The sequence below is a fragment of the Ochotona princeps genome, chromosome 19 (assembly GCF_030435755.1).
Source record: "Ochotona princeps isolate mOchPri1 chromosome 19, mOchPri1.hap1, whole genome shotgun sequence".
NCBI lineage: Eukaryota > Metazoa > Chordata > Mammalia > Lagomorpha > Ochotonidae > Ochotona > Ochotona princeps.
This window is the reverse complement of record NC_080850.1, coordinates 49,683,662-49,965,512: the sequence shown is the minus strand read 5'-3', so window position 1 is coordinate 49,965,512 and position 281,851 is coordinate 49,683,662. Positions and strand designations below refer to the sequence as shown.

The 281,851-nt window shown below is 54.5% G+C and overlaps 10 protein-coding genes and 2 non-coding genes across 13 annotated transcripts; 5 read left to right on the top strand and 7 right to left on the bottom strand.

Moving 5' to 3' along the window:
• Positions 1 to 1,413: 1,413 nt before the first annotated feature.
• Positions 1,414 to 2,422, top strand: LOC131482609 (olfactory receptor 2T11-like). Its single transcript, XM_058677397.1, is given in 2 exon segments — positions 1,414 to 2,256; positions 2,259 to 2,422. Coding segments are annotated over 2 exon segments (945 nt in total). The 5' UTR covers positions 1,414 to 1,475.
• A 12,602-nt stretch (positions 2,423 to 15,024) lies between these two features.
• SH3BP5L (SH3 binding domain protein 5 like) lies at positions 15,025 to 25,835 on the bottom strand. Of its 2 annotated transcripts, none has more exons than XM_058677329.1 (7): positions 25,692 to 25,835; positions 24,943 to 25,507; positions 20,628 to 20,690; positions 20,400 to 20,528; positions 18,295 to 18,456; positions 17,105 to 17,278; positions 15,025 to 16,344 (listed from the first exon to the last, which is right to left on the bottom strand). In XM_058677329.1, exons 2-7 carry the CDS (start codon positions 25,117 to 25,119, stop codon positions 15,886 to 15,888), a joined length of 1,164 nt encoding a protein of 387 aa, XP_058533312.1. In that variant the 5' UTR covers positions 25,120 to 25,507; positions 25,692 to 25,835; the 3' UTR covers positions 15,025 to 15,885. The 2 variants fall into 2 exon arrangements, with proteins under 2 accessions (XP_058533312.1, XP_058533311.1); XM_058677328.1 differs by having other exon boundaries at positions 25,682 to 25,824.
• A 1,690-nt stretch (positions 25,836 to 27,525) lies between these two features.
• On the bottom strand, positions 27,526 to 33,545 carry ZNF692 (zinc finger protein 692). The gene is given in 12 exon segments (XM_058677396.1): positions 27,526 to 27,583; positions 28,772 to 29,089; positions 29,264 to 29,363; positions 30,912 to 31,026; positions 31,485 to 31,563; positions 31,701 to 31,766; positions 31,853 to 32,080; positions 32,116 to 32,343; positions 32,438 to 32,486; positions 32,748 to 32,987; positions 33,144 to 33,175; positions 33,296 to 33,545. Coding segments are annotated over 12 exon segments (1,692 nt in total). The 5' UTR covers positions 33,475 to 33,545.
• A 2,598-nt stretch (positions 33,546 to 36,143) lies between these two features.
• Positions 36,144 to 36,249, top strand: TRNAL-CAA (transfer RNA leucine (anticodon CAA)). Its single transcript has 2 exons — positions 36,144 to 36,181; positions 36,204 to 36,249. It is a non-coding gene; the product is annotated as a tRNA-Leu (tRNA).
• Positions 36,250 to 36,422: 173 nt separating this feature from the next.
• On the top strand, positions 36,423 to 36,494 carry TRNAE-CUC (transfer RNA glutamic acid (anticodon CUC)). Its single transcript has one exon. It is a non-coding gene; the product is annotated as a tRNA-Glu (tRNA).
• On the bottom strand, positions 36,434 to 42,053 carry LOC118760107 (L-amino-acid oxidase-like). The gene is given in 9 exon segments (XM_058677395.1): positions 36,434 to 36,804; positions 37,009 to 37,146; positions 37,149 to 37,677; positions 37,679 to 37,782; positions 37,868 to 38,070; positions 38,072 to 38,104; positions 38,289 to 38,395; positions 38,571 to 38,788; positions 41,996 to 42,053. Coding segments are annotated over 9 exon segments (1,761 nt in total).
• Positions 42,054 to 53,204: 11,151 nt separating this feature from the next.
• CAMK4 (calcium/calmodulin dependent protein kinase IV) lies at positions 53,205 to 246,906 on the top strand. The gene is made up of 13 exons (XM_058677394.1): positions 53,205 to 53,694; positions 143,132 to 143,213; positions 143,684 to 143,785; positions 183,860 to 183,938; positions 205,477 to 205,539; positions 206,630 to 206,712; positions 210,743 to 210,815; positions 226,520 to 226,610; positions 228,345 to 228,419; positions 240,668 to 240,743; positions 243,301 to 243,427; positions 245,452 to 245,604; positions 246,434 to 246,906. The coding sequence occupies exons 1-13, from the start codon at positions 53,205 to 53,207 to the stop codon at positions 246,788 to 246,790; spliced, it is 1,851 nt and encodes a 616-aa protein (XP_058533377.1). The 3' UTR covers positions 246,791 to 246,906.
• LOC101523685 (olfactory receptor 2V1-like) lies at positions 58,316 to 59,445 on the bottom strand. Its single transcript, XM_012927326.2, has one exon. The coding sequence runs from the start codon at positions 59,249 to 59,251 to the stop codon at positions 58,316 to 58,318; it is 936 nt and encodes a 311-aa protein (XP_012782780.1). The 5' UTR covers positions 59,252 to 59,445.
• LOC101523932 (olfactory receptor 2AG2-like) lies at positions 67,427 to 68,374 on the bottom strand. Its single transcript, XM_058677873.1, has one exon. It carries the CDS (start codon positions 68,372 to 68,374, stop codon positions 67,427 to 67,429), a length of 948 nt encoding a protein of 315 aa, XP_058533856.1.
• Positions 87,944 to 89,256, bottom strand: LOC101524407 (olfactory receptor 2L2-like). Its single transcript, XM_004586576.4, has one exon. The coding sequence runs from the start codon at positions 89,018 to 89,020 to the stop codon at positions 88,076 to 88,078; it is 945 nt and encodes a 314-aa protein (XP_004586633.4). The 5' UTR covers positions 89,021 to 89,256; the 3' UTR covers positions 87,944 to 88,075.
• On the top strand, positions 105,452 to 106,405 carry LOC101524634 (olfactory receptor 2M3-like). The gene has a single exon (XM_004586577.2). The coding sequence runs from the start codon at positions 105,452 to 105,454 to the stop codon at positions 106,403 to 106,405; it is 954 nt and encodes a 317-aa protein (XP_004586634.2).
• A 9,056-nt stretch (positions 246,907 to 255,962) lies between the features above and the next one.
• On the bottom strand, positions 255,963 to 260,957 carry STARD4 (StAR related lipid transfer domain containing 4). Its single transcript, XM_004586580.2, has 5 exons — positions 260,826 to 260,957; positions 259,735 to 259,784; positions 258,241 to 258,367; positions 256,583 to 256,697; positions 255,963 to 256,209 (listed from the first exon to the last, which is right to left on the bottom strand). The coding sequence occupies exons 1-5, from the start codon at positions 260,928 to 260,930 to the stop codon at positions 255,980 to 255,982; spliced, it is 627 nt and encodes a 208-aa protein (XP_004586637.2). The 5' UTR covers positions 260,931 to 260,957; the 3' UTR covers positions 255,963 to 255,979.
• Between the last annotated feature and the right edge of the window lie 20,894 nt (positions 260,958 to 281,851).

Here is a 281,851-nt window from a genome sequence, read left to right as displayed (position 1 = left end):
CATTTGAGTGCCAGCTGAAGCTACCTGAGCCATTCTCCCAGGCCTCAATGGATGCCAGCGGTTTCCCTGACCCCAGTGTGCTGTGTGACCCCTCAGGGTTGCTGAGGGTTTGTTTGCTTAGTGCCTCATCTTATCTGAATGCTTAGTGATGTGGTCATAATGGAAATTAGAAGCCCGACTTCCTGTCCTATTGCTCAGAGCTGCCTAGCACAGACGATTTTTATTTGTTTTCTGACACCTTGAGCCTGGGAGTAATAGATTCTCCCATTGGAACACGGCACAGTCCAATTTCTTACTCACAGCTCATGGAAGCTAATTTAGTGGCTGTTTCTGTTGTTTTTGTTTCTCACAGGGTTGTGACTTTTGTGAGTGTTTCTAGAGGAATGCATAGCCTGACTCCTCAGGCAGGTCATTGGCTCATGGGTCCTGCTCTCAAGCTTCCATCACAAGACAGGGAACACGGATACCCTACACTTTATTTCCAGTACATATATGATTCTCACATGAGTGGAAGGATGCCCATATGTGAAAACAGTTTGTGAGTTTACCTAGTGCAGGTCCGGTCAGGGACTTACCTAGGGACAACATGTGAACTCAGGGAATTAAGTGGTAACGTTCTTTTGTTGTCACAGGAAACCCATGCCTCTGTTAGAACTGAACTCACAAAGTAAAAGACTAAAGACCCAAACCATGAAACACAGGGAGGTTAGGGATGAGATGGAGTTTTCTAGCCACAAATCCTGCTGGCCGCCAGGGCCTGTGCTTCACTGTGATGGAGCTGGCTTCCACACCACATTGGGATGTGCGAGACATGACGGCTGTGCTCAGCTCAGAGCCCCAGAGGGCTCTCGTGAGCCTGCTTGTCCTTTTCTGTGCTGTCGGCCTCTGGGAGTGGCTTCTAGCCTAGTGATGATGATGCTAACATGCTCAGCTTTCATGCTGGAGTAGCTGGGTTCGACTCCTGGCTCCAGCTTCGTTGATTCCACCTTCCTGCCCATGCAGGCCATGTGAGACAGTGGTGATGGCATGAGGAGCGGGGCCCTGGCACACATGCAGGATTGGTGAAGGCACAAGGAGTGGGGCCGTGGCACACATGTAGGTGACATGGATTGACTTCTTAGCTGCTGGCCAAGCCTGGTACCAGCCCTGGTCGTGCAGACATTTAGAAAGTGAATCAGCAAATGGGTTCCCTCTCTTTCCCTTTGTCTCTCTCCCTCCCTCTTGAATAAACATTAATACTTTTTTAAAGTGAAGAACAAGTCTCAAGCTGCAACTGGTCCCAGAGTGAAAGGTGCATGAGCCATGCATGTGTTTGATTTGCTTCTCAAGCATTCCAGGTGACACACAGACCTGTTTCTAGAAGTCCCTTGGGTTCAGTGGTGGCCAACTGACAAACGCCTTTGGAGGCTTTGTAAAATCCCACTTGGCTGTTTCTGCCTTCACCTTCTTTACGTTTGCTCAGAGCAATCGCAGCCATGGAGAAGGGAAATGAGACATGGCTGGCAGATTTTATTCTCTTGGGACTCTTCCCCAAGGTGAAGTGTGTCAGTGTCCTCGTGTGCGTCATCACTGCGATCTACCTGGCTTCCCTCACTGGGAACCTCCTCCTGCTCCTCCTCATCTGGGTCGACCTGTGGCTGCACATGCCCATGTACTTCCTCCTCAGCCAGCTCTCTCTGGTGGACCTGGCCCTCATCCGCACCACCGTCCCAAAGATGGCAGCCAACTTCTTCTCTGGGAGGAAGAACATTACCCGTCTGGCTTGCGGGGCCCAGTTATTTTTCTTCTTTACTCTCGGTGGCGCTGAATGCATCCTGTTGACCTTCATGGCCTATGACCAGTACGTGGCTGTCTGTAACCCGCTGAGATACACGGTTATCATGAACCACGCAGTGTGTTTGCAGATGGCTGCAGCGTCCTGGCTGGGCGGCATCCTAGCTGCCACAGCTCACATGTCCTACACCATGACTCTGCCCATGTGTGGCAACAGAGAAATCCACCATTTCTACTGTGAGATGCCAGGGCTCATGAAGATGTCCTGTGCAGACACGTCCACCTATGAGCTGGTGGTCTTTGGGATGGGCATTGCATTTATAGTCATCCCCTTTGGACTTATTATGTCTTCTTACGCTTTGATCTTCCTCACTGTCCTGCGAATGAAGTTCCCCCGAGGAAGGAACAAGGCCTTGGCGACATGCTCATCCCATCTTCTGGTGGTCAGTCTTTACTTAGGACCCTGTGTTTATATGTACATGACACGGGAGCATCCCACACGCCTGAGCAGGAGCAGGCTGTATCCGTATTTTGCACTGTCCTCACACCCATGCTAACCCCCCTCATCTACAGTCTGAGAAACAAGGATGTGGTCGGGGTTTTTCAGAAAGTCATAGAGAAATGTCGGATCTTGAAACAGAAAGCATGAATGTCGAGGCTGAGAGGCAGACCTGCAGGAGCAGCCACCATCCCCCTTTCCAGCATGAACTTGGCATCATCCCTACAGGAAATGCACATGGTTGATTCCATCTACAATGCTAACAGACATATAAAATTTACACATATTTGTGGGTACTATGTGATGCTTCGATACGTGTGTACCTTGTTTAGTGGCCAGTCATGGTAAATGTATGAATGTATGTCTCGTCAAACAGCTAGCATCTCCTCATGGTGAAAATACTTTTTAAAAAAACTTCTATCTTCTAGTTTTTCTTATGTAAAGGTGTACAATAAGTTAGCTCTTGGCATGGTAGCCCAGTGGCTAAAATCCTTGCCTTGCAAGTGTCAGGATCTCATATGAGTGCCAGTTCTAATCCCGGTGGCCCCGCTTCCCATCCACCTCCCTGCACATGGCCTGGGAAAGCAGTCTAGGACAGCTCAAATTCTTGGGACCCTGCACCCATGTGGGAGACCCAGAACAATCTCCTGGCTCCTGGCTTTGGATCGGCTCAGCTCTGGCCATTGCAGCTACTTGGGGAGTGAATCCTCAGATGGAAGATCTTCCTCTCTGTCTCACCTCATCTTGATATATTTGGCTTTGCAATAAAAATAAGCAAATCTTTAAAAAAAAATAGATAAAGGGCCCGGCAGCGTGGCCTAGCGGCTAAAGTCCTCGCCTTGAACACCCCGGGATCCCATATGGGCACCGGTTCTAATCCCGGCAGCTCCACTTCCCATCCAGCTCCCTGCTTGTGACCTGGGAGGGCAGTTGAGGACGGCCCAATGCATTGGGACAGTGCACCCGCGTGGGAGACCCGGAAGAGGTTCCAGGTTCCCGGCTTCAGATCGGCACAGCACCGGCCGTTGCGGCTCACTTGGGGAGTGAATCATCGGAAGGAAAATCTTTCTCTCTGTCTCTCCTCCTCTCTGTATATCTGACTGTAATAAAATAAATAAATCTTTAAAATAAATAAATAAAAGTTTTCTGTAGTCACTATACTATGAAATAGAACCCCAGAACTTATTATTCCTAATTAAGTACCTGTTAGTCTTTCCCTGATAATCACCGTAACTTTTCATCTGCATGAGATCACCTTTTTGTAAGACTCCAAGAATGAGTGAGATTATATAATACTGACCACTTTAAAAAGTATTTTTTTTTTGAAAGTCGGAGCTGTATACAAAGAGAGAGAGGGACCTTCCATCCACTAATTCTCTCTCAGATGCCTGCGGCAGCTGAAGCTGAGCGGCCAAGCCGGCACAGAGGAGCCTCATCCAGTGTCGCGCGTGATGGCAGGAGCCCACACACTGGAGGCGTCTGCTGCTGCTTCTCCAAGGCTGTTGGCACGGAGCCAGGTGGGAAGTGGGACAGTTGGGACAGACAAGTGCGCCTCCAGGATGCCAGCGTCACACGTGGTGGCTTGGCAGATTTCACCTCAACACTGACCCCAGATACTGGTCTGTCTGTGCTTGGTTTATTTCACCTAACAGGGTGACCTCAAGTTCCATCTGTTTCATTGCAAAGGACAACACGACATCATTTTTAACGGCTGAGAAGTATTCCATTGTGACCCTGAGTCACATTTCCTTTGTTGCTGTATCAGCCGATAGATGCTCTGGTTGTTTCTGTTTCTTGACTGTTGCGAATGGTGCTTCGATCAACGTGGTGGTGTAGATGTGTCTTCAACAACTGATCTCATTGTCCTTGTTATACACCCAGCAGAGGAGCTGCTGGACCGCACAGTGGTTTTACTTTGTTTTTTTTTTTTTTCAGAACATCCATGCCATTGTTCACAGTGTCCATGTTAGCTGACATTCCTATCACACCCTTGCCAGCAATATTGCTGTCCTTTGTTATTTTGATAATGCAGCCACGCCAGGGTGAGGTGCTACCTCCTGTGGTCGTGGCTTGCGGTGCTCTGAGGATGGGTGATGTGGAAGATCTCTTCGCACATCCTTCAGCCATTTGTGTATCTTCCTTTGAGAAATGTCTGTTTAAATCTGCCCATGTTTAATTAGATTGTTATTTTTGCTATTGGGTTTCTGACACATTCACATTATTAACACTTTATCAAATGTATAGCTTACAAATATTTTTCCAATTCTGTAGGTTGTTGCTTCATTCTGTTAATCATTTCCTTTGCTGTGTAGAAGTTTTTTTCACTTGTTAAAGTCCAGTTTGTCTGTTTTTTTTTTTTATTTTCTGTGCTCGGGGATCATTGCCTGGTCTAAAGTTGCATATCTTCACATTCAGGTTCATTTTGAGCTGACTTTTGTTCATGGTGAGAGATAGGGGTCTACTTTCACTCTTTTGCCTGTGTGTATCCAGTTTTATCATTTATTTTAATAAAAGATTGTCCTTTTTCCAATATATGTTCTTAACATCGTTGTCAAAAATCAGTTGGCTGTGGCAGACACCGTGACGTTCAGGGTAAAGCTGCCGCCTAAAGCTGGCATCCTCTGTGGACAGATTCCAGTCTCAGCTGCTCCACGTCAGAGCCAGCTCTCTGCTAATGTTCCTGGGGAAGCAGCAGATGGTGCCAATGGCTGGACGCCTGCAGCCATGTGGGAGACCTGCAAGAGGCTCCTGGCTCCTGATGCAGTCCAGGCTTTGCAACCATTCAGGGAGTGAGCCAGTGGATGGAATCTCTCATTCATTCATTCACTCATTCTCTCTCTCTCTCTCCTTTTATCTGTGGATCTGTTTCTATGCCAATGCTCACTGTTTCCATTGCTATCGCTGTGCATATATTTTGAAGTCAAGCATGTAATGGTGTAAGTTCTGTGGCTATTCAGTCTTGCCACATGCAAATATTAGCAGTGTTTTCGTCTGGGAAAGCTGTCACCGGGAGGGTCTTGTTAACTCGGAATTGCTTTGTGTAGAATATACACTCTTATGACATGGATTTCTCCAATCCATGAACAGGGGATATTTTTGTGTGTTCTCTTGAATTTCTTTTGTCAGTGATTTATACTTTTCATTGTAAAAATCTTTCATCTTTTTGGTTAAATTTACTCATTTATATTATTTTTATAACTGTTGGAAATAGGATTGATTTCTTGATTTTTCTAGATGATTCACTGTTGATGTTTTGGAATTGATTTAGTAGTTCTAATAGTTTTTGTTTGTAGATATAAGATCATGTCATCTTCACACAGTGACAGTGCGACTTCTGCCTTTCTGATTGGGATGCCTTTGTTTCTTCTTGCTTAATTATTCTGCTAGGACATCTAACACTGTGTTGAATCAAGTAGCGAAAGTGAGCATTGTCCTATCCCACATCCTAGAGAGCAAGCCTTGGGCTTCTCCCGTTTAGGGTGATGTTAGCTGTTATAAAAGACATTTGTTATGGTGGAGTACGTAGCTTGTGTACCTACTTTATCCAGAGTGTTCATAATGAAGAGATGTTGAACTTTATCAAGCATGTTTTGTGAACCTGTTAGGTTGAACACATGGCTTTTGGGAATCTGCTAAGTTGAACACACGGCTTTTGTCCTTCTGCTGGTGTGCTGTGTAGTGTCTAGTTGCACACGCTGAGCCGTCGTTGCATTCTGAAATGATCCTAGTTTCTCATGGTGAATTGCTTCTGTAATGTTCTGGATTCAGTTTGCTGGTATTTTGAAGAAGAGTTTTGCATGTATTTTCATCAGGACTGTTGATCTACAGAATTCTCTATTTTATTTGTTTAAAAATATTTTAGATTTATTTTTATTTATTTGAAAGGCAGAGTGCAGAGAGACAGGGAGAGAGGTAGGTCTTTCATCTGGTAGTTCACTTTCCAAATGACCTCCATGGCCAGGACTGTGTTGGACCAAAGCCAGGAACCCAGGGCTTTTCCCAGATCTCCCATGTGGCTGGAGGAGTCCAATAACTTGGACCTCTGCTGTTGCTTTTCCAGGCGCTTCAGGAGGGAGCTGGGTCAGAAGTGGAATGGCCAGGAACTGAACTCACACCCGTGTCGGATGCTGGCATCTCATATGCCTATTTAACCCTCTTTGCCACAGCAGCAGCCTCAGAATTCTCTTTTTATTTTGTTCTTATCTGGTTTTGGTACTAAGGCAATATCTGCCTTACATAATTTCCTGTCCTCCATTTTGTGGTTTTAATTTAAGCAGTGTTGACACTAATTATTGCTTAAATGTTTGGTGGAATTCATCAGTAAAACCATCTGATCTTGGGTTTCTATTTGACAGAAAAAAATTAAATTAATAATTCAGCCTTGCTAGTCATTGTTGACCTGTTTGTGTATTCTCTTTAAACATCATTCAGCCTTAGTAAGACTTGTCTGCTCAGGAATTTTTCATTTATTCCAAGGTACTAAATGTGTTACCATGTCACCGACCATAGTGATGTCTGCTGACCCCATGTCACCGTCCGTGGTGATGTCTGCTGGCCCCATGTCACCGTCCGTGGTGATGTCTGCTGGCCCCATGTCACCGTCCGTGGTGATGTCTGCTGGCCCCATGTCACCGTCCGTGGTGATGTCTGCTGGCCCCATGTCACCGTCCGTGGTGATGTCTGCTGGCCCCATGCCACCATGCGTGGTGATGTCTGCTGGCCCCATGTCACCATGCGTGGTGATGTCTGCTGGCCCCATGTCACCGTCCGTGGTGATGTCTGCTGGCCCCGTGCCACCATGCGTGGTGATGTCTGCTGGCCCCATGCCACCATCTGTGGTGTTGTCTGTTGACCCTTTGCATTCCAGCAGTGTTAGTTTTCATTCTGATTTTATGTATTTGAATCTTCTCTTTTTTTCTTAGTCTTGCTAAAGGTTTTCCAGCTTTGTATTTTAATTTTATTTTGAGGCTGTTTTTACTTTCTGTATCATTTATTTGTGCTCTGAGTTCTATGGCATGTATTGATCTTGTTTCCTATTCTTCTATTTCCTCAAGGTATATTGATGAGCGGTTCACTGAGGACCTTTCTGCCCTTCTGATGAAAACGTTGGTTGCTATAAATTTCCCTCTTGTAGTACTTTTGCTCTGTCTTACAGCTTTGTTGTGTTTCTGTTTTTATTCATTTCATCCTGATCATTGGTGGTTCAGGAGTAAGTTACTCTGTTTCCTGTATTTATGTAGTCTTCAAAGTTTGTCTTGATTTTTAGAGGAGAGAAGTGTTTATTTGTGGTTTTGAGTCTTCTCATGATTGATCTGAGTGCGGTGAACTGGTTGTTCGTCCTTTTGTGTGTGACTTCCCCCTGTTTCAAGGTCGTGTGTTAAAGGACACCGTGATTACAGCAGTGGACTTGATCTGTCCCTTTTACTCGATGACATTTATGTATTTAGCTGTTTCAACATTTGATGCATGTATTACTTTTGTTACTATTTTTTCTTTGTTGCTTTCCACATGCAGTTTTGTAGATTCAGGGGTCCATCCCTCTCTCCCTCCCTTCCTCCCTCCTTGTCTGCCCCCCATCATTCCCCTGTTATCACAATAGTGCAGTCTTGGTTGTAAGTTTAGCTTTCTGGTGTTTAAGTGTATCATGAAATGGTAAGTACAGGTGAAGGTGGGGACGCCTGGTACCGTAACGGAGACTGTAGTTACAGGCTCCATGGGAGCCCTGCTGACATTCGAGAGCAGAGATGCTTACTTCATGGAACCTCTCCTTCCCGGGAACTGTATGCATTTCTTTAACTCTATTTCCTCCAGCTGGGTTGAAGACTATTATTATGTAATGATATTCCTGGTCTCTTTTCACTGCTTCTGACTTAAAATTATTTTATCTGCAATAATGGCTATTTCTTTGCAGGTCCCATTTTTTAAAGATTTACTTATTTTTATTGAAAGGCAAGTTTGCAGAGAAGTAAAGAAAGATCTTCCATCTGCTGGTTCACTCCCTCAGTGGCCACAACAGCCGGAGCTGAGCTGATTCAAAGCCAGGAGCCAGGAGCCTTTCCTGGTCTCCCATGTGGGTGCAGGCTCCCAAGGCTTTGGGCCGTCCTCTCCTGCTTTCCCTGGGGCTGTACTGACTCCTGTCCCTCCTGGTCCTCTCTAGTGTGATGTGTCCACACTGCACCTGGCGGAGGTCTGCCCCATGTGGAGCCTGCAGGCAGGCTCATGGCAGAAGCTGGTGGAATCCAGGTCCCAGTCTCCCGCAGAAGAGCCATCTCCTACTTGTCTGCATTGCTGGACTGCTGTAGCAACTTCAGCAATGTACTGTCCTACCTGGATGAGCCGTTCAACAGGTGAGCATCTACCCTCTGCAGAGACTCCCAGGGAACCTACCAGCTAGCTTCTGTGTCTGGGCAAGTCCACTTTACTCTGTGAGCCTCTGAGGGGTGGGATGGAACAAAGATGAAACCTGTGGGTGTGCAGGGACAAAGTAGCTAGGACTCAGAAGACAGACACCTGAGCCTGGCTCCATGGACAGAGTAACTGAGCCTGGCTCTGTGGACAGAGACCTGAGGCTGGTTCTGTGTGGACAGGGACCAGAGCCCAGCTCCGTGGACGGGGACCTGAGGCCAGAGCCCAGCTCCGTAGACAGGGTGACTGAGCCTGGCTCTGTGGACAGCGACCTGAGGCTGGTTCTGTGTGGACAGGGACCTGAGGCCAGAGCCCAGCTCCATAGACAGGGTGACTGAGCCCGGCTCTGTGGACAGGGACCAGAGCCCAGCTCCGTGGACAGGGACCTGAGCCCGGCTCCGTGGGCAGGGACCAGAGCCCGGTTCCGTGGACAGGGACCTGAGCCCGGCTCCGTGGGCAGGGACCAGAGCCCGGCTCCGTGGACAGGGACCTGAGCCCGGCTCCGTGGACAGGGACCTGAGCCCGGCTCCGTGGACAGGGACCTGAGCCCGGCTCTGTGGACGGGGCAGCTGAGCCCGGCTCTGTGGACGGGGCAGCTGAGATTCTGGGTGTTTGTGGTTATTTCTTACTTTAGCCCTCACTAAATCTTCCCCCAGGCTCAATACCTCACGTCCCTCTGGGCTTGGAGAACCTGCTTCCCTGCCTGTAAAGGGGCTTCCCACTTTATCCTTGATAGAGAAGACAGGGCAGGGTCGTGGGTGTTGAGGTCATGTTTGTGATGCACTGACCTTGTGCAGGGACATTGCTGACCCTTGTCACAGGTCAGCGAGCACAGCACGTGGCATTCCCTGGCCTGTCACAGCTGAGCTCATGCAGGGGTCATGTCCACAGGGTCAGAGGGGAGGCCTCCTGGCCTGCAACGTGAAGGGGTGACCAGGAGTCAGAGCACAGGTCACACTAAGACGTGGTGGACTCTGGATCCAGATGGAACATCTGTCCCTCCACACTGTGTGAGGAACACGTGTGCTGTGGGTGGGAGGGTCACACAGGTGAAAGGTCTCCACTTCCTGTGACTCCCCCCCCCCTGAGAGCACTGTGGCCTGAGACTCCCCACAAAGGAAAGGAGAAGGGCAGAGCTGGGGAGGGGCTCCCAGAGCTCCTACAAAGCAGAGGGGGAGGCTTGGGCTCAGAGACAGCAGCCAGAGGACCAGACACCCATGCCCAGCAAGCTGCTTCCCAGCCTGCCCACCCCAGGAGGCCCAAACCCGCAGTGGTCACAGGCAGCCTACTCCGACTGTGCCCAGGGTCACAGAGCTGAACCCCCAGACCCTCCCCTTGGTAGCAGAGGTCCCTTGGAGGACACAGCCACAGGGTCTGTACCAGTTCGACTGTACCTGAACTGCCACTGCCTGGCGGCCAAGGTGGCCTGGGAAGAAGAGGTCACACCCTAGACAGAAGGAGGTGGGCCCAGGACCCCAGAACCCCCAAGAGGACCCTGGAAGTGCCATGTGCTGGCAGAGGCCACCTCTGACCTGCCCTCCCTGCTTCCCAGGAACATAGATTCCTTTATGGGACAATGCAGAGAACTGCACAAGGCACACTTCTGTGACAGCACCAGCTTCCCACTGCTGTGGACGAAGGTGGGCGACGTACATGTCAGCCTGCCTGGAGCAGGTCTGGAGACACACATGTCCTTCCTGTGAGCCCGGCTGGCCACGCCCAGGCCACTGCAGGGGAGGCACGTGGTGAGGAGCACTGCAGACAGAACTCTTGGAGTGCTATTAGGGCCGGAATCCCCGGGTTAGCAGGGAGATCTCTGGTGTGGAGCGGCCATGACAGGTGCCTAAGGTCTGTAACCTTTCTCTTTCTCCAGCTCCTTCTCTATTGGCAGACCGACAGATGACCAGAAAATAAGCTCTGGGGCCTTGAGCTGCCCCACTGGCTCAGCAAGGACCTGCTGCAGAGCCTGAGCCAGCCTCAGCACTGGGGCTGCCACGTTATGGAGAGTTAGCACCATGGCCAGCACCCAGAGCCACCTCTGGACCGCTGGGACTGCAGGGTTAGCATCATGGCCAGCACCTAGGGCTACCTCTGGACTGCAGGATCAGCACCACGGCCAGCACCCAGGGCCACCTCTGGACTGCAGGATCAGCACCATGACCAGCGCCCAGGGCTTCCTCTGGACTGCTGGACTGCTGGACTGCAGGGTCAGCACCATGGCCAGGGCACAGCACCACCTGGGAACATGCTGGGGCTGCACAGAGGTGACCTAGCAAAGAATTGGCTGATGTTGCTGCATTTCTCCCACAGGGTGCTGGCAAAGCAGCTCTGGTCTATGCAGTGAGCAGCCAGCCCTGCTGGACATTCCAGGACTGAATACCCCTGTGACCACACCCCTCCCACAGCGGCCTGCCCAGTGTCCATGGTGTTTGTGCAGTGCAGGATTCTTCTCAGCCCTGTCTGACTTGGGCTAGTTTGTTCACTCATGACCCTCCTGTCCCCTGTGGGCAGCAGAGCCAGACACTCACTGTGGCAGGTGCAGAGAGTGACTGAGATGGGTGGGATACAGGGCAGGGCCTGGTCCATGTCATGGTGGTAGGGATTCCACTGAGGTAAAGCCAGGTCCCCCCATCACCTGCCAGTCTTCCCAGGAAGTCTCACCTGCCTGGACAGAGCTGAGGCTCCAGAGGTGGTCGGGGCCCAGAGCAGACACCCAAGCTGACCCTTGTAATAGTCGTGGGGAGGCACACCAGGATGCAAGCAAGGACCTCAGGTCAGATGGGGATGGACAGAAGGAGGAGGGGTCAGTGAGGATGCCTGGGGGGCAGCCAGGCCTCGGTCTCTTCCCTCCAGGCTGGTGCTGAGCCGTTAGATGCTAGTCACCCAGGTACGACCATGGCCCTAAGCCCCATACAAAACTCCCTGAGTCGGGGTGGCTGTGCCCATGGACACTCTGTTCCCCAAGAGTTGTTCCAGAAGGTGGTGCCCTTCCATTGCCTCGGCTCCACCTGGACCCAGCAGAACAAGAAAGGCCAGGAGCACCTGGCCTCTACTGTCCACATGACCATCACTCAGTTCAACCACTACCCAACTGTGTCATCACCACGTATCTGGGAGAGCTCAGCATGCAGGCCATGGACAGAGCCCGGGTGATGGAGCACTGGATGAAGTGGCCAGGGTAAGGTGGCGGCCCAGGACCCTCCTCCTCCACAAGCTGGGAAAGGCCAGGCCACTTGGCTGTGTCCCTGGTTGAAGATCCTGTTCCAGACATGGGCCTTCCTGTCGGGCAGGGACGCTGGACAGACACATCTCACCTGCCACATGGGAGCCTGTGTGGGTTGATCCAGTCCTCCCCCAGGTGAGGGTGGCTAAGGGGTCCCCTCGCTGCCCTCCTGTGACTTCCTGGCCATCTGTCTGATGCAGTCGAGACATCACCAGAGGTCTATCTCATGCAGTGGGAGACATTACCAGGGTCCGAGCCTGGCACTACGGGGTCTAGGTGACGCCCCACTCACCAATTCTCCGTCAGGAATGCCTGTCCTTCAGGAACCTCTCATCCACCCACACCATCCGGTGTGCCCGAAGTCCACCTCTGTGTACTGGTTAAAGAAGATGTGGGGAGAGGTTTCCAGGTGGGTATCTGTCTCCCACAGGAGCACCATGAAGGGCCTGGGGCTTCCCCCAGTTCTCAGCTGTAAGGCCCCATGCCTGGGAGGGACCTGCGTCCAGTGACCTGGAGATGAGGAGTGGACTGGTGGGGGAGCGGCCTCTCAGCCTTCCTGGACCTGGAGGCCAGGAGTTCTGCCCACAAGGATGTGCTGTGGTGTCTGACAACAGGTTCTTGGTAAGAATGATTGATGTGAAGGTCAGAGTTGCAGGGAGCCAGAGACTGGCCAAGTGAGAGAGCTCTTTCATCCCCTGGACTCCCCAAACGGCCACAGTGGCTGTGCCAAGCCCAAGCCAGGACCCTGTCCATGTGGGTGCCCTGTGCTCATACGGGAAGCCAGCAGCACAGGTGAGGACTTAACCCTCAGGACCACGTTGCTGGCCCAGGCCCAGGTTCTCACCTGTACACCTGCACGAGCTCCCAGCAGCCGTAGAGCTCCTGGTGTGGAGAACCTGAAATGAACAGGACTGCTCAGTGCAGGCATGGGCCTGAGACCCAGCAGGGAGCTCCCACCCAGGGGTCCAGTTCCCAGTGAGTGTGGATCCTTGGGGCTTTCAGGAAAGGGATTTAAGTCACCCTGCCCTTTACATCAAGGACCTCTTTCTCTTGTTTCCATCTCAACAGAGAGAACACTAAAAGATTTCAGCACCTGCATGCCAAAGACAACCCGAGCTGAGACCAGATCACCAGGTACAGCCGGCTCTGGGAGGCGGGGCTGAGGTTGGGGAGGAGGAGGTGTAGGAGAGAGCCCTGGGGCAGAGGTGGCTGGGGTCTCCCTGAGTGTGGCCATGAAGACCTCCTGGCTGTGTCATAGGTGTGGTCACAGCTAGGGGTGTGGCGAACAGAGGGCACTGGCCAGTAAGCTGAGAGGGCATCCGGGCTGGCCATGGGGCCACAGCACCCGCAGGGTGCTGGCTCCCCTGCTTGCCCCCGCCCCACAGACCAGCAGCTTCCCCAGCTGTGGGTGGACGTGGCGTGAGGGGCTCCCCACCCTCCTCCTTGTGGTTCCCAGGAAGCCAAGCCCTGGCTCGGCTCAGGCTGGGAGGTCAGCCATTCTGCCTGGAGAGCCCAGAGGATGGCCCCGTGTCGAGGCTGCTGTGGGGCTGGGGTCTCCAGCTGGGGCTGGGCTCACCTGGAGGTCCTGGGCAAGCGGCTGAGCCTCGTCAGGCTTTTCTCAAGTGCAGAATGCTGGGCAGGCATCACGTGGGGTCGGTGAGGTTCCAGGGAGTAGCGCAGGGCCAGGGAGGGGTACAGGTATGGGCAGTGAGGTGACGGCTGGCTGCATGACCTTGGCCCTGACCTGGCAGATGGAGATCTTTAAGCTGGCTGTCCGGGAGAAGAACCCCCAGAGAGCCCAGATGAGGCTGCGGCAGCAGCAGGTGTGTGTGCCCAGGGCTACTGGGCTCCTTCTGAAACTCTCTGGGCCTAGGTCATGGGCACAGGGCCCTCCCCACACAACCCTCGCACCCACCCCACATGCCTGAGTGGCCTAAAAGGGACAGACAAGAGATGATGCTGGGACTGTGTGCCCCCAGAACTACCCGCCACATTGAAAGTCACCAGGGGCCAAGGAGAGACAAGGAACAAATGAACCTTTGCCGACCATCTGTGAGGGGCAGGCGTATAATGGTTGTAGAACAGGAGGACGGAGGCCCCAGCCCCCGACAGAGGGCACAGGTGATCACCCCGACACGTGGGGTGTGCACTGGGTGAGCGAGAGCAGCTACTGCTGGGCGGTGCGTCCATCCGCAGGGCTCGTGTTCCCTCCCACCTGGAAGGTGCGCCATCAGCTCTAGTGTCATCCGCAGCATGTTATGCCAGGTGGGTCTCTGCATGGGTAGGCCCCTCTGCCTGCTGGCCAGGGCACAGAGGTGTCAGTACCCCTAGGGAACTGTGACCACTGCCTCACACCCTGCAAACTTGCAGGTGACATGGGTGCCTTGCCCACCAGGGGGCAGCAGAGCTCTGCTCCAGGAGGACCTACGGCTGGAAGCACAAGGGCTCCGGCAGCACTCGGTGCCCTGCAAGCGGCTCTCCTGATACCATCATTCACCCTCAAGTCCTGTGCCCTCTCAGCAACTTCCCCAGCTTTGGGCCGCGCCAGGGCAGAGTAGGCCTGGCAGGCTGTCAGAGCCTGGTCACTCCTGCCAAGGGTCACACCGGGGCTCTGCAGGGCTCTGCCCGGACTCCAAACCTGGCTTCACCCTGCCCCTTGGCCTTCCCCACCTGCTCGCTAATGGCACCCTCCCCTTCCTTCGCTCAGCTGACCTCTCGGCCAGCCCCTCCAGCAGCTCGCCAGGTCCAGCAACAGCTAAGGCCTGCTCTTGACCTGGGGCTTGTCCCAGCGGAGCCCACCAGGCCTTGCCCAAGCGTAAACACCCCCTCAGGATGCACGCTGCATCTAAGAACGTCCGAGCCTGATGCTCAGGGGTCGGTGGGGGGACATGGCCAGGACAGACCCGGCTGGCAGCCTCCTACATTGCTCCGTCCACTCCAGAGGCCCCTGAGTCCAGTCCCCCCCGCTCACCAGCACACACCCAGGGGCGCCGACTGCTTGGCGTCTGCCCCTGCCCAAAGCACTCATACACCACCTGGCTGGCTCCACCTAATCCTCCATCGGCCCGCTCTCCTCCCCACCACACCCTGCTCAGCCTCCCCCAACAGGGACAGTGAACCTTACTATAATAGTAACAGAAACTATTTTATTTAAATAAAACCAGGGCAGACCCATCCCCCACGCACAGCCAGGTCCTCCCCTCCCAGCCCCCAGGCACCCCTCTGTGGCCACCTCAAACCCCAAGGCTCTCATCATGGCCACCTCTTCCAGCCAGTGAGTGGGGCAGCTGTGCAAGTGCAGTGCCCGCTGCTCCCCTGGCCACAGCTCCCCAGCAGCCTGGGAGCCCCACTGCACACCTGAGAGCTCCCTGAGCAGGGTTGGGGTTCACAGCCCAGCACACCCTTTCCACAGCAGGGCACACGAGCGGCACGGCAGCCTAGCCTGAGACCCCACATCGGGGCAGGTATGGCTGAGGGACAGCAAGGCAGAGCAGTTGAGCACCAAGTTCCAAGTCCTGCAAGAGGCTGTGGAGACATGTCTCAGCTCCTCTACCCATCTCACCACAGCCTGCCTCTCTAAGGCCCCGCCGGTGCCCGGGGGAGCTGACCACCCCTGGGCCAGCGTGGAAAGGACCTTCCACACACACACCTCACAGTTACACAGACACCCACCCCTCCAGGAGCCCTGCCACAGCTCTTCGGATGCGCTTCTGGGCCTCCTAGACCACGCTCCCTGAGGGAGACACCAGGCAGAGCAGGAAGCTAGAATGAGATAGCGATGGTGTCAGACACTCGAGCAGTCGGCGGGCGCAGGTGCTTCCTGAGGCCTGGGGCAGGGAGGAGGAGCCTGGGCAGGCAGACGGCTCAGTGCCTGTCCTCCCAGCACAGGGGAAGGCTGCCTTGGGGAACACCAGGCCCGAGAGGGGAGCCCGCAGGCCCCGCCTGGCCCCTGGCCAGAGAATCCAGCCTGTGCACTGATCACGAGCTACAGGCTGATGCTGCGCTGGTGGCGGCCCCCTCGGGTCCCACCATCGCTGCCCCGGCGGCCCTCACTCCGGGCTCCCAGCTCTTGACCATCCAGGCTGGCATGGTCAGACAGACCACGCAAATGCTCCACCGAGTCGCATTTCTGCAGGTCAGAGGCCACGGTGCGCAGGCTCAGCAGACTCAGGGTGTCCGTGTCAGGGCCAGGGCCAGGCCCCAGGCTGCTGCCCTCCTCCAGCCCTGCCCCCTCAGCACCCTCAATCCCACTGTCCCCGTCCTCGGCGCCCACTGGGGAGGAGCGCCGCGGCCCGGGAGGGAGGACGGGAGGATGGACAGGCAGGCCCCGGCGGCGTGCATGGATCTGTTCGCTGATCTGTTCCAGGTTGCGCAGGGCCACCGAGTAGCGCGTCTTGGCCTGGGCCACCTGCTGCTCCAGCTCTGTCACCTTGGCCTTGTGCTCCTGCAGAGGGCAGGGCGGGTTAGGATTAGCGTTAGGGGCGAGACTGTGGTGGCCTCTTCCCTCTCCCGGAGCAGCCCAAAGCCTCCCACCACCCCACTGTCCTGCCCCTCCCTCAGCCCCAACCCACCACCCTCCCCCAGGCTGTCCGTGCCCACTGTCCTGCCAGCCCCTCCAGCCCCATCCCACCCTCCCCCCAGGCTGTTCGTGCCCACTGTCCTGCCAGCCCCTCCCTCAGCCCCATCCCACCACCCTCCCCCAGGCTGTTCGTGCCCACTGTCCTGCCAGCCCCACCGTCAACACATGGGCCCCTCTTGCCTGCCTCCCCAAGCCCCAAGTTACCCTGCACTCCTGCCTTGAGGGATCTCTGAGCACAGTGATCCCCATCCCCACCTTGTGCCCCCCTCAGGACAGCCTAGAGGGGGCACAACAGCCCCCCCGCTGCCCTCACTCCCCACCCCCTCCACCTGCCTTCGCTCCCCAACCCGCCCAGCTGCCCTCACTCCCCACCCCTGCCCAGCTGCCCTCACTCCCCACCCCCCCACCTGCCCTCACTCCCCACCCCTGCCCAGCTGCCCTCACTCCCCACCCCCGCCCAGCTGCCCTCACTCCCCATCCTTGCCCAGCTGCCCTCACTCCCCACCCCCCCACCTGCCCTCACTCCCCACTCCCCCACCTGCCCTCACTCCCCACCCCTGCCCAGCTGCCCTCACTCCCCACCCCTGCCCAGCTGTCCTTGCTCTTCAGCCTCCCATTCAGCTACCTCCAGGATCTGGCTGAACTGGGCCTTGAGCTCGAAGTAGGGACGACTCTTGCCAATGGCTCGCCGGAGGGTCTTCTGCAGGGCCTGGACTCGTGCCTCAGCCTGCTGGCACAGCCGCGTCACCCGCTGATGTTCCCGCTCGCCCCGGAGCCGCTCCTCTTCTGCCTCATTCACCTGCACAGCGGGACAGAGGACACATCACAGCGCCAGGCTGGGACCCTCACTCTAGTCCCTGGTTTCTGCTCCAGGTGCCCATCTGGAGCTACCTGGGCACCTGGACAGGAACGTCCTTCGCAAACCCCACCCTGCATCACCTGCCATGCCCACAACACGGGAAGCCTTGGCTGGTGAGCTTCTTTCCATCTCTGGAACTGCGAGCTGACCTCATGACCCCCTAGGACTGGTCCTGGGCACAGGGTGTGGTGCCACCGGCACAATCCCACACCCCACTCAGCTCACTTGCTATCTTGTGAGCACCTTGCACATCAGCAGTTAAGGGTCATGGACGGCAGGTGCACCCACGTGGGGAGTCGCAGCTGTGGCCGGGGCGCTCACACCTCAATTATGCACAGCCCAGGGACACAGCTAAGCAGGGTAATAATATCCCTGCCACCAGGTCTACCAGAGCGGTGGGCTGTGCTGATCCCTGGGCAGCCTTGTAACACAGACCCTCCTCCACGCGTCCCCCACAGGGCTCCTCCTTCATTTCTCCACCACCCCCACCCCACAGAGCTCTTCCCCAGCCCCCAGGGCCCCCTCCCCGACCCCACAGAGCCCTTCCCCAGCCCCCAGGGCCCCCTCCCCGACCCCACAGAGCCCTTCCCCAGCCCCCAGGGCCCCTCCCCGACCCCTCCCTGGATGTGCTCCAGTCTGCAGGGCCCAGGAAGCAGAGGGGCCAAATGGCGTGCAGGGAATCCCAGGACAGGTGGCCAGGAGATGACCCTCGACCTGCACTCCGCAAGTGCCAGAGACCCTGCTGCCCCGTTCCCCCTTCCAATGGCTCCTTGGGGAAACCAGGGTGAATGGCGAGGGCTGGCCCCTGCTGGCTGCCCAGGATGGCATTCCAAGTCAGGGGGAATGGTCTGTGGAAGCATCAGAAACCAAACGGGGAGGGGGCCTGAGAGGGACTCAAAGGCAAGGGCGGCATGGGACGGGACAAGGGCGCACAGGAAGCGCAGGCCCTGCCTCACCTTGCAGGTGGCGTGGTTGAGCATCTCCTGCCACGTGGGGTCCAGGCGGTTCTTGTCGGCCATGACGCCCTGCTCTGCCACAAACACCATCTCGCGGGCGGCGTTGTGCATGCTCACGGCCCGCTCGTACCGCAACGCCGCCTTCTGCGTCTCCTGCTGGGCCTGTTGGCACAGGCTATTGGCACAGGGAGCACCGTGGGGGTCCCACCAACGACACCCACCCAGGGCACAAGGACGGGGGAGGAAGACCAACTGCAACACTGAGTTTCCCTGATGAAGCTCAGGATGAATGTCACAGAGACAGATGCTTTCAAAGGGTCCTTCCTGAGGACATGGATGAGGGGGACGAGGAGGAGGGGGGAGTAGGAGAGAGGGAGGGGGAGGAGGGGGGAGGAGAGGGAGAGGAGAGAGGGAGGAAAGGGGGAGGGGAGGGGGAGGCAGAAGAGGGGGAGGGGGAGGAGGAGGAGGAGGAGGAAGAAGAGGCAGTCCAGGCAGAGGCAGTGGAGGCGGAGGTGGAGAAGGCACAGACAGCTATCTGGCCTGGAGCCAGCTCATCAAAGTCCACACCCCTTCATCCAGGGAGAACTGGGGGATCCAGCCACAGGGAGGGAAGGTGTTCAGGGCACTGTGCCTGGGGCCCAGGAGGCAGGCCCCTGGGGCCATCAACCCCTCAGCCAGCAGACAGCATCAGAGATGTTCAGACAGTGTCCAGACCCAAACACCCGCACATGCAGAATGCCCCATCTCCAAGACTGAGCACGACGCTGGCAGCAAGAAGCTCCCTGCCACCTGCTCCACGCGGGGAGAACATGGCCTGACACTGCCTTCAGGCTGCCTGGCAAGGTGCACATGAAACAGAAATGCACTCCGTGTTCAGACTCGGGGCCCTCCCAAAACCTAAAAATCCTGAAACACCCACACTGAGGACACCTCTGGCTCCAGGCATCCCAGAGAAGGGCATTCGGCCTGTGCCAACCTAGTAAGGACCGAGAAGCACCATGCACACTGCCGCGGCATGAGCCCTCCTGCTCTGCTGCCCCTCCCTCCAGCCACGCTCTCTGCACACACACCAAGAAGTCCCCAGCAGCAGCACGCGTGTCTACTTCCTCGCAAGCTCAGCAAAACGAAGCAGCAAGAGCAGCACAAGTCCCACCTTGGCAGAGCACATGCCACAGCGACTTCGCAAAGGGTTACTGGTGCGGTACTAACTCTCTTTAATTTTCTGTATGTTAACAACACTTTGACACTGTGGGGCCTTAGTGGCCAAGGAGAGGCTGCCCCAGCAGGGCTGACCACTTCCTAGGAAGTACACCCTCGTGAGCCCACCCTGACCAGACACTGACCTGTCCAGGGCCCAGACCCTCGACCACTTCCTTTACCTTACTCTCACACCAGGCCAACACCACCTCTGCCGACACCACCAGGGCCAGGACCTGGAGAGCTGGAGGCACCTCTAAGCACAGAGCTCCCTGCCCGGGTTTCAAAGCCCGCCTGCCCTGCACGCAGCGGAGGATCTGAGCTAAGCCTCCTTCCTGCCTGCTGACCCCAACGTGCCCGCAGCCCAGCAGGCCCCCTCTGGCTCCTGGCTGCTGACCCCAACGTGCCCACAGCCCAGCAGGCCCCCTCTGGCTCCTGGCTGCTGACCCCAACATGCCCACAGCCCAGCAGGCCCCCTCTGGCTCCTGGCTGCTAACCCCGACGTACCCGCAGCCCAGCAGGCCCCCTCTGGCTCCTGGCTGCTGACCCTGACGTGCCCGCAGCCCAGCAGGCCCCCTCTGGCGGGATAATCCTCATGAATTTACCCTGTGCCTGTCACTCAGCTCTCAGGGTACCCCAGGCCCCAGGCTCACCAGGCCCCAGGCTCACCAGGCATGGAACATGTAGCACAGGGTTAGAAGTGACCCTGCTTTCTTCCTGTCACTCTAACCCAGCCTTCCAGTGTGGAACAGGAATGATTTATAAAAGGGGGGAGGGTACAGGACAAGGCATGAGCAAAAAGAGCTGCAGAAACAACCCGGTCCTCAAGGCAGTGAGGACAGGACGGAAGCTGAGGACAGGGGCTGCCCGAGGGGACCCCGGGGGCCGGGCGTGCACGAGGGCCATACCTCCTTGGCCAGCCGCCGGGCCTCGTAGTAAGGCCGGGCCTTCTCGATGCAGCTCCCGAGCTGGGAGCCCTGGGCATTGAGCTTCCTGGCTGACTCCTGCAGGATCCTCCGATAGGTGGTCCTGGCCTCCTGGCAATGGGACAAGGTGGGGGAGGCAGGTGTGGGGGCTGGCCTCTCCTGCATCTCAAACCAGCACGGGAGGGCAGAGGAGTCCCCAGGGACACTCACGTCCAGCTGCAGCTCCACCTGGTTGATCTCCTCGCTGGCCTGGTTCAGGTGCTCCAGCTCCTCCTGCCGCACAGTGGGGCGAGTCAGAGCCCAACAAAGGACGCACACCCAGCCAGCTGTGAGGGGCGGCTGAAGGCCTCCTCATCAGAGACTCAGCGCGCAGCCTCCTGCCATCCTCACACCTCCAACCGAGAGCATTCCCGCCTGAGGCCTGGAGAAGGCAGCACCACCCTGCATACAACACGGCAGCCAGGAACCCTCCTGCTTCATGGCAGGCCCTCCGTCCAGCCATGCTTCCTGCACATGCCACCAAGAAGTCACCCTGCAGAGGGGGACCACTCAGGGTACAGAGACCCGGAAGGAAGGCAGCAGGCCCTCTGGGGGCATGAAGGGTGTGGGGCACTCTCAGGGCTGCTGCTTCCCAGGCAGGCCTTGACAGAGCAGACACAGGAACTGGGGAGGGAAACAGGGACCGGGGTGGACAAGTGGCAGGTGAGATCTGAGGGCTGGGGGGACACAGCCCCTTCCCAGGCGCACAGGGCCCAGAGCCTGGTGCCAGGCAGTCGGTGGAGACACGGCCCCTTCCCAGGCGCACAGGGCCCCAGAGCCTGGTGCCAGGCAGTCGGTGGAGACACGGCCCCTTCCCAGGCGCACAGGGCCCCAGAGCCTGGTGCCAGGCAGTCGGTGGAGCAGGAAGGCAGTCAAGCCAGGAAGACCGTGCCCAGCTCAGGGACAGCAGGGAAGGCTGCAGACTCTGGCTGGGCAGCGCAGACTCCCGACACGCAGTGGGCACTCAGGTCACAGCCAGCAAGGACCAGGCCCTGCAGGGTCAATCTGAGCTACGGGTGACAGCAACTCCAGGCCCTGACACAGCACATGTCATGGGAGGAGGGACCAGCTCAGGTTGGAAGTGGCAGAGAGCTGGGCACTGGGTCGAGCTATCCTCCCTGCCCAAGAAAACTCCCAAGCTCCCACTGGAGAGCTAAGGACACTCCAAGGACCACCGTGTGCCAAGGCCCCTACCCCGGAGGGGCCCTCACCCAACCAGCCTGAGCCGGCTGTCCAGACACCACCATCCTGCCCCACTCCCGCCCCCACCTGGCTCCTTGGCTCCCCGGCCTGGCTGGCAGGCTGCAGAAGGACTAGGCCTTGGAGAGTCTCTTAGTCCTTCACTTTCAGACCCAACCAGCCAGGATGGCAGCCGCATCACATACAAGAAACAGCATTCACTTCCGCCTGCTGTCAGCATGACCCCGCCACGATCCTGCCTTGGGAAAGGGGGCCCGGGTTCTGCTCAGAGCTCTCCTCACCAGCGCTGCCAGCAGAAGGATGCCCGGGGCCACTTAGGCCACTTCTAACTTTCCAAAGCAGCAAACAGGCGAAATCGCAACATTTATTTCATTTAACCCAACATATGCACAGTATTATCATTTTAGCATACATTACACATGAAGTAATACTATTACACATGTTTATTTTTTAAAAAAAGTTAAAACCCACAGCAGGGGCCAGCGTGGCAGCTCCGTAAGCCCTGCCTGTGATGGCAGCAGCCCCTGTCACATGCTCCCTTCCGATCCAGCTTCCCACTTGCACCTGGCAAGCTCGCAGAGAACGGCCCAAGTGCCTGGGCTCACATGGGATGCCCCAAGGGAGGCCCGGGCTCCTGGCTTGTGCCTGGCCCAGCCATGTGGGAGTGAGCCAGAGGACAGCAGATGTGTCCCCCTCTCCCTTACTGCTCTCTCTCTCAAATGAATGAGTCTTAAAACAAGGAAAAACACTTATTTGGTCCTTAGGCCAAACCTCAGTATAGACAGCGCCTCCTGAAGGAATTGTGGGCTCAAAGCTGAGTCAGTGTCCACAACCAAACAGCACATCTCCCTGGGCCAGTGCAGCCGACAGGGCCCACAGACCCCAGAACAGCCAGGAGCTGTGCCCATGCCATCCACCCACTGGTGGGAGCCCCCCTAAAGGACTCAGAAAGGCAACTGCTGTCAGGGGGCAGGGCCTGGCAGCCACTCGGCTCCAAAAGAGGAGGCGCCAGAGACAGCGGACAGGGCAGAGAGAGGCTGGCCAGTGGTAAGGGCACCAACCTCCCTTTTCGGACTCTGTGAGCACCTGTGGTACTGAGGTTACTCCAAGCACACATGCCGGCAGGGAGAGCAGGCAGGGTCAGCAGGCAGGGAGAGCAGGCAGTGGCCAATAGGCAGGGAGAGCAGGCAGTGGCCAGCAGGCAGGGAGAGCAGGCAGGGTCAGCAGGCAGGGAGAGCAGGCAGTGGCCAGCAGGCAGGGAGAGCAGGCAGTGGCCAGCAAGCAGGGAGAGCAGGCAGTGGCCAGCAGGCAGGGAGAGCAGGCAGGGAGAGCAGGCAGTGGCCAGCAGGCAGGGAGAGCAGGCAGGGAGAGCAGGCAGTGGCCGGCAGGCAGGGTCAGCAGGCAGTGGCCAGCAGGCAGGGAAAGCAGGCAGGGGGAGCAGGCAGTGGCCAGCAGGCAGGGCCAGCAGGCAGGGGGAGCAGGCAGTGGCCAGCAGGCAGTGGCCAGAGGCCGCAGCTGTGCTCTCGGCAGCAATGTGAGCTCCAAGGTTAGAGCCCACTTGCCTCCCCAGCCCATCGCATTTGCAGCCCGAGCCCGAGGAAAGGCCTGCCTCAGCTAGGCTGTCCCCTCAGAAAAGCACCAGGTGGGCAGCAGCAGGAGCAGGCAGCAGCTCTCCATGACAGCCAGCGCACCGCCAGCAAGACGCACCTGTACGTGAGCCCAGCTGCAGGTCACCTGGGGAACACAGGCGCCTGAGGGCCGGGACGCCAGGCTGGAGCCTGCCCAGGGAAGCCCGGGAGAGCATTCCTGGGGCCCTCAGCTACAGGACAGCCCGGGAGAGCATTCCTGGGGCCCTCAGCTACAGGACAGCCCGGGAGAGCATTCCTGGGGCCCTCAGCTACAGGGCAGCCCGGGAGAGCATTCCTGGGGCCCTCAGCTACAGGGCAGCCCGGGAGGCCAGGGCCTGAGTCAGCATGAGCACACGGATGCATTCCACGGCTGCCAGGCCACACAGCCCGGGCCCCACCCAGTGCGGCATCCAGGCTGCCGGCTGAGTGTCCCGGGAGAGCCAACCAGCACTTGTGCACGGGCACAGACGTGCAGAGACCCCTGTGAGGACTAAAGATGTGCAGCTCTGTGGGGGTCCCATGCCAAGGAGGCAGATCCCAGGGGAGCATCCCCGGGCCATGCCAGCACCACACTGCTCTCCCCATTTCTCTTGCCTGGGACCCTCTCAGAAAGTCAGGACCCCGGAGGACACAGAGAGTCCCAGTGAGGGGTCAGGAGGCACACAGGGCCTGTGCCCTTCTCTGAGAGACACACAAGAGGTGGGCGCCAGATGGCCTCCTGACCACTCCCACAGGGTGCCCAGCAGACATGGGGGGAGGCACTGCTGTACAAGCTCGACTCAGGAGTCTGGCCCCCATGCAGTCCGCCCCCACCTTTGGGACATCTTGACCCAGCAGGCCCCACCCTGCCTGCCCACGCTAAGCCTTCCTGGTGTGCTGGAATGGGCCTGTGGGTGGGGACACACCCAATCCAGTGGACAAGATGCATGCCTGTTCGGTGATGCCGTCTGTGCACTGTCCCCAGCAGGCTGACCTCTCTCCTTAACCTCAGTGGCTACTGGAAGAGGAACCCAACACTGAACAGCGAAGTGCAAGCCTGGCCCTGAAGGGCGCCCCAGGCACAGGCAGCCTCATCGCCGGGCAAGCAGATGCTAAATGAAGGCCTGAAGAGGCCGCAGCACTGGCCGCACCATGCGAGCCATGGCAGCTGCGCAGGGCTGTCCCTCTGCAGCCTGGCCCCAGCAATCCCAGCCCGGCTGGGCAGCCCGATTCCCAGCCAAGGCCTGTCTCCTCGTGGACAACAGATCCACACGCTGGGGGAGAAGCTGCCCGGGAGGCCCAAGAGAAACAAGTGACCCACTCAGGCAGGGACACAGGCTCGGCCAGGCTCAGCATCACCACGCACACAACCACGCCAGAAGGACGCCCTCACGGTCTTTGATCCCTCCGCACTGGCTGCAGCAGCCTCATAAAGTCCTGCCGCCAGAGGAGCCCTGGGCACGCCCGCTGCCCACAGGCCACCACAGCCCACCCTCAAGATGCACATGGACAGTCCCCCACGTACCCGCGCACACCCACGGCAGTCCACGGGCCCTGCCTTGAGGGACCTCAGGCTGGCCTTGCCCGCCTCCCGCCCAGCCCGTGCTGGCCCCCTTCCCGCCTGGCACGGAGGCCCAGGCCTCAGAGCTCACCCGGCCGCAGTGCAGCCCCGCTCTCACCTGTATCCTAGGGTCCAGTTCTTCCTCCTCCCTCGGGGACAGCTTGGCCTCGCCGCCGCCGGCTCCTCCGGGCTCCTCGGCCGCCGGGCTCCTGGGGCCTTCATCTTCCACCAGCTCGGGCCGCAGCTCCCCCTGCGGGGTCTCCCGCCCCCCTGAAGCCTGTCTGTGCTCGGCCATGCTGACCGCCAGCCGGCAGAGCCCTACGCACAGGAGAGGTTCGCCATGCTGGGCCCAGGGCCCCAGCGTGAGGCTCTGGGAGGCGCGGGGCAGCGAGGGGCGGCCGGAGGGAGACCCGAGGGGGAGGCCCGTCCGCGGTTACAGGGCCAGACGCCGGCCGCCCGTGGGCTTGCTGCAGCCGGTTGTCCTCCGCGGCGCCGGGCGCGCACCCGGCAGCTCCGGGGCAGGGCGCACGGGGCGCGCGGGGCGCACGGGGCGCACGGGGGGCCTGCGTCCTGGGCCGAGGCCTGCGAGCAGGAGCACCATTCGGGAGGGTGGAGGCGGGCGCCCCCAGACCGCAGTGGCAGCTGGACAGGGAAGGCCGGACCCAGGCGGAGGCTGCGGGGCGCTGCGAAGGCAGAAAGGCCGTGTCCACCCCGCGGACCGCACACCCCGGCGCCCACCTCCACCCACACCGCGGCGCTCAGGGATCGGGGTCCCACCGGGTCCCCCGGCTCCCGCCCCGACCCCAGCCCGGCCGTCCCGCGCGGACGCCGCCCGGAGTCCCCGCGCGCGCCCGTACCTCAGTTTACCTTCCCGGGCGCGGAACTCAGCGGCTGCAAACAAGCCGGCCCAACCAAAACGACGGGGTCGGCGGAAGCGGAAATAGCTCACGGCGCAACCGCGCCCCCGCCCGGCCTTCTTCCACTTTCCGTACGGAACGGCCCCCAGCCTTGCCGAGTGTCGCCTGTCAGCCAGTTCCCGCCAGTGCTGACAGAAAGAACAATGTGCGTGTGGGCGGACGGTGATGAGGAGACGCTGGTGGGTGAGAGTAGAGACATACTCAAAAGGGGACAGATGAGGCCACGGCCGCCCGCAGAGTTGGGGTCGCCATCTTGCCGTACGGTCCCGGACACTTCCGGCCTGGCCGGCGCGGGCTTCCGGGGCCTCTTGCAGGTGTGCGGGTGCTGGGTTGGGGTCGCTCCGTTTCCGGCGTGGCTTCTGTCCGGTGGACTGCGTGGCCCTTCGCGGCGTGGGTGAGCTGCGCTCCCTGCCCGACCTCACGCCCTGGCTCCCTCCCGCCCCGTGCTGGAGGCCGGCGCCCCCTCACGCCCTCTGTGTCCCCCCCCCCGGCTCGGCGGGGACTGCTGTGGGCTCTGCCCGGCGCACCGGCCAGGCCTGCACCCAGGCCTCTCTCCCCCGCCGCCCACTGTGGGTCCCGCTGGCCCCTTCGTGCCCCGCTTTATTATGGAGGATCTATGGGTGCCAGGGTCCGGGGATAACAGTGATGTAAGGGACTTGATCGCGGTTCCCATGGAACTGGTCATCTCAAGCCACCAGAACAAGGGGGACACAGTGCTACCTGTCCTACCCTGCCATCCGTGCACATGTGTGTGTGAAAATAAGCAAGAAAAGTCTCAGAGGAAAATCTTTACCCACACTGTATGGCAGGTGCACTGACAAGTTTTTCTAAGGTTTATTTATTTAGTTTGAAACGGTGACTGACAGAGATCTGCAGGCTCGCCACAATGGGCAGCGCTGTAATGGGCTGGAGCCAGGAGCCTCACCCGGTCTCCCTCATGGGTGCAGGGTCTCAAGGCCTTGGGCCATCCTCCACTGCTTTCCCAGGCCACAGGCAGGGAGCTGGATGGGAAGTGGAGCAGCTGGGATTAGAACCGGCGCCCATATGGGATCCCGGCGGATTCAAGGTGAGGACTTTAGCCGCTAGGCCACGCCGCCGGGCCCGAGCAGGTAGTTTTTTAAATAGAGTGTTGTGCACAGCTGCCGACCTCCCGTGCGCACACGCACGCCCACGCCAGTCAGACCCTGTACATCTGCAGTGAGTGCAGCCAGAGCTTCCGCCACAGTGGCCGCCTGGATCTGGACGTGAGCGCACGCTGGCAGCGCAGTCGCACCTGCCTTTGTCGCCTCTGCGGCCGCGGCTTCCCCCAGCTTCCCTCACGGGAAAGCTGCCCACAATGTGCCCGCGCCTTCCAGCACAGCGAGCTGTGCCTGCACCAGCTGCGAGCGCACCTGCAAGGAGCCAGTGCTGCCAAGGCCGCCGGCTTGTCCCGCCTCCGAGGCGCAGTACTGGGAGTTGTGCAGGAAAGAATGGAGCTGCCGTGTCACACGCGCATTCCTGTGCACCAGGCAGCCTGTGACTGCGCGCCCAAGCCGCCCACACTGCGGGCGCTCACCAGTGCAGTGTGCCACAAGAACCTGAGCAAGAACTCCACACTCACAAGACAGCTGCACAAGCGAGAAGTCCTTCAAGTGCCCAGAGTGAGGCAAAGGCTTCTTGGAGAGCGCCTGGCAGGTGCGACATGACTGGTGCACGCACATGGGCGAGAAGCCTTTCCTGTGCCCCGGTGCGGCCTGAGCTTCAGTGCCACTCAGCCCGCGTGGGCACACACACGGGGAGAAGCCCTAGGGCTGCGAGCTGTGCGGCAAGCGAGTCACCTGCATGTTGAACCTCAGCGTGCACCTGCAACCACCCGACACAGGCCAAACAAGTGACCCGAGTGCAGCAAGGAAGGCGTTCGCTGTGGCCCCCAAGCTCACCTTCCACCAAAAGACGCCCCTGGCGAGCGGCCAGCAGAGTGCACCCAGTGTTTCGGCCATAGCCAGTTGCTGTCACAGCACCTGCGGGTCCACGCACGCACCCGCAATGCTGCCACTGCCACTATGACCCAGGCTGCAGCAGGCACTCCCCACACCTTGAGGCCGACCCAACAGAAGCCAGGCTGTTTGCTTCCCATGGAGACAGACTTGCTGAGGCCACAGGAATGCTGTGACAACAGCAGCTGCAGACAGACCCACTCCATGGGGGCCTGCCTACCTGTCTCCCACCACCATGCCACCCTGTTCCTGGGGTGGGTGTAGGGAGTCACTGTGATGACAGCAGGCTCTGTGTTTGGCTTCCTGCTTTCCTGTCCCTGTCCTCACTCCTGCCCCTGCCCTGTACCTGCTGTCCCCTCCTCCTCCTCAGGCGTCCATCAGGTTTCGCCAGGCCGGCGGTCCTCCCCTTTGGTCTCCCCCGTGACTCCTGCTGCTTCTGAGAAGCAGAGGGCAGACCCAGGGGCCTGCTTGGTCAAGGTCAGTCAGCCTTCCCCAGCCAGACCGTGTGAGTCTACCAAGCTGGGCCCAGGGCCAGCACAGTGGCAGACACATCTAAACCCGAGGGGAAGACCAGAGGAGGGGCCTACGGTTGTGTGGGACCTTCTGTGGCGGCTGGAAAAATAGACTGGCTGCTGGGGCATGAGAGCCAAGAGCCCTGGCCACTGTCTTCGCAGAGCCCAGGAGGGATCCGAGAGTCAGCCTCTGGTGGCTCGCCATCCCCGTCCCTCCCCAGGGCAGCGCAGGACTCGCTCTGCCCACTCCTGCTCTATGGGCCCCCTGCATGGTTCTACATGGAGTACCAGAAGAGACAGGAAAAGCAAGGTTGGCCACTGGCCCTGAGGGGGAGGGGTGGGAGGACCTGCACCCCGGGGACCCCAACAACTCACTCTGCCACACGCACCCAGGTACAACGCCATTTATTCTGTCCTTTCTGGAGACCAAGGCCACAACTGCTCTGCTCTTGCTGTGGCCTTGGCCTCGGGGACCAGGCAACTGGCCTGCTGTTCCGGGCCTTCTGCTCCTGGAACCTTTCCGTGCCAGGGGTCCAGCTCACCAGAGCTGAGAGAAGAGCTCACTGCTGAGGAAACTTGGCGCCTGAGAGGGCCGGGGTACCTTGGCGGAGCCTGGAGGCTCGGGGACACAGTGGGCGGGTCACGGCCCAGGCCCGGATAGGTCCTGGGGGGCCTGGGGCAGGGCCGGGGATGGGGCTGGGTGGCTTTTGCTGCGGTGGGCAGCAACATTGTCCGGCTTCTCGAAGCGCTTGCCACAGAACTCACAGGGGAAGCGCAGGGAGGCTGCTGTTTCAGCGTGCTTGCGCCGGTGCCAGTTGAGTGAGGCCTTCTGGCGGCAGGTGAACCCACAGATCTCACACCTGCAGCCAAGGATGGGAGGGAAGGCAGACAGGGGGTCCCTCCTGCCCCCCACTGCCTGCACTCCCAGCCCCCACCGCGGCCCAGCCCACTCGCTGCAGGGGCTTCTCTCCTGTGCCGATGGGAGGGGAGGCTGCCAGGGGTCCCAGCCCCCACCCGTGGCCCAGCCCACTCACTGCAGGGGCTTCTCTCCCGTGTGGATGCGTCTGTGGATGACCAAGTTGCTGCTGGTTCGGAAGGACCGGGCACAGAACTCACAGATGTAGTCCCGGGTGTCTGCGGGCACAGACACAGGCCATGTGGGGTACACTCACCCTACCTACCTCCTTCGGACATGCACCAGGACCCAAGGCTGGGGTCCCCATCAGGGACCTGGGAGGAGTCACAATAGCTGAGTGAGGCATGAACACAGATGTGGCACCCCAGGCCCAACCTGAGCTCCTAGGGCAGGTGCCCCCTAAGCTGGGCCTTTGCGTGAAGACAGGAGGTGCCAGGCAGCAGCCATTCACAAGCCTACAGTTGGGGGTGGGAGTTAGGGCTGCAGCCCAGGCTTCACACACTGCCCTGCCTGGTGGTGGGAGGGCACGGGGGAAGGGCTGGAGCCCCGGCCCCACAGGTTCCCTTGAACACCTGGAGTCACCTTCCCGCTCAGCTGCAGGCCCCGCCCCTCCAGGGTTCATACATTCCCGGGCCTCCTCCCCTCCCTGAGCACTGAGCCACCTGCCTGGTACCTACTCTGTGTCCCTAGATCTCTCCCCTCACCAGTGACCAAAGGTGGCCTTGTGCCCCTTTAAATTCTGACCACCAGCCTCTGAACCCCTCCCACCAAGCACTCACCTCCCACCTAATCATACCTACCCCTAAAACCACCACACCATGCAGCCACACCTATCACTTTCTCCCTTGGTCCCTGGTCCTCCCCCTCAGTGCACACAAGGGACTTCAGGACCCCTGCGAGCTACCCGTCCTACTGCCCTATAGCACCTGGGCCTATTCCTGACCTCCCTGACCGGGCTGCCGCCACCAGGTCACACCAAGTCTGGTGCCATCTCAAAAGCTTCTACCTCCAGCCTCCTGGCTGCACCCGGGCCTCTCAGCCTGTCCAGTTCCAAAGGTCCAGCGACTCCAGCTGCCTTCACTACCTTTGCCCTGGGCCCATCTTGTCTTCCATCTCAGAACACACCCGGCCTCAGTCTGCCCCGCCCATCTGCGCATGCCCACAATGCATCCATCTCACTGGCCAGGCTTCCCTCAGAACACGAGGCCCTCTCAGCCCTGCAGTGCTCCTGCGACTCCAGTGGAGGACACCCTGGCCACGGCTGGTGGCCTGACCCTCACCCCCTCCACCTGGCCCTTGTCAGATGCTCTACCCTGTCCAGAGGGCCCAGGGCTGCCACACTCAGCCCCTTCTCTGCCAACACCTGTTCACCCCTCCCTCATTCTGCCGGACATCTTCCAAGATGCCTGATGAGCGGGGCCTGGCCCCTTCTTCCAGGCTATCAGGTACCCTCCATGGCACCCCGCCGCCCCTGCTGGGCCCCATCCAGTATGGCTATAGCCTCACCCTGAAGCTCGCTCCCAGCAGAGCCCCTGGTACTGGCCACTGCTTTCCTACAGCAGCGCCTATGTCTTCCTAGGCCAGCCGTGGCCCTCTGAGGTCCCACACCAAGCCAGGAGCCAGCCTGTCCTGCGAGTGGGCTCCAAGGCCCCCACCACCCAGGTGCCTCTGCAGCCTGCTGGCTGGGTCACCGCCACCCGTTCCTCCAGCAGACGGGCCCAGTGCCTGGCACCAGGAGGGTGGGAGGAGACAGGGCGGGCACTCACTGCTGTGCAGCTTCACATGCTCCTTCAAGTGCTTCTTGAAGTTGAAGGACTTGCCGCAGGCCGGCTCGGGGCAGCAGAAGGACTTCTGGTGGATGTGCTGGTACTTCCTGTGGTGCTGGGGCAGGCACAGGGCCGCTCAGCGCAGGCGGCTGCCCTCCCCAGCCTCCCCGCCCTGCTGGCCCTGCCCTGCTCCTGACTGCCAACCAGCTACCTTCCACAGCAGGGTGGCTCTGGTCTCCCTGCCACGGGGGCTCCGCCTGCTGTCCCCCCCTTGCTCTACGGGGGTCCGGCAGCCCCCTCTGCACCTCCTGCTCTAGGACACCCCGCAGCCACGGGGAGGCACCTCCATGCCGGCTGAGCAGCCTGGGTAAGGCCTCAGACTTCACACACACACTGCCGCCCAGGCCTGGCAGGGCCTCCCAGTGCCAGGGTGATTGGCGTGAGGGCTCAGCCGTGGGTGGTGGCCCAGCACCAGGGAGGCTGACGGCCTGAGTTCTGCAGGCTCCCCACCTCAGCTCGCACCCGTGCCATCACCAACCCAGCCTTCCAACACCACCACACCATGGCCCTCACGTTGAGGTACTGCCGGTTGGAAAAGATCTTCCCGCAGCCAGGGAAGTCGCAAGGCAGGAGCTCCCTGCGGGCAGCTTTCCTGGGGAGACAGGGAGCAAAGGGGACTCACCTGCCTCCCCTGCCACTCAACGCTGCCCCGCTGCCCTCAGCCCTCATCCACCCTGCCCACACCCCTCCTCCCCGGGCCCTGCCAGCAGCCCTGGTCCCAGGGCTTACCGAACTCTCTTGGGACCAATCTGTGAAGTGTCCTCATCCCAGGCTGGGCTCCAGTGACTTCTAGGGCTATACGCAGCAAAGAGGGAACAGGGACCTTGAGGGGGAGCCATGCCCTCGAACGCCCCTGCCCCCATGTCTGGGCATCAGGTTACCTGGCCAGGGGCTCTGCTGGGTGGGCTGCTTGTGGGGTCCTGTCAGGCTCCGGCTGTACTCCGACTGGCGACACAGGAGCTCCAGAACCGAGTGTGGATGCCAGTGATGACGGAGCAGTGAGGGGGGCTGGCTCCCCTTCCCCCGGCAGGTGGCTGACAGGGGCAGGGTGTGGACTGGGGGCATCTGTGTCACTGCTGAAAGAATGAAGAACATGGGATGTCAGCTCTCTGGGCACTTAGCCAGCGCTCAAATCCAAAGACGCCGTCCTGGAGGCGCCCCAGGCAGCGCCAGGCTCTGGGCAGCGCACTGCTCCGGGCTGCAGCTCCCTCCCAGCCCTGCTCCACATCCCTTCAGCCCGACTTGCTCATCTGGGGAGGAGCTGTAGGTCCAGGGGCTGGCATCACTCAGCATCTCTTCATCCTCCTCCTCGTCCTCCTCACCCTCCTCCTCTCCTGGGGGCGCACAGCTCTCCGATGGCGTTCCCCCTAGCCTGCAGGAACCAGGTAGCGGAGGCTGAGGCCCCGGTGCCCTGAGGGACCGCTGTGGGCGCCTTCCAGCCCCAGTCCCCGACTCCTGTGCCATACCTGGGCGGCCCAGCCTCCCGAGTCCCGTCTTCATGCTCTGATTCCACAGCTGCAGGAAGGAAGGCCCCGAGCTGCTGCCGAGGGCCTGAGCGGTGGGAGAGGGGCGAGGCAGCGAGGCCCCGGCCGACAGGGGCTTACTGCTGCACACTGGGCTTCGACAGGCCCAGGGCAGGGGGCGTCCTGGGTCACCCAGTTCTTCCCTCAGGCCACCTGCTGTCCCCACAGACGCTCCACCCGGGGCACACTCATTATCCCTGGCTGCCAAGGCCTGCCTCACCCCGCTGACCACCTGGCCAGTCCTCAGCCCTACCTGTGGGCTCCTGCCCACCCCGGGGGGTGCGTGGGAAGGGGGCCGGCTTGCCCTCCTCTGCAGCGGAGGGGCCCAGAGAGGGTCCCCAGGAGAAGGTGTGGCCTGCTGAGCACTCCCACACAAGCCCGCCGTCCTGGCCCCCGGGGCCCCGAAGGCCAGGCACCAGGCTGCACTCGCGACTGTGGGCGTGAGACAGGAGCACCAGGTACTGCAGGCCCTTGGGGGGCACGGGATCTGGACCTGGGAGTGAGAAGCCGTGAGGCTGGGCGTGCTGGTCACACCCACAGAGCCCCCAGGTCCGCCCAGCCCAGCCGATGCCTTGCAGAGCCAAACCCCACGGTGCCCACACTTTGCTGTCCTGACCAGCTCCCCCGGGGAGGTGACCCTGGCCCCTACCTGCGCAAAGCATGCAGCCTGCAGAGGTGTACCTGCCAGAGAGAGGAGGCAGCTCAGGCCGGGTGGTGAGCCCACTGCCCTAGGCACACACGGGGAGGCTGGGACCACGGCCCTCGAGGCCGTGCAGCCCCGGGCGGGGAGGGGATGCTGACCGGTCCAGCAGGAACTTGGCGAGCTGCGAGTGCAGCGCGAAGCCCAGCCGCTCCTTGAGCAGGCACCAGCGCTCCATGTGGCCGCCCAGGCGGATGCGGCACTTGCTGCGGCGCGCGTCCAGCTGCCTGCGCTTCTCCCGCCGCCTGCGGGTCGCGTCCGCACCGGGGGACGACGCCATGTGCTCGGCGGCCTGGGAAGGCGACGGGCATGCGTGGGCACCAGAGGTGGAGGTCGCCTCGCGGCCGCGACCCCCGGGGTGGCAGGGCGACGCGCCACCGGCTGTCCTCTGGGCGCCCAGGGCCATCGGGACAGGGGTCTGCTGGGTGGCCAACGGACCTGGCCAGCAGGAGCTGCGGGACGCACGGGCCTCTAGGGTCCTGGCGTGCAGCCGGGGTCGGGCGGAGGCCTAGGGCGCCCCCTTCGCACCCGACCGGGGCACCGCCACGCAAGCCTCACCACCGCAGGCCCCCTTCGCCCCCGGGGCCCCACTGCGCCTGCGCCCCGCCGCCTCGTGCGCAGGCCTGGGGAGCGGCCGCAGGGCCGGGGCCCACCTCGCGCGCCGCGCCGTTGCTCCTTTAAGAGCTCCGGGCGGGCTCCGGAGCGCGCGACGCCGGCAGGGCGGGCCGCGCCTGCGCACTGAGTGCTCGCTCGCGCGTTGCCTGCCGGGAGATCGGGGCGTGCGGGCGCGTCTCACGCACCGTGCCCAGGCCGCACCTTCCCGGCCCCTCCGGCCTGTCGCTGTGCTCGGTGCGGGGACGCGGGAGCGTGTGCTCCGTGTCCTCACCACAGCCTTCACTGAACTCCCAGAGTGTGCCGTCAGAAGCAGCCGAAGGTCAAACGCTGCCTCGCTGGGCTGCTGTGCGCAGCTGTCACCCCAGAGCTTCGCCCTGGCCAGGCGCGGGCTGCTCGCCGTACCCTAAATGTTGCTTGCTGAGCAGCACCGCCTGGCCACCTGGCGCCTCTCGAGGACTCCAGCCTGGCACCTCTTAGTCCAGCTGTGGTCACTCCCAGGGCGAGGCAGGACGTCATGTGGTGAATAAAAACCACAGACACTTCCCTATTACTCAACAGTTCTCTTAAAAAGATTCTTTACAAGAGCAACATATGCGAGAAAGAGGTCTTGCATCTGCTGGTTCGCTCCCGTAATGACTGCGGCGGCCGGGGCTGGGCCAGTTGAAACATGGGCAAAGGAACTAAGTAGATACTGCTCCAGAGAAGACGTTAGAATTACCAACAAGCACATGAAAAGACAACCGACGTTATTAGCCATCACAGCAATGCAGACCAAAGCTGCAAAGAGGTGTCATGAAACAGACAAGATGGGCATGAGACAGGGATGGAGACGGAGCCCACATTCCTGCTGTCTGTCTGCAGGATCCCACAGGCCGCCCTCCACAGCCCTGGCAGGATCCCACAGGCCGCCCACCACCGAGGAGCAGCCCTGGCAGGATCCCACAGATGTGTGCCTGTCTGCCCACAGGATCCCACAGGCCGCCCTCCAGCGAGGATCCACCCTGGCAGGATCCCACAGGCCGTCCTGCACCGAAGATCCACCCTAACAGGATCCCATGCCATCCTGCACGGAGGATCCAGAATGGACCCTGGCCACCCGCAGCAGTGCCGGTCCAACCTGTGGACCAGGATGCTAATGAGGTAGTCCACACGAGCCAATCAGGGAGGGAGCCAACCGAGACGATCTGTGATTGGCCAGGCCCGGAAGCCACGCCCAGTGGCCTAACAGCGCCCCTTGCTGGAAGCTGAGCCTGCGCTCAGGTCCGCGGTGCCCGGCGCGGGAGGCGGCTCTGCGGGGTCACCCGAGGGAATGTGCGTCTCTGCGGGGTCACCCGAGGGAATGTGCGGCTCTGCGGGGTCACCCGAGGGAATGTGCGGCTCTGCGGGGTCACCCGACGGAATGTGCGGTCACCTGAGGGAATGTGCGGTCACCTGAGGGAATGTGCGGTCACCTGAGGGAATGTGCGGCTTGCGGGGTCACCTGAGGGAATGTGCGGCCGCCCCGCGGGTGCTGGCTGTCGGGGAGCTCCCCTCAGAGCCCCGGTGTGTCGCCACAAAGGAGCTGGTGAGTGGTGCCTGTGTTAGTGCGCCCCAAGAATCAGAGCAGCTCACTGTGCGCCTCAAACACGCAGTCGTTACGGCCCCTGTGAAGTCGTGTGGCCCCTTTGGAAGCAGGCCAGGGAGCTTTCGGGGTGCGCCCGTGGGCGTGGCTGTCGCAGGGACGGCGTGGGGGACACGCGGACGCGACCCCCGCGCGCGGACCCCGAGCCCCGGCCCCCCGGCCCCGCGTGTGCGTCCGGAGCTTGGCAGCAGCGCCACCCGGTTCTGAGAGAACCCCGGCCGGTGGCGGCACTGCCGTCTGCGTTAGCGCGTGCGGACGCGGCTCAGGGCGGCGCTCCCTCCGGGAGGAAGGCGTTTACAGCCGAGCCGGGGCCGGGCTCCTCCCTCGGAGCCTGCCTCGGAGCACCCGGCCGGGCCGCTCCTCGAGCCCGGATCCCCCAGCCTGGCCCCGAGCCCGGATCCCCCAGCCCAGGCCCCGGCCCCGGCCCCGAGCCCGGATCCCCCAGCCCGGCCCCGAGCCCGGATCCCCCAGCCCAGTGCCCCGGCCCCGAGCCCGGATCCCCCAGCCCAGCGCTCCGGCCCCGAGCCCGGATCCCCCAGCCCAGCGCTCCGGCCCCGAGCCCGGATCCCCCAGCCTGGCCCTGAGCCCGGATCCCCCAACCAGCTCCCCGTTCCCCTAGCCCGGATCCCTCGGCCCGCGTCCCTCCCTCTCCCGGCCCGGCTCCCTGGCAGGTGCAGACATCAGGTGTGGCAGGAGCAGCCATCCTCCTGAGTGTCAGGATGGCCGAGTGGTCTAAGGCGCCAGACTCAAGGTGCTCACCCTGCCTGCGGGCATTCTGGTCTCCAAATGGAGGCGTGGGTTCGAATCCCACTTCTGACACATCTTTTTCAGCCGGGGTCGCGCTCTCCCCGGCTCCGTGGCTTTCTTTTCCCGAGGCCGGGGTCGCGCTGCCCGCCCGGCTGCCCTTGGCCCCTGCCCGCCCGGCTGCCCAGCCTCCCTCGCTCTCCGCGCCTTCTTTAGTCTCCCGCACTCTGACTTCCCGCTGCAGCGCCTCCCTGGTGGTCTAGTGGTTAGGATTCGGCGCTCTCACCGCCGCGGCCCGGGTTCGATTCCCGGTCAGGGAAGCAGGTACTTTTTCACTGCTGTTTTCTCTTATAAATTCAAAACACAACCAGCCGGCCTGACTCCGAGAATGCAGGGCCTGCAGGCAAGCCTGGTCCCGGTCCGGCCGCCGGCCCACCGTGGTGGTCTCAGCGTCTAGGGCCTGATTGCTGAGCCGCCCCGCGGGCCCACCAGTGGCCTTGGGAGCGCCGGCCGCCGAGCTGACCCCTGGCACTCGGCCTTCCCGCCCTGTGCAATGGAGCAGCGCTCGCACCTGTGCGCCAGGGGCTGCCCCTGGAGAGGCGGCCGTGCGGGTTGCCCAGCAGCTCCCTTCTGAGAGCGGGGGGGGGGGGGGGGGGGGGGGGGGGGGAGGCCGCGGCGGGCACCGCAGCACGGCGCGGGCAAGGGTCGCGGGAGGCGCACACGCAGCGCCTGCTCCACTGCTTTGGATTGGCTCAGCCTGGCTCTCCAGGCACCCCCTCCGGCCCCACTCCTGCGTGCGCGGAGCTTGGCTACAGCTCCACGCGGGAGCGGGGCCCGCTGTGTCCCCGGGGTCCTTCTGCAAAGCCGCGTCCACGGCGTCCTGGATGCGCCTGGCCACCTGGAGCCGGGACTTGATGGCCGTGTCGATCCAGCCGTGCGGCAGGGCCGTGGGCTCACCCGCGAAGTGGACGGCCCCTGGGGTCGGGCGAGTTCCTGGGCATGGTCCACGTACTGGTGGCGGGCAAAGAAGGCGAAGGCGCCCTTGGAGTGTGGGTCCCGCCGCCAGCGCTGGATGTGGGCATAAGGGCACAGGGCCCGCAGCTCGGCCTTGGGGCGGGTGTGCATCGCGGCCAGGTCGTCCAGCACCACGTCCACGGCGCGTGCGTCGTCCAGGGCGGCGAAGAAGGCCAAGTCCTCTTCCGTGGTGTAGGAGGCCAGCAGGACGCCCGCGGCGTGCGCGCAGGCGCGGCTCGGGTAGCAGATGAAGCGCGAGGGCCGGTCGGTGCAGGCCCGGCCGCTGGCAATGCTGTCGAGCTCCCAGAAGCGCCGCGTGCAGGCCAGCACCACCTTGGTGGCACTGTTGTAGTGCACCTGGCTCAGCGCACTCTCCTTGGACGGGCGCAGCGGCGGCCAGAAGCGCAGCAGCCTCGTGGCCTTGGCGGTCGTGGCCACCACCAAGAAGCCGGCCAGCAGGTGCACGTGGTGCTGCAGCGGGTCGGCCGTCCCGCGCCGTGATGCGCAGGCCGTCTCCCGACGCATCTACCTCGAGCGCCGGGGAGCGCAGCCGCACAGTCCCGGGCAGGAGGGCGTCGCGCAGGGCCGGGGCAGCTGGTTGAAGGTAGGTGCTCCCGCCGACTGCTGGCCCTGGCACTGAGGGCCAGGCCGTGGGAAGGCCAAGGGGGACAGAGGTCACGCTGGGCCTGAGCTCCCGCCCTCCCCTGCTGGCTGCCCAGCCGCACCTTCCACAGGGACTGCAGGAACAGCTGCTCAGCTGTCTTGCCCTGCTCCTCCGCGCGGACTGGGTAGTGCAGTAGGCTGGAGTTGGCCTGCATGTCCCCCAGGCGCAGCCGCACCCCGTTGACCAGCACCCAGGTCTGGTTACTGCAGGGGCAGCTGGAATTTACGGATGAGCTTGTGTGATAGCCTGTGGAGACAGGAGCCCGTCAGGTTGGGACTTCCAGGCGGCGCTCTCAGCCCTGCAGCCCCTGTGGCTGGCAGCTGGTGGCAGCCATGTTCCCCTGCAGATCACAACCCTGAGGCCTGGAGCCTGGGGATGCTTTGGGACAGGTCCCAGGTGCCTTTGTCGTGCCGCCTGGCCTCCAGCATAGCCGTGGTTGGCTGGAATCTGCATGGCAGCCAGCTCCATGTACCACTGGGCCCCAGGCACCCTGTGGGTCTCTATCCTGCCACCCACACGGCCTGAGGCCTCCAGCACGGTCACCTGGAATGACAGCCCTTCCCTGGCCTCATCCAGTTTTGTCCTGTTGTACCCTGTTACAAGGCCTGACCTTGCCCTCCCAGCGCTCTGCCCTGTCCCCTGACCCTATCTGCAACTGTCCCCTGCCTGTCCTCCCACCACTCTGCTCAGAGGGACACTGCCCAACCCGGCTGTGCACCTGGTGGCCAGCGTCCTGCAGGGTCTTGGCTGCCGTGAGCCCAGCCATGCCAGCCCCGATCACCACAATCCATTTCTTCTCGGCCGTCTTGCCCAGTCCGCCTTGGGCCAGCTGCACCAGCTCTTCATACTGGGGGTCCTTTAAGCACTTGACAAGCTGGCTCTTGAAACCCCAGGCAGCCGAGCTCAGCGCGGGCAGAAGGGCAAGGGCCAGCCAGCCTGGGCAGGTGCTGGGGAGGCAGCAGTCAGGTTCATGTCGAAATCGGAACAGTGGCTGTGTCGCAGGGCCTGTGGTGCAGCCTCGCGGCAGTCCTGCCCCCGTCCTGCCCCACCCACAGGCGCCTTCCTGCCCACCGGCCCCGTGCTCCCTTGGGGACTGGCATCCCGCTGACAGTGGAGCAGGTCGCATCCCCACCCCAGCTGCTCAGTAGCCATCCAGGAGGCCCAACACATAAAACACGCAGAATACACATATGCATACACACATATACACACATGCGTGCACAGATGTACACACATACACAACACATAAAATATACAGAACACACAACACGTAAAATACGCAGAACACATAAACATATGCACACATATACATGCATGCATGCACAGATGTACACATATACACAACACATAAAATATACAGAACACACAACACGTAAAATACGCAGAATACATAAACACATACACATATATGCACACACAACACACGTAACAGATGTAACACACAACGGATGTACATGTACATATGCACACACATATGCAACATACATAACACGTAACAGAGATACAATATGCACACATACACACGTTCATGACATACAGACACATTCACAGTACATATAGACATGAATAAGACATAAACTTTAAATGCATAATACATACATGTATGTGGAGCCTACACACACATACACATATGGCACGCACAATTCACACATACACAATATGCATGCACAGACCCAGCCTCCCTTCCTTCACCCTCCAGGCTCACCCAGCTCTTCTTCCCTCTGCCCCAGCTCCCTCCCTGCCAGGGACAGTGGGACCCACCCTCTATCTTGGCTGCCTGTGGCCTGGACTCTGCCCTGCCCTGAGGTTGTAAAGGTATTTGACGCCACGAGCAATTCCAGCCCTCAGAGGCACCGGAAGATGTGTGGCCAGGCCTTCCAGGGAGCTGGTGCCCCGAGCTGGGCTGCTGGGCTGCTGGAGGCAGGTGTCTGCAGGAAACCCAATACCTGGTGGCCGCCTGCCCCAGTGGTCAGCCCAGTAGGGCAGAGGGCTCCTCCCTAGTCATCACACCCAGAAACATGAAGCAGCTCTACATTCCAGTGGCTCCAGCACACGGAAGGAAGCAGGCCCAGGAAGCTGGGAGCCCCTAGTGCCTCACAGGCACCTACTACTTGCAAGGTGAAGTCGACATCCGGTCCCCAGACCCTGGGCCTCTCCCACTCAGGGAACCACCTGTAGCCTGTTGGTCTGCTCCACTTGGCCAGATCCATGACCACATAGCCACAGCTCCTTGGGGTGCCAGGGGACACCTCTCTTGAGGAATAAGGGATGTGGAAACCATACATCAGGGTCAGCGAGGCAGAGGGGCAGGACGGAGGGGTTGGGAGAGACGCGAAGAGAAGGAGTGTCAGGACTGGGGGCTGGGGTCCCGGCTGGGTGCTCACAGAGGGTCAGCATGGCTCTCAGGCTGCAGGTCCTCTGGGAGTGCAGAGGTCTGTCTGAAGGTAGGGCAGGAGGGTGAACTCTGGCTCTCCTGCCACCTGGAAACTTCCCAGCCACCAGCCCTCAGTGGTACCCGACCCCAGACAGCCAAGAGGAAGCTCCGCTGGGCCTCCCACCTGCCTGCCTGCATACCTGTCCTTCCCACCTGTGCTGGGGGGTCCTGCCTCAGCCAGTCTCCTGACCACATGAGAGTGGCCAAGGTGTGTGTGTCCTCAGAAACCTGAAACACGTTTGAGTTCCAGCTCCGTCCTATGCTGAGTCCTCTGCTGCAGGGGTCCCTCTTAGTCTCCTGCCCCGGACCATGCTTTCTGGATTCAGGCCCATCCCCAGGGTCCAGAACTGTGCAGGTGCTTAGCGCTGTTTCAGCAGGACCCTTTCCTCCCCCCCCACCCTGGTACCTTGGGAGCTACAGGCCCAGTGGTGGCATCCTCCTGACCCAGGCACTCCTGTGCTGTCTGTCCCCTGAGCTGTGCGGAGCTGGGGACAGAGATGCATCTGGGGCAGGCCCAGTACCTTCTACACACTCTCGGGGTTACAGGGTCTCTCCTCTTCTCCCTGCAGTCCTTCCCACCATGAAGGCCCCACTGCCTGGCCATGGCGGGAGGCTGCGCCTTGACCTGGTGGTAAGGGGAAGGAGGTGAGGAGAACAGACTCAGAGACACAAGCTCCCTAGGAGGGCACCACACCCCACGCATCCAGGGCCAGGGCAGACTCTGGTGCTGTACCTCCGGGGGAAGGCACAGGCTCGGTGGGTCCCACTTGTCCTAAGGACACTGTGCGTGTCCCCAAAAATCCCCAGATGTGACATGGGGCAGAAGAAAGCAAACGAATCCCACTGCACCACCTCCTCACACAGGGCTAAAGTCGGGCATAGCTGAGGCATGCACAAGAAGTGACCGCAGGTGGGGATATTCTGTCTTCACCTGAGTGGTGGTGGCACCAGTGTCCCCACGGTTAAATGCCTGTCCTGTGCACGCATTGCAAGTCAAAATCTAACCGCAGACTGGACCCCATGTGCTGACTTTACGCTCACATTTCCAGGTTTTAGACAGGGGAGGTGAGGAGGAAGCAGAAGGTGACCCCGGGCAGGCACTGGGCGCAGGTCTGGGCAGAGGGCACTCCTGGGGCAGCCAAGGGGCTGCTGAGTGTCCTGCCAGCACCAAGGGCGGGGCCAGCTCCACCTGGCCTCTCAGGACACACACACACTCACCGGACCAGGCCCCCAGCGGACCCCAAACTCAACAAGCAACACAGATGTGTTCCCAGGTGAGCACCCAGCCACCACTCTGAAGTCCAGGCTGCCCTTGCTCATGTCCTGGGTGTCACCCAGCAAAGGTGTCTGTCAAATGGGCACAGCAGGAGACAGGACAAGGGCAGGAGCCCTGGTGGCACCCCTCTGCCCCTTCCACTGAGTGCACACCCCAATGTAGTCATGGGGAACCCCAGGGGACAGGTGCAGAGGAGGGAGGGCACAGGGTGCCACAGCCAGGACACAGGCTTCCTCCCCCTCCTCGTTCTCCTGCTGCCCCTGGGGAGGGAGAAAGGTCAGGGGGCAGAGGAAGGGCCCCCCCACCCCAGGGCTCATACCAACCCCTAGCAGCCCAGTCTGCAGTGGCACGCCTGTTAGCCTAGGGGTCCCAGCAGGGTCGGCCGTGCTCACCCCACAGGGCTATGCCGAGGCTGAGGTGAGGGGTCACATACCTGGGAGCCTGCTGGGCACCTGCAGCGCCCATGTCCACGAGGCCAGGGTTGCAGCCATGTCGTCAGCCTCTGGGAGGGTGGGTGCAGGAATGCGCCCATAGTGCTCCTCTCCCTTACCAACCCATGGCCTCCATGCAGCTGGGCTGCCTGGCCTCTCTGTCCCCCAGTTCACAGGCCCTGCCGGGGAGCCTGGGGAAGAGTGAGCAGGGTGGGATTTCGAGTTGCCTGCCAGTGCCAGCCAGAGCTTGTGACTGCCCAACACCCAGGCATGACGCAAAGGGAGCATGGTGCAAGGGAGTGCGCCAATTGGTAGGACCAGTGCCCAAGGCTGGCTGGGTGGAGGCACGGCTCGGTTTCTGCCTCCCACCACCTCTGGGATCTGGCTCCCCTGGCTTTGTGTGTTCTGCCTTCCTCTGTCCCCAGCTCACCTGTCCTCCCTCACACCTTCCCTGTCTGCTGCCCAAGGACAGAAGGGGTCAGCCGAGTGGTGGGGTGGGTGAGGGAGTGCAGCAGGGTTCCTGCCACTGTTACCACTTCTCTCTCCTTGTCCCCCAACTGGACCTGATGGCCTCCGCTGTGCTTCCTGTACTGTCTGGTTCTGCATCCTGCTCTTGTTAAAGAAAACTGTCACCTTCAGCATCCATTCAGAACCACAACACGGACTTAACACAATGCACTTTTTTTTAAACAACCAAAAAATTTTAACATTTATTTGAGGGCCCAGTGGGATCGCTCAATTTGCTGGTCTTTCCTCTGCAGGTGCCAGGATCCCATATGGGTGCCAATTGATGTCCTGGCTGCTCCACTTCCCATCCACCTCCCTGCTTGTGGCCTGGGAAAGCAGTGGAGGACGACCCAAAGCCTTAGACACCTGTGTGGGAGACCCGGAGGAAGCTCCTGGCTTTGGATTGGCTCAGCTCTGGCTGTTGTGGCCATTTGGGGATAAATAGATCTTTCTCTCTGTCTTTTCTCTGTAAATCTGCCTTTCCAAGAAAAATGAATGAATCTTTTAAATAAAGCTATTTTATTGAAAGGCAATTGTGTGTGAGTGTGTGTGTGTGTGTGAGAGAAAGAGAGAGAGAGAGAGGAAGAGAGAGAGAATCTTCCACCTGTTCCTTAACTCCCAGATGGCCACAGCAGCTGGGACAGGGCTGGACTGACCAGGTTGAATCCAGGAGTCCAGAATTCTTCCTGGCCTCCCATGTGGCCAGGCACCTCCCACCGTGACAGGCACAGCAGTTGAGCCCTCCTCCGCTGCTTTCCCAAGCGTAGAGGCAGTGAGCTGGACTGGAAGTGGAGCAGCTGGGCCTCCAGCTGGGCCTGTAGTGTGGAAAGCCAGTGTCAAAGACAGAGGCTCAGCCCACTGCACCCAGCTGGGCCCTGGCACAGGGGCTTTTGAAAACAAGTTCTGTGTTGTGTCTTTGTGGCTTACAATATGTTAAAGATGCATCCAGATAGTAATGTGACTTTTGTGGTGAAAAAAAACAGGACAGTTCTGCGGCTCTTTCTGTGACAAGAATTAAAATCTAAATTGGCAGAAATCGCTGTGACAGCACAGTTTAATATTAGTCCTCATGTTAGACATTATCTCTTCATTTGCTCACCCTTCCTTTCTGTTTTATTTTTTACAAGGCTTATTTTTAAAAATTTTAGTTGAAAGGCTGATTTACAGAGAGAAGGAAAGAAAGATCTTCCATCCCCTGGTTTATTCCCCAAATGGCCACACTAGCCAGAGGTGAGCTGATGCGAAGCCAGGAGCCAGGAGCTTCCTCCAGGTCTCCCACACGTGTGCAGGGGCCAAGCACTTGGGCCGTCTTCTGCAGCTTCCCTGGGGCACCAGCAGGGACCTAGATCATATGTGGAGCAGTGCCCATCTGAGATGCCAGTGTCACAGGTGCCCCTACACCAGCCCAATCCTCTTTCACGACTGGCGTGGGTCACAGGGAAACTACAGTCCTGATAGCCTCATTTACTATAAACGCTTGTAGCCCGGGGACTGGGCTGTAGCCCAGGTGTGCTGTGAGGGTCCCAGCCTTCTCACAGCGACCTTCCTGTCCTGTGTGTGCAGCCTTCAACGGTCGCCTGAAGCAGTGGTTGCCAGAGACCTTGCTGAGGTGGGGTCTCCGGCTCACCAACTGGGATGGTGATGCAGACCCAGCTTTGCCTCGGTGGCTACCACCTGCCCGGCTTTGTAGGGAAGTCAGGGATTGTTGGCCGTGGCACACACACGGATTGCTGTGCAAGCGGCAGGCCCAGCTAGAGAGTGCCTCCATTCACACAAGTGCTGCTCGCTGGATGGGCCACAGGAGCTCTCCCCTGGGGACTAATCACTCGCACTGAGAAGCGAGACTGGCTGCTGATGGAGCGCTGAGAGTGATTATTTTCGGGCTCCTTCGGGATCATCTCTACCCCATCCCTGTGACTGCAGGTTGCACAGCAGGGGGGCTGGAGGGAGCTGATTCGGCTTTCCCGTTGCATGAGAGAAACACCCTGCTCCCCGGGTATCCCTGCTGGATGTGTGCCACTTGAGTCCCTGCCCAGGGATACCCTGCTCCCGCTGAACGGCCCATGCCAAGTGCCCTGGGACCCTGGGAGCCCTTGTTAGTTTCTTCCTCTGAGGATCCTCCCTGGAGGGCCTAATGGGAAACTTCCTAAACAAACAAGGCTCACTTCCCGGAGATGATCAAAGCCGTTAGCAGGGGACAGGAACCATGGAAACTCCTATTGCTGCCAGGAGATCTCGGGAGGATGAGGCCTGTGGGGTGAGGGCACCTGGACAGTCAAGCCTGGCATATCGCTCAGGGCACACAGAGACTGCATGACACCATGGAAAATGTCTGTTATGAAAAGCCGGGCACACCTTCCGGTGTGTTTTTGCACCAAGCAATCTTCTGGCTCCAGTTTTCCTGATGTATCCTGATGCAAAACATGCTTATTGCTTACTTTGAAACATTCCAGACTTACAGGAACATCACAAAATTAGCAGAGTACACCCCAAGACTAACAGCCTGGATGCCTTTCAGCCAGGGAATTAACAGTGATACAACACAATTAGCTGAGCCATGGGCTTTTCTCAATCCCTCACGCCTCCCAAGCCAGGCTCTGGCACGGCCGTGAGCTGTGTCACTCAGTCTCCTTGTTGCTGGGTTCGCAGACCCGCGCTTGTGGTCTGTGGCTGCAGCCTAGGTGTCCCGTTCACTTCTCTCTCTGCTGGGTGTTCATTCACCCCTGCTAACACCAGACACACTGACTCAGCATTGGATCTCTGAAGATGTTTCCCTTGGCATTGCCTGCCAGCATCTCCCATGGCTCTGTTCCCATTTCCTGGTAGTGGCCATACTGTTGCCATCATCTGCACACTTAACTCTTCTTTCCAACTTTACTGAGGTGTACTTGAACAATGAAAATGGTGTACATCTGTGGTGTGTAAGGTTGTGTTCTTGTATATCAAGTGTGTATAATGGAAAAATATGAATTTCAAAAAGTTTCTGCATCAGAATTAGCATGTCTTATAATTCCATTTCCCATGAACTTTTGAGGACTTCTGTGTGCACGCTGGGAAATGACGAACGCCAGCTGCCTCACACGCTCAGCATCACTGTCTCCTGGGGAGAGCCGCCGGGTGCTCCCTTTGCAACTCTGTCCTCGGTTTACCACTGCTCCCCGTGCTGTGTGCTGTTCTTCTGAGCTCGTTCGTCTTGTCCAGCTGAAACCTGCACCCCTACACAGTGCGGCGGGTCCTTGCTCCCCACACTCCTTGGAACACTCTCGCGTGCTCTGCACATCTGGCCTCGACAGATGTGGCTCTCACATGTGAGTGAGATCCTGCAGGACTTGTTTTTCTGTGCCTGGCACAGCTCACTCAGTAGGAGTGTCTCCCGGTGCATCCATTGTATGGTCAGAGACAAAATTTCCGTACCACGTTTCTCATTCGCCTGATGGGAGGTCCTGGGTGCACGCCCTGCCTTGGCTATGGAATGGACTGTTGTGAACACACAGTGCAGGTCTCTCTGGGATGTCCTGACGTGGTGTCGTTCACTTTCACACCCGTCTGCCGTCTTGCCCATCATGGGAGTAGCATCTGGGATCCAGATGTTCTGTCAGCCTGCACTGCAGCCCTGGCCTCGCCTGGATGTTTGTGGGCCTCCTGGCTGCTTGGCTGCTGCCTGGGCCATCCTGGACCAGAGCCCTCATTTCCTCCACGTAGTTTTTGAAGATGTATTTATTTATTTTTATTGAAAAATGTAGATTTTACAGTGAGAAGGAGATATACAGAGAAAGATGTCCGCTGGTTCACTTCCCAAATAGCTGCAATGGCCAGAGCTGAGCCAATCCAAAGCCAGGAGCCTCTGCTGGGTCTCCCACACAGGTGCAGGGTCCCAAGGCTTTGGACCATCCTCGACTGCTTTCCCAGGTCACAAAGAGGGAGCTGGATGGAAATAGAGCAGCTGGAACTTGAACCAGCAACCATATGGGATCCTGGTGCATTCAAGGTGAGGATTTAGCCACTGAGCCATTGAGCCAGGCCCTTTCTTCATGTCTACCTATATGTGAGGATGCTACCAGGGTATGTGCTGTAGGACACTCAGTTACATGTGAATACAAGTTATGCCTCTACCTGCTACATCAGCAGCCCAAATGACTGCTGGTTTGTGTCCTGGCTGCTCCACTTCTGATTCAGCTTCCTGCTAATGTCCTGGGAAAAATTAGTAGAAGACAGCCTAGATGCTTGGGCCCTGCCACCCGCAGGGGCGACCTGGCTGAAGCTCCTGGTTCCCAAGCTGCAGCCGTCCACGAGTGAGTCAGACTGAAGCTATCACTCTCTCTAACTCCTTCAAAGAAGTAATCATTTTTAAATTACTGAATTTCAGATAAATACAACATACCTTTTACACATGTTTTTAGAGGACATACTCTTCATGTTCACTTCAATCCTGTTTGTGCCGTGTCAGAATTAGAGACATGGAAAAGAGCAACGACTCCTCTAACGTTGTGTTAGTTCAATGCCACCGTAACAGAAAACCACGGACAGACTGTTGCAATGCAAGGAGGTTGTTAAGCCCAAGGTCAAAGCATTAGCCCCGGGGGAGTGGGCAGCTGGCAGCCCTTTCACTCAGCATGAATCCATTCACCGGGTGATGTGCCCAGTCTCCGGCACCTGTCCCCCTCGTGGGTCAGAAACACAGCGGCCAGGACTCTACCCGGGGATGCCCGTGTGGCGGGCACGCAGAGCCCAAGCCGGAGAGGCACAGAGTGGCCGTTACTCCTTCATCCCAGTTGTCCCTGGTCCCTCTCCTGGGGCCCTGTGCGTGCAGTGCAGGTCCAGCCACGCTGAGCTGGGTGTGCCCTCAGCTCTGCGAGCTCGGCCTCGGCTCAGTCAGACCCCCGAAAGTGACTGTGGCTCGGTCAGACCCCCGACCCCCAATGGTGACCATGGCTCAGTCAGACCCCTGAAAATGACCATGGCTCGGTCAGACCCCTGACGGTGACCGTGGTTCGGTCAGACCCCTGACCACCGGTGACCATGGCTCAGGCAGAGCCCTGATGGTGACCGTGGCTCAGTCAGACCCTGATGGTGACCATGGCTCAGTCAGGCCCTGACGGTGACAGTGGCTCAGTCAGACCCCCGACCACCGGTGACCTCGGCTCAGTCAGACCCCCCAACGGTGATCGCGGCTCAGGCAGAGCCCTGATGGTGACCGTGGCTCAGTCAGAGCCCTGATGGTGACAGTGGCTCAGTCAGGCGGGCGTGGCGAGCGTGGCGGGCCCAAGCTCTAGGCTCACTCCTGTGCGGATGTTGCGCAGCCGCGACGCCTGCTGCCAGCCTAGGCTCGGCCTCGGCGCAGGCTTGCGTGGGCCAGGTGGCGCCGCAGGCACGGCCGTGGCTGGAGTGCGGGGCTGCCGAGTCTGCCGCGGCGCTGTCTCGCAGCGGTGCGCGGACGGCAGGCGGGCCTGGGCCGGGACCATGGGCTTCCAGGCACAAGCGCCCGGGCCGCGAGGGGGCGCTGCGGGGCGGGGCGGGACAGAGCGGCTGGGGAAGGGGCGGGGCCGGGTGAGTAGGCTGGGCGTGTGGGCGGGGCTGAGCGCTGAGGGCGGGCTGTGGGCGGGACCTGGACGCTGTGGGCGGGGCCTGAGCACTAAGGAGGGCTGTGGGCGGGGCGTGGGCGCTGTGGGCGGGGCGTGGGCGCCAAGGAGGGCTGTGGGCGGGGCCTGGGAGCCGAGGGCGGGCTGTGGTGGGCTTCCTCAACCCAGTCCCGGGTGGCTCCAGCCTGGTCAGCCTGCAGAGCCCCGTTGGCCAGGAGTGACTCTCGTGGTCTTGGAGCCAGCTTCTCAACATGTGCCAGAAGCAGCTCGCTGGGCCTTCCGCTCCCGCATGGCCCTGGTCTGGGCCACCGTCTTCCCCTTAGGAAGGAGCTTGCTAAAGGTGTGCCCGTAGAGCAAACACCGGGTCCTTGGTGCACCCCTGGCACCCACCTGACCCTCCAGCCTCTCATGGCTGATGCGAATGAGGGGACCTGGGGCTCCTCCGGGTTGCTGCTGGAAGGCAGCACAGAATGGCAGGTGCACCCCTCAGAGTAAAGGGTGGATCCGGCAGGAGGCCTAGAGGGCAGCATCTTAGAGGTCCCACCTCTGCGGCATCTGCTCCCATCCCAGCCATTGTTGGGAGTGATCTAGCAGCCTGCTTAGAAGAGGGGGAGCTGGAGAGCCTGGTGTGGGGCCCCTTTGGGCTCTGAGACGCCTCTGTGGGGCTGTTGGGCATTTGACAGGGTCGGAGCCTCATTGACGCTCTGGTGTTGTCTTCCTGGGTGTGTAATGAGGCCTTAGCGTGTGTAGAACTTCCCTGTTGCAGAGTAGCGGCTGTGGCTATTGGAGTAGCGTTGATGCAGCATGTGTACAATGGCACTCAATGTCTTGGTCGCACACCACGTTTTGGACGCTGGCCGGACGCACGCCTCTCCCGGCTGTTGCCCAGGGGCTTGGCAGTGTTAGGGGAAGCATTTGGCTCTGGGTGGCCCTGCTGCTGGGATTTGTCCCACAGCATGCAGGACGCAGCACAGATGCACCTGGTAGTGCTGGCTGTGAGCAGCGTGCCCTTGGGTGGACACAGGTGTGAGGACGGAAGCTCGGCGCCGTCCCTTGGCCACTGACCCCTGAATGAGGGACAGGACCCACTGTCGCTCACCATGGTGTGATTCTGAGCTGGCTCTCATTGTCTTTCAGACACGTGGACTCTGAGTAGGTACGGCCATGTCCTGCCACTCACCATGGCCTCAGCCTCCAGGTAGGGGTGTGTTTGAGAGGCCCTGCCCCTGGCCTTGGCCTCACTAAACTGCTGGTGTCCATGACCACCAGCAAGGAGGACGGGAGGGCACGAGGGGAGAGCTGGAGAGAAGATGGAGTTGTGGCCCCCATGTGTCGGCGTGATGGGAGAACATGACAGACGCGGCAGGCCCTGGCGCATTTCCTGTGGCATGATGGGAGAATATGACAGACGCGGCAGGCCCTGGCACACTTCCCATGGCGGGACGCAAACACAGCAGGATGAGTCTGGGGCGGACAGGAGCTGGGACCGTGGGGGCTGGATCTGCCTCATGTCTTTGTGAGGCTGGGAAGGTGTGGAGTGCCTGTTGTGCCCCCAGACCTGTCATGGCAGTGCCCACAGAAGGACCTCCCTTCCTGGCCACACAGAGCTCAGGCAGGTGCCTTGCTGTCGTCCTGAGGTCGGGGATGCCTGAGGCAGCAACGGGCAGTGAGGCTGGCGGGGAGGGTCTGCATTTTTTTGGTTGAACTTGAGCTTGTGGACAGTCTACCTTGAGCACCCTATCTACCTTGTGACTCTGGGTGCTGGGGTAGCAGGGGGTGTTCTTGTGGAGTCATTAGGGTGTGGGGGTGCTGGCTGGTATGAGAAGCAGAGCGGGTGCTGCCAGCGCAGGCCTCCTCCCACCCTGGAAAGGCACAGCCCTCCAGAGCCTGCTAGGCTGGCCAGGCCTGGGAGGCTGCCTGTGGCGGTGCCGCTGTGACCTACTGTGGCCCACTGGCCCGCTGTGGCCCGCTGTGCCCTGCTGTGGCCTGTTGTGGCCTGTTGTGGCCCGCTGTGGCCCACTGGCCCTTTGTGGCCCGCTGTGCCCTGCTGTGGTCCACTGTGGCCGCTGTGCCCGCTGTGGCCCGTTGTGGCCTGTTGTGGCCCACTGTGGCCTGCTGTGGCTTGTTGTGGCCTGAGCTCTTGGCGTGGGCGTGTCTGACGCCTTCCTGTTGTTGCAGAGGCGTCACCACAGGGAGTGGGGCCTGCTCATGGACACGGGCAGCCAGGCTGTTGGAGATTCTGAGTGCCCTGGAGGAAGAGGAGTGTGGTCCTGGCAGAGAGGAGAGTTAGATAGGAAGAGAGAAAACAGCCTTCCGTCCACTAGTTCACTTCCCAAATGGCTGTAACAGCCAGGGTGGCCCAGCTCTGGAGCCAGGAGCCAGGAGCCAGGAGCCAGGAGCTGCTTCCAGGTCTCCCACACGGGTGAAGGAGCCCAAGGCCTTGGCCCCCCTCTGCTGCTTTGACCAAGCGATTTGCAGAGAGTGGATAGCGGGTGGAGTGTCTATCCTTGGTTTTCAGGGGAACCTGGGATATGTGACTGCACTTGCGGCTGGCGTGCACGGCTTCCGAGAAGTCTGACTCAGTCTAAGATGGCTCGCCCAGGTGGGCCTTGGCAGTCTCAGAACTGCCTTGAGCTCTTGGAAGTTTGACTGTCATGTGGCATGGTGAGATTCTCTTCTGGAACCCCATGCCCCTGCTGTCCCTGAGTGTCCACACCTGCTACGAGGCCAGGCAAGTCCTGACTATTCTGCCAGTGACCGGGCTTCTGGCGTCTGTCCCCTTGCCTTCTGCGTCCCCACACAGCAGCACCTGCCTGTTTCACGGCCCCCGAAGCCCCAGAACTATCATGCTTTCCCCTCTTTTTCTTTCCTTTCCCTGACGAGGTTGTTTTTCAAGCTCCTGGCTTCTGATTTCAAATTGGCTCAATTGAATAAGTGGATGGAGGACCTTCTCTTGTCTCTCCTCTCTCTGTAAAAACAAACACAAGAAGAACAGAACAACAGCAACAAAAACTACATTTCAACAGGCTAATCCTCCGCCTGCCGCGCCAGAATACCATGTGGGAGCTGGTTCTAGTCCTGGCTGTTCTGGCTCTGATCCAGCTCCCTGCTTGTGGCGTAAAAATAGGCAGCAAAGGCTGGCCCAAAGCCTTGGGACCCTGCCCCCACATAGGAGACCCAGCCATTGTGGCCACTTAGGGAGTGAATTAGTGGACGGAAGACCTGTCTTTCCTTCTCTCTGTAAATCTGTCTTTCCAATTAAAAAAAAGTATATATTTTTTCAGGTTTATTTTATTTTTGCTGCAAAGTCAGATAAACAGATAGAGAAGAAGATCTTCTGTCCGATGATTCACTCCCTAAGTGACTACAATGGCTGATGTTGCACTGATCCGAAGCCAGGAGCCAAGAACTTCTTCTGGGTCTCCCATGTGGGTGCAGGGTCCCAAGGCTTTGGGCTGTCCTCTCCTGCTTTCCCAGGTCACAGGCAGGAAGCTGGATGGGAAGTGGGGAGGCCAGGATTAGATCCAGGGCCATATGGGATCCCGGCATGTTCAAGGTGAGAACTTTAGCCACTAGGCCACTGTGTCGGGCCATAAAGTAAATCTTCATTAAAAAATTCCATCGAAAAGAAAAACCATTGGGAGCATTCTAGAAACAACAACACACACACACACCTCTGAGAGGAAGTCAAGTATTTTCCACCTGCTGGTTCACTCCCCTAGATTGCCACAACGTCCAGGTCTGGGTCTCCCATCTGGGTAGCAGGGTCCTTAAGCACTTGGGCCGTCTTCCATTGCTTTCCCAGGTCCATTATCACAGAGCTGGACTGGGAGTAGCTGGGACTCAAACCGGCACTCACAGTGGTATGGGACAGGCATGCTGTTAGGTGTGCAGAGCCCAGGTCACGAGGCCCCTGCGTCCACCCCCCGCCCCCACCATGTGTCCCGCTCATCAAAGCTGTCACCTTCCCATGGCACAGCTGGGACTGGGGAACATGGGGTGTGAGGGAGCCGGGGGTGTGAGACTCTGCTGTCCAGCTTGGACCTTTGAAGAAGTACTGGGCTGTGTTCTCCAACGTACCTTCTCCATCCCCGCCCTCCTGTGTCCACACAGACCTGCTCAACCGCTGGGTACCACTTTCAGCTTTTCTTCTCTCCCTTGTTTATTAGCAAGTCTTGTCCATTCATGTTATGTATTTCTGTGCAGAGCAGGCCACAATTACATGTAAATTTATACTTACTCACTCACTTCCTAATCTCTCTTTTTTAAAGATTTATTTATTTTATTACAAAGTTAGATATACAAAGAGGAGGAGAGATAGAGAGGAAGATCTTCTGTCTGATGATTCACTCCTCAAGTGAGTGCAATGGCTGGTGCTTGGCCGATTCAGAGCAGGAGCCAGGAACTTCCTCCAGGTCTCCCACGCGGGTGCAGGGTCCCAAGGCTTTGGGCCGTCCTCGACTGCCTTCCCAGGCCACAAGCAGGGAGCTGGATGGGAAGTGGAGCTGCCGGGATTAGAACTGGTGCCCATATGGGATCCCAGTGCATTCAAGGTGAAGACTTTAGCCGCTAGGTCATTGCGCTGGGCCCAAACACTTCCTAATTTTCTATTTACATGCAATACCAGTCTCTGCTTAATGTTTCTATCTCTGGAGATGAAAACTAGAATTAAACTTCAGTAAATTCACTACCAACCTTCAGTATGGGATGCCAGCAGGGCAGGTGTAGCTGGGTCACAACACTGGCTCTGGCTGGCATATTTTAAAAGATGTTCCTTCAAGCTCAAACAATTTTGCTATTTGGTCTAGCTTCTTGAAATTTTCCACTGAAGTTGAAATTTCAAATGAAAATTCAATTGAAGTCTTCACTTCCCAGACTTTTGTTTGGTTCTTCAAGTTCTCACTTTTTGCTGAATTTCTTACTCAGATCATGAGTTGCCTTTCTACTTATTTTTGAGTAGAATGAATTTTTACTGTTTTTCAAAGTGCGATCCATTTATTATAAATGTATAACGATATTTCATATATGCTTACATAAATGCAATTCTATAAATAAAATTTATAATTTTAAAATTATAATTTTCAGTGCACTTTTCATTCCACTTAATAAACTGGAATACACCACGATGACAGGCCGACCGGGCTCAGGTGCGCAGCCCCAGTACTGGTGGGCGCTCTGCGGGCGCCCGGCCTCCTCGGCCTCCTCGGCCTCCTCCTGCGCTGCATGGCCGCGAGGCGGGCGACGGGCAGCGCCACTGGGCCTCAGGAGTCAGTCCACCCGTGTGGCGGGCCTGCTGCAGCAGCGCGGAGCCGCCCCGTCCAGCCCGGGCCGCCGCCTCCACGCGCCCCTCCAGCGGCCTCGAGCAGCTCGGGAGGCGCGGGGCGGCCGCCATGGCGCGGGGCAGCTTCCGGCGCGGGAGGAAGCGCCGGCCCACGCGCCCGCCGCCCGGGGAGCCGCCTCGAGGGCCGCGCGCAGGCCGGCCGGAAGTGCCGGAAGTGCGCCGGTGGGCTCTGGCAGCACCCCAGATGGGGCTCCGGGTCCCCCGGGTACGCTCCCTTTTCTCGCCCGCCCACTCGCCGCTGACCCCAGCATCGTGTGGAGCCCTTCTGAGACAGGTAAGTGGGGACCTGCCGCCACCACCGCCAGTGGGTCTGGCCCTGTGCCTCGCGGCTTCCCTCGGAGTCTGGGTTCCCCACCGGCCTGAGCGGCTCCTCTGAGCTCTGGGGTGGGGCTGTAGCTCCTCAGGAGACCTGCTGTGTGACCCGGCCTCCCCGCGCCCCACGGGTGACCCGGCCTCCTCACACCCCACGAGTGACCAGGCCTCCTCACGTCCCCACGGGTGACCCGGCCTCCCCGCGCCCCACGGGTGACCAGGCCTCCCCGCGCCCCACGGGTGACCCGGCCTCCCCGCGCCCCACGGGTGACCAGGCCTCCTCACACCCCACGGGTGACCAGGCCTCCCCGCGCCCCACGGGTGACCCGGCCTCCCCGCGCCCCACGGGTGACCCGGCCTCCTCACACCCCACGGGTGACCCGGCCTCCCCGCGCCCCACGGGTGACCCGGCCTCCTCACACCCCACGAGTGACCAGACCTCCTCACGTCCCCACGGGTGACCCGGCCTCCCCGTGCCCCACGGGTGACCCGGCCTCCTCACGCCCCACGAGTGACCAGGCCTCCTCACGTCCCCACGGGTGACCAGGCCTCCCCGCGCCCCACGGGTGACCAGGCCTCCCCGCGCCCCACGGGTGACCCGGCCTCCCCGCGCCCCACGGGTGACCCGGCCTCCTCACACCCCACGGGTGACCAGGCCTCCTCACGTCCCCACGGGTGACCCGGCCTCCCCGCGCCCCACGGGTGACCCGGCCTCCCCGCGCCCCACGGGTGACCCGGCCTCCTCACACCCCACGGGTGACCAGGCCTCCTCACGTCCCCACGGGTGACCAGGCCTCCCCGCGCCCCACGGGTGACCCGGCCTCCTCACACCCCACGAGTGACCAGGCCTCCTCACGTCGCCACGGGTGACCCGGCCTCCCCGCGCCCCACGGGTGACCCGGCCTCCCCGCGCCCCACGGGTGACCAGGCCTCCTCACATTCCCCCCACGGGTGACCCGGCCTCCTCACGTCCCCCCCACGGGTGACCAGGCCTCCCCACACCCCACGGGTGACCTGACGTGGCCTCCTCACGCCCCCCGGGTGACCTGACGTGGCCTCCTCACGCCCCCCGGGTGGCCTGACCTCGCGCACGCTCGCACGTCCCCTGGGAACGGGTGGCTTTCAGAGCGCGGCCTTCCTGCCGCTGGTGTCGGTGTGGCTTGGGGAGGCGGCTGTTGCTTTGGCCGCAGGTGGACACCACCCTGTAGTCTTGGCGCTTTGTTCTTCCGTGACCCATGGCGAGGGAGTGGGTGCTTGTTCCCAGTGCCAGCATGGGCATGGGGGCTGTGGTGGCTGGTGAGTGCCCTCACCTAGTCCCAGCGTGGGCGTTGGGGCTGCGGTGAGGACCAGGGCAAGGAGTGGTGCCCGCACGCCCCGCTTCGGTGTGTCCCAGTTGGCCATAGACTGTTGCCGGCATCAGGAAGGGAAGCAGGGAGGGGGCTGTCCCAGAGGGCCAGTGGGGCCTGGCTTGGAACAGCTGCCTCCCTCCATCTTGGGGAGTGCTGTGTGGACCAGGGTTCTGGGCTCCCCGTCCTGCTGCTCTGTTTGGTTGGGATTGTGAGGCTGTGGGTGTTTTTACTGATGTGGTGGGCTCTGTGTGGGGTGGGGCGGGGGAGACTGGATGCTGACCATGGCTCCCTCCTCTGCGGCAGCCCGTGCTCTGGGGATTGGGATGAAAATGGGAGAGCTGCCTGGTGTGCCGCCTGGGCGCCCCTCGCCGGCCTCCCAGCCTGTGCGGCCCTGCTGGGGCGGCCTTGCTGGTGACTTCCCCAGGGCCCTTCCCGCCCCCGCGGGGCCAGCCCCATGGTTCTGAGGTGCCATGTTTCTGTGCTGCCCCCAGTTCCGCAAACCCTGCAGGTGCCTTGTCTCGGTTCCAGGATCCGCACCCCTTGCCCACCTTGGGCACTTGCCTGAGAGCATGACTGCTTCCGCCGGAGGAGGAGGGGAGAGTGGGAATGCTGGGCCTCTATTTGGCTGTCTCACAAATCATATTTTATTGATCATATTTTATCCTTTCTTTTAAACACTTACAGTTATATATTTCTGTTTACATGATTGTGTGTGTGTGAAAGAAAGAGGTTTTTGATGTTTTCTGTTTTTTTTTTTTAAATATCTGACTTTTAGGGAACTTTAGGAAATGAAGTTGCATAAAACTTTTTCTTCTCTCGTGAGACATTTTCCTTTTTAAAAAATAGGTTTATTTATTTGTAAATGATAGATTTACAAAAAAAAAAAAAAAAGACACACAGAGAGAAAGGGTTTCCATCTCCTGGTTTGTGCTCCAAATGGCTGAAGTGGCCCAAGCTGACGGACCCAAAGCCAGGAGCCAGGCACTCCCTCCAGGTCTCCCCCGTGGGTGCAGGGACCCAAGAACTGGAGCCATCCCCCTCTTCCCCCAGGCCATTAGCAGAGAGCTGGATGAGAAGTGGAGTAGCTTGGACTGGAACCAGTGCCCATGTGGGATGCTGGGTACTGCAGGCAGAGGGTTAGCATGACAAGCGACTGAGCTGACCCCACCTCATCAGACATTCCTAATTGCCAGTTAGACTGCAAGGCATAGGTTTCTCCCCAGTCACTTGCTCGATGGGAAGGGAAGTTCTGACAGGGCAGTGGGGTCCTCCTGGCTGCTAGACCCCATCTTCCCCCACACTGGCCCTGCTGACCAGTGAGCTTTGTCTGGTGATTTGCCTTTCCAGGTTCTCTGCTGCTGCTTTTTTTTTTGTTTTAAACTCAATTTGTGAAAGCCTCGCTGTGTTCTTGCTTAGCAGAACAGAGTTCAGACAAAATGTGGGGTGTTGCAGCCCCCAAACTCAGAAGCAGATGAGAAGTGTGGTTCCTCTTCTCTTTTCCCGGTGAAGTCTCATTCAGGTGGGCGGCTCCCTGCGGCACCTGCAGGTGGATCAGGGCTTTGTCTGGGGTTGATGGCTCGGGGCATCGTGCTGCAGGTCCTCAGGGAGACTGAATGGCCGTCACATGGCCTTGCACACGCCATGCCTTCGCTTCCCTGAGACAGTGCTAGCCTGGCTCTCTAAGTGTATCAAACCTGGCAGACGAATCTGTTATTTCTTCACATTAGCATAAGGCACTCAGCTTTATAGTCTGAAATGGAGATGATCGCCGATACCTGAGTGAAGCCTGACACCCCTGTCATACATTTTTAAAGATTTATTTATTTTTTTGTTGGAAAGGCACATATACAGAGAGAGAGACAGAGAGGAAGATCTTCCATCTGCTGATTTACTCCTCAAGTAGCCACAGTGGCCGGAGCTGCACTGATCCAAAGCCAGGAGCCCGGAGTCTCTTCTGGGTCTCCCACATGGGTGCAGGGTCCCAAGGCTTTGGGCCGTCCTCTCCTGCTTTCCCAGGTCACAAGCAGGGAGGTGGATGGGAAGTGAGGCTGCCGGGATTAGAACTGGTGCCATATGGAATCCTGGCATGGTTAGACGAGGACCTTTGCCACTAGGCTAATGCGCTGGGCCCTCGGTCATACATCTTGTTTGGCACAGTCATTGCTTCTTTGCATGGATAATTTACAATAATCACTGATATAAGCAATGTCCTAAAGCCTTTGCATTGCTATATATTCAGTTTTTAGATCCATACATTTCTTCCATGTACTCCCTCCGACATTTTGGGTTGAAGTCATCTGGTTTGGAGGATTTCAGGATGACTTAGGGTCCTTCCAATTCCCAGCTGATCTTATTCCTCCGTGTCTCTGCTGCATTTCTGCTGGCTGGCTGAAGAGCTTCCCACTCTGATTCCGTCACTCAGCAGGGTCAGTCGCCTGGTGGTTGATGTGTCAGCGAGCTGCCAGCCCTTCACTGTAGTCTGTGTAGCCCACACTGCCACGTATTAGAATGGCGATCTTTCTACACCTGCAGATTCAGCCCCATCCGCTTTGTTATCCTCTGCTGAGCTGTGAATGCTCGTTCCTGGAACGTCACGTGCACAAAGGTGATAGAAATGTAAACAGTGCTCACACTCATCCGCTGGCTGAAACCTGCACCCAACTGTCCATTGCCACCAGGGCGGGTAACCTCACAAAAGAAAAGGTTAACTAGCACAGTATTCCATAACATGAGGTGTTTCTTTGCATGGGCTTGGAAAAGCCTTAGAGATAGTCCAGTGTAGCCCTCTACCTTACACTCCTCTGTTTTTGGCTTCACTTCCCGATGGTTTGGAATCTGGAGCTTTGCTGGGCTTTAGAAGTGGTAGGCCTTTCTCAAGGGCCGGATCTGTTGTGCTTCTCCTTGACATCATTGATTCACTTCTTTCTCAGCAAAATTTCACCATCACCACATCTCTGCTTCACCCTCTTGATTCTCTCTCAGCGACACCAGCACCACCCTCCATCACCATTGTCAGCGCTGGAAGGCCATAGTCCCAGAGTGAGAGCCTGACGCCCTCAGGGAAAGGTGACAGATCATAGCACATTTCTCTGCTTCTATGTCTGCATGTCCTGAATTTATAGAGCCAACATTGCCATTGCAGTTTCGAACCTCAAAGGCCAGAGGCCTTGGCGTCCAAACAGGGCTGATGTAGCTCAAACCAGTCTGGGATTGATGTTTACCACGTTAGAGGTTCTAGTGTGAGTTTGGGCAGCAGCCTAACAGCTTGCTCAGAGCCCCCAGCACCTCCTTGTTCCTCAGGCTGTAGATGAGGGGGTTCAGCATTGGGGTCAGGATGGCAGCGAGCATGAAGAGAACCTGGTCCAGCTTGGGGCTGTGGGAGGAACTTGGCCTCATGTAGACCAGCATGGCAGGGCCAAAGTAGAGGCTCACCACAGCCAGGTGGGAGGAGCAGGTGGCTAGGGCCTTGTTCCTGCCCTCAGGGGAGTTCATGCGGAGAACAGCAAGGAAGATGAGGGTGTATGAAGTCAAGATGAAGGACAAGGGAATGAAGAGCACCCCAATACTTGTGGCCACCACAGCTTTCTCATAGGCAGAGATGTCCTCGCAGACCAGCTTTAGGATGGCCATGACCTCGCAGAGGAAATGGGAAATCTTGGAATCACAGACAGGGAAGTGCATAGCATAGGCGGTGTGCACCAGGGAGAGAAGGGCACCCCCGGCCCAGGAGAGTGCAGCCATGCGCCAGCAGACCCCCTGGCTCATGAGGAGGGCGTATCTCAGGGGCTGGCAGATGGCCACGTACCGGTCATAGGCCATGAGGGTGATGAGGATGCACTCGGCAATGCCTAGAGTCAGGAAGAAGAAGATCTGCACTCCACAGGCCACCCGTGAGATGTTCCTCCTCCCTGAGACGAAGTCGGCTGCCATCTTAGGCACAGTGCTAGAGATTAGCGACAGGTCCATGAGAGCCAGCTGGCTGAGCAGGAAGTACATGGGTGTGTGAAGGCGAGTGTCCGCCCAGATCAGAAGGACAAGTGTTGAGTTGGCAGCCAGAGCCACGGTGTAAATCAGGAGGATGGCTGAGACCAGGAAGGTGACATGTTTCATGCCAGGGAAGAGACCCAGGAGGATGAAGTCCAGGTCAGAAGACTCACTCCTGTTACCCATGTCTGTGCTGTGGCAGTGGGAGGAGGCAGCCCTGGGAAGGGAGAGCTGGGGGCTCTGAGTGCTCGGTCGGACCCGCCTTGTAGCTGGCTTGCATGCCAGTGTCCTGTTCAGCCCTTGGGGACTGTGGGCCTGAGGGCCTCCATTGCTGGCTAGCTGTTGGTAGACAGTCACTCGGTTCCTTGTCCCTGGGTGGAGCAGGACACCACATGAAGAATAGCTTCCTTTGGGAAAGATAAGATTAAGAAGGGGTAGGGAGAGAAAGATGGAAGTCATGGTCTTCTTGAACCACGTGTCAGCAGTGACCAAGGTGTGGGTCCAGCCCTTGTCCAGGGGAAAAGTGGCACAAACACGGGCGCCAGTGGGCAGGCTCGGTGGGATCCTGCTTTGGGCCCACTTGTCTAAGAGCTTCTTCAAATCCATTGTATTTTTGTCATCCCCTTGAATTTCAGGCTTAAAAAGATACCTGAGAAACTGATTTGACTCTTACCTGCAGTCAGTGGTATCTTCCTGTTCTTTTGGAGTTGAAAAAATGTGTGATTCGAGAAAGCTCTGACGGGTGATCGCATGCCACCTGACTGCTGAGCCGTGAAGGGCCTGGGCCCAGGTCTACCATATCTTCTCACCTGACTTTCACGGACTTGCCTTCACCTCGGCTTGTTCTTATGAACTCTCCTTGGAGATCACTAAGGGACAAGCGTGACACTCCAGATCAGTGCAAAGTCAGTCACTCCCATACAGCTCATGCACTCTCACACATATAGAAATATAACTCATTTTAACTTTAGGTTACTTATAATTTATGTAGAGATTTCTGTCTTCTAAAGAGTATGTGAAGTATTAATCTATTTCAACTTTATTTATGAATTTAATTGGCAGGTTTAAGTATACCCAGCTAAAAGGGATACATTTAGCTGTTAAATCTTGAAGCACGTCTGTAAATACATATGTTACGGTTATACTTTAGGTGCGTTCACGTCTGGGCAGAAAAGTAATTTTCATTACTGTCAAGAAGGTGGATCATTTCAGTTAGGCTGTAAGGTGCTTGGATGAGCAGAAGAATATTCTAAGATGTACTCACCAGGTGGGTGGGCTCTGTGACTTAGTAAACTGAATTCTGCAGCATCCAGCCCAGGTCTCCGCCCGCTCTGCAACCTTTCTATTCTGGTTTGGACTCTATCGGAGTTGTCCTTTAGAGACTTGGGCCTTGGCATCCAGAGCTCCCCCACCAAGTGGTGAGCAGACTCATCACTCGAGTGTGCTGATCCTGCAAGCCACTTGCCAGGGGACGCCATCCCAACATCGCTTCTGTTTCCAGTGTTACCTGTCGGTGCATGCTCCTTCCCAACGGTCCTTGCCTGACTAAACCCTGCAGTGACAGAGCTGCAGGATGCTCTAGTCTCGGAGGAGACACTACTTCCACAGGAGTGAAAGCGCAGAATCACAGACAGGGACTGCCAAGCAAGTCATCTCAGGCCTTCGGAGCCAGTCAGAGGAGAAGCAAGTTGTGGGCACATTCCTGGCACCCTCCAAACCTACAGCAAAATCATACACCTGGTCTTTCCATTTTTCCTCTTTTCCCTTGTTTATATATTCCCCTCTATCTATGACTGTCCCCATGCCACTTGAAATCAAATATTTTGTCTCCAAAGAGTACCTGGGTCGTTTTCCTCTCATTTAAAGTTGACTTGTTCTCCCCCCCATTTTGCACTACTTCCCTTTATGTTAACCATCAGCCCTTTTACATGTTTCCTGTAATTTTCTTCCTATGGGATCATTCCTCCAGATCCCATATACAATGTGTCTTTCCCTTTCAGAGAAAACTCAACGTCCGATTTCTCTGAGTTTCCAGAACAGCAAGAATCCATGTTTGAACAGACAATGTCAGTGATGTCCAGTGAGATGGGCTTCATCATCCCCTGGCTGGTTGACTCACCAGCCGCACAAATGGCACCTGCTTCCTTTCACAGGCATCACATGGGGCAGCTCCTTCCACAACTTCCCTTGTCTTTTAGAATTGGTTTGTAAACTTTACCAATTTGGGGAAATTTCTTTAATGAATTGATTTTGAGTCAGGCCACCAGTGGGAAAAGAGGTTGAGGGTCACTCCTTATCTAAGGTAGTCGTTTCATGTCGCGATGCAGGAACCTCGCAATGCGGGAACATCTTATGCCTCACCTGAAACTTGGGGTCTGTGCAGTGTTTCTTTGTCTCAGCCAAACGAACAGACTTCTGGCGCCATTTGTGACACACATTGAAAACAGGACAGATTTTAGACTGTGGGAGACTGTCTCCCTTCCCTCATCTTACCTTTTTTCCTGGTTATCTGTGCACGTGTGGGTTGACAACCGATGCAGGTTCTTGCTGCTGTTCTCGGGGGCCACCGTGTCAGACAGAACCTGTGACTCCTCCTTGCCATCTGTATTTAGCATGTTCAGAAAGTGTTAATGAGGTGGGCTCTTGGGCACAGGATTTTCTCCCTAGTTTTGGGTTCTGCCCAGCTCTTGAAGTGCACGGCTCCGTGCAGCGGCGAGGACCGTCCCCTGCCTTTTCTACATGGTCTTTCCCTGGAGACCCAGTGAATGTGGACTCAGAGCCCTTTCCGTGGCGCTGTAGATCCAGTGGTTGTCCTGACTGCCTGCTCAGGACAACTGGGGTAGCTGTGCTGTGGAGATTCCAGGGGCTCAGTTTTGAAGTGGAAGCAGTGCCATGTGTTTGTTCTGGAGCCTGGGCTGTGCTACAGGGCCCGCACCTGCTTCCTGCTGTAACCCCACAACAGCAGAGTGTGCAGTGGAGTCGTGACTCTGTCTGCTCGGCATCGTGGGACATTAGAGTGATCTGCACTGGTCCCACGGCTATGAAGGTGCCTTCACCTGATGACAGATGGCCCTGGGGGTTGTGTTCAGAGCATCTCCAAATCACCAATGGCCAAAGGAAAGGTTCAATCCATCCCCCTCCCCTCTAGCTCCAGGACATTTTGAGTTGGAAAAATCCATTTCTTAAGAGGTGGTTTATTTGATTGATCACATTCTGCATACAGGAGTGATTACATGTGTATGTGTAAGGAAAAAGTTAGCCAGGTACATGTGGTGTGCTTCCCAAGTGCTTTTAATAACATATACCTTCAGATGTGTGCTAGGTTAACTCTGGTCTCCATTGAGTAAACTAGAGGGTTTCTTTTAATTCTCAAATCCCAGAGGAAGAGTAACCATGCTTGTGGTTAAACATACAAAGTTTCCAGTGGCTTGAATGCAAATAGGACTGGTACGGAAGTCTTACAATGCATATCCTTGGAGGAAAGGATGTTTTTTCCAGCCCCTCACAGTTCCATTAGGCATCTCCTACCCAGTTTTTAGTTTTGATTGAATTAGTGATTTTGCCGCCTTTTGATGTGTTCTATTTGTTTAGGGCAGGGACAACAATAACAAAAATACTAATAACTTAAAGTGTTTGTAAGACTTGGAACGCTACTAAGCTCTCTGTATTTCCTCATTGAATTGTGGTGGTAGTCCTGACACCCCAATGAGGTCATCATGAATGATCTGCCTGAGTCCCATCACTTTCAAGACTGAGAGCTGCATGCATATTTGAGAAAAGAGCCGCTTTTCTGATGGCCGTAGAACATCTCTGCCTCTACCTCTTGCCTGTGTCTGTACCTTGGCGCCCACACCCATCTCTCAGTGCCTAGGCGTGTGTCTCAGCACCTGTGCCGGTACCTCAATGGCCAGTGACTGCATGGATGCTCATTAAGCACTGCCTTGGAGCTGTGGATATTTCAGAGAGAGACATGTTGACACTCAGTTCATCTACAAGATGAGTGTGTACTTGATGGTGTTAGCGTGGATGATACTAACGTCCCACCGCGGACAGTGGCTCCCTGGGTGGAATGGCCAAGGCAGTGGCTGTGAGGTGTGGGTTAGAGCCGTTTCTCACGGTGGGCCTGCAACGACCCAGGAGTAACTGAGCCAGAGCCAGTGCCTGCAGACTCTGCTTGTCTGCAGCAGGGAGCCTTGGGGTTGGCTGTTGGGCAATGCCAGTGTAGTCAAAGGGTCTGCAGAAAACGGAATTAAACGATCAGTTTATTTTGGTGCAAAAACTGAAACTCATACATAGTTTTTCCGTAGTGCACCTCTGCAAGGGACTTGTTACACTCCCTGTAGGTTTTTTTTTTTTAAAAGAACTATAAGCGAAATTTAAGTGAACCCTGTAATTTTTAAAAGAACTGTTTTGTTTTTCTTTCTAGTGCTTACCACCAGCCTCCTCCACAAGGGCTGTGTGTGTGTCTTCAGGTATTTCCAGAACTAGTAGCCTTGGCCCATGTTTCTCACAAAAACGAAGCAGCGTTCCCTGAAGCACTCCCCTCCCCCACACAAACCACCCATGCACTTCCGCTTCGTGCCAGAGCTGCTCATGGCCACGCCTAGCCTGCGCTCTTGTCATGGTTTCCAGAGAACAGGCAGTGCCTTCAAGATACTTCCAAATACTTTTTTTAAAAAGACTTATTTATTTTTATTGGAAAGGCAGATATACAGAGAGGAGGAGAGACAGAGAGGAATAGCAGCCCCACTTCCCATCCAGCTCCCTGCTTGTGGCCTGGGAAAGCAGTTGAGGACGGCCCAAGGACTTGGGACCCGCACCTGTGCGGGAGGCCTGGAAGGAGCTGCTGGCTCCTGGCTTCAGATCAGCTCAGCTCTTGGGGAGTGAATCAGCAGATGGAAGATTTTCCTCTTTGCATTTCTTTCTCTTTGTATATATGACTTTATAGTAAAAATAAATACATCTTTTTTTAAATAAATAAATTTTTTAAAAAGTTGTACACAATAACTAGTGTCTTAATTTACTCCAAACTCGCATGTTTGATTACCATACAATTAATTCTGTTCTCAGACACACGTGTTTCTGGTCCTCCTCTTATTTGTGCGTGAATCTTGTTAGTTGGCCCAGAGAGAAGGAAACTTCTCCCAGAGTTATGGAAAGGCTGCTGGGCACGTTCAGGTTACACAGTCGTGGCAGGCAGGGTCGGATTGTGAGGGCCGCGGGGAAGGGAGCCATGACTTCCTGCAGCACACCCTCTGGGAGCACTGTGGCAGTCCTAGCGGGCCCTGCCTGGCCTGGAGTCCCCCAGACTCCCTGCTACTGAGGAGGGCAGGCATGTGGGCCGAGAGTTGCCTCGTTAGTAGCTTCCCATGTGGAGACGTGGACATGGCCAGGAGAGAAGTGGACATGGGAGAAGAGAAGCGAACATGGGAGGGGAGAAGTGGACATGAGAGGAGAGAAGTGGACACGAGAGAAGTGGACAGAGCAGAGAAGTGGACAGAGCAGAGAAGTGGACAGAGGAGAGAAGTGGACAGAGGAGAGAAGTGGACAGAGCAGAGAAGTGGACAGAGCAGAGAAGTGGACAGAGGAGAGAAGTGGACAGAGGAGAGAAGTGGACAGAGCAGAGAAGTGGACAGAGCAGAGAAGTGGGCAGAGCAGAGAAGTGGACGAGAGAGAAGTGGGCAGAAGAGAGAAGTGGGCAGAGGACAGACGTGGCTCAGGGAGGAGACCACTGTGTTCATCTGATGTCCTGATGTCATTTGGCTTTGTCATCATAAGGTCACATTTAGGAAGCCTCTTAGCTATCAGAGTGGTAGCCAGGTGTTGTTCCTGCTGTGTCCTTTTGACTGTCCACTCCTACCACAGAGGGCGACAGATAGTGACAAGGACCTGTTTGTACTCACAGGTGCAGGTGGAAGACTTCAAGGTATGGCAGGCTTTGGAGTGCTGTCGTGTGAGGCCATCTGGGCTCTTTTAGAGAAATTGTGCTTTTCAGCAATGCATGTGAGGAGTTCTTTTCCTGCATGACTCTTGGTGAGGGCTGTTGTTTTCTGGCATTAAGGGCTCTCTCTGCAGCCTGTTCAGGGCCACTGCTGCCCTGGAAGTGGTTTGGGGGACCACTCTGAAGTGCGGGTACAGTGGCTGTGTCTGTGGGAACTTGCTGTCCCAGGACCTGAACCCCAGGGCAGAAACGCTGGTGCGTTCCAGGGCAGTCCTGGTGCTGTTGCCAGCGCTTGGTCATTTTTTCACACGCAGCCGTAGGCGTTCCAGCAGAACTTTCACTGTTCACAGCTGCACTCTCAGCAGCAAGTGGCACTCCTTCAGTTCAGCACGTGAGCCGGCCGCTCAGCAGTCCCGGTGCCCTGTCCAGGCTCGTGACTGCCTAGCTTGACTCAAGACGTAGGTTGTGGGCCTCTCATGTAGGAGCCCCTCCCAGGACCTCCTGAAGTGAGCTCTGAGGGTCAAGTGATGTCCATTCAAAGGGGAGAAATTCAGGTGTAACCCGTTTATAAGTGAATACATTCACTGTGTCTGCGCAGACACACTGTCTCCAGGTGTTTAATCCTCAGTATCTCACCACTAGAAGATATTCAGCCAGTGAAATAGCAGTCTAGCAAACTTTTCTTTCACATTTGTAAAAATTTTCATGCGAATATAAAACTTATGTAAAATTGACCACAAACAATAATCTAGAATATGAAGGATGGGGACTGCCAAGTGGGGACATTTAGAAATGATCTATTCCTAAAATAAAATTTAAAAAACCCCATTAAACACATCTGAGATCCTGCAGCCTGGGCTGTGTTGGAAGATTCCTTCTGAAGAACTTGTGTCCAGTGGGAATGTTTCATTTCCAGACTCCAAACACTATGGTACCCATTTTCCATCTGCAAATATTACGCTTTTTCCCTCCAGGTCACAATAGAGCACAGTTTAGGGTACATTTTAAATTGATCAGATGTGAACATTTAAATAATTAAATAGGCAGCTACTAGGCATATGTATAAACAAAGTATATTTTTATGTGTTTGAAGTTTCTGTTATAAACAAGTATATTTTGTGTTGTTGGCACCAGTGTGCACAAAGATATACTCATTTGTTCAAAGCTGTGCAAATGGAGAGTTGAGACATTACACTGGTCCCAAGAAGACCTGCTGTTTGATGTGGCTGTTATGAAATGATGTCAATCCGAAAAATAGTTAAAAAAAATGTTCTAGATATGAGAAAAAAATGTCTTTGGTATTTTGAGATTGCAATAAGCTTGTAAATTGCTTTAAGTACGATGGGTATTTTGATGATATTAATACTTTCAATATATAGGAATTTGATTTTAACAGATAATTTTGTACTATGAATGTTTACTGTTAGTACCAGGTGTGAAATATGGCTTTTTGTTATTGTTATACTTTTGTTTTCAAAAGATTAATTTTTCTGGCCAAAAGTCTTAATTATTTTAGAGGTAATCTGTGACTACTTTGCCATGTGTGTGTTTTTCCTTTCTTCTGCATGTTCCATGAGGAAGATATTCTGACTTTGTAGATGAAACATGCTTATGCTTTATTGTACAAGAAGTCTTATGTTTTTAAAGCAAATGAAGGTGTTTAAAAAAAAAAGAAATTGAGAAAAGCAAGGGATGACAGGTCCATTGTCAGTCAGAGATGCTGCACACAGCCGGTGTGTCCACGCAGCAGCCAGCTGGAGCGTAGAGATGGGGGCCAGCTTCTGTGGCAAGTGTTAAAGCTGCCTTGGTGTCAGGCGTGTAAGTGAGGAGTCATACAGGGCAGAACAGAACATGCCAAGTCAGAGATAGAGAGAAGCTGTGATGGAGCCAGAGGAAGAAGCCAGCAAGCCAAGGTGGGAGTTCAGAGACGAGGATCCTCGTGTAGACACACACGGCTGGCCAGGGTCACTGTGGGGCACTGCTCAGAAATGGTGACTCCTGAGCCCATCAGCCTGTGCAAGGCTCGAGAAGGACAGACGTATGACAGAGGGCCAGGCAGGTATCTTAGGCCCATGCTCACGGCAGAGTGTCCTGAACACGTAAATCCTCTTGCAATGCCTACGTCAGGATCCTGGGCACAAGGAGTTTGACTTATGAGTTTATGGAAACTGGGTATTTATTTTCCATTGAATAGATATGGGTAGTACTGGTCAATAGGAGCTTCCTAGGAATATCAGAGGGCCCCTTGTGCCCCCTCCTTCCTTCTAACATAGTGCACATCTTTACAAATCTGAATTAAAATGTGTCCCATTCTTCCCCCAACACGTGTGGAAATGCGAATCTAGAAACCAGGATCTCCTCACAGCACTAACTGTGGTGGGAGAGCAGTACAGCATCTGCACGTTTCCATGGAAACAGCATCATCTTTTCTGTTTGAGCATCAGCCTGCTCCCTAGAACTTTCTTCAGGGCCCACAGCACATCCTTGTTCCTCAGGCTATAGATGAGAGGGTTCAGCATGGGGGTGATGACAACGTCAAACACGAAGAGACGCTGGTCCACCTCTGGGGGCAGGATGGCCCCCGGGGTCATGTAGATGACCATGGCTGGACCAAAGTAAAGGCTGACCACAGCCAGGTGGGAGGAGCAGGTGGCCAGGGCTTTGTTCCTGCCATCAGGGGAATTCATGTGGAGGACAGTGAAGAGGATGAGGATGTAGGAGGTCAGGATGAGTCCAAAAGGGATGAGAAGGAAAGCGATGCCGGACGCCAGCACCATCTTCTCGTAGGTGGAGGTGTCCTCACAGGAGAGCTTCAACAGGGCCATGACCTCACAGAAGAAGTGCTGGACTCTACGGGACCCACAGAGGGAGAAGTGCATGACATACATCGTGTGCACGAGGGAGACGAGCACGCCCCCAGCCCACGAGCCTGTGGCCATTTGCATACAGACTCGGGGGGTCATGATGAGAGAGTATCTGAGGGGCTTACAGATGGCCAAGTAGCGGTCCAAGGCCATGAGGGTCAGCAGGACACACTCGGCCACCCCTAGCATCAGGTAGAGAAAGAGTTGCAGTGCACAGCCAACAGGGGAGATGCCTCTGTGTCCCAAGAAGAAGTCCGAGACCGTCTTGGGGACAGTGGTGGAGACAAGAGTCAGGTCCATGACGGAGAGCTGGCTGAGCAGGATGTACATGGGTGTGTGCAGGCGGGCGCTGGCCCAGATGAGCAGGGCCAGGCCCAAGTTCCCCACAACAGCCATCCCATGCAGCAAGAGGATGATGGTGATGAAGAGGCCGGGGTGCTGAGAGTCAGAGAAGAGCCCAAGGAGAATAAAGTCGGAGGTGGAGGAGCCATTACCTTGCCACATGTCTTGTTCCACTGGCTTGATCCAGTAGAGCCTGGCAGAGACAAACACTACGGAATCATGCCTGAAGTGTGTCACAGACAGAGCCTGGCAGACACACACACACACACACCATGGAATAGTGCACGGAAGTGTGTCACAAACGGAGGCTGGCAGACACACACACACACACCATGGAGTAGTGCACGGAAGTGTGTCACAGACAGAGCCTGGCAGACACACACACACGCACCATGGAATAGTGCACGGAAGTGTGTCACAGACAGAGCCTGGCAGACACACACACACGCACCATGGAATAGTGCACGGAAGTGTGTCACAGAGCCTGGCAGAGACAAACACTACGGAATCATGCCTGAAGTGTGTCACAGACAGAGCCTGGCAGACACACACACACACACACACACCACGGAATAGTGCACGGAAGTGTGTCACAGACGGAGGCTGGCAGACACACCATGAATCATGGTCACAGACTGAGCTTCATCTCCTCACCTCTTGTGTTAGTGAGTTAATCCAGCAATAATGCAATCCATGTGAATGTGGGACAGATCCGTGGGTTGATACATCTGGCCTCAGCCGTGTGACCCAGCAACCTACTGGAAGGGTGTGTGACTGTATCAACTGTCGCATTGAGGCACAGTGCCACCATTCTTCCACAAGAACCTCCAGTGTGAATTTTAGTCAATAGCAAAAGCCCTATATGTTTTGAGGGTGTCCAAAAGCACTCAGGCATACTCCAAAGTGAGCAGTCTTGATGGGTGCTGGAATCTCTGCCTAATTCTTTTAGTTTCACCTTGTCTCTGTACTTGAGTGTGGCATTACCTTGTCATCAAGTGTCTGCCAGTCCCTGTGGCCTCTTGAGGACTCTGGATTCTTCTATGTCCCCCTTTGTGTCCTACTGCCGGTCCATGGAGACCCTAGGCGGTGTGCAGATGAACAGCTCCACAACTGTGGGTCCTGTGGAAACCAGCACTGCATAGTCAGGCCAGACCCAGGGCATCTCTGCTAAAAGCAGGGCCACAGGCGGGGGAGGAAGCAGCCCGCCCTCTGGGGACTTTTGGCTCCTGGCAGCCCAGGTCGACAATTAGTGCAGGTGTCACAGAGCAGAACAGAAACCCGTCAGGGAGGGAGAAGTCCACTCAGCCCCCTACGCAGCCAGATGGTGGCCTGGGGTGCTCTACAAACCCAGGAACAGCGTCCAGCCTCTGGGTGAGCTTGCGGAGGTTCTGCCATCTGCCCAGCACCTCTGACTGGTGACTACGGGTCATACTCCTGCTGTGAGGGTGAATGATCCATTTGGATGCTGGATCACCTTCCTAAGGTGGCCCAAGCCCTACCAAGATGGATCCCCAGGAGACAGTGGGGTTCAGTGTTACTGATGTCAATGGGACCCCTGAATTATTGGTGTTTCTCTGAGAGTGCGTGGTTTCCATGTGAAACCGCTACCCTACATTCCACCCCACTTTGCACCTTGATCAGTTAAAGAGTGGGTGGCCTAGCTAATCTTGGGAAGAATCTGATGTGGGGGTGCCATGTGAAGTGGCATCAGCAAAGCCAGGTCCTCCATCAGCTGTGGCCTCTCCCTCTCCCACCGCAGGGGAAACATCTCCCGCAAGAGGAATCACTGTCACCATGTTGGGTCTCACTCCCTGGCCTCGTGTTCGTACTGACCCAGTGCACATGGGTCTTGCTTCCTGTTCCTCCAAAGTGAACACCACAGACTGACCCCAACCCAGCAGAGCCCCAGGGATGGCTGGGAACTGCTCAGTGTTAAATGAGGGGCTCAAGAGCCACCCTCTTTTCAGTGTCAAAGGAACCAGGGCTTACTCATGCTTACCAGTGCTTCTTGTACAAATGCTTTGTGTGACAGTCACGCATAGGGCAATTGCCTCAAGCCTCAGGGCTCCATACCTGTGAGCACCCCTCCAGATGGTGGTTGCTGTCCCCTCATACCCATGGCTCTCAGTGCTGTTGGCAGAGCTGACGGGGGCCCTTTGAACTCTGGAAATGTGTCTGCGGGGAGTCACCGTTTCTGTTCCTGGCCAGGCTGCTTCGTGATGGAGCAAGCAGCGCCCACCCCAGCAGGTGGGGCAGGAATGCCCATAGGAAGCAGTGAAAGGGCTGGGAATTCTGAACCACTTTGGTCTGCCGTGTGTCCCCAGTGGTGTGCTCGCATGCTCACACACACGTGCATGCCAGGAGTGACTCAGAACTGAGCTGCTGGGTCACCAGTACCCGGCTGCTCCAAACCCTTCAGGAAGTGCCAGCGAGAGAGGCCAGGCCAGGAACAGCCACTGTGGAGTTTGTGTAGTGAGTGAGTGAAAAGGAGGAAGTTCCGTGTAATAGCTGACTGGCTCTACTGGCGGAATACCAGGCCACGTGTTGATTGATGGATTCACGCGTCTGTGTGACAGTCTCCTCCCTGCACTCCCTCTTATCAGAGTGTGGCATTCACTGAGGCAGGCTTCTCAGTGGTCAGTCCAGTCTGTCCAGCCTGGGACCCGAGGCCAGCAATCAACAAGCAGTGTAGATGGAGTCAGAAGTGGGTGAGTAGAGAGCTGCTTCGGGTTCCAGTGAGTGACAGCACAGAGGGCTACCCCTGTGGCTCTGTGTGGACCCTGTGGGGCCTCCAGCCTCGGGGCAGAGGACCAGGGCAGCAGCCAGGAAGGGGTGTCATCATCATTGTGCGGCCTGTCTGTAGGCGACATCCACCTGGGCTCAGAGGGGAGTTGAGAGAGCCACAGGCACCAGATGTTGCTGCGTGTGCAGAAACACAGGACACGCCCAGCTGTTCAGCAGCGTTAGCAGTGAGCGTGCTTATGTGTAAGACCTTTTTCAGTGACATCAGTTCCGGCACATCTGTGAGGCAGGTGTGTGAGACCACAGCTGGGCCTCCTTGTGGCTTTAGTTTACAAGGAATGCTTGTGGGTTCTTGAGGATGAGGCTGGTTTGGGTGTTTCCAGGCCCGACATTGTACAGGATCCTAGAGGAAGCAGTCGCGATATTCTTTCACTTGTGGCTTCATGGGGAATGGGGTTTGGAAATGAGACGGATATAGACTTAGCCACAGGAGTTTTTCCTGCCGTGTGCTGTCACAGTATGCCAATGAACAATGTGGATAATGCAGCATCGTAATCTAGTTATTGCAGCTGAATGTGTGCGCCTGCCCCACCTTAGTTACCTGTCGTTTCTCTGTATGATATCTAGAGTGGACGTCTATAGGATGGCAATATATTGATAAACAGAACTCAGGACCTCAGATGAGGCACTCGGTTTGTTCTGTGGATTCACCAAACTGCACCAAACTGTAACGTTTCCCACTTGCCAATTAAAACACTGTCCATCGCTCTCCCTAGTTCTCTGAATGCCCTCAGGGCAGTGGGGTTTCCCTGGTGCAGTGAGCAGGTGGCAGCTGGCCCAGTTCCTAGGAGCCCTGCTAGAGCTCTGGAAGCCAGGGTCAGGGCCGCCCTGCCGCCTGCCCCAGGCTAAGGCACTCTGTTTCTGCTGGGCTCTGCCCATTGGTGCTGGACTTCATTAGTTCCCACCCAGTGAGTTATAAGTGCATTCCCGCTGACCGTTTCCTGTCTGTTTCTAAGCTTTCCTTGTTGTTCTCTATCTAATCTAGGTTTTTTGTTTGTTTGTATGTTTGTTTGTTTTGAGAGGTTTCTGGAGCAATCCTGATGGTCATTACGAGAGAGGGTGGGGACCCAAAGTCGGAACCAGGCAAGGACCAGAGAAAGCTCCTCTCCCTAGTTCTGAAGGAACTTTACTGTTCTTCTGTTTCTGCAGACCGCTCAGTGCTCCTGGTTGTCGTTCTGATGACCTTGGATCCTGCAAGGCAGGATTTGGGCTTCTTCCATCCCATGTGGTAGATCCAAATGGGGGTGGGTGACCTCAGAGTTCTTGGCCTCTGAAGGCACTCCATTTCCCCATGGTCTCCTTGGCAGTTGGGATGTAGTCCTCGGTGCTCGTACTGATAGTCCTTAGTGAGGATCTGGGAGCCTTCAGGGTTGGGATACAAGCCTGCAGGTGGCAGTTTTAACTTGCTGTGCTAGTACGCCATCCGCAGTTCAGTTCAGGTTTCCTTTTGAATCTGAGATTTTCCACACAGTCACCTCTACCTTTTGCACAGCACTGGTTTCAGACCCCAAGTGCACACTGAAGCCTCAAGTCTTGTGTGTCAAGTGGCACACTGGATATAACCTGTGCATATTTAAGTCAGAACAAAGTGAGAATGCCATGTAAGCAGTTATTACAATCTGTGTTTAGAGGAAAACAACAAGAAAATGCCTACACTTGCTCAGTGCACACCCTGTTCCTTTCAAATATTTTTGGATCTTCAGTTAGTTGAATGTGGGGGGCAGCTGCATAGCCAGCGAACGGAGGCAATGTGCATGTTCCTGGGCTTTTGGGATGCCTGCGTTTGCTCCTCTGTCGAGTTGTTGGGCAGGGGCTTCCTCTGTGAGCGTTAAAGCAGTACAGGAGGCGGCAGCCTTGCCTCCACCGGCGCTTGGGGAGGAGCTGGCAGCTTCCCCACTGAGGGCGAGTTACTGTGTGCTTTCCGTATTCGCCCCATCGCACTGAGGCACTGTATTCTGCACCAGCTTTTTTTTTTTTTTTTTAAGATTTATTTATTTTATTACAGCCAGATACACACAGAGGAGAGACAGAGAGGAAGATCTTCCGTCCGATGATTCACTCCCCAAGTGAGCTGCAACGGGGCGGTGCGCGCTGATCCAAAGCCGGGAACCTGGAACCTCTTCCGGGTCTCCCACGTGGGTGCAGTGTCCCAATGCATTGGGCCGTCCTCAACTGCTTTCCCAGGCCACAAGCAGGGAGCTGGATGGGAAGTGGAGCTGCCGGGATTAGAACCGGCGCCCATATGGGATCCCGGGGCTTTCAAGGTGAGGACTTCAGCCGCTAGGCCACGGCGCCGGGCCCTGCACCAGCTTCGTTAAGGGTTATAGTCAGGATGTGTGCTGGACTTGGCCGAATGCTTTTTTGGTTTTATTTTTATTCTTCATCCACTGAAGAAATTGGGTTGTGTTTGATTTGAGTGTGCGGAGGCATCTGTGTATCCTTGGATGAATCCAGTCTGGTCACAGTACTCGCCTCCGTGTGCTGTTGAGCTCCGTTGGATGTATTTTAGTAAGGATCAGTGGATCCACGTTAGTCGTGGAAATCAGCGTTTCGATGTGGCGTGTGTTTGCTTGGTCTTGATGTTGGCCCCGTAAAATGAATGTCACTGAGTCCCTCCTCTGTTTTAGAAGAGTTCATAGCGTTTGATGTTTGGCTTTCTTTGAAAATCTGAGTATGTATTGGAGTCTTCCAACTTTTTGTTTTGTTTTGCTAAGGGTTTATCCATTGTATTTCTCTTTTCAAAAAGAACATGATTTTTGTTTTTAAAAATCCTTTTATTCTCTATTTGATTTCTATGCCTGTTCTATTATTTCTTTTTCACAATAGACATTTAATTTATTCTCTTTCTAGTCCCATAAAGTTAGGTTTGTGTATGGGAGGGCTTCCTTCCTTATCAACAAGGCATTTATTGACATGATTTTCCTCTTATTATTGTGTGTGTGTGTGTGTGTGTGTATGTGTGTGTGTTGGTTTTCTTAAAGGTGCCCCCATGTTACCACAGGCTGTCTTTAATCTCTCTTAAACCCATTTTGCTTCTGCTCCTCTGATTAAGCCCTTTCACATGTCATTGACTTTCTGTTCTTACCAGGTCTGCTGTGTCACTTTCTATTAGAATTTTCAGCAGAGTTAATGGATTCTGTCTCTGTGTTTTGCACTGTTGCTGTTTCTTTGTCAGATTCCGTGTTGTTGGTTTTCGTCCGAGTTTCCCTGCATATCCCCTCGCGCTTCTCCCACTCCTTCAGGAGTGCTGCTCTCAGTGCTCCATCAGTCGTTTCTTCCGTGTCTGTTTCCTGGTCCGGGACTGGAGCTTCATTTACCCAGCTTTCCACCTGTTCATGCCACCCCTTCAGGCCTTCAGAGAGAAAGACTTCACCCTGTATTCATTGCAGGATTCTGGGTGTGCTGGCTGGCAGCCGCCCCGGAAGGCAGATCTTGGGATTGGCTTAACCAAGTGCCCTGAGGTGGATGTCCACTGCCGCCTCTGCTGTGTGATCCAGAGAGTTCATCCTGTGCTCTGTAATGACCCTGGTTGCCTCAGATGTGCTGCTGCGTTTTTACAAACGAGGTGGCGATGTTACCACTCGGATTCTTGGACAGAATGATCGGCTGCTGTTGCGCTGCAGAAGCGAGGGTGACGTGGTGTCCCAGTTGCTGTTGCTTGTTTTTTGCTCTCTCTGGTTTGAACACTAGATGTTAGGCATGCAGCCGGAAGCAAATGGTGTGCCTTTCAACACCCACAACATGAAGTTGCATGGCACCCTCAGAATCCAGTCTAGGGGCTGAGTAGAAGACGAGCATGCTGCCTGGGTTCCTGACATGTGCATCTGGGAAGCACGCCACGTCCCACCTGTGTGCTCTGTTCTGAGTGTCGGGCATGGACGCTCACACAGTCCTCCCGGCGGCATGGGGGCATGGGCACTCACACAGTCCTCCCGGCAGCATGGGGGCATGGGCGCCTGCACAGTCCTCCCAGCGGCATAGGGGCATGGGCGCTCACACAGTCCTCCCGGTAGCGTGGGGGAAGGAGCCATCATTTCATCCAGTTTTCCCAACTGCAGGAAAGAGGTCTTGTTGTGCCACGAGGCTGGATTTGTAACAGCTAATGGGATGAACTTAGAGGTGTGGGGGTAGGAGAAATTGTGGGGACCCAGAAAGAGAGGCTGTTTTGGTCCCAACTCCTCTGGAAGCTGAAGGTATGTGAGATGGGGGACAGGCTTTGCTTCCCAGGCAACCCCTAGATGGTCAACAACCCAGTGCTGTGAGGGCCCGAGCCCACCACCAGCCACTCAGCTCCCCACTGCTGTGAGGGCCCGAGCCCACCCTCAGCCACTCAGCTCCCCACTGATGTGAGGGCCCGAGCCCACCACCAGCCACTCAGCTCCCCACTGCTGTGAGGGCCCAAGCTCACCCTGTCATTCAGCTCCCCATTGCTGTGAGGGCCGGAGCCCACCCTCAGCCACTCAGCTCCCCACTGCTGTGAGGGCCGGAGCCCACCCTCAGCCACTCAGCTCCCCACTGCTGTGAGGGCCCGAGCCCACCCTCAGCCACTCAGCTCCCCACTGCTGTGAGGGCCCGAGCCCACCACCAGTCACTCAGCTCCCCACTGCTGTGAGGGCCCGAGCCCACCCTCAGCCACTCAGCTCCCCACTGATGTGAGGGCCCGAGCCCACCCTCAGCCACTCAGCTCCCCACTGCTGTGAGGGCCCGAGCCCACCGCCAGTCACTCAGCTCCCCTGGGTTGTGAGAATTATTCGTGTCTTCCGCCCTGCTGGACTATTGGCCAATGAGTGCACATGTGCCAAGTGCCTCCATGGGCAAAGCTGGCATTCAGTGCTGTTGAGAGTGGGGTTCAGATCTGGGGTCCGAAGAACTGCCTCTGGAATTGTGGCTGGGGTACTTTTGGTTACACACAACTGGGAGGCTAAGGGTCTCACCCTAGAAACTGTCAAGTTCGCCAGGCCCTGGAAAGCAATGGAAAGGAGCCTGCTAGCTTTGGCAGGTGGTGTCCACGGGTGCTCCTCAGAGCTGCCATCACATCCTTGTTCCTCAGGCTGTAGATGAGGGGGTTCAGCATTGGGGTCAGGATGGCATTGAACATGAAGAGAGACTGGTTTAACTTGGGGGTCCTGGAAGAGCCGGGACGCATGTACACGAGGATTGCAGGACCAAAGTAGAGGCTGACCACGCAAAGGTGGGAGGAGCAGGTGGCCATGGCTTTGTTCCTGCCCTCAAGGGAGTTCATGCGGAGGACAGCGAGGAAGATGAGGGCATAGGAGGTGAGGATAAGGCTCAAGGGAATGAGGACCACCAAGAAGCTGGAGACCACCACCGACTGCACATAGGCAGAGATGTCCTCACAGGTGAGCTTGAGCAGAGCCATGACCTCGCACAGGAAGTGGGGCACCTCCCTGGGACGGCAGGTGGGGAAGTGCATGGCATAGGCCGTGTGAGCCAGAGACGTCACTGCCCCTCCCACCCAGGACCCCGTGACCATGCAAGTGCAGGCTGTGTGGCTGATGATGCTGGGGTACCTCAGAGGTCTGCAGATGGCCACATAGCGGTCGAAGGCCATGAAGGTCAACAGGAGGCACTCGGCGATGCCCAGGGTTAAGCTGAAGAAGATCTGGGCCCCACAGCCCACCTGCGAGATGGTCCTCTTCCCCGAAAAGAAGTCTGTGACCATTTTGGGGACCGAAGTAGAAATCAAAGCCACATCAATGAGGGACAGCTGACTGAGCAGGAAGTACATGGGGACGTGGAGCCGAGTGTCCAGCCAGATGAGGCAAATGAGGACAACATTAGCCATGATGGCCACAGAGTAGACCAGGAGGACGAAGCAGATAAGCACAGTGAGGTGGCTGAATTCCGGCCAGAGCCCTAGGAGCACAAAGTCGGTGCTGACGGTGTCATTGTGGCCCTCCATGGCTGGCCATCACCACAGCCCTGAGAGCCCGGGGAGGGACATGGTGGCCTCTGATGGTGCATTGCCCCCGTGCCGCCCGTGTGCCTCCCTCATTCACAGGACCCCTCCAAATAGGACCTTGTTGGCGGCTTTCCTCACCATGGACTGTGTCAACACACGTGACTCTCCTGCATTTTCTCTGCGGATTGCCTGGTGAACTTGTGTGTCTGTGATTGGAAACTATTAACAGTAGCCACGTAAGGACATAAGTCCCTGCTAATAGCCTATCAACTAAAGGCCATTGCTGGATGAGAATTTGTCACATGCGGCTGTCAGTAATGCTGCTTTCCCACGCTGAGGTCCTTGGTGGATGTGGTGGAGAGTTGGGGTCATTTGGAGCTTCCGTCTGTGGAGACTGTCTTGCAGAAGGAGAATAGGGGCCGTGACCTGGGGGAAGAAGAGTGTTTGTAGGACTGAGTGGGGTCTGGGCTTGCTGTCTCCCTCCCACACCAGAGCATCTCCATCTGTCCGTGAATTCTCCTCACTGTGGTCTGGATGAGAACACCCCTTATACCGCTGAGCTGGAACACAAAGATTACCCTGGCCCCTAGGTTCAGGGGTGACCTCAGAGATGCAGCTGCCGCCCATCCCCCGTCACCCTGCCTTGAATGTGCTTTGAATCTGCCACCAGCATCAGTCAAGATACGAACTGATTCCCGAGGAAATGTTTAGGCTCCAGTTTGGCAAAAGGACTTGTCTCTTGTGGTTAGCGCTAACTTGGTTGGAATCACAGGTTCTGGAAACAGGCAGCTTCGTGGGTCAGGGAAGGCACTTCTTGGGAAGGGCAGGATGAGCCTCAGGCTGTGGATTGCTCACCAGGCTGTCCGCCTCTGCAGCCAGTGGGCCAGGATGGCTCCGCCATGGTCTTGGTACCCTCACACCCACAGGTGCAGTTGAAACATGATGTTGAAGCCTGAGGGATGAAGGTAGTGATGAGGGTGCAGGGAAGGCATCGGAAAGATGCTGCAGCTTACTTGCTGGAGTGTGAGTGTGTCTTCCAGACCCACCCGGGGGTCCCTCTTCTGCAGCCCTCCCAGGGGGCACTCATGTCTCCCCCCACCCCGTCCTTGCTCATTCCTCATTTCTCGGTGTGCCTTGCATTGTGCCTCATGACATAGGTGCTTGTGTACAAGCCTCGCCTTCCTCCATGTTGTGATCTTTTCAGAAGATGAACTCTGCTGTTTTATTTTTCTTATATCCTGGCCCTATGACTTGACAAAACAGGTGCTCAATAATGGTCAAAAAAGTCAGATTTTATTTGCATGCCTTCTGATTTAGAGTGTTGGGAAATTATTAATTTGATCCTCAGTTTCATGGAATTTATAAAACCAACTGTTCTGAAGTTACCTAAATTTGACTGATTGAAAAACAACAAACAAACCGTGTGTTTGTTAATAATAAAGACACGTGTCACCATACCTTCTCCGGAAGTGCTGGTTGAAGTTCTCAGGTGATCCTCCTCGCGGGGACAGCTGGGGACATGAGCGTGATCCATACCTACGTAGAGGAATAGGGAAATGAGGCTTGTGGCAGCAGAGCCAGGGTCACACTGGGGGCCGTCACAGGCCATGGGACAAGTCAGGGAAGACCTGAAGTCCCTTCTCACAGGCTTCCAGTGACATCCTCTTTTATTGTAAATTGTTGCCGGAAAATGTATATCATATTTTTCCAATATGATATCTAAGATTATAGCACATCTGAGATTATAGCAGTTTCACAGTAGGTTGTTTCTGTTGGATTTAGCTAATATTTAGGTAAATGGCAGTCTGAATTCAACATCTTGTGTGTTGACAGATCTGGAAATTAACCCCTCCTTTTCCGCCTTTGCTTCATTCACTCGCTCACTTGGCCGTTCCCTCGCTCTCTACATGTCCCGTGGACCCATGCCCATGCTGGACAAAATCCAGTCTAGGCTGGAAGCTCTCAGGCCTGAGTGGCGGCTCGTCTGTAGCGTTGGGGGTCTTGAGGGGAAGACTGCTCTGAGCTGCTGTGAGGGCGTGTTGCCCAGAGCCGCACGAGGGAGGGGCTGTCTGTGAAGGCTTTTTACAGCAGCGTCTGGAAGGATGAGTGGCAGATTCACTGCTGGACAGAGGGCATTCCCAGGATCGGGTGGGGAACACCTTGAAGCAGCTGAGAATGAGGGGTCGGGGGGGACACAGCTCAACTGGATGCGGGGGCATTGCAGGAGCTGCCCTGCTCGACGCTGGGAACCGGTATGGTGGCTGCAGCACCACTTGGTGCCTGGTCCCCGAGTTCTGGCTGTCTGCTGGCTGTTAGTGTCAGGTGCCCTACTCAGGCAAGTTGCAGAGGCCGGCGGTCTGCTCAGCTTGTCAGAGCCACAAAAATGCAGGGCCTTGTAACTTGTGAACAAAGATGTTGAACTGGCACCTGCCCACAGCTGCTGCACTCCCTGTGAGGAGGCAGCCAGGCGAGTTTGCCGTTTGCACCCACAGGTGGGGCTGTAGGAATCCCAGAGCAGAGGAAGGGCAGGCTCCGTGTGGAGGATGTCTGGATTCTCGCGTGCTGGTGTGGCCGGGGGTGCCAGGATGCTCGGTCATTTTCCCGATTCAGGAACCCAGAGCTGGCTTCTCTGGTTTTTCCTTCCTCCCGCAGTTCCCTGGATGAGCCCAGGCTGCTCAGAGCTACTGTTAATGTCAGAAGCTGCTCCTCACATCCCATTCATTTCATTGGACGTCCAGATGGTCGGGTGCTTAGCCGAGGAAAAAGCCTCAAGGAAAAGGCAGGGTCTGTGACGTCTGCCTGCCAAGCTGCAGAGTCAGGGCACAGGGAGGCACGGGCCACGGTGGCCTTGTTCCAGCTGCGAGACTGTCCATGACCCTTCTCCCAACTTGTCCCCTACTCTGCCCATCTGCCCGGTTTCTTTGGTCATTGTCGCCTGTGGACTAACTCTGCATGTCTTTGCCCCACCTGATAATTCCCCTGCATTTTCCCGAGGATCACACAGGGACGGGGTAGTTCTGTGGCTCAGACAGAGGGATGTCCCACAGATTTGCATGGGAGGGTGGGGGACTGAGGAAGACTCCAGAAACACTCAGATCCCCAAACCCCAAGCCCGATCTTCGGAGGCAGGTGTGGGGTTGTCAGCAAGGGCCCTGTTGAGTCTTAACTCCCTCAGGGAGCCCCAGCGTGCCAGCATCCAGTAACCTGCTTGTGACTGGGTTACCGTGGCACAGCACAATCATGGAATCTTCACCTGCATCCCTGCTTCCTCCTGCCTCTTGTCCCTTTTCCGGTCTTCCCTGAGTTGAACAGAGAGCGTCACATGCCCTCTACCAGCTGTCTGGGAATGGAGAGAGGTCTGGCACCCTTTGGGTCCCTCGGGGACATCTCATGTGCTGTGACCTGTGCCCCAGGCACCCAGCAGACTGGAGATGGGTGGGCCCCCCGCCCTGTGGAGGGCCTGACCACACAGTCCTCCCCTCCCTGGCTGTCAGTCGGGCCTGGGCCCAGCAGACTGGAGAGGGGTGGCCCCCCGCCCTGTGGTGGGCCCAACCACACCGTCCTGCCCTCCGTGGCTGTCAGTCGGGACTGGACCCAGCTTTAAAGCAGCCCTGAAGGCGTGGCAGGAGAAGCGTCTTCCAGCAGCAGGGCCACATCCCCACTGAGCCATGGGCAGCTGTCTCCGTGGCTCTGCAGCCCACACTCCCAGCTTGGGGTCATGCGGGCCTGGTACTCTGGCCTCTTAAGGGACAGGCTAGTGAGCTGATGACCACATGACAGGAGTTGTACCCATCAGTGGCCTTGTTCCCCTGAAGACCATGAATTAAGCATTGTTTATCTATTTTGGTTTGTGTTGGAACATAATTTCCTAGCTTCTGTTTTTATGTTTTCACATCACTGTGCAAAGCCAACTCACACTGGGACCCAACTAGCAGGGGGCCGGGGACACTGTGCCCATCAGTGCTTCCTCAGCTGAGGAAGCCAAGCTGTCATGTCGCCTTCCTTTAGCTCTGGCTCTGGTGGGCAGGGTGCACAGCTCGTCCCACGCATGGCTGTGTTGGGTCCTGGTGTCCACCCTTGGGAGTGGAGCTCCCTGAGTCCCCCAGGGTCAGAGTTAGCATCTGGAAAGGTTAGGTCTTAGCCTGAGGCTTTGGAGTACGCAGACGATGGGGCTGGACCTCTGTGAATGTGTACTGTCCTCTGTTGTCCTCCCAGGGAGGACAGTATGTCCCCGTGATGGGAAGTCAGTTCTCGTCTAAGCCCCATTCATGAAAACCCTGGAGCTTGCAGGATATGGAGCCCAAGTGTGAGCCGCCCTGGCCCAACCTCTGCACACTGCCTGGCTTGCCTGGCCCATCAGAGTTAACACCCAGGGCACAACTGTCTCAGAGCTGGCACTCATCAACATTCCACTAGGCATTAGTTGTCAAAGGGCATGAATGGTCGGTTTCCTGCCTTGGGGATTGCCTTCTGCATTGCCTTGCCTTCCGCACCTGTTCTGGTTCTTCAGGGCAGGGCAGCTGTGGGCACTGCTTCCTGGTCAGTCGTGCTGGCCTCGGTGCCCTCCTAGCCGATGCATGCAGCAGTCTCCTTCTCCTGACGAGGGCTGGGGCTCCTTCCCAGCTCTAGGTCTGTGCGCCAAGTCTTATCTGAGTAGGAGGGATGGCTTTAGGCTGAGGGTGCGGGTCAGGGCTGGCACTGCTCAGACTGCTGCTAATTGCTGCCCCAAGGGGGTGTCCTGGCAGCATCTTGTCCCCAGACTTCAATTAACATGACTTGGTGTCCTTAGGTCTGAAGCTCCACAGTCGTTTTCCAAAGAGAAGTGGTGCTGTAGGCAGGGCCCTCTGTGACGGATGAGGGAACATTTCATCCCCTCACCCCAGCCTGGCACTCAGAGGCCCTGACACCATCAACCATGGGCTCCATGGGCAGCTGCCTGTGCAGTTAGTGCATGGTCGTGGAGTCCAAGGTTAAAATTATTTCAGCCACACTTCATTGTTCATGTAAGGCTTTTAGGGCGATGTGCATGTACCATAAGCTATATGTCCATGTAAGGCTTTCACAGGCCGCACACATGTGCCATGGGCTCTGTCCATGTAAGGCTTTCACAGGTCGCACACATGTGCCATGGGCTCTGTCTGCGTAAGGCTTTCACAGGCCACACACATGTGCCACGGGCTCTGTCTGCGTAAGGCTTTCACAGGCCACACACATGTGCCACGGGCTCTGTCTGCGTAAGGCTTTCTCAGGCTACCTGTGTATATCATAGCTCTGTTTGTGCTGCTCAATGTTCATAGAACAGTGCTGTGTCATAGGTGTGGTGGGTGGGCCTGTCACAGCCTTTCAGGGAGGCCCAGCAGCATCTGATTAAACATCCGACTCCAGCCTGATCCTACAGAAGCAGGAGAGCCACAGGATGAGCTGGTTGTCCAGTGATGTCCAGTGTGAGTGACCTGCTCCATGGAAGCAGAAGCAGGGGAAGGCTCTCAGCACCATGCTTCACACATGGTGTGTCATTTGTGTGTCTCCTGGACACATCTGTCTGTGCAGTCTATCATAGTGTGTTAGGTCCACACCTGTCCCCTGGGACACATGGCCATGACCTCAGGGAGGTGGACAGTCTATCAGTATGTTAGGTCCACGCCTGTCCCCTGGGACACATGGCCATGACCTCAAGGAGGTGGGCAGTCTGTCAGAGTGTGTTAGGTCCGCACATATCCCCTGGGACACATGGCCATGATCTCAAGGAGGTGGGCAGTCTGTCAGAGTGTGTTAGGTCCACACATATCCCCTGGGACACATGGCCATGACTTCAGGGAGGTGGGTAGTCTGTCAGAGTGTGTTAGGTCCATGCCTGTCTCCTGCGACACATGGCCATGACCTCTGAGGTGAGCACCACCACAGAGCAGCATCCAGGACCAGCACCTGGAGGTGTGTGTGCTTGTGCTCGTATGTTTCTGTGTTTTCACGGAGCAGGTTGAACGACTAAGGACTCCAATTGAAGAAACAGTGTGATTGTCAGGTTTCTGCCAGTGGAATCTCTCAGCTTTCCGGCTTTCTTGGAGGGGATTGGCCACCTCCTGGATCTGTGTTTTTGGGGATGCCTGTGTTATTCTCCCATCCACACTCCCACATGTTGTGCCTGCCGCTGAGAGGCTGCTCACGCCCTCCTCTGCCTCTGTGTACCCATAGGTCCCCACATGGAGCTGTTCACGGCATGGAGGTGTCTGCCTGCTCCATGGGAGGCCCACCCTCTGCCTCTATAGGTGCCTGGGAGCATGGTTCCCACTCCCCCCACCATATTTTGGGACCTTGGCTCAGAGGGCTGAGCTTGGGGCAGCCTGTCCCTTTCTGCCCTGACACACATGAGGTGTCGGCTCCATCCCTCACTTGGAGGTGTTGGGTGTGCTGCGTGTGTGTCCAGTGTACAGCTTTAGCTTTTTTTTTTTTTTTTTTTTTTTGATTTCTCCATCTGTGTGTGTTTGGGTATGAGCTGCTCCCGGTGTTCCCCAACAGTCCTAGATACAGGAGAGCATAGCAGTGGCCATGGCGGACAGCAGGGCTGGAAAAGTGGGGAGGGGTCCTGCTGCACCTTGTATCCGACCAGCAGATGGTCCTGAGCTGACTGCCCCTGGTGGATACTGCACGCCTCCCCTCCCCACGCCCCTTCCCTCCTCGCCAAACCTCTTCACTCTCCAGCTCTCCCCTCATGATCCCCTTCAGACAGCATCACACACTTCCTCAGAATTCCATTGTCCTGGAGTTCCCCAGTTGAACTGTTTCCCCTTGAAAGCATGATTCTTTTGTGAAGAGATGCCCTTCTGGCCATCGAGGGTCCTAACCCGATACGGGTCCAAGTATGAACTGAGCACCTCCCTGGGGAACAGCTGAGTAACTGAGGAGGACTGCACAGAGCCGAGGGAGTGGCTGAGGAGGACTGCACAGAGCTGAGCCTGTGATTCTGTGGCATATGTGTGAAACACAACTGTTTGCAAAAATTGTCAGATTAAATATGCATGTGAAAAAGAACCTGTCTTTTGGCAAATCTCCTTAATAGAATTCTTTGCTTACTCACTGCTCCTCCCTTAGGTCTCCTGCCACCCAGATGCCCCTTTCCACTGCCACCCTTGGAGTGCTCAAGTCCTACAGCCCCTGGTAGCCTCCCTGAAGCGACCCGAGAAGCTAAGAGTTTATTTTTATTTTCCAGTAAAATGGCAGTTTCAGAGGAGATGCTCAGGGTGCCTCATTGACTCAGAGTCCCAAAATAGAACTCATTTTTCTAAAAATCACAAGGGGTATTTTTAAATATTGTTGCTATAGTTTGACACTTTGTGTCAAATTCTTTAAATTTTAAACATTAGAAAAGATCAATGGAATGGAAAAGAGAAGTCAGTCAAGCTTTTGCTACACGAAGTCAAAAGACTCATAAACATAGAATCAGACAGTGATGAGGAAAGACCACTGTAAACAGCAGACACGGCAAGACTCAGGGAAGAACACTGTGAAAAGTTGTCCCTGAAGGCCTAGGTGACCACAGAAACGGGTGGATTCTTAGACACACAACCCATGTGACGAGTCCTGAAGAACGATCAATAGTAAAAGACTCATAATGCGGGAAGGGCACTGGATCTGCAGAATGCTCCTCATAAAGGGAAAACTGTACTTTGTTGCTGAATTCTATGCAACATTTAAAGAGAAGTTAATACTAATTCATGCAACATCTTCCCCAAAAATGAAGGACACTTTCATACTTGTTTCATAAGGGTAACATTGCCTCGACCAAGAAAAAAGGAAAGAAGCCGCAGGCCAATATTTTACAAATATCTTTAATGAAATCTTAGCCTATCAAATTCAGCAGAACATGAGAGGGATCATTCAGCATGATCAAATGAGATTCACTGTGGTAGCATGGGTTCAGTGTGCAAAGATCTATAAATGTGACACTCAGTACTAACCACCTATGGGTGAAGAGACAAGCTAGAGAATGAGAGAAAATATTTGTAGCCACACAACTAATGTGGAATCAACAACCAAAACATGTAGGAATTCAGATCACTCAAGGCTTAGCAAAAAAATAATGGTTCTGTATGGACATTTCTCAAAAGATGGACAAATGACCAAGGACATAGAAAGTACCCAAGGTCGTTAGTTGTCATAGAAGCAAACATTGAATCCATGATGTGGTATTATCTTATATCTATTGTTTTTTTTTAATTTATTTTTATTACTAAGTCAGATATACAGAGAGGAGGAGAGACAGAGAGGAAGATCTTCCGTCCGATAATTCACTCCCCAAGTGAGCCGCAACGGGCCGGTGCGCGCTGATCCAAAGCCGGGAACCTGGAACCTCTTCCGGGTCTCCCACGAGGGTGCAGGGTCCCAAGGCTTTGGGCTGTCCTCGACTGCTTTCCCAGGCCACAAGCAGGAAGCTGGATGGGAAGTGGAGCTGCCGGGATTAGAACTGGCGCCCATATGGGATCCTGGCGGGTTCAAGGCGAGGACTTTTAGCTGCTAGACCACGGCGCCGGGCCCTATCGTTTTTTTGTATTCTATTGGCTAGGATTTTGTTGAGAATCTTAGCGTCAACGTTCATCAGGGAGATCGGTCTGTAGTTTTCCTTCTCTGTTAATTCTCTATTCGGTTTGGGGATTAAGGTGATATTGGCTTCATAGAATGAGTTTGGAAGAGTTGCTTCCTTTTCTATTGTTTTGAAGAGCTTGTAAAGGATTGGGGTTAGCTCTGGTTGGAATGTTTTGTAGAATTCTGCGGTAAAACCATCTGGGCCTGGGCTTTTCTTTGTTGGGAGCTCTTTAATCACTGATTCTATCTCTGATTCGGTAATGGGTTTATTCAGGTCTTCTGTTGCTTCTGGGGTGAGTTTTGGTAAGTGGTGGGAGTCTAGGAATCTTTCCATTTCCAAGTGGTTATCGGATTTGTTGGCGTATAGTTCTTTGTAATAATTTCTAATTATTTCCTTAATGGTAGTAGTGTCTGTTGTTATGTTGCCTTTTTCATCTTTGATGCTGCTAATTCTTGCACCTATCATTTTTAAAAGGTGAAATTTAAGAAGTGTTGGACAGGATGTAGAAAAAGGAACTTTGCTCACTGTTAATAGAGTGTGAATTGGTAAAGCCCTTGTGGGAAATGGTTTGGAGGTTCCTCAAGTCATTAGAAAGCAGAACTGGCCTGTGACCCAGCAGTTCCACTGTGGGCATATGTCAGAGGGGCATGGGATCAGTATGTTAAAGTGGTGTCTACACGCCCATATTCAATCCAGCTTTGTTCACTGCAGTCGAGATATAGAATTATCCATTATTAGTCATCAATAAATGAATGGGCAAAGAAAATTTTTTTATATATATATATATATGAAATTCATATGCTTTTAATGAAAAGGACACACACAGAGTGAAAAATGATACAGACCTACCAAGGAAAAAAGACCTACTGCATGTGACAGCATAGATGAATGTAGATTGTGTCAAGTGACACAAGCCAGTTCACACAGATGCAAACACCACGTGGTCTCAGACATCTGTGGAACCAAAAGAAATTGAACTCGTAGAAGCAGAGGGAGAGTGGTGGCAGCCCGAGGCAATAGGAAGTTAGGGAATGTTAGACAAGGGGTAGGAAATGTCCATTAACTAGGAGAAATCACTTTGAGGTATCTGTTATGCATTGTGATGACTACAGTTAGTGAACACGTTGTATTCTAGAAAATTACTAGAAAAATAATTGATATGAGAAAATGTATGTCAACTGTCTTGATGTAGCTGTTCTAAAATTACATATATTTCAAAAAATGTTGTATGTTATAGATGCATATGCATTTTATTTCCCAATTAGAGTATGTTTTTAACTCCTAAAACCAAATTTTTGCATTTCCATAATAAAATCTCCAAGTGAGTGACTGATATATTAGAAGGGAAGATATTAAAAGTCAAATATTCTTTTTAAATATTTTGTATTCACCAAAGATATAGTTTTCTTTCTGTTGCTTCATTCACTCGTGAAAACCACAGGCAACTTGTCTAAATATTCCTTCTATCTTTTTATAATATTTAATTTCTTCAACATATACAGAACGTATCAACATTTTTGAACCGTATGAAATACATTCTGCTTTAAAATTACATGCTGTTACAAATCTTTAAATAATTCATATTTTAAATAAATCTTGAGGTTTTTTTCCTTTTTTACGACCATACCTACTGCATTTCATGTGCTCAAACTGTCACAAATGTAGAGAAAAGTTTATTTTGCACCGTTTTTGAAAACAGCCAACACTTGTTAACTCCTCTAGCCCATTCTGCAGTGACATTTGAGAGGGACCAGGACGCTTCATGACTGATTTTATGTTGCTAAACTAGTCCCAAGAAGTCCTTGGTCAACAGACTATCAGTGGCTCCCATTCGTTGATTTATGTGAAAGCCCTGAAATGTTCCTGTGAGGTTCCTGCACCCCAATCACAGATCCTAATTCTGTAGAACGCAGACTAACATGGAACTGGGGTTTCAGCCAAAACCACAATTGAGCAGCTGAGGGGAGAGCCACTGTTTGGACCACAAGTAACTGTGCAGCTGAGCGAAGAGCATTTGAAACATTTGAGAGGGACCAGGAAGCTTCATGACTGATAATTGTTTTGCTAAGCTAGTCTGAAGAAGTCCTTGGTCAGTAGGCCACTGTTTGGAAACAGACACAGACTGAAGGTCCAGAGAAGGGAGCAGTCCTCCGGGGTGGGGGGTTAGGTTGCTCACAGTATTGCTGTTCTGGGAGTCTGGGCGTGCTCCATGGCATCATCTGGGCCCTGGCCAGCGTGCTGAGCTCTGAGGGTGCAGGCACTGCCTGGCGTCTTCCTCATGAGGGCAACATGTGTCGGCCAAGTGTTGAAGAACATGTGGCCATGACATGGGAACAACTGGGAGGACTACCAGGCAAGTCCCTGTTCCTCACCACTTAAGACAGCTGGACAGTAATCCCAGTGTGGAGGGAGACATGAGTTTACACAGATTTTCTGCAAGTGAACAGAAGAAGGTGCAGCCCGGTAAAGTTGACAGTTCCAGGGCCTCGCAGATGTTCTTGTTTAACTGAGAAGTGTTTGCTGCTGTGTGTGTTTTCCTTTAGCAGACAGTGGACTTTCAGCTCTTAGTGTAGCACACACACTTCCCCATCAACTTTTTTAATGCAGCAAAAACATCCTTGTTCCTGAAACTGTAGGCAAGGGGGTTCAGGAGAGGAGTCAGGACTGTTCCAAACAGAAAGAGTCCCTGATTCAGCTTTGGGGTCTTGGCAGAGCCGGGCCTCATGTAGATGAACATTCCTGGACCAAAATAGAGACTCACCACACAGAGGTGGGAGGAGCAGGTAGCCAGAGCTTTGCTCCTGCCTTCAGGGGAGTTCATCTTTAGGACAGCCAGGAAGATGAGAACATAGGAGGACAGGATGAGAAGCAGGGGCAGCAGGAGAACGAGGATGCTGGTTACCACCACCGCCTTCTCATAGACCGAGATGTCCTCACAGACAATTCTGAGTACAGCCATGACCTCACAGAAGAAGTGGGGGATCTCCCTGGGGCTGCAGATGTGGAAGTGTAGGGTGAAAGCCGTGTGGCCCAGCGAAGTGAGTGCCCCCCCAGTCCATGACACAGCAGCCATCTGCAAGCAAACCCTGGGACTGATGATGGTGGGGTACCGGAGGGGCTCACAGATGGCCACATAGCGGTCAAAGCACATGAGAGTGATGAGGATGCATTCTGCGATGGCCACGGTCAGGGAGAAGAAGATCTGGGTCCCACAGGCCACAAACGAGATGTCCCGCCGGCCTGAGAAGAAGTTGGTGGCCATCTTGGGGACGATGCTGGATGTCAAGGACAGGTCCATGAGGGACAGCTGGCTGAGCAGGAAGTACATGGGTGTGTGCAGCTGGGCGTCCAGCCAGATGAGCAGGATGAGGAGGATGTTGCCTGTGAGGGCAGCCATGTAGACCAGGAGGATGAGGGTGACCACGGCCGTGATGTGCCTGAGCTCCGGGAAGAAACCCAGTAGGACGAAATCAGTGGCTGCTGTCTGGTTCATGCTGCCCATGGCTCTCTGTAGTCACCACTGAAATGGAGGGTCTATTAAAAAATGTCAGTGTGAAGCATTAGTTTTTTTTTAAGTTTGTTAAAGACCAATATTGTGACTGAATGAAGTGTATTCCTGTGTGGCTGCTTGAGTCAGTCCTGAGCATTTTTTTCTGATTTTCTTGGCCATTTGTTATTTCCGTTAGAAATCTGGATGTACCTGTTAGGGCACATCCCAGTAGTTTCCCATTGCTCTGCAAAAGCGTTCTGCGACTCTGTTAGTACAAGGTTTAAGGAACGATTACGAACACTGCCAACGTAACTTACAGAGGATTTCTATAATTGTGCTGCTGTACTAGAAATGTCTTCATTGTGGGGAAGACTAGTCACCATGTCTGTGCCAAACAAGGCTATCTAAGGTTTTTAACCTAATCGGTCCATTTTGATATCCAGGAATTCATTCATCCTCCAAGAGTACTTCAAAAAGTTTGCTTAAAATTGACTCAAAGTGTGACTAGTTTATGCAAAATAGATGTCCGCCAACTGATGACCAGGTAAGGTGTGGTGTGGTGTGTATACACCATGGAATACTACCCAACCAAGGAAAGAATACGCTCCTGCTTTTTGAAACAAAATGGGCATAGCTGGAAACTGCTGTGCTCAGTGAGTGAAGCCAGTCCCCCAAGACCCCACCTGTGCTTAACAGAGGAGAACACAGCCCTGTCCTTCCCTGGGACTCCTACGACTTCATCACAAACACCCAAGATACATGGTAGAAGGACAGCTGGAAACCAAACGTGACCATAAATATAGTCCGCCAAATTCTAAAGAAGAAAAACAAATTTATTTTAACAATGTATGTTTATAAACAGTATTACTATAAGATTAATGTGAAGTAATATTAACCTAGGATGTTTAAAACATTGGCTCAACTCCTTAGGACAAATTAAAGAGGAAGAAATATGTTCTGTCAGTTTTGTAAAACTGATCAAATTAATCACCAAACATAATTTTAAAGCAACCTCGTAAAACCAATAGTGGAATAAAACACTCCAGTTGACTCTTCCATTATCTCCTTGGCAATCTGTGCACTCACATCTTCATGAAATCATTGCAAAGAGACTTTCTAAATAATTGGACTGCATGCCAGGCTGGTGTCTGGGCAGCATCATTGTCAGGCTGGTGCCCAGGCAGCATCATTCAAAGAAGGCCCAGATCCTGTTCTCATAAAAGTGCTAAAAGCTTCCACTGACTCCCCTACCCTCTCCGATGAGTGAAAGTGGAGCTCCAGTGGGTTCCTGGCACTTTTCTGGTGCTGTTTGGTTTCCTCCCACACACATGATTTAATCTGCTCGTGAAAACTATCAGAATCCAGGATCTGCTGTCCCTGCATAGCCACAGAGACTCAGTAAGTTTCCATGAATCTCCATCAGACTCCTGCTGTCTGGCACTGCTGGGTATCTGCCAGTCTCCCACCCAAAGAGCCGGCTTTCACGTGAGCGTTCTGAGGTCATCACTGTCAAGTTGAGGGATCATACTAATCATGGTCCACAGTCTGTGTGTTTATGGGTACTTGAGACACTTGATGAGTTTGGAGGAGTTTGAATTTAAAAAAAGTGATGTCACAGAAGCAAAGAATGGAACCATGGTTTGGGAAGGACAGGGGAGCAGAAGGCTTAGGGAGAGGCTGGTCAGGGTGCAATGTGACCACATTATGGGAGAAATGAGTTCTAGGGTTGTACACCTCTACAGAACCCAGCAGGGAGACTGTAGTTATTCATTGACTGTTTATTGTCAAGCAGTTTGAAGAGAGGAGTCTTGAGTGCCCCATCACAGCACGCAGCAGTTACCTGGATTTCATCATTGCATTATGGATATCTGCATTGAATTATTGTACTGGGCCCCATAATATGCCTTTTAATATATAAAATATACGTATTTAGCACACAGATATGTGTAATTGTGTATCCACGTTAGAAACTCAATTCTCATGACCTGGTTTTTCAGCATTCATCTTACTCTCTTCTGCTTGGTAGAGAGAGATGGTATGGCCAGTGAACGGTTTGTGCCGGACCTGGAGTTGTTCACTGGTGAGGCCCTGGGATTTGAGAATGGTCAGGTCTTCCTGGGAGGGACCCAGACCCATGGTCTAACTAACTGCATCCTCACATGGCTTCCCAGCCAGACCTCCCTGCCAGTTCGGGCGCCGCTGCCCATGACCTGTTGGTAGCCTGAGACTTGGCCCAGTTCTCATGTTAGAAACTGTCATGGGCTGTGTGGGAAGCTGAGTTTCATCCTCACTTGCAGTTGTAGGTGTTCGCCTCTCATCCTCTGCACGGCCAGGCACATGTGCTGGAAGAAAGTCTGCAGGCCGTGTCCGCCCCTCCTTTCAGGGCTGCAGGGCTGCCTGGCCAACAGACACTCCTTAAAGTGAAATCCACAACACTGAGATCAATTCAGTAAACTTTAGTCCTTCAGACTGAGGGTAGTGTTTGGTTGGAACGAGACTTTCTATTTTAACTAAAGAGTTCTATTTTAACTAAAGGCAGTGGTTACTTTGCCCTGTGGCTTCCGAGCACTTTGCAGTGCTGTTTATTAGCAGTGACACACAGCTTGGCCTGATGACCCAGATAATAGCAGCCCTGCTCCTGGGCAGCTACCTTTACCAAGACCGAACCTGCTGTCAGCTACTGACAACTGATGAACAGCATAGGACATGCGTGTTCACAAACCAGAAACCTTGGGGCCTCCCCTCTCTAAACGCTTACCGTTTTGTGTGTGAAAGTGCAGAGTCTTCAGAGTTCCCTTTGCCCGTGTCTGCTTGTAACGGGGAGAAATTGAACTATCACGGGGGAGACGGACAGTGCAGAAGCCCTTGAGGGATCCCAAAGCCCCAGGCCCCTGAGCACCATGGCTGGGGAGGTGGCTGGTCAGCCAGCTCCCAGCTCAACCCTGCAGCTCCTCATTACGGCTGGTGGTTCCTTGTCCTGGAGGGATCCTCTCTCTGGGACGTAATTAGGGCTTTTCAAAGCAGCCACCAGCCACATTCCCCAAGGTTTGCTTTTGGTTAATTTTTGGTCAATACTGCTATCATTTTCCAAGGGCCCAATTAGACTTTGCGTTCCTTTTTTGAAATCCCTGATCTCAACCAACAAGTTCCTAACGTTTTCTTTCTAGTGTCTTGCTTGTATTCCCTGGACCACTAACTCCTCTCTAAATTATGAATTTTCTTTTCTTTTCTTAGATTAATTCTTCCCTTATTTCAAGGCCAGAGCAAAGTCTTGCAGCCTTATTTGTGATTTACACAGAAATACCGAGGGTTTTCTCAGTTATTACCTCCTTCTCTGTGTGTCTCTCTGCTTCTCACACCCATGTGTACTGTTGCTGATTTGTTCCCACTCTTCAGGTTGGCAGTGGCTAAGGAAACCCAGAGTTGTGTTCTATCCTCTTTTTGTCTCTCTTTCATGGTAGATAGCTATGCTTATCAAGTGTCTATTTAATGTTAGTAACATAGTTGTCAGCAAAATCGACAGTATCTATGTTGCAAATATCTTCCAATTAAATGAACACCTTAACTCACTAAAACATGCTGTAATGCAGGATTTAAAAAATACCACCCTATGATATAGGAGATAAGGAGTGTAGTGATGTGTGTGTGTGTGTGTGTGTGTGTGTGTGTGTGTGTGTTACCCTAAAGGCAGATGCGTTGTGCAGTGACCGGTGTGTGAGAAGGTGCTGCTGTGGAAGAGGATGAGTGGTGGGAGGACGCAGAGGTGTGTAGGTGTCACCAGAGCAGTGATGTGTGGTGTCTTGGTGGAGGTGTGAGTGTAGATTCTACTATAGCACAGTGTGAGTGGTGCGATGTGTGTGTGTGTCTGGTGTGCGGTGGGGGTGTGTAGGTGCCACCAGAGCAGTGATGAGTGGTGACTTGGTAGAGGTGTGTGTGTGTGTGTGTGGATAGATGTGGCTGTGTCTTCGGATGTGTGGTGTAATGTTGTGGACATTTGTGGACATGCTGCTGTAGTGTTGAAGGACAGTGCCCCGAAAACCAGACCACGATGCCTGAGGACTCCGGATCTCAGACATTCTTGGCAGACTGAGAATACTGCAGGGAGCAGACTCCCTGCTGGGCTTGCGGGTGAGCCTTGCTGGTTAGTGTGCCTGGGGAGGTGCGAGGCATCTTCATCAGCTCCCTCTTCCTTTAGTGATTGTGCTTGAACGTGTCTGAGTACAAAGTTCTGTTAGATTCCTTTTCTGGTTAGATCTGCTTGTTTACCAGTGTTGATTCCTGTGACTCATGTTTACTCGTATGGTGGCTTGGAGACTGGTGATGGTTCTCCTAAACCCTTGTAGAAGCGGTTTGTGTGCTATTGTTCAGTTAACTTGTAACCTTTACCAGCCTGCTTGCTTTGCAAAAAACTGGTATAAATTTCCCCAGAAAATTTCAGTTCATCTCACCTTTGCATCCCCTGTGTACCAAAGTTCTCAGCAGAGACATCACACCTCGAGTCCCAGTCCCCACTAGAGAGACCCCCAAGACTGTAGCAGCTTCATGGCGTGATGCTGTTGATGTGTGTGGGTCCTTCTATGGCGGAGATCACATGGCCTGTGTGATGTGCTGATGGAGACGCTGCTGCAGTCGTGGATGTGTGTGTAGATGCTGTTGGAGCGGTGTTGGTGGGTTGATGATGATGTGGCATAGACGCTGCCATAGCAATGGGGAGGTGGAGTGATGATGTATTTATGTGCAGTTGCCGTTGTAACAGCAGCTAAGTTGTAGGATGACATGGAAGTGTGTACATAGACTGATGTGGCAACTTGAGCGCTGGGGTGATGATGTGTGTGGATTCCTTTTGTGGCAGAGAATGAGGGTGTGATGTTGAAGGTGTGTGTATCATGCTGTAGCAGTGCTGAGTGATGCGGGTCTTGCTGTAGCAGTGGATGAAAGAAGAGATGGATTTTGGAGGCAGAATGGACAAGTGATCGGAGAGCAGTTCCCTGGGTTTAGAACAACTGGTTCCGTTCTTGATGGATTAGTAGGAATTACCATTCGTTAACCCTTGGAGGATACTGAGGTCTGTAGGGCTCTGAAGTGCTTTGTAAACTGCAAGTGTTAGTCCCCTATGTGTTGTGTAGTGTGCAAAGCTTTTCTCCAGTTCTGCTGGTTTTTCCTTCACTTTGCTGATCAGAAGCTTCTTAGTTTGATGTAGTCCCATTTGTTTATTTTGGCTTTGATTGCCAGTACTTTTGGTGACTTTTCTAAAGTTTTTTTTTCTTTTTTTTTAAACATTGTTTTGTTGTTTTGTTTTAAATAGCCATTTAAAAAATATTTATTTATTTTTGTTGGAAAGTCAGATATACAGAGAGGAGGAGGGACAGAAAGATCTTTCATATGCTGATTCACTCCCCAAGTGGCCACAACAGCCGGAGCTGAGTTGATTTGAAGCTAGGAGTCAGGAGCTTCCTCCAGGTCCCCCATACAGGTGCAGGGTCCCAAGGCTTTGGGCTGCTTTCCCAGGCCATAAGCACGGAGCTGGATAGGAAGTGGAGAAGCTAGGATGCGAACCCGGGCTTACATGGGATCCTGATGCTTGTAAGGCGAGGACCTAGCCAATAGGCTACTGTGCTGGGCCCTCTGAGAAGTATTTACCAATGCCTATATCTTGGAGAGTGGTTCCTGTGTTTTTCTCTACCGTTTGTTGGTTTCTGGGTGCAGATTTAGGTCCCTGATCCATTTAGAGCTGATTTGTGCATAAGGTGACAGGTGGAGGTCTTGCTTCTTAATTCTGCAGGCTGCTATTCAGTTGTCCCAATAGCGTTTGTTGAATAGACCAGGCTTTTTTGCTGCATTATTTTCAGTTTTCTTGTCAAAGATTAGTTGACTGTACATATGTGGACTCCCTTCTGGTGTTTCTATTCTGTTTCATTGATCTTCTGTTTCTATACCAGTTACCAGACTGTTTCGATGACCACTGCTCTGTAATATGTCTTGAGGTCTGGAATTGTGATTCTGCAAACTTGATTTTTATTCTTCAGGATAGCTTTGGCTATTCGTAGTCTCTTGTGTTTCCAGATGAATTTTTGTATCTTCTATTTTGTATTTTCTATTTCTGTGAAGAATGTTGTTGGGATTTTGATTGGGATTACATTAAATCTGTATATATTTAGTAATATGGGCATTTTGATGATGTTGATCCTACCAATTCATGAACATGGTAAGTTTCTCCATTTTTCAATGTCTTCTATTTCCTTTTAAAATATTTTATAGTTTTCTTCATTGGGATCTTCCACATATTTAGTTAGCTCAACTCTTAGGTATTTAAAATTCCTCTCTGCTATTTTAAAGAGTACTGTACTTACATTTTTTTTCTCAGCCATGGGATTGTTTTGCGTACACTAGTGCCATCTATTTGTGTTCATTAATTTTGTATCCTGCTACCCTACCAAAATCTCTTAGGAGTTCCAGTAGTCTCTCGGCTGAGTTTTTTAGTTCTCCTATGTAGAGACTCATATCATCTGCAAATAGAGATAATTTCAGTTCCTCGTTTCCAATTTAGATTCCTTTAATTCTTTTTTCTTACCTAATAGCTCCAGCATGGACTTCCAATACTATATGGAAGAGTAGTGGTGACAGTGGAAATCCCTGTCTAGTTTCAAATTTTACTGGAAAGGCTTCCAATCTTTTCCCATTTAGTATGATTCTGGCATTGGGTTTTTGTAAATTACTTTGTAGAATGTTCCTTCTATGACTGTCTTGCTTCGGGTTTTTAGCATGAAGTCATGTTGGATTTTATCAAATGCTTTCTCTGCATCTATTGAGATGATCATATGGTTTTTATTTTTCAATTTATTCATGTGATATATCACATTTGTTGATTTGAGAATGTTGAACCATCCCTGCATGCCTGGGATGAATCCCACCTGGTCCAGGTGAATGATCTGCCTGATGTGCTGTTGGATCCTGTTGGCTAGTATCTTGTTGAGGATCTTTGCATCTGTGTGCATCATGGATACCGGTCTGTAATTCTTTTTCTGTCGCTTCTCTCTCTGGCTTTGGTATTAAGGCGATATAAGCTTCATAGAAAGAGTTTGGAAGGATTGCCTCTCTTTCTGTTGTTTGGAAAGGCTTGTGGAGGATTGGGGTAAGTTCCTTTTGAAACTTGGTAGAATACAGCAGTGAAGCCATCTGGTCCAGGATTTTTCTTGGTTGAGAGGGCTTTAATTACCAATTCAATCTCAGTCCATGTTATAGGTCTATTTAGATTGTTAATTGCTTTTTTATTTAAATTTGGTGGATTGTATGTGTCCAAAAATCTATCTGTCTCTTCTAGGTCTTCTAATATGTTCTCATATAGTTGCTTATAATAGTTCTTAATAACTCTCTGTACATCTGAGGTATCTGTTGTTATGTTTCCTTTCTCATTTCTGATGTTATTAATGTGTATCTTCTCCCTCCTTTTTTAACTAGTTGGGAATAGTAGGGAGTCTATTTTGTTGATTTTCTCAAAGAGCCAGCTCTTTGATTCACTAATCTATGTGCAGTTCTCTTTGTCTCTATTTGGTTTATTTCCTCTCTTATTTGGATTATTTCTTTTTTCCTACTAATCTTAGGATTGCTTTGCTGTTGTTTTTCTAGTTCCTTAACTCTAAGGTTAGCTGATTTACTTGATGCTTTTCTAGTTTCTTAACATAAGCATTGATTGAGATGAACTTTTCTCCTAATACTGCCTTTTGTAAGCTGGTACAACCATTAATAGAAGAGTGCATGGAGAATCCTCAGAAATCTGAAAGTAGGTCTACCATGTATGGCCCAGCCGTCCAACCCCTGAGAATTTACTCAAAGAAAATCATCATATGAATGACTTGTCTGTATCCCCATGTTTACTGTAGCTCAATTCACAATAGTCAAGATGTAGAACAAATGTAAATGTCCAGGAAGGGGGGTATGCCGAGGACTACTACCCGGCCATAAAAAAGATGGGTCCTGTCTTTTGAAACAAAATGAATGCAACTGGAGACCACTATGCTCAGTGAAATAAGGAAGTTCTGAAAAGTCAAATATACTATGTATCTGATTTGTGGTAATTAATACACAGTAAGGTATATGATTAAAATGGACATTTTGAGATTTGATTATTGTGTATAGCTATTACCTATAATCTTGAGGAACAGTGTTTTTTTTAACTTACTACCTGTTGCATTCTTTATTTAGTGAAGAATTAAGCTTGTGATTATAAAGTAAGTTGAAAGCATATTATTGTAAAAATTAAGAGAAAAGTAAGAAATGAAGGAAGAGAGAGAGGGTGGGACCAATGTTAGAGTTTAGGATGGGAAGTGTCATTTCCCTTTTAAATATGTGTATATGAAATACACGAGATTTATTCTCCTTTAAACTTTTAAAACCAAAAAGCAAGTACATGACATGAGGGGAAGGTATTAGAATGGGCAACATCTTGCGGTGGTCACATTAGTGAGGTCAGACTCAGCAGGGACCCTGGGGAGTGAGCGGCAGTGTGAAGGTATCTTATGCCAGAAGATTCCTTCTCCTTCCCACACCTCATCCCTTCCTTCTCTACAAAGTCAAGGACTCCGGTCTCCTGATGCTGTTTGCCTTTGCTATGGAATATTTTCCTTCAAAATATGGATCCAAATTGATGCTCAATTCAAAACAAACTGAATTGGCTCATTAAGCTTGATTCTTCGCAAGGCCAATGATATTTTTAAGTAAAATTGTAATGTGAGAAATGTTGGAGGTTTATAGAGGAATTACAACGAATGCAGTGATTTCCCCACTGTGCTTGCCTGGTTTCCCGTGGGGTTAGCACTCACTGCACTATAGAGACTTCCTGTCACTAGGGCACACGTTGCTAGCTTGTCTGATGTCCCCTCTGTCCCCATGTCCCTCTGTGATCAGGGTCCATTAAAGCCCACCTTGCATCTCCTTGTGTGCTCAGGCTCTGGGCTGTGAGCTTCTCAGACCTGTTTCGCTACCAACCTTGGCCACTTGGAAGACTACTGGGCCAGTGTTTCCTAGACTGTCCCTTGTTGCATGTCTAGTGTTTCCCCACATGTTTAGACTGACGTTGTAAGTGTTGGGGCAGAAGATGCTGGAGGGAAGGTGACTTTCTGTGTGCTCTCAGGGTACGAGCTACCCGTCTGACTTGCTGCCGAGGATGTTAACTGTGGGTACTCGTCTGAGGCAGCATTCATGCTCCACCAGAAGGTCGCATTCTTCCCTTTTCTGTGCTGTGGTGTTTAGGGAGCAAGTCAGGTCAGTCCCACTCAAGGCAGGCCGAATTGAGTTCTTCCTTCTTGGGGGTTGAATAGCTACACAACCCGAATGGAATTCTGTACTGTAGGCTGCTCTCCTTTCGTCCCTCTTCTTTCATTTTTTTTCTGCCTTCCTTCCCCACCCTCTTCCTCTTCCCCTCCCCCTTGGGAATATTCAAGATATCCCCTAATGCTTATATCAAAGCATATAATTAACTTGTCAAGTATAGCCATATATATATAATGCTGCCACATATTTAACAGACTGCAGTTCTGTGTAAATGTGGTTTGCGTGTAGACTAGGAAGCTGAGAAGAGTGTGATTCTCTTTGTTGTGATATTTACTTTATTCCAATGGTCTGGAACCCAACCTGCCACATCTCTGAGTTATGGCTGAGCATCCCGCATCGTAGCGAACAGCTTGTGATACCTTTGTTGACTAAATTAAACAGAAGACTTTCAAAACGTTGATGGTGTATCAATCCTAGAGGTTGTGCATATTTCTTGTAGCGAAAGAACGATTTTGGATCATCAGCACAGAGAGGACCTTACTGACATTTTCCAAGAAAGAGATTGTATCCAAGACAATACCATCCCTTTATCATGAACAAGAGGGGTCCGTCCAAAAAGTATTGTCAGCCCTGGCATGATGGCTCAGTGGTAAATCACTGCCTTGCAAGCACCAGGATCCCATGTGAGTGCCAGTTCATGTCCCGGCTGCTTCACTTCCCATCCAGATCCTTGTTTGTGGCCTGGGAAAGCAGTAGAGGATGGACCAAAGCCTTGGGACCCTGCACCCACTTGGGAGAAATGGAAAAAGCTCCTGGCTCCTGGCTTCAGATCAGTTCAGCTCCAGCCAGGTGGCTACTTGGGAGTGAACCAGCAGATGGAAGATATTTTTTTTCTTTCCCTCCTTCTCTCTGTAAATCTACCTTTCCAATTAAAAAAATCTTTAAAAGCAAAACAAAAACAAGATCTCATCTGTCATGGCAGAGAATTCTATGAACCGTGTCGTCTGCTCTGTGGTGAACATGCAGGCAGTGATGTCTTTTCTGTGAAGGAAAGGAGACTCCCCTGTGTGCTGCTTTCAAAGCTGAGAGAGAACACAGGCCAGGCTGACTTGCTTTGTAAAGAGCAGGGCAGGCTTTGTCCCAGCTCTCAGCTCTGCAGGGGTGGAAGTGGCTGTAACTCATGGGTGCCTGAATGAGCCTAATATTTCTAGAAAACTCTGCTGGTGGGCCATGACACTGAATTCTATAGAATATTCTATTTTTAGATTTACCGAAAGCAGGAGAAGCATGGACAGAGCAAGAGTGAAAGTGAGCGAACGAGGCCCAAGCACTTAGACCATCTACTGCTGCTTTCCCAGGCCGCTGACAGGGAGCTAGATTGGAAGTGGAGCAGCTGGGACACAAACAACAGTTTAACCCATTATGCCACAATGCTGGCTTCTTAATTTTCTTAATTCATGGGCTGTACCAGACTGGCAGCATACTGGAGTTGATGTTATTTTGCTAACTTCTTATACAAATGACATAAAATCAAATGCTTTAAAAATTATAGGGGCTGGGCCCGGCGGCGTGGCCTAGTGGCTGAAGTCCTCGCCTTGAAAGCCCTGGGATCCCATATGGGCGCCAGTTCTAATCCCGGCAGCTCCACTTCCCATGCAGCTTCCTGCTTGTGGCCCGGGAGAGCAGTTGAGGACGGCCCAAAGCTTTGGGACCCTGCACCCACGTGGGAGACTGGAGGAGGTTCCTGGTTCCCGGCTTTGGATTGGCGCGTACCGGCCCGTTGCGGCTCACTTGGGGAGTGAAACATCAGACGGAAGATCTTCCTCTCTGTCTCTCCTCCTCTCTGTATATCTGGCTTTCCAATAATAATAAAATCTTAAAAAAAAAATTATAAGGGCTGGCATGGTGGTGTAGCTAGCTAATCCTTTACCCTGTGGTGCCACCATTTCCATATTGGCACCAGTTTGTGTCCCAGCTCCACTTCCATTCTAGTTCCCTGTTTATGGCCTGGGAAAACAGTGGAAGACGGCCCAAATGCTTGGGACCCTGTACCCAAGTGGGAGGCCCAGAGGAAGCTCCTGACTCCTGCTTTGGATCAGCTCACCTCTGGCCATTACAGCTGTTTAGAGAATGAACCAATGGATAGAAGACCTCTTTCTGTCTTTCCTTCTCACTCTGTAAAATCTGCCTTTCAAATGAAAAGAATCTTAAAAAATAGAAGAAAGCTATTAGCAGAAATACATATATAAAATTATTATTACTCAATTGAAACAAAACAAGAAAGTAAATCTGTGTTGTCTTTGTACTTAATAAGCTACGTTCTGTCATGAAAATGTGAGCATGTGTAGAAGTGACTATTTTGTTCAAAGGGACATGTGTGTTCTCGCAGGAAGTGTCCCAGAATGACACGTGTGTGCCTCAACAGCAGCATGTGTGGCCACAGGATCCTGCTGCTCCCTCCCACTCTCAGAACGCCGTGCCTGATGAGCCCTCTGGAGATACTGCCATACGGGCTCACGAGGTGTTTTTCTCCAGTTGTTGGAAAAGATAGCTGTTGTCATTGTTCCTGCTTTTGGTGACTTTTAGATGATGACTGTTGTTTCTGAAGGAACTCAGTGAGGGCTCACGCAAGCTCGTGATTGTCCAGGTGGTTACTTTGGCATTTGCGGGCAGCAGGACTGCTCCTGTGAGTCTTTAGCTGATGTGTGTGCTGGGGGGGAGCCGCGGGTGGACAGAGGGAGCGTCTGAGATGCAGGACCCTCTCAGTGGCACAGCACCTTTCAGAGAGGCCTGTACCATTGCTGCTTCTCTGATATGTGCTAAAGACGCACCCAGTGAGACACTCTGCCGTGCTCGCCTTTGCAGATAGCACAGCGGAGCTCAGAGAGTCAAGTTATGTGTCCAAATCATGGTTACCGGGGGGGGGCCTTTGGATTTAGATCTGCAGGGCCCCAAAGTTAATGGTATTTAGATAAGCAACACCAAAATGAAGCTGTGTGATTGTCAAGCTGCTTCAGAAAGAAATGCTTTGTAATGTATACGGGGAAGTCTCTTGAGTGAGAGGGAGAGAGTGCATGTGAAGACTTGACAAACCTACCCTTCTTGCCTGATGTCCAAAGCTCCATGGCCATCATACGCCCTGATGGCGGCTGGCCGTCACGCGCCCTGATGGCGGCTGGCCGTCACACGCCCTGATGGCGGCTGGCCGTCACGCGCCCTGATGGCGGCTGGCCGTCATGTACCTTGACAGTGCCTGGCCACACCGTGGGGCTTCTCAGTAAAGTGTCTGGGAGCAGGACTGTGGAGCTGGGAACCCTGGGCATCTGTTGCACACCATGTTCCCTAGTTCCTGAGGTTCACTGTTTTGGTCTGAGAGCCAAGTTAATTAAAGTCTGGGGACTCTGCTCCCCGGGGCCATTCTCTGTGAAGGTCTCCAGACCTAGAATTTGGTGACAAATTACACAGCCTCCAGGCAGAGCTCAGCTGAAATACACACCAGCTTTCTACCTTCCTCGTGTTATGGCATCACCATCATTGTACACATGTCCAGAATCGCATGATTCTCCAAGTGTGTACCGTCAGCTGCATTCACAGCCCTGTGCACTGTGAGATGAGCAGCTGCATCTGACTGCAGAAGGCCCTGTACCAGCAGCTACCAGAGGTACAGCAACATGGAGCCAGTCGCCACAGAGGGCAGTTGTCCACCAGGAGTGGGCACAGCCCACTCCCCGCCTGGTAACAGCCATTCTGTAGTTACATGGCCGATGTCTGTTCATGTAATATCAGACTTCCACTTGTGATGATCTCAGATGTGCATTTGACAGCCGTCTCAGAACTGAGGTCAAGGGCCAGTCTGTCTGGAACCAGTGTTTCTGTCTTGGATCTGTGTAAGTGTTACTGACCCAGTGACCCAGTTTGTACATGTGTTGTCCCTTTCTGTGCATTCTCCCCTCACTCCGCAGAAGTTCCTTAGTTTGATACAGTGCCATTTGTCTACCTTTGCCTTTATTGGCGGTGCCTAACCGTACAGTCATCGTCTGTGCCAATGCCTTGGAGCTTTCCCCTAATAGTTTCATAGTTCCTGGTGTTACATTTAGACCCTTGATCTATTTTGAGTTGACTTTTGTATAGAGTGTAAGGTAGGGGTTGTGGTGTGGTCAGTCTTCTTGTCTGACTGAAAAGGCGTCGTCCCGTGTCCAGACGAGTAGCGAGCCAGAACAATCCATTGAAACAAGGAAAGCACAGCTTGATGAAAGCAGTGGCCACCTGAGACTGTAATGAGACCCCAGGGCTGACGTGCGAAGCATTACGCTCTTCGTTTTGAGTAGCTTTGCCTTCTTCCCAATGAAGTAAATTACGGAGTATGTTTGGAATTGTCCTCAAAGATATTTATGGAATTGACTTAATTTAGTGGTGAAATATGCTTTATTTTGTGGGAGCAATTTGAAATACTTCAGAATGCTTTGTTGTGGCATTTACATTTATATTCAAAGAATACTTTTTAGTCTGGCTTCCTGTGGTCCCCAAAAGTTTTCCTTCCTAAAGATTTATCCCACAGTTCATTTCAGATAGGTGGCTGTTAGTTAATGAGCTTACTAAGTATTAGGTAAAAGGTACAGTTGTTAAAACATGAGTGGGCCAACCATGTGTGAAGGCTTGTTTCTCTGCTCTAGATGTTGATGTTTGCACTGTTCTTCACAGCTGACTGTTTCTAAACTCCTTGACAGTTGCATTCTGACCTTGACAGTGTGGTGAAGAGGTGGACTCTGTGCTAAACAGGGCAGTTTAAGGCACCAGCAACTCCTGTCATGGGGCCAGTGGGGTGGTTGTGCTCTGCAGTGACAGCAGCACAGGCGCTGACGTGTGGCACCAGCAGGCAGTTGAAGCCTCAGCAGCAGACTTGGTAGTTACGCGGGAGATTTCACAGGAGGGAGAGGCAGGCTGCAGGTGATGTGGGCTCCCAGGTGTACATGCAAGGTGACTTCCCCACGTTCATGAGCACAAGGCACAGCTCATTGCTGCCTTGGTTCCTCACACTTCCGTGAGGTGCTACACCCCAAGGTAGACACGGCTCCAATCCACTTGACCCAGAGCTTGGCACTGAGCTCTCCGCTCTGCACTCACTCTCCCACATCCAAACGCAGAGGTGACTGAAGAACTACCTGTTCCCATTCAGTGTTGCCCCTTGGGAGAAGTAAACGAATGTGGAGCGAACCTCAGTGGGTTACAGAGGTTCCCCAAGTACCCCAAGGTAATGGAAGTAGGAAGTCCCTGGAAGTCCATGTTCAGGTCTCCTTAGCAGCAGTGCAGTCTGTCATTAGCTCTGGATTTTACATTTCATCACACTGATGGCAAAAATGAAAGCAATAGTTTTTCTCCTTAACTAATCTTCTGTTCCCAGATAATAAGAATTTGAATATAAACACCCAGGAAAGAGTGATCAAGTAAACCTGAGGGTGGTGTTGTTTTGCATATTCTGTCTCTAGCTGCCTTCAGGGTGTTGTCACATGAGCTGCTGCAGTAATACTGTTACAGGGACGCTGCACATCTGGAAACTTCTGCCAGGCAGCACTTGTCCCACCCAGCCTGGAGGGGTCCCTACTCTGGTGAGACAATTTTCCAGGGAGTATCTTGGCTCTCACCTGCAAGGTGTCCTCCTTGCAAATATGGGCTGCCAGGCTCCACAGATTTGCTCAACTTCTGGTGAATAAACACTGGGTGCATACCCTTTGGAGTGTTTATTCCATGCGATTGGGCTACAGGTCAGTAAGACATCAGCCTAACCCCCAAGCTCTTCCAGTGGTCGCAGGGGAGTGAGAGGGCACCGGATACTGTGACATGCAGCACTGGGCCCTGTCCCAAGTCCTTGGGGTGTAGTCCCTTACCAGAGCCCTACATCTACCACCCTCACTGGGCACCCTCGCTGTTGAAAACGAGACAAGCGGTGGGTGGGATTGGAGGCCCTGACTCTGCTGTCAGTCTGGTGGAAATACTGGCCCGTGTGAGGCTCGTGGAGCTGTGGGAGAGCAGGCAGGCAGAGCTTTTCTCCAAGTCTCAGGATGAACAAGCTTAAAGAGGCTCCGACAGCCAACCCATGAGGGACCCCTCAGGCAAAACTGGAAGCAGAAGTAAAGATGGTGGGCACAGTGTTGTGGGGGGCTCTGGGGAGACCCAGTCACCACACTGAAGTCTTTGGAGATCTAGAATTCTCAACTAAATACAAGGTCTTTATTTGGCCAACAACACAGGCTATTGATGGTTTTAAGTACAGCATTTATACAAGTCTAGCAGTTTTTGTATTCTGTGACATGAAGACAGTGAGCCAACAAGGATAAAGTAAACAAGTAAGCTATTTCACTGAAATATAACTGAGTAATTGGTTTATAATTTACAAAACTAAATTGAATGGTTGAATTTTCCCTTATTTTATTATTATTATTTTTTGCTAACATACATGAGAGTTAATAGTTAGGGCCTATGGCTAACAGCAACCATATATAGTATCTTTTTTTTAAAAAAAAGATTTATTTATTTTTATTGGAAATGCAGAAATACAGAGAGAAAGAGATAGAGTGAAAGATCTTCCATCGCTGGTTCACTCCCCAAGTGACCGCAACGGCTGGAGCTGAGCCAATCCAGAGCCAGGAGCCAGGAGCCAGGAGCTTCCTCCAGGTCTCCCACGCGAGTGCAGGGTCCCAAGACTTTGGGCCGTCCTCGACTGCTTTCCCAGGCCACAAGCAGGGAGCTGGGTGGGAAGAGGAGCAGCACAATACAAATCGGTGCCCATATGGGATCCTGGTGCATATAAGGCGAGGACTTTAGCCACTAGGCTGCTATGCTGGGCCCCATAGTCTCCTAAGCATGTGTTTCTAGAAAGTGGGTGTATAGTTTTTACAGGATTCTCCAATGAAAAAGAAACAAAAACAACAGTAAGATTGGCTCATCAGAGGCTGAATAGTATTGGACTTGGCCGTGGTTTTCAATAGTTTGTATTTAACAGTTCTGGCAATTGTTTCAGAAGAAATGGTACAGCATCCCCCCAGAAGTGATGGCAAATGCTGAGACTCCAGAATTGGAAGAAGGTTCTGAAATTTTCTGAACCGTCAGTTGACACAGGATCTGTCAGAGTGGCGGTAGGCAGCCCTCCTGCATCTGGTTGGCCTGTGCAGCAGCATGGCGAGTGGGAACTCAACCTCAGCAACCGACTTCCTCCTGGCCGGGCTCTTCCCTGGATCCCCGCATTCAGCGTTACTCAACGTCGCAGTCATCTGCATCTATATCCTGGCCTTCCTGGGAAACGCCCTCCTGATTGTCCTCATCCTGGGGGACTCCCGTCTCCACACACCCATGTACATCCTGCTCAGCCAGCTTTCGCTCATTGACCTGACGCTGACCTCTACCATCGTCCCCAAGATGGCCACCAACTTCTTCACGGGGAGGAGGAGCATCTCGTGGGTGGGTTGTGGGACACAGAGCTTCTTCTTCCTGATGCTAGGCATGTCCGAGTGCCTCATCCTGACCCTTATGGCTTATGACCGCTATGTGGCCGTGTGCAACCCACTGCGTTACCCCTCCATCATGAGCCCCCCATTCTGCCTACGCACAGTGGTGGGGTGTTGGGCAGGGGGCTCTGCCAGCTCCTTGGTCCACACCGTGTACCCTCTGCACTTCCCCATCTGTGGGTCCAGGGAGATCCCCCACTTCTTCTGCGAGGTGCCGGTTCTGATCAAGCTGTCCTGCGAGGACACCTCCACCTATCAGTCTGTGGTGGTGGTGACGAGCATCGTGCTGCTTGTCGTCCCCTTCGGGCTCATCACAGCTTCCTACATGCTCGTCTTCCTCTCTGTCCTCCGCATGAACTCCGTCAAGGGCAGGAGGAAGGCACTGGCCACCTGCTCCTCGCACGTCACGGTGGTGAGTCTCTTCTTCGGCCCCAACATCTTCATCTACATGAGCTTCACGTCCTCACACAGCCCAGAGCAGGACCAGGTGCTCTCCGTGTTCAGCAATGTGCTCACTCCGCTGCTGAACCCCCTTATCTACAGCCTGAGGAACAAAGAGGTGGTGGCTGCACTCAGGAAACTGTCGGGGAGACATGGGGTTCCTAGCAGAGGAGTACAAGGGTGACATGGGATGGGCTGTAACCCTGAGCAAAGCTGCAGGCCCAGATTGTGTGAACTGTCAGCTCAGGACACCACGACAAAAGGAGCTCCAAGTGAATGGACATTCGGTCGTGGTGCCCCCAGGCTCCCAGGAGGGGGGTTGTTGCTGTTACTGTACATATCACCGGAGCCAATTAAGTTAGGCAAATATTAATAAAATTCTTTTACATTTGTATTAAAATTTGGTCCACAGTCTCTGAGGTTGTTAGAAATTTCCTACAAATATAGAAGAACCCATGTTTGGGCCTCCAAATGCATTTAACTTCCTGAGCCAGCTTGTTAAAAAGTTAATTTGAATGCCACAGTGAAATATTCACGTTGAATACTGGCATCCTGAGTAGTACAAGACGCTAACAAAAGGAGCCTAGTAAGCTACCAGATGAGAGGGTAGGAGGATTCAGTTACCCCGCCTGATCTTCACGTACCTGAAACCCTACACCCTACACAGAAGACCACATCTGACGCCTGGCTACGCCCACGACAGTCCATATCACCCATCGAGGCCCACCCAGCTCCTGAGAGAGCAAAGAGGGCAAAGTAGATGGAGATGGGAAAGCACTCAACACAATGTCTCAGGGGTTCTCCTGCCAGCAGATTGCCAACACCACCGAGGGGTGAGGAGACGGTGTTCTTCAGTCGCAAGAACCACCAGAGACGGTCTGCTCGAGCATGTCCATTTGTGTAATGCAAGCGCAGACTTTTATAGACTAGGAAAGGGGCCGGCAGAAGGGCATTTCCCAACAGTCCCCCCACCCCAACAATGAAACTGTAATTGGCTAGAAGGCATGTCTGTTTCTCTGGACCCTCCAATCATGTACAATTATGCAAAACAAGCATGGTTGGCAGGTATGCCTCAGGTCACAGGCAGGTAAATCATGGGTCATATACAACATAGCATGGCAGGTATGCCTCAGGTCACATCTACCACATGTGGCTGGCAGGTAGGCTGTGGGTCACATTAGACTTCTCAGAGTTGTTTATCAAGGAAGTTCCAGCACAACTTGTACAAGGATAGAGAAGAGATAGAGATGCAACCAACTACTTTTGGTTGTATGACCAGTGAACAGGCAGGTTGAGGTCTCGGTTAGCCGAAACCATTGTCAGGGGGTTCCCCCAGGGACACATTGTGCCATGTGCCCATGACCTCCTGCATTGGCGGAGCAGGTAGAGATTCAGGGGTGATCTCCCACACCATGGACTGCTGTTTTCCTACTTAGGTGTTTTGTATTGGCTGCCATGTATTGGTCGTATGTATGTCGCTCGTCCAACAAAACGACTATTCACAAGACTCATGTCCAAAGTGCTTTTCTGGATTCTGAGGCTGGGGAAATGAGCACGCAGCTCTGTTCTCATGAAATCCAGCTCATGCTGTCTAACCCTACAACGAGGGAGGTGGATCCTCACTACCAACATGAAGAAGAGAACCCCTATTCCCAGCTTCAGGGGCCAGGGGCCAGGGCCGCTTCTCACCTTCCACTGAGGACAGGCCTGGTAGGACGTGCCCACAGCCCCTCAGGGTTGAGAAGCATGGGACAGCAAGGCCTGTTCCTTCTTGGGAGACTTGCCCACAATGGTGGCTGGGCTCAGCAGGGCTTGGTGTCTGCAGTCAGCGCTGCCATGGGGACAAGGGTGCCCAGGACCTCTGCCTAGGGAGCTGTCTGGATCTCACTCCCTCACCCCTCCCTCATCTCTGTCACCATCCTCCACCTCCACAGGCAGAGATCCAGGGATTCCCAGGCCTGGCCTTGCTGGCTGTAAATGAGCTGGTGGGAGGTCCTGGCTCAGGGAGGGGATGGGGTTTCCAGGAGACACATGCCTGGGGCGATGCCCAGATACGGACTACACTGACTGGGAAGAGACTTCATTGAGGAGGCTCTGGGAAGCAAGCAGCAGAGGAACAACTGTCACTCCAAACTAAAGAGTGCAGCCATTACCCGCAGCACCAGTCATGCACACTGGGGTCAGACCACGCTCAAATTAGCAGTCTGCGTAACATGCCCGCTTACATAAATGATGATCAATATTATGGCATCAGTATTTTTTGTCTACTTAATATTTAGTTACTAATTTTTGGTCTTACAGCTTTTATTGGTGTTTTGAATTTTATTCAAAGATTTGTTTACTTTTCTTCGGAAGTCAGGTATACAGAGGAGGAGAGACAGAAAGGAAGCTCTTCCGTCAACTGGTTCACTCCCCAAGTGGCTGCAGTGGCCAGAGCTGAGCTGAGCTGATCCAAAGCCAGGAGCCTTTTCTCGGTCTCCCAAGTGGATACTGGGACTCAAGGCTCCGGGCCGTCCTCGTCTGCTTTTCCAGGCCACAAGCAGGGAGCTAGATGGGAAGTGAGGCTGCTGGGATTAGAACTGGTGCCCATATGGGATTCCTGGCAGGTACAAGGCAAGGACTTTAGCCACTAGACTACTGTACTGTGCCAAGTATTTTGAGTTAAGTTATCAGAGAACATTATGCTATTTTGCATAACCCAATGTTTTGAAGCATACAAATACTTTAAAAATTCAAGGAAAATGGAATTAAAAGTTTTTAGCACAAAAATTATTGAAATTCATGCGTAAATTTTTCATGGCCTGTTTTCTATAAACATTTTGAAGATTGTGCAACTTTGTTGAAGATTAACTGGTGAACATGGACATTACCATGCAGTCTTCATTGACATGATGAGGTAGTTGTTTATGATATCTCTATTTTTCAGGAAGACATCATCAACCTTGGTCATATGCGATACCTTAGGTCTCTTAGCTCAGTTGTCCATTGACTGTGGTCAGTCCTCCTCGGCCACCATCTGTTCCTCCCCTACTGTCCTTCCGAGCCTTGGATATCCATTCTGTCTACTTAATTTATTTGAGGAAATGTATGGCTTTGGGGTCTCAGTGTGAGCCAGATCTAGCAGAATTAGTTTTTCTGAGCCTGGCTTTCTCATGTAAGCTGGATCTCATCCATACCCAGGCATCTTGTACAAAGGGATAGAATCTAATTCCTTCTTCAGACTGAAGGATATTCCCGTGTGTACATGTATAAACACAGTATTGATTCATCTGTGAGAGTCACTTAGGTTGCCTCCAAGTAAACTCTTATGAATAAGGCTTTGATGAGATGTGCCAATGTTCTTTCAACCCATTTGTTTCCATTCCTCTGAAGATACTCCTGGACGCAAGGATGCAGGCTCGGGAGGCAGTTCTGTTTGTGGAGTTTTTGGGAACCTCTGTATTGTCAGTGGTGAGCGTATACAGATTACTGTCAGCAGTGGTCAAAGATTCTTTTTATTAGTAATCCACAAAAATACACATGTTAAATCATTTATTTTTTTAATTTATAAATCATCATTGTAGAACACAGATGATCTGTGTGTACATTTGCAAAAAGACTCAAGCAAATTACCAATTCATTTTTTATTTTTCATTCTGCTTGGGGTGAACCTCAATCTACCTTGCAAACGTTTAGATACACATAATAATGATCATGAGAAGAGCTCAGACTGCCATGGGATGGATGATGGAGCCTCCTGCTGCTCCACCTGTGTGGACATGTAGCCCTTCAGCCCCTCCCTTGGCACCAGGACCCCGGAACACATTTACTCTGGGACCCACCACCCTAATTCTAAAACTCTATCTAACAGGAACTCTATTTATTTTTTTATTTATTTTATATATTTTTAAATTTTTTTTATCAATTACATTGCATTATGTGACACATTTTTTTATTCACTGGGATTCCCCCCGCCCCTCCCCAAACCCTCCCCCTATGGTGGATTCCTCCACCTTGTTGCATTACCACAGTTCAAATTCAGTTGAGCTTCTTTCATTGGAGGTTTTTACCAAGCATAAAGTCCAGCATCTTATTGTCCTGGTAAGTTCAATGGTTTCTTGGTGAGACCATCTCTGGTCTGAGGGCAGAGCCGGCAGAGTGTCATCCCAATCAATTAAAAGCCCCAACATAATATTTACAACAATTTACAACATTATGGCATTAATTGACATGGTATTGATTAACCAATATGTTGATAGGAAAATGCAGGTTCTCAACCAAAACCTGTGGCTTCTTCATAGACATTTCAATTTTGGTTTATATTCAACCGTGTTCTATACACCTTAAAATGGCTATAGATTGCTATTCAGCTGTCTCATGTCTATTTTAATTTTAGTATTTAGCAGTTTATAGCATTGAAGCATGATTTCGCTGAACCTAGCTGTTTTTCGGGTAGTCTAACTCTATAATTCTAACAGGACATATGTCAACAGTTTAGGTGAACATTTTTAGGAGGGGTGTGCAGAGAAATCTTCCATACCCCAGTGAGGAGTAACTAATCTTTGTGTCCCACCCAGTGAGTTATAAGTGCATCCCTGCTGACAGTTTCCTGTCTGTTTCTAAGCTTTCCTTGTTGTTCTCTATCTATTCTAGTTTGTTTGTTTGTTTGTTTTGAGGGGTTTCTGGAGCGATCCTGATGGTCATTATGAGAGAGGGTGGGGACCCAAAGTTGGGAGCAGGAAGGACCAGAGAAAGCTATCCCTAGTCCCAAAGGAAGTTTACTGCCTAACAGGAGCTCTAACTCTCTACCCCGAACTCTAACTCAGTGAATCTGGCATGATCAAATGGAACACAAATGTTGACCCTGCACTCACAGACTCTGGAATTTAGAATAAAAATATAGGAAGAGAAGAAAACCCAAAGCAACACAACACACACAGAAACCAGTGAGCAGTAAAGTCACAGAGAAGCCCTCACAGGAAGTGACTCACAGGAGTTAAACTGGGGACAGTGCAGAAGAAGCCAAGAACATGAAGAAGCAGGCACACCTGGATTACAAACCATCGTCCAACACTCACAAGGATTTATGACATGACAGTGTGGTGGGCGACAGTGCCTTCCTCAGGGCCTGCGTGACGTCCCTGTTTCTCAGACTGTAAATGAAGGGGTTCAGCATAGGGGTGACGATGGAGAAGAACACAGAGACAGCCTGGTCCTGGGCAGGGCTGTGTGAGGAGCCCGGGGTCATGTAGGTGAAGATGGTTGGGCCGTAGAAGAGGCTCACTGCCAGCAGGTGGGAGGAGCAGGTGCCTAGTGCCTTCTTCTTGGCCTGGCGGGAGTTCATGCGCAAGACAGTGAGGAAGATGATGGTATAGGAGGAAGAGATGACACCAAAAGGGATGAGGAGTAACACAATACCAATCACAAGTATCACCAACTTGTATGTGGCAGTGTCCCCACAGGCAAGCTTCATGACGGCCATGAGTTCACAGAAGAAATGTTCTATCTGCAGGAAGCCGCACTTGGGTACATACATGGTGTAGATCACCTGGACCAGGGCATTGAGTCCACTCCCCACCCAGGACCCCAGGACCATGCTCTGGCAGACCCTCTGGCTCATGATGCTGTGATATCTCAGAGGGTGACAGATGGCCACGTAGCGGTCACAGGCCATGAACATGAGCAGGACACACTCTGCCCCACCCAGTGTGAGGAAAAAAAATGTCTGGGTACCACAGGCTATGTGTGAGATGCGCTTGTGTCCCGAGAAGAAGCTGGCGGCCATCCTGGGGACTGTGGTGGAGATGAAGAGCAGGTCCACGAGGGACAGGTGGCGGAGGAGGAAGTACATGGGCGTGTGCAGCCGGGCGTCCAGCAGGATGAGCACAGTCAGTGTGGCATTACCCCCCAGGGCCAGGATGTAGGTGAGGACGATGAGGCCAACGAGGACATCTGCACGCTGCAGGTGCGGAAAGAGCCCCAGGAGGATGAACTCGGCTCCGGTCGTCTCATTCCCTCCAAGCATGAGTGAGATCCACAGCTGCACAGGAAAACAGCAGGATGCCATGCCGTGAATGTGTGTGTGCCCTCATGGTGCTGTGTGTGCCAGCTGCTGTCCTCTGCCTCAGCCCAGCGTGTCAGTGAGACTCAAGTGTGCTCCTCCTGATGGCGTGGACAGAACTGCAGCCGGTGTGTGCACCATTCCCGACGACCCCAGGAGCCACAGCCAGCAAGGGGCCCAGGAGCTGTCCTTGGTGTCCCTGACCTCCTGTGTGTGCTCAGCGTGCCTCCCACATGCAAATGAGCCCTCTCCCTCTGACTCTGCTTTGGGCTGGAGGTGGGAGGGTTTGTTTTTGTGTCCCGATCACAAAGATGTCTGGCCTGCCACATTTTCCATGAAGTTCATTGTCTTAGGAACCAGTGTGAGAGCAGGTGTCAGCTCTGTCTTTGGTTAGTGGCTAAGAGCAATATAGGCAAGAAGGGAGACTCGGAGTGCCCACTTGGGTACCTGACCCCGGTGCAGAAGACAGATCCTGGGCCAGGAAAACCCCTCTGAGAGCCGATGTTTCACCCATGTTGGCCAGCCCTGCGTGCAGGTCTGTGGGAGGAGTTTGCTGTGGTGTAACGTGGACTCAGCAGTGCCTCTGAGCACAGGATGCACAAGCTTTAGTTTGAGATCTGAGTCCAAATACCGGAGCCCATCAGCTGTGCTCTTCCACGCTGCCCTGGCTCTCAGTTTGCAGCTGGTGAGGCCCCAGGACAAACACTTAGCTGCCTACCAGATGCCAGGCTGTTCCTGCTCTTCCTTAAGCAGCTTCTTGGCCCCAGTTATTTCACCAGCCTGGCAGAACCCCCGGGATCATGACAACGTGGTATCTCAGAGGGTGACAGATGCCTGTGTTATGGTCACAGCCATGAACGTGAACAGGATGCACTCTTCCCCAGCCAGTGTGAGGAAGAAGAATGTCTGGGTCCCCCAGGCTGTATGAGATGTCCTTTCTGCTGAGCAGCAGGTCCCTTGTGGAGCCTCACAGCCCGGACATGCAGTGTGTGAGTAGCCGCGTCAGAGCTGCGGGAGACCCTAGACAGAACCTGCTCTGCTTGGCACCGGAGGGGCAGAGGAGCAGAATGTGAGGCTTAGCAGTCACAGTGGGGGTGGCAGGGCCTCGCAGGGTTCAGCGTCTGTCGCTCGGCCCGTGGGAAATGCCGTTCACCTAGCTGCCTTGTACCTTCTACCCACTGTCTTCTCACCACTGCGCATTTCTCAGTTACTGTGTGTGTTCTCCAAAGACTCCTAAGTTCTTACTTCCCCAAAGGGTGTATGGAGATTCCTGGCTTTGCGTGCTAGGGTGCTGAGTGCGAGCACCCTGGGTGTGTGATGCAGGTGTGGGCTGAGTGCTCTCCCTGTGGAAGTGTATCTTACGTGACTGACCACAGAAGCACCAAGTCTAGGACCTGAGAGAGCATTGCTCTGAGTTACTTTGCTGGGGTATATGCAAACAAATGGTGTACCAGCTGCTTGCTGGCACGCATGCCCCAGGAACTGTGGCTACACACGAACAAGCACAGTGCTGCACACATAACGCTCCTCAAGCTCCATCCTGACCCCGACTCACCCTGCACAGGGATGCCAGCTTGTCCTCGGAGTGAGGCTGTGTCCCTACACCGCCTGTCTCCTTCCCCCGGAGAGGCCAGGAGAAGTGGAGCAGGAGTGAGTGGTAGGGTAAGCAGCGTTTCCTGCTTCTGGTGCTGTGTGCTGTGCAGTGTCTGTGTGTGCAGCCTGCCCTGCAGGTGCGTGGAGGAGGAAATAGTGTCGGTGGCTTAGCAGATCCTGTGGGGTTGAGCTCACAGAGGACTGTCCACCAAGAAAGGCCCTCCTCTCAGCTCCTGTTCTCTCAGGGCTGGCCTCCAAGTATGGACCTCCTCTTGGCTCCTTGCTCCTAACTCTCCCAGAGATCTGGTGAGCGCCCAGCACCTTGCCTGTCCCTGGGTCCTCTGATCATCGACATTGAACTGTTTCTGACTCACTGAGCACTCAGTCATGCGCAGGGCAGACGGTGTCATTGCTGAATGTAGACCTACCTAGTACGTCTGTTCCCTCAGTCCCCTCATCTTTGCTCGCTGTGGTGGTGACGCGCTGCTCTCAGGGTCAGCAGACTCAGCAGTGCTCCTCCACACTCACCTCCAATCACAGCTCCAATCACAGGGTTCCGTCTCCACTGCCCAGTGCCCTCTCTGCCTCTGCCTGGCTGGCTGCCGGGCTTTATACATCCTCACAGGTGCACCTGAATGGGTCTGCCCTCAGGGACCATCACTGTAGATTGCTCATTGGCAGCTGGGACTCGGGCCCAAACTCCTGTGGGATCTCAGAGGACAAGGACCTGTGAGACTCAGTTAAATAAAGTAGCCACAGGCTTTTTCAAAAATGGAAATTCTCCCCAGCTGTGGGCATTGGCCTATATAGCATTGTAGATAGTCAAGTGTTACAATACCAGGACAAAAGCAGCTAGGCTCATGGGCATCTGGGCTTGTTTAATGCCAAATGTATGTTAACCATACCAGTATGCCATAGTTGCTTCGATGTTGGAAACAAGAGGACCTTTTAGGGACAGTAATATCCCAGCTCACATGAGAAATATGAGCTGGGATTGTTACAATTAAGCATTGGCTACCAGGGCACAAAAAGCGATGTCTGGGGGCCTGCCTGGCAGGGCTTGATCTTAGTACCCACCAGCGAGTGTTGGGGCAAGGGGTAGACCGTGGTAGGCTGGGCCATGTTTCTAACCAGCATGCAATAGAACCGGGTTTAGGAGTAGATTCTGTGAAGGGTCATGGGCTCAGCTTTGTGGGACTGCCATACTAGCTGGTTTGCTCAAGGGCTTGGATGGTGACAGGCTGAGCTAGGCATGAGCATGGAACTCAACAACACTCATGCAGATTTAGGTTGAGAACAGGCCAGGCTGGTCCAGGCTGCAGCACTTGCAGGCACAACTAAGAATTGGATGTGGGGTGGGCCAGGCTGGGTGCAACATCTACCAGTATGCACAAAGGCCAACACTGGGAAGCACTGTCGGCTAAGGGCCTAACACCCACTGGCACATGTGAGATCTAGGTCCGGGAGTGGACCTGTGGAGAAACTTGAGGAACACCCCTTGTGGGCCAAAGCTCCCACTGGTGAGCACATGAATTGAGGCTCAGGCTGGGCAGGGCTGCTTCACTCATTGGCAGGTATGTGGGTTGGCTCTGTAGGGAGCCGAACAGGCAGGGCCAGGCCAACCGTAGCAGATTGGCATGTGCAGGAACCAAGATGGAGTGCAGGCCAAGCTATAGGTTGGCTATCAAAGCTACTGATTTGCATGAAAGTCAGGGATGGGGGCAGGCTGGGTAGGGCTAGACTGCAGTACCCACCAGCGAGAGTTGGGACTAGGGGCAGGCCAAGCTGCAGCATCTGATAGCAGAGACCAAGCTGGGTTTTGGGATATGCCCGGCTGGGTCGTAGCTATCACTGGCATGTACAAGATCTGTGACTGGGAGCAAGCTTGGTTGGGGAGCTAAGGAGATCCCCCTGCTAATTTTTGGTTCCCACTGGTGAGCTGGAATGTTGGTGGTAAATTGGACTGGACATGACTGCAGCATCCCTCAGCATGGGTGTGGACTGGGTCTGTGGGGTGCCAGAATAGGCTAAGCGCAAGCACCCCCTGGTGCTCATGAGAGGCAGGGTGGGTGTAGGACGGGCTGGGCTAGGTCTTTGCACCTGATGAACCACATGAGACCTGGGTCAGGGGTGGACCAAGCAGGGCTGGGCTGTAGCACCCAACAGTAAGAGCTAAAATGGGTGTGGGTCAGTGGGCAAGGCCACTGTCCCTGCTAGGACTAGAGGTAGACCATGTCAGGCTGGCCAGGGATTCACTGATGTGTATGGTATCTGCCACTAGGAGGTGATCTGATAGAGGAGCTTGGGGAACTCCTCTGTCAGGACAAAGTCCCTGCAGGTGAGCACAGAAACAAAGGCTGGGAGTGGCCCAGACCAAGCCAAGTTGCAGTGTCAGCTGACATTTGTGTGGGTCAGGTCTGGGGGTGGACCAGGCTGGGCCAGTTTAAAACACCCACTGTCATGTGTGAGAATGATGGTGGGGTGCAGGACAGGCCCGGTTGGGCCACAACACTAGCCCAGTTCACATTAGGGCCAGGGCTGGGGACTGACGGGCTGGGTTAGGCTGTAGTACCCTCCAGCATGAAGTTTAACTGGGGACAAGTGGGACCAAGGCAGGGTGCAGCACCTGCTGGTGGATGCCAAGGTGAAGCAAGCAATGCCAGTTTGGTTGTTTATTGTCTTGGCGAGCAGAGAGGCCCTTCGTTGTTGGTCTTACACTTTGTCTTCATGCATGTCGTATGTGGGACAGGCACAGCCACGCTGCTCTCTTTGGACTCCCATCTGTGTGGCGTCTTTCTCCACTCACTCCTGTCCCTCTGTGTGTGTTTTCAAAGTTGCAGTATCTCTCTTGGGTCAAGATGCACAGGCTGGGTCCTGTGGGATTCCTGTTTTTTTTTTTTTTTTAAATTTAGTTTTATTTTTATTGGAAAGGTGGATATACAGAGAGGAGAGACAGAGAGGAAGATCTTTCGTCCGATGGTTCACTCCCCAAGCAACCACAACAGGTGGAGCTGAGCCAATCCGAAGCCAGGAGCCAGGAGCTTTTCTGGGTCTCCCACACAGGTGCAGGGTCCCAAGGCTCTGGGCCGTCCTCGACTGCTTTCCCAGGCCACAAGCAGGGAGCTGGATGGGAAGCGGGGCTGCCAGGGTTAGAATCGGCGGCCATGTGGGAACCCAGAGTTCAAGGTGAGGACTTCAGCCACTAGGCTACTGCACCTGGCCCTCTCTTAGTTCTGCAGCATATTCATGGCAGTTGTCTCAAACATCCAGTGCCTCTGCTTTCCCCGGTAGAATTTCCAGAACTGCATTTCATTTCCTTAACTGAGATGTCACATATGGGTGTGTGTGTGTGTGTGTGTGTGTGTGGGTGGGTGGGCGTGTGTGTGTGTTAGAAGTGGGCACTTTGAGAAGCCATCCCCTGCTCTAGTCTCTAGCCTTTTCTTTGCAGCCTGGTCCTGAGCCAGGGCAGCCCTCACCACAGCCAGCTGAGGGTGTGAGCATGAGGCAGAAGCTTGGAGTCTTGTCCCAGGCGTCTCCACACGTGGATTTCTGGGCCTGCCGGTGCAGCTCTGGGCTGCCTCGTGTACACAGCCACTCTGGCATGTCTTCCTGGAGCTGTGGTGCTCTGTTGAAGATGTCTACCTCAAACTGATCTCTTGGCCTCACGGTCCTGCGCACGCGTGTTCTCCTGCAGCTGTGCGCAGCACTGCCAACTGAGATCCACGCTGGTGGGGCCAGTGGAAAAGGCACAGGCAGCCCTCAGGGTGTGCAGGACACTGCTCTGGGAGGGTGTCAGGGCAGGAAGGCAGAGCCAGGGTGTCCTCCTGCGAACCCAGACCGCCTCTGTCCTGGGAGTTGTTCCGACCCGGCTCCGTGGCTGTGGTCTGTGCTGCCCGGAGCCCTGCGAGAGGTTCATTCAGTTGCCGATTTCCTGTGGGAGAACAGAAGCTGGGAGCTGTCTGATGTCACTCTGAGGTTGTGACAGTCATGGTACCTGTGGTCTGCCTGCACTCTTCATTAATGAATTCTGTGAAAGCATTGTTAGGCGCAGAGCAGAACTGGACAAGAGACACGTGGCTTTGCAGATGGCCCCCTCCCAGACAGGCAGGTCCCACTCACCGCTGGCATCCACACCTCGGAATCCTGTGTTTGTCACCTTTTCTGACTGACTTCTTCGATGTGGTAACACGTATCTAAGAGTCTCCCATTTCTACAAGAGGGAGGGGCTGGGCTCAGGGGCTAGGACCCCAGTTGGCACACCTCTACCCCGTACACTGGTATCCTGGTGCCTGGATTCAAGTCTTCCTGCAACTCCTAACTCCGGCTCCCTGCACACGGGGGCCTGGGAAGCAGCACTGGAGGCTGCAGGACTTAGGGCTCTGTCACTCAACGAGGGTGGTTCCAGCCTGGCCCAACCCAGCCTCTTGCAGGCATTTGGTGAGTAGATTAATGGGCAAGAGATCTGTGTCTAAGATAGAAATACAGATGTAGAGTAGCCCCCCATAGGGACTGTGTCCCCAGCTCTGAGGGCCATCCCCGTGTACAGCCAGGTACTCACTGAGGTCACCTGTGGTCCCAGGAGGCAGCAGACTTCTGGAAGCTTCCCAAGTGGCAAGCCAGGGGCCCTGGACAGATACCTGACCATCGTCCGGATTTGGCTGGAAGGGGGAGATGGCAGAGCAGGCCCTAACAGGACCGACGCTGTGTCCTTTCATTTGTAACACCCCCAACTGCTGCAGCCCCTGTGGCCAGTGGAAACTTAGACTCCAGGGACCTGCTGTGTGCCCATCAGTTATGAAGTACGTGGATATGACGGAGGCCTGCGTGGGAGGAGGGACAGACGGGGTCCAGGTAGTACCATGCCCTCTGCCTGTGGGCTTGATCCCCACCCAGGGGAATGGAGTGACCCGTGGACCCCAGAGAGTGACGGCAGTGCCACCTGGAACAGATGTACGGGAAACCCCCTCCGGGCTTCCTCAGGCTTGCTAATGGCTGTCTCGTCGCGCCTCAGAGCAGCTGGGTGAGGGGCCAGGGCAGCTGTCCATACGCTGGACTGACTCACCTTCAGTCACCCCAGATTCCCAATGCTTAGGTACCTTGGGTCCTAAAAGAATCCCTTCCGGGGATTCAGCCCTCTGCTTCTGAGCTTGGCTGGGGTCAGGGCGCCCTCTGCTGATGCTGTGCTGGTCCTGCAGGAACACCCAGCAGCATGGCGCGGGGCTGCCATCAGGCACCACACTTGTGTCACATACCTGTGTTGGTGTCACACACCTGTGTTTTGTGTCTTCGCTGTGTTCTGTACTCTGTAGATGAGCAGGACTTTTCAAGTTCTGGTAAACATCACTCACTTGTACTGTGGGGCTTGTACCCTGTGGGAACCTCTCTTTCCCTGAAGGGATTATTTTAGGGCCAAAATTGATCTGTGAGAAGGATAAGGGAGGGAGAGGGTATGAGTAGACCAATCCCTCAGTTGGCTGTGGAGTGAAGGGTGACCCAGTGACATGGGTGACCTGTCCGTGTGTCAGCCACGAGGGAGGGGTGAGGGGTGACCCAGTGACATTGGTGACCTGTCCGTCAGTCATGACATGGGTGATCCGTTCATCTGTCAGTCACAAGGGAGGGAGGGGTGAGGGGTGACCCAGTGACATTGGTGACCTGTCCGTCAGTCATGAGGCAGGGTGACCCAGTGACATTGGTGATCCGTTCATCTGTCAGTCACAAGGGAGGGGTAAGGGGTGACCCAGTGACATGGGTGACCTGTCCGTCAGTCATGAGGCAGGGTGACCCAATGACATGGGTGATCCGTTCATCCGTCAGTCATGAGGCAGGGGGACCCAGTGACATGGGTGATCCGTTCATCTGTCAGTCACAAGGGAGGGAGGGGCTTCCAGTTCTGCATATCTTTAAGTCTTTGATTTTTTAGTGTCATCCAGAGAACTTTTAGAATTACTGTAACAAGGCTAGTGTTGTGGTGTAGTGTTGAGCCACCACCTGCAGTGCCAGGATCCCATATGGGCACTGGTTCTAATCCCAGCAGCTCCACTTCCCATCCAGCTCCCTGCTTGTGGCCTGGGAAAGTAGTAGAGGACAGCTGAAGTTCTTGGAACCCTGCACCCACGTGGGAGACGCGGAAGAAGCTCCTGGCTCCTGGCTCCCGGCCCCTGGCTCCTGGCTCCCGGCTCCCGGCTCCCGGCTACTGGCCACTGGCCCCTGGCTCCTGGCTCCCTGCTCCTGGCTCCTGACTTTGGCCATCTGGAGAGTGAATTGAGTGTCCTTCCCTCTCTAACTCTACTTTTCAAAGAAATGTTTTTTAAAGATTTATTTATTTTTATTGGAAAGGCAGATATACAGAGAGGAGGAGAGACAGAGAAGATCCTCTGTCTGATGGTTCACTCCCTAAGTGGCTGCAACGGTTGGAGCTGAGCCAATCCAAAGCTAGGGGCCCCCTGCGAGTCTCCCACACAGGTACAGGGTCCCAAGGCTTTGGGCCATCCTCGACTGCTTTCTCAGGCCACAGGCAGGGAGTTAGATGGGAAGTGGGGCTGCTGGGATTAGAACTGGTGCCCATATGGGATCCCAGCGCGTTCAAGATGAGGACTTTAACCACTATGTTATTGCGCCGGGCCCTCAAAGAAATATTTTTAAAAATATATTTCCATCCACATTCCGAGTTCTTACATCCCTTCATTTTTTTCTTTATTGAATCACAGTTTGATCCAGCAAACTGGCACCAATGTGGGTTAGAGGCCTAGCTGCAGACCACAGCTCGCTGGAACATACCCAAGGAAGCAGGAAGCAGGACACGTCTCCACTCCTCCCTGCAGCCATCGGTGGGCAGGTCCGGGCTTGCGGCCAGCAGAGCGTAGCCAGAGCCCACCCCTCCAACTGTCCCACCCCTGGCCAGGAAGTCCTTGAGTAAGGGATCTGTGAGATGAGTTAACGTTATTGCAGGCTTTACCAAGACCTGCCAGATGGCTGTGTTTGCCGTGGAAATATTTGCTTACAGGCAGTTTTCAGTCCTGGCTGCATGGTGGCATCCCTAGGCAGATCCCATTACCCCACAACAGCTAGTCCTGCCTGTGGAGGCCCTGGCTCTGCCATGAGGGTGGGGCCACTGACGCAGGAGCACTGGACCCTACCCAGGGCTCACAGGCAGCACAGCAGCCTGGCTAGGGCCTGCCCCTCCTGCCAGAAGAGGAGGGTCCCTGGCATCTGCCACACCCAGACTGGCAGGGAGAGACATGGCAGGACTCAGTTGCCCCCCACTAGGGCACCACCACCTGGAGGCCCATGAGGGAAGGCGCTTGAAGGCTTGGTGAGCTCTAGGAGAGGTGACCAAAGTGGGGGCCTCCAGCCAGGATCAGGGACCAGAGAGCCAGGTGTGGGCCCTGTGAGCCCAGCCGCAGGTGTTGGGACAGAGTGGGGGAAGCAACATTCAAGGCGAGGGTTCTTAACTCTGGAAGACCCAACTAAGTACACACCTGCACACACATGTGGTCAGGTCAGCACACACCTGCACATATGTGTGGTCAGGTCAGCACACACTTGCTCACACGTGTGGTCAGGTCTGGGTCAGCACACATGTGCACATATGTGTGGTCAGGTCAGGTCAGCACACACCTGCACATATGTGTGGTCAGTTCTGGGTCAGCACACACCTGTACATACGTGTGGTCAGGTCAGGTCAGCATACACCTGCACATACGTGAGGTCAGGTCAGCACATACCTGCACATACGTGTGTCAGGTCAGGTCAGCACACACCTGCACATACGTGTGTCAGGTCAGCATACACCTGCACATACGTGTGTCAGGTCAGCACATACCTGCACATACGTGTGTCAGGTCAGGTCAGCACACTCCAAGTCCAGAAGGAGTCCTCCTGGAAAGTGGCAGGGGAGGTCAGTCCTTTGCCCAGGCCTGCCTCATCTGGGTTCCTGCGTGACCGTGAGCAGTGCTGCCTCTAGAGCCCCGGCTGTCCCTGCAGGGAAGGTCAGATGTGGACAGCTGGGGGACAGCGAGGCTGCTGGATCCCTCAGGTACCGGATGTGACCATCCGTTTCCAATCATTGCAGCTTGTGCTGAGGCTGAGCGTGTCCTCCTGGACTCCTGTGTGGAGACCTCAGCATGGCAGTACTGGCCCCTGACCCACTCCCAGGACCACGGGCGTGGGCTGAGACTGCCAACCTTGTGGCCGGTGATTGTTATTCCCTTCCTGCCTCTTCTCTCCACCACGGAGACCATTTGCAGACCCAAGCATCCCCCGAGGAGTCCATGGGGACTCACAGCAGGAAGCCCAGCACTTCAGCTTCTGCTGCGCCCTTTCCATCTGCCTTTCCCCAAAGCCAGCTTCCTGCACACACAACACTGCTGAGGTGAGATTGCTCTGACTCAGGTGCGTGGTTCCCTGTCAGACTGTTCCCCAAGACCTACAGTGGGTCAGGCACACAGCACCCAGACCCAGGTTAGCCTGCCCCCAGACCTGCAGTGGGTTAGACACGCAGCACCCAGACCCCATCTCTCCCTTCTATACCTCAACTCCGTTCTTGGTAGAAACATTTCTGACTTGGGAATTCACTGTAACTTTGGATTTTGTTCTTTTTAAAAATATATATATATATTTAATACAAAGTTAGATGTACAGAATGCTGGAGCAATAGAGAGAAAGATCTTCCGTCCGATGATTCACTCCCCAAGTGACCACAACCGCTGGTGCTGTGCCATCTGAAGCCAGGAGCCAGGAACTTCCTCCAGGTCTCCCACACAGGTGCAGAATCCCAAAGCGTTGGGCCACCCTGGACTGCTTTCCCAGGCCACAAGCAGGGAGCTGGAGGGAAGTGGAGCAGCCGGGACCAGGACTTGCAGTAGCGATCTTCACCAGCTACGCCATGGTCACGGCCCCGGTGTGACCCCACTTTGCCGTAGTGCACAGTGGCTCATGAGTGCTGGGCCTGGCTTGCTGTTTTGTCATGAGTCTTTGCATGCAGGTTCAACAAGGGTGTTTCTGTATGTGGTATCTCCTTGTCTGGCTTTGGCATCAGGGAAGTGCTGAGCTCACAGGATAGAAGCAGCCTCTCCCTTTCTTTTTTTAGTTTCTTCTTTTAGAATGTTATTTATTTTTATTGGAAAGGCAAATAGGAGGACAGAGAGAAAGGTTCCATCTGCTGATTCATGACTCTAGTGGTCACAACGGCCGGAGATGAGCCCATCCAAAGCCAGGAGCCAGGGGCCAGGAGCCAGGAGCTTCCTGCAGGTCTCCACGCGGGTGCAGGGTCCCAAGGCTTTGGGCTGTCCTCTGCTGCTTTCCCAGGCCACAAGCAGGGAGCTGGATGGGAAGTGGAGCTGCCAGGACACAAACAGGGAGCATTCCCAGCACTTGCAAGGTGAGGATTTACCCATTGAGCCATGGCCGCGGGCCCCACGCTGGAGAGTCTTACACGTGTTATGGCATGTGTACTAATTTAGCTGTGGACTGAACTTTCAGAAATGTGATGCCTAGGGCAAACACTTTTGTAATTTTGAAAATAGTCTCAGATTGCTTCCTGCAATGTAGCCTTATTTTACACTTCTCATGTATGATTCAAGTTAAATAATTTTATACTTATACCATAATTCAGATTTATTTTTCTGTGATTTCCACGTTGTTATCTGCACCTGTTTGTAGCTCTCTGTAATCAGGCACGTTGGTTCTTACATGTGAGTTCCAGGCTGTCAGTTCCTACTTACAGACAGGAGTCTGCTGGGTTTTTACGTTTCTGAGTGCTGTGTCCTTGGAAGTCCTTTGCAAACTCCAGGTGATAAAGGGAGCCTCTCTGAACTTCACTCCAACGTCCCCGGGCGCCTGTTCACTGAGTCTGTGGCTTAGTCTGCGATGGAGATCTAAGTTTATCTTGTCCGTATGGCTTCTAACTGCCCAAATACCATACCTTAAAAAGTTGAACAGTCTTGGATGTTTTTGCTGTGCTGCCCTTACAGCATATTAATTCTTAGTATGACTTTAGTTCTACTTCTGGGTTTTCTGTTCTATCAGCAGAATAGAATGTGGGAGGCGGAACAAGATAGTGGCTCATGTGTTTGCAATCCAGCCAGCTTGTTTCTTGTAAGGAAGCCCAGGCCTGCCTGGTGGGATGCAGCCTTGGAGCTATGCTTCCCAAGTCTGGGGGTGCCTGCGGGTTGGGAGCTGGAGGCCCTGAGCACTGGAGGCCCTGAGCACTGGAGGCCCTGAGCACTGGAGGCTGTGGACTGCACAGTCCAGGACCCCGACCTTCCAAGGTGCACCGCGCCAGGGCTGAGAGCGGCCGATTGGTTGGCTTGAATCAGCACTGTGGTTACTTGTTTACATCCTGGGACGGGGGAGAGTCGGCTTGGGACGGGGGAGAGTCAGCTTTGGGAGCTTCTCATTTCCATCCCATCTTGTTTCATGCTCATGCTGCTCTGTATTCCCGTGGAGGCCCATACCTCAAAATCCTTTCTCCTTCACCGTGATTTCACTGGGGTCAGCTGTCTCGGTGCATCCGTGCCGTCTACAGTCGCCATCCCTTGTGGTGGTTGTTAGCTGCCTTCTCTGTTGGGTCAGTGTGACTGCCCTTGGGGGAAACACCTGCGATGTACTCGCCCACAGGAAGTCGCCCTAAGAATTCACCAGGTGACTTATTCTAAGGGGTTTCCAGGCAGGGTGGGCATGGGAGAGAAAGAATTCATTTCCCATTGTGTAGGTAAGGAGTCCTGCACCAGGGGTGCTGCGCTCCAAGCTGTCTGGGACTGATGGGAGTACAGGTTTCCTATTCAGTTATCATTATGTATGTTAATGCATTTACTTCCAACATAAGCAGTCCACTTAGACCTGAGACAAGATTAAGTCCTACCAGCGGAAAACAGAGCATGCTGGCAAAGCAAATTGCTGCCATTCTACACAGATAAAGAAATGAGATTGTGTGATGCCACATGGCTCACCACAGTGAATTCTGGCAACATCGCCGCTCCTTTTCCCAGAACAATCGTCAACATTCATGAGCTGGTGAGCACGACACTGACTTGCACACTGCAGTAGGCTGAGCTCAGTTTGCAGCATTCATGGCTCACCCATTCTCGATGAGCAGTTACGTGGAGTGATCTGTACCGAGCACACCCCATTGACTGCCGAGGACACCTCAGGGTCCCGTGAGGGACTCCTGCGTTGACCCTGGAAAGCCGGTGTGGTGTCTCCTGAAGTGTGCTTGGGGCCTGCTCAATTCCCATGGTTTCTTGACATGCAGCTGGCTGATTGCCACGATCTTCCGCTGTGGGCAACCCAGGCAGCTCTGTGCCAGCGGCTCCTCAGCCACGATCATCTGCTGTGGGCAACCCAGGCAGGTCTGTGCCAGCGGCTCCTCAGCCACCATCTTCCGTTGCTGCTGCTTTAGCTGTCCATGTCATCTGTCGTGTTTATACATTAAATTAACCAGCACTCTTTTAATTAAGCATTGCTGTCCATTACTCAACACTCCGATCTATAAAACAAGATATTATAACTTGCTCAGAAATGAGCCATGCTGTTATGATTTCATTCCAAATACATGCACAATGTAGAGCCTATTTAATTTTCCAAAATGGTTTATGCTAGTATTTATAGTTTTCCAAGTATTCTAATACCTGAAAACAAACAGTACTTGAAGGAGTCTCAGATGTGAACTGCTTGGTGGAGAGTGGGGGTGAGGGTGGGACTCAAGCGGTGGGTGCTGGCCATGTGTACTTGAGGATGTTAAGGGTGACTTGAACCCTCCTGAGCCCTAATTCATCGTCATGTGTTGTGACACGTGCGGTGCCTGGGGCCCTGGGCATGCCCTGTGTAGGCCCCATGCTCCGCTCCTCAGCCCACTGCACGTGTCATGTGTTGTGACACACGTGGGCCTGGGGCCCTGGGCATGCCCTGTGTAGGCCCCATGCTCCGCTCCTCAGCCCACTGCACACATCAAGTTTACAGTTAAAGTGACTGTGGCTTCCATTTCCATGCCTACCCAGTAGATGACTATGATCAGGAAATGGAAAGGTGTGCAAATTTATGTTTAACCACAAGGTGGCGCTGCAGTATCCAAAACAGGGAAAAACCTGAATTGCAATCCTGGGGGATTGGGAGAGAATTACGTTTGAAATGTTGTAGACATAATAAAAATGAAGCCATACAATGACCACTTCCTGATGTTTTGGATTTTAGGTTGAATTTCCATTGAAGCATGAAGATCTAATTAGGGGAACTTTGTTTTGTGGGTGGACCATCCACACGGGGAGTAGGGCTGTGCTTGGGCAGTCACACATCGCCTGCTAATTCGCGGGAACTTGCTGTCTGGTTTTCCCTCGGGAGTAACTTTTATTGTAGAAGGCTCAGAAGGCCCTGGCAGGTAGGATCCTGGCCTGTCCATTATTTGGCTCAGGAAGGCAGCTGGTGGGGGACAGAAAGGCAAACCTCCTGCTCTCAGCGGGTCACTGAGCTCCTAGGGTGAAGCAGGTGGAGACGTAAGCAGAGCAGAAGGGCAGTGAGAGAAATTCACTTTAAAATAATGCTAATGGAAGTTCGGAGTATTGAGGAACAGGCAGAGACCACGATGGCAGAGGGATACTTGCAGGGAAGTCAAGCTGTATGGAGTGGGCTCCAGGACCGGCGATGACTAAGGCTGCACGGGCCTGTGGCTTGGACGGTGGTCCTGTGTGGAGTGGGCTCCGGGACCAGCGATGACTAAGGCTGCACGGGCCTGTGGCTTGGACGGTGGTCCTGTGTGGAGTGGGCTCTGGGACCAGTGATGACTAAGGCTGCACGGGCCTGTGGCTCGGACGGTGGTCCTGTGTGGAGTGGGCTCCGGGACCAGCGATGACTAAGGCTGCACGTGGGCCTGTGGCTCGGACGGTGGTCCTGTGTGGAGTGGGCTCCGGGACCAGCGATGACTAAGGCTGCACGGGCCTGCGGCTCGGACGGTGGTCCTGTGTGGAGTGGGCTCCGGGACCAGCGATGACTAAGGCTGCACGTGGGCCTGTGGCTCGGACGGTGATCCTGTGTGGAGTGGGCTCCGGGACCGGCGATGACTAAGGCTGCACGGGCCTGCGGCTCGGACGGGAGCACATTCCTGAGAGTGCCTAACTGGCGGGATGGCATGGAACAAAGGGCGGGTGTGGACACACAGGATGAGATGAAGGGGAAATGTCACACTGGGAACAGGTGGCTGCAACCAGGAGACAGAGAAGTGGAAACCAGTGCAGGAAGTGACAGCCAGGAGTGTGGTGAGTGCGCGGCGTGGTCGACCTGTGGTGATGCCAGAAGGTGACAGCCAGGACTGTGGTGAGTGTGTGCCGCGGTCGGCCTGTGGTGATGCCAGCGTCCCCCCGTTGGTCAAGGCAGTGACTTAGCTGTGGTGCACAGCCTACTGCAGAGGTGCCACCCCATGAACATTTAACACAATTGTGGCCACAGGAACAGTCACACCTCCTCCCCCAAATCCATGGAGAATCGTAAAGCTTTTGTTATTAGTGTACCAAACCACATGCCTCGTGTGTTGCCCTTAAATTAAGTTTAGACATCATGAAACAAACAGAAATCATACTCCATGGCCAAATTCTGATGAAGGATTGGTTGTGACGTGGCATACAGATACGTGACTGAAACAAGGCTACAGCAGAGGCCTGCTAAGGAGGCTAGATGGCTGTGGTCTTTCCTAACCAGGGCCTTGGGCTTAGGAGAGCTTCATCTGGCAGTTTGGGTAATAGAACACAGGTAAGCCGTCGGGCAGAGGTGCACAGGGCAAGGGACTAAACCCAGCATTGGGACAGAGAGCAAGAGATACGACTTACTGCAGTGTAGTGAAAAGAGCCAACCTTGATTTGGAGACAACAAACCCAGTGAACACAGTGACCTCTGACTGAAACAGAACCGTCGGGGCCACAGAGAGGCTGAGCCCTTGAGACTGGGAGCAAGGAAAGTTAGAGCAACAGGCAGCACCAAGATCTGGGCTTTACCAATGTGGATGTGTCCTGTGCTGCAGTCGGAAGCTGCTTGGAAAACCCATGATAGCAACCATTGAAAGCGCAGATTCTATTAACAGACCCTGCAGGATCCTCCAACGCCGTGTATCTCTGCTAGCTTGAATGTGTATTATGAGCCGTCAGATTGAGCCTCAGACTTCCCTTATGTCCCTGCAGGTGCCTGAGATGTGAGCCCTGCCGCGTCCACCGCACACGCGCTGTGCCCGCAGAGCCAGCTCCTGTGGTGATGGTGGGCATCCCAGCTGCAATCTGCAAAGGCATCAGAAGTTGAGAGGTGCCCTGTAACTGTTTCAGAGCTGCTTTCTGAGTTCTTAGTCCAATGCCCTCAGTTCTCTGGCTTACAGCTCCTTGTTTGAGTTGCAGAAGCATTGTGCTGCACCTAGAACTGCTGTGCCCATGGGAGTTGGGGCTGCCGTGTGCCCAGCTTCTACCTGTGTGTCAGAGATGCTCTTTTCCACCTGTAACCTAACTGCCAGTGGCGACCATGGCAGCATCTCTACCATTACAAGTCCATCCCCTCACAACCTGCACAGTCCCACTCACACGAGAGGCAGCTTTAGTGAAAACACAGGGCTGAACAATGCTGGAGTGGTTGCAAGAGGCTGCAGTGGAGGGGACGTGAGGCTGCAGTGGGGGACGTGAGGCTGCAGTGGGGGGACGTGAGGCTGCAGTGGGGGGACGTGAGGCTGCAGTGGGGGACATGAGGCTGCAGTGGGGGGGATGTGAGGCTGCAGTGGGGGACATGAGGCTGCAGTGGGGGACGTGAGGCTGCAGTGGAAGGACATGCAGCTGCAATAGGGGTACATGCGGCTGCTGGTGGGCATGGAGTTTCAGTTTGCTGGATGACTGTGTCCTGGAGCTGTGGTGCCAAGCCCTGCACCTGCAGTGAACAGTGTAGGCTTGAACATGAAAGCATTCAAAATGGTGTATCTCTTGTTAAGTGTTCTCGTGCAACAATAACCAAAGGCCTGTGTGGGGCTCTGGACGGGGCTCTGGACGGGGCTCTGGAGGGGGTTGGGGAAATGGAAGTATCCAGTTCCTGCGCTCTGATGGTGCTGTCAGGAGGATTTGCTGCACTCCCAAGTTCTTGCGAGCAGTTTCATGTGCCTTTTTCCCAGGTTGGCATCTGACAAAGGCAGCAATAAAAAGAAACCAGGTTGCATGGTACACAGTTCAAGATCTGCTCACGTGAGCAGCTGCTCTGGATGAGCGTCTGTCCAGTCGCAGTGGACAGCTGCAGTGGCTGCATCGGGATAAGCTCAAGGATAAGCTCAAGGACCATGTGGATGAGGCGGGCACAGCAGGGAAGTCCCAGGGAAGTCATCGGCCTTCTGGAGGAGCAGGGCCCAAGGTTCCCGAGCGGCCGTGAGCAGTGAGCTCAGCCTCCGCACCCTGGCCACAGGCCCGTGGACACTCCGAGCACCTGGGGCTCCTGCTGCTCCCACAATGGCAAATGGGAGGACTCAGCAGAGGGCCGCCCCAGACGCCCGTGCCACTGAGGCAGTCCGTGTGTGGCATCAACGACCTGAAAGAGAAACTGTGTTTTCTGGTTGGAATTCTGCTTTCTACTCAGTGAAGTCGCACATGTTCCAGCACATCATGGTGATACTGAGTGTTGGTCATTGTATTTCTTTAAACAAGGGCTGGGACTTGACCTTCAGGTGTGCCTGGGAAGAAACCCAGAGCTTACCCTGAGCTCCTGCTGGCCCACGGCTACCCCATGACTGCCACAGCGCCGAGTTCCCAAGCTGTGACTGCCCTCTGCAGTCCTCCCTTTTGCCATTTGTGAGATGCCAACCCAGGACGACCACCAATCCTAGCAGCTCCACTGCCTCCCTCCTGCCAGGGGCACTGACCCTGAAGGGGTGACCCGCAGTCTCCCTCCGTAGTTCGTTTATGGTTTGACCGGCACAGGCGTTCACACCAGGCGTTCACACCAGCGCTGTGCTGTTACATGCGTGCAGGTCTCTGCTGACTGTTCCTGACATAATCTGTAGCGATCTCTTGGTCTGAGAAGTGATTCTGTTTGTACAACCCATAAAATACACCTCGCTCAATATTCCTGATGCGATTTCTTCTGTTGCTTCCTCTTGGCATTTACTTAGTATCCAGGTTCCTGTTTTCAAATGTTATGTTTGGTTTATTGTTTTAGGTGTGTTTCTTATATAAAAATAGTTTGGGGCTTTTTTTTTTTTTGGAGTAATCTAGAACCTTGATATTTCACTTAACAAGTTAAAACTCACTGCCATGTCACTGGTGTTTACAATTTATTTTTACTTTTTTTTAAGAAGATGTGCTTACCTATTTGAAAATCAGAGTTAGAAAGAGGGAGGCACAAAGAGAGAGAATCTTCTGGTTCACTCCCCAGGTGGCCACTGTGGCCAGGGCGGACCAGGAGCCCATCCAGGTCTCCCACGTGGTGGCAGAGGCCCGGATGCTTAGGCCGCCCCTGCTGCTTCCCCGGTCAGCAGCAGGGAGCCAGATGGAAGGTGGAGCAGCTGGATGCAAGCTGACGCCCTTTGGGCTGCAGCCCCCTCTGCGCCACAGTGCTGGCCCCCACAGTTCAGTCCTCTGGTCTCCTGTAGTTGTCCTGGCTTTTCTCAGTGTGATCAAGACAGTCTCTCCTCCTGCTGCTTGTTTGAAGACGCAGCTTCACTGAATTTCATCTCTCGCACTGGGGGTAGACTCCCCACCACACACACACACATCGTCACTTGTGACGCCAGAGCTCATGAACCTGACTCCCCCTGCAGCCTGACTCCCCCTGCAGCCTGATTCCACCTGCCTGACTCCCCTCCAAGGGGCCTGACTCCCCCTGTAGCCTGACTCCTCTCCTGCCTGGCTCCCCCTGCAGCTTGACTCCCCCCAAGCCCCAGCCTGAGCCAACCCTGCAGCCACAAGGTGCAGAGTCTGAGGAGGTGGGAGCTCTTGAAGCTGGCCTGCTGGTGCTGTCCTGGGAGCACCCACCCCGGGAAGCTGCAGGGAAAGCTAACAGAAGACACCTGGGGTGTGGCTCCTGAACACACAGCTCTCTACACCCCAGCGGGAACCCACATCTGTCCTGGCTCTTGACTTCCCACCTCAATGCTGGGGTGGAGCCCTATCCTGTGACAAGGATGACAGCTGAGGGAGGCTGAGCTCAGGGCCTGTGTGCACCCAGGTCGCTGCCCACTCAGGAACAGGCCCCGTTGGGGCCAATTTCCCGACCTGTGTGGCCAAACCTGGTCCTCAGGTTGGCACCTCCCAGCCCAGCAGCGTCCTGACCAGAGCCCTCCAATAGCCCAAGAGCACTTGTTTCTCCTTCCTCCTGGTGCACAGCACAGCGGCCTGGCTGGTGTTACTTTGTATTCTGAGCCATTGTAGTAATGTGGAGACCCCCCTCTGGATCTGGAGCGCCTTGCCTTGCGGTCACTGTGCACATGCATGTACACCAGCTTGCTCCTCCGCGCTTCCAGCTTCCCGGGAGTCGGATGGGAGCCAGGACGCCCACCCATGCGTGTTTTCTGCTATTCTTGCTGTGTGGAAGCTTCTGTTCCTTGAGTTTTCATCTGTGTCACTTTGCAAGGCAAGCCCTGCTCCGGTTCAGCCGGCGCTGTCGTGTGCACAATGCAGGGCTTCCCGGCCTGTGTGTAATGGCCACTGCCTGTCTTCTCGCTCTCCAAGCGCTTGCTTGGAGCCCAACATGCTTCCTGAGTCACGGGTCTCCTCCGCCAGGGGTTCTCTCTCTCTATTTCTTGCTCTGGGTTCTGAAACATTTCTACACTTAGATTTCCCACAACCATAACTCACATCTCAGCAGTACTTCATTCAGCTCTTTGCGTCATCTATTTCTCTGCATATTTTAAATATTGAAAGCTCTGCCTTTTCTTTTGGACATGCCTGCCTCAGAGCTCTGACGGAATGTCTAGTACCCTGTCTGTGGTGTGTGTTGATGGCTGTGACAGAGCCAGGTCCCTGCTGGCCGGTGACCTTCCATCATAGGGAGCCGCACTTCCTGTATGTGATGCAGCCTTTGGGCTCAGGTCAGCCTTGCTGGTACCAGCTGTGGTGGGAGATGTGGTCTGGAGTGCATGGGGAGCCGGGGAGACACAGCGAAGCTCCCCGAAGAAGCCTGGCCTGTTCTCAGTGGCAAAGGTGACACTAGCCTGGTGCAGCAAGTTAATGACAAATGAGAGAAGGCAGTCTGGATCCCAGCCTTCATCTTTTATGTACACGTTTAAAAGGTGCTTCACACAGCCTTGCCTGGGTCTCACCCACTGTGTGTGTTGGCTCTGGGGTCCCATCCTGTCAGTCCCACAGCACCCTCACCTCAGGCCCCATCTGCCTGCCCAGCTGTTCCCGCTCACTGGGAAGCAGTGCCCAGCCAGAATGCGGGAGGCAGGAAGGGTGGACATGCTGCTCAGGCCCAGTCCTGATTCCGAGGTCCCAAGGGCAGCCTCCTGGAGGGGGTGATCATTCTTGCTGACCATGGCATTCCCAGTGTCCAGCACACATGGCCACAGAGCAATCCTCGGCAGACATTTCCTAAGTGAATTAGAGCAGGCAGTGGAGAGTGAAGGGAGGAGGACTGAGCTGGGGAGGAGTCGATTCCGGGAGGCAGCTGAGCTCCAGTGAGAAGGAAATGTTGCCTAGCAACCGGAAGTCTCAGGAAGGACAGTCCTCAGCTCCAGTGGACACACGTGGCAGGTGGGTAAGTGTGACCGAGGTCAGGGCTCCTGAGACCATGGCTTGGTGAATGATTGAAGAAATGAGCTGCTCTTCCTCCGACTGTGCTGGGAATGGGGCTCCAGGCATCAGTCACTCAGTGGTCACCGCGAATGGGCGGCCGCCCAGGGGACTGGATTGCCCACCACAAACGGGTAGCTCCAGACCAAAGGCTCTGCTCATCCCCACTCTAATGGCTGTGTCCCCCAGGCCACCCATCAGTACGCATTCTCTGTGAGACTCCACACACAGAAACCACAGCAGAAGAGCAGCAGGTGCCCTGGGCAGTGCGCCCTCCTGCCGCCCCGTCCTCCTACTGCCACTGTCCCCCACACTGGCCTGTGTACTTACATCTGTCATGTACAGGGGACTCTGCTCTAGTCCTTGCTTGAAATTCAGGAGACCATCATGTCTCTACCCAGGGCAACCTCACTCTTTCCAACATTGCTGTTCACAGTTCCCCACTGACAGGCAGCTCTGGGATGTCCAGTGTGTGTGACTGCAAATGGCCCAGGAATGCTTGGACACTTGTCAATGTATTTTCTGAAGGCAGAAATGTGAGGCCAAGAGAATTTAAGATTTAACATAACTACTCTAATTGATTCCCTAAACACTGTTACCAGGAGACTCCTAACTGCTCTGGGCAAATGTGCCAACTTCCTGGTATCTTTCCCAAACTTGATGCTTTGAGCCTTTGGATGAGTGAAGAACCACACGTGGGCACACGGGCCCAACTGCCAGCAGCATGAATCTCCTGGAAGTGTGGATCGGCTGCACTGCTTCTCGTTGAGAACTGCCATCTGGCCTCCTTTACTCACTTCAGGGTTCTGCTGTCTAATTCCCTAAATCATTTATCACTGTCTTTATACATTCTGGTTATTAATGCCTTGTCTGCTAAATGTGTGGCAGTAATCTGTCTCTGATGTTTAGATCCTCTTGTCTTGAGATTTTTCTCCCCAGTGACACACAAGTTTTTAAGTTTGTTGGGTGAAACTCATCATTTTATGGTTTCTGAGTTGAGGTTTCACCAAAGAGACCATTGCTACTCCCACTGTTGGCAAGGCATTCCATATTTCCTCCAACACTTGCATTTTTGCTTGCTGTTTAGCCCTGTAACTCATCTGGACTTTGTGTTATTTAGTAAGGGATATGCAGTGTAAACATTGTTGTTATCAGGCCAAATTAATCATAAATTAAGGTCTGACCAATGCATGAGTCTGTTCCTGTATTCAATTTTGTAAGCTATTTCCCTGTTCATGAAGTCCTCAAATGGAATTAGCACAGGCTTGATGTCATGCACTTGAGTCAATTAGAAGTCCTCACTCGCTGATGGCCTCCTTCAGGTCGTTGCCGATTTGTGGTATGTTTTCCACCCAAAAGAGACAAAATAGATGGATCAATGCTCAAGTAAGACTGTCAGACCATCAGACAGATGGGCAGCTGGTAACCTTCGGGTTTATTGCCTAGGCATTTTTATGTCATTAAATGAGATCTCTTTCCTCATTGCACATTGTTGATAAAAAGAGAGAGATGAGCTCTGCCTCCCACATTCCCCATGGATGCCTTCTGTCCTCCCTCGCGGCTTTGCTATTCCTAGTGCAGCCGTCACCACAGCTGGGCTCCTCACCTCCCTGTGCTTGGGCAGAGCTCCTGTCCTATTTTGCCATTAGCTATGATTCAGGAGGCCCCTGGTGGGAGTTTTTGGAGGTTTCTGTGTCACATGAGCTTCATGGTAGGCCACTGCTGATTGGTTCCTGGCCAGACCCATCCCATTCAGGCTCTGCTGTCCCCCTCATCTGTTCACTTAGGATACCCCATTAGGATGTGCTCCAAGCAATCAGGCCAGCTTAAGTGTATGAAAGCCAGGTGGTCCTGCACTGTGCACTTGCCTGGTAGACAGGCCCTTTGGGGTTGTAATTGCTGGCTGCAAGAGGATTTGTTGGTTTCACTCTTCCTTGCCAGTCTTTCTCACTGTTCATGGTCATGAGACAGAGGCCACCCAGAGAGAAGCTGGGGTTATAGAGCTGCAACAAAGGGGCAGGTGCCAAATCCTGGGGGCAAAGGCGCTGCTGCTCTTTGTTGGGGGTGAGACCCAGACTCCTCCTGCCGACACCAGCACTTGCGTTCTCTGTTCGTATTTCTGGATCATTAAAAGGAGCTGGGGATGATGCAATGCGTGCTCTCCGTCAGCCACTACCGCATGTCGCACACACAGTTCCCAGTGTTTAGTAAAGCAAGCACCGAGGGGAACCATTGGTTAGGCCCTGCTTTGTAAGTATAAATTTTGAAATCTTTCTTTTTTTTCTGTCCCTTTCCTCCCCAAAAGCAGAGGAACCTGACTGTTGACTCGTGGTGGTTGGGGCACCAGGGCAGTAACTCAGGATCACTGGCAGCTGAGTGGCCTCGGGAACAGTTGTGGGTGGATCTGCTCACCGCAGCCTGCAGAGGCACGGGATCAGCGCTGTTTTCGTGGTCGGGAGAGGACAGTTTCCAAATCTCTTAGTGTTCTGATCGCTCAGGCTCTGTATCTGTCTGCTGCCAGAGAAGCAAGTTTTCTCCAAGCTGTGAGGTAACTAAGATCACTGCTTGATCGTGGGGTAGTCTGGGCCTGCAGAGGCCCAGGTATACTTCTCTCCTTAGTGCACGTTTGTCCTTTGCTGATATTGGGGTTTTGGTGTTCCCAAATGGCTAGGGGCGGCAGTGTGGAGTTTCTGGTTAAACCACTGCTAGCAATGCCAGCATTCCATAAAGAAATCAATTCAAGTCCCAGCTGTTCCACTTCCAATGCAGCTCCCTGCTGCTGGTCTTAGAAGGGCTGCACCCAGCTGTTCCACTTCCAATGCAGCTCCCTGCTGTTGGTCTGAGAAGGGCTGCACCTAGCTGTTCCACTGCCAATGCAGCCCTCTGCTGCTGGTCTGAGAAGGGCTGCAAAGATGGACCAAGTGCTTGGCCCTGGTATTCATGTGGAAGATGGGGGCAGGCTCCTGGCTCCTGGTTTCAGGCTGGCCCAGCTCTGGCCATATGACCATTTGGAGATTGAACCAGCAGATGGAAGATCAATCTATCTGTCTATTTCTGTAAATCTACCTTTCAAATAAATAAAATGAATCTTTAAAAAGGCAAAAATGACTAGTGATACTTTTTTGCTGCTTTGGGACAATAATTTATACACAACATGGGAATGTTTGATAGAATTCTTCTGTGACATGGCTGGACCTCATTTGTATTCTGCATGAGTTACTCGTGTTCTGATTTCATTCTCTGCCATGACTGAATAATTTGAACTTGCTGGTTTTTCCAAGAGCAAGTTTGTGCTGTTCTCCAAGGAAGAGACAGGATGAAGAGGAGGCGGCTGCCTCGCAGGGCAGAGGCCTCTCGCTGCCTGGAACACGAACTGGGCGGCCCATTCAGCAGAGGGCTGGACAGCTAAGGCTTCAGACTCCCAGAGCTCGGCTGAGACATTCTCTCCCACGCCTCAGAGTCTCTTCATTCTGATGCTGGCCCTGGCCTCAGGACAGTGGGCTTTCCGACGCGCAATCTCAGAGTTCTCTGTGACCGGTTCACTTCATGGCTGATGTGCTGCCTGGGTCCCTGGCTCCTTGTCTCCTTGCGGGAGGTGGGCGCCTTCGCAAGCTGCCCAAAATGCCCTCTGGCTTCTTACCTGGCCTTAACTCAGGGGCAAAGCATCCTTGGACTTTGGTTTACTTTCTCCATGTTTGCATGCCTGCATGCTGTGTCTATAGGGGTGTACACGTGTGTGCATGCCTGCATGCTGTGTCTATAGGGGTGTACACGTGTGTGCATGCCTGCATGCTGTGTCTATAGGGTGTACACATGTATGTATGCCTGCATGGTGTGTCTGTAGGGGTGTACACGTGTGTGCATGCCTGCATGCTGTGTCTATAGGGGTGTACACATGTATGTATGCCTGCATGCTGTGTCTATAGGGGTGTACACGTGTGTGCATGCCTGCATGCTGTGTCTATAGGGGTGTACACGTGTGTGCATGTCTGCATGCTGTGTCTATAGGGGTGTACACGTGTGTACATGCCTGCATGCTGTGTCTATATGGGCAGGTTGTAAACTAGAATTCCAACTCCTTTTTAGAAGCAGAGAGCCAGGATTTTCTTCTTGGAATCACTTCTTGCGGGTGAATTTCCCCCTAGGGATTTTTCTGCTTTATTCAGATCTGTATCATGTCCTCTCAGGAATTATCGAGTTGGTCAGACGTATGGTAACTTTCTCATACTTTGATTCTGATCTGGTTACTGGAGCCCTTCACTTCCAATTGTGTATCTAGGAGTTCATCAATTTATTGGTGCTTTTGAAAAACAGATGTTGGGCTTTCTCGGAATACTTGCTTATATTTCATTAATTCTTCCCTTTTATCTTCTTGGTTTTCCTGTTGTGTATCATATTTGCTCTTCCTCTAATTTTTTTGAGATGGATGCTGTGATTATTGCATTTCAAAGCCAGAGAATGTTGGGAAAGATGAGCAGGCAGGAGATGCCAGGCCACTCAGCAGAGAAAAGGACAGTGATGTAGAGGATGCAGGGCCCTCTTCTGTAGGAATAAATGAGGCAGTAGGTGAGGCCTTGCAGGATTGTCTAGTTACAACACATCTGTATGCTTGCTTAAAAATTCAACCAGATTGGACCCGGTGTGGTAGCCTAGCGGCTGAAGTCCTTGCCTTACACACACTGGGATCCCATGGGTGTTGGCTCTAATCCCAGCTGCTCCACTTCCCATCCAGCTCCCTGCTTGTAGTCTGGGAAAGCAGTCAGGGATGACTCAAAGCCTTGGGACCCTGAACCTGTGTGGGAGACCTAGAAGAGGCTCTGGGCTCCTGGCTTCAGATCTGCACAGCCCTGGCCATTGCGACTATTTGGGGAGTGAATCATTGGACGGAAGAACTTCCACGCTGTCTCTCCTCCTCTCTGTATATCTGACTTTCCATTAAATAAATAAATAAATACATCTTTAGAAAATTAAACCAGATTTTTAAAAAGTACACACCTGATCCCATCTCTGTTAAAGCCTGTAAAATGCAAACTCAGCAGCAGGAAGCTTATCAGGCTAACTGGGTCGGGGAGAAGGCGCGGGCCGCAGGGCTGCAGGCCGTGGGTGCTCACTCGTGGTCCGGTGATGGTAGCGATGGAAGTGTTCACTCTTGGGTGTGCCGATGGTTGCCCAAGTGTGTAGACATCCAGCCTCGCCAGTTGCAGCCCCGTTGTAGGTCAACTATACTTCTACAAAAACATGTGGAAAACATGCCATTGTAGAAAGGAAAGGGAAAAGAATGCCAATGCCTTCAGATATTCTCTCTGTCTTGTTTCCAGCAGACGGAACAAAAAATGCGTGCATGGCATATTGGCACACATAGAAGCAACACACTATGGCATACCTGTACAACACACTACTGCACATACACAAACAGTACAGTGTGTAACACACATGTACCACACACAACACATGCATGTAACACCATGGCATAACATACATGTATGGCATACACAATATCTGAGGCTCACTCACTCTCCTTGCTGTTCTTGAAGCTTCCTGCACCTGTGGTATGGTATCTGTCACGAATTGGGGGAAATACGTAACCATGATGTCTTAAAGTGTTTTTTCTGTCCAGCTCTTCCCTGGGATTCTCTGGTCAGGGCTGGCCTGTTTGGGTTGCCCTGTCTTTCCTGGTTTTGCATTCTCTGCCACAGTGTGGCCAATTTCCTCGCCTTCCCAGGTGGGGTCCCATCCACTGGTTGCATGGGAAAGATGTTCATCATCATGTCACACTCGGGCTTTGTGTGTGTGTTTCTGGAAATCCCATTTAATTCTTCTAGTTTTCACTTCTTTGCCATCATTTCCTACTGATGTCATCTGTTTTCACCATTTCCAGTAGAATTTCTAACATCATAATCATGGAGACTTCCAAGCTGCTGTTAGATAATTCTAACATCTGCCATTCTGGCTTCAGTTGGTGGCTTTGTTTTTGGCAGTGTGTTTATACCTCGCATTTTGTTTGCCTCATAATTTTGTGTTGCATGCTGCTCAACTCATGTCAGGGCCTGGAGGAGATGAGCAGACGGTCTCGCCCTGCTGGTCAGTATTCGGTGCGGGAAGCCTGCGGATGGCCTCCAGTGCCCCCTGCACGGGCTCCGGGCTCTGCTGTCTGTGCTGGCTCTCTTCACCTGGCCCTAGGGAGGGGTCTTCGTGTGGACCCTGCAATCCGAGGCTCAGCCTGTTCTGCTCCTGCACTTCCCAGCTGGGCAGCTGCTCTCACTGGGCGTCCATCTGCAGGAGCTCCGGGGCCCAGACCGCGGGGACCAGGCGGCCACAGTGCCTGTTCGCCACTGCGCATGTTCCTGCCACTGCCTTCCCGGCCCAGGGTCTCCTGCGTCCTCTCGCAGCTGCAGTGGGTTTGTGTGCCAGTGTCTGCCTTAGATGGGCCCTGGAATGGCTCTAGTCCCACTGATTCTAATTGGGTTGCTGAGAGTCTTGGTCTATAAGTTGCTTTCTTTTTTAAAACCCAAACTGTGAGAAATTTCACTCATTGCTGTTTGCTGAGTAAATTTTCTGTCCTAGTCTGTTTCTCCTCTCCTCTTGGGGCTCCAGGTGAATGTAAGTTATCATCATTCACATTATGCCACAACTCACAAACATGCGTTTTTCTTTCCAATGCCTTTAAAGAAATTTGTTTGTTGTTCTTCTATAGACTGGCTTATGTCTTTAGTTTAATTATTACTAATTTTTTCCTCTTACATAACACATTACTCCAGAACATAGTGAAATGGCTGCAGTCATTTACTTTTGCAGTTTGGATTTACGGGTATGTGTTGTTGAAGGGTGACCAGGTGGGCGCAGTCAGGTGTGGGCACCCCTGGGGCTAGGGTGCCTGTGGTGGTGGCTCACTCTGCCTGGCAGGGGCCGCGCCCACAGAGGACCCCTGTCCTGGCAGCTGACGTCCCTGCAGGAGACAGGCAGCCTCCTGCCACCCAGGCCAGCTGGAGCCAGTGTGGGAGCTTACCTCTTTTGTTCTGTAACTGCACCCTGTAGTCACTTCAAATTCCTTTTTAAAAAATTCAGATAGATTGCATTTTTAGTCTCAAATTTTCAAGTGGTTTTATTTAGCTTTCCTTCTTTATTCATTAATATTTTATTCATTAACATTATTTATTTCCTTCTTTACTCATTAATAAACCCAGTCATTATTTTGGAATATTTTCTGTTTCTCTGACCTGAACCCCCATACTCATTATGATGTGCTTTTTAAAAATATTATTTGAACATGTTAAAAATAGCCCTTTTAACCCTTTTATGTGACTATCAACCTGTGAGACGTGTTGTGATGGTTCCTGCCAATGTTTAATCTGTCATTCACATTGTCCCTTCACTTTATGTGTATAGTAAGTTTCTATTATGCTTCCTTACAGAGAGTCTAAACTTAGTGATTTGTTCTTCTAGAGTTTTGTGTTCCCTGCCCCCTTGCCACTACAGTTAGTCTTTTCATAGCACACATTGAAGTTGGTGGGACCTATACTCCACAACATGTCGGACGTGTAGGGGGCAGCAGCTAACTTTCCTTCTAAGATTCTTCTGACAATCCAGTGGTTGACGTTTTCTCTTGTATTCCTTGGATTCTCCTACACTTGCATAATGCGGAGATGGGCTTGGTGGGCGAGCACAGGATGTATTTAGTAGTCCACTTCCCCCTTTTTCTGCTTGACCATGGTTGGAGCTGTCCTGACTGAATCAAGGATCTGGGAGCGCCAGCTGGTCTCGCATGTGGGTGTGGGGACCCCAGGCTCTTGGGCCATTTTGTGCACATCAGCAGGGAGCAGGTCAGACGTGGAGGAGCCGGGGGCTTGGACTCTGGTTCATATGGGATGCTGACCTTGCAGGCTGCAGTGAACCTGGCACCCCGCAGTGCTGGCCCTTCTCTGTTGCCAGCCCCAGAGCCCTGACTCCTGCCTTCTGATCCCTGACGAGTCTGTCCCATGCTGCTGGACAATCCCATGCCTCACAGCTGCTTTCCTGTCCATGGAAATAACTGTTTCTCATGTGTCCTGAGGAGACTACAGTTTGAATATGCAAAGGCTTTGGCCTAGTCACGCCAGCCTCTCCTGTGTGTATGTGAGAGGCAGTGGTGACACACTGAACAGCATATCAGGATCTTGAGTTTTCTGGGCCTGCTTAGGGGGGGCTTCATCCTAAGGTGATTCTAGAAATGAAGTTATCTGGGGCATCCCCTTTGTTAGCACTGATAGCCTCCCCACACACTTTCCTTGGATTCACGGGCTTTCCTGGAAAAGAATCTTGGAGTTTCCGGGACTCGGACAGCTCAGTATGTCCACGCAGGGGAAGCGTGGGAGGCCAGGGCCTGGGCCTGTGCTGTTAGCATGCAGGTGGTCACCCAGTCTGCTTCCAGGGCAGCCCCAGCTGAATCTCTGACCTAGAACATTCTTCATCCCTTGTCTGACCGCCCGAAGCCTTCAGTCTGTTCTCTCTTGGGGACTCTGGGGGGTGGGAGGAACCACGGGTCCCGGAGTTTATGCTCTGTCACTGTCCTGTGCGCTGACCAGGACTGCAGCCCCGACGTGGCCTGGCCCCGAGGTAGGAAAGTTGCTCTTCTTGCGTTTTCCCACCATCAGCTTTTTCTACTCCAGGACATTGCCGCGAATCTGTTTTGTGGTTCTATAGTTGGGATTTGATAACAAAAGAAGAAAAATCATGTGGATTTGACCCGTATTCATCTGTTCTATGTGTTCTAAGAAGCAAAGGGCAGCTCGTGGGTTATCGGTGCAGGGCGTGTCCTGTAATCCTCAGTGGGTGTTTGAAACTGCAAAGCCCCAAGCCCTGCCCAGACTGCTTTCTCCTGGGCTGCACACAGGAGCTGACACTCCATCCACAGCGGGTCTGCAGCAATAAAACAGAACATGGCATCGACAAAGGGGATGTGTTCTGAGAAATGTGTCATTAGGCAGTTTTGTGGAGATGTCACACAGTGTGGCTGTGATGTCAGAACCACCCTGAAAAATGATTTCTGTCTTTCACTGCACATAGCTGGGCTATAATACAAGTTACATGAATATGGTCTTTCGCTCCAAATACTTTATGTGTTTATGTGAAAGGCAGAGTTAGAGAGAGAGAGAGAGAGAGAGAGACAGAAACATCCAGGTGTTGGCTTACTTCCTCAGGGGTTGTGATGGGCTGAAGCCAGGAGCCTGGAACTCCAGCCAGGTCTGGCAGGGCTCAAGCATTTGGGCCACTTTCTGCTTTCCCAGGCAGAAATTAGGAGCTGGAGTGAAGGTGGAGTAGCTGGGATTCAAACCGGCACCAATAAGGGAGGCTGGTGTCACAGGGAAGGCTTCGTTTGCTCTACCACGACACTGAGACGATCATTAAAGGAACACCTTAGGGCTTGTCTTGGCATATCCAAATGGTAGCACCCCGTCTGTACTTTAGGGCCATTGTAGATACAATGAGTTACACTAGGGTAAGGTCTGTGTGATAACCAGCAATCAAAACACCCATGCACTGGACAGAGGGATCATCCCCAGTGAGTGAACAAAAACTTGTGTCTTGAATTTTCCATTTAGTAACTTCAGATCACAGATGACTTTGGGGTAATGGAAAGCAGAATAAGTGAACTCCACATCCCTGTTCTAAATGCTGACTTAGTTCCACATGCCTGAGGCTAACCTGACAGCAGGTGCAAGTATCGGTCCTTCATCTGCCTCTGCCTGGCAACCTACAACAGCAAGAAGGAAAGGGCTGCCGCCCCCTTTCCTTCTGACCCCAGGGCTGGCTTCTGGGTGTGAACATGGCCCGGCCACCGCCTCCTGCCCTTCTGTGCACTGGTCGTGGTGAGCCGGGAGGAGCCTGTTGAGTGAGAAGTGGGCGTTGGAGAGCCTGGTGTTGAGGGCTTTGCTTAGGGCCGGGTCACTGCAAACAAGCTGTGAGCATTCCTAGCCCTCTGGTGCGTAGGCTCCCACAGACGCTGGCCACCCCCGGGGGTCTGTAACTGGGCTTGCGCCCCCTCCTCTGGGCACTGTCCCAGGGACAGCATTCACATTCCAACCCATCAGGATCTATGCCCCTGTCAGCACTTGGTTGGGATTTTTGGTTGTTGGTTTTCTGGTATAGCAAGAGAGGTTTTGTAGAATGAGAAACCAACCAGCCAATCAGTGAATCAGGAAAATTCCGGAGCGTGTCTGTGCCTTAGGCAACAGAAATGGAGGTTTACCGGAAGAGCTGCGTGCACGAACTGCTGTGAATGCAGAGTAGGAAAAATCAGCCACACCTGTGAAGAGTGAGGGCCAGCTGCGGGGCAGCAACAACGCTGCATGTATGACACATGCATGGATACTGCTGGCATGCGTGCAATAACCCGGCGGGAAGAAACAGGGCAGAAGGCTGGGGCGCACGGTGCCCCAGGGTCCGGCCGGGTCTTCGGCTGCGGAAGGAGTCCAGGTCGGGTCGCAGCCCTCGCTCCTCCGCTCTCCCTGGGGCCTCCCTGTTGCTGTACTCGGGATGCGAGGCTGAGCTGTACTCGGCCTTGCAGGATCTTCGGCAGCTCCAAGGGGGCAGTGTAGCCCGCAGCGGCAGCGGCTCCCCCGCCCAGTGAGGACTCCGCCCGCCGTGAGGTGAGTGGGTCGGAAGGGGCCGGGTCTCCGCCTGCTCCGGCCGCCCGCATCCACGCGCACCCTGGGCTTCGCGGCGGGACTCGCGGGGCCGGTGCGGGGCGAAAGGGACCAGTCGGCCCCAGAAACCGGGCTCTCCGGCGCGGGCCTACTGCGCGCACTCCTGCGCTCGCGGCTGCGGCGGGGGCCGCGCGCGGGACAGGGAGCGGCTCCCGCATCCGGAGGTGGAGGGGCGGGGCGGGGCGGGACCCGCACCCCCGCCCACCGGCCCGCGGCGCCCGGCCGCCCGCACCCTTCTCAGGGGCCGCCCTCCCGGCGCGGGGTGGGGGCGCGCGCGTGGAGGACGCGCTTTCTCGCTCCCGCGTCCGCAGGCGGCGGCGGCGGCGGCTGCCTAGTCCCGCCGCCAAGATGCTCAAAGTCACGGCGCCCTCCTCCTCCTCGTCGGCCACGTCCTGCTCCTCGGCCACCCCCAGCGTGGCCCTGGCTGCCGGCAGCCTGATCCCGGACTACTGGATCGACGGCTCCAACCGGGACGCGCTGGGCGACTTCTTCGAGGTGGAGTCAGAGCTGGGAAGGTAAGGCTGTGGCCGCGCCGCCGGCACCGGTGCGGGCGCGGGGTGTGCTGGGGGCGGGCTGTAGCGCGAGGACAGCAGGGCTGCGGGTTCCTCCGTGGCGGTCGCGCCCCTCGCAGGTGCCGCCCCTTGGGTGCCCAAGCTGGGCCGACCCCCCCGCGCCGCGCCACCCGCGCACGTGGGCATCCTCGTTCCCTGCCACGGCCTCTGCCTCGTGGAAACCCGGAGACGAAGCGTCCCCTGCCTTCCCTTGGCCCTGTGGCCCCAGCGGCCCATGCAGAGCGCTGAGGGATGGGTACAAGGTGGATTCCTGAACTCCAGGGAGGTTGGCTTACACCCGCGTGCGTCCAGGACTCTGGGAGGTGGCTCCCTGGGGCTTGGGTTTGTGCGTGGGTCATGGTCCTCGTGGTTTGGCCCAGGGGAAGAGGCTCTGTGCCCCCCTCCCCCCCGCTCCCTAGTTTCAGAGCCAGGCGCTTCATCACAGGGACTGATTTCAGCTGTTTACAATTGCATTTTCCTCTGCCTCTTTTCTGCTGAGAATAGTTGAGCGAATAGCCATGCTTCTGTCTTAAGAACGGCCACCCACCACCATGGTACGGGGCTCTGGGTGCTGATGTCCAGGCGGGGACGCTGTTAGGTCCCTGCCCTGTCCTCTGGCCCCCATTTGCTGGCTGGGGCAGATAGCCATGTGCCGGCCTGGCCTGCAGAAGCTGGATGTGCCCAGGTGGCCTGGGTTTCCCTTGCAGGTGTGCCTTTGTGGGAGTCAGGCGTGTGCGAGCCAGGCTGCTGACGGTAGAGATAACGTGCCAGTGCTTGGCAGGCGGGGGCCAGGCGGCAGAGGAAGTGCGGCTTACCCGTGGGCGCTGGCTCGGCCTGCGCTGTCTGTGGGAATCCATTTCCTTTCATCTGATGAGTGCGAGGTGGGCAGGAAGAAAGCTGGAGATTGAAGTGGTTACCCTCCCAAGCGTGGGGGTGTCTGTTGCCGCACACTGGGGAGAACAGATGTTGCTCTGTCTGTTGCTGGCCCCCACGAGTCACGGACTTTAAAGTCTCTGGGAAGAAAGCTGAGAAGCCGGTGGCTGTGCATGCCCGTCCGGACAGGTGTCAGCTCCCACAGGACAGTGGGGAGTGGGGACGTGGCCGGGACCAATGAGGGTTACTGACAGGCAGGCCCAATGACTGGTTACCTGGAGCCTGGAAGGCCCAAGACGGCGGAGGCACAGTGAGCCAGCTCCCAGGCCTCGCGTTAGGGCTTGGATCCAAGCTGCCCACTGCAACCGACCCTGAGAGCAGCGTGGAGGTAGTTGGTTCCAGAGTTGTGCCTGTGGCTAGCTTCTGTCACTGCTGTCCTGTGTTCTGGAGGACTGGGCCGTGGCTGGCCCCCTGACGAGTGCGTGCAAACCCAGGGCCAGGGCACAGAGCACTGGGCCGTGGCACAGAGGCGGTGAGCACAGAGGCACCCCCCGTTGGCCTGCGAAGGCAGGTGTAGGTGGTTCTGACCCAGACACGGCGTTCCTCGGCCCAGGTGTTGGGCTGGCTGGAGGCCTTGATGGGGAGTCTCAAGCCGTCACACGTGAAGCTGCTGTAGGATTGCACTGTCAAGGTGATCTACCAGCCAGTTCAGCCCCATCCTAGGCACGTACTGGCCGTGGCCGTGCAGGGCTCCCCGTCCTGCTGGCCGTGGCCGTGCAGGGCTCCCCATCCTGGAGAGAGTTTGGTCTCCTGCCCGGTGACTGGAGAGGCTGGCATTAGAGTGGTTGTTCCTGGGGAGCAGGAAGCTGGCTTCCACCGGGGCTCTTCAGCAGTTGGGCACGGGCCTGGCTGGCTCCCAAGCCCAGGCATGTCCCACCTCATGTCTGGGAAGCACGTGGGTAACGAAGCCAGGAGACCCCAGACACATGCCCAGAGAAGCCAGGTGAGTCGTGGGGAAGAGGCTCTGTTCAGTGACCTCGGTGCGATTCCGTGGAATGTACTTCCTTCAGGCCCCAGCCCTAGCCCGGCCCACAAATCAGTAATAAAACCTTGGCTACAGTTCAGCCAGGACATAAGTATGTAGGCTTCCTACCTATGCACCAGGCCAGTGTGGCCAGTGAGGGGAGTGCATACGTGTGTGTGTGCAGCAGAAAAGCTTTAATAAGACAGTGCTTGTTCTTGCTACTAGCCATGCTGTCTGATCTGATCTGTGCTGTTTGATTTTATTCTATCTCATGAATAACTATAGGCTGAACCGTGTGATGCCACATCATTCTGTTAATGGATTGTGACTCAGAAAGTCTGTTTTTGGGACATAAATCTGTGTTTGCCAGATTAAACCATGAGGCAGAGTTCTTTAAAAAAAAATACAGTACCCCACGGCTGTGGGTGTTTGGCACAGCGGGTGAGGTGCTACTTGGGCCAGGCACCTGTGTGTTAGAGTGCCTGGCCCGAGGCTTGCCTGCCCTTCTTGTTCAGCTCCCTGCTGATGTACAGTTGGAATGCATTGCACGGTGGCTGCAGGGCCACCCACAGGAAGGCCCCGGGTTGAGTTCCATGCTCTGCCCGTGGCCTTTGCCTAGCCCAGCCCTGGCTGTTTAGGGCATTTCGGGAGTGAGTCAGTAGGTGGCACATCTTCCTCTCTCTTTTGGAAGGATTTTGGCATTTCTCCAACGTTTCCTGGGCAGGCAGTCACGATGGGCTGGCTGGGGGTAGGGGTGATGTGTAGGGGGCACTTGAAGGCTCAAGTTGCCAGTGTCCTCTGGCCCAGGTTATGGTGAGGGTGTCGCGCAAGGAAGCTTGGCTCATGTGCGTCTTCTAGGAAGAGGGGCACCAGCTGCTGCGCCCTGACACTGTAACCGCTTGCAGGTACTGCTGCTTGCTGCATGGGCCAAGGGCAGAGTCTGTCACTTCCGCAGCTGGTGTTGAAGAGGAGGTGTCAGCATGGGCCCCTTCCTCACCGGGAGGGTGCAGCCGTGTTGGTGGTGGAGACCCTCGGGGGAGATGCGGGCTGTGACCTGCTTACCCTTTTCCTAAGCTGACGTGACTGCAGCCGCTGCCTCCCCACCACCCCACACTGCTTTCCCTTCTGTGCTGTGGCCTTTGGCTGCTCCAGGTGGGGACTCGGGGGCCTGCCTCCCTGTTGGGTGGGAGGGAGGGGTGTTCGGTGCCATCATCCCTGCCAGGTGGGCACCGTGTGTCAATGAGGCATGCTGTTGCATGGAGCTGAAGGCCTTGGCGTGCCTGCACGCGACACCAGGAGTATGTTTTCTGAATTGAAGTGCTGTCACAGGTTTTAAAATAACTGCAAATTTTGCAAGGAGAAAGAAGGATCCAGGTGCTGTCTGCTTCTAAATTGTTACAGAGAATTTGAGAGCGAGTGAAGAAACCAGGAAGAATGGCTTCAGAGGACTTCCATGGCAGCCTCCAGTCCCAGACGCACAGGTGTGGGGTGTGTTGTGGTAGTAGGCTGAGTTGGCCAGTAAACTGTGTCAGCCACTAGTAATCTTTGTGCTAACCATGTTTTTCTTTACTTCCTGCATGATGGAACAGTAGCCCTTGTAGAGTTTGGGGAGAAGTGACAGTATCTAACAAGATGAGTGTTAGCTGTTGAAAACCTCGGGGTGAGGTTCACTCTGCAGAGTCCCGGTGCTTGAGTCTGAGAAGCCTGAGGCCTGGGCCGAGGCTTTTAGGTGGTGCCGTGGCGTGAGGCGGATGGCTCCTGGCTTCCTCGCCCACCTGCTGTGCAGGATGATCTGGGGTCTGCTGGCCCCTCTCATGGGGTAGGGCAGCTGTGGGTCCACGACCCCAGTTCTGATCCTGGAAGAGGTGCTGGTGGGGAGCGGTGGAGGGCAGTGAAGGCCTGGGGTGCTCCTCCCCACCCCAAGCCTCTGGACACGCACATGGCCTTGCCTTCCCTTGGGCAAGGTGCCTGCTAGAGCTGGTGCTGGTGCCGTGGGGGTTCTCGTGCAGCACTGGATCCGCTTCTTGGATGCCGGCAGCAGCCCCACCCTGTTTTGTCCCGTGTGCAGCTCCCAGCCTGGTGAGAGTACCTGATGCTACTCCTTGCAGCAGCTTCCTTGTCTCCACAGTCCTCAGCGATGGCTCTGTCCATCTGTCTGCCGAGTATGTGCGTAGTCTCTTGTGAGCTGCTGGTCGGTGCTGCTGTCTGCTTAGTTTCATTTATAGCACCTTAGTCTTATTAACCCTGAGCTGCTCACGAAGAGTCACCTGTGTGACATTGGAAACCATGCAAGGGTCTGACTATTTGGCGATGAAGGGGTAGCCTCAATGCTTGTGGCCCAGCTGGGGAAGGTCTGCGCAGTCTGTGAGCCCAAGGATTATTGGTTAGGACTGGGGCTTCTTCATGATCATTGGAGTGATTGCAAGTCATAGAACGGAGGACGAGGTTCTCACCCTGGTTGCAGCTCAGGTCCAGCCTGTGCCCCTCAGCTTTTCTGCCTGACCTTCGGACACTGTGCCGGACAGCGCATGTTGGTGTGTATGGGAAGAACGGGTGCCAGGCGTGGATGAATCTGGTCTCTGCAGAAGCAATCTAACCAACAATAAGTCTATTTCAATATGGCCCCTAAAATATGCTATTTGTACTGCCTGGTGGCTATGCTCACAGCCAGTATTGGGTGTCATCGTGGCTGCCAGGTGGGCCCTGGAGTCCAGCAGTATTTCAGCATGCCAGGGCCACACCCAGCAGGGCACAAGTGATGAAAGGCCAGAGAGGGGCGGGAAAGCACAGCTGTTGTACAGAGCTTGAGCCTGGTGGTGGCGGTGGAGGCGGGTAGGGCAGGGGCAGTCCGGCTCTCGAGGCCTGGCCACGGTGGTCATGGCAGAGGTGGGCAGGGCAGGGGCAGTCCGGCTCTCGAGGCCTGGCCACGGTGGTCATGGCAGAGGTGGGCAGGGCAGGGGCAGTCCGGCTCTCGAGGCCTGGCCACGGTGGTCATGGCAGAGGTGGGCAGGGCAGGGGCAGTCCGGCTCTCGAGGCCTGGCCACGGTGGTCACAGCGGAAGGCAAAGCCGCCAAGAAGGTGATGGGAGCAAGGGGAAACCCTAGAAACCCCCGACTTAGTATAAGCAGGTGGGTAAAACACAGAAACCACCGACCTGGAGCCTGGGACTGGGGCTGGCTAGGAAGGGGCAGCTGCGGGGTGAGGCTGTTACTGGACTGGGGTGGAGACCACGCGCATGCAGCCGCAGGCTGTATTTGTGGCTGTAAACCAGGGTGGTTCAGCGCTGCTGTGGCTGCTAGAAAGCGTGCAGGGCCCACAGGGCGGGTGCTGCCACTGTTCCCACGGAGTCTCCCCTCACCTGTGTGATGTGGGTGCCCACCCATGTGACTCAGGCCCTACTCACATGAACCAGACCTGATTTGTGTGACCCAGACCCACCTGTGTGATGTGGGCGCCCACCCATGTGACCCAGACCCCCACCTGTGTGTATCTGGCCTGTCATCTGGCTCCCTGCTTCCTGTTTCCTGTGTGTTGGTGGAGTGATCAGTGTCTGCCTCCTATTTGGTTTCTGAAAATGAAAGCCCTTTACCTGATGTGTGCTGAGCTGAGGCGTCCAGCCCACGACACGTGTTTGGATGCAAAGACTGGTTGGCAGATCTTTGCTCGTGCAAGGTCACTAGGTTTCCGGGCATTGATGTTCGAGGCGGTCGCAAGCCTGAATGACTGTGTTGCTGATGCCGATACCCCTTCTCTAACTGAAATCCTTCACTTTGCAAACAGCCAACTTGCTCCTGTTTGGTTTTGAATAGGCTTTGGTTGTGTCTGACTCAAGTGGATGCCTGCACCAAGGGGTTCCGTGCCCGAGGCCGTGCCTACTGGGCTGGGAAGAAGTGCTGGAGGATGCATTTGCTTCTTGTGGTGGCATTTTCTTTTCATTTTGGGCACAGTCCGTGTGGGCTTGGTGGCATGGGTGCAGCATGGGTGGTCATCCTGCAGGAGGCTGAGGCAGCCTCTTGGGTGTCACCCTCGGGTTGATGACACGACCCTGCAGCGGCACAGTTGACCCGTACGCAGATGGGAAGGAAGCCCTACTGTGGGTGTGCCTCTGCAGGAGCGGAAGTGGGCGCCTGTGCACCTGTGCGGCCTCTGGCTGCTGATGGGGCTTGGGCAGGCACATGTTGCTGCTGTGACTGAAGCCAACAACAAGAAAGCAGCTGGGCCGAGGGAGTGGTGCACAACAGAGAGGTGGTCGGTGGCATTGCCAAGAATAAGGGGAGGAGACTGCTGCTTGCTTGTGGACTTTTTTACTTCCTGGCGGGTGCAGCTGGGGGCCTCGGTGGGTGCCAGCCCCTGCGGCCTGCAGCTGAGGCCTTGGTAGCACTGTGGTGGAGCCCAGAGGGGTGTAATTTGTGTGCGGGGTGGTGTGGGGCCCACCCTGCTGATAGACTGCTTGCCTATGAAGTCCAAGTGCAGGGTGGTGGGACTGAAAAATGCGCCAGGTGCAAAGCTACCTGTTGGGGTGCAGGAAGAGTGGGCATTTGGCCTGGGTGCTCAGTCTCTCCCGTCTGACCTGTTTGCCTGTTTGGGCTCCTGCCATAGCTGGCTGCTGACGCAGAGCCTGGGAGGCAACTGGGATGGCTGGGTGTGGCCCCCACGCAGCTCTGTCTGTTGAGGCTGTCTGGGGAGTGAACCAGCAGGTGAGAGTTCTGTCTCCTTCTCTCAAATAAATAAATGTCTACTATTTAATGGCGGGGGTGGGCAGGGGCTCAGGTGTGTGATCACCCTCTGGATGGCATGGCTCGAGCCAGGTTCCTGCAGGACTCCCCTCTGATCTGTAGTAGTGCTCTGTGTGGGACCTTAGCTTGCTCAGGTACGTGCCGTGACTTGGACATGACTGATATGACAAGAGAATGTGCAAGGGAAGGGTCGGGGCGTCTCCAAGGAGGCACACGTATGTGAGGGAAGGGTCGGCATGTCTCCAAGGAGGCACACGTATGTGAGGGAAGGGTCGGCATGTCTCCAAGGAGGCACACGTATGTGAGGGAAGGGTCGGGGCGTCTCCAAGGAGGCACACGTATGTGAGGGAAGGGTCGGGGCGTCTCCAAGGAGGCACACGTATGTGAGGGAAGGGTCGGCATGTCTCCAAGGAGGCACACGTATGTGAGGGAAGGGTCGGGGCGTCTCCAAGGAGGCACACACGTGTGGTGCAATGCATGGATCCCATCCCTGCATGTCAGCCCAGCAGAGCCCTCAGAGGAGGCCTGGGCGTGCCCTTTGCCCTGTGCCGCCCAGACTCTGACAGTAGCTGGCCCTGTCTGCCTTGCTGGACCATGAACTGCGTCGTCAGTGGCTGCTTTCCTGACAGCGTGTTCCAGGGTCCCCGCCACTCAGCCTCTACAGAAATAACGGGCTCCTTCAGACACATCTTGCAAAAATGAAATTACGTTTTTAAAGGTTTCTTTTTAGTTCAAAGACAGATTTAAGGAGAAACAGATTGTTCACTCTCCAAATGGCCACAGTGGCTGGAGCTGAGCTCATCCAAATCCAGGAGACAGGAGCTTCTCCCAGTCTCCCACAGAGGTTCAGGGACCCAGGGGCTTGACCATCCTCCACTGCTCTCCCAGTCCATCCGCAGGGAGCAGGATTAGAAGTGGAGCAGTCGGGACTAGAACTGGTACCCGTACGGGATGCTGGCTGAAGGTGGAGGATTAGCCTGTTGAGCCACTGCCCTGGCCCAGCTAAATGCCCAGCTAAAATTAGTTTCATTAAAATTAAAACTTTTGCATACTCTCTGCACAATACACAATTTATATAAACTTTTTTTGAGGCCATTGGTGTGTATTTCTTGCACCAAAAATGTTTGTTTCCAAAGTTATCTTTTAGTTTCATGTGGCATTAACTTTTAAAAATATCTTTATATAGTGAGTTACCTATGCATTCAAGCAATTGTTACAGTTTTTCGAATGTCTAAGGTGGGTTGTCCTGCAACCACTGAGAAAATAAGGTGGGGTTGTGAATGTGACCCAGTTCAGATCTGCCACTTAGTGGATCAGCCAGCCTGGGTGTTAGTCCTAATAGGCCCCTGAAGGGTTTCTGTGTGAGTGGAAACCTTGGCAGGGGCTCCCTGGTGGCCCTGGGTGCTTCCTCTCCTTCCTGCGAAACTGTGCACACATCTGCAAGTTCTGCCGGGCACCCTTGGGCACAGCCGTTTGTGCAGGGTTTTGCATGTCAAGGTCCCAAGGCAAGGGACTCCTGGGCGCAGCTGAGGGCCCCCGCCCCTGGAGTTGGGGGTGTCAGGTTGAAGCCCTGGCCAGATGGGGGCAGCAGAGAGTTGATCCTTGCTGAAGCAGCAGGTGGCAGGGACAGGGATAAAACCCTGGGCTGGCATTTTGCTATTGGGGGCTGGAACCTTCTGGAAAGAAAAGAGAGATCAAGGCCTTGGGTCTTGGGGTGGTGTTCGTGTCCCCTTTGAAGAAGAGGCCCCAGGAAGTTCCTCACCACATCCTGTTTGCAGCTGGCAGGAAACTGTCATCCACCAAGCCTGCAACACACGCGCAGCAGTCCCTGATATGTGGGGTAGCTGGGCACCCCTGCCCGAGGCCCGCGTCTGTCTCCCTAGGGATGCAGGCCAAGGCCCCTGTGATGATAAGGAAGGAGTGGCCCCTGCTCTGCTTTATCCAGGGTGTTGGAATTGACGGAGTCGCTCTGTAAAAACAAACGGGCGCAAAAGTCTGCTCCTGGCATGGTGCCGTGCTGGCCGGGGGCTGGACAGTTCTTCATTGGGCAGAGTGTGCCCCCTCTTCCTCACATGGCCGCCTTGGTGCCAGCGCCCAGGCTCCTGCTGTTGACACACCTGTCGGCTTCCCGGGTGCTTGCCAGCTCGCCACACGCCACTTCCTCAGCAGTTGGCGTGGGGCATCTTGGCTGCCAGCTTGGCTGCAGGTGCTGAGCTCAACTGTTAAGAAATAAACCTTGGCCTGCCTCCTGTGCCACGTGAGTCTGTCACACTGTGGCTTTGGGCACTGTTCCTGGGCTCTGGGCTTGGGCCACTTGCTCAGCCCAGGTCTTCTGTGGCCTCTGGACACCCGCGGGGTTGTGGTGCTGCAGAGCCAGTTTCCAGCACCCATCTCGGCCGCACTGCATGCTCGGCTCATGTAAATAAATGTTTAAAACTAAGTCAGAGAGAGGGAGAGAACTTCTTTCCCTGACTTACTCCCTAGATGACAGCATCAGCCAGGGCTGGGCCGGGGACTCTTGCACAGGTGGCAGAGGGGCTGAATAGGCAGTGGGTCCAACTCAGGGCCCGTCCTACAGGTGCCATCTGCATGGCTGGTCTGCTGCCTGGGTCCATGCCCAGCTGCTCATCGTGTTGTGGCTTCAGGGCCTTTGCGTGGACAGCACCTCCCATGTCCATCAGGTGGGCAGGGGAAAAGGCTGCAGCTCGGCGAGGTTGGATGCTGCCAGTCATGGGAGACACCGGAGCAGGACCCTGGTCCCTGGGCTGTGACTCTGCCCCCCACTTCTGCCTTCTCAGGGGGCAGCCACAGAGACCTGGGGGTCCCCCCTCAGCTTCCCGAGTCGGGTCCACTCGGGGGTGTCTTCTCTGTCGGAACCTGGGCAGGGTCTGACTCTGGAGTGCACAGGACCTCTGCCTCCTGTGCTCGGTTCACATTTGCTTGTTTTAGATGTGGTCTGAAACGTGGAGACCCGACGTTGAGCTGTGGGTGATGTCCTGTATTTGGCACCACATTTGCTTTGCAAGTGGCTGCAGTCCCCATGTGCGTGCAGGGCACAGTGAAGCCTGGTGGCTGGCATGTCCTGCCTCTGCTTTCTGTTCCTGTCCGGGCATGGTGGGGGTCTGAGAAGCTCATTCTTACAAGTGTCCCAGTCATGTTATTAGAGTGCAAACCAAGTCCCTCCCTGTGTCCCACTGCTTCCACAGTCTGTGCTTGTAGGAAGCATGTGTGTGGACACCTTCTCCCAGCAGTAAGGTGAGGCCGCTGACCTATGTAGGATTGCGGGACACTGCTGTGTCTGTCCCAGGAGAGTGACCCCAGTTGTCCATCCTCAGAGGCCTCATGCATGTGTGTGGTGGCTGGGTGCTTTCTACATGCTTGTTTAGCAAACTGGAGCCTGGCCGGGAGGGCCCTGTGACCTCACTCCCGGCTTGATGCCTCTCGTGTTCCCTCCCCCCGGCTGCAGTGTTGCTCCTGCGAAGGGTCATTCATGAGCACGCCTGATGCAGCAGGGCCCCCAGCCCCTCCCACCAGGGCTCTGTGGGCCTGGGAGCCCCGCTCACAGATGGAACTGGGGGCACCTCCCCACACCTGCAGCGCTGCGAGTGGCTGCCCTTATCCCGCGTGGGCTGCTCGCACACACTCCTGGGTCTGGAGGGAGTGGTGCTCTGGAAGACAGAATCTTAAGTGCTGCACACAGCAGGGAAACACCACAGTTCCTGAAGACAGTGAATGGTGCTGGTCCCCACGGCATGTCCTCAGGGTCCCTGGAGGTGTCAGAACCAATCATGTAAGCACACACGTCACATGTACATGTTGAATGTGCACATGGGATGCATGCACACAATACATGCACAAGGACATGTGTGTGCATAATCATGGCTACCCATGTGCATGTTACAAATGTACACTGGTTATGCACATATACAACACCAGTGCATACATACACATACACATTACACATAAGTTACACACACACCCTTGTACAGTGTTACACTAAATACATTCACACATTGCTATATATGTATATATGCTATCATACTATATTATAGCTATATACTAGAATATAAATTATGTGTACACATATTGACACATAAGCCTACACATGTGCACACTACGCATGTACATTATACTTCATATTATGTGTACATGTGTTAATGAACAAATAAAATACATATACATACGTTAGATATATATACAGATGTGTATATGCACACCCTTACACATCTGGTTTGCACATACAGTTGTATACACACTGTATGTATAGAAATATTCTGTGAGATAGTTAAATACATTCATTGATCAGTTTATTTGTGTACTTCCAAACTCATTAAATACAAGTTATATTTTGTATATAAATATATAAAATCTGCAAATATTTATTTTCAGATTTACAGATGCACTTGCAGATCTACCTGATGAGTGCAGGTATCATGCCAGCTGAGTGTGAGTGTGTGGTGTGTGTGAGTCTGTGGACGTGGGACCAGACGCTGGCTGAGCAGGGCTGCAACCTGCGGCCACAGTGCAGACAGGCAGCCCGTGGGAGAGCCCAAGGCCGCAGTGCAGGCAGCAAACCAGTCCTTCAGCGGGCAGTGTTGGTGCCTCAGTCTAGTCTGGAGCTGCTTGCAGGCCGACCCAGTCTGCTGTAGGAGCTGGCGGGGAGGCCCACCGCCCCTGTGGCGGCAGGAGCTGATGGGGAGGCCCACCGCCCCCGTGGTTCACCCAGCTGCCAGCTTCCTGAAAGCTGAGGTGCACTGAGGGAGGCAGCAGTGATGGCTCTAGGGAACTTCCTGCCACCCACCTGGGAGAGCCCAGTAGAATTCTGAGCCCCTAGGTTAGGCCTGGTTGCCCTGTTCCAGTTACTTGAGTGTACCAGCGGACAGGAGATTTCTCTCCCCATGTGACTTGCACATAAAACATGTATGCAAATAGAATTTTAAAAGAAGTGGGTTTCACTGAGTGGTGTGGCTCCCTCACTTACTATTCTGAGTCACAGGGGTAACGAGTACGACACCGAGTTAAGTGTTAGAAGTTACGGGAGTTTGTGCACTGGGCCCAGGCTGAGGCTGTGTAGACACGGTGCTGGCCAGGATCTAGGCAGCGTACAGTTATAATCAGTTCTAAATGGATGCGTATTTACTGGCGGTTACCAGTATAATTACAATCGATCTCAAACTGTGTGACTTGGTGGATTTTGATATTGAGAGTGAGGGCCAGGTGAGGAACTGGCCCCAGAGTGACAACAGCTGCCTCTGCGCTGCGTGTCCCCACAATGCCACCAGGCTGGCTGGGCTGTCAGGGCCAGGCGGAGAGGTACAGCGCGTTGGGCGCAGCCTGCAGTGGAACCTGCATTTTCCTGAACTTTCCTGCATGACCTCTGGAGAGTGACTGCTCAGAAGCTGTTCAGTCTTTGTTGCCTCAGGCAGCACAGGCATGGCCTTGTGTTCACGCTGGCAAGGCCCCAGAGCTGACAGGTGGGTCCTGGTCACTCGGGTGAGAACACCAGCTCTGCTCATCTCCTCCCACATCAGCCATTGGCTTCCACACTGGGAGTGTCAGACAGCTGAGGGGCCAGCAGTGTGGCACAGCGGACTATGCATCCCACATGGGCACCAGTTCAAGTCCTGGCTGCTCCACTTCACTTCCAGCTCTCTGCTAATGTGCCTGGAAAAGCAGTGGTAGGTGGCGAGTGCTTGGGCCCCTGTACCCAGACGGAGTTTCAGGGTCCTGGTGTTAGCCTGGTCCAACCCTGGCCACGGTGATCATTTGAAGAATGAACTTACAGATGGAAGATTTCTCGCTCAATTTCTTCCTCTCTCTGTAACTCTGACTTTGAAATAAATGAGTCTTTAAAAAAGAAACGAAGGCGGACAGGAACAAGCAGAGAGCACTGAGCAAGTGGTTAGCTGCAGTTCTGTGGTGCAGACTCCCATTTAGTGGGAGATTGAGAAGGCTCTGCTCCCGATGGGCTGCCAGGTGCCATGTAGACATGCATTAGTTCACCTTTGTGAGACTTCCGTTCCAATTTCCTGATCGGCTGTTCATAAAAGTGGTGAAGTGCTGTTGTCCCAAGCTGTCATGCCCAGCTCCACTTGGCTGTATACCGAGTCGGCTTGCTATTGGAAGGATTTCTGATTGCTCGTCAGTGGCTTGCCATGTCATACAAGCTTTTTCCACCTGGAGCATGTTTCCCTGTGCTCAGCTGTGGAGCGTGGTGGCACTTGCACAGTGAAATGGGAACGTTGCATTCTGGGCATGAACCCGGAGCCGCTGGCCGGCCTCTACATTGAGTCTCACGTGGAGGTGAGGTCTGTGCTGGGAACACAGGGCAGGGGCTCCAGTCCTGACTCTGGGACAGCGCTACTTGCTCCTGGTGTCTCTGGGTTTGACACAGAGAATGGCCAGTGGCAAGTGTGGTAGGCAAGGCTGAGGCCCAGAGGGAGATCGCCCTGGGCAGACCCTGGACGCTGGCACAGTGCCTGCCAGAGGGCCCTGGTGGTGTGGGCTGTGAGCCCATCTCTGAGCTGCACAGAGTCCCTCCCTGGACGGGGCATGCGTGGTGCTTATGCCTGGGTGAATGTCAGGAGTACCGGTTCCCTGGCTGAGCTCCTTCCCACTGCACTGTGCGGTGGACTGACATGAAGGGCAGCTTTGGTTTCCAGCATGGCCAGTTGGTGCACACATGGGATGGGAAGAAACAAACACATTGAAGGAGAAATTGTAAGGAGAGGTCTGTCCATTTCTCTGGGAATTTCACCTTAATCTGTTGGTGTAAATGCAATCCACTTGACCTTTTCCCCTGTCCTGGTCTCTGGCACCTACAGCCCGCTGTCAGCCCCTCACCTGTGTACCTGTGCTGCGCTGAGCACTGTACCACCAGGTTCACGTATTTTCTGGGGGATGGACCTTCAACTGTACCCACAGCCCAGCAAAAGGTGTCGGAGCACCAGCTTTGCTGTCCAGTCTGCGGTCTTCCCTGTGGATTTGTGGTTCCTGTGGCCAGTTCCCTGCCCTGAGATTACTGTGTGACATTAATGGGGTTGTAACAGGGGCATGGAGGTTACTGTGTGACATTGATGGGGCTGTAACAGGGGCATAGAGGTTACGGTGTGACATTGAAGGGGCTGTCACGGGGCATAGAGGTTACTGTGTGACATTGAAGGGGCTGTCACAGGTGCATAGAGGTTACTGTGTGACATTGAAGGGGCTGTAACGGGCATGGAGGTTACTGTGTGACATTGATGGGGCTGTCACGGGGCGTAGAGGTTACTGTGTGACATTGATGGGGCTGTAACAGGGGCATAGAGGTTACTGTGTGACATTGATGGGGCTGTAACAGGGGCATAGAGGTTACTGTGTGACATTGAAGGGGCTGTAACAGATGCATGGAGGTTACTGTGTGACATTGAAGGGGCTGTAACAGGGGCATGGAGGTTACTGTGTGACATTGAAGGGGCTGTAACAGGGGCATAGAGGTTACTGTGACATTGATGGGGCTGTAACAGGTGCGTAGAGGTTACGGTGTGACATTGATGGGGCTGTCACGGGGCATAGAGGTTACTGTGTGACATTGAAGGGGCTGTAACAGGTGCGTAGAGGTTACGGTGTGACATTGATGGGGCTGTCACGGGGCATAGAGGTTGCTGTGTGACATTGATGGGGCTGTAATAGGGGCATGGAGGTTACTGTGCGACATTGAAGGGGCATAGAGGTTACTGTGTGACATTGAAGGGGCTGTTACAGGGGCATAGAGGTTGCTGTGTGACATTGATGGAGTTGTAACTGGGACATAGAGGTTACTGTGTGACATTGAAGGGGCATAGAGGTTACTGTGTGACATTGATGGGGCTGTAACAGGTGCATAGAGGTTACTGTGTGACATTGACGAGGCTGTCACAGGTGCATAGAGGTTACTGTGTGACATTGAAGGGACTAACAGATGCATAGAGGTTACTGTGTGACATTGATGGGGCTTTAATCGGTGCATGTTGTTGAGGCATGGAGCACCTAGTGACAGTATTGTCATTCTGAGCTTCGTGACTGCACAGAGAAGGAACCTCAAGCTGATCTTTGTCCTACTTCTGCTTGGAATCCTTCTGGAGTTCCCAGGGCTTGTCATTGCCACTCTCTTGTTAGGGTAGTCTCCTGTGCTGTGGAAGGCTCCAGAGCCCTGCTAAGCAGCTCCAGTCTGCTCCAGTTCCTGCTAATGCCTGGACGTGGATGAAGCCCCTGGCTTCTGCCAGCAGGGCTTTCCGAGTGAACCACAGACGGAAGACATGTCTCTGTCTCTCCCTTGCTCTCTGTACTCTGCCTATGAAGCCAGCCAATCTTTTTTTTTTCTTTTAAAGTTGAGTCATTGAGACTCAAACTTCTTTTTGAGTTTGAATGAAGGGAAAAGTTGCAGCAGAAATTAAAATTAGTGGGTCACTGAGGTGTGAAATGATTTGAAGATTAGGAAGATTTTTGCTCTTAACATTATTTCTGCAATGTGCTGTTTGTGACAAGGAGATTGAGGAAAATGCTGGCGCGTGTTCATTGGTGTGTTGCACATGACAGGGTGTGCCAGGGTGTGTGGGGATCAGCCACAGAGGTGTGTCCTGGCCCAGGGTAGAACATGGGTGAAGACTGGGAACTCAGGACAGGGTGTGTGGGGATCAGCCACAGTGGTGTGCCCTGGCCCAATGTGGAATGTGGGTGAAGACTGGGGTCTCAGGACAGTGTGTGTCAGGGGTCAGCCACAGTGGTGTGCCCTGGCCCAGGGTGGGATGTGGGTGAAGACTGGGGTCTCAGGACAGTGTGTGTCAGGGGTCAGCCACAGTGGTGTGCCCTGGCCCAGGGTGGAATGTGGGTGAAGACTGGGGTCTCAGGACAGTGTGTGTCAGGGGTCAGTCACGGGGTGTGCCCTGGCCCAGGGTGGAATTCTGCCTGGCTGTGACGGGTCCCATGTGTGTGACCCCAGCTGATGAGGTCTTAATGTCATCTCACTTTTTACATTTCAAAGGTGATTCTGATTGATGTGTAACAGCCATGCATGTTATTAGGTATAGTGTGACGTCCTAGTGTGTGTGGAGGGAAAGTGGCCTGTGGCCATCTGAGCTGTTTTGAACGCTCGCTCGTTCACTGTTGCTTAGTTCCTGCTGTGCTATGGCCTTCCAGCGTTTCCTGTAGCGGTCCACCATCCCTGCCACACCGCAGCTCCCCTGGCTCTGCACTGTCATTCTGCTCCTGCTGCCGTGAGGCTGGCATCCCACCTCACCCGTGAGTGAGGACGTGTGGAGTTTGTCCTGGTTCGCAGTGGAGTGTTTCCTCTTGTGTACCCAGCGACTGCGAGTGGCAGAGTGCCATTCTCTGATGGATTGCCTTCCCTAGTGTGTGTGCATACTGCGATTGCTCCATCCACTCATCCCTGGAAGAGCACCTCGTTGGGTTCTGCGTCTTGACTGCTGTTGGCTGGGTTGTGATGAGCTCACGGGTGCCTGTGTGCCTTCTGCAGCCTCCTTGGGGTGCCATGGGGTGCTGGGTTTTGCCACAGTTCTGTTTGTAGGGTTTTGAGTAAGTTCTGTGAGCACTTCCTGGGGTGCTAGATGTGGCTCCCTGCCGGAGACCTGCTCCAGCTGACTTAGAGCTTGCAAAGGATGCGTGGATCGGCGAGATGATAAGAAGAAGAGATAAGACACGGACCACTATGGCTTGATGCTCATAATGGACAACTCAGAAAAGCTGCCTTCTTTATTTATACACAAATCATCACAAGCTTTTGCACAATATCCACTTGTTTCATTTTTACATCATGATTAAGAGAATACAAAAAACAATCCTGAGGAAAACATTTTCAACAATCATTACTCATTGAAACCTGCAGTCACCTGGCTGAAGCCAGGAGCTCCACAGATGGCAGTGCATGTGGTTACATAGTGACAAATGATTTACTTATACTTAAAATCAATTTTTACTAAACACAAGCAAACTAATATTGCTTAGAATATTAAGAATACAGAATTAAAAGATCATAAAAGGATCTTATAAAAGCATATAACATAGATTCTTTGCTAAATCTTATAATCAAGTCATGCATTAATTACTGTCACCTTCACCTAGTACTGATTCAATTGTTTTTTGTTCTTTTGCTAAAGGGCAGTGAAGGGATCAAGGCAGCACAGCCAATCTACAGAGGGCCTTTACAAAAAAACTTCCTTTTATCTATATAAACTGTTTTCTTTCCCTAAACATAAGTGCCAATATAAGATTGAGATTTTAAGCCATTTTGAGGGGGTTCACATTTGTTTCCCTTTAGAAGATGCCCCATATACTTTTGCTTTCTGTGGTGGGATCCTAGAATGCGTCATATCATGTGTTGTAACAGTTCGAGGCGCATGGTAAACAAACTCTTTGTACCTCCATGATTGCCATCAGTTCCGAGATATTATCAAGCCATTTCTTAAGGAAAACATTACTTATACTAGGGCAAATTCCAGGACAAAAGTGGGCACATAACAGGATGTTTGGCGACATTGTGGGCTCAATTGTACTATTGTATACTTTTAGCTGTGTGTCTTAGCCTTACGTTGCTAAAGATGTTTTTATCATAACATGATTGATCAATTTGAAGTGTCATACCAGTTACAGGAATCACTTCACATTAGCAGAAAAACACACCACCACCCTCAGGAGAATTCTATGAAACATCAGAGAGGTGATTGAGTGTCCATACAATGGGCTGAGGCAGCAATGAGGTGACCAGAGACGTTCCGCCGGGCCTTGCCTCGCTGCTAGAAACTCCTCGTAGCCTTGCTAACCAAGGAGCAGTGCTCAACACACACCCATGCCATCCGACCCAACTGCATGGCTCCCCACAGCTCCCATTTGACACGTGGTGGGTTTCACTCTCTTAAGGCCTCCCACAGCCTTTTCAGACTTCTTACTGCTCACTGTGACTTCATCCTCATGGGATAGGGGATCGGATAGAGACATTCTGCATGCTGGAAGCATGGAGTGTGGCCATATCTGTCAGGTGGAGACACTGCATGCTGGGAAGTGTGGAAGGAGGGTGTGGTTGTCAGGTGGAGACACTGCATGCTGGGAAGTGTGGAAGGAGGGTGTGGTTGTCAGATGGAGACACTGCATGCTGGGAAGTGTGGAAGGAGGGTGTGGTGGTCAGGTGGAGACACTGCATGCTGGGAAGTGTGGAAGGAGGGTGTGGTTGTCAGATGGAGACACTGCATGCTGGGAAGTGTGGAAGGAGGGTGTGGTGGTCAGGTGGAGACACTGCATGCTGGGAAGTGTGGAAGGAGGGTGTGGTGGTCAGGTGGAGACACTGCATGCTGGGAAGTGTGGAAGGAGGGTGTGGTTGTCAGATGGAGACACTGCATGCTGGGAAGTGTGGAAGGAGGGTGTGGTGGTCAGGTGGAGACACTGCATGCTGGGAAGTGTGGAAGGAGGGTGTGGTTGTCAGATGGAGACACTGCATGCTGGGAAGTGTGGAAGGAGGGTGTGGTGGTCAGGTGGAGACACTGCATGCCGGGAAGTGTGGAAGGAGGGTGTGGTGGTCAGGTGGAGGCACTGCATGCCGGGAAGTACACCTGGGATATTGGGAGAGGATCTGTCATGAGTGGCTCTGCCTTTTTCCTGAAGGTCAGGGCTGGCAGAGTCTCACCATAGGGACAGAGCAGGTGAGCTGGGGTGGGGTGAAGGCCGGCTGGAGACAGGGAGGCCGGTTTGTGAGCGGTGTTTCCTCATGGGACCCTTCCCTCCACAGGGCTTTGAAGGGTAGGGTGCAAGTTTCCCTACAGAAATCGGTTCTGCATGTGTGCACACAGACATACGTACAGGCAGCTCTTTCCCTTAAACTCCCCGACTGCCCTGCTTCTCCGGGGTTTCTGCTCAGTGACTGCAGGTTGTCCCTCTCTTGTTCCCGGATATTGGGCTTCTGGGATCCCTTCTCAAGATTTCCACTGGCTCCAGGCCCTTAAGGAGTGTGGCCACATGTTTTCTGGCCAGCGGGAGAGGGAGAGGGAGAGGGAGAGAGAGAGAATGTGTCTCAGAGTGTGAGTATGGGTGTGTCCGTGTGTCCCTGAGTATGTGTGTGTGTAGTTAGAAGTGTGTGTACTATTGTGAGTGTATGAACCTGGGTGCGTATATACAGTTGTGAGTATGGAGGTATGAGTGTATGAGGGAACATGAATGTGGATATATGAGGTGTGTGTGCATGTATGTGTGAGTTAGCTGCTCCACAGTCCAGCTCCTCGGAGGAGTGTGATGCAGGCTTCTGACGCATTTGTGGTTCAGGGGTTTCTCTGCTGCTGCGAGGAGCTCACGTGAGTCAGCCATTGTCACACTGAAATGGATTCCCTCAGTGACAGCACTCTGGAACCCATGGTCCTGTTTGTAGCCAGGGCTGAGTGAAGTGGGGAGCAGTGAGATGCAGCCTGCAGGAGCATGCAGCCGTTGGGCGGCAGGAGCCTCGGCTTTCACAGTGTCTTGAGAGACCACAGATCTGGCTCACGTGAGTGAGGATAATTGAGAATCCTCAGCCAGGCGTGTTCACACATCTGCAGTGGTGATGGCCAGGCGCGAGCGCCTCGAGTGGACGTCCTTGCGCAGCTCCGTGTGGCGCCGAGTGTGTGTACCCTCCTTTCCACCTGAGCGCCGGAGCCGTAGGTCGGGTCTGCTGCCGCCGAGATCAGCCTTGGTTCTTAGGATGGGAGAAGTGGCTCGGCTCTGGGCCTCTGCCTCAAATTTTCTCTTTAGTTATTTTGTTCCCCTTTCCCCTTGCACACTCGCCATGTCTTTGTGGTGTGGATGTGAAAGTCCAGTCCCTCAGTGTCTTGGGGACATGTGGTACAGTGTTCAGCAGTACTTGCCACCCCGCTCACTGAGACCCGGCTGTGTTGTGGTTTGTGACATATTTTGTAGTAACCAAAAGCAAGGTGGCCTTTTATGGCTGGAGGGCTCCTGCAGTACCCCTTTCCTTGGCCCTCCTGGCTGTAAATTGCATGGTGTGTGTAAGCATTGAGCCACCATTGTAGGTCCCCAGGTAAGCCGACCTGTGCTGGGGACTGTGTGGGCAGTTGCTGTGTTCAGTGAGAACTTTGCTACGTTTGCAAGATTGACATCTGACTTGTTGGTGCAAAGGCATTACTTTAGAATGAAGGAATTTAGTAACTTAGCTTTTCATGCTGTCAAGCAGTTTATGTTGTGGATTCTCTTCTCCCGCACAGCGTGTGTCGGTTGTCTCGGAGTGCGCACGGCCAGTTTATGTCGTCATGGATTCTCTTCTCCCGCACAGCGTGCGTCGGCTGTCTCGGAGTGCGCACGGCCAGGTTTGGGAGGGGCAGCAGTTCTGCATGTCTTCTCTTTGGGGGCGTTCTCCTGTTTCTCATGTTCTTTGTGCCAGTTATGGTGTGCTTTCCAGAAGCAGCCCCCGCTTAGATGTTCAGATTTATAACGCTTGCTGTGGTACTGTTCTGCCATTTTCCTTTGAACAATTCTCTATTTTCAGTATCCCTTTGCAATTCTTACTGGCATCTTTTCTGTGTTCAGACTTGCCAGCTGCCTTACATTGTGTGCGTCTCTTCCTGGCATGGGCAGCCGCCTGAGTGGGCACAGGCTGAACTGGCCTGGCCAGTGCTGGGTATGGGCCACGTGCGTGCTAGGTGTGGTTGGAAACTGTGCCCTCCTTCTGTTGTCTAGCCAGAAACCTTCATTTTTAGCTAACAGTTCAGGCTCATATTTACCCCCCAGGCCGTGCTGAGAGCCTTGGGCCCTTCCTCTCGTGGACATTTCCCCGTGGAAAGCGCGCTGAAGCCACCCTGAGTCGCTGTTGCAGTTCCCAGTGGTTGTCGTCCACCCTGGCCTGGGCTCGGCTTTGCTCACCGCGATGTCTGCTTGGTCTGCCGCCCGTGTCTGTTTCTTATTAGACGTTGGTTGTTGCTGCCTGCCTGCCTTCAGATGGTGTCCTGGGGTAGAAACGCGCTATCTCCCCTCCCTGTGGAAGTCCCTGTTGTGTGTCAAGTGTGAAAGTTGAAGTTGGAAGTGACATGCTTGTGACAGTAAAGGCAGGTGGCTCCTCTGTCCTCATGGATCGGCGGACTGCCACGTCGGTGTTTAGGTCTGGGAGTTGCGATCACAGCCTGTCAGGCATCGCTCCTGTTGGCTGCACCTGCTCTCCCTCTCGGGAGCTGGCAGGTGGGTGCTGAGAGCTGTGGGTACCCTGCTGGATGGGTTCTGGTTGGCAGCCTCCCTTGGCCCCTCTTCCTGGCCCGGGCCCTCCCCGGCAACTTGCCGCTGCCTTGGAGCAGTCTCCCGTGTTTGATTTCTTGTCCGTAATTCCTTGTTTACACAGGCCGTGCCTTGCTTCCCACTGGCTCCACGAGTGTCCCTGTTCCTTCTCAAGGATGTTTCTGTTCTTTGTGAGGATTTGGGTTGGGGCATGTGTGAAAGTCACCTGGGTCCCCTCCTCAGTGGTGGCACTGTTGTGACCCCAGGGCTGCAAAGTCATCTTTGCTGAAGTTATCCTCCAGTGTGGCTTTCTGCTCTCTGTAGCCTGTGTTCCTTCTTGCTCCCCGTGGTCTGGCCCCTTTGCCTTCTCCCAAGACCCTGACAAAAGTGATGGTTGGATGACTCCCCGTGTGATTCCGAGCTTGGCTGTGGGCAGCATTTTGTTAGGTGGAAGCTCGGCGTCCCCAGCAGCCGCTCCAGTCCACCTCTTGGCCACCGTGTTCAAGTGGCCCAGGGTATGCTGCTGGAAGCGTGGTCTGTGGCATGAGTTCCCACCAGGGTGTTCACACGTGAGGATGCGTTTTGGGAAAGTGGCTTTGCAGATGGAACAGAGGCCCCTGCTCCTGGGGGAGGTGGCTGTGGGAGCCGGGGTCTCGAGGAATCAAGGCTGTGTGCTTGGCTTGATGCTGTAGCAATCGGCTGGAAGACATGTGCTGAGTGAAGTGGCAGTGGGTGGGCATGCTGCGTCATGACGCGTTGGGAGCACAGTTCATCCCCGTCCCCTCTCCACGCCAGTTTCCTGGGATTAAAAGCCAGTTGCTTGTTACATTCTCCACGGACGTGAGCTGTCTCATCTATTAGTTTTTAATTCCCTTTCAAAGCTGCCCCTAATAAGGTTTTAGTGACTTCAGTTTGGGTGAGGATTCATCACTTTCAGCAGTTGTGCAAGGGTGAGGAGAGGCAGTGTTCCCTGAGGACCCATCGAGTGTCTAGAAAACATACACGCAGCTGTGCTTTTGTAAATGTGGGCCCTGTGGCCATGTAACACATTTGCAGTGGGTGAGAACAATGCCCGGCGCTGGGAACACACCCTGGGCTCCCAAATCCTTGGGTCCTCACTGACAGCCCCCCATTGTGTGCCTCTGCAGGAAGTTGGAGCTGGGCTCTGAACTCGGACTTGGATGTGGGAGTGGTCGTCCCAGCCAGCACCACCAGCCGCCCACCCCCGGCTGGTTTGTGTTTTATAGCGAAGCTTGAACAGTGCAGAGTAGTTTGAGAAAAAAGCCAGTCACTTAAAATGTTTGCAGGAAATGTTGGAGGAGCTGGGTGTGCTGATTCCCCTGCTGTGAGCATCACATACTCATAAAACATCACACGGAGGCACATGTAACTGTGCAAATCGGATAGCTTTGTGCGGAGCATGTTGGTCACAAACAGGTGCACTGGGATCTTGTGTCGTGAGCGGGGGTGCTGCTCGGTTTCTGCAAGGGAAAAAGCAGTAACGGTTGCTCCTGGCGTTAATGTGTGTGCCAGGAGGTGTCATTGCTGAGGAATCCCCTTTTCAAATGGGGTCCTTCCTGTTGGGTCGTGGAGCCGGGGTGTGGCCTGAGGGATTTTAGTCTAGGTGGTTTACCTAGTAAGCTTCCCAGGTGTCATAAAGTGGTTCTTCCTGCAGAAAGTCACTGTGTCTTCCTAAAGCGAGGGATGGCTTCTGTGATTATGGGCAGCTGTTGAATTCTCTGTGTGTGTGTGTGAATACAGGCCTCTGTGTGTGTTCATATATGTGTGAAGACTGTTCATATGTGTGAATGCTGTGCATGTATGTGTGTTTGTATGTGTGTCCATATGTGTGAATACCATACATGTGTGTGTGTGCGGGCCTGTGTGTTCATATGTGTGCATGCAGTGCATTTACGCATGTGTTCATATCTGTGTGAATACCGCAAATGCATGTATGTGCATGTTTCCATATGTGTGTGAATCCTGTGGCAATCTGGGGAGTGAGCCAGCAGATGGAAGATCCCTTCATCCACATAACTTAGGATCTCAACATAAATATATATGTCTGAGATGGGGGTGGCATATCCATTTTAAGAATCAGCTCTAGTACGTCATAGATTTTTTACTGTCTGAAGGGATGGGGCAAGGTTATTATGTTAAAAGGCAGGACTTAAGCAGGATCCTAGTCTTTTTCCTTTACCAAAAGTATTGCTGGCAGTTTAGAAGTGGCCCCAGGGGGCCTCTGCTCAGGTGATGCCACCTAGTGGCTGACGTGTGCACCTGCTACTGGGCCACCAGGTGACTGACGTGTGTGCTCCTTCCCTGAGGGTCATGTACTGATGGACATGTGTACAGAGGACAAGGATGACCCATCCTAGACCCCAGACTCAGTTGCTTCCAAAGGAAAGCCAGCCCTTTGCTAGGCATTCAGGTGGCCTGACCCACATTCATCCATGTTAGTAGCTGCCAGCAATCTGAGATGGTACTATCTAACCAGACTGTGCTAGTGAGCACGGAGCTGCTTACCAGCTCGACAAAGGCCATGACAAGAAAGAAAGCAGGCAAGAGCAGGAATAGGGTGTCACTGTGGGCCTCTTGAGAGCTTTCATTAAAACACGAGGCACGGCTCAGACAGCTTTGATCGGCTTCTTCAGAATATTAATAGGCTGTGAGTGCTGATTGGAACTGTTGCTAGGATACCACAGGCAGAAGGGCAGGGGCCTCTGGAACCCTCTTCAGATTCTGCTGAGGTTTTAGCTGTTCCATATGGTCTACCCCCTCAAGCAAGACCTGGAAGGGGGGAGAGGTAGCGTAGCCCCCCTTGCACCTCACCAAGTAGGACTTGGAAGGTGGGGAGAGGCGGCCTGGCCCACCCCTTGCACCCCATCAGGTTGCTGTCTTACAGTCCTGGGGGCAGTTAAGATGCTAATAAAACTGAAAAATACGAGGTAGAGGTCGTGACTGGAGTGGCCGCAGGGTCAGGTATGTGATGTATTCTTTCTAGAAACCTCCAGGAATGAGAAGACAGCCCTTCATGTCACAGAGTGAGTGAGTGGGAATGAGTCACTGGGGACAGTCTGGGTTTACAGTCTGTGCAGGCTGGCTCCATGCCTGTCTCCTCCTGCCCTTGCTGCTGGAGACGTTTGATACGGTGTCCACGGCGGCGCATGGCCACGTGAGGAGTGTCAGAACTGTCTTTATCATGAGTAAGTGAGCTCTACACCCCTCCGCATGCCTCCCTGAGACCAACTAATGCTTGTGTGTCTGTGAAGAATGCCCCATTTAAATTGTGGTGACCAATTTTAAATGAGCTCCACAGAGACTTCAGGAAAAAGGAGGAATCATAAGTGTTTGCAGCAGAAGCAAATGAGGTCATCTTAATGGTACTTTAAAAAGTCTTTATTTTGAAAAAGTTACAAGGGAGAGAAAGAGATATTTGATCTGCTGGTTCACTCCCCAGGTGGCTGGAATAGCCAGCCCTCAGCTGGGCCAAAGCCAGGAGCTCCTTCCGGCTCTCCCATGGATGGCTGGGGTCCATGTACCTGGGCCATTTTCTGATGCTTTTTCAGCTCATTGGGGAGCAGCCAGGACCAACAGGATGGCGGGACTGTAGGAGACATTTTACCTGCTTGATCAGGACACTGACCCCTTAACATCCCTTTTTACTTTGTTTAGGGGGCTGCAGATAAGATTGCACCTTGAGTTTGAATTTGATTCATTTGATTGCACAGGCATGAAAGTTTGTAGTTCTGAGGAAAATGAAGCCATGAGAGACAGATGGGTTCAGCAGCATCTTCTGTGGTAATAGACTCGGGTCACAATTCAGGTAAGGGAGTGGTTTATCATCACGAGGTCTTGCAGACCACACTGACCATGGCCGAAACGCCCACGATGGGAGAGCGTTTATCATGCCCTTGGAGAGCACTGGCTTTTAATTCATGCCAGTCATTGCGGTGTGGGTGTGGGCATCCTGATCCCAGACGCTGTTTGGTTCTGCCTGTCCTCAGGGACCGTCTTGACCTGGTCATAATTGAGTGGATCACGGTGAGCAAGGACAAGAGAAGGCATCCAGAAGGAGGATGGCACCCTGCAGAAGGCATGGACATGCAGGAAAGGGACTGGTCGTCATGAGTGTAGCCACATTTACTCAGTTCGTAAGTGTGCACCCTGCTGAGTCAGCCCCGAGTGACAGGCTGTAAGTGTGTACCCACTGCTGAGTCAGCCCCGGGTGAGGGGGTATGAGTGTGCACCCTGCTGAGTCAGCCCCGAGTGACAGGCTGTGTGTACCCACTGCTGAGTCAGCCCCGGGTGAGGGGGTGTGAGTGTGTACCCACTGCTGAGTCAGCCCCGGGTGAGGGGGTGTGAGTGTGCACCCCTGCTGAGTCAGCCCCAAGTGACAGGCTGTAAGTGTGTACCCACTGCTGAGTCAGCCCCGGGTGAGGGGGTGTGAGTGTGTACCCACTGCTGAGTCAGCCCCGGGTGAGGGGGTGTGAGTGTGCACCCATGTTGAGTCAGCCCCAGGTGACAGGCTGTAAGTGTGTACCCACTGCTGAGTCAGCCCCCAGTGAGGGGGTATGAGTGTGCACCCTGCTGAGTCAGCCCCGGGTGAGGGGGTGTGAGTGTGCACCCATGCTGAGTCAGCCCCGAGTGACAGGCTGTGTGTACCCACTGCTGAGTCAGCCCCGGGTGAGGGGGTGTGAGTGTGCACCCCTGCTGAGTCAGCCCCAAGTGACAGGCTGTAAGTGTGTACCCACTGCTGAGTCAGCCCCAAGTGAGGGGGTGTGAGTGTGCACCCTGCTGAGTCAGCCCCGGGTGAGGGGGTATGAGTGTGCACCCCTGCTGAGTCAGCCCCGGGTGAGGGGGTGTGAGTGTGCACCCATGTTGAGTCAGCCCCAGGTGACGGGCTATAAGTGTGCACCCCTGCTGAGTCAGCCCCAGGTGACAGGCTGTAAGTGTGTACCCACTGCTGAGTCAGCCCCAGGTGACGGGCTATAAGTGTGCACCCCTGCTGAGTCAACCCCAAGTGAGGGGGTGTGAGTGTGCACCCCTGCTGAGTCAGCCCCAAGTGAGGGGGTGTAAGTGTGCACCCCTGCTGAGTCAGCCCCGGGTGACAGGCTGTAAGTGTGTACCCACTGCTGAGTCAGCCCCGGGTGAGGGGGTGTGAGTGTGCACCCATGCTGAGTCAGCCCCAGGTGACAGGCTGTAAGTGTGTACCCACTGCTGAGTCAGCCCCGGGTGAGGGGGTGTGAGTGTGCACCCATGTTGAGTCAGCCCCGGGTGAGGGGGTATGAGTGTGCACCCTGCTGAGTCAGCCCCGGGTGAGGGGGTGTGAGTGTGCACCCATGTTGAGTCAGCCCCAGGTGACGGGCTATAAGTGTGCACCCCTGCTGAGTCAGCCCCGGGTGAGGAGGTGTGAGTGTGCACCCATGCTGAGTCAGCCCCAGGTGACAGGCTGTAAGTGTGTACCCACTGCTGAGTCAGCCCCAAGTGAGGGGGTATGAGTGTGCACCCTGCTGAGTCAGCCCCGGGTGAGGGGGTGTGAGTGTGCACCCCTGCTGAGTCAGCCCCGGGTGAGGGGGTGTGAGTGTGCACCCCTGCTGAGTCAGCCCCGGGTGAGGGGGTGTGAGTGTACATTTGGATTAGTCTCATATTACTAGGGGTGTGTGTGTGTGTGCGCATGCGCATCTGCAGGAGTCAGCTGCCAGTCACACAGAGGTGAGTCTTACCTGATTTTGGGGTGATGGCTGCTGATTTGTGTCCATGTGGAGTTGGTGAAGTTGTTGACTAGTGACCCAGGAGCTGTGTCTGACTTGGAAGCCCTTTCTTGGGTTATGAATCCTCAGTGGGCCTTCTGTGGCTAATTCTTTCTCCTCTCTTGGTGGGAGGGTGCCAGCATGAAGCTGTGCCAGACTCGATGAACATGGCTCCCCCGTTGGTGCCTGTCTGGGAAGGCTGCTGAGTAGCCTCTTGTGGACATGTTGCTGCTTTCTAAGCAGACCCGTTAGGGCCTGGCTTCACTGGACACTGCAGCTCCCTTCATGTGAGCTTGCTGCTGCTGGTAGACTCGGCTCTAGGGCAGGAGTGAACCCCAGGCTGCTGTGATTGCGTGCCTGCCTGTTCCCGACCATTTATCCTCTCTACACTTCCCTTGCGCGATCAAGTTGCCTGGTTTTCACATTAGAAGGAGGCATCCCTCAGTTCGCGCAGGGCTTCTGAGCTGTGGGTTCAGCTGCTGGGAACAGGAGAGGACGCTGACGGAGGGTGACTGTGCCTTCAGATCTTTAAATCACAGTCGGCCCAGGACTGGAGGGAAGTCCCAGAGGACTTCCATGTACAGATCGTGTTCTGTCCCCCACGTCCAGGCTGCTCCTTGGGGAGAGTTGGTCTGTGTTCTCATTAACAGTACTGATTGCTGAAGCAGGGGCTTGTCCTCACATTGAAGGTGCTCTCTGTCACAGGGCCTGGCCATGAGCCCCTGCTGGTGCTCACTTTGGTAGGCAGCAGGCGATGGCTGCTCGCCACTCTCCCTGGAGACTTGGCTTGGTTTCCAACTCCTGGTTCTGGCCTGGGCCTCACTCCAGTTGTTTTAAGGCGTTTAGGAAGTGAACTCGTGTCAAGGCTTCCCTAAGGAAACTCACCCCTCTAGTGGTGGTCTTCCAGTAGCGTTGAATGCACCGTGAGAAAGCTTCGTGGATTTCAGTGTCCTCCTTTCCCACCACCCCCATCCCCTTTCTCCTTCTGAGCAGCAGAGTGGGGACACCCAGAGAAAAACCATGGCTTTCCTGATTCTGCTGGGGAGCTCTCGAAGCCAGACATTGCAGATGTGGCATAACAGCAGCCGCATGGTTGTCATCAGCGGGCTCGTTGCAGCAGCGCTCAGCGGGTTCTGGGCTGCATCGCTGCTGCTCTTTACGTCTTAGTCCCTTTGGTTGGTTGGTCAAAGCTGCACATTCTGTGTGTATGTGTGATGGCAGGCTGAAAGTCACACTTAAAAAACGTGAGTGGATATCCATCCTGGATTTATTAATCCTTTCTCTGTAAAGAAAGCAAGCTGTGGTTCTCTTGAGGGTTTTCACACAAAGGCCTGTCTACTCTGGGAAATGTCTCTACTTTGTCACAGGCTGGGGTGTCTGTAATGTACAGCTGGATGCCTGGACCACGACCAGAGCGGAGGGCTTGCTCGGGCGCCTGTCGGAGGGCTTGCTTGGGCGCCTCTCGGATGACCCCAAGGCCACTGCCGTGGCAGCTCTGACCCAAGCTCGTGGCAGAGCACTGTGCTTGAGCTCTGTGGGCAAGCAGGTGTCCCTGTCTGGGCTTCAGCTTTTCACCTGTGACGTGAGCGTTGCAGCAGCTGGCTGGGGTGGGTACGAACAAGGTGCTCGTGCCCATGAAGTGGTGTAGGAGCTGACACTGCATGGGTTCCCGACACCAGCTTCCTTCTCGGGCAGACCCTGGCAGCCGAGGCGCCCTCCCAGCGGACCTCCCGGCTCTGGCTTCACTAGGCGCAACCCAGCGACTGTGGCCTTCACAGAGTGAACCGGTGGGTGGGAGCTCTCTTCCTCTGTCCTTCTCTTTCTCTGCTTCTCAAATAAAGATGAGAATAGCTGACTTGTAAAGCTCTTCTAGGATGTAGATGAAATAATACAGGAAAAGTGAATGACACTCAGGTGGTCTGAAACTGCCAGGAGCCATTTCTGCAGGACTGATCTCGGCCAGCAGCCTGTGGGGGACCCTCAGTGGGCACATAGCTGGCTGTTCCATCTGGAACTGCCAGGAGCCATTTCTGCAGGACTGATCTGGGCCAGCAGCCTGTGGGGGACCCTCGGTGGGCACAGGTTTGCCCCAGCGGACGGTGTTGGGCTACTGGCTGTGGACGAGGCTGCTTCACTAAGGTTGTGGAAAATGGAACTGAGAGACAAACTTCTGGTGCAGAACTTTTTTTGAAATACGTGCTTCTGTTTTTCGTGATGCATATTTCCGATGGTCTTCTTGGAGACCCCTTCACTTTGTAATGCAGTCCCCTTTTCTCCTCTCTCTGTGCAGAACAGATGAAATGAACTTTGTTCCACATTTTTGGAACTGAACATTAAGTGTGAAAGGTTTGAGGACTTGGTACAGCCGGATGTCCCTTCTGTTCTGTTGCCCTCGGTTCATAAACTGTTTGATTCTGAATTGGAGGAGACTTTGCCAAAGCTGGGATTTGTCAGCTCTAGGAGGGGTTTCCTCTGGGAGTCGGGGCATCCTGGGCACTTCTGGGCCTCTCACAGCACCCCATCCTCTACTTGCAGGACACTGGGGGGCCTGTAGCCAGTCCTGGCTGGGAGACTTGCAAATGCACTCCCCAGAGCTCCATTCATCCTCTTGCAGACATGCATGGCTCTTGTCTGGATTTGTAATAGCAAACCCAGGGCTGTCCTCCCTGAGTCCCACAGGCTGTGTCGGGGCTGTCCTCCCTGAGTCCCACAGGCTGTGTCGGGGCTGTCCTCCCTGAGTCCCACAGGCTGTGTCGGGGCTGTCCTCCCTGAGTCCCACAGGCTGTGTCGGGGCTGTGCTCCCTGTTTCTCTATCAGCAGGATGAGAACTGGCTGTTTTCTCTTACAACCGCCATCATCAGCTTGTTCTCTGTGAGTATCTTCTCAACTTTTCTCAGTGCTGCTGACCAGGGCCTGGCCAAGGGTCCTACAGAGTAGCTGAGCACCAGGTGCTGGTGTCAGAATGGCCCCCTGCCAGTTGCTCACCTCCCTACCCATGGAGCCTCTGCCCCAGAAAATGGCATGGTGGCTGAAGGACTGCTGTCCGTCTGCAGTGACCGGCACATGCATGATAGGCAGGGCTCCCGGCCCTGTGTGCTGTCCGTCTGCAGTGACCGGCACATGCATGACAGGCAGGGCTCCCGGCCCTGTGTGCTGTCCGTCTGCAGTGACCGGCACATGCATGACAGGCAGGGCTCCCGGCCCTGTGTGCTGTCCGTCTGCAGTGACCGGCACATGCATGACAGGCAGGGCTCCCGGCCCTGTGTGCTGTCCGTCTGCAGTGACCGGCACATGCATGACAGGCAGGGCTCCCGGCCCTGTGTGCTGTCCGTCTGCAGTGACCGGCACATGCATGACAGGCAGGGCTCCCGGCCCTGTGTGCTGTCCGTCTGCAGTGACCGGCACATGCATGACAGGCAGGGCTCCCGGCCCTGTGTGCTGTCCGTCTGCAGTGACCGGCACATGCATGACAGGCAGGGCTCCCGGCCCTGTGTGCTGTCCGTCTGCAGTGACCGGCACATGCATGACAGGCAGGGCTCCCGGCCCTGTGTGCTGTCCGTCTGCAGTGACCGGCACATGCATGACAGGCAGGGCTCCCGGCCCTGTGTGCTGTCCGTCTGCAGTGACCGGCACATGCATGACAGGCAGGGCTCCCGGCCCTGTGTGCTGTCCGTCTGCAGTGACCGGCACATGCATGACAGGCAGGGCTCCCGGCCCTGTGTGCTGTCCGTCTGCAGTGACCGGCACATGCATGGGACTTTACCATTCTGAAATGTTGGGACAGTGTAGTTTTTCTGTAGCAGTTTTTCCACTGAATGCAGTTAGTAGCTGCCAAGGAGCATAGCCTGTTCATCAAGCAAGCAGCTTTGGCGATGAGGCACCTCCATGTGGGCAAGGCTGTGCTCAGTTAGTGTGGGTGGGATCTGGTGTGTGTGGGGTGGGATCTGGTCTGTGCGGGGTTGGTGGGATCTGGTGTGTGGGGGGTGGGATCTAGTCTGGGCAGGGTGGGTGGGATCTGGTGTGTGCGGGGTGGTATCTGGTCTGTGTGGAGTGGGTGGGATCTGGTCTGTGGTGGATGGGTGGGATCTGGTCCGTGTGGGGTGGGTGGGATCTGGTCTGTGTGGGGTGGGTGGGATCTGGTCTGTACGCTGTGGTTTGGATATAGTCTGTGCGGTGTAGGTGGATTTGGTCCGTGTGGGGTGGGTGGGATCTGGTGTGTAGGGTGGGTGGGATCTGGTGTGTGCGGGGTGGTATCTGGTCTGTGTGGAGTGGGTGGGATCTGGTCTGTGGTGGATGGGTGGGATCTGGTCTGTGTGGGGTGGGTGGGATCTGGTCTGTACGCTGTGGTTTGGATATAGTCTGTGCGGTGTAGGTGGATTTGGTCCGTGTGGGGTGGGTGGGATCTGGTGTGTAGGGTGGGTGGGATCTGGTCTGTGGGGTGGGTGGGATCTGGTCTGTGCAGGGTGGGTAGGATTTGGTCTGTGGGGTGGATGGGATCTGGTGTGTGGGGTGGATGGGATCTGGTGTGTAGGGTGGGTGGGATCTGGTCTGTGCAGGGTGGGTGGGATCTGGTCTGTGCGCTGTGGTTTGGATATAGTCTGTGTGGTGTAGGTGGATTTGGTCCGTGTGGGGCGGGATTTATTCTGATGCCGTTTCCATCTGCATAATGAACAGCATGCAGAGAAGAAACATCATAAGATGCCTCATCATTTTTTAAAGAAACCATAAGCCACCAAGCCGTCTTCAGCATTGCCACGTTGACAGGGAGATGGCAGCAGCTTGCATGAGAGAATGTCACTCCTGTGACCCCTGAGGTCAGGAGGGGCAGAAGGGCAGGGAATCCATGCTGGGCGCCATCCTCTGGGCAGCCTGCCTTGCCCACTGGTGCGGTCTCACTTGCTGTGTGTGAAGGACCACCCTCATCCTCAGCTCCTTTCTCGGAGGCCTCATCTCTGTCCTTCCTGCACATTATCCACTTGGAGGGTTGGGTTCTCAGGTCCCTGGGTTCTGTTGTGTGGGCTTGTCCTTTGTCCTTCCCGGCTGGCTCTGATGAGAGCCTGGCACTGGCAGAGGCCTCTGGGCCAAGGCCAGCAGTGTCCATTCTGGGCCTGTTTGCCTGGGGGCAGCTCAGCAGTGTGGGCATGGAGAGGACATAACTGCTCATCAATGCACATGGCTCATTTGGTGGGGGTTTGATGCCCTTCCAGCGTGTGTGGAAAGTGGGCTTGTCCTACATTGCTGCTGCTGCTGCTGCTGCACGTGTCCCTTGCATCTTGCCACACCTGGATTATCTCAGGGACCCCGGCCAGTGTTTCCAATGCCAAGGAGGAGATGGATGCCTCCCTCCGGCACAGGGCTTTCCGTTAACTCTGACCTCACTGAAGCCTGGCGTCAGATCCCTGTTCATGACCCTTCCCCCTCCACAGTCCCAGGCCAGGAGGTGACACCGGACCCCCAGGGAAGATGGAACTCAGTGTGACTCCTCATCCTTGGCAAGCCTGTGTGGATTCAGTCTGGGTATTTGGGGGTCACTCCTGTCCCACTTGGCCACTGCCCCGTGGAGTCCCTACCCTGCAGCATGCCCTGGAGGCTCAGTCTGGAGTTGGAAGGCAAGGCGAGCTGGGACCTCTTGTCCCTTCTGTTTCCTTCATGAGATGGATAGTGAGTGACCGCTCCTGCTCCGTGGGAACACTCATTGGAGGGAGCAGGCGCTCTCGGGGCCATGCTTGACTCGGGCCCTGCCGTGTGCCTGCACGGGTACTTTCCAAGCTGCTGCTGTGTGGTGGAAGGTACCGCCTGTAGACTCTGGCAGAACAGCATTGATAGATTACAGGGAACAGAAATCTGTGATTTCAGTTAAAAGCTCATTTTGCGGAACAGGAAGGTTCTCTGTTCCTTGGGCATTCAGTGTGGCCCAGAGAGCTTGGTGAGTACAGAACGAGAGAACAATGAGGCTGTTTCCCAAGTGCGCACTGAGGGTGTGTCCCAGGGCTGGGGCTTCTGCAGCCAGGTTCACCTCTGTCCTTGGCATGTGACTGGAAGAAAAAAAAAAAAACACCAGGAAATGACAGTCTGACCATTGTGGTCATCTGGGGAGTGAACCAACAGACGAAGGCCTCTCTCCCCATCCGCTAAAGTAAATAGGTAACTCTAAATTAAAGAGAAAGGGCAACTGAAAACCCTGTCACCAGATAAAGTGATGCACGTACAACACACACACACACACACACACAGGGGGTGGGGGCAGCACAAACACTCAGTGGATTTATGGTGTTAGAAAAGGGAGCCAGATGATGGGAGACCAGACTGACAGGCCAAGGATATTGGCTGCCACACACAGAGGGCAAGCTGGCAGAAGCCATCCAGTCTGTTTTTCACAGACCTTTCCAAGGCTGGAATGCCCAGGGGTGGCAGATGGGGTGGATGGGAAGAGACTGTCTGTGACAGCCTCCCCATGAGGCTTGCTCACCTGATGGAGTGTTAGTGTCTAACTCATGGAACAAAGCGCACCCCACATTCCAGCGTCTGGCCCAGGCGCATTCTCCCTCCATCGAGCACTGATGGATTGGTGGCAGCTGTGCCTGAGGTTTCCTGATACCCACAGCACCTTGTCTGTGAACCAGAATAGGAGCTGGCTTCCTGGCCACAGTTCTGGAAGCCCTGATGGACAGTGAGTTTCTTGGAGCTGGGATCTCACCATTGTCTTTGCATGGGAGCTGCGAGCCTTGCTCTGCCCAGGCCTCTGGTCCCCAGCATTGCCAGAGGGAAGCTGATGAGCTAATTCATATATTCACATACATTCCATTCAGTGCTGAGTCTACCCGAAGGTCCTTGAACACTTAGTCTCAGGTCCTAGGGCACGTCCTGAGGCCATCACACTTACTTGCTTCATGGTGCCTGGAAGGAGTTTGAGAGAAGGTTGAAGGAGAGGTGATGATCTCCCAGCAGAGGGTGGCGCAGAGCGGTGCCAGACTCTCCCTGCGGCTACCGCTCAGAGCACCAGGGACAGGGACCTGTTCCTCAAAGAGCTGGTTGACAGCAGTCTGCCTGCTCGGCTGAGGCTCCAGCTGCTCTTCAGCTTCTCTCACATCTCTGCCTTACAGATTAGTGCAGGGAGGGGATGGACGCTGACCATTATCTTGTCTCACGCTGCTTACAAGCCAGTCCCAATTCACAAGTCCTGACATGGCTGTCAGTACCGCATGCCAGTTGCTGTGCCTTGGGAGGCAGTGAGCTCCGTCCCTGCCTGCCCTCCCTGAGCTCCGTCCCTCCTTGCCCGCCCTCCCTGAGCTCTGTCCCTCCTTGCCCGCCCTCCCTGAGCTCTGTCCCTGCCCGCCCTCCCTGAGCTCCGTCCCTGCCTGCCCTCCCTGAGCTCTGTCCCTCCCTGCCCGCCCTCCCTGAGCTCTGTCCCTCCTTGCCCGCCCTCCCTGAGCTCTGTCCCTGCCCGCCCTCCCTGAGCTCCGTCCCTGCCTGCCCTCCCTGAGGTCCTTGGAATTGAGTGCTGGTGCTGCTGTGTACCTGCAGCAGTCGGATGTCCCTGCCAGGGACAGAGACATCTCCACGGCTGCCCCGCCATCTCAGAGGGTTCTCAGCCCGCAGGAGGGGTTGTCACAGGCCTGTGATCTAAAACGAGCTTGTTATTTTGTCCTAAGATATGTCTGTGTGATCATCGTTTTGATGGGAACAGTTCTGTTGGCTGCGTTTGACATCATTGTGTCTCCTGCCTCCAGATCAGATCGCTTCTTCTCCCCAAACAGTGACAGATGCTGTTGATGTGTGGAAGCAGCCTGCAGCGGCAGAGAACCACACAGATCGCTGTTTGTTAATCATTCCTCCAGCACAGCTTTCCTTAAGAAATGCGCAAACAAGATCCTTTGTTTCTCTTGTAGCAATGCTGGCTGATTCAGACCAATGAGATGATAAAAGTTAAGTCTGTGATGGCAAAACAGGTGCCACCCTGGCCCTTCCTCTGCACAAACCCTGGACGTGGTATGTGGTGGGGGGGCGTACCAAGCCCTGAGTGATGGGCAGTGCAGGCTTGGTCCCAGAGCAGAGGAGCATCCTGTACAGACCACAGCCTCCTTGGCTGCCTGAGACCAGCGTATGGTGAGGCTTCGCGGTGAAGCAGGAACAGAGTGGAAGCGCCGACAGCTACCAGAGGCTTCGGGGTCAGGAGGCAGGTGCAGCTAGAAGACATTCCATCTCAGGTGACATCAGATATTTGATTGACACCTCAGTCACACCGTAGAGGTTAGGACCACAGCCTGGAGCAAGAGCCTTAGCTTGGGGCCAGTGTTCAGACCCAAGTAGACCTAAAAGTAAGACCAGCAAGTTGGGGTCAGTGCATCGGTGCTTGGCGGGGCAGAGTAGAGCCCTAGAAGAGAACCTGTGATCTATGACGGAGTGCTAAGAACATGCCGTGGGACAAGGAGGATCCGTGCTAGGAAATGTGGCTAGCCACACGGAGAAGAATGGAACTGGACTTGCATGCTCACGGTGTGCAAAGAGCCCCCAGTGGGTTACGGGTCTGAATATAAAGCCTGCAATTTTGAAACAAGCAGTCCTAGGGAAGACCCCTCAGAGCGTTGGCCTGCATACAGCTAGAATAGTACAGGACACAGCAGTGGACAGAGGGCATTGTATCAAGCTAAGGGGGTTGTCTGCACAGCAAAGGAAGCAGAGTGGTAAGCTAGCCTGCGGAACGGGAGGCAGGCATCGCAAGCATTGCTTCTGATGAAGGGTTAATAGCCAGCAGACACACGGAACTCAGTTGCAAAAAGACAGCCCAATTTGGGAATGGTTGTGAATTTGAGCAGGCATTTCTTGAAGAGTTATATGCACATGGCCAGCAGCTTTGGAGACTGTAATCACCAGGGGGAATGTGAATCAACGTGACAATGAGACACGAACCCAGTCGAGCTGCGTGAACGGCTGTGAAAGAGGTGGAGAGTAACGAGGGCCAGTGGGGACGTGGAGAAAGGGCCCCTTGCACCCTGCTGGGGGTACCCGGTGCGGAGGTTCCTCCAAAAGTGGGAAATGGAAACACTAAATCATTCGCCAGTTCCCTGCTGCTGTCTCTTAAAGGGAAGTTAAATCCGTGTGTCTAGGTGACCGCTTGCGTCCTGTGTTTCCTGCAGTGTGGTTCAAGCAGCCAAGTAGTGGAAGCCAGCTCAGCGTCCACTAGCAAATGTGTGGAGAAAACACGGCAATATACACAGACAGTGTACGTGGTCGGTGTCACACGGCACATACACACAGACAGTGTACGTGGTCGGTGTCACACGGAACATACAGACAGTGTACGTGGTCGGTGTCACACGGCACATACACACAGAGACAGTGTACGTGGTCGGTGTCACACGGCACATACAGTGTACGTGGTCGGTGTCACACGGCACATACAGAGACAGTGTACGTGGTCGGTGTCACACGGCACATACAGAGACAGTGTACGTGGTCGGTGTCACACGGCACATACACACAGAGACAGTGTACGTGGTCGGTGTCACACGGAACATACAGACAGTGTACGTGGTCGGTGTCACACGGCACATACACACAGAGACAGTGTACGTGGTCGGTGTCACACGGCACATACAGAGACAGTGTACGTGGTCGGTGTCACACGGCACATACACACAGAGACAGTGTACGTGGTCGGTGTCACACGGCACATACAGAGACAGTGTACGTGGTCGGTGTCACACGGCACATACAGAGACAGTGTACGTGGTCGGTGTCACACGGCACATACACACAGAGACAGTGTACGTGGTCGGTGTCACACGGCACATACACACAGAGACAGTGTACGTGGTCGGTGTCACATGGCACATACAGAGTGTACGTGGTCAGTGTCACACGGCACATACACACAGTGTACGTGGTCGGTGTCACATGGCACAGAGACTGTACGTGGTCGGTGTCACACAGCACATACAGAGACAGTGTACGTGGTCGGTGTCACACTGCACATACAGTGCGTGGTCGGTGTCACATGGCACATACAGAGACAGTGTACATGGTCAGTGTCACACAGCACATACAGAGACAGTGTACGTGGTCGGTGTCACACGGCACATACACTCAGTATACGTGGTCGGTGTCACATGGCACATACACTCAGTATACGTGGTTGGTGTCACATGGCACATACAGACAGTACATGGTCGGTGTCACGTGGCACATACAGAGACAGCGTACGTGGTCGGTGTCACACGGCACATACAGTATATGTGGTCAGTGCTGCTTAGCCACGACAGCGTAGCTCAGACATGTGGAATGAAGCAAGCACAGAAAGATGAGGTCGCTGGTACATCCCATGGTTCTTTCTCCTTGTCCGACCCGCATGAGTAAGTGTGTATGTTCTCTTCTGGCTTCCAGGTGCTGCTGTGAGGCTGTGAAAAGCCACAGCCACCATCATCGGCTCACGCTCGCATAACCTGGCCTGCCTTCCAGGCTGTAACGGCCCAGTTAACTACCATGAAATGACTTTTATCTTCACAATTAATTATGTTGAGTCCTTGGTCCTCTTTGGAAATGCAATTGTGTCGCTGTGAGGGGGTTGCTCTGAGCTGTTCCTGTGCTTGTGGGGCCGGCCTGGCGTGCTTGAGGGTGTACTTGAACTTTGTCCTCTGACTTGATAAATGAGCCAGAAGGGGGAAGGGCAGGTACATGGGAAAGTTAGAATTATGGAGAAGCTGTTTCAGCGTGATAGCCTAGTGGCTAAATCCTTGTCTTACACCTGCTGGGATCCCATATGGACGCCGGCTCGTGTCCTGGCTGCTCCACCTCCCATCCAGCTCCCTACTTGTGGCCTGGGAAAGCAGTTGAGGATGGCCCAAGGCCTTGGAACCCTGCACCTATATGGGAGATCCAGAAGAGGCTCCTGGCTTTGGATTGGCTCAGTTCTGCTGTTGCGACCGCTTGGGGAGGAACCAGCGGGCAGGGGAATCTTTCTGTATCTCCATATATATATGCATATGGAAATTTCTCTCTGCCATTCCAATAAAAAAATCTTTTTAAAAAAAGAATGTTCATTACATTTCATTATTTTGGATTATTTTATTTTGGATTGAATTGATTAAAGCCATAGTCCTGCTTAAAGATACAAAATGATAGCTTTGGTCAGAGGTCCTGGCGAGGGGCTTCCCAGGGAGCCGAGCTGACCTCCACACTGGGTGTGGAGTTGGAGGAGAAGCACATGGTTGGCTGAGACATGTGGTGTGACAGCTGGTTCTGGTCTGGATGATCAGGATGCAGAGAGATGGTATTCCTTGTAAGTTTCGGGGTGGAGAGTGGAGCGGGTGGGCAGAGGTTTAACATGGCAGGTGGTATGCAGCAGAAAGCAGCAGGCCACACGCTGGAGGCTGTGGGCTGTGTGTGTTAACAGCCTGTGAGGAAGGAGTTCACTCCTTGTGCGCTGTGAACACGATCACTGTGACTGCAGAGTACTTGGGCCAGCTTGAAGCATTTTGCAGTAGCTAAATTCAGCATTTGGATTGCAAAGCTCCTTCAGCTGTGAGTCCTCTGAGGCTGGGTTTTTATGGACATTTTGAAGTGAGAACTCATAGCTAAGATGTCTTAAGAAAGGCCCAGGCACTGTCTAGCCAGAATCCCAGGAAAGTGTTTAGCAGGCAAGCAAGGTCTTAGAGGAAGTGGGGCCATGAAATGGAAAATGCAGTGTGTGGTCGTTCCGGTTGGTGCGCGGGAGAACAGTGTTAGGAGGTTCTCATTGTGTGTGTGGAAGGCAGGAGCACCGGCAGTGACTGCAGTCACCAGTGGGACAGGGGGTCTGTGGCTGCTCCCATCTTTGGTGGCCTTGGGCCGTTTAACCATGGATGGTGCCACTTCTGTCCTTGGTGGTCTTGGGCCGTTTAACCGTGGATGGTGCCACTCCTGTCCTTGGTGGTCTTGCCGTTTAACCGTGTTTAACCGTCAACGGTGCCACTCCTGCCCTTGGTGGCCTTGGTCTGCTGTTCTGCGACTTGCACGGACTGCTCGGAGTGTCAGGTCTCCCTGTGTGTTGGTGATCTCTGCTTTCCGCTCTGTCAGGTTGTTGCATCTTATTGTATTTGGGGGAATTGACCCCTTAATGAAATTTTTATTTTTCTGAAGTCTACTTTGATAATCACATAACAATTGCTACTTCGTGTGGATTAGGGCTTCTGTTACCTGTTTTCTATGATTTTTAAGTTTTCGGTGCATTTACATTTAGAATGGCTTCCAGGTGCTAGGAGACAGCGTCGAGTTTGGTTTTTATTTGTAAGTACGACTTCTTAGTTGGCAGTTATTTTAAGTTATATATGGTTTTTTTAGATTACAACTATTGCTAGCTATTTTATCTGTTCTTTTGGTTCTATTTCTATTTTGGTTATTTAACTTATTATTCATTTTTCTCTTAAAGAATTATTTTTATTTGTCACAGGTTAGACATCTTTAATTAGTCACGACCCCTATGCCTGATGGGTCGGAGGACTTACTGTTACGGCCTTCCTGCTCCCTCCTGTCCCTTGTGGTGGTATTGTCAGACATTTTGCCTCGCACAGTGCTATAAACAGTATACAGTTAGTGTTTTTGCTTTCTCATGGTTGTTTTAAAGCAACTAAAATAAAGGAAAGTGAGCTCTACTACCCTCCCTTTTCCCAGCTTTAGATCCCTTTGTCTGTGTCATGTCATAACTCAGTGATGATTTTGGAAATGCAACGTGACTTCCGAACACTGAGCAGACACATATGGGTGCCCGTCCTCCTGCTCTGTTGCTCGTGGCTCAGAATATGGCTTGGTCCCATGGAGAGCTCAGTGCACCTGCCCCTGTCCAGGCACCCTTGGGCCTCCTCCTGGGGATCTGGTGACCTCAGTCTGTGGCGCTGGCTGAGGACATTTCAGAGCCCCCTGAACTCAGCCGTCCCTCAGTCTGCCTGTCCTCCTCTTGCTCAATTGCTTCGTGTGTTCAGCTTATGCCTCTGGCTACCAAGTCCCTCCCCACTGTCCTCCTTTCTAAAACGAAGGCAAGGTCCCCACCCTACCACCACCAAGTCTGTGCCAGAAAGCAGGGTGCTGACTGTCCTGATGTAGGTGCAGGGCCCAGGTCACCTACTTCCCGATGCCCTGGGCTTGGCTGGGTGTGTGGGCTCCAGCTCCCGTGTTCCACCAAGCATCAGGATCTTGCCAGAGCACTGTGAATGCAGCAGTCATGTGCAGCCCGCCAGGGCACCTGTCCCTGGTGCCAGGGCAGTGCCGGACAGAAGAGCAGGTAGGAAACTGGGGACTTTGTGAGCAGCTGGGCTCAGCTGCAAGGGAGATGGCGCCTGTCTTACAGTTGAGCTTAGAAGCCTCATCAGTCAAGGAGGGTACTGAGAAACACCTGGGAAGCTTTGCCCTCTAGTTCATGTCCAAAGCGTAACGTTTTCTTTTTGTCTTTTTCCCCCTCAAGGGGTGCTACATCCATTGTGTACAGATGCAAACAGAAGGGGACCCAGAAGCCTTATGCTCTCAAAGTGTTAAAGAAAACAGTAAGTGATTTTCCTTATCTCATAGCAACTTCAAAGGGACTGGGACCTGGAGAGGCAGACCCAGAGAGCCGGCGCACGCAGCCGTGCAGCCCGTGTGGGTGGCAGCTGGAGGGAACCACGGGATGCTGGTGGCGGCCAGAGCTCAGCTTGGGTGTAGTGGTGAGGACAGACGTGTTAGCTGATAGGCAAAGCTTTTTTTTTTTTTTTTTTTTTAAAGATTTATTTTATTTTCATTACAAAGTCAGATATACTGAGAGGAGGAGAGAGATAGAGAGGAAGTGGAGCTGCCGGGATTAGAACCAGTGGCCATATGGGATCAAGGCAAGGACCTTAGCCACTAGGCCGCAAAGCTTGCTCTGTGTATGAGCCGCATTCTGCAAAACACACACGCACGCAGTCTTCGTACAGTTTGTGGAAATGCAAATGATGAAAAGCTATGCATGAAGCTGAAGGATTTTTTGCACCTAAGTGAACTTACTTAATTCTGGCTTTCCGTGGGCTTTTGTCATTCCCGCCTGCGTGCGACATTTCAGCATTTAAATGTTACTGTGTTTGTGAAAGGGATCCCCAGCTCCTATACCACCAGGAGGTCCAGGTGTCGGCTTGGCTTAGGGTAGGACGGGAAGCAGCTGCTGATGTTCCGGGCACACCTGCTCTGCTGGAGGTCTGTGTTGGGGCCAGAAGGGAGGGTTCTGTCAGGCAGTGGAGGCCGTGGGGGGGTCCCATCTTTTACCTTCCGCTGAGAGATGGCAGGACAGAGGCAGTGCCCCAGGCTCATCTCCGAGGAGTGGGGGCGTGTGGAGAGTGCCAGTCCCGATGAGCCAGCTCCTACAGCCCAGAGTGTCCTGCTCGCACCCTGCGTTCTCCGGGAGTTTCCACTCACAAGCCTCAAAAAGACAAGACGGTCCTGGGCAGTGTATGCGTTCTTCTCGTTTCGTGTGAGTGGATGCGGGAACCCTATGCGTATCTGAAAACCCAGCTGTGTAAAGGGTGCGTGGAAGCCGTCGATCACACGTTTGAAGTCAAATGCTGCCTTTTCTGGGCCAGGGGTTTCCCCCTCGAGGCAGTTGATACCAGCCGCTGCTTCTGTGTCCTCTGGCTCAGGGCATGCTAGTCTCTTGTGATGAGGAGCGTCATGGCACTAGGAACGGGCTGTTGGAATTGGATGGTTCCGTGGAAGCTGGTGACCGCTGAAACGGCAGCTGTGCCCCGGGTTTCCCACCTGGTGTGGGCAGTCTAGATTAATAAGGTTTGGAATTTTTGCTTCAGTCAGATTCTTCTAGTAGTAAAATTTATCTGAAGTAAAGATTATTAATTTTATGAAGAAGTTTCTTACTGAATATTAAATATCCGCTTTTCATTAAAATAATGCTTTAGCAACTCATATGCAAGGTGTTTTTAGGCTTAGCTGCATCTCCTTGTTGGAAAAATTTTGAGTTCAGTTGGGAGTTTATTTTTTTGTTGTTGTTGTTTTGCACATAAGGAAGTTTTGAGAGAAAAGAAATACATGGAATCTTGAGAAATAACCATGATAAGTGCCCAGTAATGGGGTTGCTGGGTCAAATGTAGCTCCAATTCTAGTTTTGTTTTTAATGTTTGTTTATTTGAAAGACAGAGAGGGGCAGAGATGGAGAGAGCTCTTCATGTGCCGGCCAGTTGGTGCAGTGGCCAGGTATGAGCCAGGGCAAAGCCGGGAATGCCGTGCCCCCATGTGGTGCAGAGGCCCACGCAGGTGGTCCACCTGCTGCTGCTTTCCCAGGCTCCCTGGAAGCTTGATCAGACAGAGCAGCAGGGACGTGAACTGGTGCCCAAAGGGATGCTGGATTCACAGGCAGCAGCTTTACCCACCACACCACAATGCTGGCTCCTCCATTTCTAGTTCTGAAACGTGGCTGACGGACGCTCTTACCAGCCGTGGGCACCGTCTACACTTTGTCCCCCTTGTCCACCGCCTCACCAGGGTTTGTTGCCCTCCGGCTTCTGGCGGGGTGAGATCACACCTCAGTGTAGAGGTCTAGCACTGCTTTAGTTAAATTTATTCCTAAGTACTGAAACTGTACTTATTTTTTAGTGCATGGCGCTTCTTTTCCCCCTGAATTCCCATTCAGCAACGATTATTATTGGCGAATAAAAACACTACTTTTTTTGGTGTTAATTCTTGCAACTACACTGAATTGGTTGATTGGTTCTAACAGCCTTTGGGTAGTGTGGGTAGGTTTTTCCATATACAACATCATGTCATTTGCAAACATTGGGATTTTGACTTGGTCCTTTTGATTTTGCTGCTTTTTGTCCTCCCCCCCCCCCCGCCCGCCCCATGATTGCTTGTCCTAGCCCTGTGGTTCTGCAGTGAGTAGGGGTGCCGGCAGTGGACATGCTTATCCGGTCTTGATTTTTGTCCTCAGGCCGTTGGCTATAGGTTTGTCGTACCCGACATCTCTCATTTTGAGGCATTCTGCAGCTGATGGGCTGAGAGCAGTTACTTCTCTGTTAGCCTGATATTTTCTCCCAAGGCCTACTTAATACTGTTTGTGGGAGTTTATCCAGATTTCATTTTGTGGCAGTCTCAAGTTCCAGACCCAAGACCAAAATGTTCAGGGAGTTAACACAGCAATGACAGGCTAATTAATGCATTATTGCATTATTGTCACTGAGCTCCCTCAGACAGCAAGTGGACCTACCCACACCAACACAGACTCAATCACCAGCTTTACTTTATTTTTAATTTATTTTTATTGGAAAGGCAGATTTGCAGAGAGGAGAGACAGCAAGAAAGATCTCCCATCTGTTGGTTCACTCTCTAAATGGCCACAATGGCCAGAGCTGAGCTGATCTGAAGCCAGGGGCCAGGAACCATTTCTAGGTCTCCCATGTGGGTGCAGGGTCCCAAGGCTTTGGGCCGTCCTCAACTGCTTTCCCAGGCCAGAAGCAGGGAGCTGGAAGGGAAGTGGAGCAGCCAGCACATGAACCGATGCCCATATAGGATTCCAGAACTTGCATGGGGAGGATTCACTTACTGAGCCGGTACGCCAGGCCCTCAATCACCAGCTCTTAAAAAGCCAGGAGACATGGGTGATCAGGCACTGGGAAGACTAACTACTTAAGTGAATGGAAATTTGTGTTTTGATATCTAGATCTTCTGATTGATAAACTACCTTTATGTGAGGTTATGATGGGGAAATTGTCAACATGTATTTTATATACATACACCACATACTTTATGTGGAGGAAATTTGTTACAATCTGTCTCAGCATCATCCTGTCTGGAAATGACAGTGGCAGCTAAAGGGAGGAGTGTGTGTGTGTGTGTGCACAGATGAGAGACTGTACATGTTTAAATGCAGGGAAATCATACATGTTGATGCAAGGGGGAATGTGTGTAAGACATGCATGCATACATGTGTTTACCATGTGGGATCACACATGCACATGTGTGATGGGAGTTGCATGTACATGACGGAGATTTCTGTGCAGTGTGTGGGATTCCCACACACACATGTGCTGCGGAGCAGGCATGCACACGTGTGGCGGGACCTGCATGTACGTATGAAGGGGGTGTGGCAGGACCAATCCCTGCACTCAGGGCTCTGCGTTAGTGTTCTGATGTGAGCATTCTTGCGCAGAGTTTTGGGGAGAATAAAGCACAGAGATCCCAGGCAGCTGAATACATGCATTCCTAGCTGTGCAGATCACCTCTTGGGACACTGTGTTCTCCTGGCATTCTGGAGTGGACCTGTGACCCTATGTGACTCACGGACTGAGTGCCAGAAAAGAGAAAATACCTCAGAACCAACTTTTCACCATAGCGGAAGAAGTGTTGAGCATTTCCTGTAGCAATCTCGATTGCTGGGAAGAGCTATGGTGGAGTTAGGAAGCAGCGAGAGGGGCAACAGATGGAAGGACTTGCTAGTCGCCTGTCTGACTCATTTGCCACTCAGTGTCCTCGTCCTGGAGAGGCCATGTGGCCATCAGGTATTGGCTTCCACCCTGTACTCCTGGGTAGGGGAGCTGGCTTTGTTTTACTGTAGCACAGGTTCACTGGAAGTGCTTCCTGCCTGGCCAGTTATCTTGGTGCTGTGGATTGGTGAATGAACCGAGGTCAGGGATGGAAGGCGAGTGGTTTACACCTGAGCCCTGCGTCATCTCCGCTTCCCGTGATATTTGGGGAAACAGACTGAATCGGAAGATCTTCCTGGGCTGCTCTTCCAATGAGAGCGCGAGCCCTTGAAGAGTTTGACAGGATGACAGGGATCCCAGTCACGGCCCTGCCCTGAGCTGCATGTCCTGAAGGTACTGAACAGAAAACTGTGCACAGAAGAGATTGGACAAGTGGCACTGTTGGCACAGCTGCACCTTGGAGGTGCAGATTCTTCAGCCAGGACTGAACTGGCTGTGTTGAGTGGAGTGTGGGCTCTTGGGGACACGTGGTGCTCATGCTGCGGCTGTCCCAGAAGCCAGCCCCTGAGTCGTGCTTTCCCACTGGGTCCCACCTCGGGGTAACACTGTGACCCCCGGGTCCCACGTTGGATCATGTTCTGAGCAGTTGGGGAAGATTCTGCCCTCCCATTCCTACCTTCCCCTTCCCGCCGCCCCCGCCGAGGTCAAGTGTGACAAGTAGCATCTGCAGAAATTCAGAATCTGTGGTTTCTGACCCATCTGGAGAGTGGCCGGGCTCCAAGGCCAGACTGGTTGTGTTTAAGGTCGCTTCTGCTGCTACCACCCGTCAGTCTTTGCCTCTGAGTGTGTGGAATGGGCTCAGGAGCGGCCAGCTCCTGGTGCAGTGGTGGTTGAAGGGGGATCATCTCTCACGTGTTGCGGCACTCGGGGAGCAGGTGACCACACTGAGCACTGTTAGCTGGGACGTGCCCACGCGGTGGTTTATAGCAGTCGCAGTGGCAGTGTGTCTAGTGTGTGCCTAGTGCTTTCATCGTCTCAATTCAAAGCTCGGCAGGGCGTAGCTCCCGCCTGTGTGCACTTTGATTGAATGTGATTACTTTACCTGGGCTTTGGGGAGTCTGGCAATCACTGCTGAGCATGTCTGCTCATGTTATCAGTGCACTCAGTGTGTCGCTCCATGAACAAGTTTCCTGCTTGGACACGTGATGCCTTAAATGCCGAGGGGCAGTGCAGCGTCTCCGTGGCTCCTCTCTGCTTCTGACTGTGGAGCCGCACAGGTCCTCTCCCCCAGCCAGTCCGGTCTTCGTGTTCAGGTAGGAAGGCTTTTTCAGGATCCCTGTAGTTGTAGCAAAGTTTCGGTGTCACTTTGGCCTTCAGTCCTCCGCAGCTAGCAGAGAGCACGCACTGTGGGCCAGGGGCTGAAGGCGGTGTTCCCACCGCATGGCCCGCACGTGACGGGGCCGTTCCCGACACTGACGTCCCGCCAGATGCCCTTGCGTGTGGCTGCTGCCCTGGTCCTGACCTCTTGACCAAAGCCTCTCTGGGTTTCCTGTGTGTCCTACTTGCCTATCTCGTGACTCCAGAAATCTCAGTGTCAAATTCTGTTTTTAGGTCTGCACCTCCCAAAATGTTTCATGGGTTTAGATCAATCTCGAACACAAAGCTTCTTGATGGGTTTTGGAAATGCCAGGCTCAGATGTCCTAAGACCAGTTGAGCATCCCTCGGACGTCTTGCTCGCCATGACTCCCTGAGCCTTTCTATGTGTAGAGCCTCTGGCCAGCTGGGCTCTGGACAATGCAATTGTGAGCCGTTTGTGAACGCGGCTGTCAGTGCTAACCTCCTCGCCCAGGGCACAGGAAGAGTCCTTAAGATGACATTGTAAGGTTCTTGGGACAGTTAATACCCACTTCCAGTTGTACGTTTCTTGACCAAATGTGCTGCTTATCCCGCGCGCCTGTGCTGCAGGCTTTCCAGGGCAGGGAATATGTCCTCTTGTGTAAACACCCAGCTTAGTGCTAAGAGTCCAAACAGCTGCTTGTGCGAGTTCTTGGTGCTGCCCCTAATTGACATTGAAGGCTCAGTTAATCATAGTAGGAGTGCTGCTGGAGTCCCAGGGAACCCACCCAGTCCAGGAGAAGCACTGTCGATGCCATACGTCAGGGCTCCCCAGCCTTGTCAGCTCCGGTTCGTTCAAAGACAGCTGCAGGTTCCCAGTAGAGTGGTCTGTGACATCACAAAGGGATTCCCAGCCCATATGACCCTCTGTCAGCTTTAGGGGTGCCAGGTTAAAGTAACCATAAATACGGGTGAGGAAAGCATGAAGATGCTGGTCACAGGCTTGGCTGTTGCAGGTAACAACAAAAGCTCATGTACTTGGGTGTGCAAAGCAGGTGCGCCTTCACCATCCTTGCTGCACCTGAATGATACTCTCATGCAGTTGTCACAACGCCACATTGTGTGCCTTCAGTGTAAATGATTATTTGTCTTCGTTCAGTAAAGCTTGAAATAAAAAACAAAATAACAAAGCCTGTTTTGGGCCTCGTGGCAGAGGCCTTTTATTCTCTGTTCTGTTGAGTGGGAACCCCAACCTTTCTGGGGAGACCTGCATGCTGTCACTGTGACCCCAGCCTCTGAGAGCATGGAAAACCAGCTATGATCCATGCATTGTCCCATTCCCATGACATGGGTAATTGGGACAGGTGGCCTGACCTGGCTGGCCTCAGCCATCAGCCCATCTTGCCTGCTGGTTTGCGTGCTGTGGTTGTGTGGGTAGTGAAGAAGGGAGAGTCGGTCAGCACCCAGCAAACCTTCTGGGCCCGGCTGAGGTCTGGGAACACGTGAAATGGAGCGGATTGCCCAGAACACACTGCACCAAGTGGCACACGCTCAGCAGAGCCTGGGTCAGAGCCGTGGCTGTCCTGGAGACTGTTCAACCTGGCTGCCTGGAGGAGCGGCAGGGCATTTCTGCTGAGTGACAAGTGCTCGCCTTCCAGGAAGAAAGAGAGGCCGAAGCCTCAGCCCTGTCACGGCAGGAGACCAGGAATCTGCCAGAGGGCTGAGCCAGGGGAAAGCTCCCACAACACAGGGTCAGGAGGCAGAGTCAGGTCGGCACTGACAGACGGGATGAGGGGGCTGGGGGTACAGAAGGAGCATGGCCATTCGTGCGGAACCCCTAGGCCACAGGTAGTCCTCAGCTGCAGGAAGCCTTGGCAGGGGGACTTGTGTGCCTCCAGCCTCAGTCCCTGAGGTCCCCTGGATTGCTCTTGTCCATGTCCGGCCATACAGCCCAGAGCTGTGCTTCTCCCTGGAGGGTGTTTGCTTCTGTGTAACTCAGGGAGCATCTATGAAGCCTGCTGTCCATGGCTCACTGTGCCAAGGAAGTGCTGGGCATCCTGGAGCAGTGTTAACCAGCGCCTCTGAAGACCTGAGTCATCCTAGAAGGAAAGGGCACTCAACAACCCCACACCCTCCCCTGAGGGCACTCAACAACCCCACACCCTCCCCTGAGGGCACTCAAGAACAACCCCACACCCTCCCCTGAGGGCACTCAACAACCCCACACCCACCCCTGAGGGCACTCAACAACAACCCCACACCCACCCCTGAGGGCACTCAACAACAACCCCACATCCTCCCCTGAGGGCACTCAACAACCCCACACCCACCCCTGAGGGCACTCAACAACAACCCCACACCCTCCCCTGAGGGCACTCAAGAACAACCCCACACCCTCCCCTGAGGGCACTCAACAACCCCACACCCACCCCTGAGGGCACTTAACAACAACCCCACACCCACCCCTGAGGGCACTCAACAACAACCCCACACCCTCCCCTGAGGGCACTCAAGAACAACCCCACACCCTCCCCTGAGGGCACTCAACAACCCCACACCCACCCCTGAGGGCACTTAACAACAGCCCCACACCCACCCCTGAGGGCACTCAACAACAACCCCACACCCTCCCCTGAGGGCACTCAACAACAACCCCACACCCACCCCTGAGGGCACTCAACAACAACCCCACACCCTCCCCTGAGGGCACTCAACAACAACCCCACACCCACCCCTGAGGGCACTCAACAACCCCACACCCACCCCTGAGGGCACTCAAGAACAACCCCACACCCACCCCTGAGGGCACTCAAGAACCCCCATACCCTCCCCTAAGGGCACTCAACAACCCCCACACCCTCCCCTGAGGGCACTCAAGAACCCCCATACCCTCCCCTGAGGGCACTCAACAACCCCCACACCCACCCCTGAGGGCACTCAGGGTGTCCTGCCAGTTCAGTGAGAGACTCGCTATAGTTGAAGGAGCTTCAGGCTTTAATGGTTTGTGGCTTAAGGCTGTGTGATGTTTGAGCTTGCTGCCCACAGCGATTAGTTGGTTTTCAGCCCAGACCTGATTGCTTAGTTTTCTGGGAAGGAGAGTGTAGTTTGCCTGCACCTCAGTGGTTTGGGAATTGTAGAACTGAGTCACTGTTGGCTGAGAAAAATACAAACGAAAGCTGTGGTGTGCTGTTCCCGAAGCTTCTTGCTCATTTTCAAAGCTGCAAAGCACTGTCTCTCCATGTAAGTGGCTGAAAGCCACTTGGAAGGTGCCAGGTATCACATTTCATCCAGAGAAGAGGATAGTTGCAGCCCAAGTGACCATGAGCTTGGCATGCGGTGTGGGCAGTTCTCCAGAGACACGGAGAAGGGGAGGGTGGCCGTTGGTTGAGACGGGCGCTGCCTCCCTGGTGACCGCCCAGCAGGAGGCCAAGGTTGAGGGCTGGGATGCTGCCTTCCACCTTTGGACAAGTGAAGAACAGCGAGTCATGTTTAGAAGGTACTCTTCCTCACACTCACAAATGCTGCTAGTTCTGAATTGCTTGATCCAGCATGCTTCGCTTGTGATGCCTTCTGTGGCAAGAGTGAGGTCAGGACCTGCGATGGGGAAATGTCTACCTTGCCTGCAAGTGTCGACCTGGGAACATGCCACCACCGGCCCAGAGCACCTTGCAGCTTCTTTGCCCCCTCCTCTGCAGATCAGTGTGTGAAACAGAAGTAGTCCTTGCCCAGATGGAGGGGGCTGCTGACAGCCCAGCTGGGGTTCCAGCTGACAACTGAGCTGGGATTCTGATTGACAGCTGAGCTGGGGGTTCTGACTGACAGCCGAGCCGGGGTTCCACCTGACACTCAGCCTTGACAGCCAAACCAGGGTTCTGTCCAACTGCCCACACAGCTTTGAGTGTCGGTGACAATGTGTAGACCCAGGGTGCAAGGCCCAGGCCAGGAACCAGCATTGGTGGTGGGCCTAAAGCTGCATCATACTGAGTCCATAGGTGTCTGTAAAACCGTGAAAGTGCAGTTAGAGTTCATTTTCATAAATGTGGAATGACACGTCCCTGGTTGGGATATGGAATGACAAATCCCTGGTTGGGGTCATGGAATGACATGTACCTGGGTTAGGGCTGGCCTTTTGGCACAGAGGGTCAAGCTCCGGTATACAGTGCTGGCATCCCAGTTCAAGTCCTGGCTGTTCCACTTCCGATCCAGTTCCCTGTGGCTGCACCTGGAAACACAGCAAGGGTGGCCCAAGTGCTTAGATCCCCAACACTCACACGGGAGGCCAAGGTGGAGTTCAGTGCTCCTGGCCTTGGCTTGACGCAGCCCAAAATGTTGTGGCCTTTTGAGGAATGGGTTAGCAGAGCGAAGATCTCTCTGTGTGAGTTCCTCTTTCTGTGACTCTGCTTCTTAAAGAAATAAATGTTAAAAAGAAGACATGTGCATAATTTGAAAAGCTGAGAGGAAATGAACCCCAAATGCTATTGATCAGCTGTGTCACAGTGGGGGTGTGTTCTCACTGTTTTTATAGCTCACATTTTCAATATTTTGGCTACTGTATTTTAATAACGTGTGTATGTATGTATTTTATTTCCTCTCTGATGACTTAAGCCTTATTGGAGAATCTAGGATGCTTCACCCGACTTCACTTCTTGTCCTAGAATTATAGATTCTTTTTTGTAAAATTCTGACAGTGCAGAACCGGCACCCATATGGGATCCCGGGGCGTTCAAGGCGAGGACTTTAACCGCTAGGCCACGCCGCCGGGCCCCCCATAAGGCTTTTAGATTTATTTTATTTTTATTGGAAAGTCAGATACACAGAGAGGAGAGTCAGAGAGGAAGATCTTCTGTCTGTTGATTCACTCCCCAAGGGGCTGCAACAGCCAGAGCTGCGCCAATCTGAAGCCAGAAGCAAGGAGCCCAGAGCCTCTTCCGGGTCTCCCACACAGTTGCAAGGTTCCAAGGCCGTGGGCCATACTCAACTGCTTTCTCAGGCCACAAGCAGGGAGTTAGCCAAATGGAAAGTGGGGCCACCGGGATTAGAACTGGAGCCCATGCAGGATCCTAGCACTTGCAAGGTGAGGACCTTAGTCACTGGGCTTCCACTCTGGGCCTGTCTCATAAGTTTTGATATGTTGTATTGATGGTTTCACTTCTTTCAAGCAATTTTTTATTTCCTCTTTGATTTCTTCTGTAACTCCTTGTTCATTTAGCAGTCTATAAATATTTACATATCTTCTGGGGTATTTTGACTTGTTGGTCCCCAGTTTCACTCCGTGATGGTCTGAGACGATGCATGGTATGACTCGAATTTTAAAATTTTTGCTGAGGCTTGTTTTGTGGCCTATAATATGATCAGTCCTGGAGACGGTTCCATGTACTAATGAAAAAAAAAAACGTGCATTCTGTATTGTCCATAGGTCTACCAGTAGATGTTACTGATCGTGAAAAAAAAAAAATTCTGACAGTGCTATGCTGACGCTTTCTTAGTGGGGTCAGTTTGGGCACCTCAGTCTGGTTGGGAATTGTACACCTGCGTCACTGTTGGCTAAAATACGAACAAAAAACTGCAGTGTTGTGTTTTCGTGGTTTCTTGCTCATTTTAAAAGTATGCTGCAAAGCACTATTTTAACCCCATAAAGTGACCGAAAGTCACTTCGAAAGTGGAGTTCACTTTACCATGAATAATTATAAACCAGGCACAATAATGTGCAGTGTGTAGAACACAAATGTGATCCATTCTGTCACAGCGTTCTGGTGGGAGAAGCAGATGATATAGTGGTGATTAAAGGTGTTGATTTCTGTAAATGTTAAGGACATGGGATGCTGTGGTTCACGTGTGTGCATGTGTGTACACATGATAGATGTGTGTCCATGTGCATAACTACTTTGGACAAGGCAGCTGGTAGAGCCTTCTCAGGGAGCCCTGTAGGAAAGAGGTCCCAGGGGAGAAGCCTTGACACTTGCTCCTGCAGCTGAGGCCTTCCGAGGGGAGGTGTCAGACCCACAGGGCCTGGTGGCCCAAGGTGGACAGTGTACATTTGTCCTGAGCACATGGGTCTGACAGCCAAAGCCTCTAGATTGGGGAATGATGGGATCCCGTGTAAGGCTGTACTCTGGCTGCTGTGTGCAGAGGGCAGCATGAGGAGATGAGCTCGAAGTGCCACAGCTGCTGCTGCTGCAGTCTCAGCGTTAACTCGGAACCTCAGAGGGCAGCACTTGGCTGATTTTATCTTTCCCTCTCAGATGAGAAACGGAACAGTGCAGGCAGCACAGAAAGGGGCTGTGTCAGCAGCAGAGGGTGGGGTGGGGCCCACAGAGCAGGTGCTCTGGGGCTGGAGTGCTCAACCACCGCCAGTCTCCACGAGAGAGCCAGAGATGGAGGGCAGGGAGGTTTTCAACCCTGAATGCCAGGCCGCTTCCCCTTCTGCCTTCCACTGCTGAGCCAGACCTGCTACCAGTGAGTCTGGTGTCAACTGTGGCCTGTGTGCAAGCCCCTTCTGGCTTGCGTTTCTCCCAGGAACGGCTTAGACTAATTCAGTCTCTATCCCCAGTGGGAAGAATGTGTGGTGTCAGTGGTCAGGCAGTCAAGTTGGTTATTAAGAGTATGGGAAGGAAGGAGGGGGGTCACTGCATGGATGTGCTGTCTGCTTGGAGTGCTCTGACCTGTGGAAGCCCAGGGTCCTGACCTGGGGCTGTCTGTCTTCCCAGTTACTTGTGTGCCAGCCAGTGGCTCCTCGCTCCCTGGTAGGGCTCTGCTGCTCTCCTCTGGTTCTCCTGGTGTTTTTCACAAGGTAGTAGGGGGTGGGGCGGAGGAGGCAGTGAATAATGAAACAGTTGAAAGACACGAGGCTTTAAGTAGTGAAATGCTTTATCAGGACCATCATATGCTGATCACCATGACTGACTTTGTGCTGGTCAATGTCAGATATAGCATGAGGGATTTGTTCCCCTTACACTGCACCTGTTCTGTACCACCTCCTCGTGTCCAGAGCCTGCCATTGCCCCGACCTGTGGGCAGTCACTCTGTACAGATGTCCCTTCATCCTCTTCATTCAGCCCAGACTCACATTGCAGTCAGCAGACCATTCTTGACAGGAGGCTGTCAAAGGGAATGTCTGGGTTGGGTCCTGTTGTCTTAGAGGTGACTGGGAGCTGGAGGAAGAAGGGATGCAGGGGTGGGAGTTCAGCACCACGGACAGAGCCTGGCAGCCCAGCAAGGGAAAGCAGGGAGTAAACAGAGTGATTTCAGCACCGTGGTCAGGGCCTGGCAGCTCAAGGGGAGACACCAGGAGTTGAGGGCTGTGGACTGGGGCCTGGTAGCTCATGCGGCAGACAGAAGGGGTTGAGGGCTGTGGACTGGGGCCTGGCAGCTCATGCAGGAGACAGAAGGGGTTGAGGGCTGTGGACTGGGGCCTGGTAGCTCATGCGGCAGATAGAAGGGGTTGAGGGCTGTGGACTGGGGCCTGGTAGCTCATGCGGCAGATAGAAGGGGTTGAGGGCTGTGGACTGGGGCCTGGTAGCTCATGCAGGAGACAGAAGGGGTTAAGGGCTGTGGACTGGGGCCTGGTAGCTCATGCGGCAGATAGAGGGGTTGAGGGCTGTGGACTGGGGCCTGGCAGCTCATGCGGCAGACAGAAGGGGTTGAGGGCTGTGGACTGGGGCCTGGCAGCTCATGCGGCAGATAGAAGGGGTTGAGGGCTGTGGACTGGGGCCTGGCAGCTCCTGTTCTTCCTCCACCTGCATAAGAGAAACTTGAGATGCTCATGGCTGAGCAGTCCGAGGGACCCCAAGAACTGGGGGCTGTGAGTGAAGTGGGACCAGCCTGTGTGGTTGTGTGATTTCTTCCAGCCTCTTCAGGTTTGGAGAAGAGTGGGATGTAACCTCAGGCAGGGCTTGATCTGTGAGGACGGCGGAGGGGCCAGCGGCCTTCGCAGTGTGGTGCCTGTTGCCGTGGACCACAGACCTCAGCAAGTAAGAGACGAACAGGAAAGAGGCAGAAATGAGTGTGCAGTGTTTGAAACAATGATTGCATCAAGGTGGTCTGACTGGCACGGAGGCCTCAGGCTGGGTGGGGAGGTGAGAGACCAGCACCTCATGTGGGTGGAGCCGCTGAAGTGATGCCTAGACTGACTAAGGTGGACGTAAATGCACAGGGCTACAGTCTGCAGTGTACACTGTGTGAGGGGCAGGAGGATGAGTGCTCCTGGGAGGGGTCACCGGAGAAGCTGGGATTCTGCAGAGAGAAGGGAGGGGAGACAGGAAGCAGTGTGGACGTAGCAGTGGTAGACAAGGCCTCCTCTCCTACACCAGCCGCTGGGGTGCAGCAACTCCTGGGACCGAAGCAGGTTGTGAGCGAAGTGGCTGGGCCATGTCCAGGTTCTGTTGCAGAACGAACGCAAGGTGGTGATCGGATCTGGAGAAAATATGCAGGCTGGAAGGCTTCAGCCCCTGGTGGGAAGAACTCAGCATCCACGCGTGTCCCCTGGTGGACATTTTCATGGGCAGAGGCAGTTCCAGCTTTGGATCCTGGTGGAGTGGGTCTGCCATCCTGCGTTTAACAGTCCCTCAGGCACCAGGACTTCCCAGCAGACGTGTTGATGCTGGCACTGACTAGACATGGTCCAGAAGCAGGCTTCATGTGGGAAGGAGCCGCTGTAAAGCTTGTAGATGCTCGGTGTCTTGTCCACGACCAGTTTGTGTCCCCTCTGCTTTTGCAGTGGATTGGGGGATCCTAGTTATGCACTTAATGTCTTGACATCCAGATAGCATGCAAACCAGAGAAGGAGTACAGAGATAGGAAGTGGGTTCTCGACCCCCATGTGGAGAGTATACAAGGCTGAATGAGTCATGTGTGCAGAAAGTGCTGTGCCCAGCATGTGGTAACAGGAGCCAGTGCTGTCCTTTGTGGTGGGGGAGTAACCCTCGCTACTCAGGGCTATCCTGGGTGGCCAGGTGGCTGGAGCTGATGGAAGTCACTGACCCATCCCCGTTTCCTCCTCCTGCCCACTCACCCCTTGAGCCAGCCATCATCCCCATCAAGCAGAAGCTACTGTTGCTTTCCAAGGCTTCAGCCCTTGTTCCCTTCATGTCCCCCTCTGTACATTTGCTGTGTGTCTAACCAGGGCTCTGCCTTAGCCCATTCCTGCCCGGTGGTGGAGCCACTCAGGTGACTTCAGGCTCAGAGTTCCCATCGTCTGCTTTCCCACTATCTCAGGACAGACAGCAGGATGAGGCACTCTAGGAAGGCATCTCTAGCTCCCCGGAGTTCTGAACCTGGGCTGGTTCATCTTGCTCCATTTTTCCTTGTGAAGTGTCCATTTCCTATTGAAAGTGTATTGGAGGGGGTGCCATGCTCCTGTACTGGGTACAACTGCCACCTGTGATCCCCGTAAGGCACCTGTTCATGTGCCAGCTGCTCCACTTCCCATCCAACTCCCTGCTAATGTGCCCAGGAAAGCAGCAGAAGATGGCCCAAGTGCTTGGTTCCCTGCCCCTACATGGGAATCCTGGAAGAAGCCCTGGCCATTGGGCCATCTGAGGAGCAAATCAGTGAATGTGGGATCTTATTCTCTCCGTTTCTCTCTGTAACCCTTTTATAAATAGATATTAATAAATTAGAAAGTGCACAGGGGGACTCTGGATTGTCACTGTAGTCTAGGAGGAGCTACTAGACTGCAGAACAGTGCCAGGGCTGAGCTGTTTGGGGGTGGCTGTCCCGTCCTGGCTCCAGCAGAGACCACTGCGTGCATGGGACCCATGACTCTCAGCTGCCAGAGGGACAATGTCCGCTGGAGGGAGAGTGCACTGAGGCCTCCCCAGAGCTGCTCTGCCCACCTGTGCCCAAGCTGGGGTGGCCACACAACCCAGGCCATGTCTTGCAAGTAACCACCTGACCTCACTGGCACTTTGAGCTACCTTGGGACCTAGGTGGAGTCCCAGCTGCCCTGAGCAGACATGGGCATCCCAGTTGCTCCCAGCAGCAGGAGGAGGTTCCTGGGGAGGTGAATGCTTCTCCTTCCTCCTCTCCCTGGGCTCCCTCAAGGCGCTGCCACCCCAGGGCAGTGCCTGGAGCCAGGGGGATACGACCACCCTTTGTCTTCCCCCTTGCAATGCGGGAGCTGGACCTGGCTGCCCTGTATGACTCCACAGCCATTGTCCTCACTCTGCAGCTGCCAGTCAGTCCTCTCTTTAGCGAAATAGGCTGTTAGCATTGTAATTACTGGCAGAGACGAGCTATGTTCATTTGAGGTGTTTTCTGGAGGCCCGAGGTGTGACTCGGGGTTCCCAGGGCCTGCGAGGCAGGTGTGAAGTGTGGTGATGCTGTTCAGACACCAAGGGCTGGTGTGCCGGTGGCTTTCTGGGGAAGCAGTGCTGGTGAGCATGTGGCACAGGCCAGTGGGGCTCTGGGCAATGCCGAAGGCAGTGCGGGAGGAGAGGAGCTCCTTGTTGCAGAACCAGAGGTGCCCTGGGCAGGCAGAGAGGAGCTGGCTGTTGGGACCCAGCCCCGAGTGACCTCCAAGTTGTCCCTCCTGTGAGGACAACTGCCCAGGAAGCCACTGCAGACACCTCCGAGGGGGTTCTGGCCTTGGTTTGATGTGTGCCTTGTTTCCCAGCCACTCCTAAAGCCACGTCCCTCTCACCTCTGTGCTGTGCCAGGTTCTGTGGTTGGCACTGCCAGGACTGGGTCTCACCATTCACTGCGCCATCCCGGTCGGTGGGACTTGATGCCCAGGTTCCCCAAGTGCCCCATCCCGGGTCAGGGGGATTGATGCCCGGGTCCACCGAGTGCCCCACCCCGGGTCAGGGCGATTGATGCCCGGGTCCCCCGAGTGCCCCACCCCGGGTCAAGGGGATTGATGCCCAGGTCCCTCAAGTGCCCCATCCTGGGTCAGGGGGATTGATGCCCAGGTCCCCCGAGTGCCCCACCCCAGGTCAAGGGGATTGATGCCCAGGTCCCCCAAGTGCCCCATCCTGGGTCAGAGGGGATTGATGCCCAGGCCCCCCGCGTCCCCCATCCTGGGTCAGGGGGATTGATGCCCAGGTTCCCCGGGTCAGGGGGGTTGATGCCCAGGTCCCCCGAGTGCCCCATCCTGGGTCAGAGGGGATTGATGCCCAGGTCCCCCGCATCCCCCATCCCGGGTCAGGGGGATTGATGCCCGGGTCCCCCCAGGTCCCCATCCCGGTCAGAGGGGATTGATGCCCGGGTCCCCCGAGTGCCCCACCCCAGGTCAAGGGGATTGATGCCCAGGTCCCCCAAGTGCCCCATCCCGGGTCAAGGGGATTGATGCCCGGGTCCCCCGAATGCCCCATCCTGGGTCAGGGGGATTGATGCCCGGGTCCCCCGAGTGCCCCATCCCAGGTCAAGGGGATTGATGCCCAGGTCCCCCAAGTGCCCCATCCCGGGTCAGGGGGATTGATGCCCGGGTCCCCCGAATGCCCCATCCTGGGTCAGGGGGATTGATGCCCAGGTTCCCCGGGTCAGGGGGATTGATGCCCGGGTCCCCCGAGTGCCCCATCCTGGGTCAGAGGGGATTGATGCCCAGGCCCCCCGCGTCCCCCATCCTGGGTCAGGGGGATTGATGCCCAGGTTCCCCGGGTCAGGGGGGTTGATGCCCGGGTCCCCCGAGTGCCCCATCCCGGGTCAGGGGGATTGATGCCCGGGTCGCCCAAGTCCCCCATCCTGCCGGGGTCAGAGGGGATTGATGCCCGCGTCCCCCCAGGCCCCTATCCTGGGTCAGAGGGAATTGATGCCCAGGTCCCCCGAGTTCCCCATCCCGGTCAGAGGGGATTGATGCTTGGATATCCCCAGGCCCCTATCCCAGGTCAGAGGGGATTGATGCCCGGGTCCCCCGAGTCCCCCATCCCGGTCAGAGGGGATTGATGCCCGTGTCCCCCCAGGCCCCCATCCTAGGTCAGCAGGATTGATGCCCGGGTCCCCTGAGTCCCTTCTCAGCCTACGCTGGGTCCTAGATCCACATTCTTCTCTTCCACCAAAGTTGTCAGCACCAGCTTTTGTTTGTTTGTTTGTTTCCTTTTTCTCATTCTGTTTTCAGATCATAAGGTGGCATTGCCCTCAGCAGTGGCTTTCACATTTTCTGCCATTAGGAGCCCTTCATACTTTATAAAACTGTCAAGGACTTGCATAACCACACATAATTCCTATAACAGAGGTTCAAATATAGAAATCTTTTCAATCTCAGTTTGAAAAATGGTGGTAATAAAGCTGTGACCTTTGGAGGTGGGTGTTTTAATGAAAAGTACTATGCTTTCAAAATAAAAGGTATTTACTTTTTTAAAGAAAATGTTTATTTTATTTATTTGACAAATCTCTTCTCTGCTGGTTTACCCCCAGATGAACACTATGCCAAGGGCTGGGTTAATAAGCCAGAAGCCAAGCGCTTCCGTATCTCCCTGTGATTAGCAGGTGCCAGGCGCTTCCGGGTCTCCCTGTGGTTGGCGGGTGCCAGGCGCTTCCGGGTCTCCCTGTGGATGGCGGGTGCCAGGCGCTTCCGGGTCTCCCTGTGGTTGGCGGGTGCCAGGCGCTTCTGGACCTCCCTGTGGATGGCGGGTGCCAGGCGCTTCCGGGTCTCCCTGTGAATAGCAGTTGCCTAAGCACTTGGGCCTTCTCCCTCTGTTTCTCCCGGAGTGACTGGTACAGGAACACATACAGAATACTGGGACTCTAGATTGTGGCTGAGCCTTCTATGCCACAGTGTTGACCTCAGTTAGAAATAGTTAATGAGGAGTGTGGTACTGTTAACTGGCTTAACGGAAGGCAACCTTATCTTGTCCACTTTGGCATGTACTTTGCCATGATTTGTTTTAAGTTTCTGGTTAAAATACATCCTCACTCAGGCAGCTGTGGGCGCTCTGGGGCCACATTTGGAGATGAGAAACCCTGACGCATGTGTGCCGGGGGAAACAGCCACCTCAGAATGCCACCAAGGAAATACTGATTCTGAATTGAGAGATAACGATGCTCAAAAATGGCTGGGCTGGGCTTGGTGCAATCTGGCCATTCAGGGCATTGTAGGAGTTGATGTAGTTTCACCCCCAGAAACCTGACGACCTGTATTGCGTGAACACATGGCAGAAAGTTCATCCGTTCAAAGTTCCATTTGTGCCAGAATGTCCTCAGTTTAATATGAATGTTTGAGAAAAAAAAAACAGCCATCTATGAAAACGTTACCTTAGTAAGCAATGCGAGGAATCAGGAGTGGGAGCCTGTGTGACATAAGCCCTAAACGTGTACATTCTTATGCCACCAGCTTCAGTTCAGGAACACCTGTGTCCTTAAATGGCTTAGAGCAACAGGCAGCATTGGCAGGTCTAACCATGTTCACAAGGAGGTCTTTGTTCACACACGAGGAAGGGCAGGTCTGGAGGCCTGGGGTCTCCACCAGCTTCAGAAGGTACCCTTGTAGAAGGTGGGCAGGACTGTGGGGAGCCTTGTGGGGTCAGCAGCGTGTCAGCCATGTGTCTCCCTGTAGATACCTCCTGCTGTGTGCACCGGACTGCCTTTTGCTCAACAGCAGAGAGCTGCCCCCCACACACACACTGCTCATGCTGCTCACGCTGCTCACACTGTCCCCCACACTGCTCACACTGCTCACACTGCCCTCCATACACTGCTCACACTCTTCACACTGCCCCCACACTGCTCACAATGCCCACACTGCCCCCACACACTGCTCACACTGCCCACACTGCCCCCACACACTGCTCACACTGTCCCCCACACTGCTCACACTCTTCACACTGCCCCCACACACTGCTCACACTGCCCCCACACACTGCTCACACTGCCTCCCCACACTGCTCACACTGCCCACACTGCTCCCATACACTGCTCACATACACTGCTCACACTCTTCACACTGCCCCCACACTGCTCACACACTGCCCCCATACACTGCTCACACTGCTCACATACATTGCTCACACTGCCCCCACACATTGCTCACACTGCCCCCATACACTGCTCACACTGCCCCCCACACATTGCTCACACTGCCCCCCACACATTGCTCACACTGCCCCCCACACTGCTCACACTGCCCACACTGCTCACACTGCCCCCCACACATTGCTCACACTGCCCCCCACACTGCTCACACTGCTCACACTGCCCACACTGCCCCCACACACTGCTCACACTGCCCCCACACACTGCTCACACTGCCCACACTGCCCCCACACACTGCTCACACTGTCCCCCACACTGCTCACACTCTTCACACTGCCCCCACACACTGCTCACACTGCCCCCACACACTGCTCACACTGCCCACACTGCTCCCATACACTGCTCACATACACTGCTCACACTCTTCACACTGCCCCCACACTGCTCACACACTGCCCCCATACACTGCTCACACTGCTCACATACATTGCTCACACTGCCCCCACACATTGCTCACACTGCCCCCCACACTGCTCACACTGCCCCCCACACATTGCTCACACTGCCCCCCACACTGCTCACACTGCCCCCCACACTGCTCACACTGCCCACACTGCTCACACTGCTCACATACATTGCTCACACTGCCCCCACACATTGCTCACACTGCCCCCCACACTGCTCACACTGCCCCCCACACATTGCTCACACTGCCCCCCCCACATTGCTCACACTGCCCCCCCCACATTGCTCACACTGCCCCCCACACATTGCTCACACTGCCCCCCACACTGCTCACACTGCCCCCCACACATTGCTCACACTGCCCCCCACACTGCTCACACTGCCCCCCACACATTGCTCACACTGCCCCCACACACTGCTCACACTGCTCACACTGCCCCCATACATTGCTCACATTGCTCACACTGCTCACACTGCCCCCACACACTGCTCACACTGCCCACACTGCCCCCACACACTGCTCACACTGCCCCCACACACTGCTCACACTGCTCACACTGCCCCCATACATTGCTCACATTGCTCACACTGCTCACACTGCCCCCCACACTGCTCACACTGCCCCCCATACATTGCTCGCACTGCTCACACTGCCCCCACACACACACTGCCCCCACACATTGCTCACACTGCTCACGCTGCTCACACTGCCCCCCCACACACACTGCTCACACTACTCTCGCTGCTCACACTGCTCACACTGCTCCTGCTGTCTGTGTGCCATGGATCCTGATGTGGCAGCTGGTCACTGTGGTCCACATACTCAGTGTCTGTACACAGTCCAGCAGAGTGGTGTTCGTTTTGTTACTAGGAACCTGCAGACAGTGGGCAGGGCATCGCCTAGGCCTCAGGTGCCATGCTCCCTGGTTGGTTGACAGCCACCAGCAAAGCTCCACTCTTCCCTGCATTTGATGTGGGGTTGAAAGAATTGCTGGTGGGAAGGGTACACGGGTTACCAGGAGAGAGTCAAGTTGTGCATGTGGGCTCTGAAGGCAAGAGCTGCTGGACACTAGTAATTACTGGGTAATGGTTTGTTGGTTAATCCTGGATAGGAAGGACTCAGAAAGCCATGGTGCTGATGGAATTTGGAGGAAACCAAGGTGAAGTGCAGTCAGCAAGGGCAGGTGTGATGACGCAGGTATGGGTGCCATCCAGCATGTCAGAGCACCTGGGGTCCATTCCCGTTCCAGCTTCTTGCTTCGTGCAGCTGGGGGGCAGTGGGTGATGGCCCAAAGTGCCCCTCTCATCAGACACCAGTGGAGCTCTGGATTTCCGGCTCCTGGCGTCAGCCTGGTCCAGCTGCTGTGCGGGCATTTGGGCAGTGAACCAGCAGATTAAAAGATCTGTCTCTCCCGCTCGTTCTGCCTTTCGAATAAAGAGATGCCGACCACTTCCAGAGTGTACTGCTGACTCCTGACTTCCTTCACACAACCAGCCGACAGCAGAAGTGTCAGAAGGAGCCTCCTCAGTGCCTGCCAGCTGTGGTCAGCGGAGGAGCCCCATGCCCATGCTTGGCCTGTTGGACATCTATCTCATTAACCACTACCAAGGCAGGCACAAGCAGACATCAGGGCAAGGCAGTGACCGACTGTGGTCAGTGGAGGATCCCCGTGCCCATGGTTAGCCTGTTGGACGTCTGTCTCATTAACCACTACCAGTGAGAGCAGGACTTGAGGTTGGACATGGGCAGGGTTTCATCCCCCGGAAATGTGCAGGGGAACAAGGGCACGGAACCTCCAAGGCTTTGTTTCCTGCCATACTGAAAGGAGAGAAAAGTGACAGGGAGACCAGGTCTGGGATTCGGTCAGTCCTGGCCTCCACTGCTCTCATCCTCAGGCTAGTATCCTTCACTTCCTCCTCCTCGCTGCCTTGCAGGTGGACAAAAAGATCGTGCGGACGGAGATCGGAGTCCTGCTGCGCCTCTCCCACCCCAACATTGTAAGTGGCGTTTGACCTGTTCCTTCCGGCAGCATCCAAGGCTGGCCCCTGTCCCTGCTGACTGCGAGATGGGCCCTGTGCCACCTCAGGTGGCTGCTGCGGGTCTGTCCTCATCTTGGTCCCAGTTCCTGGGCTGAGTACATCCTCTTCCCGACAAGCTGCCCAACACAGGTGTGCTTTCCTCCTTCATGTGCCGTCTTATGGACGGGCCAGTGCCAGAGACATAGCTCTGGGCACACTTGTGAGGTTCTAAGGGTACGCAAGACGCCGTGGAGATTCTCACTGCAGGAACACGACAAGATGCCCACGGAGAGGCAGTGAGGAGCAGCCAAGGAGGGTCTGAAAGGGGAGACCCCAAGGGAGAGCTGCCCCCACCTGCGCTTGTCTACCTGGGGGCCAGGAAGTCGGGGAGCAGGGCTGTCCCCCACTGAGACCCATTCTCTTCGTAGCTGCACAGGCTCAGGCTCCCAATGGCCCCTTGGTCAGCACTGGGACGGGAGCCACCTGCCTTCTTTCTAAGAAAAGCTAGCATGGGCGTCTCCTGCAGGTCAGGGTCCAGGCGCTGGTTCTCAGGACACAACACCCAAGAACACCTGGAATCTCTGAACTGCACCTGCACTGCACCTGCTTCTCCTGGGACATGGCGGCAGGTCAGCTGCAGGATACGGCAAGCACACAGACTCAGCCTGCTGCCCCTCAGACCCCAGCTGCACCTCCTCCCCTCCCACCTGCCCCCGCCAGCTCAGGACACACACCCTGGATGCAAGAGAAGCTGGTGTTTTCATTGGAGCAAGCGTGACTGCTATGTTGTCTTTGGCAGCTGTTGGCTTTTTTTTTTTTTTATTCTGAAGCAATCCAGAAACTGGATGTTCTGGCAGAATTTAGTGAATGTTTCCAAGGCAGCTGTTTGTCAGCTGTCAAAGGGAAAGATCTCGAATCCTGTAGAATCTGATAAACGTGAAGTGACTGACAGGAGCAGCAGGTGCGCTAGCTGCCTGGTGCAGTGAGGGCCTGCAGAGGACACTGTGCTAGCTGCTTCCGAGAAACACACATGGAAGGAACTCAGGCTCTGTTCTCTGTCTTTCCCCAGATAAAGCTTAAAGAGATCTTCGAAACCCCAACAGAAATCAGCCTGGTCCTAGAACTTGTCACGGGAGGAGAGCTGTTTGACAGGTGAGTGGGCTGGGGCCGGGCCCAGGACCGTTTTCTGGGGACAACCCTCAGGAAAGGGGGGTGCTCTGAGACTGCTCCTTCGCTGGTGAGTGGGCTGGGGCTGGGCCCAGGACTGTTGGCGGAGGACTGCTCCTTCGCTGATGAATCGCCCCGGGCGGGACACTAAGCAGAGTGGAGGAAGAGGTACTGCGCCCTGAGCTGTGCTGAGTGAAGTGGGGTCTGTAGTGCCTGTGCATCCTTGGCCTCCCTGGTGAGCCCACAATTCCTTATCCTACTGATGTCACACTAAATGCCTGAGCTCACGACGAGGCTGTCTTTAAGAAGGGCTGTGGGAGGAGCAGGTGTGTGCCATCCAGGTGGTCTGTATGGCGCTCGAGCACACCCAAGGATCAGGGCCTCTGAGCAGCCACTCACCCCTGCAGAATAGGGCAGGTTCCCTTAGTCGCCAGCACCAGCCAGGCTTCCATCCTGCACTCCACACTCGAAGGATATCAGCCGGGTGTGCCTGGGACGCTGCCAGAGCATGCATGGCAGAGCGTGCATGGCAGGCGAGACGGGGGTATTCTGAGTAATGGCAGGTCAACATGTGGAGCAGGGGAAGGGCCTTCTAGGGCTGGAGACAGCCACAGCCCTGCCCCCACAGGTACTGGGTGGTTCTTGGCGTCTTAGGCATTGCTGGCTATTTGTCAGCCAGTGGCTGAATGAGCAGTGGCTCTCGTCAGTCTTTGCTCTGTCGGCATGAGACAGCTGACATCTCTCAGCCTGCCCCCAGCTCTGCCCTGGGTCACTCTGCCCGTTGCCAGTTGCCACACAGAGGATAGGTGTCCCCTAGCACCTGTAGGGTCCTCTGGAGCAGCTGCTCTGCGGGAGACTTCTGGAGAGTGCATTGCTGCAAAGAAGCTGCCCAGTTGGGAAGGGAGGCGGTGGCTGGTGCCAGTGGAGCGGGTACAGGTGGCAGGTGGGCAGGGTGGCCCTGTGCCCATGCTCTGCGCTTGCACAGAAATACATGCAGCTAAGTTTGAAGCACTCAGCCCGGTAGAAGTGGCAGGGAGTTGGTATCAGGCAGATCCTTGGTGGCAGAAAAGGGCGTGGCCCGCATATGCTCATTCTATAATTTAAACCTGACACGGAGGAGGAGCAGAGGGGGGGATGTGGGCCCCTGGGCTGGCACAACAGCAGTGTAGCAAAGCGGCCAGGGATGTGGAAGGCCTGGGGGTCAGTGGCTTGGAGCCCACATTGCCACGCCCGTGAGGCCCTGGGAGACTGGGGCTCCTGCAGGAGCTGGGGTGCTTGTCCGAAAAAAGACAGTGGGACTTTGTGGTCCCAGCACAGCCTGTGGTAGGATGCTGGGGATGTGTAACTCGGGCCAGCTGCAGGTCCCTGTGCGTTGGACAGTGGTCTGACAGTGCCAGAGCAGCACTCCTGCTTTGCTGTTAGCATCATCAGGTGCAAAGTGAAATGCAACAGCACTGACTGTGTACAAATACAAATACGAATAAATTGCCAGCCGACACGGTCCCCTTGGTGCCGTAGCTTTGAGCCCTTCATAGTGATGGAGTGCTTTGCTGCTTCTGAAAATCAAGCCACTGGCATAAATACGTAGACACGTGAGCTGTTAGCATGGGAGAATTTCAGTGACAATTTGCTAAATGGCAGCTCAGCTTGTTGGAGGAGCTGTTACATGTCACAGCTCAGTGTGACCCACAGGTCAGCTGCTGAGGACACCAGGCGTCAGCCACGCACGTCTCCCAAGGAAGCGGCTTGCAGGGCTTGGCTTAGCTCCACTCTTCTCGTCCCTGGAGACACTTCCCAGGGTGGGGCCTTGATATGTCAATTGTGGGATGGTGGGTGTTTGCGTCCTTAAACCTAAACCTGTGATCCTCTAGTCATATCTCCCAGGAACAACACTCCTCACAGGAGGAATGGAAGAGAGGGGACCAGGGGCTTCAGTCCTGGGAAGACCCCTGGGATTCACCTGCGACAGCGTAGCAGCAGCACCTCGGGCCCTGGAGCTGCCGTCTTTCCACAGGCAGCCTCAGGCCGTGCCACTCAAACCTCTGCCCTTGTGTTTCTCTGCAGAAGCTCCCCTCTCATCACTGTGATCCCAGACCATCTCGCCCACCCTTCAGCAGGCAATGCCAAGGGTAACCCTGCCCACTTTGTGGTCTTGCCAGTCAGGGCTCCTCATGTGCCACCCGTGGCATTTTAGGCCTGAGATGAGGTGTGCCTGTCTCCAGGATCTGTACCTCCCCTATGGCCCCTGCCCTTCCCGCACTCCTGAGCAGGAGCTCCTGGGCTGTTTTCTCAGCCACTGTCGCGGCATTCACTCCCGAGGTTGGCTGACTCCGTGAGCCAGGAGGAGCCCAGGGAGGCAGAGGCCCTGTCCTGCTTTCCATGGAGTGTCCTGTGCAGTCATCCTGCCATGCTACTTATGGACAGCTGTGTGGCTAGAGAGTTAAAATGCATCCCAGCCTTTAATTAAATTATGTGACTAATTAGCATGAAATTCCCAGTAAGCATTCTCTATGCCTACCTCCTCCCCTCTTCAGCCTTCCCTTAAAGAGTTCCCAAGAGATTCCCTCCTCCACGCAGCTAGTGGGCAGACAGTCGCCTGACTGTCTCTGTCTGTGTGGGCTGCTGGAGAGCAGCTCAGTGCCTGGCGTCAGGACAGCAGAGTTCTGGGGGCTGTAGCGTGGGAGGAGCCAGCAGGCTCGGTGTCTGACACGGGGCCACTTTTGACTCATGGGCAGCGGCTTCTCACGGGACCCCTATACGGAGGAGGGAGTGAGGAGGGCCCTGCAGGGACCTGCCACAAGGGCACAGATCCCAGCTGTGAGCATTCCAGCCTTGTGAGAATCCCCCCCCCCACAACATGAGCATGGTGGAGTAGCAGGGTTCTACTTGAGGATTTGTGGGCGACACTGCGTTGACTTTTGATAAGCATTTAACCCCAAGGCTGGTATGTGCCAGTGACAACAGACAAGCGCCATAGCAAGAGGAAAACGTGGGATGCCGTCATAAACTGGAATACACAGATAAATATCAGGCAGGCGAGGCAAGGCCGCTTGGGGTGCACAGCCCATAGGAACATGGCTGAGACCCAGCGAGGAAGTTAAGGCCTGTGCGGCCAGCCACCTCTAAGGGCACCACCTTGCCTGGACGAGGCCGGGAGCAGTGGCCCTGGGCAGCCTTCTGACGGCTGAGGCTGTGGTTCTAAGGTGTGACCACAGGAGGTCCATGCACATGCCAGGAGGTCTCTGGAGTGAGGGCAAGGCTGCAGAGCGGGTCAGCCATTAGTCTCTCTCTCCATCTCTGACAGCTCCCCTCCTTCAGCACAACTGGAGGAATCCCAGCCCCTGTGGGCGCAGGTGCAGGCTGCTAGGTGGGCTGACTGCAGACCCAATGGACGGCAAACACGGGATGGCAGGATGGGAGCTAGGTGCTCTCCCAGCTGTCGCAGTGTCCCCTGCCCCTGGACCGGCCCAGGAAGTGTAGCCCTCCAGTTAGTCCAGTTGACTTTCTAGTAAGGGAGCCATCTGAACAAATTATTCATTCTTGTCTGATGTTACAGTCTTCATCTTATGTGGCCCTAGTTCGTCACAAGCACCCATAAAGTAAAAGGGTGCAGAGGGTTGTGGGTCTCCTGGGGGTGTGTGTCGTGTGTATGGTGATGCACAGCACGGAGTTTAAAAGACTAAGAGTGGCTTTTCCTCTGATGTAATGGGCAGTCCAAGCCCGGGCACAACGTGCGTCTTCATCTGCTGAGCGTGGGGAAGTCTCAAGGGTGTGTGGCACGAGCTGGCGTGCTTGGGGCAGTCTCGAGGGTGCGTGGCATGAGCTGGCGTGCTTGTTGGGCTGTGGCTCTCTAGTGCCAGTAACGAGTGTCTTCTGCCTGCTGAGCATGTGGAACGTCTCAAGGGTGTGTGGCGAGTGCTGGTGCACCTGCTGGGATGCAGTGTGTCTAGTGCCAGTTGAACCGCTGACCTCTGTCCCAGTGAAACATGTGACTCAGAGGCTTTTCCTGTTGTAGGATCGTGGAAAAGGGATACTACAGCGAGCGGGACGCCGCCGACGCCGTGAAGCAGATCCTGGAGGCCGTGGCCGTAAGTATGCCGGGCTCACCTGTCACCCTTGCTCCGGGGAGTCACCCAGGAGGTGCGTGCTGCAGCCACCCACTCCTACTCAGCAAGGACTCAGGGACAGCCAGGTGTCCTGGCGGAAGCAGCCCTCCCACACACAGACCCAGTGCTGTGAGTGAGGTCGGAGTAGACCTCAGGGCCTTGGCGTGGCCTTGCCTCTTCACCCCCGAGATGAATGTGTTTACTGCTTTTGCTGTTTTTCTGGTTTGTGAAGAACTGGAAGGCGTGGGAGTGGGATAGGTACAGACTTTGGATGTAGAGGTATCGGATTCTTCAAGACATGAGATGAGTGGTTTGGAAGGAACCTGTGGTCGTATTCTTTTCAAGAAAGAACTATGTTAGAAATGCAGACTTTGTCAATGCACACACATTCACACACAAACACATAGAAATTCTGAGGCACTCGTGTGGGTTTCAGCAAATACTTGCCTACGTAAAACTGACTGCACTGGTTGGAACTTTCCTTTGTATTCAATGGTGCCTAGTACACACTGGGACATTCTGGCAATTTGTTTACTGAATGCAAAACCAGAAAAAAATATTATTCTCTGAACAGAGCAGAGCCTGAAGGGGGTGTTTACCAGGATGCATTAGCAGAGGATCTGTAAAATATGCCCAGAATTGAAATGTGTTCTTTCATGAGTTGGTTCCTCTGGCACGAGCTCTTCCTAGGGACCTTAGCACAGCAAAGCTTGGGGTGGGAAGCCGTGCTGGCACCTGTCTCGCCAGGAGTGGGGAGGAAGTAGCGCTCCCATGCCCACTCGGGCTCTGCAGGGGTGCTGGTAACACGCCCATGGCTTCACCTCTTTTGTCATCAGTTGGTCAGCACCAAGTGCCAGGAACCTTGCAGCCCAGTGCTTCGGGGGTGTTCCTGTACGAAGGGCTTTGGGGTGCATGTGGGGTGAGTAGGGGTCAAGGTTTGGAATGGGAGTGAGAGCAGGAGAGGGAGCTGTGACCCCATGTTCCCAGCCCTCAGCAGCCCTGGTTGCGTGGGCACTGACAAAGTTACTCCCCTCACCATGCTGTGCATGGCCGCGCATCCTGGGGCTGCACCGTCCTGGCCATCAAGGATGTCACCAGCCGTAACTTTGCCAACTCTTCCCTGGTGTCTTTGCAGCCTCATTATTGAGCCCCTGCAGGTGTCGGAACTTCCTCCTCTTCCCCATCCTGGCCACTAGGGATGTCATCAGCCCTGACACCCTCTCCTTGTGGCACCTCCCCAACCTCATCGTTGGGCCTCTACGACTTTCACAGCCTCCTCCCCTTCCCATTGTTCGTGGCTGTCCCATCCCTGCCTTTCTTTTTAAGTCACTCTAGTCCTTCCAGTTTGCATTCTTTAACATGTGAGTCTGGGATCGGCTTGTGATTTCCGCCCAGTGGTGGCCAAGGGCCAGCTCCTGGAGCTGGGGTCCTCACCGTTGCCAAGGATGTGAAGCTGTGCACAGGAGTCCCCTCCAAGCCAAGAGGAGATGAGAAGCAGCTGGGTGCTGCGTCTTCTGTGTCTAGGGGCTGCAGGACCAGGAACCTTCTAGCCTGTGTCACGGGGTGGGCGACAGACAGCTCGCTGCCTCCTCCTCCTCCCTGCACTGCTGCCCACCCTGCCCAACCTGTCCAGCAGCTCCCTGCCAGCAGCTTCACAGAGTGACCTGTGCTGTCCCCATGATGGCACACAACCGAGAGACTGATGCAAGCAAATACAAACGTCACTTGACCTTAATCCTCAGTTTCGGGCAGGCGCTGTGTGTGACTTAGTGTGACCATGCCCAGTCCCATCTGCCATGGTTGGGGAGAGCAGTGCCCTGTGCTGGGCTGAGCTGCCAGCTGGGCGTTGGGCTGGACACTGCTGGAAGGAAGTGGGGGGCCTGCCACAGCGAGCTGCGCCTCCTGTTTCCAGGCTGCTCCTATTCGCTCACACGCTTCCCCATCCTGGATCAGTTCGGAATGGTGGTCCGCTGCCACCCGGGCCTGGCTTCACTTGGAATGTAGCTCATGTGGCAGCAGCCTCAGCCACTTGCTGCATGTGGGGGCTAACTTGGGGTTGCCCTTAGCAGCCCCTTGCCGCCTGCCCTTCGTCGTTTCAGTGGTTAACATGTACGTCTTAGGGTAATGAGCCTAACTGCTCTGGTTCCCTGCTGACAGTGCCAGGCTCCCCACGCGGGGCCGCTCGGTAAATGACGCCGTCGCTCAGCCATCATGTGCTGGCATCCTGGCATTCACCCTCTGTTGACTAGACCTCTCACACATCCCCTCAGCACATTCTGTTGCCCCACCTCCAAAGTGGGCCTGAGTTGGTTTCACATTGGTCACACTGCTGCCCAGTGCTCCCCAGCCAGTCAGCCTGGGCCCTGACCCCAGACCCCTCCCCATCGTCCTGAACTGTCTCTTGAATCCCAGCTGGCATGTCATTTGTGTCCCATGCACCCATTGGAAGTACACGTGATGGAAGTTCCTTACCTGGTTCTTGCAGTCCCGCTGCCAACCCCTTCCTACCTCTGGCCTCACTGTATACCTGCCTCTCCCTCCTCGTGCTGGGGCACACTAGCTGTGCTCTTGGCCCCCAGAAAGGCCTGGGTCACCTTGCATCATGGGGCACCTGCTGTTCCTCTGCCGGATGATCACTGCCTGGGTGGTTTGAGGCTCCTGCCCCTCCCTCGGTGCTGGCAGGCCTCTGCCAACTTTACCTGGGGCTCCTGTCCTTGCTAGCTATTTGACCCCTTGGTCCCATTCCCACATTCCCATGTGTTGCTTTTTTCTTGTACTTAGGATTCTTTGAAACAGCACATCACTCTGGCTTCAGTAGATGAACTATGAGTTTGGGTTGTCCCCCTTGTATGTTCAGTGCCAGCGTGGTCCCTGGTGACAGTAGGTGCCCTGCACTGAGCTGCTGAGTATGTGGACAGGAGGGCATCGAGCACCCCTGAGGTTGTCCCTGCCCATGCCCACCTGTCTCAAGGGCGATGCCTGTTCTAAACTCCTCGCCTCATTTTCTGTTCGTGCTGGGGGAGGCAGGGTGTCTGTGCACATGGTGCTTCTGTTGTCTTGTTCTTTGCCCTTCAGGCTCAGCGTCTCTGTGAGACGTTACTGGTCATATCCATCCGTTCGGAGCATCTCTGTGGGCCTTGATCCACCATAGTGCCTGCACTTCTGCTGTGCGATGCCCACAGAGCATGGGAAGCCATCTTCCTCCCACTCTGCATGCAGGGTGGCTGTCCCTGGGAGTTTTACCCCTTAAGGAATCCCATTCCCAGCAGGGGACCCCCACCAAATGTGGGGGAGGGCAGAGTCCCTCTCGAAATGGAGCCAGATGTGCGCAGTGTTTAATCCGCTGAGCCTGCAGCTTTTCCATGTGATCCTTTTTTGCTCCTCTCCTGGTCAGGAACTAGGCCCACTAAGTGACATCTAACCCTCTTTGGAAGAAGCATTAGGAAGAGCAGATTTTCTCTGATGTCTCCGACTGAAGGTTAGCTCAGAGAAGATGGAGATCATCTCCTGAGGTTCACATCTGCGAAGTGCCTGTGTTGGCACAGTGGTGATGATCTGCTGCCTGGGCAAAGATGGCGGTGGGGAACTCCATTGCCAGCTCCACGGGTGCACAGTGTGGGACTCTGTGTGGGCTTGTCGCTGAGGCAGAAGCCTGGAAGATGGAGACATTCCCAGATAGCATGTCGCAGGTGTCACTGTGCCCCTTGTGTAACAGCTGGCAGCCACCCCCTTGCCGCTCGGCGCCATCCCACACCTGCATTTTACGTAGTTTGCAGTTCTCTGACTGTGGAGCCTTGCTTTCTTGGCGTTAAGTAGCATTCAGGAAAGCTGCTGATGTTCCCCTTTGGATCTGAATTCATGTAGTTCGCCTCCGTAGACACACCTCCGTTCGACCCACCTCTGTCTTGAACGTTCTCTCTCCTCAACATGAATCCCTGTGGTTCCTCGTTGGTGTGGACACCCTGCAAGGGCCACCCTGTCCGTGAAGCTGCGTTTTGCACTAGACAGGGGAAATGACCAGGAACACTTGGTCTGGGAACATCTCTCTGGCCAGCCCTTGGTCACTGCCGACACTACTGACGTGCTATCAGCCTGTTCGTGTGCACATGGCACATGTGGTTAGCCCTCCATGGTACATAAACACGTGTTATTAGCCTGTACATGGTGTAGATAACATGTATTGTTAACCTGTCAGTGGGTACATGACACATGCGATTAGCCTGTGAAGGTGCACATACTGCTTGTTGTTAGCCTGTCTGTAGTATACTTGTCAGCTTGTCCAGGTGCACACATGTTGTCAGCCTGTCCTTGGTGTACATGTTGTCAGCCTGTCCAGGTGCACACATGTTGTCAGCCTGTCCAGGTGCACACATGTACCTGTCCTTGGTGTACATGTTGTCAGCCTGTCCAGGTGCACACATGTTGTCAGCCTGTCCAGGTGCACACATGTTGTCAGCCTGTCCACGTGCACACATGTTGTCAGCCTGTCCTTGGTGTACATGTTGTCAGCCTGTCCAGGTGCACACATGTTGACAGCCTGTCCTTGGTGTACATGTTGTCAGTCTGTCCAGGTGCACACATGTTATTAATCTGTATGGTGTACATGACACACATGCACGTGTGTGTGACACTGAGAGTCCCCAGCACAATAAGAACGTCTCCCTCTCACACCCGGAAGGCAGTGCCCTGAGACAGATCTAAACATCTTCACTTTGGCCAGCGCATGGCATCATCCTATCCTGGCAACCCTTGATTAGGGGCTGTAGACAGATAGAGCTGCCTATGGGTTCAGATGATTACAGGGTGAGACTCTCGGAGTCATCACCTCCAGAGTGGGAGGTCTGGGTAACTTCCATTGGCTGCAGAGTGCTGTGTGGCCTGACAGGCACAGCCGGTGACCATGCTGGGGTCTTCACAGGGTCCTCAAGGCACCAGCTTCAGAGTGCTGTGTAGCCCGACAGGCACAGCCGGTGACCATGCTGGGGCCTTCACGGGGTCCTGGAAGGATCAGGAAAGGCTGTGCTTTCACCTCTGTGGTTGAGCCAAGGAGAAAGGGGAAGACAGGCCTTGAGGTAACACCTTCATGAGATGCTGTTGCAGGCAGGTGAGAGGAGGATATGGGACAGCAGCTTTTCTGAACACACTTTACCCTCACTTACCGTTCGGCCTGTTTTGGATTCCTGTGCCCTGTGACGGTGTGAGGCTGCATGCGTTGTCCCTCTGACTTCAAATCCTTTGAAATCCTAAATCAAGGCAGTGTGCTGCTGCCCAGCTCCCCGCATGGAGCAAAACCCCTGCAGCCACAGAGGAGCCTCCACAGGACACTACCCTTGACTGTGGGCCCCCCTCCAAGAAAGGGGGACAGTGTGGGACTTGACACAAGGTGTCCGTGTCTCTCCAGGCATGGCCAACCATGGTGGGAGCCAGACTCTGGGTCGGTCTTTCTCTGTGGTTCCTGCATGGAGCGTTTGCTGGAGCTTGGGGCTCAGGCAGTGATGTGGCTTTGCTTGCTCTCTGGTGATGGTGGTTGGCCCCCAAAGCTACTGGTGGAGAACCCCAGGTGTGGAGGTAGTAAAGTTGTGTTACACACAGTGAGTTTAGATCTTTAACCCATAAAAATGCATTCTTACTTTGGGAGTGACGGATTCAGGAGTGGTACCAGAAGAGTGGACAGGTCTCTGCGATGATAGGGTGAACTAGAGCAACGTTCTGGATCAGAAGGAAGGCTTGAGCACTGTTGACCAACGGTCCGCTAGGCTCTTGCCATGGCTGTGGGATTTTGATTTCATTCCTGTTGAAGAGCACAGCGTCATACTGCTGGATGTCAGTAGCACCATGCTCGCTGAGCTGCTGGTGGGTTAAAAAAGAAGCTCCCTGTGTATTTGTGTTCTCTTTGTTTAAATGTATTTGCTTTTTAAATGTATTTATTTACTTTCTTGAAAAAGAGAGAGTGGTCTTCCTCCTGCTGGTTTACTCTTCAAATGAGGGCCCGGAGCTGGGCCAAGAGAGGCCGTGAGCTTCAGCTGAGTGTCCCATATAGGCACTGGGGCCCAAGTGCTTGGGTCATCTCCGCTGCTTTTCCTAGGAGCATCAGCAGGGAGCTGCACTGGAAATGAAACAGCCCAGACAGGAGCTGTGACCATAGGGATGCCAGCGTCACAGGCAGAGGCTTTACTTGCTTTAGCACAACACAGGCCCCTCAGATGTTCCATGATAAAAAGTGTTAGCACTTTGGCTACGGGGCGTGTTTGTCAGCAACCCTTCCAAGTGGGCAAGCATTGGACAGAGAGGTGAGTCCCAGTGCAAGACAGAGAGACCAAGGAGGCCCTCGAGGCCGTCCTTGCTCATCCGGGCCCAGCTGGCCTTGTTGGCCACACCGCAGCTGAAGGAGTCCTCACCATGTTCTCTGAGTCTGTTTTACTTTCTTCTGTCTCCACTGTAACTGAGCCTGGACTTCAGGTCTTATGCAAGCAGAAGAGCAGATACAGGACCCTAGATCGTGCTGGCAGGCGTGGGTGGGCTGCAGGCGGCAGGAAGTGTGGCCGTGCCAGCTGCCAAAGCCCTGGTGCTGTAGATTACCACACACCGGGGAGAGTAGACTGCACAGTGCACTTCCTGAGCGTAAATATTCCATCCATGTATGGGGGAAGCAGCTGAGCCCTCCGCGCAGCCAGGCCACACCAGTGGGGAACTGCACAGGCTGGGGATGTACCGAGCATTTCACTGGGCTGTTGGCATGGGCAGAAGAGGGAGACAGTGATGGTGACCCAAGACTACCCACTTTCTTGGATTCTCAACAAATGCTGGACCCAAATTCACTGGATTTTAGTAGAGTTTGGATAAAGAGCGAAGATCATGAACCCATGAAAATACTCGAAAGTACAAAAAGCAAAGAGAAGCTGGCTTTGTGGTTGCTGGCTCGAACCCGCCTGCTGTCTGCTGCACACTGCTCAGCTCTGCTGCTGACGCCACTGGGCCCGAAGCCCTAGAACAGGCAGAGAAGCCTTAGCATGGCTGGGACAGGACAAGTGAGGCAAACCCATTGAAACCATGACACAGCCAGAAATAAATCTCATTTTCTTAGATGAGTGCCTCTGTGTTTTCTTCTTGGCTTCAGTTGGAATCACTTTGCATGCAGTCTGTCTCAAACTGAGAGCATGTGCAAATGCACCTTGTGCTCAGAGGACGGGGTGGCTGGCACTAGTGAGCTCTGGCCAGTGTCTGGAGTGGTGGAGGGGTACAGGTTGGGCATCATGATGTGTACCAGTTTTAAAAGGTTGGAAAGAAGATTTGCTTGTGTCTTGGTAAGCAAGCTCAGCTTCCTGGAGAGCTGTGGATTCGTGCCAGGTGTGTGCTGCACAGTGCAGTGCCCTAAAGCGCTCACGCCTGGCACAGTGGCTGTGCTTCCGGAGTAGCTGCAGGCGCCCTCCAACTTCTCCCACGTGTGGGAGCACAGACCCTTTCATTGTCACAGATCTAGTTATGAATAGGCCTGAGACTTGTCATGCGTCCAACTGTTTAAGTACCGGGGTGCTGAGAAAGGTGGGCCCGAGCAGATTAGCATGGGTGCAAGAGATAAACCCAACCCAGAACCAGAGTATTTTGAGACTGGGTAGTCTATGAAGCAACTTGCTAGCTTCACATATAATTAAAACCTTACTTCCCATAAAATACAAGCATGAGCATGAAATTGGAGTGTATTGCTTAATATATAATTTTATCTTAATATCAGGAATAATTCTGAGTTTCATCAAATAAGTTCTGAAGGAATACACATTTATTTGCAATATCTTCTGACCTGAGTTGACAGTATCAGGAAATATCTTTTGAGTTTCAGTTTTTAAAAACTTACATAAGCAGATTTTATATAGGTCATGTGTAGCATTTTAAGAGCATACTTACACTTCCCACCTGCCCTTCCTCCTCTTCCTCTCGTTAAATTTTGCAGTGATGGATTGTCAGTGTACTCTCTAACCCTCCACTAAGTGAAGAATTCAGCAAGGAGTGACAGTGCAGACAGCAGCATAAGCTGTCTAAATCTCAGAATGTCCATTTTGCTCTTGTACATTGCTGTGTTTGTACTTTCCATATTAGTTGCTACAAATCAAAGAGACCATTTATCTTTTGGGAACTAACTTATTTGTTTTGTTGCAAAAGACAGGATTTCATTCTCTCTCTCTCTCTTTAGATTTATTTTTATTTGAAAGGCAAATTTTCAGAGAGAAAGAGAGAGAGATCTTCCAGTGGCTGGTTCACTCCCCAGATGTCTGCAGTGGCCAGAGCTGAGCTGATCTGAAACTGGGAATTTCGTCGAGGTTTTCCATGTGGGTGCATGACCCAAGGACTTGGGCCATCCTCTGCGGCTTTCCTAGGCCATAAGCAGAGAGCTGGATGGGAAGTGGGGCAGCCGGGACACAAGCCAGCGCCCATGTGGGATCCCAGTGCTTGCGGGCAGAGGTTGACCCATGGAGCCATTGTGCCAGTCCCAGGGTTTTGTTCCTTTTATGGCTGAGTAGTAGACATTGGTGTATATAAACCTCCTCTTTTTTACCCAGTCATTGGTTGATGGATGTCTGGGTTGGTTCCATCTCTCAGCCATTGTGTATTGTGTTGCTGTAGACACGGGGTTCCAGATAAGTCTTTGATATGATTTCATTTCCTTTGGATACATTCCCAGGAGTGGGATGGCTAGCCATATGGTGCCTCTATTTTAAGACCTCTGAGGAGTCTGCAGGAGTCTTCCATAGTGATTCCCACCAACAGTAGGTACCTTTTCCCCACATCTTCCTCAGCATTTACTGTATTTTGGTTTTTGCATGGTAGCCATTCTCACTGTGCTGAGGTGAAACCTCAGTGTGGTTTGCATCTGCATTTCCCTGCTGACTGATGGTTCTGGGCACCTCTTCATGTGTCTGACGGCCATTTGTGTTTCATCTTTTGAGGAATGCTTGTTCATATCTTGCACGTTTCTTCACTGGGCTGTCGCTGAATTACTGGGTTGGGGGTGACTGCCAGGCCTTCTGGTCTCCACGCTGCTGCTGTGGACTTCCTGGTCAGCAAGCCTTGGCCTGGTGCAGGGAGTCCGTCTGCTCTTAAAGAGAGCTAACCTGGCAGCGGAGCCACGGAGCTTGCCCGGACACTGAGAAGTGCTGAGGGTAGGGCACGGTCTCTCGTGTTTCCACTCTCCCCTGTTCAGGCAGATGAGGCCAGGGGCTCCAGCCCTGTTCATGACTCTCCGAACCTGAGCTCGTGAATTCATGAACTCACTTTGCAAGCTTTGTGAAGTCTCTCAGAAGTTACAAAGTGGAAGGTCTAAGGTCTTTAAACATGTGGCAGAATGCAGAACGCAACTTCTCACCGTAAAGAGTGGCAGACTTTGTAACTCTCATAGAGAGAATCTCCACTAGACTACACAGGCCAAGTTGATTAATTCCATGGTGTTCTACAGCATCTCCCTGGAGTGTTGTAATTATTAAGTGCATGATTAGTGTCGCCCATATCTGAAAACTAGTCACCTTTGGTGTAATTCCTCGCGTAGGTTCTTCGTGCAGACAGCAGCAGGGTATGTTTGTAGGGTAATTATACCTTTTATCAGTTGAGATCTTTTTTTTACTTTAGTAAGCATTCAATTTTCTTCAAGTTTTAAAAGGTTTGTGTCATATAAATAGTAGGATATAATTAATGGGTACTTTGTCTTACTTGGGAGGAAGAACAGGTGGTAAGTTCTTAAGACATGGATTCAACTGTTTATAAACCGAAGAATTGGCAAGGGGATTGTCTGTGTCTCACACACACTGGTTTCACTTAGCTGTCTGAGATGATCTCATTTCTATAATTTTGATTCAGTTTATATTTGCAGTTCTCACTTCCCTGGGTCCAGTTCACACCTGGCGCTGTCCTCACTCCTGTGAGTTCACAAAGAGGGAAGAAATTTGTGGTGGCCAAGGAGCACACTGCAGTTATGTTTGTGTTGTTGGATGCCCAGACACTTACGTGTGGATCAATATTGAAATCCGTGCAGAGTTTGTCCACTAGTCTGTCTTTCCTCAATATCTTGTAACAGTTCCTACTGGGATAGCAGTAAACCTTAGATGTTTAGAGAGGTCTGTAGTTCTTAGAATGGTGACAATTCCATGCATCAAGAGAAATATTATTCAGAAAATGTTTAAAATTTCTAGAGTGGCATTGAAAATGTCTACTTTGGCCAACATGAAATAAAGGAGAAAATATTCAAGTTTCTCTTTGAAGCGACGGTGGAATCCAGTAGATACAGAGCATGGTTTTCAGCTGTCAGGCAGCCAAGGACATCGTCCCTGGAGCAGGGGCCATGGGTAGTCACCCAGGAAGCAGTGTCCGACCACAGGTCAGGGAGGGCAAGCCGGGAGAAGCCCAGGAGGCCTCCCGAGACAAAGGGGCAAAAGTGGGGCTAGGGATTGAGGAGGCAGGAGCTTCCCACTCGTCATCTTCCCTGGACACTGGCCAGCTGGGAATGAAGCAGACTGTTGCAGGCCAGGGAGGGGTCTGCAGAGAGTGGGCTGGGTGTGCTGGATGGGCAGCCATGCTCCACGTGGGTGAGCGAGCCGCCAGCCTCAGAACTCGTGCTGTGTCCCCTGAGGGCGCCTGCCCTGCGCGGGGATCCTGGTTGTTCATTTGCTCTGTGTTTCACACATTATTTTCACGTGCGTTTCTGCCCCAGGGTTTGGGGGGTGCAGAGGCAAGTGAGATGAATCCCGCTTGGGGAGTGCATCTCCCTGTACTGGACATCACTCCCCCTGCCTTCAGTTTCTTGTGCCTGAGCTTCCTGTGTCAGAACTCGAGAACAGAGCGTCTCTTGGTGATGTCTCTGTAGGAGCCAGCTCTCCGGTCCTCAGTGTCCACGCCACTGCTGACAGCCCTGACGAGTGGTCAGGGGGAGCCTCAGCTGGGGGAGGGGTGTCAAAGGACAGTGTACGGAAGGGTGGCCGTCCCCACCACTGCCGCACGGCTCATTCTCACAGCACATTCCCAGCCGGGACCCACTGCCCGCACCCTTTGGCTCCTGTCTGGTGCAGGGAGATGCTGCCTAGGCAGGGACAGGACAGGGGACATCTTCCTCTTGACCAGATCCCCTGCTCCGCTCTGACGTCCAGGGATACCTGCTGGGTGCTTTCACAGTCCGTTTCCTCAGGACACGCCTTCCCAGCTGGTCCTTTGCAACAAAGCCGAGGTCATCCCAGAGCCCTCTGGCGTGGGGGTCGTGCTGTTGGACAGCCCCAGGCCTGAGGTCATGCAGAGGGCTCCTGGCCCTGTGTGGCCCGATGAGCTGGTCTCGGTCAGTGACTGCTCTCTGAGCCACCTGGTCTCGTGTCCACACGTCCGCAACCTTTTGTGCTGGCAGGTGTGGTCTGTGTCTCTGAAGGGGTCAGGGGCAAACACGGAGGGGACTCTTCAACCTTTCCCCAAGGCTCTGGCCACCCCAGCTGTTCAGGTCACCTGCACAAGTGTGGAGGCACAGTGCGGCCTGACCCCCCCGCTTCCCATGCCAGGTGGGCTGCGGGCTTGTGACCGCCGCCTCCTCACCTCACAGCTCACACTGCTGGCTGACTTTCCTCAAGCAGTGGTCACACCCTGAGCCCTGAGGGCCTCTCAACTTTGCTCCTGCCAACTCCCTGTGACCTTAAGAGTGTCCTTTGTCCTGGCTGAGGAGACACAGGGTGCAGACCTGGTGGCGCTGTTGCCCACTGCGCTGAGACGGCGGTCAGGAGTGGGGCCTCGCAGGGCCTGCTGCACCCTGAGTCCAACGATGTGTGTTTGAAGAGTAGGAACCAGGGGTCACCCTGTTGTGGTTGTTACATGTGGTGTATGTGCAGGGTACCCACAGTTATGTTGTGTGCCATGACCACGGACATATCATGTGTCCACCCAAACCAAAAATAAAAGACTAAGTATAAAAGTCAAGCTCTAAATCCAGCGGAACAGAGCTACTGCCTACAGGGGAAAACAACCCGTCCCGCTGTTTCTAACTGTAGATTGTTTGAAACCATTCTTGCTGGCTGAGGAGCTGGGGGAGGTACTGGGGTCCTGGTAGGTGGGTCAAGCATCCAGTAGCCGATGGCAGGTGCTTGGGTGCGGGGACGCCAGGCAGTAGGGAGGACCCAGCTGGCTGGATCACAAAGTGTGCTGCTGGGGAGCAGGCTCAGAGTAGGTGACAGCCGAGAATTCCCCTCGCAGCTCCTTTGAGGCAGCTTTATTCTTTTTCAAACATTGCTGCCAGGGACTGCAGGGTCAGCCCCAGTGTGTGAGCTGCTTTCTTTCCTTGGACCCATCTGGAGGGTGAAGGCCTGGGATTAATATAGGATGCATTGCACTTGTAAGCTGTGCTGTGTGCTCTTGGGTAGAGGATTTGTGGCAAGTTAAATTTAAAAACACACATGACCTTTCTCATAAAGTAGAAGCAGAAGTGGGAAAGCAGACGAGGGACAGGAGTGGTAAGCCGCACCCAAAGGAGGCCAGGGCCTTCTCGGGCGGAGCCTCTGTGGGCGCTGAGCGGGCAGGGGGCGGGGTGGACTAGAAAGCGAGTGCTCCTCACTGAAGGAGGCTTTGAGGCTGAAGCAAAGAGCCTCAAAGGCATTTCACAAGGGGCGAGGAATGATGGCGGCGGAGTCCCCATGGCTTCTGGAGCAGAGCACCTGGGACCTGCTGGTATGGTAGCCTAGTGGCTAATGTGCTCGCCTTGCACATGCCAGGATCCCATGTGGGAGCTGGTGCTAATCCCACTGGCCCCACTTCCCATCCAGCCCCCTGCTTGTGGCCTGGAAAAGTAGTTGAAGACAGCCCAAAGCCTTAGGACCCTGCACCCGTGTGGGAGACCTGGAAGAGGCTCCTGGCTTCGGATCGCCTCGGCTCCAGGCGTTGTAGCCACTTGAGGAGTGAAGAAGCTGCACGTGGGAGATCTTCCTCTCTGTCTCTCCTCTCTATATATCTGTCTTTCCAGTGAACATAAAATTAAAAACAGACACACACACTAAGAACTGCTGGGCAGGGCATGGGCAGGTTGCCCTGCTGCCGACTCTCCCCCTCCTTCCCCTCTACCTTCCGTTCGTGACTCTGCACTGAGGGAGCACCTTGGGTGCTGCTCCCTCTGTCGGTGGCAGCCAGTGGTCCATCCCACCTTGAGCATGTGGGTGCTGCCGTGGGGATGGGGGTGTTTACCTGCCTGGGTCACATGGTTAGATTTACAGAGGAGGCTGTGTTAAATGTCCCCTGCTGGGGCTTTACTGTTGACTCCTAATGACCTCAGACAGGAGGCGTCCGCAAGCATCCTTCGGCCCTGTCTGTTTCTTAGTGGTGCTCCGTCCGCAGGATCTGGGTGCTGTGCACCTGTGCCTGAGGACACGATGGCTCCCCTTCACTGGCTAGTTCCTGTCGTGAACATGCGGTCAGGGCCTCTGCACACCTTCCCAGGCCGCAAGGCTTCCAGGAGCGTTCTCTCATCCTCCCCTCCCTGTGCAGTTAACGCAAGGCACTGAGGTCCCAGGCGCGCCCTACACTTGAGCCCCATCTGGGCGTGAGCGGGGGTGTCCAGGGCTCAGCCTCTGGCAGCAAGTGCTTTTACTGTTTCCAAACTGAAGGCCACTTGAACATCCTTCAGAGAAAAAGGGAGTGACAAGACTCAATGGGAGACGCCTGCCAGATGGTGCAGGAACGAGATGGGATAAGCAGGAGTGTGTCCAAGTGTTTCAGATGCAAACTGCCAAGCGCAAAAAGGTACAGGTCACATCAAAGAGACTTTTAAGTAAGAAAACAGACTTGGGACTAGCTCCTTCAGGACAAATGCAGGGTAAAGTTCCAAACTGGTGAGAGGCTGAAGGTGGAGCAGAGGTGAGGCGGGAGGTGCAGTCCCACAGAATGACCTCAAACACGGGAACGGGTGGGGCTGTCAGAGAGAGTGACCTGCAGCTGGCCGCGGGGGTCCCCTGAAGGAGTTGTCCTCGTCCTGCTGCTGTCACCATCACCACAACTCCCCTTCCCCTCCTCCCCTCTTCCCCTCCTCTCCCCTCCCCTCCTGTCATCTCCTCTTTCCCCTCCCCTCATCTCCTCCCCTCTCTTCTCCCCTCCCCTCTCATCTCCCCTCCTCTCCCTTCCCCTCTCCTCATCTCCCCTCCTCTCCCTTCCCCTCTCCTCATCTCCCCTCCTCTCCCTTCCCCTCTCCTCATCTCCCCTCCTCTCCCTTCCCCTCCCCTCCTCTCCCCTCCCCTCCTCTCCCTTCCCCTCCTCTCCTCCCCTCCCTCTCCCTTCCCCTCCCCTCCCTCCTCTCCTCTCCTCCTTCTCCTCCTCTCATCTTCTCTTTCCCCTCCCCTCATTTCCTCCCCTTCTCTCCCCTCATCTCCCCTCCTCTCCCCTCCCCTCCTCTCATCTCCTCCTTCCCCTCCTCTCATTTCCTCTTTCCCCTCCTCTCATTTCCTCTTTCCCCTCCCCTCCTCTCCCCTCCCCTCCTCTCATCTCCCCTCCCCTTCTCTCCCTTCCCTTCCCCTCCTCTCCCTTCCCCTCCCCTCCTCTCCTCTCCCCTCCTCTCCACTCCTCCCCTCTCGTCATCTCCTCTCCCCTCCTCTCATCTCCTCCCCTCCCCTCCTCTCCACTCCTCTCATCTCCTCCTTCCCCTCCTCTCATCTCCTCCCCTCCTCTCCCTTCCCCTCCCCTCATCCCCTCCCCTCCTCTCCCCTCCCCTTCCCTCCCCTCCTCTTCCCTCCCCTCCTCTCCACTCCCCTCCTCTTATCTCCTCCCCTCCTCTCTACTCCCCTCCCCTCTACTCCCCTCCCCTCCTCTCCTTTCCCCTCCCCTCCTCTCCTTTCCCCTCTCCCTTCCCCTCCCCTCCTCTTTCCTCCTCTCCACTCCCCTCCTCTCATCTCCTTCCTCTCCCCTCCCCTCCCGTCATCTCCCCTCCCCTCCTCTCATCTCCTCCTTCCCCTCCTCTCCCTTCCCCTCCCCTCAACTCCTCTCCACTCCCCTCCTCTCCCTTCCCCTCCCCTCCTCTCATCTCCTCCCCTCCTCTCCTCTCTCTTCCCCTCCCCTCAACTCCTCTCCTCTCCCCTCCTCTCCCCTCCTCTCCCTTCCCCTCCCCTCAACTCCTCTCCTCTCCCCTCCTCTCCCTTCCCCTCCCCTCAACTCCTCTCCACTCCCCTCCTCTCCCTTCCCCTCCCCTCCTCTCATCTCCTCCCCTCCTCTCCCCTCCCCTCCTCTCCTCTCCACTCCTCTCCCCTCTTCCATGCCTGAGTGCGGCAGTAACCGCCAAGTCTTTGCCATGGCGGAGTTTCCAAGCTCACACAGATGGTTGATGCTTGTCAGGTAGTGAACCAGATGAATGCTGGAAGCTGAGTCTGCATTAGGTTGATAACTGGCTAATTCCAGCAGACATGGGGTGTGAATGAAGAGAGCTATAGCTGATACGCCACATGCAGGAAGCTTGTTCTGGGACTTGAGGCCGTGCCGTTTGAGTTGCGTTTCACATTTTGCGAACTCTAAGTGGGTATAGTTGGAAATATTTTACTATATGAAATCTGTTTTTAAATCATAGTGTATGTGTGTGTGTGTGTGCATGTGTTGGTTTTTAGAAGTTAATATTATGACAATTCCTAAAAGATTTAGCATAAATGTTGGACATATAAGCAGAACTGCACAAATGCCCTCCGTTGTTCTCCCCCGTTTAGTACCTGCATGAAAATGGGATTGTCCATCGTGATCTCAAACCGGAGAATCTGCTCTATGCCACGCCAGCCCCAGACGCGCCACTCAAAATCGGTGAGGACATTTCTGAGGTCCCGGGGCGGAAGGCGTGGGTTCTGCGAGAGGATGCAGCTCGGTGGGGAGCTGGTGCTGATTTTGGGGCCTTCGCTGGGAGTTGGTGCGTGCAGCCAGTGCTTGGCCGCGGGCACAGAGATGGACCCACTCTTAAGAGATGCCAGGGTCTCAGCGGGGATCTTGAAGGTTGTCAGCAGCGGCCAAGCAGAGACCTGACAATGCTGAGCTCATGTACCTGAGCAGGGGATGAGAAATTTGTCACTTACTGTGCAGATTGCTTGACAATTCGACACAAAGTGCTTGGTGTAGATTGGCGAATCCAGGCTCTGAACCCCTGTGGGCATGAGCAGAGACAAACTGTGACTGTTTCCCAGAATGCACCCCTACACTGCGGGCGAGGGGAGTTCAGATGAGTTCAGAAGCGTGAGATTGACGAGGTTAAGGGGTTTAGTCTGTGAGGTATTCCCAAGAGCCCTCACATGTAGACCGTGACACTCATGTGTAAGCTGTCTGTGAGGCTTCTCACACACAAGCCTCATTGACTCTGGGAACCTCCCCATCCTCCCAGGCAAACCCCCTCCCTTCCCAGTAACCAAAAGATTGTGTGAAAGTTATGGTTGACCTGAACTGGGCTCTGATTGGTCTTCCGGAAAAGACTGTCGGTCCACTTTTCAGACTGTCAATCATGGAAGCTTTGAAGTGTGTCCCTTGGGTGGACTCTGCTTAGCAGACCTGCACTGTTCCCTGCATGGTTACCGCGTCACCAGGTGCCAACATGACGAATAAGCCATTCAGTCCTGGGGAGCTCAGGTGGTGCAAGGTGCCCGAGGAAGCCAGAACTAGGGGTTCCCTTGCCTCAGCCGTCCAGTGAGACCATTGATCCTTAGAAGGTGTTTGTTAGAGTGAGTGCAGGACCATGGACAGACCCTGACTTGGGCAGGCAAGAGAGGGCTTCCTCAGAGATGGGCCTGCCCCGCCTGCCGCCCTGCCCTGCCTGCCACGCCTGCCGCCCTGCCCTGCCTGCCATGCCTGCCGTCCTGCCCCGCCTGCCGCCCTGCCCCGCCTGCCACGCCTGCCACGCCTGCCACGCCCTGCCACGCCTGCCGTGCCTGCCCTGCCTGCCACGCCTGCCGCCCTGGGCTGGTGGCTGGGGGAGGGAGGCAGCCCCTCCTCCCTCGTGCTTGGAGGAAGTTGAAAAGGGGATTCCTCTTCCATTCTTCAAGTGAGAGTAGATTGTAATTGCAGGGCACTAGAACTGACTTCACATATGTTCAAGCCAGATGAACTTTGATATCTGTTTATTTTCAGGGCTTAAAAAGTTTAATTTGTTGTCTCAATAAGCAAAAAAAAAGGTTCTGAATTAGATCCCTAATTCTGTGCCATCCCTTATCTACTGTAACGTACATCTCAGAATTAATACAATTGCAGCACGTGCAACGTGACAACCAGTACATCAAGGAGATGTAGCTTGTTAGCTGACGGCTGAGAGTGGTGGGGAAATGTACAGGCCAGTGGGAGGTCTTGCAGGTGCACCTAAAGCTGCATCTCCCTCTGATGCAAAGTGCACTTGACTGGCTCGCTCTGAGCTTCTCCCAGGTGACCTGTGTGCACTTGCAGCCCCTCCTGCCCAACATACAGACAGGCAAGTGGGCACCCACGTTGGCTCCGCGGGGCAAGCTTGGACACAGGCCAAGACACAGTTTGCTTCACCTAATTTCTCTCTTGCATTGTCAGCTGATTTCGGACTCTCCAAAATCGTGGACCACCAGGTGCTCATGAAGACCGTGTGCGGCACCCCGGGGTACTGCGGTAGGCACCCCCACACCGACTGTGATGCTGGGTTGTTTTGATGTGACCCTTGGTGACTTCTGCAAAGCCAGGGTCCTGTCCTCATAAGTGCTGGAGACCTGGTGTGCCGCGCTCAGTGCTGGGGGCGGAGTCGTTGGCCACTGCATGCCTGCAGGAGCAGGACCCCCACCGGGAGTGGGGGCAGTGGACAGAGGCCTGTGGGACCAGGCCTTGGAATTGCAGCCACCCACAGGCTGGGAGTGTGAGGAGAATGACTGGTGCTCACTCACAGGCGGACAGGATAGCAAGGATGCCGGGTGGAGCCTGGCCTCTTAGGGCACTGGCCTCTTGGCTAAGGCGGCCTCTGGGAGCCAGCCCTGCCTGGGTTCCCAGATGGACTATGGACATATCCCGCCTCCCAGATCTGTTCTAACGGATCAATCTAGCTTCTGCTGGCTGCCATGATCAGGAGCTGCTGGCACAGACCACAGCTGGAGGCCCAGGAAGGGAGGTTTCTGGTTGGCATTCACTGGGCTAGATGAGACTGGCGCCCTCTGCGGCAGCAAGCTCTGTCCCCACACTACCACTCAGCTGTCCCCTACACACCTGCTGCATGCTCAGGCCTGCCCTGTCACTCAGCCCTGTGTTGTCACTCACCTATCCACAGTGTGGTCTGGCTGACTGGGCCGGTGCCACCAGGATGTGCGGTCTGTGAAGGGGTAGATAGAGCAGACCTGGGCAGTGCCTGCGGAAGCAGCAGGAGACAGAGCCTCCCGCTGTGCTCTGCTCTGTGTCAGGGTCAGCCCAGAGTGGTTGCCAGGGTAGCTCCACGGACTCCAGAAATCCAAGAGGAGAGCAGGGAGTTGTTCACTGAAGGAAGTCTATTACGAGCCCGTGGTGGAGCGTACACCCTCACTCACAGAAACCCAGAGGGTCCCGTGATCCCCGAGCCCCCTCGTCCAGCCGTCAGTGCTGGGAAAGGCCAGCCCACGTACAAGGGGTACATGGTGCACAATTTCCCCTCCATACTAATGGACATGAATTGGTACAACTTCCTTTTGTGAAATGTTTGCCAAGGACCTCTTTGCAAGGGTCCCCTCTTATTTTAAATCTCAGAGTTGCTTGGTCTCTGAAGGAGTGGAAGTTAAACGTTTGTGATCCATGTCTGTGCGCATCAACCTCCTCTGCATACCTGCGTGTCCCTCTGATGAATTGGTTTTCCTGATGGAGGCCACCTGCCGCCTCCTTGCCACTGTTTTCCACAAAGCCACCGATTACACTGGGCAGCATCCCTGGCTCTCTGTGAAACCCTCGCCTCATGCCACAAGCTCTTGACTGGCCCTGCGGCAGCTTGAGGCCAAAGTCAGAGCTGTGAGCCCAGAGTATTCAGGAGAGCTATGACTCCTGAGGCCAGCCCGTGTCCCTCCCCTGGGGTGACCCCCACCCTGGTGGCTGCTCTGTGGGTCCCTGGGGATCCCCAAGAGGCCAGCCTGTGTCCCTCCCCCGGGGTGTCCTCTTGCCCCTTGATGGCAGCTCTGTGGGTCCCAGGGATCCCAGGATTGGACACCCAGGCCCTGCAAGCTGCTTGCTGTCATCCTCCCCACTGGCGTCCACATGTGGAAGGGAGGGTCTAGAAGGGTGTGCCTGCCTGCTGTGGCCCACGCACTTGTGGCTCACACATCGCCCTGTCCACCGGGGATCACGTCAGAGGAGGCTGGCCATGATCCCGGGGCTGCCTGTGCGGAGCAGCCCCAGGCTCAGCCAGGCTGGCCTCGTCCAGCCTCGTCCAGCCTCATCTGGCCTCATTTGGCCTCATCTGGCCTGGCTGCTGCAGCAAAATAACAACAGAGATGGAGCATGGGAAGTCCAGATCCAGGTAGCTGCACCTGCAGGGTCTGGTGAAGATGCTCCCTGGGTCACAGAAGGAGCCCTTGGAGGTGTCCCTGCTGGGTGGGGTGTCAGAGCCCTGTGAGCTCCTCAGATTAGGTGGACTAAGGCTCTGCCCCCCACTCAGAAAGTCTCCATCCGCATAGCCTGCTCACTTCCTTACCCTGACACCTGGGGAGGGGTGGGATTTGAAGCCATAAATTTGTGGGAACTTGGGGGGAGTGCTTTAAGGGGAGAGTTAGGAAGAGTTAGGAAGCTCCCACCATGCCATAGATGCAGCAGGTCCCACGCCAGGAAAATGCAGTGACGTGGCATAGCCTCAGGCATGCAGTGGGCTGATTTCTCTGGGGACGTTTGCCACCAACCTGTCCACGGTCATCCCACTCCATGCTGCCACTGTCCACAGTCATCCCACTCCATGCTGCCACTGTCCACAGCCATCCCACCACCCCACACTGCCACTGTCCACCACCATCCCACTACCCCATGCTGCCGCTGTCCATGGCCATCCCACCCCACACTGCCACTCTCCACAGCCATCCCACCACCCCACACTGTCACTGTCCATGGCCATCCCACCACACACTGTCACTGTCCACGGCCATCCCATCCCACGCTGCTGTTGTCCACAGCCATCCTCCCACCCCACGCTGCCACTTGTCCACAGCCATCCCACCCCACGTTGCCGCTGTCCACGGCCATCCCACCACCCCACACTGCCACTGTCCACGGCCATCCCACCCCACACTGCCACTGTCCATGGCCATCCCAGCACCCCACACTGCCGCTGTCCACGGCCATCCCACCACCCCACACTGCCACTGTCCACGGCCATCCCACCACCCCACACTGCCACTGTCCACGGCAATCCCACCACCCCACACTGCCACTGTCCACGGCCATCCCAACCCATGCTGCCGCTGTCCACGGCCATCCCACCACCCCATGCTGCCACTGTCCACGGCCATCCCACCACCCCACACTGCCACTGTCCACAGCCATCCCACCCCATGCTGCCACGTGTGCTTTGCCAAGAGCATGAGTCCCATTTGTTCCTCCCCGTCTCTGTTCTGCTTCCAGGTCATGGAGACAGCGGGGTGCAGGGAGCCCTGAGGTCAGTGGCTCGGGGTTGATTGTCTTATCTCCAGCCACCAACCGGTGGACAAAAGGAGTAGACGAGAACTGAGGACAGAATTTGAAGCAAGGCAAGGATTTCCCACAGGAGGCAGAGCAGTGGCTTGGTCCTGGCTGTCTAACAGCATGCACTAGCAGGTCCCACACGTGTGGGCTGGGCCCGTTTCCTGGACGGCAGGGTCAGAAGCAGACTCGAAGGGACTCTGGCCGCAGCTGTGACTGTGGCAGGCAGCTCTGGCCCACAGTGTGGCCGAGTGGCCCTTCTGTGAAGCGATGACTGGTCACTTAGGAAACCAACATCGAGTGTCTGACAGACTCCAGGGAAGCATAGGTAACTAGGGCAGCCTGGCACGGTCTGCTGTCCTAGGTGGTCACAGGCATCGGGGAGGAGCGGCCAGTGCGCAGCACGTCTTGGTTGGTGTCATGAGTTCCCTGCTGCTCTGGGTCTGGAGGGGAAGCAAGTGGGCTGCTTTGACAGACAGGCGTCTGAGTGGCCACAGGACAGGGTGGGAGGCTCAGCCATGACAAGGGGCCTGGTGGGGGCTGCAGGGAGAGCCAGGTCACGGAGGCCAAGACGTCACAGCTGTCGTCCCTGTGTTGCTGCCCAAGGTCAGGATGAGGTTAGGAAGGAGGGATGTGAATGCTCACCAGGCCGTGGGGTCAGGCGACGCTCACCAGGCCAGGCCGTAGGGTCAGGGCAGCTCTCTGAAATCCCCTGAATTAAGTATACGCCTTGATGGCTCTGGGACAGCGAGTTAGACTGCTCTCGTAGGGCCTGCTGCCTTGGCATGTCAGCAGTCCACACACACGGCTTTCAGGGGGCAGCATGTTCAGCTTGCCCCTCGTCATTCTGAAAGCCCACCACGTGCTGGGAACAGCATTCAGTCTCTTGCTGAAACAGGACCGTCTTGCTGGGGATGCCATCTAGTGGCCATAGCTTAGTTCTGCATGTTCCCTGGTGTGTCGCCACAGGGACTGTTGGGGAAGGAGGTAGACTGAGTCACCACTGCTCCCCAGGGTCGCAGGGGTCTCAGCCGGGGCCACATCCAGGCGTCTGGATTCAGAAATTTTCTGTATAGTGATGAAATCATTCTACAGAAAATCAGGCTGCTTACAAGGAAGGCCACTATGCCCTGGAGGGTGGCCCTGAATTCCAGCCCATGTATGTGGGTCCTGTTTGGTGTCACTCTAAGGATGGGTAGGTAGAGACTGTTCACGGGAAGGGTTGGAAGTGAGCCCCGAGTCCAGTGTTGGTGGGAGTCTTTGTGGCAAGAATGTGGTGTTACAGATTGTTCTTTGATGAGGCGAGGACTCGGGGTGTCTACCAGGACACACTCAGAAACAGCAGCTCCTGACACCCATAGGTCCTGGAATTAGAAGGCACGGCTCACCACACAGGCCTGTGGGTGGCCAGGAGGACCAAGGCTGGAGCTCAGGCACCCCAGCTGAGCAGGCCAGAGCCAGCTGGGGTGGATCCCATGTGGATTGGTTCTTGGGTGCCCTGACACCAAGGCACCTCTAGAGTGGCCTGTCAAAGGCCTGCCCCTGGCTGGGCCCTGGCCCCTGCCCTTGGCTGGGCCCTTTCCCTTGCCCCTGGCTGAGCCCTTGCCCCTTGCCCTGGCCCCTGGCTGAGCGCTTGCCCCTGCCCTGACCCTTGGCTGGGCCCCAGCCCCTGCCCCTGGCTGGGCCCTTGCCCCTGGCTTGCCCTGGCCCTTGCCCCTGGCTGGCCCTGGCCCCTTGCCCCTGGCTGGGCCCTTGCCCCTTGCCCCTTGCCCCTGGCTGGCCCTGGCCCCTGGCTGGGCCCTTGCCCCTTGCCCCTGGCTTGCCCTGGCCCTTGCCCCGGGCTTGCCCTGGCCCTTGCCCCTGGCTGGCCCTGGCCCCTTGCCCCTGGCTGGTCCCTTGCCCCTTGCCCCTTGCCCCTTGCGCCTTGTCCCTGGCTGGCCCTGGCCCCTGCCCCTGGCTGGGCCCTTGCCCCTTGCCCTTGTCCCAGCCCCGGCCCCTGGCTGGCCCTTGCCCCTGCCCAGCCCTGGCCCCTGGCTGGGCCCTTGCCCCTGGCCCCTTCCCCTGGCTGGCCCTTGTCGTCTTCAAGAAATAAACAGCCCTGATCTGCAGCAGAAAGGGTTGTTTCTTTAAAACATCAGAAGCATAGTAATATACTGAGAATTGTTCTGATGCAGCATATGCTGCCTATGGATTTCTCATATTATGTGTTGAAGAATATTAATTCTCTACCCAATTTACTTAAGGTTTTTATAATGAAAAGTTGCTGTATTTTATCAAATGCTTTGTCTGGGTCTATTGAAATAATCCTATGGTTTTTATTCTGAATTTTGTAAATTTGTTGTTTCATATGACTTGTGTTTGTTGAGCCCTGCCTGCACAGCAAAGATCCTACTTCGTAAACCGTCTTTCTGATGTGGTGTGGATTCGGTGAGCTGGTGCTTTGTTGAGGAGTTTCACCTCTGTGTTCATCAGGGACATTGGTCTATAGTTCTCTTCTTTATCTTTTTCTGGTTTGGGAATTAATGTGAGGCTGGCCTCATAAAAGGAGTTTGGGAGGTTTGCTTCCCTTTCTTTTGTTATGAATGTTTGAGAAAAATTGGAATTAGTTCTTGAAAGGTTTGGTAGAATTTAGCCGTGAAGGTATCTGGATTTTCTGTTGCAAGAGCCTTTATTACAGATTCAACCTTCATCTTAGTTATTTTTTCTGTGTCATGATGGCTCGAGTTAGATTGTACGTGTCCAGGGACCTCTCCTCTCTGGATTGTCCAGTTGTTGGCACACAGGTGTTTGTCATTGTTCCTGATGGCTCTTTGTGGATCCGTGAGTGTCCGTTGTTATATTTCCCATTTGTCTCTGGTTCTCATTTATGTCTCTCCCTCGTTTTCTTGGTTAGTTGGGCCAACAGTGTATGTCTTTTGTTTATTTAAAAAAAAACTGTTCAATTCATTGATCTTATGTATTGTGTGGTTTTGGTTTGTTTTGTTCTAAATTTTAATTATTTCTTTCTACCAGTTTTGGGTTTGCTTGGTTGTTTTTTCAGTCCTTGACATGCGTTGGTCCTTCTGCTGTCTCGCTGTGGGTAGCATCGCTGTGGCGTGCCCTCGGGTGGCGTGCCCTCGGGTGGCGTGCCCTCCTCACGCTGGTCCTGCTGGATCCCTGAGGCTTTCTTGCTGTACTGTCTTCTGCACTCATTTCCATGACTTTTGTAATTTCCCTTTCATTTCTTCTGGGCCTCATTGTTCCTTCAGTCCCCATGTGTTTCTACTGACATTTGCCGAGGTGGCCCTTGGCACAGCTTAGCTGAAGCCTCAACAAGGTGAAGTGCCCGTGAGCAGAACATTGCCCTTCTCTGCAGCCTGTAGTACCGGTGAATAAACACAGTGTTTGGGTTTGAAGACAGCGTAGAGGTACTTGGCATCGAGGAGCGAGTGAGCAAGCGTTGCAGAACTCCTAAGTCTGCACCTGGAGCCTCTTCTGGCAGAAACTCGCTCGGGGTTCCTGTTACAGAGGGATACGCAGATACGGAGTCTTCCCAGAGCCCTGAAAGCTCACCGTGTTGTCACAGTGAGCCCTGCTGACAGGTTAAAAAAGGAGAAACAGAGAGGTTTAATATTGGGCAGAATAATTCATTCTCTCCCTGTTATAGGTAGACTGTATGTCACACTCACACAGCACATTCACGGGTTTTCACGCAGGACACACACACACACACACACACACAGGCCCGCTCTCAGACTCACCGCACAAATACACACAGAGACACATGGGCACACACACAGATACACGCTCACACAGCATACAGACAGACATACAGGCACACTCACAGCCTCACCACACACATACACACAGACACACATATGGACACACATTCACGGGGCACATAGACACAGACTCAGGTACGCCTACAGAAACGTGGGCACACGCCCATACAGGACACATGCATGCTCAGACACCTGCACTCAAACACAGATGCACACACAGGCACATGTACACATACTCAAACATTATACACTCAGACACAGATGCAGACACTTACACATAGATACATGTGGACATACTTGTACACACAGACACAGGCAGATATGCACAGGTGGACACTCATACCTGTCACAGAGACACTGTAAGAGTCAGAAGCGAAAGCTGAGCTAGGAAGCCGTCTTCCGGAGCTCCCTGAGCTGCGTGCAGGGGCCTCCCAGGGGAGTGTGTCCTGTGGACATGGTCATCTAAGCTCTCAGAGTTGTATGGCTAAAACACCTTGCGGACTCACTCGTCTTGCAGCTGTGCCAGGCTGTGGTCACACTGGCCCTCCCGTGGGGCTGCTACTGCCCCCCGTCTCAGACTTGCCACGTTGGGTTCACACGGCCCAGGCCAAGTGGGCACTGACAGCCACGGTGTCCGTGGAAGAGCACATGGAAGAGTTAGAACATGGGAGCCCGGAAGCAGGAACTCTCCATGTGGTTATTGAGAGTATGTGTACATGTGCCTATGTGTGCATGTGTCTGGCACATTTCTAGAACGAGTAAAATGATGAGGGTGTGGGCTTACGTCACTGAGCAATGGAGCCAGGGCTGATCTCCAGCAAGAATTAATTCTAGTTCCACAGTGGTGTCCTCCTCCTACAGAGAACTTTGGAGAAACAAGTTGAATTAAGTGCGCAGTAGGAGGCCCTGTGCACTGCCTGCCCGGCTTGGGTGTGCTGCCTGTGGATGGTGAGAAAGGGGGCTGGGGGCTGCAGAGAATGCTCAGCGGGTGGACAGGCTGTGTCCCTACCTGTCTGCTGCCAGCAGGTCACAGCATCTCCGCCGGATGAATGGGGCTGGGCCAGGAACCAGACGGAGAGGAAAGCCGTTTTGCCCATGGCGTACCTTGTCTTTTACCAGCGGGGCCTAGAGAGAAGCTGGGGTTTGGATTCAGGTGTATCTTGAAGCTGAAATTCAGGTTCAGAAGAGTCTCTCAGGGTCTTTGTGTTGGTCTGAGATTGCTCTAAACAAGGTGTGTGCTGTAGCACTTTTAGTATTGTGGACTTTCAGCCCCTCCGCATTTAGTGAGCAGTTGCTGAGAGTCTCGGCACCAGGCTTGTGCGTTGCAGGTGCTGGGATCAGCCTGTGAAAGGCAAAAACCCACCCTTCCTAAGGATGGTGCGGTGCGGTGGCACGAGACGGAGCAGCATGAGTAATCCTCTGTGGACACACTGAAAGTCCGAGAGGCCGCCAAAACATGAGAGTGGAATTTACAACCAAGGCTCCAAAGAGGCGAGGGGCAGGAAGTGACGTGTCTGGTGGGAGGAGGAGCACAGAGCCTGAGGCAGCAGCATGTCTGGGTCTGAGCTTGCTGGAGGTGCCGGTGAAGCACAGGGCCAGGGGAGACTTGAAGGTAGAAGAGGGGAGAGCTGACACAAAGGGCCGTGCGCACATGCCTCGTTGGGGAGCAGCAGGCGAGGCCCTGGCTAACCTGGAGGTGCCTGCCGGAGTTCAGTGTGGGAGTGGGTGTGGGCGGCAGGGTGTATGGGTCTGCAGTTCAGAGAGGAACTCGTGGTCGTTGCTGTAAGTTTTGGCGTTGTCAAGTGTAGAGCTGGCAAGGCTGTGAGACTATCAGGCATCCCAGGGCGGTCATGCTGCACCAGCCAATGGCTGGGCAGCACAACTACTTGGGCACCAGTGCAGCAGAGACCACAGTGCTGGTACAGTAAGCACCTGGGGCAGACTGGGAGTGCTGGTGGGGTGTGCCGCACAGACCTCTGGGAGTGCTGGGGGGTGTGCCGCACAGACCTCTAGCTCAAACCAGACACCAGCATCAGCTGTGGAACAGTCTGCCCCGCTGGGGTGGGCAGTTGGCACAGAGGCTGGTCTCTGTGAAGTGAGGGCATCAGCTGGTGGAGAAATAGGAGAACTCTGCTCACTCAGTGGTCCCAGCAGACCTCCAGTGCTGCCCCAGGGACTGTGTGGTGTGCAGCTGCAGCCAGCTTCCCAGTGCAGGTGTTGAGTCTGGTGCGGTGGTGTGAGACGCCAGCAGGCACCCTCCTCCTGGACTGTTCCCCGAGGTCCCACGGTCTTTCTGCGAGCAGCAGTGCCTCCACCACACTCCACACCCACGTCCAGGCCGTGGTTAGCCACGTGCAGGGAATGCAGTTCCCCACGTCCTCGCCTCTGGTATTACATCCACGAAGAGAAGGAGGTGATTGACGGCGAGTGGGTGGAAGACACTGGGAAGGACTGCTTTGTGCCCGAACACCCACAGCTGGCTCGGGAGGCGTCATCACAGGAGGGTGTGCGGGACGCCAGAGTTAACCGTTTTCCAAGCATCGTCTTTGGCAGTGTCCCTGAGAAGGCACACCAGGCTGGCCACATTTCCGGTCACCTCATGCCGTCACGTACGAGGCCGACTGTGTCCCAGCTGTGCGTGCCCTGCCCTGGGGCAATGAGGCTGTCAGCAGCAGACGACTGGTTTTCCAGCACGCTGTGACGTCAGTGGAGTCGCAGTGACCACACGCCAGCTTTGACTTGATTTTCTGGTGTTTCACATCCACTTAAAATAGTGGCCGTGGGGGTCTGTTCTCAGGACTCCCCAAGCTTAGCCCGTGCCGCAGACAGGCGTATGCCGATTGGGGAGCCCAGGAGCATTGGCTGTTCGCCGCGCCATCGTGTGTGTGCTGAGGCGAGTGGCCAACAGCCAGAAAACCGGGAAGTAGCAACTGATCCTTAAGATGGTTCTAAGCCCCTTAAAATGTTGAAGAACCACTTGGTACCTTTGCGGAGACTTCTGCCCTGGTGTTGTGTGTGAGGCTCCTGAGCTGAGAACAGCTGTTAGCACAGCTGTCATGGGGCAGTCAGAGGTAGACCAGGTGACATCTACCCTTGTCCTAGCAGACAGCCGTTAGCTGCGGATCCCCCTGAGGCTGCCTCAGAGCAGCAGAGCCCACGAGACCGGCTTTGCTGGCGTGCGGAGTCCACGCTGCCCCAAGACACCCGTGGCTCATGGAGGGGGCAGGCGGCCTGAGTGTCGTCTGACTGGACGCAAGTCAAGGTCATATTAGCAGCAGTTCAAAGATCTGCAAGTGACTGAGAGTGGGACCAGGCTGTGCCCTAAGGACTCAAACGTTGCTTCACCCCAATTTTATATTACAATTTTGAAACATAAGTCCTTTTCTTAAAAAATACTTTTAAGTTCAGTGATACAGAAAGCAAAGCCTTGCCTTCTGCCCCCATGCCAGGCTGCCCGCCGTGGGCAACCTTCACACCACAAGTGGCTATGGGAAGCCACCTCTGGCGCATGCGTGCTGTGGAGGAGGCCATATGCTGAGGGCGGTGCAGCCAACAGCACAGTGTCCCCCAGCGGTCACTCTCCTGGAGCCCTCGGGTGGGGAGCCAGGACAGCTGGCCGCACAGTCCACCTCACCCATGCCAGGCTGAGTTCCTGGCTGTGCAGGACGAGTCCTGCAGGGCCAGCTGGGGGCACAGCAGGCAGCAGGTCATGCGCAGTGAATATGCATTCACCTCCCCTCGTCCGGAACCTCAGCAGCCAGGCCTGTGCCAAGCCCCACAGTGGTCGCACCTTAGAGTGCAGGGTGACCTTAGAAATTGGCCAGTGTGGGTCGGCCAGACGTCAGAGGTAGACACCCATGGGTGCTCCCCAGTGTGTGTGTGTCTGTAGTTATACACTCACATGGGGCTGAGCATGCATGTTCAACAGGCATATGACATGCCAGTGCTGAACATGCGTGCTCATGCACTGAGCACACACATGCGTTCAGCTCCTGGAGAGATGCCGTGGCTGTGTGACTAACCCTAACTCACCCTCCCTCTCTCTCCCCTCTCCCCTCTCCCCTCCTCCCTCTCCCTCCCTCCTCCCTCCCTCCTCCCCTCTCCGCATGCAGTGGAGACCTAAGTGCCTCTTGTGCTGAAATCCACAGAGTCCTAAGTAAGAATCAACTGTGGGCCTCGGGGTGCCATCTGGGAGGGGCACAGTGCCCCAGGAAGTGACAGCTGACAGAGGGACAGGGCTGACTTGGGGCACACCCTGGTCTTCATTCTGTTCATCAAATGTGAAGGAAGAGATTTTCCAGGAATAACCCACCTGCAGACAGGGGAGGCTTGTGGCTCCAGAGTGCCAGCGTCTCAGGCTGCCAACCCTCCATGCTGGCACTCCTGCTCCTGCGTAAGGAGCAGATCCTGGCCAGGAAGGGTGGGCCGGGAAGGAAGGCGGAGACGTGAAAAATCGAGCAAGCAGCCCCTTCCTTCCCTGGGACCCCAGGACCCCCTCTGCAGTCTGGCTTGAAACAGGTGGCCATGGGCCTGGGCCGTGGGCCTGCCCGCGTCCCTTCAGCCCCACCCTGAGTCCCAGTGGCCTCCGTTTTCTCAGCTCTGGAGTGCTGCAGACGGAGAGGCCTAGCTGCCCCTAGCTGCCGGGCAGGAGCTGATGGGGCAGCCTCCGTGTGCACCCACACGTCTCCCCTTCTTAGTTCATAGTGATAGTGGGGACAGCTGCTCTCGGGGACCTATCCAGAGGTCTGCTGCCAGGCCATATGGTCCCTGCCCCAGGCTCTGCCAGGCTCCCAGCCCCTGTCCCTGCTACCCTCGCTGCTGCTGCTGCTGCTGCTGTGTTCCGCTGCACTTCCCTCCCTCCTGTGCACTGTGCTCCTCCCTCCCCCTCCCCCCTCCCTCCCTCCCCCTCCCTCCCTCCCTCCCTCCCCTTTGCTCCCTCCCTCCCCCTCCCCCCTCCCCTCCCTCCCCCCCTTTGCTCCCTCCCTCCCCCCTCCCCTCCCTCCCCCTCCCCCCTCTCTCTCCCCCCTCCCCTCCCTCCCCCCTCCCCTCCCCCTCCCCTCCCTCCCTCCCCTTTGCTCCCTCCCTCCCCCTCCCCCTCTCCTCCTCCCCCTCTCTCCCTCCCCCTCCCCTCCCTCCCCCTCCCCTCCCCCCTCCCCTCCCTCCCTCCCCTTTGCTCCCTCCCTCCCCCTCCCCCTCTCTCCCTCCCCCCTCCCTCCCCTCTCCCCTCCCTCCCTCCTCCTCCCTCCCCACTCCTTCCCTTCCCCATCCCTTCATCCACCCCCCCTCCCTCCTTCCTTCCCTCCTCCCTCCCTCCTTCCCTCCCTCCCTGTGGAGGAGGTGCAGCCCTTGCTGTGTGGTGTCAATGGACTGTTCTGAAGTTGGGTCTGTGAGTTTGCCACTTCTGTCTTTTCATGTGTTGCTCCCTTTGGCAAGTGGATGCTGAACTCCAGCCCCAATTTCACACAGTCCTTTCACTCTCTGCAGCCCCAGAGATCCTCAGAGGCTGTGCCTATGGGCCCGAGGTGGACATGTGGTCAGTGGGCGTCATCACCTACATCCTGTGAGTACCAAGGCCCCTGGAAACGACCCTGCTCTTGAAGCTCATGTCCTTCCTGTTTACACAGGATGTCATTGGTGGATGAGTTCTCTGGTGTTCATCATTCTAGGGGGCCAAGGTTCCGTCTCCTGTGAGGCGTGTGGGGCTTTGGGGAGTGATGTGCCTTCTGACAAGGCTGATGGGCGCGAAACCCGAGTCCCCTTGTTGATCTTGGTCCTGATCTACTGGTGGCACCCTGTGTGAAACAGGTGAACAGGACAGAATCGGCACTTGATTACTCGGGAGTGCCTTCATTTACCTGTGGCTTGTGTTTCTTAGCCTGGGTGGGATGCACGTTGATTTATCCAGACCACGGAAATGGGCTGCATGTCTCCTGCTCACATTCCCTGCTCTTCAGGGCTTGTGTCTGGGAAAGCAGGAGTTCTGGGGAATTTGCTGGCAAGATGATAGAGTTGCCGGAGCTGCTGAGGGGCTTGTGCACCACCTGGGACAGTGGGTGGCAGATGGCTGGAAGACAGCTGGCAGCCAGGCCACCGGAGTTAAATCCCAAACACGAGATCCGGTTGCGGTGGGAACTTGTGCTCTGGCCGTCTGTTCAGGGCGGCTGGTCTGCCGAGGCTGCAGTGGGCACACAGCTCACACTGGCCACTTCATGAGGAACTGGTATGGTCAGCTGTCACAAGGGCCACTCCCTGGCCTGCTCCGCCGCCTCAGAGTGTCCACATCCAGCAGGGAGAGCGAGTTAGTGGCCACTGAGGTCCCTTCCTCTTAGACACTAATCCCTTGCACCTGTACCTCAGCCAAGCCTGATTCCCTCACAGAGGCCCATCAGTGCACTACGGAGAGGACATGGTCAGTTAGGGCCTCGGCACATGGCCCACCGTAACGTGAGGGACAAGTCCTACCAGGACCAGTAGGGCTGCAGCACACACGCTGTAACCCAGAGGGGCACGGCTCAGTCAGGATACTGTACACACCCTGTGTCCCACGGGGGACACGGCGCAGGTGGGGTAACCAGAAGCTCTCAACCCAGACGAGATGTGTGGTGTTTAGCCTCCTGTGTGCAGAATGCTCTGAAGCTTGGCAGTGACTGGGGGAAGCAGAGAACTGTGCTTCCCGGAAGGAGCCAGCACGTGGGGACTCTGTCGCCGCGCTCGGCACTGAGTGCAGTAGGAAGTGGGACCTCGTCCAGCACCCTGCTCCTGTGTCAGGTGTGCGTCAGGGCAGAGGGACTGTCTCCGCCCTCAGGTGAGAACAGGAACCACAGAAGCAGTGCAGGGAAGCCGGGAACAGAGCGGACTGAGTGAGGAACACGCTATCCCGACAGTGAGGGTCACTCAGGCGGTGCGATTCCTTCCCTCGCCCACCGTGAGTCACGTGAGCGCCTGTCATGTCATACACCAAGGCTGCCCCACACGTATCCACTGCACGCTGGACAGCCCCGCACTGGCTGCACGGGCTGCTTCTGCGTGTGGGCCAGTGAACGCAGCAGCTGTTACTCCAGCAGCTCGCGCAGTGGGCCACTGTGTCTCACTCACTGGTGCAGGCTCAGCTGTGCAGTGTGGCCTCCCCACGCCGACCCTGTCCTGTCAGAGAAGGTCCAAGCCAGAGCAGAGTGCAGGGTGAGCCACGGGCACTGGAGCCAGAGCAGGGGCACAGGAGTGCAGGGTGAGTCATGGCACTGAAATGCTGTGTCCTGGGAGAGTGGACAGCACCGTCAGCCGCCTCCTGCACTCATCTCCCCCAGCGCCTGTCCACCTTCGTGTGTGTGCACCGCACTGCGGGCTTGGCCTGTGTGGGGACCGGTCAGGAGCAGTGGGCAGCACAACCTCCAGCTCGGTCCTTCTCTCAGCCTGCAGTTCTGCACACAGGCGTAAGGCTCTGCTGTGTGACCCACTCCCGCCAGAGCTGGCCAGCCCTGGCCTCCACCTCAGTCCTCACTGTTGGGCCTAAACCCCCTATGTGTGTGCCTTGTGTATATGTGTTCCTGTGTGTGTGTGCATATGTACATGTGGGAGCCTGTATTGCCGGGTACCCACAGGTCCCTGTGCATGTATGATGCTGTGTGTGTGTGTGCACATATGCGTATGTCTAGAGTCTCAGCAATGTCCTGGCCACTTTCCCACTGACCTTGAACTGGAAGTGAAGGAGACTTCAGCTAGACGTCACCATGGTGACACACAGGGAGTCACTACCCCCAGGACTTGGCCATTGTCCGGCAGCCACCCCAGGTCTGGCCCCGCTCACCCAGAGTCCACAGTCAGTGGGCAGGCGCCTCCACCCACCCCTCATCTCTGGAAGCACTCAGAGGAGCCAACTGGACGACAGGAACATCTCCCCTTCCCACCCCTTTCGGAGTCCTCACTCTCCACTGAGTCGGGGTTCTGTGGGGAGTCTGCCTCGTGCCCGTGGGGACGCCAGGATCAGCCTGCTGTGCCCCGACCCCCGTGTCATTACTCCTGGCAGTGAGACCCTGTATGGCCTGGGGCTGGAGTCTGGAAGCTGGCAGGGCGTGGACAGGCCGTCAGTGCCCCGTGCTGCCCGTGTTCTGTCCCCACAGGCTTTGTGGATTTGAGCCATTCTACGATGAGAGGGGCGACCAGTTCATGTTCCGGAGGGTCCTCAACTGCGAGTACTACTTCATCTCACCGTGGTGGGACGAGGTCTCCCTGAACGCCAAGGACTTGGTGAGTGTGGCCTTGGCTGGGCACTGTGCCTCGCCGAGGGAGGTGCTCCACTGTGACCCGCCACCCAGCTGCAGTGTGAGCAAGTGGTCAGCAGAGGACCCAGGTTAATTGTGGCTGGCGGTGCCCCGAGCGTGGACACACTCACGTTGCTGTGGGTTGCTGGCACAGTGGCTGCTCGTTGGTGCTGCAGCCCCGCCCTGCTGTGCCAGTGCTGTCCCACGGTCACTGAGGGCCCCTGGCTTCTCCCCGTGCCCAGGCCCTAAGCACTGCTCTGTGACTAGCCCCCCAGGAGTCCCCAAAGCTGACTCCTGGTGCCGGCAGCCAGGTCTCCAAGGGACCCCAGGGTCACAGATGTGAGAGCCCAGAGAGGTGGTCTTACTGCCAGGGCCCACACAGCCCCCCAGCAGACATCAGGATGGGCCTCCTGCTCCTCCTGCGTGTCCCCTCACCGTGTGGCTCCTGCGTCAGCTGCCCTATTCTTCGCCTCGTCACATTGTTTTTCTTTCTTCTGTATCACCTTACCCTTGGCATATGTGTACACACACACGCATATACACACATGCCCATATATACATATACACCCATATATACGCACATTCCCCCACACACCCATGTATGCACACACACCAGTACACATACATGCACACACACCCATATACACAACACACACATGCCCATGTATACATACATGCCCATATATACACACCCAGCTATACATGCACACCCATATATACACACATATCCACACATGCCATGTACACATACATACCCATATATACACACCCAGGTATACATGCACACACCCCTCCAATACTCTCAAGCCCTGTTGCCACTGGAGCCCCTGGGAAGCCCCGTACTCTCCGCCCTCCCCTCCCCCTCTTCCTCTCATCTTTCTCCTCCCCTCCCTTCATCTCCCTCCTCCCTCTTCTCCATGGCCATCCTGCCTGCCTTGGTTTGCTTCCTGCACTGACCTTCCCAGAGCCCCTCATTTTGGCGTTGTTCATGGTCTCCCCTCACTACCTGCACACCCTGGGCCAGGACGGTACACGTGTGGCATGCAGGCCAGCTTGGGTGCACATGTGTAGAGACAGACTGGCTCCCCTGGCACTCCCTGCCCTGCCAGAGCCGTGCCCTCCCGGGCTCAGGCCTCGTCCCCCCTGCCCCCGGCCTTCGGCAAGCTGCTTCTCTCCACCTCCTTTCCAGGCCCCTTTGTTTTGATAACGGTGGAGAGAGGTGGCGGCAGTGGCCTGGGACAGCGAGGCACACGCCCATGTGCGGACTGTGGGAAGGAGCAGAGGCCAGCCCCCCCCCCCGTCAGGCAGGACCGAAGCCTGAGCAGCCCCCCAGCTGTCCCCTCCCCACACCCATAGCAAAGGGCAGCAATCCGCAGTGGGGGCCTCCCAGCTCATGGCCTGAGGGGAGCCTGCGCTGGCTGCTGCCTGGTCTCTGTGTACATGTGGGCAGACTGTCATGCAGAGGGCTGGCACTGGGCGGGCCAGGCCGCTGGTCTGCCACTTGTCGCCCACCCCACTGTTGAGCTGATGCCATGCCGAGGGTCCCGGACTCCTGGGCGTGTCTCGGAGTGCCAGCAAGCTGGCTTTCAGTCAGCGCTTCTGGCAGCTGACTGTCTGCTCAGCCTCACACGTGGGGACGCCTTGGCAGCGTCTCAGTCACGGGCAGGTCAGCCTGCGACCCTGGCTCCTGCCCTGCCCGGGCGCAGTGAGGCGGGAGAGGTTCTGTGACACAGAGGGCTCCCGAGTTCTGAATTCCAGGCAACTGTGAGGTGCACAGGCCTGCCCTGCCCTCAGAGTGCCCGCAGCCCCGGCCAGCCAGCACCCGTGTCCCCGAGCTGCACTGCACAGCGTTGCCACACACATCTCAGGTGGCCCCAACACTTGTCTCGTGCTCCTTGGGCCACCCTAGAAGCTGGCCCTGCCCACAGGAGCCCTGCAAGCATACATGGAGAGTGGGGGCATGGGCCTGGTATGGTCAGCGTGCTGAGCCTGCTCTGTCTGCCCGCCCAGGTCAGGAAGCTGATCGTCTTGGATCCGAGGAAGCGGCTCACCACCTTCCAGGCTCTGCAGCACCCGTGGGTCACCGGGAAGGCAGCCAACTTTGTGCACATGGACACCGCGCAGAAGAAGCTGCAGGAATTCAATGCCCGGCGCAAGCTGAAGGTGGGACAGCCAGGCCTTGTTCTGCCCTAAGAAATCATAACCCAGAATTGAGATTCCCCGCCATGGAGGCCAGGTCCAGCCCCTCAGGCATACATGCTGTCTGTGGCTCTCAGTCCTGGGCGCCTGTGGACATGCTGCAGGAACCCCCGCCAGAGTCCCTGGTGGCGGTCACTGTGTGAGGACAGACCCCAACACGGGCAGTGACAGGGTCCACACAACCCTGGTGGCGGTCACTGTGTGAGGACAGACCCCGACACGGGCAGTGACAGGGTCCACACAGACCCTGGTGGCGGTCACCGGAGCAGTGGTAATGCTGACGCAACTGATGAAGGGACAGTGCCATTCTGGACACTGGCAGCTGCCCAGAAATGTGTTTCTTGTGAATATGTGAACAGCCAGGCATTTGAGTGTCTACTTAGTAATGTGGATAAGCAGCTACTTGTTGAAAACTGTGACTTCCAGTGCACAGGGCACCATGTGGGTGCCCCAGGTTTGTGTAAGGGAGATTGGTGCTGAGGGCCCACGTGTGAGCAGGGGTGCCAGCGAAGCCAGGATCAGAGGCAAGGTCCTCCCCGGCCGAGCCGACCACCGGGTCAGACGGCGGTGCCTCGAGTGCACCTGGCCACACATCTCAGCAGCACGGGGCCTGCCGCCTGGCTAACGGATCCCCTGAAGCAGTCGGGGCAACACTGCAGCAGGTTCCCAGGGTTACCTGGATCTGACAGGCGGCTTCTCGCTCGGTGGTCTCGGGGTGGCCCTTGGGAGGGCGTGCTCCCTGAAGGCAGGCAGGGCCGGATGAGGCGGCGCTCACACGGCATCTCTCCTCCAGGCAGCCGTGAAGGCAGTTGTGGCTTCGTCCCGGCTGGGCAGTGCCAGCAGCAGCAGCCATGCCACCAGCCAGGAGAACCACAGGCCAACCCAGGAGCCCTCTCCTGCCCCAGGGGACACGGCCCTGCCGACAGCCGAGGAAGCCGAGCGCATGAAGGTGCAGGCGGAGGAGGAAGAGGCGGGCCCGGGGCTGGTGCCCGAGGCCCTGGAGGACGGGATGACGGGGGCTGGAGGAGAGCCCCAGGAGCAGGAGGAGAGCCTGGGCGAGAAGCTGAAGACGGTGGAGGAGGCGGAGCCAGAGAGCCCTGCCACGGGACTGGGAGCGCCGCAGCAGGGGGTGACCCTGCCCGAGTCCTAGGGTGGCCCTGCCTCCACCCTCCCCGGCCTGTGACGCACCTCGTCCTGTAGCAGGGCGGTGCGAAAGCATGATATAGTGATGTTCTGAGGTGCAAATACATAGCTACCACTCGATAACCCTGACGTCATGCATGTGACCGCTTTACGGCACCAGCAGTGCTTCCAGGCATGTGAGGGACCCTGGCGGTGAGTGACCTTGACCCCTTCCCTGGCGCGTCCGGCACCGAGGCGCACGTCCGCGTGGTGGCACACGGGCTCTGCCCTGGAGCCTTGCATGCTGGGTCCCCCGGATTCCTTCACGAGGTGACTTCTCTGGGCGCCTGCTCGGCACCTGCCAGGCGTGCTGTCGATGTGTTCTTGTGAGCTTGACGTTTCGCTTTTTGTCATGAGCGTGTTTGGTGTTCCCAAGGAGACGGTGGTAGAAGGCCGCTGCACGCTTGGAGGGGCATGGAGCCACACCGGCCCCAGCTCGCGTGGCAAAGGCCACCTCGGGCCATTCTTGGCACGAGGGATACCAGGCATCTCCCCACACAGCACGAGGGAGTCCTGGGGGCCAGTCTCGTGCACCCCGACTTCCACATCTGCCCAGGGCAAGGTGTTTCTGCTGGACCAGACTCGGGGGGCTGAGGAGGAAATGAGGCTACACTTAAACAAGGCCAGTAGTTCCCCAAAGAAAGGGTATTTGCTCCTTAATATGGCCCCACAAACAGGAACATTTTGATGGACTGTAACAGGCACTGAAGGCAAGTCTCCTCCAAGGGCCACCGCCACATGTCCACCCGGGAGTGGACTGAGATCCCACTAAAGATCAACTTTATCAAAGGATTGAAATACTGTTCCGAAAACCCCAGCTTTCTGCCCATTGGCTGTGACTTAAATATACTGCTTGGCAACAGATGTTTATGGAAATTGGCGTATCTTCTTAGAGTTGGAATGGAAGTGCCCCCATTTTACAACATAGTTTTGAAAAATTTTCCAGGTCAAGAAATTTACAATAGTACAACTTTTAATTCACTTTTGAAAAACAAACAAAAATGGTTTAAAACCCTGCCGATTTCCAGTGAGACAGCGGAGGAGCTGACACGCTGGTACTTCTATGGGGCTTCTCCCCCAGATTAGCATTTTTCTTTCTTGGGAACTTTTCCCCTACAGAAATTACTTATTCTCAAAATTTATTTTTTATTTTGATCCTAAGTTTAAGTTGAAATGCATTTTATCAGGATATTATGAGTTTTTTTATGAGTATCCTTAATTTTTAAATAAGGATTATTTGCAAAGACCAAAATGAATAAAAACCAGCATTTCTGTCCCCTTCGAATACGGTCTTAAATCCTTCTGGTGCTTCCTCAAAACTATCAAGTAGGAAAAGGGAATTCCTGCTCCAGCTCCTGGGGCCTCTGGGCTAGCAGGACCGGCTTCCCTGCTGCCCCTGTGGCCAGCCCGTCAGCCCGGCCTGGGGGCTGGTGGTCCTGCTATGCACACAGCCCCCAGCAGAAGGCGCCCTCTGTCCTCGTCCCTGTGTGTCAGAATTTCCACAGGGCTATTAGAAAACATGCCCTGCATTTAACCTTGAGAACACCTTCTTGAGTTCGATTTAGGGAGATGGAGTTCCTGGTGCACCCCTCCCAAGACTCAGCTGGTGTTGCAGTCAGGGGCCTGGTGAGGAAGTAGCAGGCAGGGAGACCGAGCACGCACTCCAGCCCTGGGCAGGTGTGGCCTCCCTCCAGCCCTGGGCTGGCCACTGGCCAGGGAACAGCGTGACCAGCCACCCCTTGTGTGAGTACTCGAGTTAATTGTTTTATAGCCCATAATCTGCATGCTGAGAACCTGTGGGGATTTTATAAACTGAGCCCTGATAACCCTGCAGTGACTAAGCTAGTCATTTCGGAAACAAGCCTTTAGTCAGTGCAGACATTGTACAGGGACAGCCCAAGGGAGGGTAGTGACTTTTTTTTAAGCCAACATACTGCAAGCCAAATGAGATCTATAGTGTTTGTCTCAGACTAGCTGAAGGGCGGCAGGAGAGAGAAGTGATGACGAACTACTCCGTTAACATTACGCTTACATGGAGTCACAGCACAGAACGTCATGTTGTGTGTTAGAACTGCTAATTCCATCACTCCTGGTTTCATTTTGAGATGAGCACACGGGAGGTGCTTTTACAGGACAGAAACATCCTCAAGTCTCCTCCCCAAGTGTTGGAGGGCCACCACGGCAGAGCACACCGTCCGCAGCAGGTGCTACCTCCTGGAGGAACGCAGCCTTCCTGGTACCCTTCTAAAGAACCCATGTAGTTATATTTTAATGAAGAATGTCCAAATTACATGAATTTATAGTCAATGAATCCAAAATATTTTTAATATTTATTTTTGTACCAACTTTCCAAAATCAGGAGTGTGTCAGGCGGCCCGTAGCCTCACGGGGTTGTGCACTGTTTTATTCAGCACAAGTTGGGAGAACTGTTACGCCAAACGACACTTGCATTTCTGTTTATAGCTGAGCTGCCTCCATTTTCCACAAGTGGTGGGCGAACGTGAATATTCCTCAAGTGAGTCAAAAGCCACTGGCCATTCCTGCCCTTGGTGCTTCAAACAAGGGCTTCCTGGCAGGGCTGTAGGGGCAGCCCTTTGCAGAGCCTTGCCAAGCTCTGCTCTAACCACAGACCCTTACTGGTCCAGCCTGGAGCAGGTGGGTTCTGTCGTGCTGCCCAAGGTGGCACTGCCTACTGAAAGCTACCGTGGCCATCCAGGTTTCCATTCAGCACCTGGTAACAGGACCAGGCTGGGCACTGTCCCCCTTGGCCAACAGGAAGTTCTCCAAATCGGGGCATGCCAGCTCTGCAGGCAGGTAAGGAGTGGTGGTGCCATCATGCTCATAACCCCGAGAGGGACCCTGACCACTGCTGCCATGTCCGCGCTTCCTTAGGCGCGGACCAACACTGCCATCAGACACACTCAGACTCACGGGTTTTCTTTTGTGCTGAGCTTGGAATAATCCTCAAGGTTCTAGAACCATTTTAGAAGCAGGCCAGTTTTCCTTTGGGACCTCAAGTAGTGTTGTAAGCTATTTTGCAATTTCAGGTGTTCAAACCGTCTCCAGTTAACCCTCCCGGGCCCTGGTGGTGAGTGGGTGGCTCCCAGGCTGCGGGTCCTGGAGCTGGTCTACTTGATAACCCAGCTGACTGCACAGGTGCTCCTCGGGCCCGACTCGAGGCTGTGCAGGTCCCGGGCCTGCAGTGGGCTAGCCACGGGGTGGGTCCCGTCCGGGTCCGTATTCCCATGCACACAGGCGCTGCAGCCCGGAGCCGGCCAACACCCAAGCACTTACTGCGTGAACACTGCTTTTGGTCAGACTGCGGACGTGAATGCATGAGTTTTTTTTTTAAATAATTGTGTACATGTAATTCTAATACTTGCATTGTAATATTCACACCACATGCTAAGCAGGAATGTACCAAGTTTTCTATAAAGTTTTTTAAGTCCTTTTATTCTTCCAAGCCACTCAGACTTTCTAGCTCACTGACAGTGTGCTGGAGAGCAGTGCCACCCCCTGGGGTAGCCAGGTTCACCTCTCCTCTCGCTGTGTTGTGACCCAGTCAGGGCCAACACCCGAGACGAGCACACATCCTGGCTGAGGAAGCCCAGCCATTCCTATGCTTACCTTGGCGAGCAATACTGAGCGATGTACATCTGGTTGTCTAAACTCCAGTTTTCATAAATGCGCTGATGTATTCAAGATGTGTTGATTCATGGTTTTCATTTCTCCGAAATGCTTGAGTCAGCTCCCCATCACCCAATCCAGAGGCCCACGAGGGCGAGATGCCTGGTACAGGACGCGGACTGTCCACTTCCTCTGCAGGAGACCCAGGACCCACAGCCCGCCGAGCGCCTGGAGCCTGGTAGGAGGAGGTCGGTCCCCTGACACAGCCGGGGCTGGGTGGGTGAGGCCTAGGGGGCTCGGTCCTTCCCTGGTCCTGCTTAGTCGCCACCCACCCTAGATCCGTGTCAGTCCCATCCCATGGCCCTCAGGCCCCCTTAGGACTGGGCATCCTTCCAAAGGCCTGACAGCTCTGTGTGATTGGAGGGGGGTCCAGGCAGCACGGACCTAACCCTGAAGTCTAGGTAAGATGGCTGAACCTGCAGGATCCCTGTTCCTGCCAGGTGGCGAGCGTCCCTGTAGACACAATTTGTACACCCTGATCGTACTGGCCATGCTTTGCAGTCAGGTTTAAAGCACGCGGAGAGTCGTGTGTGTGACAGGCATCTGCCATGGCCTGGGCAGTAACCTACGGTCATCTCGTGCTGACCTCTTGTGCCCGGAGGCTGGCACATCGTGCCTTGGGGTGTGCTCAAGCAGTGAGGTCCACCAGATGGAGAGTGTTCATCCGCTCCATCAGACGGACGCTGGTGCGTGCCCCGCCCAATGCTACGGTCCCGACTTAGGTCCATAGGCATGAGGCACCCCAGAAGCCGAAGGGGACAGGCCAGCAGAGATGGACAGGCAGCTTGGGGGCCATCCGGGTGCCTCCTGGGCTGAATGCCAATCATTTATCTATGATCACGGAGACCGAAAACCCAGCATGCATTTTCACATCACTCCCCCAAGGAACTAAATGTCAGTTTCCAAACTAACCTAGCAGACGTAGGAGGGGCCCCGGGCCAAGCAGGGCCCCGCTCTGCAGCGCACAGGCGCCATGGGTGGACATCCGTGCCTTGCTCCTGACCCACCCCCCTTCCCTTGTCCTGTTGGGACGCCAGGAGAGCCTCGTTCCCTGTCGCACACAGGGGTGCAGCTGTCAGGACATGGAGCCCCGAGCTCAGGTCCCCCCAGTACTGGCACCAGTCTGCATGGCGCTGCACTCCACTGTGCCAGTAGCACAGGACCAAGGCCATGGCGGTTCTTTCCCTCCTCATACTCTGGGCATTTTCCTGCATTGTTTATTTAGACATCCTCTTCACCTGTTTTTGTCCCACCTGACCCACATATTGGAACAGGCATTCATGACCTTTGTGCACGGCCTTGAACATCGGTAACTAGTAGGTGACAAAGGGGCCAGAGCAGAAAACAGGACTGGCCGAGCTTGTGCCATGGCTCTGACAGACTGCAGTCAGCACAGGAGCCACCGCCAGCTGCCCGAGAACTTGGGATCCAGAAACAAGTGGATGAGGCTCGGCTACAAGCCAGAGGGTGATACTCTCATTAGTGGGGTGGGCCTGGTGTCTGCCAACGTGTGCGTCCAGGCAGCATCCGGAGCCTCCCAGAAAGGTGAGGCCAGACAACAGTGGCCAGGTGAGGGCTGTCTGTGGGCAGTGCCAACCCGGGAGGGGACAAGCCCCTGGCTGCGGGGGCATGAGTGCTGATGGGGAGGGGCGGGTTGGTACACAGGGCAGTACCAGGCAGAAAGCCAGCACACCGCCTCCTGCTGTTCTTGCTCTGGGAATGTGCTGCCCCCCTCCAAAGCCTTACACACTCAGGCAAGCAGGTCATTAATGGAGAACTTCACAGCCACTGCGGACTGAGTTCTGCCAAACTTGTAACTCCAGAAAGCCACCTCCATCCAGAGAGGCTCAAGCATCCTGCTCTCACGTGGCCTGCACTGCAGTGTGTTCCACCTGACAGACAACCGCAAAAACGGCTGCACCACACCAGGTCTCCGAGAACCAAAGGCACCAGGCCACTCCTGTCCGTCCGCTCCCTGCAGGCAGCGTCTCACCGTCCCGGCAGGCCCCAGGCCGTGTGGACAAGGAAGTACACTTGGCCTTCAGCTGAGCGAGGACAGCTGCCCATCGTTCCCCAAGGGACCCCTGCAAGTGGCTCCGGGTCTGCAGGGCGTCTGACTCACCCTGTCGGCGGGTTCCCATTCTCTCAGGTAATGTCCGAGTTTACACCACTTGGTAATATTACACACACTCCACTTACAGGGAAGCCGCTGCGCCTGGCAGGTGCTGGCTGGCCCAGGTCCACCTAGCCACTTGGATACAAGCAAGGAGCTCAAACAAAAGTTAAGTTTTCACTGTAAGAATCTGAAAATACGGGGAAGCCCTCGGCAAAGACAACTCTGTTTTGTTGTTACTTTTCCTTACAGACTCGGGGTCAGCATGATCCAACCCCCACCAGCACTCACCAATGCTAAGGCTGTCTGAGGAGCCAGGTGTCCGGCTGCAGCCCCTGCCTGGTCAGGAGGCCATCGCGGGCGGCAGCTTGCTGTGGGACGCACAGCCTGCACACCACGTCCTTTCCTGAGCACAGAACTGCTCCCTGTACTTTGCTGCAAGAATGAAGTAAACGGGAACGCCCAGGCGTCTGTGGCCAGCACTCCGCCGTCCGCCCGCACCCGTGCCTCGGCGACCTCTCTGCCACCTGGCACTGGAAGCTTCGTCCCTTGGACCCTTCAATCCAGAGAAATGCACAGACCTGCAGGACAGCAGCCCAGGGCCCAGCTCTAGTCCTCAAAGCCAGTTCCTCCAGCAGGTGTTAGGTAACCAGGGCAACAGGCACTGGGCTGTTCCAGCTCTGTAACAGCAACAATGCAGCAGGGAGGATCTGCCCGCCGTGAACTTTGAACTTTGTGTTCCAGATTTATAGGACGTCAATTACATACTTAAAATTCCAATGAAGGCCTGTAACACTCACTGGAGGGTGGGCCTGGGGTGGCCTGCCGCTGAGAGCCGGCTCCTCTCCAGGGGAGGGCTCAAGTGGCGGCTCCTCTGCCGCCCCGTGGGAGACCCCAGAGGAGCCCCTGGCACTGTGTGGCCCAGCTCCGTCCACTAGCGCACTCCCCAAGTGGCTGCAACGGCCAGAGCTGCGCCAATCCGAAGCCCAGAGCCTCTTCCAGGTCTCCCACGCGGTGCAGGGTCCCAAGACTTTGGGCCGTCCTCCACTGCTTTCCCAGGCCCCAAGCAGGGAAGTGGAGCAGCTGGACAGACATGATCCTGGTAGATACAAGACAAGGACTTTAACCACTAGGCTACCATGTCAGGCCAAGATGTTGGTCTTTTAAAAAATATTGAGCAAAGCAACTTAGCAATAATCAATTATAATTGATCTATTATAAAACCAACTAGAAACATTTATTCAGATATATTTTATGCCCATTTAAAAACATTTATGCTAATTCATGCATAAATATAATTTTATAATTTATCAAACAATTATAAGCTCAGACTCCTTAAAAATAAAATGTATAGTACAGCTTTCATCGCCAGAGATGAGGTTCCACACTGAACTGCACCAGATGAGGCTAATGTCCACCTTCGGTCCTCCGTGCAGGAGCAGGGTCGGGGCTCGGGCCTGAGTCTGCCTCGGTGTGGGGACCATCCTCCCGACGGGGAGAAGGCAGGATGGAAAGCCACTGCAAGGTCCCTTCCCACACAGCAGCCAACCCGCAGGGACACGGAACAGCCTGTCAGCTTAGCCTTTCTGTAACCACTCATGCCACAGGATACTCTGTTCCAAATTAAAGGTCAACACATTTATTCAAAGGGGTCACTCATAAGTCATTTTTTCTTGTATGAAACCAATCTATATATAAAGAGAGAGATGCTGTGTACTGAAATCGGCACTAAGCAAGTGCTTCAGACACAAGCCAGCAAAATTAATCGACTGCCTTGCCACAGGCCACTCATCTGCTCTCTATCAAACTTCATTATCTTTAGAAGAAAATATTTGGGGCAATAACCTTTACTGGTAACTACTAAGTGATTTATGGGGTTATTTCAGTGCATGTTAAGCGGGCCACTGCATCCAACCATGACCTAGGTAGACACTCCCGGATTAGCTGAGGCGCGGCGTGGGTGTGCACTCGGGGCAGCCAGCAAAGCCCAGCAGCCCTGACAGACCAGAGACCACCTCCACGCACAGATGAAACGCAGAAACAGGAAGCCAAGGCTGGCATTCAACACTGTCCACGAGTTAAAGCCGTCTTGGTTCAGACAAGGACATGATGGAAACAGACTCGTTTCTGCTCTGCCGCTTGACAGATTACTCTAAGAACTAAGAGTGCTTCTGTGACCACTGTAACGATGCCAACACCAGCACGTCCAGCAGCAATAATGAACAGTTAAATACAGCTATTTTCACCTTCCAGTCGTCCTCCGTCCTCGGGGAGGCAGGCCAAGCACACGGGAGCCTTCAGCCTGTGGGCCACTGCCAACACCTCCGTGAGCTGGGAGCGTGCCAAGTTTCTGGAAATTCACTGAAAACGGGAATAAAGGGGGACACGAGCTCCCTCCTGCTTCCTGGACTCTCACATGAAGTGGCTCCGATGCCGCCATTTCCTGATGGGCGCCCCACGGACCGTGAGGATGCACCGAGTTCTTATCTAGAATTAAGCACACAATTCAAACCCCCAAAGTCCCCTTCAGTGTTCACTGATGGAGACTCAGAACTAAGAAATCCCTTAGAGTCGCTGCAGGTCATGAAGGTGAAGACCCGGAGGCCCCTGGGCCAACCTGGAATGCCTTGGCAGAGTTCCAGACTCCAGAACCCATTGTAGTGCTGACTGGAGGGCTCCATGAGGCCACACGGATGCCCAGGCCGCTGGCTCCAGGGTCCCTGGCCGTGTCGCCCGGCCCAGAGGGCTGGTCAGCGTGGGCTCTCCAGGGCGTGTTCGAAGCTTTTGTACTGTAGTCCTCATGCATGTTTATAAGACACCTCAAATGCAAGTAACACCACAAATGTTTTAAAAATATATCCATAAAAAGTACTGTGCATATATCAAAACTAAACTGTGTTTTAATCAAACCTGTGGTTACTTTAACGTCTTTTTTTGATCTTCTCAAAAGGTAAACTAGTGCAGGTCGATCAGCGAGTTCCGCTTGATCCAGCACAGAGGCCAAGCTACGGCCGAGTCTGGGGCACTAACACAAAGCCTGCAGGCTCACAGGTGCCACAGCCTCCGCGGGGGCTCGTGTGCTGCTCTGCTCCCCAGCCCGCTGTCCCTCCAGGGTTGGCTCAGAGCTGCGACTGCCGGGGGGTGGGGTTCCTGTTCCTCTCCATCCTTACACATGGCCGGCCAGCCAGCCAAGTTACAAATAACTGACAGAGAGTCACAGGGCCCCCACTTAGATGGCTGCTGAGGAATAAAATAAAATCTTTTTGCTACCTTCAAAAACTCTCCAAAGTTTCTACGGGCTGCGCAGATGAGGGCAAAAGCAGCGTGGGTCGTCGGGGCAGTGCAGGCGTGAGCCTGTTAGGGGCTCTGCAGGGCTCTCCGCAGGTCTCCGTAGAAGTTGGCCAGCGTGCTGGCCATGGCGGTGTCCACCGCGGACTGAGGTATCCTCCCACGCAGGTCTGTCTGAATGTAGCCCGTCAGGAGACTCTGGTGTGGACGGTCCTTGAGCGGAACACAGAACCAACCACAAGGATGGTTGTATCCACGAACAAATTCTGGCCTCTTTTCTCTCCAGTCCAGACTTACCCCTGCAAGGCATTAACGAAAACCACAAGCCACAGTGTCAGTAACAAGGATGGACACTTTCAAACTTTCCTCCAACTGTATTATCAGTTACCAGAATTCCTGCTTACAATTTTTCCTTCTTACTCACATGCAGAAAAATTAAGAGTGACCATGGCAGAATAAAAAATACTGATTACCCAGAAGAATGCCGGTAGGAAAAGGAGAGTGCAAATGACATTCCGCCACTGGGCACCTCCGTGGAAGCTACGGCTCTGCGCTGCGGTGGCCCACCTGTGACCGCGGGAATGCCACGTCACACCCCTGAACCCTCTCCTGACATTCTGCAGCTGCTAGGGTTACAGTAACTATGAAGAGCTCGTGGAAAGAGACCATTACCACAGGACAAAAGTCCTTCCTCGTAGCCCACAGTGTAGGAGAAGTCAACAAACTCCCTGGGGGCGATGACGTTCCAGAGCTGGCCAGCGGTGGTGTAGCGCATCACACAGCAGTTCTGGAATGGAACGGGCACAGGGTCAGCCTGAGGGGGCAGAGCAGCACTGCCAGCAATCCTGCTTCCTGCCAGGGTGTGAAGGAGACCGCTCCTGCATGCGCTGTGCGCGTATGAAGAGGGCAACACCGTCACCTTCTAAACAATACCCCACAGGGGCTCAGGGGCCTTAGACTGTCCTAGAAAATTCAAAATCCAAGCACTTAGACTAAAGCATCAAGTGCTTGGATTAAAAAAAAATTGGGCCGAGCGTGGTAGCCTAGTGGCTAGAGTCCTCGCATTGCATCCACCAGGATCCCTTACAGGCACCAGTTTGTGTCCCAGCTGCTCCACTTCCCATCCAGCTCCCTGCCTGTGACCTGGGAAAGCAGTCGAGGACGGCCCACAGCCTTGGGACCCTGCACCCGCGTGGGAGACTCAGTAGAGGGTCTGGGTTCCTGGCTTTGAATCAGCTCAGCTCCAGCCGTTGCGGCCACTTGAGGAGTGAACCTGCGGGTGGAGGACCTTTCTCTCCGTCTCTCCTCCTCTCTGTGTATCTATTAAAAATAGATGTTTAAAAAAATGGCAGAAATTACTTAAATACAGAAAAAGAACAAGTCATTTTGGCTAATTCCTTTTTTAAAAGATTTACATACATGTACATATTTATGCATATGTAACTTCCTACTTAATAAAGGGAGGGAAGGCGGGGCAGAGATCCCCCGTCTGTAGGTGCATTTCCCAGAGGGGACAGCCAGGGTCCAGCCAGGCTGCAGCAGGTCTCCACAGGGGTGGCCAGAGCAGCGCCTGGGACCTTCTAACGTTGCTACGCCAGGCCATTACCAGGCACCTGGATCTGAAGTGGAGCTGCCAAGACTCGGGTAGCACCCCCAGAGGAGCTGACATCCGGGCAGCAGCTTGAGCCGCGGCCCCGCTGCGTCTACCTGACTCTTCGCAGCTGACGTGGTGTGGCAGTCATGGAAACTCTGCACATTACGTCTAAGTACAGTGATGGTGCCCTCCAGATTTTACGTTTCAGAATTTCAGCCACGGTTTTACAATTAAACTGAACTTTCTTGGGCCTGGCATGACAGCTCAGTGGCTAAATCCTTGCCTTACGCACCAGCATCCCATATGGGTGCCAATTTTTGTTCCGGCGGCTCCACTTCCCATCCAGCTCCCTGCCTGTGGCCTGGGAAAGCACAAAAGCCTTGGGACCCTGCACCCACGTGGGAGACCCGGAAGAAGCTCCTGGCTTCAGATCAGCTCCGGCTGTTGCAACCACTTGGGGAGTGAACCAGCAGAAGGAAGACCTTGCTTTGTGTCTCTCCTTCTCTCTAAATCTGCCTTTACATTATAATTAAAAATCTTTTAAAAAAGGACGAAATTAAACTTTCCTGAGCAGCAAAGGCAGAGCTGCTGTAGCAGACGGTCTCTGTTCCCACTCACCAACGGACACAAGGACGCTCGTGCTGGCCGAACAGCATGCCCCCCCCAGCCTCCACTGCCCACGCTTGGACACACACTCTTGCCCAGGCAGTCTGGAGCCATGTTTACCAATAGCTACCTCTTCAAAGTGCTTCAAAATGTCCAGGGATGTCATTAAACTGTCCCAGTCCAAGCGACAGGGCCCCGGGCGGATGTGGTCCACGATGGCGTTGACGGTGTCCTCTATAACGCCCTGGGCTTTGTAGCTGGAGAAAGAAAAACAGTCAAACGTGGGCACAAGTGGAACTCGGTGCTCGTCGCCCAGCGCTGGTGAGGACGGGAGCAGATATGGTCGACTTTTAAAGGGATTAAATCCCAACGACTCTTTCCCAAGTCTTCATCTAAGTACTGTACCACGCCCCAGTGTGGCACCGGCGGCCACCAAGCACACAGCAGGTGGCACCCGGCGGCCAGCCCGCAGGCCTTCAGTGAGCTTCAAGCCCATCAGGATATGCACACTCTTACCCTTTAAAAAACCTTGTATCATGAACAGAAAAAATAAGCCAACGGAGAACACCAAATAGTTGATTCATTAGACCAGCACACATTTCAAGATGGGAGAAGCAAGCACGCTCTCCTAGAAGCTGTGGCGTGCGCGGCTGGAGCCTCACCCACACCACGGCAAGCTCTAGGGCCAGAGACCACCAGCCTCGGTGTGAACTGTAAAACTTCAAAACCAAAAACACACAGGACTATTTTGTGACTCGGAAGATAGGATTTCTTCAATCTAAAAAGTTCAGCAAACCACAACTAAGATACAGTACAGGTTAAGATAAACACGCACATAGAGCACAGAACTGTCAGAGGACCAGAATGGCTCGCGCGTGCAGAGCACCAGCAGGGCAGGACGCACTGACAGGTGTGGTGACCACGCGCCAGACGCGCCACTTCATGCCCAACCACCGAGTGCCAACGCGCATCTTGGTAAGCTGTCTCCGATCAGCAGGAGGGGACGTGTGCCACCAAGGAGTCAGGAACTAGGAAAGCCTAGTCAAGCTGGATGACAGGAGAGCGTGCAAACAAGAACACAGCTCCTCTTTGACCCCGGCTGGACCCAGTCTCCTGAACTGCTGAGCACACCGGGCTCTGGGTCCGCGTTCTCGTCGCCAGCAGGTCCCGAGGCGCCACAGAAGTCATCTGTGCCGACACTGCCTGCCTCGGTGTTCTGCCCGATTCCCTGCACACTACACTCAGAACACATTTCATAATGTAGTCACTCGGTTTATTCAAGATGTGTATAATTTCATTATTTTAAATAATGCTGTGGTGAAATAGCAAGCACTTAAGTCCCTAGGGACTTTCTGGCCATTTCTTTAAGATTCGAAATGCAGTGTCCTGCAGAGTTCCAGCAGGGCCATGCACCCCGCTAGGGGCCAGGGGCCAGCAGGCCTCGATGGCCTGTGACCCCACAGCAGCGCATGCGGACAAGGAACTTGGAAAGCAGCGGAGAGTCCTGTAAAGGCCAATGTGCTGTTCAAAAACCTTGTGACTGTAAGAGCAAACTACCAGCACTGGTACCTACTCTACCGACATTTAACAACATCTTAAGATTAAACTGTAAGACTATACTTACAGGTATCCATTAAATTCCTCTGAGGGCTTTCTCCAAACTGTTACATCTTTCTAGAAAAATAAAAATATATGGTGGTTATTATACAGGTGGGACAGAGAAACGAAACACAATTTTATGAGTCCAGAGCTTCTGTCTTTGAATTAAACTAACAAAATTCCAGACAAAGAATTCATCTGTGCTCTGTGTCAGCTCTTGCTGTATTTCAAGTTCTTCACACTCAGACTCAAAAACAAGGTTCAGAGGGGCTGCATGGCGCTGTGGGTGCTGCGGCAGGCCGCCCGGAGGGGCTGCGCGGCGCTGTAGCAGGCCGACCGTCCACCTGCAGCGCCCTGGAGGTGCACTAACCTGTGTCTCGCCTGCTCCACCCTTGGCCTGGAGAAGTGCTAGAGCACAGCCCATGCACCCACGGGGAGACTCAGAGGCAGCTCCTGGTTCCCAGCCCTGGCTCTTGGTGCGATCTGGGGAGGGTACACAGCAGATGGAAGACTTCTGTGCCTAGCCTTCTCTCTACATAAGTTCTATGTTCCAAATAAAAGCAAGAAAATCCTAAGAAAACTTGACTGCGAGTCCTACCTTACCAGGGTCTGCGAGCTGCCTCAGTCCAGGCTCCTGCTCACCACTGACACACTCTGACAGCTCACTCAGAAGGTATGTTTCCAGCAGAGAAGCAGCTGACGCTAGAATTCCCTTCATGTCTCCCAACAAGCTTAGAGTGGAACGCCTTGAGCAGACATGCAGCGCTGGTGCCCACCCCTGACGCCACCTCACTGGCAGCACACAGGCTTGCTGCTAACATCTGAAACCAAGCACAGCACCTCCTGAGCTGGCAGGACACACCTGCACTGACAGAGGCCGCCGTCTGTCCTTGTTCCTCACACCTGACACGTGACCAGCCCTCCCGGGGAAAGCTGGCTTCGAGCCAGCACTGCAGCCCATCTGGGCAGTGCCCGCCGGGGGAGTCCATTTCTCTTTCCCTGTCTTTAGTTCTCTCAGTGATCCTGTTCAAGAAGCAGTGCGGTTTTATTTGGAAAGCCATGGGCAACTCGGGACGGGATGGGTCCCCAAGGAGGAGTAACAGGACTCGGCATTACCGCTTTCTTCACAACTCGCCACTCGTCATCGCCAAGGCCGTGGTACCGGATCAGAGTGTTTTTAAGGTGAGTTGCAAAGGCAGCAGCATCAGGCAGGCTTTCCATCTGTCTTCCTGTCAGAAATCAAGATGAGCGTCAGCCGCCGCAGGGGAGCAGCCAACCAGGCGCTCAGGGCTCCCGCCGGAAGTGGGGACAGGGGCAACCCAGACTGTGGCAGCTCGGCACCCCAGCAGCGTCCGAGCGAGCCAGCCACAGCCGGGGATGGCAACAGCACACCAAACATTAAAAGGCAGTGGGCTCTCTGCTCACTACCCACACCGTCACCCTAGCACGTTCCAGACACAGCACCATCGTGCTCAGCCCGACTTAAAAGAGGGTCACTCTCGGCAGGAGATCCCTCCTCAGACCAACCTCCCCCCGGCCAGGGTATTCTGATCCCACTGGGTGCCTGCTGTCCTATGACAGGCCTGTCTCATGACCGACTGGGTCTCCATCAGCTGTGTGTCTGGGCAGCTGGTCAGAGACCAAAAGGTAGATCCAAGATGGCTGAATTGTGAAGACCCCAGGAGGCGGGGTCGGGGGGGCCGGAAGGATCATGTTCCCAAGAGACAGCCTGGGGGAATTCTGCAGTGGGTAAGGGGCAGGAGAGGCGTCACGGCTCCATGAACAGTGCGCAATGGGCACACACAGGCGGCCAGCAGCAACTCCGCTAGCTGGTGCAGAAGGCCCCCTCCTCCCGGGCACAGAGGGCAGACCTTGGCTGCCTGTGACTGGGAGGTCCACGGAGGCCGCAGAACTGACAGGGCGTGGGTGTGTGTTCCTGAGCACGCATCGGGACCCATTCCAGAAGTCACATTCCACAGCCCAGGCTGTCCTGGGTGTGACTCAGCTGGTTCTCAAGGCAAAGGAGAAGGGCCGAGGGTGTGACCACACCTGCCAGCACCACACTCCCCACTGACCAACAAGCTCCCCCCACCAGGCTCACCCTGGAGCTCCCCACGTGTACCTGGCACACACCTCTGCCTCGGGAGATAATCTGAAGTGTTTGCCCAAATGCATAAAAATCACAGGAGACAGGGCTGAGGCCAGCACAGACACTGAGGGGACACAGCAGCCACACTGCGGGGACGAGTGGCCACACTACTGGGCGGTAGGTACACAGCAGGACACTGAGGCGACACAGTGGCCACACTACTGGGCGGTGGGTACACAGCCGACTGCGCGGGTGGCAAACCGCCTAAGAGCAAGTCAGAAGGATGAGTGTACATTCAGCCTAAAACAGAGAAGCAGTTTTAGGAAATAAAACCCGACATAAACATGAAATTCTACAGAGATGGACATATTGAAAAGTCAAACCAAAACATTAGAAATGAAGAACAGTTCAAATGAAAAACACAGTGGAAAGCCTGACCAACAGACCTGGTGTAGCAAAGACCATCCAACCTGGAAGACCAACCAACCTGGAAGACCAACGCTGGAACAGAGAAAAGGTGCCAAGATCAGAAACTCCTAGAGCGGCCGGTTCACGGACATCGGACCACCAAGGGCCGCGGCCTCCGGGGACCACAGAGAACCCCAAACAGGCATGATCGGAAGGACTTCATGACGACACATGAATCCAACTCTCAAACACAACACACGGGGAGGCGGGGTCCCGCAGCAGGGCAGCCGACTTCTCAGAACTACACGCCAGGAGAACAGAGAAACATGGCCAACCCAGCACACAGCACACCTACAAATGAGGAAATAAAAACCTTCCAAAACAAGGGAAACCAGGCCGACTCTCAGCACCTGGGTGGCCGCCAGCGGATTCTCCGGGAGGCAAGGCGGACACACAGGAAGGAGAGTGAGCACAGGCGGGAGGCTGAGTCTAACTTATTAATCACATGTACATGGAGCAAATTCTCCAACTCAAAAAAGACCGAACGGATTAAAAAACAGAATCACTTCAAGGCTGCCTACGAGAAATAAACTTCACTAAAAATACAAAAACTAAAAGTGAAAGAACGGGAAAAGACATTTCGTGCAAATGGAAATCAAAAAGCAAACAGGAGTAGCAATTCTCTTATCAAACATAATCGTCAAAGATAAAACTACTGAGATAAGGTCACTATATAACAATTAAAGGACCGAATCAATGAAAGTGATTATATAACAATTAAAGGACCGAATCAATGAAAGTGATTATATAACAATGAAAGTGATTATATAACAATTAAAGGACCGAATCAATGAAAGTGATTATATAACAATTAAAGGACCTAGTCAATCAAACACACATTCAGCCAGGGTTTAACTGTGCAACCACTTAAAGCAACTCTGAGTGGATGGAACGTAAAGCCACGGGAGGCCAACACTGCAACCCAGTAACAGGCCGGCGCAGCTGGTCCTCACCACCGACCGGAAGGACCCAATTCCTCCAGAAATTTTACCTCATGGGCACAAAACATATTCTTTCCATCAGTGCAAGGAATACTCCTCAGGTTAGACCATTTACTAGACCATAAAGCAACAAATTCAAACTAAAGGCACATCGTCTCTTTTCTAACCACAAGGAAATGACATTAGAAATGAACAGGACCCGACCTGCTGGCCTGGCACCTTGAACGCACCAGGATCCCAACTGGGCCCCGGTTCTAATCCCAGCTGCTCCACTTCCCATCCAGCTCCCTGCCTGTGGCCTGGGAAAGCAGTGGAGGATGGCCCAAAGCCTTGGGACCCTGCACCCATGCAGGAGACCCAAAAGAGACTCCTGGTTCCTGGCTCCGGATTGGCTCAGATCCAGCCATTGTGGCCATTTGGAGAGTGAACCAATGGATAGAAGATCTTTCTGTCTCTCCTTCTCTCTGTAAATCTGCCTAAGAAAAGTAAATCTCAAAAGAAAAAAAAAAAAAGGCAAGTTTGGGGCCAGAGCAGTGGGGCTCATCTTCTACAGAGGTGCTGGCATCCCAAATGGATGCCAGTTCAAGTCCTGACTGCTCCACTTCAAACCCAAATCCAGCTCCCTGATGATGGCCTGAGAAAGCAGCAAAGGATGGGACAAGTCCTTGGGCCCCTGCACCCACAGGGACCCTGTAAGAAACTCCTGGCTTTGGACCCGTCCTGCTCTGGCCACCGTGGCCATTTGAGGAGCCAACCAGTAGATGGAAGATCTCTGTCTCCCTTCCTCTCTTAACTCTGATTTTCAAATAAAAATACATAAAAAAAAGTTTATAGCAATCAGTGTCTACACCAAAAAAAACTCAAAGATAACAAATGTTCCAATGGTACTGCAAGGACCTAGAAAAACAGGAGCCACTTCCAAAATAGGAGGAAAGAAATAGAGAAAAAAATACAATTTTAAACCATAAAAACAGCAAAATTAAGATTTGTCTTTTTTGAAAAAAAAATTCAAAACTGATACACCACTGACCCAACAAATCTAAAAGAAGGATGCAAATGAACAGAATGAGAGGAACAAGGAGACACTGGGACACCCACACGCTGCCCCGTCAGGAAGGATGACAGGAAGCTACGAGCCAACACGGAGGAAAAGCTAGAAAGAATGGGCGAATTTCCGCACTCATGCCACTGACCAAAGCTGAGGCATGCGGACCTAAAAGCTGACCCGAAATAACCCAGGCCGAGACCGCGTAATGAAAAGCCTCCAGGCACGAAACCCCAGCACTGGCACCTCTGTGCTGGCCCTGGCAGACTCAAGGAGCAAACGAATCCCAACTCCACAATTCTTCAAAAAGGGGAGATGCTGGTCCTCCCAGACTCTTACCAGGAGACCAGTATTAGCTTAATCCCCAAACTAGAAACAATGAAAGTAAGAAACTGACCCACAGAGCAACACTGCTCCCAAACACACAGGAAAACACTAAACAGCATGCCAGAAGATCTCAACGTCCCAAGGCCACCCAGACCAAGTGGGAGTCTTCCAGGGGTACAGGAATCAACAGGTCACATCACACCAAGTAAGAAAGACACAGAGAAGGCATCTGATACAAAACCTGAAATTCAGAATACTGAAGGAACATTTATCAACACAGAGCAAGAACACGCCCACAGCCTGCCCCACACAGAATCAGTAAAAGCCAAAGCGTCTGCAATGAGCTGTGCGCCCCTTCTGCACCACTGATCCACCTGCTCTAAAGCGCTGGGAGTGACGCAGCAGGAAGAGTACGCCCTAGCCTGCAGGACCGAATCCTTACAGTCCTCTAACAGCCAATTCATGACGGAGCTCAGCAGCTACAACGTGAGGAACCAACCACACAGCAGGACATTCTTCTAAGATCTTGAACCGGGGAAATCAAATTTCCAAAGGGAAACGCAAGACGCCCAATTCCAATGACAGAGCTCAAGTCATCCTGCTGTGCTTACACACACAGAAAAGCACATCAGTGAGACCCAGAGAAACCACAGATGCCAGCCGAAACAGCCCAGGTCAACTAGCTCTAAAGCACCAACAGCAAGCCAGAGATGAGCAGCCTCTGGAGCAGATAGTGCTGGGTCTGCATGTAACCCAACATGACACCTCACACAGCAACCAACGCATACAAGGTCTGCATATACCCCAAACTCACACGTCAGAAAACCACCAAGGGACACAGGGTCTACATGTACCCCAACCTCACACCTCACAGCAACCAGCACACACAGGGTCTGCAGGTACCCCAAATTAACACTTCACACAGCAATCAACACACACAGGGTCTGCAGGCACCCCAATCTCACACAGCAAATGACACACACAGGGTCTGCAAGTACCCCAACCTCACATCTGAGAGAACAACCAACACACAGGGTCTACATGTACCCCAACGTGACACCTCACACAGTAACCAACACACAGGGTCTGCATGTACCCCAAACTCACACCTCACACAGCAACCAGCTAACACAGGGTCTGCAGGTACCCCAACCTCACACCTCACAAAGCAACAAACACACACAGGGTATGCAGGTACCCCAACATCACACCTGAGAGAAAAATCAACACACAGGGTCTACCATACCCCAACGTGACACCTGAGAAAACAACCAACACACACAGGGTCTGCATGTACCCGAACCTGACACCTCACACAGCAACCAACACACACAGGGTATGCAAGTACCCAAACCTCACACCTGAGAGAACAACCAATGGAAACACAGGTACTGCAGGTACCCAAAACTCACACCTCAAACAGCAACCAACACATACAGGGTCTGCAGGTACCCAAACTTCACACCTCACACAGCAACCAACACACACAGGGTCTGCAGGTACCCGAACCTCACACTTCACACAGCAACCAGCAAACACAGGGTCTGCATTTACTCCAAACTGACACCTGAGGGAACAACCAACAAACAAGGTCTACATGAACCCCTAGCTGACACCTCACACAGCAATCAACACACACAGTGTCTGCATGTTCCACAAACTGACACCTCAGAAAACAAACAACGGACACAGGGTCTGGAGGTACTCTTACTTCACACAGCAACCAACACACACAGGGTGTGCAGGTACCGCAAGCAGACACCTCAGACAACCGCCAACACACAAGAGTCTGCAGGCAACCCAACTTCAAACCTCAGGCATCAACAAAAACACACAATTCTGCAGGTACCCCAACCTGACACCTCAAACAGCAAACAGCAAACACAGTGTCTGCAGGTACCCCAAATTAACACTTCACACAACAATCAACACACACAAGGTCTGCAGGTACCCAACCTCACACAGCAACCAACACATACAGGATCTGCATGTAACCCAAGGTGACAATTCACACAGCAACCAACACACACAAGGTTTGCATGTACTCCAACCTGACACCTGAGAGAACAACGAACACACAGGGTCTGCAGGTACCCCAACCTGACACCAGAGACAACAACCAACACACACAGGGTCTGCATGTAACCCTACCTGACACCTGAGACAACAACCAACACACACAGGGTCTGCATGTACCCGAACCTGACACCTGAGAGAACAACGAACACACAGGGTCTGCATGTACCCGAACCTGACAACTCACACAGCAAGGAACACACACAGGGTCTGCAGGTATCCCAACCTGACACCAGAGACAACAACCAACACACACAGGGTCTGCATGTACCCCAACCTGACAACTCACACAGCAAGGAACACACAGAGTCTGCATGTACACCTACCTCACACAGCAACCAGCTAACACAGGGTCTGCATGTATCCGAACTTCACACCTCACAGAGCAACCAACACACACAGGGTCTGCATGTACCCCAACCTGACACCTGAGAATACAACCAACACACAAGAGTCTGCATGTACCCCAACCTCACACTTCACACAGTAAACAACACACACAGGTCTGCATGTACCCCAACCTCACACCTCACACAGCAACCAACACACACAGGGTATGCAGGTACCCCAACCTGACACCTCAGAGAACAACCAACGGAAACAAGGGTCTGCAGGTACCCCAACCTCACACCTGAGAATACAACCAACACACACAGTCTGCATGTACCCCAACATCACACAGCAACCAACACACACAGGGTTTGCATGTAACCCAACCTCACACCTGAGAGAACAACCTCACTAGGGTCTGCATGTACCCCAACCTCACAACTCACACAGCACAAGCAAACACAGGGTCTGCATGTACCCCTACCTGACACCTCACAGAGCAACCAACACGCACAGGGTCTGCAGGTACCACAACCTGACACCTGAGAGAACAACCAACAAACAGGGTCTGCATCTACCCCAACTTGACACATCACACAGCAACCAACACACACAGGGTCTGCAGGTACCCCAACCTGACACCTCACACAGCAACCAACACACACATAGTGTCTGCATGTTCCCCAAACTGACACCTGAGAAAACAACCTAACGCACCTTGGGTCTGTAGGCATCCCAACCTCACACCTCACACAGCAACCAACGCACACAGGGTCTGAGGTAACCCAACTTCAAACCACAGGCATCAACCAACACACACAGAGTCTGCAGGTACCGGAACCTAATACCTCACACAGCAACCAACACACACAGGGTCTGCAGGTACCCCAAATTTACACTTCACACAGCAATCAACACGCACAGGATCTGCATGTACTCCAACCTGACACCTCACAGAGCAACCAACACACACACAGGGTCTGCAGGTACCCCAACCTGAGACCTGAGACAACAACACACACAGGGTCTGCATGTACCCCAAATTTACACTTCACACAGCAACCAACACACACAGGGTCTGCATGTACCCCAACCTGAGACCTGAGAGGACAACCAACACACACAGGGTCTGCATGTAACCCTACCTGACACCTGAGACAACAACCAACACACACAGGGTCTGCATGTACCCCAAATTTACACTTCACACAGCAACCAACACACACAGGGTCTGCATGTACCCCAACCTGAGACCTGAGAGGACAACCAACACACACAGGGTCTGCATGTAACCCTACCTGACACCTGAGACAACAACCAAAACACACAGGGTCTGCATGTACCCCAAATTTACACTTCACACAGCAACCAACACACACAGGGTCTGCATGTACCCCAACCTGAGACCTGAGAGGACAACCAACACACACAGGGTCTGCATGTAACCCTACCTGACACCTGAGACAACAACCAACACACACAGGGTCTGCATGTAACCCAACATGACATCTGAGACAACAACCAACACACAAGGTCTGCATGTACCCCAACCTCACACCTCACACAGCAAGGAACACACGCAGGGTCTGCATTTACCCCTACCTCACACAGCAACCAGCAAACACAGGGTCTGCTTGTACCCGAACTTCACACCTCAGAGAACAATCAACACACACAGGGTCTGCATGTACCCCTACACACACCTGAGAATACAACCCACACACACAGGGTCTTTAAGCACCTCAACTTGACACCTCAGACAGCAACCAACACACAGGGTCTGCAAGTACCTGAACTTGAAACCTCACATAGCAATCACAGGGTCTGCATGTACCCCAACCTGACACCTGAGACATCAACCAACACACACAGAGTCTGCAGGTAACCCAACCTCACACTTCACACAGCAACCAGCAAACACAACGTCTGCATGTACCCCAACCTGACACCTCACAGAGCAACCAACGCACACAGGGTCTGCATTTACCCCAAACTGATACCTGAGGGAACAACCAACAAACAGGGTCTACATATACCCCAACTTGACACCTCACACAGCAACCAACACACACAGGGTCTGCAGGTACGCCAACCTCACACCTCACACAGCAACCAACACACACACAGTTTGCATGTACCTCAACTTCACACCTCAGGTTTCAATCAACACACAAAGAGTCTGCATGTACCCCAACCTGACACCTCAAACAGCAACCAGCACACTCAGGGTCTGCATGTACCCCAAATTAACACTTCAGACAACAACCAACACACACAGGGTCTGCAGGTACGCCAACCTCACACAGCAACCAGCCAACACAGGCTCTGCATGTACCCCAACCTCACACCTCACACAGCAACTGACACACACAGGGTATGCAAGTACCCCAACCTCACACCTGAGAGAACAACCAACACACACAGGGTCTGCCGGTACCCCAAATTAGCACTTCACACAGCAACCAACACACACTGGGTCTGCATGTACCCCAACATCACACCTCACACAGCAACCAACACACACAGGGTTTGCAGGTACCCCAACCTCGCACCTGAGAGAACAAACACACAGGGTGTGCATGTACCCCAACCTCACACCTCACACAGCACAAGCAAACACAGGGTCTGCATGTACCCCTACCTGACACCTCACACAGCAACCAGCAAACACAAGGTCTGCAGGTACCTCTACCTGACACCTGAGAGAACAACCAACAAACAGGGTCTGCATCTACCCCAAATTGACACGTCACACCGCAACCAACACACAGGGTCTGCGTTACCCCAACCTGACACCTCACACAGCAACCAACACACACATAGCGTCTGCATGTTCCCCAAACTGACACCTCAGAAAACAACCTAACGTACACAGGGTCTGCATGCACCCCAACCTCACACCTGACACAGCAACCAACGCACACAGGGTCTGCATGGACCCCAACCTGACACCTGAGACAACAATCAAAACACACAGAGTCTGCAGGTAACCCAACTTCAAACCTCAGGCATCAACCAACACTCACAGGGTCTGTCGGTACCCCAAATTTACACTTCACACAGCAATCAACACACACAGGGTCTGCAGGTACCCCAACATCACACCTGAGACAACAACCAACACACTTGGTCTGCATTTACCCCAACCTGAGACCTGAGAGAACAACCAACACACACAGGATCTGCATGTACCCCAACCTGAGACCTGACAGAACAACCAACACATACAGGGTCTGCACGTACCCCTACCTGACACCTCATACAGCAACCAACACACACAGGGTCAAGTAGCTAAACACACCACTTGACACCGTCAACTTACTAGAGGAAAAGATTGGGGATCTCTGCAAAACATCGTTGTAGGTCACCAGAATGGTCAATGAAATCACAAGTACAGTAGCAGGATTCCATCAAGCATAGAATTTTCTGCACTGCAAAGGAAACCTTCAACAAACAGGCAGTCAACTCAAGAGAGCTGCAAACTGCACTACTGAAGGAAGGTTAATATTCAGTTTTATAGAGTTCCAGAACGCGACAAAACAGCCCAGTCAGGAAGTGGGCAAAGGACAGGAACAGGAGGTGTTCAAAGGATGGAATCCAAATGGTCAACAGGCCTGACCAGCTGGTCAGAACCAGTAGGCATCAGACAAGCCCAAACAAAAGCCACAATGAGTTAGGGTGGCTTCCATCCAAAGCCAAGAAACAATAAACCCTGCAAAGGATTGGGAAATGCAACTTTAACCCTCTGTTGGAAGTGTCAACTCGTGTAAGCATTGCCAAGGACAGACGTGATGTAGCCTGCGGCCCGGCATCCCACAGCTGGGAACTACCCAAATCAAATGACACCAGCCAAGGAGAGTGTCCACAGCCCAGGTTTTAGCGGCTCGGTTCACAACAGCTGATACGTGGAATCAGCCAGGCCTGTCAATGGATGAGGAGAAAGCAAAGGCTGCACACTACGGAATACTGCCCAAAAAACCAAAACCTGCCTTCCGCGACCAAATGGACACAGCTGCAAACCATCGTGCTTAGTAAAATAAGCCAGTCTCCAAAACTCAAAACACGTTTTCCCTGATCTGAGGAAAGCAAACAGTACCAAAAGAAGACTGTGATATGCAGGAGACCGACATTTTGAGATGTGATTACACGCTTTATACTCTGGAGGAATAGTTGGGTTTTCCCCCTATTTGCTTGTTAAACTCGTTACCCAATGGAGTGTTAAGCCTGTGATTGCTAAGTGAAGTGAGAATACGTCATTGGGAAACAAAGGAAGGGTCCCTACTAAACTGCGTCCGCTCCACCGGAACTCATTTAGCGCAGCTTTAAGCCTTTGGCTATAAGGTAAAATTTTTTTCATGTTATAAAGTTTTAAAAGGCCTAGAGGAGAAATATTATATTAGAATTGCATCTATAAACTACAAAAATCTGTTTTTGCTACGTTGAATTTTTAAACCTTTCTTGGGACTGAATTAAATTTCAGGCCTTGATTCCTTCTGGCCGTAAGGCTGCACTGTCAGCTGAAGCACAGAACCCTCTCCGTGGCTCCCCGGGCGGCCAGGAGCCTGGCCACAGCGCTCCAGGGCAGCCGGGCACTTCCCGGTCATTCCATGGTCCAGCCAGCGCTGGGAGCGGACAAGAATTAAACCAAGGTTGTTTCCAGTACTGAAACAGCACACGTGGCGCACACACCATCCAAACATGGCACGTGCTCAGAGGAGCCAGCAGGAGCTCCTGAGGCACACGTGAGCGGTGACGCAGCTCCTCCCCACGCAGGACCCGCCAGCGGCCAGCGCAGCGCTCACCCTGCCCACGGGGAAGCACGCAGGCCGCAGAGGGCACTCGGAAGGAACGTGCCCAGGAGGTGCGTGTGCCCGGCACGTGGAGCATCTGCCAACCTCCCTGTGCAGACCCAGTACAGCACAGCTCATAGCTGCGGGAGCCGGGACCACCTGCCCGGTGAGGGTCCGCCTCCAGGACCACCGGGGACCTTCCAGGACCTGGACCCCCTGGAGGTGGGGTTCCCTCCCAGCAGCTCCTCCAAAGCCGGGCAGGTTTGCAGGGAGAAGCAGGAACAGAAATGCCCCAGGGAACCGCAGCAACCTCCCAAGCAGGCCGCTGCCCAGGCCCGCGGGGCGCGCACCAGCACCGGACACGGGGCCCCCCAAAACAGCCAGCCAGAGCGGGCACCGCCTGGCCAGGCACGCAGTAAGGTTTCCTCACTGTTAACTTCTGCTTCCTACGCCCCGGCTGTCACCCCCGGCTCTGAGGCGACCACCCGAGCCAGGCGCCCGGGCACCGCGCTGCCCAGGCCTCTTCCCACCGGCCCCGCCGGACGCAACCACAGCGCAGCCCCGCTCGGCGTTCCCAGGCCCAGGGCCCACACCACCTTCTCGGGCAAGGCAACTCGCAGGCAGACAGCCTAGGGGCAGAACAGACCACCGGCGGGAGCGCTCCCGGGATGCGGGCGCACCGGGCGGCCCCTGCTCCGAGCCCCCGGGCACGCGGCTTCCACGTCCCCGAGCCCCGCACGCTGCCCGCCCGGTCCACCCACGGGCCCCTGCCGGCGGACACCCAGGGCTCCCGCCCGAAACGCCGCCGCTGCCCACCTGAGGCGGAGAGAGCGGGAAGCGAAGCTGCTCCTACAGCCGCGCCAACACCCCGGCCGCGTCGCAGCTGCCCTGGGCACCGCCGGCTCGGCTTCCCCGCCCGCCGCGGCGCGCCAGGCCGCAGCCAATGGGCGCCCGACCCCTGCCGGCCGCGGCCAATGAGAAGGCGGCAAGGGGCCCGGGGCGGGGCGGGCCCAGCGCCTGCCCCGCCCCCGCCGACGGCGCGCCGCAGACCGGGCGGGGCGAGGTTGGCCGAGCCACGTGTGGCTGCTGCGATTGGCTGGCCCGGCGGCGTGCGGCGCGCTGATTGGCCGCTGGGAAATGGCGCGACCCGGCGCGCGAGGAATCGGGGAAGCCGGCCGCTGCCCCTGAGGGCGGGGTGTGGGGGGCTGGGCCGGTGCCCGTGAGGGGGGCGGGCGAGGCGGAGCCCGGGGCCCGGGGCGGAGGGTGCCCCACGCCGGCGCTGCTCCCGGGACGCCGTGTCCGTTCCCACGGACTTCGGGGGTTTCTCAGGATCCAGGAGAGGCCGTCCCTGGGACACTTGTGAGAGACTGGCAGTGAGATCCACGGAGTACCTCAGTCGGCCTCCTCGAAGGGGTCGCCGACTAGATGTTACTGACTTTTGAGTGTTTTTAGAAGCTGCTTCAGTGTGTGTGAGTCACCGCCGGGTGGTGACCCATTAGGGGGTTCTCCGTGGGTTAGGGACCTCACGTGCTCCTGGTTTGGATGGGCGGAGGGGGTGCAGGTGGCGAGGGGAGGCTTTTATTAAAATGCCTGTCGATTTTTAAGTACTTGAAAGAGAGAGAGATGGATGCTCCATCCACCGGCTCCCCACATGCCCTAACAGCTGCAGGCCGGTGGCTGGGAGCCGCTGCGGCCATCACTGCTGCCCCCCAGGGGTGCAGGGGTCAGCCAACACCATTCCCACAAAACCCACCTTGCTTCACAGCTTCTTGTTAGTGCCATGCCTGGCAGGGGAGCAGCCTTTACAAACGCTAAAAGATTTACCCCCTTCACAAGTGCTGAAGAGACTGAGGGCTCCGGTCAGTGACCAGAACAGCCCCTCTCAGACACTGGACTCCCCGTTGGCTCCCACGCTGCAGAGCTGGTGTGTCCCAGGGAACTGTGGGGCAGCAGAGCTCCCGGCCAGGCTGTCTGGAAATGGGACTTGGGTTTTCCATCCACGGTTCAAGTGCAGAATAGAGCCCTGTAACGGATTTGTCTAGTTAAACAGAAAGTTATCATAAAGAGAAAAAGCCATTTTCCTCTCAAGGCTTGGCTGTCATCTGAATATATCAACGCAGCCAAAGGAAGAGTTTTTAAGGAGAAAGACATTTTCAGAACTTCTAAAACAAAAATGTCTCCCCCCGCCCCAATGCACCCAGCTGCTGCTTCCGCCACAGCAGGGAGGTGAGTCCTGGGCGCCGGGCCTCCAGCTGGTCAGCAAGGGTTGTCCTGTGCAATGGAGGTGAACCAGCAGTGGGCGATGATCATTTGTCGCAAATAAATAACCCTTTACATGTATAGGAATATCTTATTATAGAAGCTTGCAATTCAGAAGTGTGAGCCACAGGCCAGGCATTCTGGCATCACCTGCACGCTTGTCCCTGAAGTCCTAACCGAGAATCCGCAGGCTAAGAACCCTGGGTGACCCGCAGGCACGTGGTCCTGAGAACAAGGCGGAACGCGGAATGTAAAAGCCGCCAGGAAGTGACTGCACGCTTCGAGCCCTTCCCGGTGGGAGCTGTGGTTCAAATGACAGGCAAAACGTCATCCGTGGAAAAACAAGGAAGAGTTAAACAAAAACAGGGAAAAGTGGAACGCATGGGTTTGAGGAGGCAGGGGTGAATCAGCTGGTAAAACGTCCAGTAAGGAAGAATAGCCAAATCCAGTGTGGCTAAGGGGAAGGCCTTGCCATGTGAGTTAAAATGAAGCGCCTTTGCTAATTTGTAACTTCAACCTTGGTGAAATGAGTGTGACCCCAGGCAAATGTAATCATTAAACAAAAACTTTGAGAGTATTATGCAAACACTACCACTCAAAGAGCAGAGGATTCCACAGAAGGAATGTTCTATTCCTAAAGAAATGGGTCATTCTTATGCTGTTAAAACTGATTCTAAACCTTAGGGTTTTTTGTTTACAAAAAGGATTTGACCAAGATTTAGCCAGTAACAGTACAATAAAGCCCGGAGCAGGGCAGGGGGGAGGTGCGGAGTGATGCCTTTATGGGCAGCTCTGGGTGAGGCCAAATGGGGTTCCAAGAAGACCCGGGACAAGCAGCCACACTGAACATCGGCCATTGAGTCGTCAGAAATCACCTGGATATCGGTGAGCAGAGAAACAAGGAGGGAAGCAAAGCAGAGTGACCGAGTAGGGCGGCCGCACTGTCCTGCTGAGCGCACAGAAGAGCCAGTTAGTGGGGTCTGTAAGCTTGCCAGAAGCAGGTGCAGGGTCACATGATCTGCTGCAAAGCAGTTAATCATCGTCAGTGGGGGGCGCTGCAAGCAGCTGGGAGTCCTAGATGTTCTGTCTGTCTCTCTCACACACACCCTTGTGTTACGTAACTCAATTAGAGAGGACACTCTGACCTTAGACTCTGGCCTCCAAGCAACCCCAGGCTTGGGGAGGCAGCGTATGCTGTGCCCTTTGGGCTCTGGGTGTGCGGCTTCGCTCCTCCCCCTGGATCCACTTCTACGCCCACTGCTCTTGTTCTTCAGCTGTGTCATTATGTCCCCAGGGGCCCAGTGCGAGGCCGGGGAGAGCTCAGGGCTCTCCAAGGGGCCCAGTGCGAGGCCGGGGAGAGCTCAGGGCTCTCCAAGGGGCCCAGTGCGAGGCTGGGGAGAGCTCAGGGCTCTCCAAGGGGCCCAGTGCGAGGCCGGGGAGAGCTCAGGGCTCTCCAAGGGGCCCAGTGCGAGGCCGGGGAGAGCTCAGGGCTCTCCAAGGGAGTCCAGATCCACATCCCTTTGCTCTGCAGGCTGCACTCCGATTCACCTTTGGGGGCTAGCCCTTTCCCACCTACTCCCTGTGGCTAGGAGGTGACGCTGCTGGAAGCAGACATCTGTCCCACAGGGTCAGTTCCTGCAGCTCAGGGACACTGTGCTGCTCTAGGTCCCAGAGAGGCTCTGGAGAACCGTGACGTGGCCGCCGCTGAGCCCCGGAGAACTGTGGCATGGCCACTCCTCCATGTCTGTGCTCACACTTCTGGTCTGGATCTTTCTCCCTTAGGATCCTCTGGAATGTCATGGAATGTGTGTGGTATGAAAAGTTAGGAATACACCTCCAAGACTTTTGCACCAGGGAAACAATCAGCTCTCCGCACTCTTTGGCGCCCTTGCATGGAGATTCCGCTAGGGACCCATGTGAAGTGGCAAGGATCCGCACCTTGCACGTCCTCAGTCTCCTGGCCTTCCATCACCTCCTTCTCACCTCCTAGGCGAGAGCTGCCACAGGTGCAGGAGCGGGGCTGGGCTTGTTTCAGACCCAACACACCACTCTGGCCTCAGCCGGAAGCAGCAAGGGCCGCAGGAGCCAGACGTGTCAGAAAGCAGGGCTCCAGCCGGCCAGCGATGAGCCTAGGCCAACATTCTGTACCTCATTAGGGCTCCAGCAGAGTCCAGCACCCACGACAAAGGGTATAAAACCCTCGCCGGCACCATTCTGCCTCCCTTCTCTCTGAACCCCATCTCCTTCCTCAGTCACGGAGAAGGGAGCCCCGAGAGCGAATCTCAATAATAGTCTTTACATCTTTTTTTTTAAACAACCGGCTGATGTTTTCTTCTCACGGGTGGTTGGCAAATCTAACAACAGGTGGTTAGCCTGAGCTGTCGTGGTCCGGAACAAGCCACTTGCCGGGCACTCCTGAGCTGCAGGGCCCGCTCCACTGGCAGGGTCCGAGCAGATCTGTGGTTCGTTCACCAGCTCCTCTCAAGGTCCAGGGTGGCTTCAGGAGCCTGCAGCTCTCCCACAGGCCTCCTCTGACTGCACCACAGCCACATCCGCTCTCACCTAATCAGTTGATGAAAAGCTGTTCTCAGCACCTCAACTATGACCGACAGGATACGGGGTACTGCCCATAACAATGGTTCTGCCTGGCAGAGAACCTGACAGGAATATTCGGGCCATGCGCTGTCTGGTGGCTCCAGGGATGCGAGGGGAGGCTCCGTGGGAGTCAGGAACCCAGCGCAGAGCCCGCCGCGAGGGGGAGCTGCTGACCTCAGCACACACAACACTGCTGTTAGGTTCCCAAGGGCGTTCTTTACAAGGGGGCCACAGACCTGGCAGCCACTGGCCCACTGTCTGGGCCAAATGCTAATCCCATCACCCAGCAGAAAGTGCTTTGTGACGATGTTGCAGCCCCAGTGGGGTGGCCTCTCCGAGGTTCAGGTCAGATGTGGCCTCCCAGAGGCTGACAGACAAGGCAGGGTGTGCCCCCCAGCCAGAGGCCATCAGATTGGCGAACCCGAGGAACCGAGGTGTCCACTGCCACAAGTCCTGGGAGTGTCCCTCTGGGCTGTGGGGCACAGGTGTCCCTGCCTCCTCTCCTGCCCAGCCCTGGCCTGTCCTCTGCTGGTCCCTGGCTCCCCTACATCGCTGCCTTCCGGAGGCGTGTCCTCGTCCGCGGATGTGGAACCTACAGTGTGATGAAGTTCTCTCAGAGGTCTGCCCCAGATCAGCAAGTGACAAGCAGCAGGGAAAGGGTCACAGGGAAAGGGTCACTGGCTTGTCAGGAGCTGCAGGCAGACGGGCCGCTGCCCGGTCCTCAGGCATGCCGCCCCCGTGGCTGGCAGACAGCTGACCGTGAAGCCGAGCACGCCGTGGGGCGGGTCAGCCCTCTGCTCACACCCTTCTCTTGGGGAACATCGCGGGAGTGGGCGCGCAGACTTCACGCTCCCCTTAAGACGGGGTCCCTGTTCCCAGGCAAGGCAGAGGGACGACGGCATGCAGTGTGGGGTCACAAACCAGAAACAAAACACTCTGGGTAAACTCCAATCTGTGGAAACGAAACCACACATGTGGGTCAAAAGAGAAGCCAATAAGGAAATTAGCAAGATTTTTACCTGAAGGAAAATGAAAGCAATGAAAGGAATTGCACAGAGGTGGATAAGCGATCCCTTGAGGGGCTCCTGCTTGTTCTAAGCCTGGTAGGAAGAAAGCGCAAAGGTCTCTGTCCACGCACCGCCTTGTGCCTTGACAGACAAGGACAAACTCCAAGTTATCCAGAAGGTACAAGCGACCAACCTTCTCCAAGAGGCAATGCAAACTGAGTAACACTAAGTCTGCCAAAGACATCGAGTTTGAAATTTTAAATCATCCCTCCCACAAAAAAATTCCATTTTCAGATTTTTCACTAGCGAATGCTACTCAACATGTGTGGAAGAAATCAAATGATTTCAACACAAACCTTTCACAGAACACTTCCCAACTCACCCTCTGAGGCCAGCATTCTAGTGATATTAAAACCAGAAACACAAAACAAATACATATACTTATGAAATAATGAATCACACTTAATGACATATTAAGAAGTCAATACCAGGCCTGGCTCCGTGGCCTAGCAGCTAAAGTCCTCACTTTGCATGTGCTGGGATCCCGTATGGGCTCCGGTTCTAATCCCGGCAGCCCTGCTTGTGGCCTGGGAAAAAGTTGAGAATGGCCCAAGGACTTGGGACCCTGCACCTACGTGGGAGACCTGGAGAAGGCTCCGGGCTTTGGATCAGCAGACCTCCGGTAGTTGTGGTCACTTGGGGAGTGAATCATTGAATGAAAGATCCCCCTCTCTGTCTCTCCTCTCTATATATCTGACTTCCCAATAAAAATTATCTTAAAAAAGAAAGGTCAATACCAAGTGAAGTTTATCTCAGGAGTGCAAGGTTAGTGTAATGTTTGGAAATTGGACCTGTAGTTGATGCGAGGTTAGTATAATGGTTGGAAACCAGACGTGTAATTGAAACGTTATCAGATTAATGAGGAAAACTGTGCGACCATTTCCACAGATGAACAGTGTGGACAAATATTCACTTCCCCCAGGACAGCAAAGCAAAGCTAGGAAGAAGACCTTCAGCTGACCCAGGGTAGCCTCAAAGGGTGCTGCCGGCATCGCACTGCCCAGCCGGGGCCCCGTTCTCTCTTATGATGTGGGCATGGCAAGGCTGCCCCTGGCGCCACACTGCAGGGTTTCGCCAAGCCAACCCATCAGGTCAGGGAAACATGAGACCCCAAGGACACAGCACGTGGCAGAGGACCTGACATCCTCTCATGTCCAGTTGCTGTGTGGGCCACGTGGGCCACACGGGCCTTTCCGACTCTAACCTCCCACTCACCTGCCCCTGCTCGCTGCCCCGTGCAGTGCTGGCCCGCCTTCCCACCTGTACCACCCTGCCACGTGTGCCCTGCCATCTCTGAAATGTCTCCAGGGTGTGCCGCTATCAATTCCCACAGGAGCTTCCTGGGCCCCCTGGTCCCCCTTGGAGCCTCGTCACAGGGACCTTCTAGATTCTGCAGCCCTGGCTGCACCTGAAACCCAGAAATGCATCTTCATTCTATGAGAAACTGACAGGAAGTTTCAGAGTGGAACTTCTGGGTTTTAGATTCTGGTCTTACCATCATGGCACAAGTCACCTCACTTCCCTGTGACTTGGTTTTCTCTTTTAAGGTTGGGGGTAGCCCCATAGGGAGGTGGGGATTGGAGGTGTGCACCCAAAACCACTGAGAACATTGTCTGCTGCCGGCTGAGCCCTCACGGCACGGCCGTCTCTTCATCGTGCCCTCAGGACTGCGTCCTGTGTGTCCAGTGGGAAGATGGAGAATTGTAAAGCCTCTTTAGGGAGCATTCTGGAATGGCTCTTCTCTCTGACTTCCTTATACTGTCTTTGATTCATCTAGAATTTCTCATTTAGCTCTAAGTAGTGTTGACCACACAAAGCTGGAACTGAAAGCTCAGCTTCCATGGCCATGTCCACTTTTGACCACTAGATGGCGATACCGCACCAGCTGTGGCTTTCAAGATTCCATTACAAGTAAGCGGGTTCTGGAAAATGCTCAGAGCATTCCTTGGATAGCTCCTGCTTCTCCTGGTTAATGAGGGATGTGCGAGAGAAAGGGCACTGGGGTGGGGTCTGAGCCCCTGGGGCTCTTGTCAGAGGGTGGGGGTGCACCCAAGGAGAGGCTGGCAAAGGCTGTGGCTGCAGAGGCATGGCTGGCCTGATGGGCACCCTGGACCAGGGAGTCCCACTCTCCCAGCTCTATCTGGCCAGGGATGCAGTGCCTTCAGCTGCAGCTCCCCGAGGCCGGATGTGTGGGGAGCACGGCAGGTGCACAGCACCGACCTGACAGCCTGGACATGAACTGGCGCCCGTATGGCTTGCTGGCGCTTGAAAGTGGAGAGTTAGCCTGAGAGCAAAAGCCCCAGAAACACCAGTTCTTGCTGAAAGGAGCTTGCATGGGCGAAGTTAGACATCTAGATTCATGCTATTGGTGCGAGGGGCTAAAAGATGTGACGGGGAAGGCAAGAAGAAAGCTAGCAGGGGACGGCGTTGCTGACCTGCTGTGTGTACCAAGTGCCCATTCGTGCTGTTCTCTCCGTGGCACACGAGTGCCGTGACTGCTGCTGCCCCTCCCCGACACTGGCAGACCTCAGCCCGGCACGGCAAGCAGGAGCCTTGCCCGCAGCCAGTCAGTCACCGCAGGTCAAGGGGAGCGACAGGGTCTAACCAGACCAGGTGCCTCCTGGCCAGCTCCATGTGTTGCGTCTGTGCCTGCCGCTCAGCGGGCCTTCGCTCCCTTCTCCAAGAGGCAGAGGGGCCAGCGCTGCAGTGTAGTGGGTTAAGTCATCCACCTGCTGACCTGGGTCTCGGCATCCCATACCCGACTGCTGACCTGGGTCTCAGCTGCTCTACTTCTGATCCAGCTCCCTGCTAATGCACTCAGGAAAGCCATGGATCGTGGCTCCAGTCCTTGGGACCCTGTCAACTGCTCAGATGCAGTTCCTGGTCCCGGCTTCAGCCTGGCTCAGACCTGGCTGTTGCCACCTTCTGGGGCCAGAGGCAACAAATGTAAGATCTTTCTCTTTCTCAGTCACTCTGCCTTTCTTTTTTTTTTTTTTTAAAGATTTATTTATTTTATCACAAAGTCAGATATACAGAGAGGAGGAGAGACAGAGAGGAATATCCTCCATCCGACGATTCACTCCCCAAGTGAGCCACAATGGCCGGTGTGCGGCGATCAGAAGCCAGGAACCTGGAACCTCTTCCGGGTCTCCCACGTGGGTGCAGGGTCCCAATGCATTGGGCCGTCCTTAACTGCTTTCCCAGGCCACAAGCAGGGAGCTGGATGGGAAGTGGAGCTGCCGGGATTAGAACCAGCGCCCATAAGGGATCCCGGGGCGTTCAAGGCGAGGACTTTAGCCGCTAGGCCACGCTGCCGGGCCCCACTCTGCCTTTCTATTAAAGAAATAAAGGAATAATAATAATAAAAAATAGAACTGTTCCGGCAGACCTAGAAGGTCTGTCTCACACAGAAGACGGGCCATTTGAGTGCACACTGCAGAGCATAGGGCTGAGAGAGGTCTGCCCGTGGGGGCTCGGGACCCTGTCATGGGTGGGGGAAGCAGTTCTGGTGCCCTCTCTCTCTTCTAGCAACTTGCTACATTGTAGGAAGAAAGAAGACCCTCCAGGAAGAGTCTTAATGGCACAAGATGCCTCAGCCACAGCATCCCTCAGCCACAGCATCTCTGTCACAGGATCCCGCAGCCACAGGATCCCTCAGCCACACCATCCCTCAGCCACAGCATCCCTGTCACAGCATCCCTCAGCCACAGGATCCCTCAGCCACACCATCCCTCAGCCACGGCGTCCTGCAGCCACAGCATCCCTCAGTCACAGCGTCCCGCAGCCACAGGATCCCTCAGCCACAGCATCCCTGTCACAGCATCCCTCAGCCACAGGATCCCTCGGCCACGCCATCCCTCAGCCACGGCATCCCGCAGCCACAGCATCCCTCAGCCATGCCATCCCTCAGCCACAGCGTCCCTCAGCCATGCCATCCCTCAGCCACAGCGTCCCTTGGCCACGGCATCCCTCAGCCACAGCGTCCCTTGGCCACGGCATCCCTCAGCCATGCCATCCCTCAGCCACAGCGTCCCTTGGCCACGCATCCCTCAGCCACAGCGTCCCTTGGCCACAGAATCCCTCAGCCATGCCATCCCTCAGCCATGGTATACCTCAGCCATGCCATCCCTCAGCCATGGTATACCTCAGCCACGG

Coding starts and splice junctions, on each gene's coding strand:
- SH3BP5L (XM_058677329.1), bottom strand. CDS start 25,119: ATGGCCGAGCACAGACAGGCTTCAGGGGGGCGGGAGACCCCGCAGGGG. Junction 20,691..24,942: donor AACTGGACCCTAGGATACAG/GTGAGAGCGGGG, acceptor ACTGTGCGGCAG/GAGGAGCTGGAGCACCTGAA. Junction 16,345..17,104: donor AGTTCAGCCAGATCCTGGAG/GTAGCTGAATGG, acceptor TGCCCTCTGCAG/GAGCACAAGGCCAAGGTGAC.
- CAMK4 (XM_058677394.1), top strand. CDS start 53,205: ATGACAGGCCGACCGGGCTCAGGTGCGCAGCCCCAGTACTGGTGGGCG. Junction 205,540..206,629: donor GCCTCTCCCACCCCAACATT/GTAAGTGGCGTT, acceptor GTCTTTCCCCAG/ATAAAGCTTAAAGAGATCTT. Junction 228,420..240,667: donor CGGCACCCCGGGGTACTGCG/GTAGGCACCCCC, acceptor CACTCTCTGCAG/CCCCAGAGATCCTCAGAGGC.
- LOC101523685 (XM_012927326.2), bottom strand. CDS start 59,251: ATGGGTAACAGGAGTGAGTCTTCTGACCTGGACTTCATCCTCCTGGGT.
- LOC101523932 (XM_058677873.1), bottom strand. CDS start 68,374: ATGTGGCAAGGTAATGGCTCCTCCACCTCCGACTTTATTCTCCTTGGG.
- LOC101524407 (XM_004586576.4), bottom strand. CDS start 89,020: ATGGGCAGCATGAACCAGACAGCAGCCACTGATTTCGTCCTACTGGGT.
- LOC101524634 (XM_004586577.2), top strand. CDS start 105,452: ATGGCGAGTGGGAACTCAACCTCAGCAACCGACTTCCTCCTGGCCGGG.
- STARD4 (XM_004586580.2), bottom strand. CDS start 260,930: ATGGAAAGCCTGCCTGATGCTGCTGCCTTTGCAACTCACCTTAAAAAC. Junction 258,368..259,734: donor GAGGAATTTAATGGATACCT/GTAAGTATAGTC, acceptor TTCTTTCTCCAG/CTACAAAGCCCAGGGCGTTA. Junction 256,210..256,582: donor GGAAGGACTTTTGTCCTGTG/GTAATGGTCTCT, acceptor AATGCCTTGCAG/GGGTAAGTCTGGACTGGAGA.